This window comes from Falco peregrinus, chromosome 5, assembly GCF_023634155.1.
Source record: "Falco peregrinus isolate bFalPer1 chromosome 5, bFalPer1.pri, whole genome shotgun sequence".
In the NCBI taxonomy this organism is placed as follows: domain Eukaryota; kingdom Metazoa; phylum Chordata; class Aves; order Falconiformes; family Falconidae; genus Falco; species Falco peregrinus.
In genome coordinates this window covers 42,073,883-42,362,240 of record NC_073725.1, presented here as the reverse complement: position 1 = coordinate 42,362,240, position 288,358 = coordinate 42,073,883, and the positions used below count along the sequence as shown (strand labels likewise).

General features: G+C 40.7%; 4 protein-coding genes across 13 annotated transcripts; 3 read left to right on the top strand and 1 right to left on the bottom strand.

Moving 5' to 3' along the window:
* Positions 1-13,785: 13,785 nt before the first annotated feature.
* On the top strand, positions 13,786-50,397 carry ST8SIA6 (ST8 alpha-N-acetyl-neuraminide alpha-2,8-sialyltransferase 6). Its single transcript, XM_055804668.1, has 8 exons — positions 13,786-14,303; positions 14,606-14,701; positions 24,416-24,514; positions 30,064-30,150; positions 43,134-43,278; positions 45,550-45,662; positions 46,901-46,993; positions 49,925-50,397. The coding sequence occupies exons 1-8, from the start codon at positions 14,209-14,211 to the stop codon at positions 50,391-50,393; spliced, it is 1,197 nt and encodes a 398-aa protein (XP_055660643.1). The 5' UTR covers positions 13,786-14,208; the 3' UTR covers positions 50,394-50,397.
* Positions 50,398-79,980: 29,583 nt separating this feature from the next.
* VIM (vimentin) lies at positions 79,981-88,315 on the bottom strand. The gene is made up of 9 exons (XM_013305536.3): positions 87,648-88,315; positions 87,436-87,496; positions 83,388-83,483; positions 83,092-83,253; positions 82,438-82,563; positions 81,491-81,711; positions 81,353-81,396; positions 80,851-80,936; positions 79,981-80,348 (listed from the first exon to the last, which is right to left on the bottom strand). Exons 1-9 carry the CDS (start codon positions 88,187-88,189, stop codon positions 80,307-80,309), a joined length of 1,380 nt encoding a protein of 459 aa, XP_013160990.2. The 5' UTR covers positions 88,190-88,315; the 3' UTR covers positions 79,981-80,306.
* A 12,930-nt stretch (positions 88,316-101,245) lies between these two features.
* On the top strand, positions 101,246-130,292 carry TRDMT1 (tRNA aspartic acid methyltransferase 1). 10 transcript variants are annotated; one of them, XR_001227623.3, is made up of 12 exons: positions 101,365-101,506; positions 110,573-110,682; positions 112,358-112,434; positions 113,422-113,493; positions 117,213-117,278; positions 118,774-118,843; positions 119,755-119,838; positions 120,337-120,707; positions 124,477-124,534; positions 125,550-125,679; positions 129,789-129,884; positions 130,154-130,188. XR_001227623.3 is itself a non-coding variant. In XM_005228853.4 (11 exons), exons 1-11 carry the CDS (start codon positions 101,443-101,445, stop codon positions 130,252-130,254), a joined length of 1,203 nt encoding a protein of 400 aa, XP_005228910.1. In that variant the 5' UTR covers positions 101,365-101,442; the 3' UTR covers positions 130,255-130,292. The 10 variants fall into 10 exon arrangements, 7 of the variants coding, with proteins under 7 accessions (XP_027633177.1, XP_005228910.1, XP_013161006.1 ...); XM_005228853.4 differs by lacking the exon at positions 129,789-129,884 and having other exon boundaries at positions 130,154-130,292; XM_013305566.3 differs by lacking the exons at positions 112,358-112,434; positions 129,789-129,884 and adding an exon at positions 109,845-109,900 and having other exon boundaries at positions 101,405-101,506; positions 130,154-130,292.
* A 792-nt stretch (positions 130,293-131,084) lies between these two features.
* On the top strand, positions 131,085-286,201 carry CUBN (cubilin). Its single transcript, XM_005228854.4, has 71 exons — positions 131,085-131,916; positions 134,020-134,187; positions 134,736-134,872; positions 135,878-136,126; positions 136,444-139,792; positions 139,947-140,076; positions 140,428-140,520; positions 141,523-141,561; positions 142,332-142,433; positions 143,367-143,470; positions 147,061-147,187; positions 148,645-148,813; positions 149,583-149,714; positions 150,841-150,936; positions 151,487-151,608; positions 153,777-153,963; positions 155,676-155,794; positions 157,176-157,410; positions 158,757-158,938; positions 159,715-159,877; positions 160,075-160,265; positions 164,109-164,265; positions 164,882-165,060; positions 165,558-165,720; positions 165,962-166,178; positions 167,196-167,326; positions 175,895-176,081; positions 177,121-177,281; positions 177,796-177,977; positions 178,626-178,782; positions 181,244-181,431; positions 194,593-194,752; positions 204,261-204,442; positions 210,932-211,106; positions 212,717-212,898; positions 219,036-219,192; positions 220,871-220,987; positions 223,247-223,360; positions 224,627-224,755; positions 225,094-225,226; positions 227,434-227,639; positions 228,919-229,100; positions 230,623-230,812; positions 231,903-232,100; positions 232,414-232,560; positions 233,416-233,606; positions 234,820-235,003; positions 236,315-236,489; positions 237,537-237,715; positions 239,430-239,639; positions 239,925-240,065; positions 241,842-242,023; positions 243,580-243,751; positions 244,768-244,974; positions 248,003-248,152; positions 249,025-249,146; positions 250,963-251,188; positions 253,253-253,440; positions 255,753-255,909; positions 257,427-257,576; positions 265,291-265,491; positions 267,698-267,827; positions 268,738-268,955; positions 279,140-279,345; positions 280,204-280,366; positions 280,833-281,041; positions 281,687-281,834; positions 281,951-282,132; positions 283,255-283,420; positions 285,241-285,476; positions 285,878-286,201. The coding sequence occupies exons 5-71, from the start codon at positions 139,668-139,670 to the stop codon at positions 285,983-285,985; spliced, it is 10,911 nt and encodes a 3,636-aa protein (XP_005228911.3). The 5' UTR covers positions 131,085-131,916; positions 134,020-134,187; positions 134,736-134,872; positions 135,878-136,126; positions 136,444-139,667; the 3' UTR covers positions 285,986-286,201.
* Positions 286,202-288,358: the final 2,157 nt, after the last annotated feature.

Here is a 288,358-nt window from a genome sequence, read left to right as displayed (position 1 = left end):
CCTTCAAACCATCAAAAATAAAAGATAACCTGAAATTCTACGATGCACAGATCCTTTCTGTTTGTTGTTTGTTATATTCGTTGTCAGTAGTTCATTAGCTTTGGTCTGTTTTCACACATCAAAAAGCTTGTTTTTCATGCGTACACCCATGCAATAGAAAACAGTGTGTGATCAATGACCTCAATACAATGAAAATAACCCACTTAAAATTACCTGTTTGCATAGAGTCTACAAGCTGAAAACTTCACATCACATTTATGCAAAAAATTCCCACCATTTCAGGGAAATGAAATTTATTCTCAGATAGAAATGGATTCTTCCTTACTGTTTTGAGTGAGGTATTTGAATGAATTTTTGCAAATAACAAATACACAGGCAGAAATCGGGATGAGTTTGTAAACAGCCCACAAAGAGGAAAAATTTCATTCTTCTGACAATGTATCCCTCTTCATAGATATTGTAGCTAGTCCTACCTAACCAGGAGCTGTTTGTGAGCATTTCTCGAAGTGATGAATGGTGTCTCACCATTTCCTTCTCTCTTTCTGACGATCTGTTATAATGACAGCAGCTTTTATCATAACTCTGTTTGTGAGAGCCCCTCGCTTTCTTCCTTTTACTATAGAAGCTCTCAAAGGAAGCCAAATGTCAGCAGAACCCAAATTAACATAATGTGCAGCACCTATAAATAGTCCCTTCAAATTAGACTCTTCTACAACACCTTAAAGTGATATTTGTTTATTTTTTTTCCCTACTGCTGGTAAAAGATACAAACCTGTATAACATTTTTTCCTTTAGAAAACATTAATTTTGTTGTTCTGATCTGGGCTGTTTTTCAATGCTTTAATTCAGCCACAGGTGAAAAAATCAGCTCCTTGATACTGTATTTTGAAATTGTGCAAAAAAGAGCTTGTTGGAAATGTGGCATGTAGTACTGACAAATTAATTACCAAGGACAATGCAAATTAGTCCTAAAGACAGATTTAGGAAAATTGGATTTTCCATAAGCTGTGTTTCTAAATTTATTTCAAACTTTGTGAGAATTGCTTCCAGATGTGAAAAAAAAAAAAAATAAAATAGAAAAGATCTCATCAGCTGAGAAGCATTAACACCAGGATATTTAAATCAGTGACTGCTATGAGGATGACAAATGAGAAAATGTTAGTCATTATTTGCACACTGTAAGGATCATGTGGTGAAATTATCAGATTATTTAATGCATATGAAATTTAAGAGTATTATTTTTTTTCACACAATGCTCAACTGAAGTGTGGAATTCAATTCCACACAGCAAGTGAGTTTGAGAGGAGTTTAGACAAATTGCTGGAAGAAATATCCCTTAGGTTTTTTTAACAAACAGTCCAGAGATCACCAGTAACTCAGAGATTCCACAGTGCTGAGGGGTTGCACTAAGGGAAAGCCTACCCTGCTCCTTATGCTTTTCCGCTTGGACATGGTTGGAGACAGGTATTGAGGCTACCCCTAAGCTGACACGCTGGTTGTTACGACCTTAAATGTCTCATAGTCATTGCCCAAGTTTCATTCTGGAGGCAAAGACCTGGTGCCACCTGGTACTCATTGGGACAGTGTCTAAATGTGTCAGCCCTGGGGCCCTCCTTCCCCACATCTCCTCTCACCTTCAGGACAGGCTGGAGTAAACACCCAGTCCCAGAATATAAGCATGGCTGCAAACTCTGTACAAAAACATCTATACTGCTTGTTGTTTGAGGATAGTCGCCATCGAGTTGTTAGTACTGTAAATATTGCCAGGAGGCACCAGTTCCAGCTGTGCCAGCTCAGTCCTACCTGGCACCTGTGCCACTCGCCATCTGCTGCAGCGGGGATGGAGGAGGCTCAGGGCTCTGCTCCAACAGGGGTTGGGGCTTTTCTGCCTGATCTTGGTTTGTCTGGGGCTTTCCTTTAAGGACTAAGTGGTGTAAAGTGGTTCAAAAATGATCCCCGTGAACTATACAGTCTCTTGTCAGTATTAGTTGCTTACTGCTGCTAAAGAAAGGAGAAATGGCTGATATTATCAAACACAGCTTTTCAAAACCTGCATAGGAACACACCAATTCTTCCAAAATATTTAATCTTTTTTCTTTCTGATTTCTTTAACACTGAGCAGCTTCCTTTTTCTTTTTTTCCCCTTGGCAATTTTAAGGACTGATAATTTATTTTTTAAAGAAAAAGCTCAGCTTCTCAGAATCTCATGACTCCGGTGACTGAGCAGTGGGAAAAATACTAAATATCACAAGATGCATAATTAAATCACTGGCATCCTTCAGTTTCTGGAGATTTTGTCCTGGGAATATTTTCCTGATCTCCAAAGCAGCTAACATTTTAATCCTGGCCAGGGAAACGCAATCACCCCTAACCTAACCTAATCTAATCTAATTTAATTTAGGGCTTGCAATGAAGCTAACTCATAACCAAACTCTTTGCTTTTTAATTCCATGGCAGTATAAACCATCGCTTTATTGTGGGCAAATTACTGATCCCAACCCTTATATAAATGTAAAATTTATTTCCATAAAGTGTAGACTAAAGTATCAGACAGATACTCAAAGAATACCTGTTTTGTTCAAATGAAGAATAGCATGTGCATTGAAAAATCCTATGAAAACTATAATTTCAAACTAATAGGGCTCCTCAATAAATACTTTTTGAGAAAAGGCAGTAGTTGGAGAATCATGAAACAAGCTCTTTGTGGAGCCAAGCTCACTACGTTTCCTGAGACAGCACCATCTACATTAATTACTAGTTCTCCTTCCCCATAACAGTTACTGCTTAAAGTGGAATTTACAAAATTACAACAGCTTTGAATGTTTTGCATGGTGGAAATTCTTTTGAGGCTTCCGCTTCTGTAACTCGGTACAATGATTCAAATGCAACAGAGAAAAGTTCTTGAAACAGGTTCACAGGAGGGGTTTAGAATCAGCTTTCTCGCCCTGCTTTAATTTGACTGTCATTTTCCAGGAATCACGGAGAAAGTCTTTCTTTTTTTTTTCACAGCTTAAGGTTTTTTTATACTGTTGCCAAGCCTTTTTTTAAGGAGTTTAGCTCCCCTTTGTTCACCAAGATGTTCCAGCAGTAATGCCACCCGGGAAGGCCTCCTTCGTGGCTGGGCTGCATCTGTACTCACCAGGCTTTGCAGATCCCAGCACTCTTTGTGCCCGGGGCTGTGAGCTCTGTTCGGGGGCTTTATCTGCTATAATCACCTTGCACATTTATGGCTCAGTACAATAAAACCTCTGGAAGCTTGTTTTCTTGAAGGAATACGCTCAGCCTGACAGAATATGAGTTCACTGATTTGCTCCTCTCTTGGCTTTCTGGAACATTACAGTAGCTAGCTTTTCCTTAAATATTTTTTTCTCTCTCATGGATGTATGTAAAAATTTAACCCAATATTCTTCGCAAGTCTCTGACAACTGGGGGAAGAATAACTTTGAGGAGAATAGGGTTTCTGTAATTGAATTGGCAAAGCAAGCACATGCTGTATGACCTTCTTAATACAAACACAGCGAGCAACAAGCCTGGTGGTGCTCTGCACGCTGGTGCCATGCAGATTCAGGGTACCAGAGCCCTTCACAGGTGATGGATGGGTTACTCTGGTGGGGGCAGGATTTTTCTGAGTAGTTCCTACTAACTAATTCTGCTTTTTGGGGAAATTAACAACAGAACTCCCTTTGATTTCAGTGGCAAGTGCTTGGAAAATCCCATCCTGCTGTACAGTAGGGGGTGATGTGGGAGAGATGGTGGCAGCTATTTTCTACATGAAAAGAAAAGGGAAGATAAAGGCAAATTTTGGCTCTAATTTCAAGGGGAATTGAAGTAGGCGGCGTGAACATAGCAGGGTGTCCATTGACAGGATAACTCATGTCAATAAGGACATGAGTGCATGTACTGTACCAAGTCTCTCAATTATTTTTCCCACATAATTAGATATGCAAGTGCAATTAAAACCTAGAGTTATCAAGCCCAGTCCATGTTAGAATGTGACATGATTAAACCTTGTGTCTTCAGTAGAAGTTGTGTAGCAGGCTATGTAAGAAATACTCACTTAAAAGCTTGCCACCATCTCACAGCACATTACACTTAAATAAAGGAAACAAGCTATGTTTTCAGATGAGGACAAGGAATGCTATTAATTCCCCTAAGTATCTCTCATTGTCAGGGAGGAGGGCTTTATCTCACCTGTAGCTGAACCAGTCTCTCTGGTATCTTTTTATATGCATGGTAATAGATCTGAGCTTAAATATGTTCACTTTCAGGTGAGATAAATTTATCCCCAGAAGTGAGCATCTTCCCTGAAGTATAAATGGAGCCAGGGTGAATGGTTCAGACATGGATGTATGTATTTTGTATGACTGTCATATGAAACGCAGCCATGGTGTCCCAGCTGCATCCCATAAAAGTAGCTTTTTGTGTCTTTGGTTTTTAAAGACCTTTTAAATAAACAGATCTAATGAGGTTGATGTTCTGCATGAAAAATGTATCATTTCGGTTTTCTTTTAAAGTCAGAAGTCCTTACAAGGTTTTGTAACTATAACGGCAACACCAGCTTGTTTGTACATCATTTATTCATTTCACATCCTCCCTAGGAAAACACAGTATCTGTAGGCTGTGTAAAACCAAAATGGGAATGGGAAGCTAAGTTTATATTAATTTACTTAATTTCCCAAAATGTTCATTGTACTTAAATATGAGAAGCGACCAAATATGGAATCAGGAATCTTAACACAAGCTTCCAAATATTATACAATCTTAACCTTACTGTTACAGAATAGATCAGTCAAAGGAGTTCTGTCACATTTTTGTTACACTACCTTGACCTGGGAATGCAGATGCTATAGTCCAAAAAAAAAACGCCTGTTTGCAATAACCAGAAAAAACACAGGAGTGATCTGATCCTCATGTGCACCCCCCAGCCCCAAGCTCCCACACACACACACACACACCCTCAGCTCATTCAGTGCTTCAGGATGTGGTTAGATTGATGCTTTCTGTGGGGTAAGTGAGTGGGCAGCCCAAAGCACTGCCACTTATTTCACATCAGGCTCAGGACCTCAGCCAGCTGGTGTCCAGGGCACAGATTCAGACCAGAGCCCTAAACTCTCCATGCTCCACTCACAGCTCCCTGGTTCATGCCTCCTTCCCCAGTTCCCTGCAGAACATCTGGCAACACCTTTTCATCATGCACTGGGAGTGTACTCCTGTAGTCATGTGTTCTTGCTTTTGTTTAGCCTGAAATACTTTTGCGTTTATTAAAAATGTTCTGCATTTGCTTCATGAGTCTAGATAAAATATACGCTCAATAAATGTCCAATGTCAGTAAATGGTAAAAAAACCCCCATATATTTAACTGGGCTACTGACCAGTCATTTAAGACTCAAAACATTGAGTTATAGCACTGTGTTGCAGCTTTACAAACAATATGGTATCTGAACAAAGAAATCAATATGTCACAATTTTGAATTACTTGGCACCTTTTAATTTCCCGAGATCATCTTGCTTTAGATCTTGATGTGCATCACTGGGTCAGACACAAAACGGGCCCATGACTGCTGTTTCCTGTCATACAGGGCTCAGTAGGCTACATGCAAATATCCCAACGGCAGCTCTCTCAGATACCTGCCACTATGTGTTATTCATCCTTAGGTAGATGCTACTATGCCAAAGAAATGAAAACATGCCATTCAGTGCTGATAATTTGGTTCACTGATGTTGAGAAATGGAACTAGTTCCAGCTCCTCCAATATGGACCGAAGTTGTGGTCTCAGTCTCACCCCTGGTGAAAAAAGATCAGGGCTTTTTTGTCTTGCTCTCCCCGGCTGCCCCCCCCCCCCCCCCCCCTCCAGTTATTGCATCATACACATTACTGAAGAGTGAGTCACACAAGAAAGAAAAAAGTGGTGTGGAGCCTGCAGCAGCATCTTTTCCCGAGAAAGATCCAGGCAGCATGGTTTGGGACAGTTCAGAGAGGTGCTGCTGTGTCACCTTGCTGCTGTCTGCATTACCTTCTGGTCAGTGTCAGCAGGGTTCAATCAGTTTTTCACGACCATACCCAACAGTTATCAATAAAATCACATATTGCTCACTTGTTAAATTCTCAGTTTGCTCTTAAGCACAGCCAAGCTGAGCCTGAGTACATCTGGAAAGCCTGAATAAATTTTCTCCAGCTGCAGGTTTCGAGTGATGATTCCTTGCTTTAGAACCATCTTTTACACATGCTCAGCTATTTGGTCAAATGCATACTCATGCAATATGCAAACACGATATTAAAGGCGAAGGATTTTAAATGTTGGTATTTAAAATGCACATCTCCCCAGCATATGATAACGGTACGTTAAACATCAGCATTCCCCTCTGCTGAAAATGCCTTTATCCTCTCTCCCCTCTGCCCTTAGGGCTCCACACACCCAGCAAGCCGTCCCCTATGCTGCACCCCAGCAGCTCCCTACGCATGCCCTCCCCTCCCTTCGACACCCGGGGAGGCTTCGCTCCTGCTCTCCCCTTTGGACCCTCCTCCCAAACCCTGATACATTTTTAGATTTCTTAAGATCTGATCGTGATGCCAAGACTGTTGAATAAAGAAGATTCAGAAATGGTGCATGTAAACCATACGTTTATAAACTTAGTCTCTTTAGATTAGGACTTGTTAACTTTGGGGTATTTCTAACAGCACCTCACACAGTGGGTCTCTAAATCACTAGGGGTGTTACAGACCTCAAGGTTAAAAATAAGGTTGATCAATCTGTAAGAAGAAAATGACCATGTGTTGCAGAAAGTCTCACCTGGGAGCTAGGGAGACTGCCTGTTCTGAAAATAATGTTAAATATAAGAGTATTTATTGATCCCTTCTGTTCAGCTGGCACACACTTTTCCTAGGCTACATTTGGTTTTCCCCTCTGCTAGACCAATTCTCTCCTGCCAGGCCATTGAAAGCACTGGATAATAATAAATCAAAATGTGCTTTCTCTGGATGTACAGTAATTGAGAGTGAGACAAATACATAAGTGGCTATCTGAGGACCATAAGAGAGATTCTAGCTTACCCAGTACACAGATTTTGTGAGAATGGCAGCATATTTGCAGAGCCTAATGAAAGTGAGCCAGGAGCGCAACATGATCAGCAAGGCCTGTCACCGAGGCATGGGATATCAGCACATTTACTGAAATGGAGAAAGTAACATTTAAAAGAATTGTTATTTTTAACTAACGCACGAATCACAGAGGAGATTATATTTACATAACTGAAGGATCTCACTAGGGGGACGGAGTCCTGTTCCTAGCACTACACGTTTAGAGGACAGAGAGACAGAGAGCTGAGCCCAGGTGATCATCTGCTGGGAGAGAAAAAAAGTCCCGGCTCCCTCCTTTGGACTTCATCTGCCGCTTTTCACACCCCCTGGCCATGGCACAGGCCCTCCGAGGTTTCTCACTTGCTCCCCATGCCAGAGAGGGGCTGCGCTGCTCCACGGCTGTCAGGGATGACCCCCGTCCCACTCTCCCAGCTGCCTTTCCCACCCCAGCAGGACAGCGATGCTCACACCACGTGAGGTGGCTCTCAAATATCAGTATGAATCCCATCATGTATTCGCCCGCTTTGGACTCTGGTCTACAACCTTTACCATTCAGACAGAAAATTACCTCAGAACGGAGGGAAAAAAAAAAAAAAAAAGAGACACTTGAGAGAACCCCAGTTTACAATAAATCTTCCCAAACGCCTAACTTGCTCGCTCTTGATGTAGCCTGGGCTTATTTCTGTCTGGAGGTAAAGGTTTTCAACTTCAGTTTATAAATGCCTCAAAATGCTGCTAAACAAACAAATAAAGGATTATCTGGAGGCTTTTTTTCCCTCAGTTTCACTGAGCATCTTGAAACAGGAGGGCTACCCTGATGCTAAGAGGTATTTTTTTGCATGGCTTATTTTCCTATATCATTTCTCTTCCCAGGGTGTGCTGAAGGTTCGCTGTCTTCCTTTTCCCCATCACTGCACAGATATGGCCCCTGCCCTGTGCAAACACTGTTGTTTCATTGCAGAGACACATTGAGCTTTCAGAGAAACCTGGCAGGTGCTTCACTAGAAGCACAAGTCTGGCCCCAGTTTAACAGAAATATTCATGTGCTTAAAGCTGCATCTGAGCTGAAGAACCTTGCTGAGCTGGCTCCTTGGCTCTCAAGCACCCTTATGATTAATTTCCCATACAGGCTACACACGTGAGCTCTCCTCCAGATGATCTCTATTCAGCAGGGCATCCCACAGTCACAAGCCCTTTCTGGCTGCCCCCACTGTGGGTCCCCATGTCCCTCTCTCAGGCACGGCCACTGCAGGCAGGGGGGCTCAGGCACACCTGCACCCACTGAGCATCTCCCTTGCACCGCAGCCTTACCCGCATTCACTTCACAATGCTGCAAACAGCTTAAGGAGTACCCCTGATGATGGAACATGGAAAATCTGGCATTTGCAGCAGATACGTTTCTATGGAGCATTCAACAGTTTTTACTGCAGAAGAGACTGGGAGAATCAGTTTTATGTAGGAATAGGTTTAGGCTGAAATCTGGGCAGTTATATTTTTAGGTCTATTTAATGAGGTTAATGGCTTTTTCTCAGTTTAAAGACAGAGGTCCTGTCTTCCTCCAAACCCCTCAAATCCATGTTTATGGTGCTCTGTATCACATCTGTTGTTCTATGGTACCAATGAAGTAGTCTTTCCCCATACATCAGCATACAATGCCTCCTTATTTTTATATTTACTGTACTCCATGTGAATTTCAACAAAGGACATGAAAGAATGACCGGGGGGGGGGGGGGGGGGCGGGCTCTAGCTTTTTTCAGCACACTGTGATCCCAAGAAGCCAGTTTGGAGCTGGGCTGTCAGGCCAGTATCCTGGATCAAACTCAATAGATGATCTTTCTCTCCCAAGATTCGGCCCTCATACAGCCATCCCTTTTTTCTTCTTCCAAGTAATCCCTGCCATTTGCTTACATAATGCATTTATTTATTTTCCTAAATTACAGTTCTGATTTCCAATAAGCATGAACAATGCTGACCAACCACCGCAGCCCACCACGTGTATCATTAAGGATGACTCTGAACTCCACTATGGCCCCTTGTTTCTATCACTGAATATTTTATACACACACTTCAACAAACATGTGACCCCAAATTGGAAATTGGATTTTTCTACAGATAAGCAGCTGGACACACTGTGCCACACTCATTGATGGAAAGAAATGTTTAGCTTGATGTAATTACCTCAACCATCGACCATAGTGCCTGATGAGAACTCTTCCATTATGTGACATCCCTGGAGGCATATTCCCCCTTCAGCCGTGCAGGCATTTCAAGAACCTCTGGGAGCTGTACCATCAGCCTGCGTGCTCATCTATGATGAGTAAATGTTGCTGCAACAGTTTTTGTCAGTGCTGATTTACTTGCTTTGTTTGTTTGCTTGGGGTTTTAATAATAGTATTAAAAGTCTTTGCTCCTGATCTATTTGACATTGTGCCATTGGTCCATTAGGATTTAGTTGAGTGTTGTGCATTATTTTTAATTTGCATTCACAGTATGCTCTGTAATAACTCACTCTGAATTCTAGCAATGGATGCTGTGAATTTGTATTAAGAGCAGCACTGATTTGTGCAATGTGTAGTAAAATTCTTTGCAACAGAATACTTAGCACTTCATGTCCTTTAGCATAGGATATCAACGTTTCCAAATAACAGACACTTTTCTTAGCAAATTGTTCCTGGACTAATCGTAATGGGAAGGATTTCAGCTTGGATGGAAATCATTGACACAAGCTACTGTTGATGCCAAAAGTTTACAGCAATTAGACACAATTATAGAAGAAAAATCCATGAAAGGCAACTAAACACACAGATAGCTCTGGTTCAGAAATTCCCTCAGCTGTTGATTGCTGCAAGCTGAGAAAGGATCCTAGGGACGGATCACTGCACTGTTCTTCCCTAGTAGTCTGCTACTGGGCACTGCCTGAAGAACACACTGTTCTCGTCTGACCCAATATGGCCTTTCTTATGGTGTTATGTTAGGAAGTCACGCTGAGAGCATTTAAGAAGGAGAACGGGGCAAAAAAAAAAATAGTATCTCCCTTCAGGTTAAAAACTTGCAAGTTTTTGGAGTTTCTGCATTAAAATCCTCCTTTGTATCTAATTAGAAATCAGATCCTCTTCCCCCCCTTCAGCTTCCTTAGGAAGAATATACACACTGGACTGCACTACAATTAAGGGCATTTCAGTGCCCACAGCACCCTTAATTGGATGAAGCCTTGCACAGTGGCTGGCAGTAGAGCACCGATTTTCAGTAGTTACTGGCCTCAGGTTTGCTTATGCTAAAAGATGCATTTTTGGCAGTGAACGTTTATCTGCCATGGGGCAGGATCATGATTGCTGAAGAGGAAAAGCTGGTTACTCAGTTAAACTGAACAGAGGAATCTGGTGAAGCATACACAGTACAACAATACTCTGACAAAACAAAAATCACAGCTAGTTTACAACAGTGAAAAATCATTTAATTTGTGCACACGAGGGAAGTCCTACCGTAAGTGTGACATCTTATGAGACGCTCAGCATCTTGAAGACTTCTCCATGTGTCCTGACCTTGACCTTTCTCTGGAGAGTGAATGGTGCCTTACAAGATGAGCTGTCAGTAGCACACTTGATGAACATCTCAAAAGTGGGGTACACAACTGTTTTGAAACACCTAATACTTCAGCTAGTTCTATATAGACCCTCAACAGACTGCTGACTGAATTTAGTTATTAATTATTTTAATAAAGCCTATTTTGTAAGTTATAGGACACAAAATCCTGTCCTGAAAAAAGTGAAAAACATCAAAGCAAGATTGCAAAATTGTAGCAGCAGCAGCCACACAAGGTGATTGTAAGGTTTGGACTTGACTTTTTAAATGGGGTACCGGAATGCACTGGGGTTTGCCATTTTGCTTTTGTGAAATTATCTGGACAATTTGTTGTCCTGGAGTTTAGCAGAAAGCATCTCTATTCTTGCTGTTTATCATTTTTAAAACCATGTTGCCCAAAATTGTGGGTGGAAATAAATGAAAAAGTTGTGAAACGCAATGAACCACTGACTTTCTCCTAGTCTGAAACCCATATGTTTCGTTTCTGCAGGTTTTTTTGATTTATTTTTGCTAAAAGAACTCGCATTGATGACTACACTAAAAATACTGAAATAGTAGTATCACACCAACATCTCACCTTGGGGACTTTCATGCTTTGCCACAACACGGGACTCCAGTTTCACTGAATATCTTAAGTACCTTTCTCTTCTTCCTAATTGTACCAGTCATCTCTCCTCCTATTTGCAATAACTAACATCGCTATGACAGCCATTTCTTAGATGAGAAGGCAGCATTAGGAAAGCATTTAATGAACATTAATTGCTTCTTAATATGATTTAGCTGCTGGAAGTAAGAAGGCTAAGCTAGCTCCATGTGACCAGCAGCCCTACAGGCACCACCACCAGACTCCTTTTAAGATGCAATCCTGTTGACCTGGGAGGCAGCAGCCATTCATGGATGATATCCAAGGCTACATTTTACTTCTCCAAATTAGCAGCTAAGTAGGGTTGTAGAAACTCAGCAAAGGCATCATGACACCACCTGGCTGATTAGTGATCTCTTCCTCCTGTGCAAGCCAGCAATTACCAGTTCCCACTGACTTCAGAAACTAACAAGAATCAGAGGCTGGGGGATGCTGCCAAGATGCAGCAGCTTCCAGCTGTCAGGAAGAGGATGGGATGGTGGACAGTGTCAGCATACAGTGTTCAGTCCTGGTGTTTTCCTGTGTGGCATCTTTGGCACCTGTGCCTTTATCATTTTGGCCCTCTACATTATGTTATCTGACACAGTCACTTCTAACATGGCAACATTACGCAAGGAAAAACTTCACCTTTTAATCCAGCATTCCTGAATTTGAATCCTGATTTACCATTGATTCTCATCTCACCCTTTACTTAAGTCACTTAACCTCTCTACTAAGCTGCTCTGCCAGGAAATTGAGGCTGGTAACACCTAGAGATACTGTGACAATCAATCAATAAGTGTTTGTAAAGTTGTTGATGAACAATAAGCACCAAGTGCCAAGTCTAATTTAAACAGATATTGTTTATAACCTTCCCATCTTCTTTGCAAGAACTTTAATATGACACAAAGATTAACCTTCTGATCTGGGAAAAAATCTCTACTGATATTAGACTAGTGCTGGCAGCAGACCTCCAACTTGAAATACGATGTCCTCACTGACATCACTAGATTTCCCATGGATTAGCTGACAGCGATACTTCAGGACTCATGGGAAAACCGTATTGCAGAGGGAAATAACAGTGAGAGGGGAAGAAACACCAAATAGTTTCCCGGACTGTAATTCTTAGTCTTCTTTTATTCAGAGCTGAAACAGAATACCACTAGACTTTCTGAAATGAAAGATTTATTGTTTTACAGAGTAGTTAATGGATATTATGAAATAGTTTATAATAATATTCACTAACATAGGCAGGAGCCTTCAAGTTTTACAGAGGTAATGGTGGAATTGAAATTTCTGGTATGTGCTAACCAATGAACATATACATACCTTGAAAAGTTTCCTGTTGGCCCCTACACGTTCATAAACATTGTCAACTGGATTTATAGGATAGGCCTGAAGCTGAAGTAAGAATTTTTTGAAGCAGTGATGAAACACCTTCATGTTCAAAAGATTCACGATTCACGACAGCCTCAAAACAGCAAACTTCTTCAGGACTTGAGAAGTCTTAGCACCGGCTTTGTCTATTACAACCAAGCACTTCAAAGCCAAGGGAATGACAGCTGTGTTCACAGGGGGACTGTGCATTGAGCCAGTCTGTTACTCGCTACCCCTTGGCAACACCATCCCGCAACTGCTTCTAGCTTCCTCCCACCAGCACCCACAGCACTGCTTGCCAGTGAGCTAAAAATGCCCTAAGAAATAATTAGGTATTTCCTAGCATACCCCATCACAGCTGGTGCTCTGCTGTTTTCCTGATGCACTGTAGGCATGCTGCTTCTCCTTGTCATACCTAACTACTTACCAGTCACAGTATCAACTCCCTTGTTACTTCATTTATACGGCTGCAGCAGTACTCTTATTTTGAGGCTTTCCAGCCATTGTTTGGGAACATAATAAGAGCAGCTCCAAGGCTTAAGGGAATGCTTGCCGACACAGAAAACAGGAACGATAGGGAAGAATCTGCAAAACCAAGGTGTCAGCTGGCTCACAGCTTAAAGGCTGCTCTAAGGTATAGCACCTCCACCACCCCCTCTGGTAATAAAGGCAGCCTAATTAATGGCACCTTGTTACCTTATTAGGTTTCTCATGGCAATGGCTGGCCTTGTGAAAACAATACTAAATGCAACATTACGTAAAATGACACAAACTTACCACTGAAAAATTTCTTTACCAAACCCACTGCAAATAAATCTTCAAAAAAAACCCAACCAAAAACCCAAACCCACAAAACAAAACACATCGACTGTCATTTATAAATAAGATAGCGAGCTATTAAGGCAACCACGACCTCGCTACACCAGCCACGGAGCCGGGCAGGCTGCCCGGGCCTCCTCGGCGGCCCCTCGCCGGGCCACCCTTGCTCCGCGCCTCCCCCGCCCCCCCGGCACCGCGGCCCCCACCCGTTAAAGTTTCCACAGTATTGTAACTCCCTCGGAAGGCAGGGTAGCCGCACCGCCGCCCTGGCTACCGAGAAACGCCCCGAGCGGCCGTGAGGAAAGGCCGCCCAGGTCCCGCCCTCACGCCGCGGCAGCTCAGCGAGCCCAGCCGCTACCCGCCGGCACCGCCGCCCCGGCAGCGAGCGGGCGAACCGAGCCGGCGGCGCCCTGCCGAGCCGGCCCCCGCCCGGTGGCCGCCGTCCCCGGCACCCCGCCCGGGGAGCGCCGCGCCGCTCGCCTGAGGGGAAAGTTTGGCGGGAGGGCTGGCGGGAAGCCCCCCCGACCCCTCAGGGCGGCCGGCCCCGGCGGGCAGGGCCCCGAGCCGCGGCCGCGGTGGGAGGGGGGGCTGATGGCGGCGGCGCAGGGCTGCGGGCGAGGGGCGGAGCAGAGAGACCCTGTGGCTGCCATGGCCGCCTCCCCCTCCCCGCATCCTGCTTAAATACTATGGGGCGGCCGTAGCTGCGGCGGGCGCCGCTGCCGAGCGCACCATGCGGGCTGTCATCGCCTTGGCCGTGGCGCTGGGCAGCCTGCTGCTCGGCGGCTGCCTCCTGCGCCTGGGCGGCCAGCAGCCCCTCCGCGCCAGGTAGGGCGGCCGGGGGGTCTCGCCCGCCGCGGTGGGGCTGCGGGGCGGGAGAGCCTGGAGCCGGCTGGGGAAGGAGCGGGACGCGGCGAGCCCCCCGCCGGGAGAGGGGCGCGGCGGAGCCCGGCGCGGTGCCCCCCGGCGCGGTGCCCCCCGGCGCGGGCTGGGCTGGGCTGGGCTCGGCTCGGCTCGGCTCGGTTGTCCGCGGTGTGTGAACGATTCGTGGGGAGGAGACCGGCGCTGCTCACGCTGGTGATGTTTAATCACTGGTTTTGACAACTTTGTTTTCCCGTCTTGCTTGCCAGAGGCTGGGAGGAGGACGCGGGAGTAGCTACTGTCACGCCGAAAGTGGTGCGAGCCCTCAGGTCCCCCCTAACGTCCCTTCCTCAGACCGAGAACAGGTACGGGCAGCCTGCCCCCGGTGCCGTGCTGTGCGGCCGTGGGGAGGGGGCTGCAGGAGCGGAGACCTGCCCTTGCTCCCCTTCGTTCTGCCTTTTGTTTTGGAAGCTTCATCAGGGAGCACCGTCGGAGTCTTATTAGACTGAGGAAATGAACATTCACTTTATTGCTAATAAAGGCTCGTAGGCCCTCTTAAATGACAGCTGCCACTCTGCCATTGGTTTCGAGCCCAATAAAATGTTGCGTATAGCAGTTTTGTTAATGTACAGCGCAGAAAGTGCTTGCTGAACGGCATGTTCCAGGTATCTTTTATTCTTTTTCCCAGGAAGGTGGAGCTGGGTAATATTGTTACCAGTTTTGTAACGTGTATTTAGTTAAAAATACCGATTTCTTCTTTAAAATCCATAGGATGAAGGCGAGACATGGTAAGCCTTTATCATGTTGTGTAGCATCTTACTTCATGGGAGACCTTTCGCTTGATCCCATGTCTTGATTTTTTACATCAGTGTAGATCTTTGCTTTACAGCCTCTTATTTTATACTGTGAAGTTTAATATGAAAATAGTTGGTAAAATTAGCTGTGAAACAAATTGTTTCCTACATGCAGGCTTCAATGTTAAAGACTCTGTTTTCATGCTCTTGAGTCTTCACACACTGTAGGAAAACTAATAGTGCAGAAGAGGGTGGTATAATCCACACATGAGATATTACTATGTACGAAGTCATTTGCAAATGTTTTTGCTACTGTTTTACTTTATATGGTCTCATTAACATTGAAATTCTAATAATTATTAGATGTTAATATATATTATGGTCAAAAACACATGATAAAAAATACAAAGAACTTGGGAACTGGGTCTTCCATGGGAACTGTGATGTTCTGGTTACATTGAAATCGATGGTGACAATGCAGTTAACCTTACTGAGGCCACCATCTCACCCCGTGTAGCTGAATTTGAGGCTGAAACAGCCGCAGCTATCAGTACCTAAAGGGGGCCTACAAGACAGCTGGAGAGAGACCTTTTACAAGGGCATGTAGTGATAGGGCAAGGGGGAATGGCTTTGAACTGAAAGAGGGTAGGTTTAGATTAGATATAAGGAAGAAAATCTTCACAATGAGTGGTGAGGCACTGGCACAGGTTGCCCAGAGAAGCTGTGGATGCCCCATCCCTGGCAGTGTTCAAGGCCAGGCTAGATGGGGCTTTGAGCAACTTGGTCTAGTAGAAGGTGTCCCTGCCCATGGCAGGGGGGGTGAAACCAGGTGATCTTTAAGGTCACTTCCAGGCCAAACCATTCCATGATTGCCTAAGTTTTCCCTAAGTGATGTTAGTCGTAACCATTGCAGCATACCCTAACAGTAGGTTTCTTATATGTTTCCGATAAGACTCTTGTGCTTACAGCCTCAAATTTTAGAAGTTTCACAAGCCGTGTTTATAACATCTTTCAAAATTAGAGCGAAACAAAAGGAATAGGAACATTTGCAGAATTCTAATTGCAGTTACTTGCTTCTAGCCTGCTTCTCTTTCCTGCGCTCATTTTTTCCCTTCCTGCCTTTTTTTCCCCTTCTTTTCCATTCCTTATAATTTACTGCTTTTGCAGTATGTTCTCTGTTCTGCTTTGGTTTTTGTGGCTGCCACTCTGTTCTCCTCTGCTCTGTTTTGTGTTACGTCTGTGGTTCCCCCCTGCCCCGTCTTGTCATATTCTTCCTTTTCCCTGCTAGTTTCTGAGCTGCAGTCTCCTTCCACTCAGCTCTGTGTACTAAACCATGGAGTCAAATTGACTAGAAATGCTGGCAGAGAGCACTTCAGAGAACAGTCTAGCTACTTCCCATCTGTTCTTAGTACACTCACAACTGGAGCAAAAAAAGTGGAAGCAACACATACCAAAGAGGGCTGAAAATCCATTGCACGTATGGGTCAGTTTTTAATCTCTGTAATATGGCAAGTGAGCATGAAATTTTAAATATATGCTTTTCCTTAACCTACTTGGAGGATTTTCGCACCAGTTTGGAGCTAGTTTTGATCAACCTGAAATTGTATTTTTTCATAACTAAGTGACTGCAAAAGGGTGACAAGTAAATTATTAATCAAAGAAAGTTTCATTTCACTCTAGCTTCTGTAACTGTAGTGTCTTCGGAGGGATGGCTTACTGGCTGAATCCAGGAGAGGATGTTCTTTCTCACCTGAGTAACTGTGCTCAGTAAGCTAGCCTGACAGGAGTTTGTGGTGCATGTTTGGCATACGAGGAAGGAGAGAGAGCTGCTGGACTGACCAGGAGCTGTTACTTAATCCAGTGAGCAGCTGGACTGGGCAGGGAGCCGTGCTGGAGGGGGTTGATCCAGGCAGCAGCTGGACTGGGCCTGGCTGAGGGCCATGCTGGAGAGATTTGATCCAGAGAGCATCTGGACCCATTCAGGAGATTCAGACCAGTCCCTCAGTGATGGAGATGGATAGTCTGGTCAATAGGAATTAGATGCCAGTTTGCAGTGGGGTTTTGCTGCAGTGTCCGTGAGTATAGCAAAAGGACAGAAGAGTCCCTCATTGAAATAGGTTGTACAGAGGTTAGTGAATTTTTGAGTTGGTTGAGACTACATTACTATGTTGATATGTAACACTAGGAGCAATCTTTTGGTGCTGTGTCACTGATGGCAGTGTCCTTTCCTGTGTAAGAGGATGTGCACGGGTGTTAGGTTAGACTCTGATTGCTTCGTAAGTTTGATGTGTTTTTTCTGGAAAGTTAAGATTTCTTAGCAACTTTGGTGGGAGGATACAGGAATGGGAAAAGGAAAAAAAAGCTGGGTGCTATCCTTCTTGAACTCAAGTGTAAGTAAACTGGACAATCTTCTGAATCGCAAGCTAATCTTTCTTCTTATCATGATTTCCTTTGCTGTTGGAGGTGTATTTGTAACCAGACATCTCCTGAAGAGTCTTTAAGGCCCTATTGCTCTGTTGCCTCGCAATATTGAAAGTTAATCTGTTCCTTTACTTTGAGTAATTCTTTTAAAAGGATGAAACCGAAGGATGAAAGGTAGAAAAGCTGGGGATTGGTTCAGACTGTCATAGATATTTAGGCAGCTGTTATGCACAGCAAGATTTCATTAGATGGCGATCAGGCATCGAAAGTTCTCTGAAGATCTGTGTCCTAGTAAGTAACCTTGAAGATGTGGTTTGTCTCTTGCAGGACATTCTTACCACTTTTTCTTGTTAAGTGTTAGATAACTCGAACAATGTGACTGCCTCTACAGTGTGACTTCCAGTTTTTGTCTTTGGTTTAAATCACTGCCTACTGTGCCTGTTAGTAAGGTTTCTTACTAAACAAAAGGCCATTGTTGTTAAGAGTGTTCTAGCAGTCCCCACATTTATTCATGGAACCAGTATAATTTGCACTGCAGTACTACGGTTCTCTGGCAAATCCTCATGTCTACACCTCATACCATCATCTCAGTTTTTAAGCTGTAACTGCAGGTACAGTTTAAACTTGCTTAAGACAACAGTACAACCAAAAGAAGTAGCCTTGCACTTTTCCAGCCTTTAGACACTTAGTCCTCCCTCCCTCCCCAGCTGTGTTTGTGCCAGCATATTTTTTTGTGTAGTCACAGCATTAATAGCAGAATAGAGGGTTTGGTACTGCTAATGCTTATCAGGGGAAGGTGACAATAATAACAGGAGCTAGGTAGTCTGTTATGAGGCCTGGGGTGTGCTGTGTTAAGCTTGGGCAGAAGTTCTAGCTCCTTTTGTACTGCCCAGGAATATACAGCAGATAAATAATGCCAGCTCCTACAAGAGAAGTGAAAATAGTTTTGTCATGCACTATTTATATGTACTTTATATACAAGTAATAACAAGGCAGTAGTATCCTGAAGAACTGACCACCACTGCGCTGTTACTCCGTGTTGCCAATTTTATGGCATTCGCTTACTATTTCCCTACCTTAGTCTCTGTATTTTCAGGTCTGAGGCAAGCCCAATGCAGAGACTATTGGGGTAAATGAGCAGTGGTAGGAAGTGATTGCAGGGCTGTGAGTAAACAAGTTAGTATTAATACAGTGTTCTATAGTGTTGGTTTCGCCAATTCCTCTCTGAGCAGCAGATCTTTATGCAGGCCTAGGGAATAAACAACTATACTTAATTAACTATGCTACAGAGATCTGTGCATTCTGTCTCCTGTCAAAATATTGCATTCTGGCAGGCAGAAGGGGAAGAAGAGACAGGCTATTACCACGATTATGAACAGGAGCTCAGTATATTGCACAAATAATTTGCTACAGTTTAGATTGGTCAGCACTGTTGGCCACTTCACTAATTTTACTGCTCTCTTAGTATTTTTTCCCCTTCATTCCCAAGTGATGCATGCAGACATATTTTAGGAGCACATTCTGAACACATGCCTCACGTATTAGTTCTGTCTAAATGAATAGGTGTTCAGCTGAAAGCTGCTGCCAGGACCCATTTATGTTCTGACAGTGGTGAAAGGTTTCCCAGCCTCTTTCTGTTTACTTGGTCCGAGTGAAACTGCTCTGTCATTCTGTCTATCATGTACTATTGTAACATCATTTTAGAGTAAGTACCTTATTCTTTTCACTTTACCCAGCATGAAACTCCCAGTGTTGCTTGTCATGTTACCTGTCATGCGGTTTATGGATTTTAAAAATAAAAAGTATCCGATCTTGTGTATAACTGGTGAAGAGCACCAGAAGATCTTCCAAATAATTTCAAAACGCAGCTTGTCTTAAAGACCTGATTTAGCACTGCAAAACCTCCATGGGAACTTGAACAAGGCTAGTAGGATCAGTCTCTTTCTTGGTTACTGTGATTAATGTTACAAGACAAATTCTTACTTCTGTGGTTTGATAAAACCATTTTTATAGTCCATTTCACCAAGCATTTAAATCGTATATTGACTTATTAAATTGTTGCAAACCTTAAAAACATCACCATATTCTTATCATAGATTAATTTGAAAAAGTGTCAAGGATAGCACTTAAGAGCATCCTTCCTAGGCAAGTGTGGCTTACAGGTTTTTAATAGTATTCAACTAATAGACTATGACATTCAAATATAAATTAGTCTCTTCAAGGGAGAGAGATTAAGACAGAAGGTATTCACAATCGGGATAAAGCTGTTCAGTGCCACTTTGGTAGAAGGATATAAGAGCACAATTCTGCATGCAGAAGTTACCCTTTTTAGCTGGAGATGCTCAGCTGGAACAGGGTTCAGAGGTCCTGTACTGCTTCAGGCAGACAAGAGCAGGATGCTGTAGAAAAAGTGCAACAATTAATTCTACTGGGCATGGGGTGGATAAAGGCAATGAGTGGGATTTTTCCTTACCTTCAGTGTGAATTTAACTGTTGCTGAAATTAAAGGTGAAATTATTGTTACTTTCAGTGCTGCCAACAGTCTAGATCTGATCTCTTTTGAAAATCTCATGCCACATTCTTTCAGTTGTTTCCAGCTGATTTTGCAGGAATTCTGGAAGATTGGCCTTTCAGTCTTGGGCATATCTTTATGTTATGGTATAATTCCAGCACTGTTTCCTTTTTCTATTTGCTTATTCCCACCACCTCCACCCCCTGTCCTTTTTTTCATCCATCCTTTTACGTCCATCCATTTTCCAACTCTGATAACTGTTTGGGGTTGAGTTTGGTTTTGGTTTTAAAGGGCTTCCCTTTTCCTTTACTCTCCGTGCCACTGCTCCCCCAGAACTCTATGTTAACTGAGGCATCTGTCTGTCTGGTGATTCCCTGCACTAAGGCTCCCTGTAGTCTCAGGACTTGAATGCTACAGGTGCAGCAAAAGGGGCCATGGACTTTCCATATAGTTTCTCTATTTCTTACTCTAAAGGTGGGTGTACTCTAAAGGTGGGTGTAATCCTTGTCTTACAGAATTTTACACTTTAACGAACTGCTGTTTTCCTGAGAGCAAGATAGAGAATGGCAACGTGCTGATAAATATGGCACATGGTCTTAATCTACTGTGGATTTATTAAAGTACAGATGGTGTACTTTCTGAGTTCCTAGAATTACCATAGGAAGTATGTGGTCTTCAAGCTGTTCATATATGATTAAAAAAAACCCCTGATTTTCAGATTTTGGCCAGTGAGGCTGGCTTTGAGAACATCTAAGCTCTAGGGAAAATGCAGCAGAAATTTCCCTGTTTCATCAGTTTTATGAGTTCAAGCCAACAGAATATAATATGGTTTCCACTTTAAGTTCTCATCTGTCTTAAAAGTTTGCAAAATTAGTTGAATGTAGCCTAATATCTGTATTGTTAGGCATGTTACCTGATTTTATTACAGAAGTTTTAGTGCAGTTCCAAGTATTGAATAAAGACTGTGATCCACTAGGTCAGGTAAATTCATTTAGTGATAAATGTTGCCTAGCATAATTGTCCTGAGTGATCAGAAATCTAATTCGAGTCTAATGTCTGCACAAGTCTGCGATGAATAATGCAGCAGAAGTCTGAACTGCCCCTTGCACACCCCTTTTATCTGAATGCAAAAATGTTTCACTCATGAAACAGAGGCCAATCTGACAGTTAAACAGAAAGTCAGAAATTTAACTTTTGCCAGTGAACCATAGTTTTGCATGTCTCACAAATAAATAGTTTTGGTTTTGTGTCTTTTTGCACCATATAAAGAGTGTTGAGTAAATTTGGTGTGGAAAAAGCCACAGAAGCAGCATGTTGGTGATCTATTTTGTGCTTGCATTATATGGATAAAGAATTTGGATTAAAATTCATGTCTGGTTTTCCCCACAGTTGTGCCATTTTCACCAATCTTTACATGAAAGGGAAGGAAAGACTTCTCATTCCTTTTTTCTCCCCTTGATGGCTGTAAAAGTGATTGTCAGGATTTAATGACAAAACAGAACAGGGATTTATTTTGCTCATTCTTTTTTACCTGACTTCTTCCTTTTTTAATTTTTCAAGTCTTTAAAATGTGTGCATAAAAAGCATTTACATATTAAAAAATGGCACAACTTCCCTCAGTTGATCTTAGTGCTGTGAATTTAAGACTAAAAGTCTGTTGAGTAAAGCTTGTATTTGGTTGAGAGAATATTTATTCAGTGCCCCGCTGATCTCAGGACATAAATTAATAGGAAGCTGTAAGGACCTTGCTATGATTTTCTGCACAGAGCTGAAACCTACTTGTGAAAGAACGTTGGTTCTCCAATGCACCTCACAGGGAGCTGATCAAACTTAACCGCCTACTCTGACTTGGTCTTCCCGGCAGGCTGCGTGTGTTAAAGGTCTCCTCTGACCAGCTGTGGCTCAGAAGGGCTGGGGCCACATCTCCAATCCATATCCAGCATTTTGATTTTTAGTTGTAATGAAAGACTTACTTGCAGCAGTAACATGCACTTGGCTTATGATATCAGTAGTTCTTTTTTTAAGGTTCTGTTTATGCAGCTAAGCTTTGCCTGTAGCCATTTCTCTTACTTTAAGCTGCAGCTGCAGAAGAATCATTTGAGCTTACTGAGTTAAAGAAGCAAGAGAGAGGAAACATGATTTAGTGCTAACTAAATCGGTTCGGGAACTGGTGTTGGGTTCTTTTATGAAAGGGTCCACCTGGTTCTTTGGTGTAGACAGAACAATTCAGACCAAGCTGCAATAAACCCGTGTGCATAAATGATGCGGGCAGAATATTTGCTGGATCTGCTGCGTTGTATGCTCTGAACTGTGCGCTCTGAGAGCCTTCTGCCCTCACATTTGTATGTCACTCCTTGAAAAAGAATTAGATAAGGAGCTTTATGCAAATTCAGCCTAGGAGTTCTCAGTAGGTAGTGCCAGCTGTTACTCTTTATTAAAGTCACTGCAGAACTGAAAGGACACAGGTCTATGTTCTTACCATTGCCCTCAACAAGAGAGATGCAGACAACATACTTCCTTGGGGGCACAGAGTATATGCTGGGAAGAAATTCTTGATGTTGGAAAGAACAGGAGAGAGCTGATCTCTGCCTTCTGCAGCCTATGTCCTGGGTGATGCGCTCCTATGGAGTGACTGATTCACTAGAAAATTCACAGGCAATAGAAAGAAGGAAAGGTGCTTTATTCCTTTTCCTCTCCTGTCATAGCTATGAACCTGCCATCTGTTCAATACCAAAATAAGCATTTATTCTGCTTTTTCTTCTTTGGTCAGTCTTCTTATTCAAATTGTTTAAGATTTTAGTTAAGAAGAGAAGGCTCAGAGGAGACCTTATTAATAACTGAAGGGAGGGTGCAAAGATGGTGGAGACAGGTTCTTCCTAGTGGTACCCAGTGACAGGATCAGAGGCACCGGGCACCAACTGAGACACAGGAGGTTCCCTTTGAACAACAGGAAACACTTTTTCACTGTGAGGGTGACTGAGTACTGGCACAGGTTGACCAGGGAGCTTGTGAAGCGCCCACCTTTGTAGATATTCAAAAGCCGTCTGAACGTAGTCCTGGGCAGCTGGCTCTAAGTGGCTCTGCTTGAGCAGGAGGCTGGACCAGCTGATTTCCAGAGGTATCTTCCAACCTCAGCCACTCTGTGATTCTGTGATTTGAAATGCCATCTTTCCCAAGTAAAAGCTTCAAAATCAGCTTGGCAGAAACCATGTTGATGAGTGGTCTCCATGTTTTAACAGGTGAAGGCAATGGAGTTTTGGTCCTTGTTAGTAAAAGGAATGATGGATCAGAAGCAGAGTTCATTGTGTCCACAGCTTTTCTCTTTGTGTGTGAGTGCCTCTGTACAGAGATGGCTCAGTTGGTCTGTGTTTCTAAGAACAGCATGGGTTCTGTTTACTGCTGCAGCTCACACCCAGGAGCGAATGACACAGCATCTATGTCTTCTGTATTTCTAGTTCTGGTTGCAGTGTCAAAGTGCTCTGTAAGTACTGAATCAGTGGAAAGAGCCCCAGAGGAACAGGGCAGGGGGGGGCAGGGAAGAGGGAAGGATGGTGAGAAGCAAGGAAAATCAAAATGCTGGAGGAAAAAAACTTTGTGGTAAATGACAATACAGCAGAAGGTTGATGACAGAAGAGGGTGATGGTATGAGATTGAGCCTAGATACAGGGTGAACTGAGGTGAATGGAGTAAGACCTTGGTATCTCAGTCATTTACTAATTTACATCTCGGTCATCTACTGGAACTGACAGAGCAAGAGGACCACACAGGTGTTTGGTGAAATTATGACAACAGGAATTAAAGATGACTGGTACTTGCCTTGGTTCCTTTTACAAATATTTATTCTCACTATGTAAATAAAGAATAAACAAGGGAGGAAGTACAGTAAGTTAAGGCACAAGTACAAAGATCCATTTCACCTGTGGTGTTTCCTGTACATATTATATTGGCTCTGAATATTGCATTTCATCAACAACTTTAGGAAATCACATCTGCTAAGTATTTTGCTGGTGAATATTTTACATACCTTCAAAACATAATGTTCAAGAGGCTTCCCATTTAATTTCTTTTTTTCCATTGCATTTTCTGATTACAGTGTAAAGCAGAAAATATAATTCAGACTATAAAACAGGGTTACTTTAAAGAATCAAGGATTTTATAGTTGCTAGCAGCAAACTCCCCTTTTATACAAGAGCTTCACAATAAAAGTCAATAAGATTTCTTCGGTAATATTTTCAGCTAAATCGACGATTATTAATCTTACTGTCATAGCAAAGTAAATGTGACGGTATTATCAGAATATGTTCTGTCTTTTAAAGTTTGTTGCTTTTTCTCCCTCCCTTCCTTTATAACAGAACAACTGTTAATAAAAATGGAATTTACCAGTTTGAACAGGCTTCCAAATGTAAGGCGATTCAGGACAACATTTTGTCATCATCTGTCAAGAAGAAAAGGTAGGTGTTAACTGTGTTTCCTGCTTTGTTGTTTTTTTGTTGTTTTTTTTTTTAATGGAAGAGTAGAAGATTGCCCTCTTTACATAATTCTTGATGATATTAATGTGGAGCTATACAACAGGAAACAGAAATTGTTCAACCAGTGTTTGCCTGCATTTTTTCTTCCACATGAATAGATTTATTCGAGGTTGGATTTAACTTTTTTTTATTTTCACAATGTAAGCCAAGAAGATTTCTCCTTGCCAGTTAGCAACATTTTATTCCAAGATATTCACAAAAAGGTTGAACAGAATCTGTGATGTATAATTTCATTCTTGAGCGTCTTTTTCCTGATTGGTGAACACTCTTACTATGAGCAACCTCAGTTAATGGATTCTTTTCAGCATATTCACTAGAATAAGTATGGAAATGAACTAGTATAAAAACCTGCTAATTGATTGCACTCATCATAATAACCAGGCATAGGAAACTATTAATTCAATTTTAGATACATTGAAAAAACACCCCAAATTAATTTTGGGTTTCAACTTGCTGTTCTGCCTTTTCCTGATGTGGAAAGAGATACTTAGTATCAGCCCTGCTCGAATTCCTTGCCATTTTCTAAAGTGAAAATGGGAGGAGCAGCCCATTGCTTTTGACATGTAGCATTTTGCCTGTAGGGGTGCACCAATAAATAAAACATTGTAAATAAGAAGGGCTTCCCATTAAGACTGAGTTCCAGCTTAAAATTAATTCTGTGCCATGGTGTCTTTAAAATTGGAATCCCCACCCCCACCTCCATTTGTGAAGAAAAGATAAATAGAATGTGAAACAAAAGCCCTGCTAAAAATAATTATGTGCCTTCCCCCTTTCAAAGGACTGGAAAAGTAAATTTTTTCCTGAACACAAAACCAACATTAAATCATGATTTTAACAGTTCTTCTATCTTTTCTGCCCCTTCTCACTTTCTCATTGTGTTTTAAGGTCTTTCAGCTGCTTTTAAGTCGCTGTATTCCCAGCGTTCTGTCTTTATTCTTAATTCTTTTTTTTTTCTTCTCTATAACCTACTCCCACCAATATTCCACTGCATCAGCAACACTACCATTGAAGTATTTATTCTTCTGAAGGGTGGTAGACCACTATGTTGCTGATGTGCTGCTAGTGTTAGCTGAAACAGGGACTGGCAAAAAGAGGTCAGAGAATAAAGTTGACTGAAAAATTTAATAATTAACACAAGAGGAGGTCAACCAGTCACTGTATTGCTTCCAAAATCCAGTTTAGCAATATAAATGCTGTTATTTATCCTGTGTGTTATGAGGTTGTACTGGCTGCAGCAATGCCGACATGCTCTTCATATCTAGAATGTTTTGGAGCTGAGATTGTAGGAGAAACTTCAGGAGGTGTGATACCGTTATTCTGTGGCTAAAAAGAAAGGAGCTGCACCATTTAATGAGGCAGAAGATGAATTGGACAGGTAGGAAGAGAAACTGATGCTTGGAACAAAGGAGCAAGGGATTGCTTTGTGGTATGAATATTGCAACTCATTGTCCTTCACTGAGAGGAGCTGCAGCAATCTTTGCTGCTTTTTCAAGGTGTGACCCACAGGTATACAAATGCTTTATATTGCAGTTCTAGAGTTTCAGGGACATTCTGGACACTCTTGCCTCTTAAATTGGCAGAAAGGGGGAAAAAATACTATTGTAAAGCTTGTCAAATGATTTGATAGTAAAAAAATGCTATGTAAGTGGGAAGTTATTGTTATAGCAGGTATGTGCTGGTGCTGATAAAGAGCCTGAAATGCTGAGTTTTGCTGGCAGTTTTCCATTTTTATTCTAGAGCAAGCCTTGTGCACACTCTCCTGAGGGCTTTAAAAACTGATAGTTGTTTTTGTAGTATTTAAGTGTCCGAAGGCAAAAGGGATCTTCCTTTTCTCTTGCATTTCCTGCCACTTTTTCTTTTTATTTGTTTCTTTTTTGAGCATAAGCTGTCAAGTAGGAATATCTTTTTTCATTCCTGCTGCTCATTTTTTCTTCTAATTCTGATAGCTTTTTTAAAGTAGATGTTTAGTTTTAGCAAGTAACCAGTGGGCCCGCATCTGTGTCTCCGTTGTGACATTTTACCTATTGCCTCCCTAGTATCTCAACACTTCTGTCCTTGCTGTTGTCCTTTAGATATCTGCCAAAAATTAGAAGATACTTATACTTTGTCAGTGCCTCAACTGTGCATAATAATTCCACCTTAGCTACTGCAGTTAATGTAGAAGGTCACAGAGTACCTGACAAGTACTACAGGCAAAAAAAAAACCCTTTCAGGTGTTATTTGTCAGCAAGGCTTATATAGTATAAATGAGTTTCCTACAATAGCAAGTTATTATAATGGTTGTGGTGCAGGTGGCAGACAAAAACAGAATGAAGCATGTTTCATTCACTATTCTCAGCACTGTAATTATTTTCTTTTCCACGTATTTTAATAGTTCAATTTACCTGAGCTTTTTTTAATCTTAATAATAAACCCCTTTTAGCATTAGTGAATATGTGCTGTAAACTCCTGGGTGCCAGTGGAAATCTATGTATTGTCCCAGCTCTTTAAAATGGAACGGAGGAGAAGAGGATTGTCTGGTTGCAGCAGGCCATGAAATGATACCCTGATGGCCTTCTGGACTGATTCCATTGGAGGAAAGAGTCCATAAGGCTCCTTTAAAGCAGTAAATGCTAATATAGGCTTTTTGAGAGGAAAACAAAGCTTTCTGGGCTGTAAACCCAGCTGCAGCAAATCCCCCAACTTCTCTTTGGGTCTTAAAAAAAAAAAAAAAGTATGGGAATATTGTCTGTATTCGAGTAGAGTTTGGTTCCTGGAAGCCTTGCATCGCTGTGAGCAGATGTGGTGGCTGCCTTGCAGCACTGCCACTGTTGGGAAGCTCGTGTCCCCCAGCACATGCTGCTGGGATGTCTGCTGCTTGTGGTGCTCTGCTCAGAGCTGAGTTCTGATAGTCCATAGTGTCTTTGTAAGGCACAAGAGGAGTAAAAGTGGGTGCATAGGGTGAGCAGAGGTGGTGGTCTGCCTTGTAAAGACCTGTAAGTGCAGCTTTTCTGGGTGAGCTTGTAAGCTTAGACACCTCCAAGCAGGAGTGATTCTATCCAGTAGACAGCAGTGGAAAGGCAGCAATGTTCTTGCATTGTATTGGTGTTTTTTCCCTAGGTGCAGCTTCTGTTACGTGTATAAGAAGGTCCTTACATTTTTCTGACAGTGAGTGATGGTGTTTCTCATGAGGCCTCAGAACTAGCATTATGGATGATGCTTTGATTTGTCTCCTTACCAGATGTCTCCCTTTAATTTGCTAATAACTTGTCAGTCTGTGCAATTTCTTTCTGAGCTGATGGTGATTTTTCTTTTAATTTCTGACTCTGATCTTCATCTTACCAATGTCTTTAGGCTAGAATTTGTTTTTCCTCTCTTTTTTTTTTGGCTCCTGGATAATGATAGCCTAAGTAAGTCTTCTTGCCATGTTATCCTATTAATTTTTGGAATTTTCCTGTAAGTTCCAGCATCTACAAGTTATTTATTGTTCAGCCTTAAGGAATAAAACTAGATGAGTGATTCAGCATCAGCATAGGCTATTTTAAACTTGTGCTTCTATGCCATCCTCCCCCCCTACACACTCCCTGTCCTGCCCTGTGCTGGTACTGACACTTGTGTGACCCCACAGTGAGCCAATTTAGGTAGCAGCTTCATGAAGAAAGTAGTTCCATTTGCTCTGGCTGCAGTTCTAAGGCTGCTATTATACCATACCAGCAGGCAGCTGCCAAAACAGGAAGGTCTTGTTCCCAGTTTCTCCACTGCCATCACCCCTTGCTTATACTGGCTGTGGTGTTCAATGGAATTTTTCCTGATCTGATCTAACACACTAAAGAAGGAGAAAATGTATATGCATATTTTTTTCCTTCTGGGTTATTTTTTTTGCTATGACAGTAAATTAAAGAGGCCTATGAAGGCATTTAACAAGTGCAAAAGCTGGCAAAAACAAAACAGAGGTGGAGTCAAGTAAGTACCAGCAGTGGTACAAGGGAGAGAACAGATTCAGAGTTGGACTGGAAGGAGGAAGAATGTACTGCACCAGGTCAGGTCAGCTACAGCTGCAAGGAAACTAGTTTCACTCTTCTCCCACCTCTGCCCATTCATTCCTGCTCTCTTGAGTTGTGTAAGGACTCAGTAAAACCAGTTTAGTCACAATCATCTAGTTCCTTTAAGTGTTTGCTCAGTCTGGAGAATGCAAATCAAGCGTACATGCTGTCACCAGTGCAAACTTGAGCCAAAGACCAGTTCTAATGCAGTATTCCTCTTAAAAGTTTTAAATTTTTTTTCTACGTGGAAATGGGAAATGTTTTTACTCGGTTGCAGTACTTTTATGAAGCAAACAATGGGATCTGTTTTTTCAAATGTTTACCATATAGCTGTGTTGTTGAACACAAAGAAGGAAGCTTTTGGGTTGTTGACCTCTGCTGCTGTAAACCAGCACAGCCTTTTTTATATTCCTTCTTCTCAATTCTCATGCGGCATTTAAAAACAGGTGATGTTTCTTTCCATCCCAACTCTTGTAAAACTGTTCAAAATACCCACTTTTAAGTTCCAGCTTACATAAACTCATGATCATTTGGGTTTGGGCCAAGGTTAAGCCATTTTTGCTAAAATAATACAAGGTAGATCTTTTCTGAAGACGTGAGTCCCATAGAATTTGCAGTCATGGCATCCATATAATCTCTTCTTCCCATTCATCAAGTGCTCCTTATTAGTCAGTTATTGTTTTTAAAAAACCTATGTTAGGTTACCCAGCACAAATGGAAGAACTGTTAACATTGAACCTATAAGGGAGGAAATGTCTCTATTCTTTTGACTTACATGTTCTGAAGTATTTCATATATGGACAAATTTAAATCTTTTGAAAGGGTTTAAATGGAGCAGAAAGCTCTTTGGTTATATGTACCAATGTAACCAAAGTGCTGGTTGACATAAACCAACAGATTTTTATATTTAAGAGATAATTTGAAGGAAAACTTACATTTGTAAATATTGGTCTATGGTCTTAGATGATTGAATTGAGCTTTGAGAACTATAAGGTAAATGAAAGAAAAGGCATAAGAAGTGTAATGTCTCATCTTGGCTTGCAAGAGCCACATTTCAAAACATTTTTGAAGTTTAAAACACTGAGTGCAAGAAAGAGGGGTTTTTTGTATTATTTTGGACTTTTGCACTTGAAATTATTTCTAATAATATCAAGATACTTATGGTCAAATATTAAAGCTTGAGCCAGTGTACTTTTGAAAGTTTCTGGAAATAAAAGTTCATTAGGACGTCAGTATTAAGAAGAGATGTTTAATAGGACATGCTAATTAAATGAGGATAGTACTGTTACAAATTACAAAACTAAAATAGGTCATGGAGTTCTAAAAGCAATCTATTATATATGCACCATGCACATTATTATTAATACATGCATCATTTGAATGTTTTAGAGACTGTTTCTGAATATGCATACATATATATATTCTAGTGTTTGATGTTGCCTTTTTTAGATATTCGGAAGATTATTATCTTCATATAGTCACAAAACTGCAGAACTGCACCTGGATAAGGAGACCAGAAGAATCTACAAAATTCAGGTAACTTTCATTGTTTCATTTAGCAAAACTGTTTACCCTAGATTTGTATAACAAGCCATAAGTTTAAATTTCAGTTTTGAAAAGATAATTTTGTATGCTTTTAGAGTGCATTCATAGCTATACATTTCTATTAATTCTTTGATGCTGGGGTTCTTATGGTTTGAATTGAACTGTGCAAACTGAGTAGGATAAGAGAACTACACAAATGAAGTGATTTCACCTATCTTCACTATAATGAATTGTTAACTAACTTAAGTAAAATGAATTAAAATATTCCTGACACAAAACCTACTGTATTAATCAGTGATGTGATTTTGTTCATGTGAACTGGCACTCTGGTAAAAGCCTGTGTAATGAAGCAGTGTATTTCTCACCCCAAGACTATTGCTTCCATTATAGAAGTGCTCAAGGCACTCATTAGGTTTGACACTCATGTCATGGCCTCTGAGCATGTAAGCACATGATGACATCTGTCCTTGTTCAGGATGGTACGTAAGTACATACTCCGTAGGGACAGTGATCCCTGAAAAGCTTCCACTCTCATTTGGAAATGCATCATGCTGGTTTTAGAGAATAGCTTCATTGTGCCAACCCTGTTTTCTCCAGGGGAAATACTCTCTTGAAGTACATGGATCATAATTAAATATTCTGTCATGATCATTAAAAATAAATAAATTGACCTACCTTCCAAGTCACTGGAGTTAATTGGCATTGAAAACTTAATATCCACATGCTCAGCACGATACGCCTGGAAGAAGTAGTTTTTGGGGATGGGTAAAGCTTCTTGTGCAACATAAATTGCAGGGTTCGCTGTGTATTGTAGTTAAGATGGTGTTTCCCAAAGCTGAGGTAGGAGAATACGTAGAGTTAAGGTTTAAGAAACTTTCCGTTAACTCAGGCAGGCTTTAGCTGCACACAGAGTATCAGAGCATGATAAGGAGCTGTAGAAGCAGCCCATTCTATTTCAGAACAGGCAGGTGTCTTGTACAGAGTTGAGAAGAGGTGAAGCTGCTCTCTTCTGCTCTTCACCATGCTTTTTGTTTTCCATTCTTTTTTTTTAACTTCTCCTACTTCCGAATGTACCAGACACCACTTACCAGGAATTTGCCACTTCTGCTGCTGAGCTAGGTATGAGTCAGTAGCAGAGTAACCCCTCCTTGTTCCAGCTTCACTTCCTCATTTATTGTTTCTGCAATCTGTCTTCCATTGGGCCAACTTCTACATTTTCTAGGCCTATGGGAATCAAACATGACACTCTCTATCTAAACTGTCATATGAGACTGTTGGACTTTTAAGTACAGGATGCTTACTGTTCCTTTTGCTGTCCTTGCCTTCCAGCAAGGAATGTGGGTCATAAGTAGGCAAGGTGGGTTATACAATAAATTATCAGACTGGAAATATTCAAAAGTGAAAAATTTGGAGTGCACTGAGCCAGCTAGAAAGTGTGGACTGTATGTACATTGAGGTGAGCTTGCTAGCTTTAACTTAGCTCAAATACCAGTGAAACAAATCTTTTGAAACCCATGGTTCGGCACAGGCTGGGCAAACTCTTGTTACTTAATCAACATGCAAAGGCTGTGCTGTTACGGTTTCATTACTTTTTAACATTCAAACTAGCTAGAATATTAGCTAGTTGATATGTACTTAACCCATTGTGCAATTATGATGAAAGTACTTTATATTCCTCTGTCCCCATGAAAGTTGATCTGTTTTGTTATCATCCAAAATTTCCATTGATAATGACCAAGGACTGGTACTTTGGTTTAGGACACTACAGATGATTATTTTACAAAAGTTGTGTGCTTTTGTGTAAGTCTTTTTCCATTCTCTCAAACTCCTCTCTGTTGTTTTTTGGAAATAGGTTATTAAAATTTTACAGCTGTCCTTGCTCCCAGACCACACTGAAGACTTTCAAGGCTCTTAGCAGTTGGTCAATAGAGGCTTTAAAAAAAGAGAAAAACAAATAAGGTATAAAATTTACAGAATAAATCTGTGTACACTCCTTGCTTACAGCACTCCCAAACTTGTTTATCAGAATTAAGCTCAAAAGCCTGGAACTAGCTTTGTAAGGACACTCTAGCCGAGAAATGATGCATTGACAGAGCACTATGGGGAGCACAGCTTCTAGAAATGTAGTGAAATAAATGAATAAATAATCCCTTGGCAGTACATCTCTTCCTTTTTCTAACTTTGCCTAGTGCCAATAATGCATAATAATTGTGTAATACAAATATTATTCAGTTCTAAAAATCTCATTAAGTAGGTAGATAAACACACCCATTTTGCAGAAGAGGAAATTAATCTCAGAGGGGCTGTGCAGCAGGAATTGGGAAATACAGCTAGCCACTTTCAGGAGGAGAGCCTGAAGCTGCCTGTGTCGTATTATTCACCTGCCAGTGCCACCAGAAGTCTGCCTGCTGACTAGACTGCAGAGAAGCTGCTTGAGTTCTTTCCCTGTTTGCCCATCTGTTAAATGGAGTGAACACTTACATGCTTCTCAGGTGTGATGTCAATTGTATGACATCTCTCTATTATCCTGAAGTTCTGAAGAACAGGCATGCATATTTATAAGGGATTTAATGCCATGTGCTTCAGGGCATAAACTGACCTCTAATTAATAAGGTTCAAAAGCAGCTTCCTGTGGGGTAGTGCATTTTTCAGAGAAGCTTTCTTGTATTTTCCTTTGCAGTTTTTGCTGTGGGTTCCATCATACTGGTGGTAGAGTGAAGGAATATGTGATCTGAGTCAGTAACTCTTATGTTCCTAGAAGACAGCACTGTGTGCCAGCAAATACACATCAGTTCTCTTTGTAAGCCACACTCCCAGCAGATCCAGGCCAAATAAAAGAATATGAATAGAAGTGCAATGCAGGAAAGAAATACTTGTCTTTGTATTTGGCAAAATAGTTACAGCAGACAGCCATGCATGGCAGAAACCACAGTGGGTTTGCCAACCCAATGTACAAAAAGCAGAATGCAGGACCCTGTTTGCCATGAAGCTGTGCAAACAGTTTTATTTGTTGTCAGAGAGCTGCCCTGTTCCAAACTGCTTTCTCTAAAGCTGCTCTGCTGTGCAGGCTCACATGCACTTGGCTAGATTGCTGTCTGGCAGTGGTCAGTGGTTCTTGACAGCTATGTCCTCCATGTCTTGACAGCTAGGTGCTCTAGACTCTTCACCAGCTTCGTTGCCCTTCTCTGGACACGCTCCAGCACCTCTACGTCCCTCTTGTAGTGAAGGGCCCAAAACTGAACACGGTGTTTGAGGTGCAGCCTCACCAGGGCTGAGTACAGGGGGACGATCACTTCCCCAGCCCTGCTGGCCTCACTGTTCCTGATACAAGCCAGGATGCTACTGGCCACTTTGGCCACCTGGGCACACCGCTGGCTCATTTTCAGCCAGCTGTCAACCTGCACCCCCAGGGCCTTTCCTACCAGGCAGCTTTCCAGCTGCTCTTCCCCAAGCCTGTTGCGCTGCCTGGGGTTGTTGTGCCCCCAGTGCAGGACCCGGCCTGCCCAGACCCCCCTGCAGAGCCTCCTGCCCTCAGGCAGATCAACGCTCCCCCCGCTTGGTGTCCTCTGCAAACTGGCTGAGGGGGCACTCGATCCCCTCGTCCAGATCATTGATAAAGAGATTAAACAGGACTGGCCCCAGTACTGAGCCCTGGGGAACACCACCGGCCACCACCCAGATGTAACTCCATTTACTATCACTCTTTGGGCTCAGCCATCCAGCCAGATTTTAACCCAGAGAAAAGCACACCCGTTCAAGCCCTGAGCAACCAGTTTCTCCAGGAGAATGCTGTGGGAGATAGTGCCAAAGGCTTTACTGAGGTCCAGGCAGACAACATCCACAGCCTCCCCCTCACCCACTAGGTGGGTCACCTGTCGTGAAAGATCAGGTTCATCAAGCAGGACCTGCTTGTCATGAACCCACACTGGCTGGGCCTGATCCCCCTGTTGTCCTGCCTGTGCCACATGATGGTGCTCAGGCTGATCTGCTCCATAACCTTCCCCTGCACCGAGGTCAGGCTGCCAGGCCTGTAGTTCCCTGGGTCCTCCTTCCTGCCCTTCTTGTAGCTGGGCATCACACTGGCCTCCAGTCTTCTGGGACCTCTCTAATTTGCCAGAACTGTTGATAAATGATGGAGAGTGGCTTGGCGAGCTCCTCTGCCAACTCCTTCGGTACCCTTGGGTGGATCCCACCCAGCCCCATAGACTTGTGCATGTTTAAGTGGAGCAGTGCATTACTAACCCTTTGCTCCTGGACTGTGAAGACTTCATTCTGCTCCCCTGACTTGTCTTCCAGTTCAGGAGGCTGAGTACCTGGACGGTAACTGGTCTTACTGTTAAAGACTGAGGCAAAGAAAGCATTAAGTATCTCAGCCTTTTCCTCGTCCTGAGCAGCAGTGTTCCCCACTGCATCCAATAAAGGTTTACCCACATGTTTCTCAAAATCAAGAAAAATCACGAGGCAAGTACAAGCCACGATGTTCTTTTTAGTATCTCCCATTATCCACAGTCAATTTTCTCTGGTTGATTTTTGTCCAACCTGTGTCGGGGAAGCAGTCTCCTGGCCTTTCAGTTATTTCTACCTGTAATGCTGACATCAGCAGTATCAGATTTAGGCTGCCCTCAGAGGAGCAAGTGCAAGCACTGGGTTCATTGCCCTTGAAATCTAGTTAAGATTTATCATGCCCCACAGTAGTCTATGTCAGCCATTGCTAGAGGTTGTATCTAACTTACAATAGAAGCTAGCAAAGGTGATGTACATACAACAGAAGTGGTGAAAATGGCATCCTACTAACAGTGATTTAAGGAAGTCATTCCAATGTTTCCTACTACTGACATACAAAGAACTATTTAAGTGTTTTTTATTCAGACCTTTCTTTTATGAGATTCAGCTGTGCTTCTCTTGTTCTTTTTTTTATTTTGCTTGTTCTTTATGGCTCTACAGTCATCTAGCATCTCCACACTACCCCTTTGTTTCTAAGCCCACCTGTATTCTTCCTTCCTTTTCAGATTTACATCAGCTTTAAATTGTTTTAGAGAAAGCAAGTCCTCAGGTTTCTTGATTATAAGAGAGGATTGGTAGAAGCTTGGAAAGGGAAGAGAAATAATCCTGCAGCTGTCTGGAAGCGTTATTCTTAAAGCTCCAGCAAAAAGCCACGCTGGGTAGCTTCCTCTGCGATGGCTCTTCTAGCTGCAGTCAGTAGAGTCTCAGGTTCCCTAGGTAACCTGAATATTAATTATTATATTAGTATTCTTCAAAGGTTTTCCACTTAAAAGAAATGTTTCATTAGTGCAACAAATTACAGAGCCCAATTGGGTGCAAGCTGTAATTGTTCTTTACACCTCCACATCTCTTTGCTTTACAGACTTTTAAGCTTGATTTATTCTCATTTGGGCTATACACCCATGGTGGGAAATAATCTGCAGGTTTTGGTGGAAGCTAACAAGTAGCTAAAACAGCCCTCAAAATGTCTGGGGCGGAGGGGAGGGAGGATATGGAGAAAGCCTAAGCAGATGCTGTGTTTCAGAGAAACCTCTGGGCATTGTGTTTTCTGGGCCATCTCGCTTAGCTTGGAGCCTGGCAGAGCAATGCAACAGTTTTTCAGGAGTGGTATCACACTGGCATAGCCCTGTGTGAACTGTGGGTAATGGGCTGCTCCCCATGGAAATACCATTCCTGACAAAGCTTATTTGCATTTGGTAATGAAGGGAGAAGGAAATTCCTATGTGTAAAATACACTTCTAAACCCCCTGATGTTACACTGCAGTTCAGCTGGCACACTGCTCCACCCCACAGAAATATTTTTAACTTTTTTTTAAAAGAAAACATTGCTACTTTAAAAAAAGAACCCTAGGTCTTGAAAAGAATAGTTAAAAGATCAAACCATTTTCCCAGTCCTGTAATTTCCCCTCCTGCTTTTTATTCCACTCGACCTCTATTACCCTTTTCCCACTTTAATGTCTTTTCTGAAAAGTGTGTTAAACATTCCTGCAGATTATAAAATCCCACTCCTTCTTGAAGAGATTAATTTGTAGTGTGCTACACTCTTAACATATATAAGAGTATTGCTTAATACATCTGTGTACTGTGATGAATCACAGCTGAAACAAATATAATACCCTGCAAGGTCAATTTATGCTTGCATAAGCTCACACCACCACATAATCAATAGCTTTCCTAACACTAAACAGATCAATAATTCCACTGTATTCTCTGAAATCTTCCATTCCAGTATATAAGAAAATACACAGAGCTCAGAGATTACAGTGTGATTTAAGAGTACATTCGCTGCATAGGTTTAATAGATCATATGTAAAATCAGGAGTATATATTTGGAGACATATTTCTATTTCAGAAGAGGAAAAAGGCTGGGTGGAGAGATAGTAATTAGTGACAGTTTGGAGAAATGGTTGAATCTTTTAATTGCTCTACAGACTATATACTTTCCTAAAGGTTGGAGGATTCCTATAAGGAGAACCTAATTTTGGATCAGGCTGAGTTAATTATGTCTTCACAGTGGACTCTTTAAATAATCTTTCACTTGAAAATGTTAATACGTTTTTTACATATTCAGCTTTGATTTCAGATTCAACCCTGTTGGCTTTCATTGTCTTAATCATTTATGTTACTTCATTTATAGGCGGTTCAAGGGTTGTCAGTGTAGCGTTCCCCTTCAACATGTTCTGTTGCAGATACCGGATTTAACCACTCTTTTCTAAAATACTGGAATATGTCATAATATGCCTCACTGCACTTTGCTGCTATTGACCTGGATTGACAAGAGCCTGGAGAAACCCATATCATTGTCTAAAGCACCCAGTGCAGTACAGTAAGATAATTGCTTGCTCATTATAAAATATTACAGCAATGGACGTAGATAAAAGGTAGTCTTGCACTGTTTGTAGTTGTACCCTTGAAATTTGCTGTTATATAGTGGGCTTTTTTGTGGGTTCTTCTCTGTACCATCACGACAGTCTCTTCAATGTGAAACCTCAAAGTCTTTGTTGTCTTCACACGTGCAGTACAATAGCTCACATGAACTAATGATTACAAATACCTAAGCTAGGTGAACCATTAAAGCAAGCTATTAGGCAAGCATACACTTTTTCTGGTTATTAGTAATCCAGACTTTTGTCACTTGGAATACTTTGCCCTTTATTCAATTTATTCCAATTATATTGCAAACTGCTGTGAAATATACTTAGCATCAGGCTTGCAGGAGTTACAGCTTTAAATATTTGCTAGTCTTACTTTGTGTTTGGTTATGTCGTTTATGTGGTGGTTATGTGTGTTGGCTAACTGAAGATCCACAAAAGGGTACGTCTGTGTAAGCACTGCTGGTGTAGCTAACGTGCAAGTGCTTTATAACAGGACTGATACAATACTCTTTGCGCAAACAAACATTTGCTTGTAGGCTTGTAGAGATGTTTGTAGAAGGTGACTTAGAATCAAATGGACTTCAGTCATTTCTGAAAGATGTTTGGCCAAATACATATGAAAAGATCTCCAGTTGTTGATATTCTGCACCTTGCCTACACAGTCTGTTTCAGTGTGCTTCCTAATACTGAACTTAAGCTTTCTTTAGTGCAAATTAAGATGATTTTCCTCACCCTCCCTACCGTGGCCTTAAAACAGTTGAGTATCTACTATTTAGAAAAATGTTTTGCATATTTTGGTACTTCTGCAGTGTCAATCCCCATCCACTTTCCCCTCCTCTGACCTTAATTTAGTCCAATATATAATGACAGTGAAATATTCCACACTGTCCTCAGCTATGAAGAATGCCCTCTGGCCCCAGGTCTACAGGCACTGGCATCACACTGAACTGTAGCCTAACCAAAAGAAATACTATTAAGTTCACACAGTTTTGTCAGATTATGCAGGCTTCTGTCCCCCTGAGGATCACGGTTATAACTGTGCAGGCCCAGTTGTCCAGCTCTAGGCTGGAGCAGACAATTCCAGTGGTATACGCCCTTTCCTGTGTCCCAAAGTACAAGGATGTGTAAAGTTTTGGTGCAGAAGCAAGTGCCTTTTCACACCAGATACGTACCTGAATAAGATATTTTTTGAACATATAGAACAAAATTACTTTTAGCTAAGCATTTCTGATGGAAGAATGTGTTCTGAATAAAAACCATCCTACTTACTGCAGGAGAATGAATCAGAGGTCCTCTTGGTACTGGTTTCAGTAGTTTGCAGCAGTGGGGAGTTTTTAAACTCAGTGGAAGCTCTTAGGACAAATTTCACCCCTATTATAGATTCTTCCCATTCCATTTAGGATAAGGGCAGTGCTGGCTTTTGGACCAGCTGAGAAACTCTGCTAGCCCTTGACTAACCATTGACTGCTTTAGCCCTCATGGCTGGTTCAGATTGAGTTGTTGAAAGGAAGATGTTGAGACTTTTGCAGTCTCTTCAGGATGTGTGCACACCATGTCTTGTCAGCAGGCATGTGCAGCCTGTATGCAAGCGCTGAACCAGCTAAAATGCATGTATTCATATTAGTGCAGAACCAAGCTGAGCTAATTAATTTTGCTACTTGGAGGGATACAAATAGTTCAGGCTGAGCTTCTTGGCTACAGAGCTACCACAGGATCTGCAAAGAAACTACATCAGCATATTTAGATACTGTAGATGCTTAACTGACTAGCACTACACAGAGTGAACTATCAATGTGAAGTGTTTCTGTTAATGCAGAGGGCTTTGGAAACGTGTACAATCAAGGCAGCAGTCCTCTATTACTGCCCACAGTTAAGTGTGGACTAGCTGCATAGCAATTGCAAAGCAATGTTATTCCTTTGGCTTGTCACAATACTTTGATAACTTGCTTCAGAAGCCAGGATTTTCTTAAATTCCCAGCAGCCGCAAACCTGAAGAAATTATCTGGATGCCTGCCATGTGGGCTCATAATTCCATCCCACTTGACCTCAATACAAAAATGGGTCTGGTGTCCTTGGTCCACAAAGGATGAAATTCGTTGAAAGCCTGTGGTGAACAACAAAATACATTCTCCAGTGCAACAATGACTCTGTGTTGTCTACTATGAACAAAACTTCACAGAGAAATGCAGCATACCACTCCTGTTAGGTTATTGATTAAGAATATCATGACTGTATTTATTCAGTTTTATGAGGTATGTATTACTAGTCCAAATGGTGTCTTTTTCCAGGTACTGGTTTTGTTCCTCACTTGTTACAAGTGAAATTTTCCAAATAATGCATCAACTGCCTTTCTACTTATCTTGGCGTAAGAAATATCTGTGGTTGATAGTAAGCCTCAGGATTTAAAAGTAGCTCTTAGGTTTCACTCCACTTCCAGCTGTGTGCAGGAGAAGTGTTGGAGAGAAGGTTTCCTCCAAATAAGAAACTGGCAGTACCAACCTGTACTCCAGAGAAGATACTTTACACACCTAGAGCCTTACAAAACTTGGGTACTTTGACTGCAGCTTGCTTCACTCCAAACTTATAATATTGTGACTGGATCATAAAAACACTTTGTTCTAAGGCAGCCCCCAAGTCTAGCAGCTCTGCTAACAAGTGGAACTTAAACCTTCTTACTGTGGGCTACATCCATGTTCTTACACATATCTGAGGTGGATGCTCAGCCCGTATAGCAACATCCCATCTTCCAAAAGCTGCCTCCATATCTCAGTGTCTTCTGCTGGTCAGAATAGACAATGTGGATCACTTTCTACCCTTCCAAAGAAAATGCAGTTTGGATTTAAGGTGGTACTGTTTGATGCTGTTAAGATTCTGACCCTTGTCTCTTATCCCACTATCTGGTTAGGAACTTCTTTATATGTTGGGTTTTAACAATTTGTCTCCCCAGATGGCATGATACAGAAGTTAAAATGTCTTGACTTTGCAACACCTTACATATAGCACTTGTTAAAAGAATTGGCTTATATGATACATATCTTAATCTTATGAAACACATACTCTTTAGTGTGTCATTACCTCATGACATCAATACTATAATGATGATTGCAGTAATAGATTGCTTGAAATGCCCAGACTCTACCACTTCCTCGTTGTTTGCTGTCAGTTGTAGAGGTACCATGTGTCACAGCTTGTGCAAAATCCTGTATGAACAGATCACTAAATATATTGCCAGTAGGTATTGCTGTCTGCAGTTACATGCATTCTGGCTTGAACTCTGTACATGGATGCTTGGGCACATTTTGATCTAAGTAAGAGGTTTCTGTCGTTGCCTCCAAATTTTTAGCATATATGCTCTTAGGTAACCTAAGTATATATGTCATTAATCAGTATGTATTTTCTTGTTCTTACTGCATTTCTGAACTAGCCTGGCTCTGTTGTACTTCCTCAGTGAATCCATAATATTAATTTAAACTATTATTTTCTTACTAATTCTGATATCTGTTTTTCTTCCAGACTGTTGCTGCTTTTATTGAAGCACTCGTTCTTGTGGAATGAGTAATAAAAAGCAAAACCACGTCATCTGTATTAGTGAATGTTATCTATCATCAGTTTGCTTTTTCAGGTTCTGGTAGCCATCACACAAAGAACAGCTGTTTTACTAAAGCTGGGCAAGGATATTCTGGCATTATGCCTTCTGTGAACGTCTTGTACTTGACATAGATAATATTTAGTGAACGATGGCAGCTCCCTAAGGGTGGGATCCCAACCCAGCAGAGAAGGGACTGGCAGCCGGGCCCATCCCACCTCCTGCCAGGAGTGGGGCAGCCCTAGCCCTGGGTATGGGCACCTCCCTGGGGACAGGATGGGCACAGCTGGAGACTAGCTCTGCTGCAGTGTTGCTGGGTCAGAGGCTGACAGCTCTGGGGCACTGAAATGGGGTCCTGGGCCATGGGCAGGGTGCGAGGGCCCTGAAGGTCTGGGCAGGGGTAGTGAGACTTCATGGTTGTTCTCAGGGCCCAACAGTAATATCTGAATCCTCTTGTTAGCACACGTGTTAAGGTTAGAAAGATGTGGTTATAGGAAAAAGTTACAAGAAAGAAAAGCAAGTGAACTCTAGTCGAGTGGTTCCGTAACATCCAGTGTTTCCAGAATTATTGACTTAATTTGACTCTCCTGCCTCATTCCTCCATTTCTATTTTTCCATATTTTTAAAATAGGACTCTATATGCCCAGAGCAATTGTTTTCACCATGTGTGCACCTTCTGTGCTTTGGTTCCATCCCCACCCTTGTACCTAGTGGTTTTCATAGACCACAGACCTCCCCTGCCCCTTAAGGCTTCGAGCAAGGCAGTGGGAATGATTGTGTTTGGGGAGTGGAGCTGAATATGGCTTGTGGGAATCTGGACCCTACTGTTTCCTTCCTCAGGAGTTAACATTTCCTACTAACTCTCCTAGTATGATTATTTCAGATCTGTGCCATCCCAGCACTCGGTGTTCCTCACACATCTGGAAGCTTTGTCTTTGAGGACTTTTAGAGCTCAGTATTCAGAATGGGTTAATATATAGCAGTAAGCCATCTGCCAATTGAAATGATACTCTTTCCTTTGGTATTGTATGTATGAATTAAACCAACCTTCCCAACCTTGTTGCCCCCCATTTTGACCATTATTTCAAGAGAAGTGAGCTTGGGGGTTATCCCAGATCTGTTCATTCTCTTCCTTGTCTTTCAGGAAACATAAACCTTGGGTTCTTCCATGTGCTAGACTATGCCTCTTCTCCATCAGAAACAAAATTATACTATTATTAGAATATTTGCTCTATTTAATTGTTGATAAAGTTGAATGAAGCAACTTCTCTTACCTGTGTCTTACTCTATTACAGTCAGCTTACTTTCAACCAGAATTTGGCCTGTATTGTTCAACTAGTTCCAATGGTTTGGTTTACTTTATTCACTGGAAAAGTATGAAATAAAAGTTTTCTATTCCTTTGGCTATAACTGTAATATATATATTATTATTTTTTCTTCACATTTAACCTTCAGCATTAGGACAGGAATTATTATCTTTTCCCTGCTGTGTTATCTTCTTCAAAATTCCAAGCAATTCTGTTATCAGTGAACTTTCTTCTCTAAATGGTTAATAATTCTCTTAGTATCTCACCTAATGAAATAGCTATGTCCTAACGATTGATGGATAATATCCTGGCCATGAATATTTCAGCCTTACAGTCTGAAAATCAGATCCAGTGGCAGCAGAGAGAACATTGTTCCCTAAAGCAAAATGAATTACAATGTTTCAGGTCTGATTTCAAAGGTCTGATGGGGCTTTTCATTGCATTTCACTGTTAATAGTAGGATGTTTGCACATGTAGTATTTTTATAAGTTTGGAGGTAATGGGAATTGTAAGATGGGTGATAGACTTCACTCCTACATAAGGTCGTCTATTTAAGAACTCTTGCACTCTCGTCTATTTAAGAACTTCTGCTAGGTGTTTTGCGGAGCAGGTGGGCTGTATGTCTCTACCACAAAGATATCTGTCTATTTGCAAGTTGTGATGTAATTCATTTAACATCTGTGATGATGTGCACAGGAAAAATGTACTGAGCAGTTGCAGAAATGAATTTTTAATTAATTGGCTTGCAACTATCCAGCTGTTCACTAAGTACTATAGCCAGTACTTCCCATCACCATTCCTTTCATCTCCTTGGTTCTGTCTTCAGCCTCCTAGTTTCTTATAATTACTCATTCTATGTTGGTTGAAATCACATCGTTAATTCTTTGGGGATTGAAGTTTCTCAGTGTTTCTATAATAATCTTAGCAGTTAATAGTAAGGAGAAGACTGATTACAACTTTTTCTGGATGGGAAAGGGAGACCAAGAGAGAAAATCAGGATAAGAGAAGTTCTTGGTCTGATAGTTTTTGAGCATTTGCTGTGAAAGCAGACTTGCAAAGCAAGTCAGGAGAAATGACATTACAGAGGGTTCATATAGCCTTGTGTTGCTTAGTTAGAACTGGTTTTCACTGATCTGGTTCTCTACAATCACTTTCCTACTTATATGCCTGTCTTTGAGCAGGTTTTGTTTGGGTTTTTTGCAGGTCAGAATTAGCTTCCTGCTGTGATGCAGTTCACAATTTTATTGCTTCTCAAAACAACAGCCCACTGGGAAGTAACATGAGTTATGAAGTGGACAGTAAAAAGACCATCCTCATTACAGAGGACATTTTTAAGATGCTGCCTGTGGTAAGAACTGTATCTTTACCTGTTATTATAATTGCAGTATCATATGTATTTCGGGTTAGTAATAGAGTTGCTTTGTTTGATACCTCTGGAAGAGACCCTTCACCTCCTGTATGCACTTCTTCATTCACCTTGTAAGACCTTTTTTTTTAGCCTTCCCCTGCAGTGATGGAGGCATGGACAGGGTATCAGAAATCAGGTTGTAGGTAGATTTGGTACAGAATACGTGTTGCAGCCTGGCTTGGCAGGCTGAGAATGTTTGCCTTCTTTTCTCATTCCCCTTTTCAAAGGCATTTCAGTCTGGAACAACATTTCATATTCCTCATACTCCTATGCCATTTCCAGTGCAGGCTTGGGCATATAATTTATGAAAGTTATTTTGGTGGTAAACCTGACACAGAATGGAATGGAATGAGGATAGGATAGGATAGAACAGAATAGCCTAGACTAGACTATTGCAGTGGGAAGGGACCTACAGCGATCATCTAAGTCCAACTGCCTGACCAATTCAGGGCTGACAAAGTTAAAGTATGTTATTAAGGGATTGTCCAAACGCCTCTTAAACACTGACAGGCTTGGGGCATCTACTGCCTCTCTAGAAGCTTGTTCCCATGTTTGACCCCCCTCTCAGTAAAGAAATGCTTCCTAATGTCCAGTCTAAACTTCCCCTGGTGCAGCTTTGAACCATTCCCATGCATCCTATCACTGGACACCAGGGACAAGAGATCAGCACCTCCCTCTCCCCTCCTCAGGAAGCTGTAGAGAGCAATGAGGTTGCCTCTCAGCCTCCTTTTCTTCAAACTAGGCAAGCCCAAAGTCCTCAGCTGCTCCTCATAGGACATTCCTTCCAGCCCTTTCACCAGCTTTGTTGCCCACTGGAGAGGTGCCAGAAACACAAGCTGAGCAAAGAAATCAGATTTTGTAGCCCAGGACTTAAAATAGTTCTGGAGAACAGACAGAGAGGGGTGCAGAGATGTACAGAGATTTCTCAAAAGTAAGAGCACATGGGGGCCCTCTTACCCATCTCTGGCATTCTTGATTTGTGATATATGAGCTACCATGAGTCTACTCCTTTCTAATGCTGCTGTGAATCACTAAAAACATCATTGCAACAGAGGTTACAGTGGTTCCAAATTTAAACTGAATGAATGGAAAAAGTAGTATGTTTTATGTGCATATATTCTTCCTAAGCTAGCAAGGCTTGTCTGGCCTTTGTGTTCTCCTACTGTCTTTTCAGAACTGAACAAAATATTTTAACATGTTGGTTTGTAATATATTACCAGGCAATGTGATACATGATACTTTTTCCACACTTTTTGTCTTGTTCATAATGGTGTCCCTTCCTACTTCTCTTTGGGCAAGCTGATAAGAGGAGGAGGAGGAAGGATAAACCTTAGCGTAAGCAAGTTTTAACTCAATTTTACAAGTGGGTTCAGTTTCTGCAGTCAATGTAGCTCAGCTGTTGGCCTTTCTGTTGAATGTCAGTGCTCCCACAGCAGGAGAGGCTGAACGAGATGTATGAGATGGTTCTGAGACCCTGGGATAACAGCCAACTATATTAATGTCAACTGAAATAGCCAACAATTTACATTAATTTGCTAGGTTGTGATCTGTGCTGGTTCACAAGTGGATGCGCTCAGCTCCCATTCAGCTTCCCTACTGCAAGACAGCAGCCTCTAACAAGAAGAGAAGTGGGGAGGGCAAACAGCCAGAAACAGTAACCTCTTCAGTTAGTTGTCACGTTAACCATGAGTTAAGGCAGGGTACATGATTATCCTTTGCAGCATCTTCAGGTTCCCCTAAATTTGTTATTTTGCATCAAATGTAATTGTGTGATGACAAAGTAATGAGCATTTACAAAGTTACCTTCTATTAGCTGACAAAGTCAATGACTGTTTGACAGCCCCCAGTCAGTTACAGTGCCAAGGAAAATGGGTAAATTTAAATTATCTTCAGAACAAGTTAGTTCCTTTGTTTGTCAAGGATTCAGTCCACTAGATAATTTTTGTGCTAAGTGTATTTAAAGGGTATTCATTCAGTTTTAACAATCCAGTGTTATTACCTCAAAGTACTGACAACAGAAGTAGCCGTTCCCAGTTTGTTGGTGCCTTTTCTTGCTCTTGGCTGTCCAGGCCTGGCAACCCTCTCTGCTAAATGGTGAATGCCTTCACTGGGATTTACTGGATTAAACCTGCAAGGGCAAATGACTAAAGAGCCGAAGAAACAATAAAAAGATGTATAAGGCATTGGCTGTGTCTTTTTGTTTGTTTGCAGTCCTCTCCTCTTTCGGTCTATCCCTTCAAGACCTGTGCCGTGGTTGGAAATGGAGGCATTCTGAAAAATTCCAGCTGCGGAGCTGAAATAGATCGTTCTGACTTTGTGTTTAGGTAAGAGCGGCTTCATCTTACTGAAGTGTGTCAAATGTTTTCTAAAAACTTGGCAGGCTTGAAAGCATGCCAACACCAGCTTGTAGCAGTGAGGAAGGATCTTGGCAATTCTTTATTTCTGCCTCTCTAAGGATATTCATTTTGCTTTGCAGAATTCAGAATGCTTCTTCCTAAGTAAAGAGGGGACTATGTGGATATATGTATGATCTATGATTGCAAAGATACCTTGCCAGTGATGTGAAATGTGATTATCTGGGAACCTGAAATTTCTGTTCATTAAGCATCCTTTAGGAGAGGGAACTTGTTTTCTTTATTTTGTTAATCAGAAGACAATAAAGAAAACCCTGAAATTGAAGTAAGAAAGACTGGTATGAAATGTCACGTTTACCTTTACCTCTGGTTTAACGGAGGATTTACTTAGCCTTAGGTTGGCTCACTAATGCAGTTATTTAACTACCCCGGTATTTGTCTCACCTTATGTTAGCTATCTAAACAATTAGGCAACTAATTTAAATAGGTTTTTTTCAGCTCCCTGTGTAGATTGTGGAGAAAACTAGGCATGCTCAGAGCATAATTTGGCCCACTGTCTCAGTACATGACTCACACTTCGTAGTCCCTGCAAGGGAACAGAGTAACAGAGTGAAGGTTCTCTCAGTGATGTCCAATGACAGAGTCTGCTGGATTTTGTTTACTGCTTAGTATTTGGGCTTTTCAAATTAAAAAAAAAAAAAAAGTCTTTACAGTTAGGCAACTGTCTTAATGAAAATGGGAAATCTGCATACTATGATGCTAAACTTTCTAAGTGACTAGTTGACTTTAAAAGATGCTTTCTTTACCTTTTACAGAAACCACTGTTTCTGCAATTGGGCAAGTTATGCTGTTGTTAGAAGACCTAACAGAAGATTTTCAGAAGAAAGTTTTTGTTTTGGCAACAGGCAATATTTCCTAGCAGCTAACACAGGGCATTCATAGACTGACTCCTTCTGGGATTTTAACTTTGCTACTGATTTGTGAGATGATTTATGAAAATGAGCTCTCTGTGCCCTATTTTAACCATCTGTACAGTAGATTAAATATTTTTACTAGAAGTGCTCTAAGCCTTATTTAATGTTTGTAAAGTGCTTAGAGATCCCTGTGAGCTGATGTGAAAGTGTCATTACACAGGACAGGAGTTTGCAAATAATATTTTGAAGCATTTCTGGTGCACATCTGTTTAACTAAATGTTTCTCAATTTCAGGTGTAACCTCCCTCCAACCACAGGAAGCATTAGCAAAGATGTTGGCAATAAAACAAACCTTGTGACTGTTAATCCGAGTATCATTGCTCAGAAGTAAGTGCTACTGCAAATCTCTTTCTGTGCAATATTGTATAATTGTTTGACGCGATTTAGATTTTGTTGGAAATAGGCTGGGATAACAGCATAGAGTAGTGCATGCAGATTACGTCATTAAGCCTTAGTTCCCATGTAAAATGTATGCCAGTCTAAATGGAAATCTGTTAAACCTAGCCTGTTTTGTAGCAGAAAGGAGTCAGCAATACCCAGATTAGCAAGTGCCTTGGTTGGTAACAGTCCACAGTTTATAACAGAATAAAATTGATGATTGCAAGCCCAAGCCTCTTCTTTTCCCCCCATGACCCTCATGACCCCCTAGCATCAGAAAGGAATTGTAATCATAAATCAGGAAAGCTGGGAAATGTGTGTCTGACTCTTGTCAGTAGGAGTGTGAGCACATGTTCTTAGGTAATGTGCTTAGAGGCTGTTCTGATGAAGGCTGTTTCCTGAATGGAAGCCCAATTTCTGTAATCCATTTTCTCAATCCATATTTAAGCTGCTCACACTTTTTTTTCTCAGCAAATTGTGGTTTTTTTCACCTTCTTGAAGAAAAGAAAATCTAATAAGGCCGGGCTGACTAATCTGACATCTTCAGCAGGCTGGAACTGCAGCTTATCTATGAAAAGGACTACTGTGGCATGTTATTTACTGCTTACTGATCTTACTGTATCTTTTTGTCTGTCATATCTGTATTTGTCAAATAGACAAAATCAGTCAAAGCTTTTTTTTTCCTTTAAAAGAAGAAAGGGAAAGTACAGTGAGCATAGAAATGACTAACAGGCATTTGTCATTCATTCAAGGATACAGCTTTATTTTTTTAAATAAGTACTAACTACCTTAATGCTTACCCAGCCCTTTTTGGCTTAAATTAATTATTGCTTCCCCAAAAATAGATTTAGCTCACTGGTATTAGTGGGGCTGCGCAATAATATGGGGAAGGAAACTTTGTCCAGTGACTCAGCATCTTTAGTGACTACTGACCTGATGCACGATTTGTGTGGGCTTGATCAAAGTGTTCTGCAATAGCTGCACTCATTTTTCAGCTGAATTAAGCAACACCAGGGTTAATAAGAGTTACGTTGAAAGAAATAGGAGCTAAATCTGTGAGGCCAAGATGAGATTATGAGAGGACTTTAGAATTTTTTAAAAAATAATTATTTAAATATTCAGAGAACATTGTAAATGCTTTTGAAGGAGGAGCAGGAAGCAACATGGCACCATTTAGCAGAACTAGGTTTGTTTCTTTTCTCAGAAGACCTATTCTGACTTTATTCACTTTAATTTCTAATTCTGTATTTGGGTTCTGGGTTAGTCTGATGTTATTATTGTTAAGGCTAATCAGCTTTTGAACTGCGTCTGTCAGGGTGCACAATGTAGGTGAACTCTCTTGGAGGAAAGAGGCATGGTTGCATGGTTCTTATGTGTCCTGATGGAACTGGGCTGCACTGTACCTTACAGTGGCAGAGCTAGAAAGGAAAGCAAGACAAGGTTGAGTTGTTCAGGTTTCTAGCTAAGGAAGAACAAAGATCCGAATTCTGTCCTGAAGGCTCTTTATGTACTTTACACTGAGTAGAAATAGAGAAAATTCTTGAAGCAGAGGCCAGAAGTTCACCCTTTAGCCACTTTTCCTAGACATAGGCTCAGGCATTTCTTGCTTGTTTCAGCTGTGCAGCTTTCGCGTGCACAGGGGCCCAAGGTCAACAGCAGGGCCTGAGTCACTCATTCATTTTGTTTTAGTCTGGTGGTAATGGCACTTTTCTGGGAAGCAGAAGCTCTGAGTTTAAACCCCTCCAGGTGTAGGAATGTATCACTCCTTGCTTGAGTTCAGTTGTGCAAGAGGTAACTGATGACTCCTCCATGAGGGCTTTAAATGGAAGTGGCAGTGGCTGCTGTCCTCTGTCTTGGAAGTGCTGCATGAGAAGAGGGTTTGATCCTACTCAAGTTGTGAAGAGACATGAAACCAAGCGTTCCAGTTTTCTGCTGGAGCCATTTGTGAAAATGGGCTCTGGTAGCCCTTAAAAGGTAAAAATGCACTGCTCATACACACAACTGCCTACAAAAGAGGACTCAGTGCTTTGAATCTCAACTCAGATGTATAGAGTCTACAAGTTGAGTGACACTCCTGGGTGTTGTATCACTTCATGGATAACTCTGAAGTTCACTATTAATATTTGGGAGCATGGAATTATCCAACAGTGACAACTAAGTCTCTTTGCTGGTTTATACTTCCTCAAAACATCTGAGGATAAATCCTCTTCATTTGTGAAGTTAGATCTCTTAAGTCTACTGATCTTCATGTGTTCCCTTTGTAGTCAAAGGAGATAAATAGACATGCCTATATTGTCAACTATTTTAAAAGTATATCAGAAACAGCTAAGACCCTGCAAAACTTGAGCACACACTAATCTTCAACACCCCAAGACTGCTCACGTGCATACTTGTATTTCCACACAGGGCAGACACCCAGATTTTGGAGAGAGGTTATTGTATACCTATTGACGTAAAAACCACATTTCACAAACACATGCAGTACATATCATAGTGCGTGTATTTTTAAACAGAGGAAGTATAAATACAAAATTCTTTTTTTTTTTTTTTTCTTCATTCTCCTTTGAATTTTCTTGAATTGATCAATTCTGTAAATGGGTCCCGGTCTCATTAGCAGTGAATTTGATCTGCTTCAGTAGCTCACATGTTGCCAATTCTATCCTGTGAAGTATTTTCTTATTATGCAATAAAGCCAGATTTTCATAAGTGCACATAAGACAACATATAACAGGTTAGGATGATTTGCATGTAGACAGACTGAACTGGTACAGTGGAGTTCATAACTCATATATGCAAGTGCATTTGTGCTGGTTTGGCCTGTAGTATTTCTATTAATAGTACGTTCCATTCACTCTATACCTAAAATGTTGTACTTTGCAGATACAACAAACTAAATGAAAAGAAGACAGAATTTCTAGAGAACATTGCAGTCTATGGAGATGCTTTCCTTTTATTGCCAGCATTTTCCTTCAGAAGCAACACAGCCACTTCTTTTAAAGTATATCACACTCTGCAAGAGTTCAAAGCAACCCAAAGGGCAATATTTTTTCACCCCACTTATCTGAAAAGTCTTGCCCAGTTCTGGAGAACTAAGGGTGTGAAAGCCTACAGATTGTCATCTGGTTTTATGATCACTAGTGCTGCTCTTGAGCTGTGTGAGAATGTGAAGCTGTACGGCTTCTGGCCTTTCTCAAAATCCACAGAGAAGATGCCAATCAGCCACCACTATTACGACAACCAGCTGCCTAAACCAGGTTTCCATGCAATGCCCAAAGAATACAACCAGATCCTTCAGCTTCATGGCAAAGGCATTTTGAAGTTGCAGTTTGGTAAATGTGAATCAGACTGAAAAGGTAGGTTACATTCTTATCACATAAAATGTCTCTATTTAAGTAACGTGTCAAGGGAAAACAGTGTGGGTCTGTTCTTCCTTAGAAAAACATTCTTAGTTTACACTCAATGACAGTTCTGTTCATAAATAAGTGAAAGGTGGACTTTCCTGAATAAATGTAACGTACCACAGAGTTGAGAAATGTTTTCTAATTGTAAACTTTGGATGGGGAGCATAACTAAATACACGGTAATTCACAGTCAGTCAGTAGTGTCTCTTTATTTCAGACAGGTGTCTTTATCAACCTGTGTTTGGTTTGGTATCAATCCCATGAACCAGCCTTCTTTGTGAATTGCTTTATTAAAGGTAGTCACATACTATGATGCACAAGAGAAGAAACCTAATCCTGGCACAGCCTTTCCAGATGTATACAGAGGCCAAAGTAAGGATTAAGGTTGCCCCATGAAGCAGTAGCACGCGTTATGTGCCTTTGTTCACTCTTGTTAGGTAAAGGTAATTTTAGAGCAGTGTGCTCTTGCAGCCCTGGACTGCAGGGCAGCTTGTGGACAGTAGTGAGGAAGCTGCCATACACTACGGCAGATCTTGCTGAGGATCTTACCCTGAGGCAGCTCACGATCTGGGAGTTACAAGTATAGGATGAAGTGTCATTTGCTTTCCTCTTTTTTCTAACTGTCCCATCCCCCTTGGAGCCCTGCCTTCTGTGTATTGCCTCAGAGAAATGCAGCACAGAGTCTGGCCTCTGACCTTGAGCCAATTTACTGTATACAGATTACAGATGACTTTGAAAAAGATTTGTCTGCATGTTTTCAATCTTGATTCGCCCTGTTGACAAAATAAGACCAATTTGTATAAATATTTCTTATCTTTTAAACTAACTTAGAAATTCCCCAGCTCACAATACTGTTTTCAGATTTGCCTTTCGCAGAACTCTCTTTTCCCAGGGGATTCAAGTTAATGTAACTGTAAGTGAAATGTATGGTAGAACTACCATGGTATACGATAAAGCTTTAATTGGACTGATGTAACCTCATGACTGTATGGCTCAAGCTAAAAATTTAAAATAGCATCATCTTGTTTAAGCCATAAATTTTAAGTTAAAAAGCTAAGGGCTTTTATTCTGGCTAGGTTCTGAAATGTATTTGAAAATACACTTCAATGGTATTTAGAAAACATGCTATCAAAGATTCATTCACACTTGATTCATCATCAGGAACTTTAAAACAACTAGCGGGCTGCTAGTAGCAAGAAGGCACAATTTTATTCAGTTTCAATTTACTTGAAGAAACAGAGAAATAAACTGCTTTCATATATTGTTAGAATAATATAAAACATGTAAGAAGGGACCTAGAAGTGAATCCGTTCTCCCAGTCCATGGCAGATTACCTAGAAGGAGGTGTATGTGTCTGCAGTTTCATATGGCTAAGGTATGCTTTTTGGCTTATAAAAAGTTGCAGCATATTGAAAAGGTGAAGAACCTCATTATGTATTTTTCTTAGTGACTAAAATGTTTATACCCTGCAGTTTCTGTTGTATTTATTCTTTCTACGATATCAATCACTGGAAGCATACCATATAATTTTAATTGTAGTAACTACACCAGCTAAGAAAATGAAAGGCAACTCTTTAGGAATATTTAATCTAGAGAGAAGCAGATAGAAGCCACAAAAATAGTTAAGCATCTGTTTGGGTTAATTAAATGCTGTCCATGCTTGACAGACTGAAAATCACTTCTGTGGCCAAATTTGCAAAATAAGCTGTAAAGAAAAAAACAGCCAGAAGGATAAGTTGTGCTGCCCTAATTTACACTTTTATTTACAAAGAGAAAAGTTAGCCCTTTAAAACCAAAGAAATGTTGTATGAGCCACCATTCTGCTACTGTTATCAACTGTTTCAGGTAATTGAAGTTCTACAATGAGTATATTTCACTGAAGATGACCTTTTCTAAAAATTGAGCTATATCCTTTCTCTTTTCAGTTTCCCTTTTATGTTCTCTCTGCTCTGTACTTTTTTCCCTGTTAGTGGATAGCTGAAGGTTCTTACGCTGCTGGGTGCCCACAGAAGTCTCAGGCAGAACTTCCCTCACACGTTACTAGGACACAAAAGTTTGCTGCCATAAATAAGTGAAGGAGGCTGTTCTGCTGCAAGCACCTATATTGCAAGCAGGTAGCAGGTTCTGGAGCACTATAGGGAGAGCATAACTCCATCCCAGTGAATAATTTTGGCAGCATTGCTCTTAAACACCACCCTTGCCATTGTAAAGGTGAGCTCTTTGTATTGGATAGAGAGAATTGTCAGCTATGAGAGCCCTGTAGAGCTGGTGCGGAACAATGTGGGGAACGATCAGCCGTAATATCGGCTCCTGCACTTTTATGATTATGCTCAACAGACACATACATGTCTTTGCTAGAGTAGATACATACCAATCACAGATGGTAAAATGGAAAATGAGACATCAGCAAAATCTTGAAATGTAATTAAAATAATGATCTTTATTATTTTGTATTAAATTACCAGATCATTTTTGCTATGGCCCTGCAGCTGAAGGAAGTCTTGTTTGTTCATTGGTTTAACCTGATAAGCCTGAAGGGCATGACATTAGCTTCAAGTAAACATAGGTTCAAGGAGGGGAAATGGCCTGATTCATATTTAAAAATAAACAGAAAGATCTGATTAGAAAAATTGTCAGATGATGAATTAATCAGGCTGGCAAAAGTTTGATTGCCCAGAAGCCTGGTTAAAATGCAAATTTTGTCTGACCAAGAATCCACTAGGTTTTCTGTTTGCTAGAAAGAGACAGCAAGGAAGATGAGTATGTGTTGCTTTGACATACAGCACAGTAACATTAAACGGCTGCTCAGAGAAGACAATCAACAGAAAAAAAAACATAGAAAGAATGAAACTGGGACTCCCTGAGCCTGGGAAAGAGAGCAGTGCTCAGTCGTCTGAGCAGAAGGACTGAAGGAGGAAAGGTTGAGCAGAGGTGTGCTGGTGGTTGGGGAGCAAGAACTGCTGAACCTTTGAGTGTGAATGTATCTCATGTGGAAAGTAAAAATTGGGTCTAAGCTTTTTAATTCCAACCAGATGATTAAAAGCCATCTATTTTTGACAGAGAGAACAGCAGTGCAGCAGTCCGCTCCAGGTGGAGCTGGCAGGGCAGCATCCTGTAAAGCAGGGCCTGCCTGCTCACTTGCTCAGGAGTTACCATCAAAGAGAATCATTTTGTTGCAAACCTGTCAGTGTGTGATCTCTTTTTTAATCTTGAAAGTTGCTGCAATCCATATATATGATAAACACTGTTATAGATAGCATATTTATAAATATAATTGTTATAAATAACCTATTTATAACAATAGGATACCCGCACAAGCTTAAATTCTGTGCAAATTCTGTTTATGCTTGTAGTGTCTCAATGTAGCTAAAGAAATACGAACTGCCCCACAATTCACTTTTAATTACCTTGAGAAAAATGATACCACATTTTGAAAATAAGGATGCCTCTGGATTCCTGTCAGGCAGCCAAACTTCAGTCTGTCCTCGACTTGGGCAATTACTATCCAGCGTGAAATTATTGGATGTATACCACATTTAAAGAATTATCTTCCGCTTTAGTGTACTCATGCTATATAGCTTTTAAGCACACGCTTTGTTCATGTGTTCAACAACTAAGTTTAAGTGTTAAAAATAATGTCAGTAATGAAACAAGTGGAAATAAGTTGCTTCTGGTTTAGTTGAAGCCTGTCAGAATAGAAAAATGCAGATTAAATCAGATTAGAATCTTTGTTAGATTTCAAATCAAATGAAGAAGTATTTACAGATCTAGAAGAGTTTTGGTTTGGTTTTCCACAGCAGAACTACCCTGTTGAAGAAACATAATAATTTCCATCTCCAGCTATTTCAAAATATGGTTATGATAAGATAATTTAGAACATATCCATATTCAGTTTAGCAGTGGACGTGTCCCATGAAGTTACTCGTCAGAGCCAACCTTGGTTAGCTTGTAAAGTCTGTAGAGGGTGGTGCAGGTGGCATAAGTGTGAGCTGTTCTGGGGTTATTCAAATGAAGGAGTCCTCCTTTAGAAAGAGCAAATGCTTAGGCTAGATCAGACACTAGCAGTCCAGCTTACCCAGGAGAGTTTTGTGAGCCTGTGGTGCTGTATAATAAATGTCACAGACTCCCAATCTGAAATAAGGATGAAAAAGCAGATGCAGAAGGTGAATTGCATACACAGAAGACTAAGCTATTGGCTTATTTTTACTATAACAAGCAGTTTTCCTGCTGGACAAGAAATACCAATAACATATTTTATTGTTTTAATTCCAGGGCGATGATCCTAAGGAGACAATTTGTGTGTATCTCAGCAGTTCGGTGTTGAATTTGATCTGACGTGATTTTGTGAGCATCAAACTGCATTATTACAATAGAGAAATATTTTACACTTGGGGAGAAAAGGAAGTGTTCTTTTCGCACAGTGACTGCTACATTTCTGAATTTTGAGTAATCAGTTTTTTAAATACGAAATAACGTTTATTTGGGAAATTCTGAAACTCCTGACTATTGGTTTAATTGTAGCAAAGCACAATCTCAGGATGGTGGCAATATGTGACATTCATGATGTCTTGCTTCTTAAAGGTTCGTTAAAATATTTTAGACATAAGATCTCTGATTTTGTTAATATCACATTATACAGGCAATAGTTTCTGTATGGTAGCTGCATGAATTGGCAGTGAACATTTTCAATTAAGAACTTGATCCTGTAAACACTAGCATTTGTCCACATGAGAAAGGTGATGAGAAGAACTACAGAGGAATAATTGATTCAGAGCCATGTCATTCTTGGTTTGTCCCGGGGTGCACAGATGAAAAAATCCCTCAGGTTAGAGATAGTCGAGTGGTCTATGGGCTTTCATTTTGTGGGCAGTAGATAATGCTGTGGATTTAATGGGCTTTCATTTTGTGGGCAATAGATAATGCTGTGGATTTAATGGAATCACTCATGTGGATGATGTTAATTTTGTGAACAAGTGTTGGAAGGACCAGAGATGTATAATCATTCTTAAACCCCTCTTCTTGCTTGTGTTCCTGTCTAAGGTCCAGTTCAGCTCCGAATGAGGACGATAAACTAGGTTCCATGCTGCAATCTCCAGAGTCCTGTTAGGGCATGACTTTGCACACATTCCTGCAATCCCAGCTCTGTATCTTAGCTGACATACAAGATGGACCATTCATTAGAAATATGATAGGTACCAAATGTGTAATTTCTTCTTTCTTTTTCACCTAGCATAGCTCGTATCAATATGTGACTACAGATAAAGGAGACTACTGTAGGCATTATTAGAAGAATGTTCCTCTCACAATCAACCCCAAGCTTTTCTCCTCTACCAGGGCATATGAGAAAAGAACCTACAGTCACTTAATTTAAAATCCATGCACTTCTTGTGCTTTAAGTTTCCATATGGTCCAGGAATGCTTGTGGAGCAACAGCCTGTGACAAGAGAAAGTGAAATATCAGACCAATGGAAAGAATCATATTAACATTTACAGGAACTGTGACTAACAGTTGTTGCCCTAGCTGTAGCTGCTTCTGTGTTATTGCTTATATATTTTATTGTGGGAAGGCCGGACACACAAAAAAACCTGCCAAAACAACAAAAAAATTGTAATAACCAGTTTCTGTGAAAAAAATTTCAGTGACTTTTTTGAGAGTCTTTTGAATGATCACTTCAAAGATAAAGCGTCCTTCTCCTTTTACGGACAGATACTATCAGGAATTTTGTGTACTAGAACTCATTTTGCCACTGTATTAAATCCCCAACTGATTTAAAGAGCAGTCAATATTCCACTTATTGAAGATTATATCTAGAAAAAAAAAATCCTACTTCAGTGTATTGAACCTTATAAAGTTCAGTTCAAAAAAACTTCTAAACTGATACTTCATAAAAGCATTTCTATATTGTTGTAATATTTGAAAGCTTACCTTGCAGCAGTTTTATAATCACATAAATAATCCTGAAAGTGTTGGAATCAATCATTATGGTTCTAGGTCTGTTAGTTGAGACACATTCAGCATTTTGATCCATTTCTAAGATAATGACAGCGGAATCCAGCACTATTGTCCATAAATCCTGCCTGCATATATCAGCAATAAAGTAAATTTTTGAAAATACAGTTTTTAAAAAATAGATAGTGCTTGGGGGCATTGAATAACACCACTAGTACCTGAGCAGACCTCTGAATATCAGTAGGGCTTTTAACAAAGACATCAGAATTGAGTCGGTGGGTTTATATGCATTACCAGCTGGTAACTGAAAGAGGCAAGCACAAGGGTTTGATTTACTGTGATCTGTTGTGGTTCCAGCACCCCATGTCCACATTTTGTCTTCACCAGCAGTGAAATTTGTGCCAATTTTGGCCACAGGCATCTGCTGCTCATGTGCAGAGAGCTGGGTGCAGCAAGACTCTGCATCCATGTTATGGGTGTTACGGGTGATGGCCTAATGCAAGTCCCTAGCTGTAGATCAAAGACAAACTTGCTCCCAAAAGAGTTCCTCCTGTGCCACAGATCACTCACGTAGACTGTCCCTGAGTGTTTGTAGCTGGAAGCTGTGCAAAGTGATGTAGTTGTCCTTTGGGTGATGCAAACAGCCTAGGCTGAGGAGAACCACATCATGTTTCATTCAAAGAGACAAAGACACACCTGTGCTCAGGCAAGGACTGTAACTTATTCCAGTCTAATGTAGTGCATTGAGATGATCTTGGCTGTGTAGCAGCTACATGGTTTGACTTGGAAAAATGTATACATCTTTTAGAGATTGAGAGGATCTTGCCTTGCGTCCAGAACAACTGCAAGTGCTTTGTGTGTACATAGAGGTGATGCAAAGGGAATCAATTGATTATTCGTTGCTCAGATTAAATTCAGTGAACTACTCGGCATGAATAAAGTGGCAAAATCTGGTTGTGTGTAAGTAAAAGATGTGGAGAGGAGAAAATGAAATTTGTTTGCAATGGAAAAGCAACTTTTTTCAAAAGTGTTTGTTAGTGCTGTATTGCATTATCTCAGTGAAAAATGTATAGTGTTTCATGACACACCATAAAAAGCTGAAGTTACAGTGTGTCAGGACTATTTCTGTGCAGCTATGTTATTTATAATGCACATGTATTAGTAAATGGAAAGGTTATTGGACTACATTTTAAGAGAGGTTTAGCCAAAAAGAAGAAACCTATTCTAGTTTCCTTGACGAAAAGATTCTTAGCTGAAGGAGTGTGATGTGGCATTCACAAATGAGAGCAAACAGAAAGCTCTGTAACATGGTCAGACACTTTGACTTTTTAGCGCTGTTTTGGTGAAGTTTAAACTTGTCATTGACCTGAAGACCTGATCCTCCATGCTCTCAAAGCTCTCAGTGATTTGTGTGGAGCACAGGACTGACAAGAAATGCGTGGAGGAACTGTTAACCTTTCCTACCCTTTCCTACAAACACTCTTAACTCCTCACAGAATAAACATATCCTCTATTAGACTTCAGATTAATAACCTATTTTTAATGTAGCTTTCTCAGGCCCTGCTCCAGACATGAAGTTATTATGAAATGTTAGTTGCATCCACTTCACTCCACAGGAGTGCAGACCTTGTAGCCCACTTTATTATAGCTACTGCTGCTGTGTGCTTGGTGGCTAGGTTGTGTTAATTTGTGTGCAGGCTGGGCAAGTTAATAGTGGCGTTTCTGCGTGACAGGGTGCAGTTAGATTGATCAAGACTTGCTGAAGTACACTCGCTGTGGGAAAGGATGTTTTCTCAGGTAGCTGAATTTATTTTACATCTGGGGTTTCTCATTTATTTTACATCAGTGTCAGGTTAATGATGAATACATGGATTTTGTACTTGGCTGGGAATGTTTATGACACTTTTGCAAGACTGAGCCAAGTGGAGTTTTGATTAAGGATTCTTGAACAAAGGTTAGGAAGGGCCTTTCAGTTCCATCTACTTCATGTGAGGAATAACCATTTTTAGGTTTTGTGGGCCTTCAGTGCTGTCACATGCTGTGGAATGAATATTGAGATTAAATAGTATTCTAAAGATAGAAACACTGACAACGTGATAATAGTTCCACTGTACCTTTGCAGAGGCTGATAGTGTCCTTGCACATGACTGCTTCGCAGTGTCGTTAAATTAAAGCCTGCCTGGCTGCTTTTATTCCTTTTTCTCCTCTGAATCGTTCATGTTGCAGCTTTTTTAGGATCCCGTGCTGCCTGAAGTTGGTTATTTCTCTTCCTGCTGTGGGGCATTATGTAGTCCTGTTTAGAGTCTGTTAGGGAGTTTGTATGCTATGAATCAAACATTGCCATGCTTGCAGTAAAACATGTAAACATACATAGTAAGCATAGTAAAACATACTTTAAATCGCTTGATTTACATCTCAAGGAAGGCAGTATGGTGGAGTATTCACTTTGCCTGTCTGGATGTGCTAAAATTTGGCTGTAGCTCTATGGTGACTTAAACTGTAATGGCTGGCTACGCAGTCCATGCCTTGTTCTTGTGCTGCAGCCCTTCTTTCATGGCATCTCTTGCTCCTATCTGATCCTAAATCGAGCTGGTTTGGCACACTGAGCTGGCAAAAACCTAACACAGCAACGAAAAGAGAAAATTGGTTCATGCCAACAGACCCAGGGGAATTTCAGAGTCAAAGCAAAGGAGGGGGTGAGACCATGCAGGTGGGACTGTAGGGACACAATGGGGCTGTTTGTCATCTGATGGTTGTTGGACAGGCCTGGTGGTCCCCTGAAACCTCAGCCAAGTCTGGAAGGTAACCTAAAAGGATGTCCCACTGTCCTTGGCACTGGAGTGCCCAAACCTCGAACACTGTGTTCAGTTTTGGGCACCTCACTGCAAGAGGGACCTTGAGGTGCTGGAGCGTGTCCAGAGAAGGGCAACGAAGCTGGTGAAGGGTCTGGAGCACAGGTCTTATGAGGAGCAGCTGAGGGAACTGGGGGTGTTTAGTCTGGGGAAAAGGAGACTCGGGGGGGACCTTATTGCTCTCTACAGCTGCCTGAAAGGAGGCTGTAGGCAGGTGGGAGTCGGTCTCTCCCCCCAGATAACAAGTGACAGGACAAGAGAAGATGGCCCCAAGTTGTGCCACGAGAGGTTTAGATTGGGTATTTGGAAAAACTTTTTCACTGAAAGGGTGGTCAAGCATTGGAACAGGCTGCCCAGGGAGGTGGTGGAATCACCATTGCTGGAGGTATTTGAAAAACACGTAAATGCGGTGCTTATGGACATGGTTCAGTGATGGGCTTGGCAGTCCTGAGTTAACAGTTAAACTTGATGATCTTAAAGGACTTTTCCAACCTAAATGATTCTGCAATTCTATGACTCTGTCTCTGGGGGCCTTCCCCGTCAGCGGGGAGCGATGGACCCCCTGCAGGGGGAGATCACAGCGCAGCAGCTGTTCTGGTGGACAGAAGCCCATCTCTCCCTGCGGTGGTAAAAAGCACTTAAGGATTTTAGGTACCTACGCTGGTGGATTATTGCTCCCTCTTCTCTCTTCCCATTACAGTCATTTTAACAATGTTCACCACCAGCAGGTTCACAAATGGTAACTGTAAAAACAACCTTTGACTGTAAATACTATTTCTCAGTTCACTGACAGTAAATTTGCATAAACTTCTTTGTTATTCAGCACACCTATGCTTTCAGTCTCTGCTAATCCCAGCATCTCAAACAGCATCTGCAGAGAACAGAGCTGTACAAGGTCTGGTGGTTTTGAGACCAGTTAATCTTGCTTTGATTCTCTTTCCTTTGTACAGTAGTGAGATGTCTGGCATGTTGCCATGCTTGAGTCAAGATGAAGTTCTGCATCCTGTGTGATTCAGGAAAAGAAACTCTTATCTAGGTGACCTAGCACCTTCTGTGGGCTCCCCAAATCACTAGTAAAATAGTCCTGTTGTTAGGTATTATTTGTTTTTATCCAGTGCAGGTATCTGGATTGGGTAATCGGTCAGGGTTGATTGATCACTTGGACCTTGAGTCTGCACAGGCTTCATGGTGGAGCTACAGCCTGACATGACAGTCTAGGTTTAAAAAATGTTTGACCTGGAGTTCTTTCTCTGTCCTGCCACTTGCTCTCATTTGACAAACCTGCAGAGTGAGATCCTGAACATCTGTGCAGTAGCTCCTCCAGGGACTCTCAGGTCCACAAAACACACATCCACTTGTGTACAGGAGTCTGTGTGAGATCAAGCCCAAGCAATATTCTGTGAAGTGCTTTATTCTGAAACAGCTTTATTTAAAACAGCTGATAGCCACCCATTGCACACTCTGAAGCAGTAGACTGCTTACACATGAGCGTGTTATTTAAATATAGCTTAGTCTGAAATATTTACAGCCAGGTAATCCTTCATCCTGTGGTACTTCAGCAACTGATCTCTTTCATCTGTAGGTCTGCTAGCCAGGAAGGGTGACAAAGGGATGTGTATTTACCACGTAAAGCCTGTCCCTCTTGATTTTGAATTCTGTCATTTTAGGCAGGAACATCGTCCTTCTCTGAGTTTCTGGACAGCCAAGTTTCAAAGGCTGCTGATTTCTCAGGGTACTGTGCAGAAATCATTTGGGCCTTTCAGCTATAGCACACAACGAGTAGGCAGATTCATATTTATTAAGCTTTTTTCCAGATTTTCATGAAGTATTTCGTAATTGGCTCTAAATTATCATGTTTGAGCAGAGCATGAAACAATCTGCAGCATGCCACTAAGCAAAGGAACTATTGCTGTTATTTTGTGGTCTTTTTTCATAAAGTCACATTACAGAATACCTTCCTATTCTGGGAATGCTGGCTCACCAGGGCAATGACCCTGGGTTACTGGGCTACTGTGCACTGGTCCAGCCATGGTAGCAGCCTGTCAGTACGCTTTCAATGTCAAGCAAATTTGTACAATACAACAAGAGCTTAACATGATGGGAGTGCATCAGCTTGGGTTTGCCGTAGACCAAGGAGTAAACTTGGTACTGCAATGTGTGATAATTGACTGACCTCACGTCCCTCTGTGAGCAGAAACTGCCCTTTGGTGGCAGGTGTTGGCAAATACTGGTTTAAGGATGAAAACTTAAGTACAAGAAGGAGTGGCATATTCATGTTGCCATCAAGTAAACAGTCAAATCTGTCTTTTTCTAAATCCTGACACTTCAGCAACACGTCAGTAGTACTGCTGTGTCTTGCCTTTTTTTCATCCCTCTCTTCTCCAGCGAGGGAGAAAACTCAGACAATTGTGTGATGGAGGTATTTAATGATCCCACCATGAATTCATGGTATCATGGCGAGAGGGCATCAAAATGGATCATGCTAATGGTTGTGACAGGATAGTCTAGTCTAAGACAATATTGCTGGTTTAAAATGCCTCATTATTCACTTCAGTCCTTGACAAGAGGAGATTCTTCACAGCAAGTCTGTAGTTCAACAACCTGTTTGGCTCCTCAGCTCCTGGCTTAGCTGTGAGGTGTGAGGTGATGCTCTAAAAACACCTCCTTCTTGGTGTATTTGTTGTTAGTGCTTGTGGTACAAGCCCGTTCTTAAATTCTTGTGGAACTGAAGTGTAACAACTGACATTTCCGCATGGTTTAGATGCACATTTTATATAGTAGCTTCATATGTATTCTCTATGTTAATATGCTTAATATTCTTTTTTTTAAGCATCTGATTAAAATGATTTTAAATATTCACTAGATTTTATGCTACCAGCATAAACTGCGGGGCAAGTTACATAATGTCACCTAAAAAAAAAAAAATAGTGCTACAACCAAAAATCATTTTAAGGGTATCTGGCTGATTTCTGGAAGGGTATTTTTGTTAGTCATTTGGACACTTCCTTCTTAGGTTTACCTTTCTAAGATGGGTCTAAGAGGCAACCTCTGCTTCTGATTTAGTTCAACATCTGCAAGGGAGAAGATAGGTGAACGGAGAGGTTCTGCACGGGGCTGCTCCTAAGGGAAGACAAATGCATGTTTTTTCTTTTGAGAGACTGTTCCATGTGTCAAAATGTAATTCCATAAAGTTTCCATGATAGCTTTTGCCCAGAGATTTCATTGTCTATTAAAATATGTATGGTTTGCATTCATTTCGGTTCCATTCTTTTCAATGCAATTGTTGAAGCAGAGCTTATCCCCTCTTGGAGCTGGTATAACTGTGCTCCTCCACATGCGCCAAGCTCTGTGTGAAGCTGCTAGTGTAGGCTCTGCTACTGCTGTTCCCAAAAAAATTGTCTCAAATTCTCTCAATGCTGAATTTATAATGTTTTCAAATGTGAACTTGATATTGTCTGAGTAGACTGTGTGCAGCGTAACATAGAAGTGTCTCTGCGCAGGATTTAGGAGGAGGCATGGAAAGCTCCTCAACCATGTGTGTGCTTTTATTACAGAAAACCAAGATAAATTTGTATTGTTGAGTCATCTGTTACGGCTGATTTAATTTGTACTTTGCTTTCATGTTTTAAGTGCCTAATGATTTTTTGTCAAGGAGGCAATGGTTTCACTGTTATAATGCATACTTAGAATTCTGCACTAGTTACCTGTTCTGTAATAGAATATTTTTGCAGTTTCTGTTTGGAAATAAAGACTGACTAGACATAATCATGTGGGTTTTTTCTTTGTTGAATTCCTGAGACTTCACAATCAAAAATAACATCTTCTGAGGCACAGCAGGATAGAGAATGCATTAGTCTGATTCCTCTAGAGCAGTGTTAGCAACTGACAGTAGAAACATGGACGATTCCTTAAAATTGTGCAAGGAAAAAAGCAAGTTGTGCTTAAAAACAGGTTTGGGGTGGTGGGGCACTGGGACATATATGAATATATATTGTTTAAATAATACCGTCATGTAATTTCAGTCTTTTCTGTTTGCATATAGCAACACAATTAACCATCTTCTTTTGTTACTTCTAATTACTCGGGATATTTTTTTTAATTAAAGAAAAATCAAACAAGGAAAGGAACCAATCAAGAAACAAAAATTGTTACCCTTTTCGTCTAAAAATAGCTATTAAATTTGAAAACTATCTCTAAAAAAATAACTGAACATTTTGAAAACAGTGATTAACTGAAAATGTTAAAACAATTGATGCAAAAGTTTTTCATACAAAATACTGACCATGAGTACATGTCTAGTACATGCGTATCTAGTAGACCTCTACACATGTTTTAGTGGCTTTTGTGGGGGTTTTTTCTTAACGGAGGTTTTGGTCACATACACAGATACATGCAGTGAATGAATTTCAAACGTGAATTTCAGAGAAAGCATTTTCCTTCAGAGCATTTCCTTTTTACTTTTGGCCAGAAGAAGGCCATATAGCTTCTGTGCTGCTTACTGTGACTTCTCCCAAATAGAAGCTGACTGTCTCATCAAGTCAGGTCAAATACGTGCGTGCAGCCGCTCCGTGGCGCGGACTGTTATCCTTTAGGGCCCTCTAGGGACGGAACTGCCATTGCCAAATTTTACTGCAGCCAGAAGAGAGGATTAGAGCCGAAAGGTTTTATTTGGCCTCATGGACAACCAAGTGGCTTCTGCCCAAAGATTGACACCTGGATCTTTCTGGCCTCCCTCCTTCTTCACACTCAGCATGTGAGTCTTTCATAGCTAATCAAAACCAAAAGGTTTATTTTGTTTGCTGTGCTGACAGCTGAAATTGCATATGAGTGATGCAGGTGCAAACGTGTCCTCATAATCTGAGCTAGTTCTAAAGCAGAACTGTGATTTCTGCTGTGGAAAGTAAGTGTCTTAGGATGAATTTAGCCATCTCAAATATCTTGCTGTTGAACAGCTAAATGTTGAAAGAGCAGCGCTGCCTGGTGATTAAGACTATTTGGTCCAAGTACAGAATAAGTGAGAGCTGCCCCAGATAAAGCTTTGCCTCTTCCTCATCCCCTGCTTAGAAGGGAAGCAGTCTGGGAAAAGCTGGCAGGGCAAGAGGAGAGCAGGTGGGAAGCAATCGCACACTGAGATTATGCCTGTCAAATAGCTGTAGTACCTCTGAATCACATCAAGCACAAACAGTTCTCCTTGGGGCCGAGCACCTCCCATGAAGGTGACCCTCCTCCTATGGGAAACACATGGACACTGGTGTTGGGAGGACTTAAGAAGGAATTTTCCCAGGAGCAACAAGATTGTGCAAGACCAGGTTAGGTTTTCCTCCTGCCTTAAAATACTATTGGCAAAAAGTGTCATGTGAAGGTGATACAACGTAAGGGCACTTGGTTAGTCCAGGAGAAGAGAATGGCAAAGTCTAGTCCACAAGCTGAAAGCCATGGTAGTGGGCTAGAGGAGCTGGGGTCATGGCTACATCATGGCCAGCAGCTGGAAAAATACAGATACGGGCTGAGAAAGATCTATCAGCATTTTGAAAAGAGGTGGGAGATTGCCTTCTTCTTAAGGATCCCACTACGCCCATGTTCTGGTATCTGAATGTACCTACATCTTGAGATAGGTGCCTAAGTTTTAGCTTGCCTCTTCCATCCTGTACCAAGTGTCTGTGTCATTCTCAGTCTGGCCAGAGACAATTAATCGTGAACAGGAGTATTAGGATCTCACAGCCTGTGCAGACTGATAGGTGGAACCATCTGGTTAATGGAGATACCATAATGAAAGCATTAGCTCTTAAGTATATAAATGCAGATGAAACTCTTTTATCATGTAAGTGAAAAGAGAGAGCGCCCAGTGAGGACTGAATCTGAGCTGCTGTCTTTTTTTCTGCATCACCAGGGAGCAAAGCTGGATTGGCCCAGGAGCTCACATTCTGCCACTTTTACTGGAAGAAGAAATGCTGGATGTGCTGGGGAAAATTATTAGAAATGGAATAACTTTCATCTTCAAAATTACTTTATTAGGTATTTTGAGAGACTTTTCGGGCAAAAATAATCTGACTGAATTCTAAGCGTAGTGCTGCTTCTGTAACTCCAAACCCGCAGGGGCACTGGTTCTTTTTGTTTAGCTTTTAATCTCCTTTGTAAGGATGAAAATTACTCTTGCATTATGTATGATGTGTGGAGTTCTAACACAGTAAAACCACTCAGCAACGCTCCCTCGGTTCAGACTGCCCCTCTAAAACAGATTCTTTTCCTCGGACAATATGAATTGTGCAAAACCTGCTGTGAGCCCAGGCAGGACCCCCAGGCAGGAGGGGGCTGCAGCCCTGTGCTTTCTCTGCCGTAGCAGAGCACAGGCACAGCTCCTGCCTGCGGGCTGGCTACCGACCCCCCCAGACCTGTCAGCAGCTGGGTGCCCAGGAGTCCTGCCAGGGACGTAGGAATGATGGGGGTGAATCACCTGTAGGAGAGGAAGGAGTTGAGCTGGGTGGCATGCTGCCGTGGTACATGTCCGAAAGCTGTATTATGATATAGAAGAGGAGCAAAAAGACTCTTACCCTAGATGGATTTGAAATTAATTTTTCCTACTTTTCCAAATACAGAGTTGTTACACTGTCACAAAAGGTTTCAAAGCTGGATCCAAAAAAGACAGCACTGTTCTCTCAGGCATTGGAATGTGAGAGCAAGACACAAGACTTAAGATACTCTGGATATGCTCATGCATGATACATCATGGAGAAATGTTATGAAGGGGATGTGATCATTAAGTGGCAGGAGCAGTGGCCTAAATTGGGAGATTACTGTCCTCTGACATTGAATACAGTTCTCCATCAAATGCTGGTGTAAAATAACCTCCTTTTAAAAAGCCAGACATGTTGAAGCACTGGATGGGCCAGTGGGAGGCAGATCTAGCAGCTGTGACACAGGTCTGCCAGTGTCCTTGGGCACCTCACCTTGCTGCAAAACTGAGCGAGGTGGCAGAAGGAAATACCCTGAGATTCATCTCACCAACCACAGTCTCCGGTTCAAGGTAGGGTGACTTCTGTGCTAAGCTCCATGGTCCATAAACACAGGAGTCAGGGTGGCGATTTCATATCTAAATTTCTGTATCGTAAACACCTACACTTACTAGATCAGTCCTGTCATTCCTGTCCTACCCTTTCCCTATCTACATTGAATGTTTTTTTAACAGTGGCTTAATCATAGAGCTCTGAACTCTGTCGGCCCTATTCGCTCTGCTATAATAAAGAGAATCATTTCTAGGATGAAATCTCTTTTTCTGAATATATTTAACATTTTTCAGAAGAGTCTAAAATAGAAACTCTAAGAACATTAACTTAGAGCACTTTTCAAGTTCATCTTACTTGCAGTCCATTAAAGTGAAGTGACAACTGAGGTGTGACATGAAGTAATTATACTGATTGTGTTGTATGTGCTCCACAGGAGCTGAATAATTTGCTGAGGATATTAATTTCAAAAGTCAGACAGCAAGAGATCAGCTGAGATGGAAGATCACTGCAAAGTGACCTCAGGCCAGGGGAAAAGAGAAAGAAGAGGGGAGAATGTGGCCAGCGCAGGAGTTCAGTGCTGTATAGTCTAGCAGTGAACTGAACCAGGTGTGTTTTGACATCAAAGGTGTTCTCCATGTGACTGAAGGCAAGTGTCATCACTGTAGTTCAAAAACATAATTGTAGGTTCCCGTTATCGTCTGTGGAGAGAAGAGGAGAATAATTCGTTTGTGTTATTCTAGTTACCTACATTAGGATGTGATAAATCATGCCCTGGATTCCCTGGTTTGTAAAGAGTGTAGGGTGATTAGCTGGGCCATAACGTCTGTAGTTCGATGCTCCACTCTAAGGGACTACAGTGGTGGTGAAATGCAGGTACAACCCCAGACCGTGCTACCGGCTAGTCATACCTATGTATTATTCGTACCTGCTCGTGGACTTGTCTGTGGCCTGATCATTACACCTTGGCATTACACTTTGTGGCCAGGGAAAGAGTAGCCAAGTAGCAGACTGTAAACATCACTTAGAACATATAAGGAGATCAGGTTGATAAGGATTCTCTGAAAGAATCTGTACCTTGGTGAATAACAAACATACTGAAATTGATTTCTGTGATATCTAAAACAATTTTCACAGTTACAAGAAGTTAATCCGAATGCAGAAGTTCTTTTTCTCTATCAAATGTTCACTGTTGAAATCAGTATTGGATTTCTGTACTTGAACTGTTGTGCAGCCCTGAATAGATACATTAGAGGTAGTTTAATCCGATCGTACTTTGGCTTTGGCTCAGCAGCCTAGCAGTGCAAGTAAAACTGCTTTCACTTAGGGATTGTCATTCTTGGATCAATTCAGTAGCAAGACATAAAGTAACTGTGAGTCTGAGGGACTTTGGGAGCCATGGGCTTGATCTTCCTGAGAGAACCAAAAGCCGGAGGTAAATAATAGCCAGTTCTAAGTGTAATACAGCATTAACGAAGGGATGTCATGGAGCTTGACTGGGCAGCATGTTCCTTGAATGTGGATAGCCACGCTCAGAGAAAGAGGTAAGCAGTAGCAAAAGCATGATTCTGTGCTAACAGGGACCTCCACACTCAACCCATTCCACACAGCTTCACCTGCCATTTGCCAGGAAAAGTGAGAAACTGGTTTCACAAAGTTTTGACTTGGCCAAGAAACAATGTTTTGGCACAACCAGACCAAAACACAATCTGTCTGTAGTCATCATGGTCATCGCTGCCACTGACTCATAGATTTCATGGAAGAACACAAGCAGTCCCTGAGCTGAAGGCACTTGGCCCCAGGGCTCTGAGCACATGTTCCCGGATCCCTGGTCCTGGTGGTTTTGGCTGCTAAGGCTCAGCCTGTACTGAGGCGGGGACGGCCTGTACAGCCTGCCCCGAGCTCACCATCTGGGCTGGCAAAGCTGCCTTCTGTAGTCACGGACTAGTGGAAACGGGCCCTTTATCCCATCTACCACAGTGCTGTTACTCCTCCACTGACAACAGAGGGCCGACCTGAACAAGAGGTTTAGGTTTTTGACAGGCAAAGTAAGCAAAAAGGTCACCTTGCTCCATGATTTTTGTGTCCTTGCAAGGCACCATTAACTGCATCAGTACAGCAGCCTCTGCAGCACAGGCACCATCCACAGGTCTTGTGTGATAGTGGGAAGGGATGCTAACCAATCTGTGGCCATCAGGAATCTTTTCTCTCTTTCCTTTTCAAGCACCTGGAAATGAGGCAAGACTTTGCAGGCCAGAGGGAAGGATGCCTTTGTAGGGATCTTTTCCTCTTTAATCTTCATGTAGTGAGAGTAGAGAGCAGTCCCTTGATTCCTCTATGGCCAAGCACTTCATCCCCTATTGTATCCTCTGCAAAACGGGGACAGCAACGCTTGGTCCTCTCCCAGTAGTGTTATGGGGGAAAATACATCCTGAGATCCATTTGTGTTCTCTGTGATGGGGACCATGCACGAACTGCAGACAGACAACTTCCCCTCTCTCTAGAAACCGCGGTTTATCTCTCACTGCTGTTTCACAGCTTGATCTATGCTTGGTTGGCCATGACATAAAGCAGAAATGGACAGTTTTGATGTATAGTACCATTATTATGAAATATTTATGAATAGATATTATGAAATTCAAATTAAAAAGATGAAAAACAAATAAGTAACAAGGAGAGAATTTAACATTTTTGATCAGCTTTTCTCCTGCACTTCCTTACTATTTAATTTAAACCAGAACTGTTTCTTTCCTCCTGTAGTAATCACCCATCTCCAAGAAGTGAAAATACACTTGCAAAACTAATAAATGAGAATCTATTTGCAAAGATATTTATTTATGCGCCTGGCACTTCAGGGTGTTTAGAGGGTAATCTCAAAGTGTGAGCTCTGCACTGTGCAAATTTAGAAGCGATTTTTCTAAATGTCAAGTATTTATTACATGAAAAAAACATTTGGAGTGTGGAGCAGGTCCCCAGTGATGTAGGGTGCATTTGGGGAAGGGCTTCTTGGATGAACAGAAATAATATTTGCAAGATGAAAGCAAATCGTCCATTTGAAATTGCTTTGTGTCTGTGGAAAGGAGATTGAACAAAGGTAGAAGGCCAGCCCAGTATTTTGCTTTGTCTCATGCACAAAATAGTGGTTTTCAAAATCTTTTATAACCAAGCTTATGCCAATCTGTCTTTCCTGGGTCCTGCAGTGCTTGTGCCACCTTTGCTTAGATTGCTGCTGTCCCCTTCTCACCCCCTTAGCAGCACCAGCAGGATCCATTCAGACTGCAGGCAAATAAATAAACCCTGCAGAATGTATTCATGTAGGATTTTAGACATATAATACCTTATCTTAATGTCAACATAGCTCAAAGTGCAAAGTTGTACAGTGCAACTCTCCAACTGGAGGCTGATGATGTGGAATATAAGGGACTCTGACCTGCTGTGAGAAGTCTGTGATGTCTGTTTTGTTTGGAAATACCAGTCAGCCTGGAAACCGCAGAACCATCACAAGCAAGAGAAGGACACAAAAAGTCTAGTGTGTGTTAAACCAGGAAACTTCTTCAGGCTAGTGGGTGCACAGAAGCTGAAGAACTTGCCACATTCAGACCCTGCTCTTGGTTTTGGTGGTCTGTAGTCCATGGTGCTATGCAAGACAAATCCCCAGCGCTTGGGGGACTATTTGTTCTGCTTTTGGGGACCTTCTCAGACTTAGTATCACAGTCATGTACTTTCTTCACCACTTTCCTCAGATGTCATTAGTGAGAGTCTCCCAGGTCTTCCTTTTGGTATGCTGCTTTATGCTGGCTTCTCAGATGGTACTTGTGTTACCTCCCTTTGAAGACTGACTTCATACCTCAGCTGCTAATATTACGCAAGATCAAAATATCTAACCAAAAAGTTGGTTCTTTGTGTTCAGTCTAGGATTTAAAGTTAAGATGCTTTCTACTAGCAGTAGCTCTGTGGATGGCTGAGTCATGGCTGGCATCAGGATGCCCAGCTGCGTTATAGCCAGTGCTGCTCCCCTGGCGTTGGAGGTACCAGCCACTGAAGGTGTACATGAGGGTGTCAGGCTTTGCTCACATGAAACCAGGGTTCCCACATGCCCCTGATGAGCTGAGTGCCAGGCAGCCGAGGGACAGCAGGAGGGAGGCTCTGCCCCAGCCATCCTTCCCCACCAGCCTGCCCTGCGCCCTGGCTGGGGGAGGTGGGATGGGCGCTGGACACCGAGGTCCTGCCCTGCCAGCCTGGCTGGCCAGCACCTCCAGTGCCTGTTCATCTGCTGACAGTCTAAATCCAGGTTTGTGGATAGGTGCCCTGTGTTTTATTAGTCCATCTAATAAAGCTGGGGGGAAATTGACAAGCTATCATCTGAAAGCTCTTCCTCATGTCTGAAATAAATGCCATGAAGTTCAAAGCAATTGCTCCAAGTTCAATTAGATACATAGGAGCTCCGCTACCTAAAGGAAAAGGCAGCTAGATAATTATGGGTTAAAGGAGAGAAATGCTAAGAACATATCTTGCAAAGGACAGATAGAGACAAGTAATTTACAGACTGTGTGGAAAGTGGAGAGGTTAGAAGCAAAGAGGAATCAAGCCAGGAAGGAAAAATGACCTGGAAGTCCGTTTCAATCAAGCTGAACTTCAAAAGGGAGCTTTCTTCTAAATGTGGGCAGCAATGTAAAAAAAAAAAAAAAAAGTTAGAAGCTAAAAGATTGAAAATGCTGACAAGCCATGAAGAGACTTTTGGAGATACTATATTAAACTGATAACTGCTTACTATCTTGCTGAGAAGCCTCTGAAAAAGAAAAAGAAAGAGAAAAAGAAGAAACAAAGAAAAAAAAAAGAAAAATGAAAATGAAAATGGAAAATAGAAAATAGAATATAGAACATAGAACATAAAAGAAAAAGAAAAAGAAAGAGAAAAAGAAAAAGAACCCTTACAAAAAGCTCATCTCAGTTAAAAAGGACAGTGAAGGGAACTACTAGAACTTGACAGAAGTCATGTCCAAATGGGAAAACCAGGGAAATCTGGCAAATGGACAATAGATCTCCAGTGAGATGGATCAAATACCAGTTCAAGAAGAAAGTTGCTAATAAAAAACACTTTCAAACACATCCAAACCATTATGTCTGCCAGAAATTCAGTGCAGGTTCAAGAGAGGCAGCCAAGAGTTAGAAGGGTTACTCAGCAATGATAAGACCACAGGAAAAAAGCTTCCATGGATTCAACTCATTAAGAACAAGGTGAAGGAGCCCCCTGTGACAGATGAAGAACAATCTCAAACGGAAAAGGTTTTGAAATAAATCAATACATCGACAGGTAAGAAGAAAGCAGAATAGCAACCATCAAATAGGTCTGGAGTAACTCAGTGTGAAACCACTGATTTGCTAATTGCAATGCATCCCGTGTCCGAGGAATAGTCAGTGGCCAGTAAGGGTGATGCAGACTGAAGATTTTGTCAAAAGCTTTTGCAAAATGATCACTGCAGATTCCTAAGAAATATAAAAGGCAGATTCTCCCTATTTTAAGCTAGAAAGTAGGAAATAATGGAGAGCCTTCACCACGGAAGGAAGCTGTCATTGGGATCCCACAAGTATTTGCACACTGGACTTCACTGTTCAGTATATTCCTCAGTGACCTAGCAAAGGATGGACTAGTAGGTTGACAAAAGTGTTCAGTTAGTACAAAATTATGAAGGGCAATCAATATTAATGCAAAGCTCCAAGTTGCAGAAAATCTCACAGTCCTGGATGACTGGACAATCAAACAGTGGATGAAATTTTAATGTCAATGACGGCAAAGTAGGGGGAAAAATAACTCATAGCTATTAGTCCTTAGAAAATAGAACTTTGAGTGACTGTGAATAACTCTCTGAAAACATCAGCCCAGTACTGAGCAGTGATCAAAAAAGTAGATGGGCTATTTTTACTTACTTTGAAGGTAACTGATCACAAAACAGCAGTTCCCGTTATGTCACCCTGTGTTGCTCCAATGCACGTGTCTTGAAGACTGCTTGTTGTCCTAGTCACCTTGTTTTAAATACATTATAACAGAACTAAAATGGAAAAGAGTGATGAGAATTATTAGGGTTACAGGGTGGCTTCTGGATGAGAAGACAGTATAAATGTAAGAAACATGCTGAGGTGCTGGAGGGGAGCTACTAGAGAAGTCTGTCAAATGAGGGGCAGCACGGAGGGGTTGAACACAGAATTATTATTTACTGTGTTTTCTAACACAAGAACTACTGGAAAGTCAGCAAAATTATCAGACAGTGAGGACAAAATAATCAAAAGAAAATGTTTTTCCCTGGTACATTATAAAATTACAAAATACAGGCTGTTAGAAGCTAAAAACATTAAAGGATTCAAATCAGGTCAGACGAGTTCATCAATGATCTGAATAAAGCCACTGGCTCAAAAAGCCCCTGAATTTCTGCTTGTCTGGAAATGAAGGCTGTTCCGGGGATTGGAGCCCTGTTTCCCCAGCAAGCACTGTAGGAGTTCGGGTGGATCACTGATCTGACCCAGTATGTTCACGTGTTGCTGTAGAGCTCTGGCCTTTACTTACCCTCCCATCTGCCAGGTCACCACTTTCTATGTACCCTTTTGTTGACCGGTCAGTATAACTTGGTATAACGAAGCTAAGCTTTCTGGGGGAGGTGATCCTTCCCCTCTGCTCAGACCTGGTGAGACCCCCCTGCAGTACTGCATCCAGTTCTGGGGTCCCCAGTACAAGAGAGAGATGGACATACTGGAAAAACCCAGCCAAGGGCCATGAGGACAACGAAGGGCTTAGGGCATCTGACCTATGACTAGAGGCTGAGAGAGCTGGGACTCTTCAGCCTGGAGAAGAGAAGGCTCAGGGGGATCACATCAATGTGTAAAAACACCTGATGGAGGGAGTACGAATGATAGAGCCAGCTTCCCCTTGGTTACCCAGTAGCAAGACTAGAGGCAATAGGCATGGACTGCAATACAAGAAATTCTGTTTAAATATAAGAAACAACTTTTTCACTTGGAGAGTAACTGAACAGCAGAACAGGATTTGGCCAGGATAGAGGCATATCCTACCAGTGTGAGGATGCACCACTCCAGACCCCTCCTGGATCACAGTCCAACCTTTTTAGCTTAAAGCAGCAGGGCAAGTGCTTTGCGCTGCGTTGGGCAGGAGCGGTGCAGGCACGCACAGCTGCACGCACTGCTGCAGCCCGGCCGCGGGGCGCTGGGGTCTGGTGGGGAGAGCTGGGGGCAGCAAACCTCTCATGCACTCCAGCACGCTCCATCAAGGCCTGTCAGAGCAGAAAGCATGTTTGCAATTACCATCCCCAGTTTGCAAAATAAGTTTTAAAAATATGATTGTAGTAGTTTACAGTAGGTGGGAGCCAGATTTTGTTTCCAGTATTTAAGCGTTAGCTAGGGATGGGGATGGAAACCCGGTCTGCATGTGGAGAGCTTCAGCCAGTAAACCCACCCTGAATTACTCACTTTGCCAGGTATAATAAAGTTGGTTGCGTAAAAGAGCAGAGCTTTTCCAACGTACACATTTCTTAGATATCCATAAAATCTATAGAGTGTCTTATGCTGGGACATGTGGGCTGAAAACCCTGCTCCTAATTTGGTGGACTTTAAACCTGGATCCTTCTCAGCTCTCGTACACAGCCGTCACCCAGCTGCAGGTACAGACCACGCACCCCTCTGACCTTCTGCTAAGTTCTTGTGCTGGGTCTGGCCGGGCTGGAGTTAACGAACTGCGTAGCGGCCCCCGTGGTGCTGTGTTTTGGATTTGTGACTGAAACAGTACCGGTGACACAAGGCTGTTTCAGCTGTTGCTGCACAGCACTCACACAGCATCAAGGCTTTCTCTTGGTCTCCCACTCTGCCCCCTCAGTGAGTCAGCTGGGGGTGGGAAAGACATCAGGAGGGGACACAGCCAGGACAGCTGACCTGAAGTGGTCAAGGGGACGTTCCATACCACACAATGTCATGCTCAATCGGTTCAATCATCAGCAATAAAGACTGAAGTAAAGGATGAGAAGGATGGGTCTTGGCTTCCAAGGTGACCATTGCTCAGAGACCAGCTGTGCATTCATGTCCCTGTGGGGGTGGTGCGTGCTTAGCTTTGTTGCTCTCAGGGTTCCCCTCACCTCCTTTTCTTCACTGTCTTTATCTCCACCCACAAATTTTCTCCCTTTTACCCCCTGTTTTCTCCCCTGTCCCACTGGGGGTGATGGGGATGAGCAGGCGGCTGTGTGCGTGCTTGGCAGCTGGCCGGGTTCAACCCACCACCTTTCTCCATCCTGAAGATGTTTTTATTTGCTGTCTGCTGAGCCGGAGACATCTTCCTGAACTTCAGAATCACAGCCAGTAGCAAAGAATAACTGCAGAGCAATTCCTGGAGAAAGCTGCATCTCTTCCCTTTGCAGCCATCCCATCCTGCAGGGTACACTGCAGCCAAGGACCACCAGAGAGGAGAAACGCTCCAAGCAGCTGCCTTCCCCTTGCAGTTCGTGTAACCCACCACGGGGAGACAGCTGCAATACGTCTCTGGAAAAGAAAAGGTCTGAAAATGTCAGGCTGAGGAGTTGGTACGGAAACTATTACTGCTGTGTAGAGATTTGGCTGCTGTAGACTTCCCCTTTTCTGAAGCAATGAGTTTGGTTGCTGCAGGCTGAAGCCCATAAGCAGCTTTTACCTCTGGCCAGTGAGGAATGACCTTGGACGGGGCTGTGAGGCGCCTGTTAGCAAGAGCTTTGCTGCCGTTAATTGCAGAAGGAGGGAACTGTGGAATGAAGGATGCAATATGTTGTAGAGAGAGAAGGGTCCTACAGTTAAGATAGCTCTACATCATGTTGAAGAACCGGATTATTTTCCTGCTTGTGGTGTAGCCTCCTTGGCTGAGGCTGGGAATTTCACCTGAACCTTGTTTTGAATTAGTACCCCTGAAATGCTGAGCTTCATCTTGAGGGAACTTTATCTGAGACCTAGACTGGGAAAGTACCTGGACCTAATATCAGTAAGTGCCTTAAAAGTGCTAAATGACCTCACCGGACCGCTGAGGTTAGCTTCCACTTCTGAGTTTGATGGCTGTGCTCCATGGCCCCACCATGACACAGGGCTGGTAATACCCCACGTCTCGCAGGGGGGCTGTGAAGAACAGCAGAGGGTACCCTAGAGGAAATTAAAACTTCAAGACTCTTTAAAGCAGATAAATAAACTGAAGGAACACACATCCAGGCAGTCTGAAAATGCTCTAGCAGGTAAGTGGTGGTGATTCCTGAAGTGCTGTCGGGTATGTGCACTGAATGAGACAAGGTCCATGCACTTGCAGCTAAAACCTGTAGCAGTATGCATGAACATAAAGGGACCAAATGAAGATTGAGGATGTAATTTTATTTTTGGCACTTCCTGATGCTGCATGCATGACTTCACTCAAGCAAATGTCTCTTAAAGCAGTTTATTGTATGTAAATTACTTTAAATTTTCAGTAATATCCAGGCTTCCCTTCCACTGTGGATGGATTTGCAATTAAAATCTCACTATCTACCTGCCATTAGGGCACCAGTGAGTTTCTCTATCCAGCCACTCAGCTGTTCATCCTCTCCAAATGTGGGAATTTATTTCCTCCAAGCACCTCCCCTTCCACCAGTGGGCATAAGCAAGCCCTGGCCAGGAGCAGGAGCCTCCCAGCACCAGGTGTGTCCCAGCAGAACATGACCTCTGCACAGCAAGGGGCCTTGGTGACTGCCACCAACAGCCCCGTGACAGGGATGGCAGCCACAAGCTCCTCCAAGCTCTGTGGGTGCCTAAAGGTGATCAAAAGTCTACAGGATATGTTTTAATTGACTAATGGGAGAACAGACCAGTCCCAAAGTCCCCAGTAATCCACTTATATGTGGAATTTTGCAGCTGCAAAGAGGACTCCGAGCATGAGCCCTGCTCTAATCACAGGCAGCACTGGGCACCCTGCCTGGCATGGTGAGATTTGTCTCAGACCCCATTTGCGAGGTTCTACACCAGGCTGGGATGAGTGGTTTCCCGCAAGCACTTTTCTGAAGGTCTCGGTTCCTTGGGTGCTTTTCTGGCTTTGCATGAGGCACCCAGGTGCCTGATAGTCTGTGGGGCAGCTTGGTGCCATGGGGCAGCACCCTGCAGCCTGAGGCACAGTGATGCCACCACCCTACCACCACCGCTGATGAACAGTTTTCCACCATACTGCTGTCAGGCCTCATCCAAAGTGCCCTGAGTTCTTTAAACCTCATGTAAACCAAGCTTTCAGGATCTCAGAGCAGCCTTGCAGCTATTTCCTCTGTGCATTTAAAAAAATACAGTTGTTCCCACCAAGCACAGTATGTCAGCAGTGAAAGCACCAGAATCATTTACAGATATAACAGCCGAAAAGAGCTGCCACAGGGAAGGGAAGAGAGAAGGCAAGAGCCTTTGGTTGGGCCAGAAGTGTGAGCAGTCTTTGTGAGCCAAAAAGGTACGCTCAACACTGAAATATTAGAAAGACAGATGAAGAAAGGAAGAAGAAGAAGAAGAGGAGGAAGAGAAGAGAAAAGAAAAGAAAAGAATAAAGAAAGAAAGAAAAAAGAAAGAAAAGAAAGAAAAAAGAAAAAGAAAGGAAGAAGGAAGAAGAAAGAAAAAAGAAAGAAAAAGAAAGCAAGCGAGCAAGAAAGAAAGAAAGAAAAAGAGGACGGAGGGAAGAAAGAGAGCAGAGGGCAGAGGGAGGGAAAAGTATATTTGCTGTATACTAAAGCAGACAAACTGGATGGCAGAAGAAATGCATTAGCTACATGTTCCTAGGGGCTTGGAATATGGATTCTCTGTTAACAGTTTCTGTATTTTGCAGGATTATTAAAAAAAAAAAAAAAAAGGAAAGGAAAGCAAGATTCTGGCTACATGAGGTAAATATGAGGACTCAGTTACTATCTGGAGGATTAGTATTATTTACTGTGAGTACAGCTCACACATTTGGAGGTAGTCACTGTGTAAGCTCACAGGAGCAGCTTCACAGTGTTCATTGCAGGGTGGGAGAAGTGCCCAGCTGCTGCTGGGGGCTGCCCCTCTCGGTACAGCTGCTGCCTGTAGTTATTGGGATGTAAAATACAGTTCTGAGGTCAGCTGCTGGCTCAGCACTAAGCAGCTTCCAGTGATTATGTACAAGCACAAGGCTGGCGCACCTGCATCAAACACTGAGAAGTTTACACAGTCACCATCCATTCTCCTTTCCACCGTGAGGGCACTCTTGCAGTTGCACAGAGCACAGGCTTTAGAGGTTTCCTGCAATCTTCCTATCCCCTTGGCAACTAGTTTATTTTTATTTGTTTCTATTTATTTTTCTATTTATTCCCAGGATTGAAAGCTCTACCACATGCTTCTCTGTGCTCTGAGTAACCCCAAACACAGAAGAGCCAGAAATAACTCTTCTGCTGCGCTGTCAGTGTTTGATACAGTCAATTCTTTCATCTACTGGGTAAAGCAACCAAAGGCGACAGAAAGCAGCAAGCAAAGCAGCTGGCAGCAGAGGGAGAAGCAACATCTGAAAGAGTGTTATAGCTCAGGTAACCTCCAGCTGTCAGCCCGCATTTCAGAAGGCACGCTGGGCTTCGGGTCTCTGCCCACAGCCACTGATGGTCCCCACCGTCCCCTGGAGGAGGCGGCTCTCCTGCTGGATGCCACCACCCGGAGCCCCCACAGTGCTTCAGCTGCAAGAAATGACATTAAGCATTGGCCTAACCTTTTCAGTGCCCAGATCCATAAAAAGACTTCAGCAGTCTGCAAGAGGCAGGATGACATCAGCACCTTAAGCCACTCTTAATCCTGAAAGGCTGCAGCCACCCCTGCCGATTGAGTGTTGAAAATTAGCTATTGCACATGCCCAGAGCTGTCATTATCACAGAAAGCATCTCCCACGCAAGCTTGTTTGTGCTTTTTTTTATCATTCTGGATGTTGATAGGTAGTAGAAAACCTGGTGCCCATAACCTCTGCAGCATGAAGGAGGCTGGGCTCGTTCTTGTGCTTTTTAACGAGCCTATCCTACTCACCATGCCACAGACCAGGCTGAACCTGTCCTGCTTTGCAGTGAGCAGTGGCCATGGCCTGGGTCCAGGCACTCTGCTCAGAGTCACTTCTGGCCCTTTTGCAAGGAAAAGTCACCAGAACAAGCACAGGACCAGCTACAGGACATTTCCCTCAGGTGAGTGCCTAAAGCACCAGGCTGGACATGCACGTGCCCCAGCCTCACGGATCTGCCTGCTTTGCTGAACAGCAGCCCAAGCGCAGTGTGATGGGGGAAACTCCCCTCTGGCCTGGCGGGAGGGGGGGAGCGAGAGGCTGAAGCCCTCTGTGAATGCTTAAGAGAGAAAAGCAGGGTAGGAACAGCATCAGCACACCTTGTTTAAAACATCAGGTGTTTTCCTGCTGTGAAGAACAGCTTCAGCACTTCTCCCTGGGACCTTCAAAGATGAAACTGTGATGATGCTGAGGCCCCTACCCCCAGGCTGCAGGATACCCGTGTCTGAGCTGCGGGGGCTCCAGCACAGCCCAGACATCACCCTCCGCCTGCTGCAGATCTAACTGGGTGCTGTGGGCAGCTGGAGTGAGACATGGCAGCCTACTGCCCGCTTGCCCCAGCACCTGCACCGCATCACGCTCGCCATGCACCACAGGAAAGGAATTGACTGATAAGGATGAAAAAGTAATTTTTTTTTCATCCCTGTCAGATAGGGATAATGTTATTTGTGAGAAAAAGTTTTCCTTACAGATAAGTTAGTTCCAAAGTGCTTGTGAGAACGTCTGTACAACATGGAACTACTCCCATTACCTTGAACAAGCACCGAATGGGATTCACACTCACCAAACAGCTCCACTTGCTTTTTACTCATTCCACAAAACTTCTACCTTAGTGAAGGCTTACAGGAAGCAGGCTTTACAGGAGTGATACAGAGTAGATACTCCTGCAGAGTAAAAGCTGTTCAGAGGTTTTGACTGTGTTTTGATTTGAGAAGTAGCTTCCTCTGCAGAAAAGGTTTTTCTCTTTTAAGCATTCACAGAGGACTCCAACCTTTCACTTCCATCTCCCAGAAGACCATGACAGGCCAGATGGGAGTCTTCTCTCCCCCATTCTGCATGCAGCAAGCATGGTGGCTCTCCTTTTTTCAAGGGGTTTAAATGCTGGAATCAATTCACCAGTAAGCCAAGTTATTCCTTCTATGCAGTCCCTTTAAATATCTCCTAAGCCTCAGTCCATCTGAAGCCTTCATTTAGCTTCTGTAATACAGACAAGCCTTTGGAAACTAGTCTTTCCTGGAAAATGAAGTCAATGCGTCAAGTCAGCTGTTAACTTTGCAAAGGTGCTGTCACAGATAAGGGCGTACATGAGCTATTTCACAGCTACTTAACTTACAGAGCTGAGTATTAAGGTATTTTGGGCATTCTTAGCTCTTCATAACCAGGTTAACTAGTATATGGAAGCAAGATTGATTTTTATTAGCTTGAAGTATCATATTTTATTCAAGAGATAAGAAATATCATAATACATTATGCATCTGCCAGTTATAGTCCATTTTAGTTTGTTCCAAAACCTAAGCAGTAAATGAGTAAGTTTATCTAGTTAAACTGAAAAAACAGCATTCCACACAACCAGTACTAGAGATGTCAACCGTATAGTAATTCCAGCATTACAGTGTTATGGCTTTCCAGAAAGTCATGAAGTTAACAAATTAGAACACATCAAGAGCCATTTTCCAAAGGTTTATTGAAGTAGCGACAGGTTGCTCATACTGTGCTGGAAAAAGCAGTTTTATTGGATTCGGATACTTAAAAACAGTATTGCAGCACAAGATATTGCTATTTGTAAACTAGACTCCATTGTAAACTCTAATCCTTCAGGGAGAGTCAGTTTGCAAGATCTAAGACCTATTTCCTAGCATAATAATCTTGCGCTCATGGAAAAACTGCAGAAAGGCACTTGAAAGCTGTTTCTTCCTTTAAGACATGGACTTTTTAACTCTTGCTGGTAAGAATTTCTCCTGCATTAGTAAGTATGCATCTCCACTTCAGCTTTACTCCAAGTCATCATGATGCTGGGAAGTTTCATTAATAACCTGTTGAAAAACAGAGACCCTTGCATTAAATTTTCATAGGAAGATTGTTTGGAACATCCAGTACCACAGAACTGAGAACAAAGGGGTACCAAACTCTCACTTATGTGAGGCTCTAGTTGGTAAATAGCACGCAGAAAGCATTTAAGCCTTTATTGACTTAGTCCAAAAACAGTACCTTGTCCCAAACAAGTACCTCTGCTTACTGCCACATTTTCCTCAGGTGGTGTGAGAAATCTTTTGAGAACTTGCTAACTCAGCTGAACTCAAATACTCACAGGTAACTGTCAGCCACTTCAGGATTTACTATCAGACGAATTTTGTGATCATTTCTACAGAAGCCCATTTGCTACATCTGTATGCTCAGCCACACTGCTTGGACTGCCAGGTACTGTTCTACTCAATCCTTACTACCACATACAGGCTGCACTAACCAGCAGACAAACGTAGGAGTATTTTAAGGTAACCAGCTGTGATAGAAATAAAATCAAAAGTTACCACCAACCTGTCCATCTCTAGTTTCGACAGTCTTAATTAGAAGTGTTCTCTTTGAGTGGGTGTCAACCATTGGCTGAGACTCAATGTTGGTTTCTGCAGAAGAAAATGTATTATTACCAACAGTCTAGATGAAGTGTTTCCTCAAAGCAATGAAGTGTAACAGACTTTAGATCTACTTTCAGAATCCCAATTTAGTATATGAAGAAGTCTTCTGCTCTGAATCCTAAGTGAATCTTTTTTCTTCCTGTCCCCCTTAAAGCACCTTCAGCAGGCATCTAAACTAATCACTCACCATGTACCGATTTTAAAAACATCCACACCCAGGAACAAAGTAGCTCTCTCCCCATCCAAGGTTAAGTAATTGTAAATATTGTAGTTATATTTAAGAAAAACATTCACACACAACTGCATTTATAGTTCAACCACTAGAGTAAAAGGAACTATCTATCAAGGACCTTTTTGCTAGTGACAGAATGGCCGTCTAAACGGAAGAAGCAGAAATAGCTTACCTCTCAGGTTCAAAGAAGCAAAGGTTGGAATAGGCATGTTAATCCTGAAGGAAAAAAAGAAATGGATAAAGTCAGACATGGGTATACAGTGTCTTTGAGTGACTGCTGTTTAGAAAAGTGTCCGCATGAGATTTTTACCTGCTCTCTTCACCCTCCAGCAGTTTTCTGTAGGTGGCAATCTCAATATCAAGAGCCATCTTGACATTCAGCAGGTCCTGGTACTCGCGGAGGTGGCGAGCCATTTCTTCCTTCATGTTCTGAATCTCATCCTGCAGACGGCCAATAGTGTCTTGGTAGTTAGCAGCTTCAACAGCAAAATTCTCCTCCATTTCACGCATTTGGCGCTCCAGGGATTCATTCTGGAAGAGAGTAATGAAGTCAGGCACTGCTGCAGTTCAGCCACTCTTCCCCACCCCTCAAGACCCTTAAAGATTTTTAGAAGGGGAGTTATGGCTAGCATCCTTTGAAAACACCCAGACACATCCCAAAATAGTCATCGCTATCTTCCCTTGCAAAGTCAAGGTGAGTTATTCTGCTACTTGATTGGAGGTGTGCCATGTATTTGCTACCAGGGGGCAAAGCAATCCGTTATAGTAAGCCCCAAGACGTGCACTACCAGTCAGCATGCAGGCACTCCTCAGTGAGGGGATCTGCAGGTATGCTACACACTAAAATCCATTTCAAGCCAGCCTTTAAGGCAGTGAGATTCTAGCAACAGCAAGATTTGCTGTTTGCACCTTATTTCCACTGTTGCTCCAGCTTTTTTTTTTTTATAACTTCAGCTGCACCTGACAGGCAAGCCGTAAACACTTTCAGAAAATGTTATATAAAACAGTATCACAGCAAGAGAATGAACTCATTGTTTATACCTTAAGCAAGACTAGTTCAGCATGTCAATCTAAGCAGTCCACTGTAGTGCATGCAGACAAATCGTGCCTATAGCATCCTTTTCAAGGAGTACTAATACGCTGCTGTATTGTGCGGCAGATCAGCTGCGCTCACATCTGTATCAGCCATTAAACTGCAGTGCAGCGTTTAGAGCTGCACAGGGAAGAATGTCCCAACACCTGCTGTCTTCTACTTACGCTTCCCTTAAGGGCATCAACTTCGCAGGTGAGAGACTGAATCTGTCTGCGGTATTCATTAGCTTCTTGTTTGGCCTGGCGCAGGGCATCGTTGTTCCTATTAGCAGCTTCAGAGAGATCTGCGAACTGTAGAAACCCCCAGTTTGGTTAGTGCAATGATTTAACAGAAACAGTGTAACAAGTATTTTTTTTTTGACACAGCATTTGAGGGCAATTGAAGCCATTACATTAACACCTGAAACATTTAAATAGTAGCATGACTCTTCAAATGCCTTTCTAATTGTTAAAGTGGAATTCATAGTTAAATCTTTCATATTCGCCTCCCCACCCATTCCTACCCTCCACATTTCTCATCTTTTCATCGGTTTTTTGCCCATTCATTCACTCCTTTCTCCAGTATTCCATATAACATCTCCTTCCAAGATGTTAGCACAGGAAAGACTCCAACTATGAACCCACTACTTTGCTGCTGTACTTGTGGCACAAAATAATGTTTTCAGCTGTACTTTTCCCAGACTAGGAGTTTAAAGACAACCCTGTGCCATGGCTGTGGTCATGCCCCATACAGACACAAAGGGAACACAGGGTGCTACAGCAAACCCTTTATGTACAGTTAGTTCCAGTGCCTGACGCACCTGGAGAGATTTTACTTACTTTGGACTTGTACCACTCTTCAGCTTCCTGAAGATTCTTAGCAGCAACGCTTTCATACTGTTGACGAACGTCACGCAGCGCAGCAGTAAGATCAGGCTTAGAAACATCCATATCAATTTGGATGTGCTGTTCCTGGAGCTGGGCCTGCAGTTCTCGGATTTCCTGAGAAGCAGATGCTCAATGTTATTACGTGACAACATACAGGACACATGCAGGTGGGGACTCAGCCAGAACCGGTGAAGAGCTTGCTTACTAGACTGTCCATATCTAATCACGGACCCCATTGTTCATCTTACCTCATCATGAAGCTTCTTCAAGAAGACAATCTCTTCTTGCAGGGACTCGACTTTGCGCTCAAGATCGAGACGTGCCAGGGAGGCATTGTCAACATCCTGACCAGAGAGAAGAATGATGAACAATCTTACAAAACTGAGGGAGGGAAGCCTTCTACTGCAAGTTCAGTACCCTACAGACTGATGCTATGTCTGAGCTTTTTGGCAAAACAATACAAAATCAAGAGCTGCAAAACCCCTCTCTTTGCCACCTCCTACCCTAGCCTCAGAGACCACCTTTACTGTCATTTTGGGAACTATACAGCATATGTAGATTACTTCATCTTTGCCAGCATATTGCTGAGCATGATCAAGAGCATACCAGTCATGGTGGGTGTAAATCCTGCTTGAAGATGAAGCAGGTACATTGGTCAGAAGCCAGCGATAAGCTCTTCTAGCTTGACAGCACTGAAAAAGTGTTAGTCTTGGAATTTGCAAACTTCCATTTTTTCCAGTGGCGCTTAGAAATGCAACCCATGTGCCTACGTGCCTATCAGTGGGCTTCATTTCTTGTTTATTTCTTACAGTCTCCTTGGTGATCAACCACAGAGCCCTTTGGGTCCACAGACCACAGCTTGAAAGCATACCTGCACAGCTAGTGAGGTACGTATAGTAACTGCAAGCATTTACTACTCCAAATGGTTCAACAGACCTCCCTTGAGAAAAAGAAAGTATGAGCATAAACACAGAGTTAGTCGTCATTGCCTACACCCTCACAGTAGCTGGCAAAGACTCCACCTTTTGCTGGACAGAGATAGTCTTAATCAACAGCAAAAATTCATTTAAGGCATAACAGAAGATATGCCATGAATGTTACATGAAAGCAGCTTGAATTAGCTCGAAAACCTGACTTAAGACTCAACATTGATTGGTAACTTCTTATATTATAAATGTGCAAGAGTTTGAAAAGGGGGTGATTGTTCTTTTCATACTAGTTACATGCGCAGCTGCGTGCTCATGTTCACACAGTATTAATGTATCAGGTTTTCACAGCTTACTCTAAAGCTATTTTGGATTGCCCAAAGTATAAGCATTCCTAATCAGCAGTTCTCGCTATTATGGCACCTTTGAAGTAAGAAGTGTTTTCTTTAGACTCCTAGAAAGCCATTCCTTTGATCACTCCTACTCTGGGGTAAGGTTCTTGCTCCAGCAGAATTCTTTTGTTGTCTTTATCCAGCAGAACACCCCATAACTTCCCTGTCAATTCCACTTTTACACCCACACAGTTCACATGGGCTCTCTGTTTTTCAATTCAGGGGAAAAATTCCTTAATTCATTTACTTTCCTCCCCCAAAAAACAAACCTGAAGATCATTCTGGTAGGAAATTACATGGCTATGACCCAATGTGTTTACACAATTAGACATCCAGAGAGTTTCCAATGGATTTTACAAAAAACCGCACCCTGAGGACATATTTTCAGACAAATTAACAACTACAGGATTTTTAGGAGCATCTTAAATTGAAGGCACATTAGTATATACATTATGTATTTTACTACACATGTTATCATTAAATATAGGGAGTGAAGAATCAGTGTATCTGTATTTCCTAGATAGATGGAGAACTACATAAATGCATAAGCTACCTGTAACCTGAGCAAACAAAGCATTCAGCATACATACAAGCAACTGGACTACGCATTGATTTTATCCCAGGGGATGCTTCAATGCCAGTCACGTAGTTTGCAGGGTCGGACATCCATGTTTACTTCAGACAAACCTCATGTTAGCCAGGAGCAGACCTGTTAAGTCTTGGCATGGGTTCAGGACTTACCCCTTGCTGCCAGAGTAGCTGGCAAAGCTGCAATAATAACTTTCTCACTAATTGTGGTGCTTGTTTTGTCCCACAGAAAAGAACTCACTGAACCTTCAGGTTTATTTTATGTAGTACGCCCCCCAGCATATGAGTAAAACCACATCTTTGTTCAGGAAAAGAATTAAAATTTAGTACATATGAGTTGGAAATAAGTTTAAGTTCAGTATTTTAAAAGTGAACAAATACTTGAAGTATACAACCACTCCAAGTAAAAAGTAAATTTGATACTACATCGCAACAGTGAAGTATCTGCTGAAGCATTTCAAACCCACGCATGCAACTTCCCAGTGCAAGAATGTAACAGTTTAATAAAAAGCTGTGCTTTTTTTTTTTTTTTGTTACAACGGAAAGCTCAACAGGATGTTTCAACTTCAGTGTTCTATGAACCTAATTTCACTTACAGAAGAACACCACTCACACTGAAACAGATTTAGTTTTGGAAACCTGCACATTAAGCCTACTTTCACCAGAGAGGAAAAATTAGATATTACTGTTGTTCAAATCAGACACGCTAGCACGTACCAGTTCTGGCATGAGTGGATTTAGTGTAGCATTTCCACTGACAATGATTTGCAATTCTTATGCATAAGCTACACCTTAGGAGGTTACATGCATCCAGTTCTGACTGTAATGCACACATAGAATCTGCTAGAGGCAGAGATCCTGAACGACCCCTTTCCACAGGGCTGGGAAGAGCTGGATAATGAACGTGGGATATGCAGAATGCCAAGTTCACTTAAAAGCCTAGAGTCTTCACAAAGTTTATTTGGTTTGAAATAGAGGTATACCTGCCTTGAAGTATACCAACTAAGTACAAAAGCCAGCCTTAGTCAAAGGATACTTCAGCTGAATTCAGCAGTGATTCAGACTAGATTAGGTTCTCTAAAACTTAAGTTAACCGCTTCTGCATGGAACTTAACACAATGTTAAATTGGCTTAGCACTCAAAAAGTAGAAGCTGAAGTTAAGGCAGCATATCTCAGACTGTTCCGTTTCAAACTTCTGTCCCCAGAATGCTAGGGGAGACTGAATTCCCAGACTCCAAATGGGAGTGAGTGTATCTGTCTCCACACATTATCTCGTGAAGACACCTGCACTCCTTCAAACTATAAATATATTGTAGTCAAAAGCCTTACCCAGGGAAACACTGACAATCAAGTGACAATTTCCTGAATGGTGACATCTACTAACATCTGTGAAGAGCCCTGGGATGAAGTCAGCCTGTGCCCCATTGTCTGGAGATACGGGAGTCACATCTAGCCAGGAGGAATGCTAGCAATGCCTTTCCACACCAGCAGTTTAGGGAAGAGACCTTGTTTTGAGAAGGCACATTCCTAAATTATCTCCTAATGCAAACAAGGCTTAATCCAAGTTGAAAGCTGATTTTGCGCAAGTGAAAACCTGAGCTTAACACTTTCTGAACACTGTCTGCCATGTAGCTTTTGGTTTATTGGAGTAACATAGTAACATCCTACAGAGACTAAACTCTACGGCAACTTGCTTCCTACCTTACCATCTTCGTTTACAGTTCATTAAGTTCAGTGTTGGTAACAGACCCCCTGAGACAGGCTTGACAGATGTGACCTCGCTCCAAGGAGCAAACTGCCTTGTCAGCAGACACCACCCATATAAAAAGTTCTAAATTTCAAGGTTGTGTCCAATAATGCGCTGACCGAAGCAATTCATTAAAAAGGAGCTCTGTTTTGTGTAAAAAACCTGGACCATACACACGGTAGACACTTTTTGCTGGAAGTATGCTCGCACCATTACACATTTGGTAAGAATGCAGCCCACTGCGCCCTCCCTTCCGACACAAAGGGATCTATTATTTCAATCTGCTGCCACCACACTTGCCATAATGCCTGTATCTGCATTCCACGGTGAATCCCATAGAAACCATTAATACCCTTCAGCCAAGCGAGCAGATGGCCCCCCTTTCGCTTTTATTGGATCGGGAAGCGATTCCACGTTGGGGCGCTTTTTGTAAAACAGGCGAGACTCGGATAAAGCAAGACAATAGTTTCCCTCCCCGCCCCTCGGACCGCAGCATCCCCCCCTCAAGAAAATAAGGGAGGGTCACGGGAGAGCCGATGGAATTCCTTTGTGCGAGAAAGGCAAACTCCCGCAGTCCCGCCCCCCGTCCCGGGCACCACCACCCCCAGCCCCCCCAGCTCGCTCCCTCCAGCCCCCGCAAACCTGTCTGAAGGACTGCAGGGTGTTCTCGGCCTCCTCCCTCTGAAGCATCTCCTCCTGCAACCTGGAAGGGGCGAGACCGCGGTGAGGCGGCAGCGGGGGGTCCCCCGAGCCTCCCGCCGCCCCCAGCCCGGCCCGGGGCGCTTGGGTGGGCGTGTGTGTGTGGGGGGGGGGGTCGCCGGCAGCCCGCCCCCGCCCTCCCCTCGCACACTCACTTCTCCCGCAGCCGCATGATGTCGTCGGCGAGGTTGTCCCGCTCCACTTCCACGCGTGCCTTGTCGTTGGTGAGCTGGTCCACCTGCCGGCGCAGCTCCCGCATCTCCTCCTCGTAGAGGTCGCCCAGGCGGGACGTGCCCTTGCCCTTGAGCTGCTCCAGCTCGGCCAGCAGGATCTTGTTCTGCTGCTCCAGGAAGCGCACCTTGTCGATGTAGTTGGCGAAGCGGTCGTTGAGCTCTTGCAGCTCCACCTTCTCGTTGGTGCGGTTCGCCTTGAACTCCGTGTTGATGGCGTCGGCCAGGGAGAAGTCCACGGAGTCGTGCAGCCGCATGGGCGGCATGCTGCTCCGCAGCCGCACCGACGTCGCCTTGGTGGCATACATGCCGCCGGGCGAGGCGGACACGTAGCGGGCGGTGCTGGGCCGCAGGGCGCTGCCCAGCGAGTAGCGGGTGCTGGAGGTGATGTAGCGGGTGCCGGTGCTGGGGCGGCTGCCCCCGCCGAACATGCGGCGGTACGAGGAGTTCTTGGTGCTGATGCTCATGGCGGCGGCGCGGGCTTTGTAATCCGGGAGCGGAGCGGGGCGGCTCGGAGCAGCGGGCGAAGAAGGGCGGCGGCCCCGGCCCGGGCCCCTTCTTATGGGGCGCCGCCGCCCGCCGCCGGGCCGGGCCCGCCCCGCCGCCTGCCGCGCCCCGCCCCGCCGCGCCCCACCCGCCGCCAATCGCCGCGCCGCCCCGCCCCGCCCCGCCCGCCGCCGCGCCTCGCCCCGCGGGGAGGGGGCGCCGGGGGGGGCGCGGGGGCCGGCGGACACAAAGGCGGCGGGGAGAGGAGAGGAGAGAGGGGAGGGAAGAGAAGAGAAGAGAAGAGAAGAGGGGAGAGGGGAGGGCGGCCCGGGGGCGGTGCGGCTGAGCCCCGCGGGCCGCAGCTCTCCCCCCGGGATGTGGCGGGCAGCCGCCGAGGCGGGGAAGGGGCAGGGCGCGGCGGGGCGGCGGCCCGCAGGAGGCGGCGCGGCGGGGGTGACGGCAGCGGCTAGCGGGGCCGAGCGCTCCGTGCCTCGGCTGCCCCGTCCGGGAACGCGGCGGCGGCGGCGGCGGCGGCGGAGTCCGTGTTACGCCGCGGGACGAAAGAGAGCGAGGCCGGGAAGGGTGACCCTCGCTGTGCGCACGGGGCTGCCAAACGCCCGGAATAGCTGGGCAGGAGAGTAAGACATCCGTGTCTTCTCCGGCCGCCTCCCCTGAGAGCCATCTCGGCTCCTGCGTCGGTGCTGAAGACGCAGCATCGACCGGTTACATGCGTTTTCCCTGTAGCTGAGCGAGCAGTTACGCTAGTAAGGCTTAATTCTGCCATTATCATAATGATCCCAGCGGTAACTATTTTAGCGTGGATGGTATATTGCTGAAAAAGCTGCGATCGGGATCTTGCTCTTGGATGTGATCCTTCCGGTAACTGGGATAGTGGCAGGCTTGATTTTAAAATAGGTTTGTTTCTGAGCTGTTGCACCCAGCAGACTTTTGCTATCAATTTCAGTAGGCATGTGAGCAGAGTCTCAAGAAAGCATCTAAATAGCAACATGATAATTATTCATTAGACATGACCCACAAATATCCTATGTGTGTAGCACCAAAGGCCAGACAAGAATCCCAGTGTTTCAAGAGCAATTTTATTATGAAAATGAGGCTACCAGCGGTAGAGAAGAATAATGTAGATGGTACAAGGCAACAGCAGTGGTGTAAAATGTAACACAGAAAGACTCTGACCAAGTAGCAGCAGATTGTTTTCAGTATGAATGCAGAAGGTGTTAACGGGAGATGACAGAATCCCGGTTGTTTAGATAATTTTAAATTTGAGTGGCCAAAGCACAACTCATATTCTCTAACCCTCCACTGACACATCAGGTAGGGGACATCTTTTTCTTCTTTGCTATGGGAAGTGGCAGATGCAACATAGAGGTAGTATCTAATGTATTATTTCAGCACTTATGGGATGCAAAACCACCATTGGTTTTTAATTTGTAACTTGCAGTCCTGCAGAAGTAAATACCTTCAGTGGAATTCCTGATAAATGTGAACACAAACAGTGGGCAGAGGGAAAGGTACTCTTCACGCCCCAATTCCCAGTAAAATCAGCTATTGTACTTCAGGTATTGTACCTTACAAGGCAGAATTGAAGCCCATATAATTCATTAAGGATTTTTTTTTTTTTAAGGAAAATGTGCTTCAGTTCCATTCTGATTACAACCAGAACTACAGGAGTGCAGTTTGTGGATGTAAATGTATGTTCTTGAGGTTTTAATTACCTCTATTCACTGAAGCTTAGGCAACCACATGAAGCTGACAAGGTTGAGCCACTGAAGTGCTTGCAGCGTAAGTCCTGGGCTACAGCTCATTTCATTCACCTACTGAATAACAGGCAGAGGTCACATGGCATTCCTGAGGCCAAGGGTACCGCAGCCCAGCCTGGATGCTGTTGTGCTGTCCAGCCCTCTGAGGGCTCTTTCTTTAAGCCATCAAGTTTGAGCTGTAAGCCTTTGTGAGCCCTGGCACAAAAGTACACACTACTTCTATGAGCAGGCAAAAAAGTAAACCAGCCCATAACCAACAGCCTCACAGATTAAAGATGCTTTAGCAGATTGCTGGTTTCTTGAAGCTGCATTGTGCCCAATCTGTTTTTCCTAACAGAGCACAGCTTACTTACAGTGCACAAAACCTTTACAGGCACACACATGCAACAGTCATCCTTTGTTCAGACACTGCTTTGCCCCTAAAATCCAAGGAAGTGTTTGTTTTAGTAAATAAATATGACCACCCCCCATGTTTCAAGTGTTATTTCCATATGTTTATGTCACCGCTGCCATATGTATTCTTGGCCACCTGCCTCATTGCCGTTTCTCACTGTGAAATTTTCCTAGAAATGTTCAGATACTGTCGGCTGTCGGGACTACAATAAACCTTTAAGTGCCTTTTGCTGGTTGACACATATGCGAATTCATAGAGGAAGCTCTTAAGTTTTTTATAAGGCTGTAATAAATTTAAAGCACATTTGCATCCCAAACCCCAAAGGTCTGACCAAACTGGTCTCTTGAAATGCAAAAAGATTTCCACAGTGCTTCTCAGGAAAGAGTCCACCTTAGTGTAGCCATAAAAGTCACGGAGAGTGTACTTCTCTGAATGGAAATGAAACCACAGTAATCAGTCTAATTTTAAGGAAAGTGCTAAGGGACTCTCAGAGACTATGGTTGGTCAGGATCTTGACCACTTCTTACAAGAAGAACAGACAGCTAATAGCATCACTAAACACCACGTTTTCATAAACTGTTAGTTGTCGCCTGTGTTGTTTGTTGTCACGCCTTCATTTGCAATTCCAGCATGCAGTCAGGTAGCTGCCCGGTCAGTTTGTAATGTCACTTGTCTCTACAGAGGTAGATCAGACGTAAGCCAATGGCACTCGTAAAGAACAAAGTAGGTATTTTTATCAATAGCCTTTCAGTCCACACTGTAAAATCTATTTTGGCATTTTTTTGGCTTTTTTCCAGATAATTGATGTATTGATTCACTGCCAAGAATAAAATACAGAATTAAGCCCTAGAAGTGTAGCAAAAACTATTGGATTGTTGTGTAACTTTCATTAAAGGGAAAATCTGTGTTCTTTGGGAGAGGGGTACAGATGCCTGAATAGCTTTATACTAGAAATTTGTTGCACTAAAAAAAGTCTTCATAATAGTAAGAATTTCTCTGATCTTTTTGCAAAAATATCTGTTGGTCTGAAAACATCACTGAGAAGACTGGCATTCCCCTTTTCCTTTTTTTTTTTTTTTTTTTTTTATTTGCCATTTCATTTAAGCAGTAAGAAATGAGGGAAATTTAGTCCAAATATTGAATGTGCTTTCCAGTTATTATAGACCTTGACTAAACAGATGTGAATGCTTTCTTTAATCAGATTTATGCAGTTTTAGTAAAGTTTCTGTTTCCAGGAGGTCTAAAATGACCCATAAATATTAAATACCCAGGAAAAACATCCTGCTATGCAAATGCCATCACTTTTGTTGTCTGTCACTACCATACAGCAACCTTAAGCCCTGGCACGCATGGGACCATAAAGACATTCCTTCACACTTCCCCTGCTCCATGAATATTGAACAAACTCCAGGCAAAAGGGACCCGCTTTAACATGAAGATATTAAAGACTCTTAACGTCCTACAGACAACTGAATAGGGACTCTCCATAATGCTCAGCCACAGCAAGAGCTGTGGTCCATCGCTTGAGTGAGTGCTGTTAGTCTGAAAGAACACTTCCTCCTTTCAGCCGTGGTCTGAAAAGGCTAAGATTACTATGGTTTTGAAAACAGGTTTGTTTCCAAAAAGCAGATTCTGGCTGTAAATCTTCAGCTGGGGCCAGTCCCTCCCTTTAGCTGGGAGCTAAGTGTAATGAGGCTAAAGTGTCCCCCAGTTTCCAAGAAAGGCCAGCGCATCCAGGGAAGAACTGATTTTCCTGAACCCAGAGAATATGTCTCCCTGCATGCTGCCTGGGAGAAGCTGATTTGGGTTTTTGAATACCACGGGGCTGCACAACATCAATGTCCATGCACTGAAGTCTCCCCTTGTGAGTAACTTCCATGACTAATTATGCTCTTAAAGAAATTGGCAAATTCTTCTATGAAATTTATTTTTAAAATGATGTTGCCTACTGTCATTGCTAGTGTTGCAATGCCTATCAAACTGCTGTGACTAGCTGCTGATTTTTTCAAGGAAATGACTAGGCTCTATACTCAAAAGTAACCAAGTCTCTCGTCAATATTAAATTTTAATGTAAAATGAACTATATAAACTGGCAGGGGTTTCATCACTAGGGAAGTGTTTTGAGCGTGACTCATGCCGCCCAGTTGCATGACTTACATTTCCAAAAATTATTACTGTCGTGCATAAAGTTCCCCTCTACTATGGTTTCTAATTTCCAGAATAGGACATTTTCTGTATCAAATTAGGATGTTTCTGTACCAAAGCAGGTACTCATTTCCAAAGCCAGTACAGCCCTCTGCCCCAAGTCCCATGGGTGTCTCAATCACGATGCACAGTTCTTGCAACACAGGAAAAAGAAAGAAGTTTTTCAGCTCTATTATAGGTATAGCAATTTATTTAATCCATCCCTTAAACAGAAACAAAAAAAAAGGATGACAAACTGTACACTTCATCTCTCCCACTTCGCTTAATACCAATAGCACTGACTGCTGAATGTCAGCATATGTTAAGCAATGACTGGGACATAAGGACAAGGTTTTACAAACTGACATGAGGTTTGGCATGGTTTGAGGCCCAATGCTCAGTCTGAAAATCTTTAAGCAGAACTAATTTCCAGAATACACAAAGTCACTTAGTCTTGATTTGGGTGCCCAAAAATAGATATTCTGAAATTTTAGCTCTCCACTGTCCTTGTTTCATAAAATTTGTATTTTGCCAAAGACCAATGTTCAAGCATCATGATAGGCACTTTATAAAGACCGTTTAACTTAAATATCAGATAAAGGATTTTGATTTATAGTCGGCTTAAGCTTTCAGTAGGATCTATGTAAAATGTTGTGTAATGTGTGGGGCTTCTTTCTGTCCTTTGCCACATTGCTGACTTCGCTATTTCGACCTTGCTCAGTGCTCAGTTGCTATTCCTGCAGTAAGCTGTTGGCACAGGCAGAAGCCAACAGCATGGATGAACATTCATTTGTCACATTACAATGGGAAGCCATAATATTAATTTGTCTGGGATTGCTGTTTTAAATTTTGAGATTGCAAACCTTTTCAAAGATGATTCATCCATCCATCCATTCTCTCTTTTGGAAAAAGCTAAAAGAAGCGATTCTAGTACGTCATTAATGAACCCTGTGAGTTAGACATTTACTACTTCTTTTTGGCCAAGCTTTTTTCAAAGCAAACTGCTTAAAGAGCTCCTCTAGCCAAAAAACAATTAAAACTGAGGAGTGATTTCATTCTTCTCTCTTCCCCAGTTCCATTACTTACACAAAGCATAAATAGCATAATGTTTCCTTGCCATGATATACCAGGAAATGATGATGTTCGTTCTGAGGAAGAGGCAGGACACAGCAATGGAATCGTTAATTGCGTGCAGCAATTGTTCCCTTCTTCCTTTGAGATGCTCAGGCCAAGCAGAACTACCAGCTCCTTGAGGGCCAAGTTTTTTAGTGGATTCCTCAGTCCAAGTTCTTGTGCCAAATCCTGGGTTCCAATGAGACTCATAAACTGAGCGTACATTGTGTTAGCCATTCTGGGGTTAGTTGGCTCCTTGCAAAGGAAGGGGCAGCGGCGCACACACCCCAAAGGTGAGAACACCGAGTTTCTAAGATGAGCTATTTTTACATGCCAGCTCTATGCCTATTTTTCAAGCATAAATGTACTTTGTCCAGTTGGGATTAAGGAGGGAAGATGATCCAAATTTGAGCTAATAGTACGCATAAAATATTGTGGGCTACAAGGAACGGAGTGGAAAGTGTATTAAATATGTGTACAGCAGATGGTGCATATGGCTGGAGAAGGAAGAGAGCAAATACCTGGAAGAGTGGAGGCATCCATACTTTTTTTCAGGTGGAAAGGTGCCATGCTTCCCATTACAAAGACAAATTCACTGTCTACCTGAAATTTTCCCTAAGAATTTGGTCTTACATATGGCCATTGGATGTGAAAGCTTTTGCAGGATGACAGGAGGAAGGACCTAGCAGCTATTTAGGAGCTTTGTAGATGCTTTTGTTTTGCTGACTCTTAGACTTTTGCCAATGTTTGTGGCTGTTTATTTGACAGGGATTGGGCATTTCCCATAAACTCCATGACATGGAAGTTACCAAGCCTACTGTGTAAGTCTGAAACACACCAGGATGAAAAAACATGCAGGTCAGATGTTGATTCTTTCACAGACAGAAGCGTGGTTTACCCTGAATACGGCAATGCCACCGTCCTACAATTGTATTCTGAAAATAATCAGCTTCTGTGGTATCAAGTTGAGCTACATCCTGCAGATGAAGGACATAATACTATTGTACTACAATATACATGATGTCTGGACTAGTAATGAGAATTATGCACAGTATAGGTTAATTAATTACTTGAGTTCAATTATTTTAGTTTTGGAACAACTGTGCCCTATACCATAGGAGATGAGTGCTACATCTGACTTGGCACTGTAACTGGAATGAAATCATCCTCAGGGACTTAATCTGACATTGCAGGGTTCCTGACAGACAATTCCAACAATTTCCCATTGTGTTTCTCTTAAGAATTATGTAAAACATGTTTGCTGGAGTCTTAAATCAGCCCAACTCCCTACAGCTGAATATTGACACTGCCAGTCCATACTGGCATATGTCTTGTGCAAGATTTCTCTTCTTCAGAAACAACTATTTTAGGCTTTCTTGACCCATTTAGGTTTGGCTTATTGGGGCTTCTTTCTCCAGACTGTCTCAGCAAAAATAACATTTTAAATTCATAGCCATTTTTCTAAAAAAAGTTTTGTTTCAACTTTAGGAAAACCCAAAGCTTTTTGTTCTTAGTTGAGGCAATACTTAATTGAAGGAACAGACCCCAAAAGACCTAGCAGCCAAAAGAGACACTTCCCTATTTAAGATGGGATTTTTTGCAGAATAACTTTTCAATTTATTCTGCATTTCAGTTTATCCTTACAAGACCTCATGACTTCTTCAAATCTGTGCTTTTCTATAGACTATTTTCCAAGAGACTTTCTGGTAGAAAAGAGCTATGTCCCAGCTGCTAAGCTTTAGTGTTTTGGTATGCTTGACAGACATTTGTAGACACATCCAAAGTGAGAAAGAAAATATCTACAGTGCAATCACTTCTGTAATTACAGTTCCTAACTTGTATCAAATAGCTTTAAATTACCTTTAAACTCATTTGCAAACTGCCAGCAATATAGCCAGGGTGGACCTCTGTGCTGCCCAGGCACCAAGTAGTCAGCTTCTTTAGCAGATTTTATGGTACTTACTGTGTGCAATTGTGGTTTACCTCACTTCAAGACAGCTCAGCAAGTCCACAGTTACAGCTCTGCTGCGGCTGCGTTAAAGATTTTCTTTCTCTGGAGGAAACACCCTACTACTGAAATCCTACCACCATGGTGACCAGCATAAGAGATCTCATTTCCTGTGCCAACTACAGTCTTAGTCAAAGATTAAACTCATCACATGGGACTGAATGAAAAAAGAAGGTTTCAGCAGAGACTGTACTCTTTAAAAAGACAAGTCTGCGGTGTACAAAATCTTTAGGTGATACTAGACAGCCTAGTGAGCAAAAGTCATAACCAACACCAACATTCAGCTACAAGTCTTTCTCAGTCTGCACACCATAGACTGTGTAAATCACATAGGGATGTCGGGGGTGAAAATTCCTGCCTTAAGCAAAAAGGTAAGAGACACATCCAGGCTCACCATCTGCACCCTCATTCTTTTTCTTTCCTTTTCCTCATTTCTCCCTCCCTCCCTCCCTCCCTCCCTCCCTCCCTCTCTCTCTCTCCCCCCCCCCCCCCAAGAGAGCAGCAGGCACCACACTGTTTTACCCTGCCCCTGTGAGCTGGGATCTCCCACACCATTACCTCATCCTGCTGAAGCAGCTTGAACTGATCCCCCCTTTAACAAGGCCTGGCTCTGTGCCTGCTGTCACCCGTTTCCTGTGACCCTTCAAGGGTCTGATTGAAAACACATTTGTTGCGGCAGCAATCTTTTGGCTGACTGCAGCTGGCCTTACAGAGCTCAGAGTCTGTTTTGTTCAGTCCAGTGGAGGTTTCATAAGTATTTTTTGGTTTGTTTGGTTTTTGGTGGGGTTTTTTTGGTTGCTTTGCTTTGGTGTTTTTGTTGGGGTTTTTTGTTACTAGCCTTTTTTATCCTTTATTTTTTTGGTCAAGCACTGGAATGTGTAAGTACAACAAGAAAGTCAGTAACATTATGTAAATATATGTGTCTCATCCAGCCAGCACGACTGCTGCAAGCCAAACAAAACAAACAGGCCAGATTTATTTAGATTTAAATTTATTTAAACCAGAAAAGTAAAGATTAGAGAAGCAGTGTCTTTTTATTCCTTATTCCCTGTCCCTACAGAGTCTATGCATAGCTCCAGAACCTGAAAATAAAATCCTGAAATGGAGAGATTAATAAATTTGAAAAGAGAAAGGTTAAAAATGTTTGTGTCTGATGACTGTTTCAAATAATTTCAGCTACATAAATTTCCCCTGTACAGAGTTCTTAGAAACACATTGGGAGAGGCTAACAAACCTGGTCTGATGAGGGTTTCATTTCTAGTCTTGCAGATGCGTGGCATTATAAATGAAAATTGTAGGCTTCATCAGCCACACTGGCATGGCCCAGCAGGCTTCCCAGAAATACCACATCTGTGGCTGACAGCTACCTTTATCGAGCATCACTTCAGCAGAAATCAAGTCTGATAAATTCCCTCCTGAAACATTCCAGATCGATTTTGATAAACTGCAAAAGGTTTTCAGTTTCATTAGTAACCTACTGGGCCAGTGGTTATGGAAACAGTAATTTATGCTAGACACTCTCAGTGAATTTTTTCAGTTTGGTGCTTGCATTGCAAGGGTATGAAGTGCCTCACATTCTTTCCTAGCCACAGTGATTTCTGACCCAGAACGAGAGCTTCCATTCTAGACAGCTGAGATGTCTGTATACTCTTCCTGAACCTCACTTAGGTATTTAGTAGGTTATACCAGACATTTGGGCACAAGAAGCATTGTTGTTCAGCTGTCAACATTAGCATTTGCCTGTATTGAAATTTTGGCTGATAACTGTGAATGTACTTTTAAACGTCTGGTGTATCAGAGATGTTTCTTGCTCTTTCTCCATTTTTTTTTTTAATAAAGAGGACATAATCACTTCACAGCTACAGATCTACTAGCTTCCATTACCTAGCCTTATGTTGAGGGGGTTACATTCAAAGGAAACTTCAAGCAATTTATACGGCTGTGGTATTGTGGCATCAGTAAACCCCTGTGACATGCACTGCAGACTGGCAACCTCCTGCGCACAGCCAGGTGCAGGCAGAGGCCGTGCTGGTATGTTCGTCTGCTCTGCTGCAGATGGGAGGGCAGCGAGAAGAGTTACATGTGACTGCAGAAGCCTTGAGATGCCTTTAAAATATTTTGTGTGCATTTGTTGCTGGTGTGAATTATAGAAACACAACAGTGAAAATATTTCCTTCTTACTTTGAGGACAAGAGTATATGGTCCAGTCATAGTTTGTAATTTTACCTTTCAGTTGCGAAGTACACTGCAGAATCTTAAGGCAGTGGTTTTCGCATGCTTCTGTGATGTTGTTTGGGAGAATTGATAATTGTAACATTTTTAACAATTCTAAAGCATTTTAAGAGAGAATATAGAGAGAACAAGAGAAAATACTGCAGGAGTTTTGTTTGCGTGTTCCTCTTACCACATGTAGCTGTTTCACTGGATATGTGTATCGGTTACCAAGGCAACAGTTTCAGATCTAGCATGATTACCTGTATCATACCACTCATCAGAGATGTGGGCAAACTTTAGAAACTTCTACATTGAGGAAATGCTGCTAGTTGCTAGGAGGTAGGAGTTTTCAGCAACTGTCTCAATGAAAACGCTATCACGTACTTATGTCAACAGCTTTAAAGATGTCATTAAATGATCAGTTTGCTTAAAATATGTTTTACTGTAAATAGAGTGAAGAAAATAGCTACTTCATCGATGTGTTTTCATAGTTATATAGTTGTACTTATTTAGAATAAACAATATCTTTTTAGAAAAGCCTATCAATTGTTATTTAAAGCAAGCTATGTTGTTAAGCCATAACTGAAACAGCTCATATGTCCTAAAAAATGTTAAGAGTCCAGAGGTGGACACTGGACTTCAACTCTGTTACTAGTCTCCTTTGTTAATCAAATCAACTGTTCATTGACATTTGCAGGAATCCAATCCATCCTATATGCATGGTGCAGAGAAAGAAGGAGCTGTCACAACACCCGAATTTCAGTAAGTCAGAGAGATCCAGTTGGGAAATTTTGCAGTCATGTGGCTGCTTTGGAGTCACAAGACAAAGAGTGAGCAACTGTTTAGCTTGCCCCATGGCAGTGGCAGCATGTCTTAGCAAGATTTTCTGAGTTAGGTATGGACAATCGCTTTCACAGGGCTAATCCTCTCTCAGCAATCATTCAGCTTTTCTGTAAGCATAAAGATATGAGTGGCCATGGACCTTGGCACTTCTCGGCCATTGCCCGTCTCTGAAATAAGCAGCATACCTTAAATACTACTGTGTAAGGCCTGATCCAAAAAGTATGTTTATTGTTATGCTGACTTCACATTTATAAAGGGAATAGCACTAAAAGTAACTGTTTCCAGATTCCCTGTTTTCATTTTGGTCCTTTTCACAGCTGTCAATTAATAATGAGAAGCAGGTTAGGGTAGACAGTTACACAGAATTATAAAACTGATACTCTGGCAGTTGTTTAAAAATGAGCACTAGGGAAATTTTGGTGTTTCCCATTCTTTGCAAAAAAGAAGCCAATAAAATCCTAACCTAGTTTATTGATTTCTTTGTTGCCAGAGCGGAGGCGTGTTGATCAGATTCTCTTTACTGCACTGGTGGAGGAGGTGAATGGAGGATTTCCCCTGAGCAGCCAGTGTTCTACTGCCACTAGTATAGAGACTACTCTGCTGCTTTCTCCATGGGACTCCACCTTTCCCATGTATGAATGGCAAGAATACCTTGGAGTCACGGAAAGGAGAGGGGAAATCAGGGCTCAGCTATGCCTCCCTGTCTGATACATGGAAATATTGCTCCTCTGTAGCTTTAATTGCTCCAGGTACTGGGCAGCTCCAAATAAATGAACTGCTCCTGGCTCCCTACAGCTCCCACATATCACAGTATCTAGCATTGCTGTGACGTATAGGTTGCTGAAATAGTAATACAAGGAGCTCAAACATTCATCAGCTTTACTAATTTCAGCTGCCTTTTTCTTTACCCTCACTTTGCATCTGTATTTTGAAGGGGTCCTACTGAGATGTATCTTCTTAGCTGAGAACAACCCTGCTTTTTGTAGCCACCTTCATCATCCTGAACCCTCTTCTTGAGAGGCTTCGCCATCTTTGTCCCATGACTGTTTTCTTCAGATGGTATATTCCCCTTATTGCTATGCCATGTGATTCACTCACCTTTCTGAGTTCTCTGTCAGCCATCTGTGCAAGCAACCTGCCTTACCACTGGTTGCAATGTGTGCTGCTCTCCTCTGGTACCTTGGCTGTTGCACTTCCTTTCAGAAATTCTAGAAGCAGACCTTGGACTTCTTGTTTTAGTCATCTGCTTACTCCCATGGCTGACAAATAAAGCACCAGCCCCTGATTCTGATGATGAAGATCCACAGGTGAATGACAGAACTGCTTCAAAAAAGCTGGCAAGGACCAATATTCTTACTTTGAAATTTCGTTTCTAGTTCCACTGTTTTCCACATCCCATATTCTGGAGAAGTATGTTGAAAGGCAGCAGATTTCTCTCTTTTTTGCCCTCCAGTTTCAGCTAAAAATTCTTCCTCCACTGAAAGGCAAGAGGTAGGAGCTACGATGACAGGCTATATGAGGCAGCTTCTAAGGAAAATTAAATATTCCTGAAATCCACTCTTTTTGACAGGTTTCTAAGAGGCTCTGCAAAAATATGATTAACTCAAATTGTAAGAGAAACATGTTCCAGGGTGGTTTTTTTTTGAGGGGTGGTGGTGTGGTTTGTTGTTAGTTTGTGGTTTGGGTTTTTTTAATGTTTCATCTTCACTTTACAATCTAAATCTGCAAACTGAGGCATAGGTGAGTATCTACTTCTATGTGGTGGGTAACACATAATAGTGTGCAAGGTATTTACTCTGGTTGTTACATGTATGTTTGTATGTGTACAAATGCATCTGTCTAACACTTGTTTTAAAAACAAATTACCTTTCACAGACAACAGTGTCATTAAGTTGCCTCTTCCTTTTCAATTTAGCAATGACAATTTCATAGTGTTGGAGCAAATTAGCACAGTTTCATCAGTTATTTCCTTCCTTCCTGTTCCACCAGCAGTGCAGGCTTTGAAATGACTTCTCAAAAGCATCACTGCATGCTGAAATCACAGAACAGTTGGGCCTGTCAAACTGCCGAGGGCCATTCACATCAGCTACCCATCTGGACAGCGGGCCAGCACGCAAACCCCCTCAGCAATAAGACCCTTTTGCTGCCCTGCACCCCCTTTCTCTCCTTCTGCCCTGGCTAGGTATAAGCCACCTGAAATTATTTCGGCCTCCAGCCTGCCCTGCTGCCAACTGCCAGGCACGGCCTCCACCTCCCCGCGGGCACTGGCCGCCCGTGGTGGTGCAGGGCCTGAGGCAGAGCAATGGGGCTGGGGGTTTCATCGCTGCCCCCGTGAGAAGCCCTCAGTCACCAGAAGACGTTGACCCCAAGGGACTTCATGGCAGGGAGCGGGCCCTTCTCATCCCTCGCTCCCAAGAGAGCGCAGATTGTAGAGCTGCCGGCCAGCATCTGCCCCACGGCCACCTCAGGGGGCGGCTTCATCTTCCGGGCCCAAGCCCACTTTGGGGTTTAACAAGCAATTAGCAACGCCAGATTAAGCCGCTGCTCCGGGGCCGCGCAGCGGGTGTGGCTGGCAGGGAGCCGGCAGCCCCGAGCAGGACGGAGGAGGGCGGGCAGGTGGGAACGAAAGAGCGGCGGAACGGGCGGGCGGTGTTCGGGGAGGCTGCCGGGAGGGCCGGCCCGGGCGCCGGCTGGCGGAGAATGGCGCCGCTGCGGGTGCTGGAGCTCTACAGCGGCATCGGGGGGATGCACCAGGCCCTGAAAGGTACCGGCGGGCGGCCGCCGCTAGCGCGTCCCGCGGTGCTCGCTGCCGCCGCAGCCCCGCCGTGCGCTCCCCCGGCCGCCGCCTCACTCACCCCCGAGGGCGCCATCTTCTCGGTGGGACCCCGACCCCCGAGGGGAGGCTGTGGAGGGCGCCATCTTCTCGACGGGGCGGGCTAAAATGGCCCCAGGCCTTCCGCAGCCCCTTCCCTGGCCTGGTGCGTCGCCTCCCGCCGCCGTCTTGCACAAGCACCGTGTGGAAGGACGCTGTGGGGTGGCAGGCCTCGTCCCAAGTCCCGGAGGCACAGCCTTCCCCCTCTCCCCCTCTGCAGGGGCAGGAAAGCGACCTCATGGCGGTGGGGTTGGTGCTGTGTCGTGGGCCTGCTGGCAGGGGCTGTGTGAGGGCGAGTTGTAAGGATGGTTGGTAACTGGGTTTTGGTTAGAGATGTGTTTGCATTAGGAGTCTGTGGCTGTAAAGTGTGCCGTGCCCAAGTGTTTGTGGCCTGCTGGGTGGCACCAGGTACCCAGGAGCATGTTGGCATGGAAATTAGGGATCTATGTGCATTTTTTTGGCCCATGCAGCTGCTCCTGGGAAGGCTGTGATTTTGTGTTCATAAATACATGCTCTGTTTTCTGTTGACACACCCCTGCTGCAAATGGGATTGGGATCATGCAGACAACACAGGCTGTTAATCAAATTAGCCAGGGTATTCCATAGGTATGCACATAGACTTGGTTATCATGGCACGGAGTTAGGTGAAGAGCTGATACATGATCCAATATGAGCCTGACTGTATGTGGTTGGTATAACATTTTATAAATATGAAAACTGAATATGGAATTTGATCTGGCATAGAGAGTTTGTGCTAGACCATGTGCCCAGGTGAGTGATCTGGTACAAGGAACCTGGAGCGCAGTTTACTTTATTGTTAAAGCATGACTTGCGTGGCCTAAAGCAAGTCCTATAGATTTTGTGTGACGACTTCCCCAAATAAAAAATTGAGCCAGGGCCTTTGATTTCTTTTGTAAAGTACCCTGGGCCTTGTTACTTTCAAGTCCAGGTTTCAACACAAATTTGTATAAGAGTCACCATAATAATATTAATTGTAACTACAGTCCTTCAATACTTCAGCTTTCATAAGCATTAGCCTCCATTATATCCTATAATAGGGAGTGTTGTCACAAAAACATCAGGTAAAAACTCCCCTTATCTTGTTATTTTTCCAGGAACTGTGTAATATTAAAAGTTGTGCTTACAGAGTAGAGTCTGTTTAGCATAGTTATTTAAAACATAATCATAACTGGGAGTGTGGCATTTTTTCTATTAATTTTTGCTTGAATGTGTATATATTTTATATATTTGTAATATACAAAAATACACAACATACTGAAATAGCGAACTGCATTGTTACTGTAAATAAACCTAAGCATCTGTTATAAGGATGCATTTTCCTTATTCCCAGAGACATTCTTAAAATATTAAGAGTTAAATACTTCTTTGTATGGAACTGCAGATTTAGGATTTCTTGTGGAATGAGAAGAGGGTATTATACACTGTGTATAGTGTATATAGCTGTAATGGTAACACTGCTTTGCTAGTAGTCTTGTTTCTGAAGTGTTGGGGAACTGTCTGCATGTTATAGACAATTTCTGTATTTCTATAGAAAGTGGACTGGTTCCTGAAACAGCCTACACCATGGTCCTTCACTCAGCTATTTGTCATGTGTTGGTGTGTATATGTATGTAACACATTTTTACTGAATATGATCTAGCTGTGTTCTTAGCATGCTAATAATAGATGTCTTGTGGATGATCAGCAGCATGCTGCAAGAGTTAAACTGATACACTCACTGAGTGATGCCCCAGTGGCAAGTCACTGTTCACATGAAGGCTTGAGATCATATAGCATCTTTATATATCCTGTAGTTGGGGCGATGAAGGAATGGCTTGTATGGGTGTACTCTTCACAGGGTAAAAAGCTGGCTGGATGGCCAAGCCGAAAGAATGGTAGTAAATGGAGTTATATCCAGCTGGCACTTGGTCACAAGTGGTGTTCCCCAGGGCTCAGTATTAGGGCCAGTCCTGTTTAATATCTGTGTCAGTGATCTGGACAAGGGGATCGAGTGCCCCCTCAGCCAGTTTGCAGAGGACATGAAGCGGGGGGAGTGTTGATCTGCTGGGGGGCAGGAGGCTCTGCAGGGGGGTCTGGGCAGGCCGGGCCCATGGCCGAGGCCAGTTGTAGGAGGTTCAACAGGGAGAAGTGCCGGGTCCTGCACTGGGGGCACAACAGCCCCACGCAGCGCTACGGGCTGGGGAAGGGTGGCTGGGAAGTGCCTGGTGGGAAATGACTTGGGGGGGGGGGGGCTGGTTGACAACCGGTGGAACATGAGCCAGCAGTGTGGCCAAGAAGGCCAGTAGCGTTCTGGCTTGTATGAGGAACAGTGTGGCCAGCAGGGCTGGGGAAGTGACCGTCCCCCTGTACTCAGCACTGTTGAGGCTGCACCTCAAACACTGTGTTCAGTTTTGGGCACCTCACTGCAAGAGGGACCTTGAGGTGCTGGAGCGTGTCCAGAGAAGGGCAACGAAGCTGGTGAAGGGTCTGGAGCACAGGTCTTATGAGGAGCGGCTGAGGGAACTGGGGGTGTTTAGTCTGGGGAACAAGGAGGCTCAGGAAGCATCTTACTACTTTCTACAGCTGCCTGAAAGGAGGCTGTAGGCAGGTGGGTGTTGGTCTCTTCTCCCAGATAACAAGCAACAGGACAAGACAACCTCAAGTTGTGCCAGGGGAGGTTTAGATTGGGTATTTGGAAAAACTTTTTCACTGGAAGGGTGGTCAAGCGTTGGAACAGGCTGCCCAGGGTGGTGTTGGAGGTGTTTGAAAAATGTGTAGATATGGCACTTAGGGAGATGGTTTAGTGATGGACTTGGCAGTCCTGGATTAACAGTTGAACTTAATGATCTCAAAGGTCTTTTCCAACCTAAATGATTCCATGAATTAACATAACCCCTTATATTATTTCCTGAAAGGGTAAATTTATTTCCAAGCTTACTGAATTTACTGAAGTTTCTGAACTTGCTAAACAGAACTGCATCAGTTTCAGTGCATGTTGTAATTTCTGCTCTTTTCAGGCAAGCAGTCAATTTGAATAAAGAGGGTTCTATACCATTTGCAATGACTTAGGTATTTAATGACAGGTCATTATATAAAACTGGTTTTAATGAATTTTATTACATTCAGGAATACTGATATAGTCAGGCATTTTGATCCTTTCTGCTGATTTCTCTTTTAAAGTCTCTTAGACATCTGTGTTCAGTTTTCTTGCAGTTTATAAAGGAACAAGGTAAAGTCAGGGGGAACTTAAGTGTTTGGTTTTATGTGGAAATCCAAAGAGAAAAAAGTGAACATTTCTCTGTAATTAATTTAGTAATAGGGTTTCTTATGTGTTTTAGGCCTATATGTGTATGTGAAACTATACAACTTGAAAGTATCTCTGATACAATTTTTTTGATATCATTTAGCAAATGACAGATTGTTTGGCATCTTCTGTTTAGATCGAGTATGCAAATACTAGAAGAGGGGTTTTTCCCATATAAATATGAAGCTTGAAAGCAAGCCCTCCGTAAATGAGATATATGAGAGACGAATAATTTGAATAATACTTTTTATTTTCTTGGTGTGGTTCCTAGTGATTCTATATGGCCAAGAAAAATAATAGGAACATGTAGGAAAGAGAGGGAGCATGGAGTACTTCAGTGGCAGCACCCCAGGAAAGCTACTTGTTCTGCAGCTCTGGGCAGTTCTGGCTCAGTGTTGTTTCCTGGGCATGTTATGTAGCCAGTTTTGTGGCCAGTTATATCTAGCAGAGCTGGTCCAACTTTCTACTTTTCTGTGAAATGGTCAGTGTTTTCAGTTGGCAAATAGGCATTTTCCAGGACATCTGATCCTGCGTTTTCTAATTTGAAGTCCTTTTTGGCTGTGATCTTTCATAAACTTAGGATAGCATATACTTGAGCTTGTAGGATGAGGATGTTCATTGTTTTGGCAGCTGCCATTAAAGTAGAATGCATTTGGTGCCAAATAGCATGCAATTGGTTTTGAAATTGTCCTTGCCTACAGTAAGAAATAATTGAATTATAATAAGATCATGGAAGTTTATAGTCTCTTACAGTATATCTCTGTTAACAGTACATAGTTACATAGTTGAATCAAATTCTTTTTTATAGTGAAAAGAAGGCTGTTCCTGAATTTCAATTTCAGTCCAAAACTGAAAAAGAAAAATCTTGGGAGTTGTCTAGCTTTGTGTCAGTACTTCAGCTGTAGATAATTCAGTATATGTAGAATTTATAGTTTTAAATTCTGAATGCTTTGTAATAGTATTTTAAGTTTAACAGCAAAGACATGCAAAAGGATATAATTTAGAAAGTTGAGCTTGATTAAGGTTAGAAGTCAGTGAGTCTTCATATATTCTTGAAAGACTGAGGCACCTAAGAGATGGGAGTGCATTTCTTCCTTCTTCCCACCCTGTACTCCAAACTGCGAGATTTATAAAGGTCAATGTTTAGATCATATGTGTCTAAACCTATGATACTTTATATATATGTGTGTGTGAACGTATTCTTTATATATGTGCAGAGTTTCTGCAGTGAAAAAGTGTCCTATTTTTAGAAAATCTGTGGCTACAAATTCATTTCCTCAGCAACTTCTGATCAACAAACAGCCTGCGCTTCATTCCCAACCAAAACAAACTTAACTGGTTTATTAATTTAGGCAGTTTTCCCATGAAAAATGGGTTCCAGGTCTCTGCCACAAGTGCTTGTAATTGCCAGGTCACTGAAGAAAGTCCTTGTGCATGGAACATGAAAGGACATCTTTTAAAATACCATAATTTTGTAATGATAAAATTGGTGATATTTTTCCTCTGCAATTGTTATATTTCAGTTTTACAGAGTAAGAATTTGAGTCTCTAATACTCTGTTATCTCTATTTATTTTATTTTATTATCTCTCTGAATTACACAGCACAATAAACTGCTGTGCATAATGACACTGAGCATAGCTATCTTATGAGGAGAGACAAAGGAGACAAAACTGGCAAGCAGCTTTAAGATTCAGCACAATGCAAAACAAAAATACTGCTGGTTAGAGCAAGTTTTTACACCTTAACTCATTTAGATGTAATGATTTTCTAAAATATAGCCCTGTGTAGCACAGGATAGTGCCAGTTGTGCTGTAATGTGAATTTACATATGGCTGAACAATTTATATGGCTGAACATGAACAAATTCTGTTCGGTGAAAAAAGTTGCCAAGTATCCATGGCAGGAAGCAAGTATCAACTTTACTGATAGTCATGTTGACTGTAGCCATGGGCAGTTCAGCATAATCATTTCAGCCAAGAGCTGACAATGTAGAAATGAAATCTTTGCTCTCTGTTTTAAAAGGAAACAGGACTGACAAAACATGTGACTAATCTTCCCTTTTCCGTCTGTTTCCATATACCTGTTAGAATAGACAACTATTCTGGCTCTGGTTTTCCAATATGCTCAGTTCTGCCAGGCTCTGCCCTTGGTGTAACACCATGTATTTCATGTGCTTTGCTGACATTGATGATTCTATTACCAAAGTACAGTGGTGAATATAAACAGATCTATGTTAATTTTAAGGTCTGCTAGAAACACATGACAAAGGAATCGATTCTGAAGAGGAAAAGGACGGATATTGTAATGTCAGAAATATTATTTGTGTGTTAGAAGATGACACCCTTTGGGTTTGTTTTTTTCAAAAGAGAAGCTAATGCAGGCATCCTGTCTTCCTTTGTTTCAAGTGCCACACCTTCCAGTCATTACAGCAGTGTCCCTTTCACTCAGGTGACTACTACATAGCTGAAATGGCTCATAAGTATTGTCTGTACAACAAAATAGAGAATTGGGACCCAAAGTTTGATTGCTCCTTAGGCAATTTAAATAAGTCAGTTTCTGTTATTTGGATCTAGAGGTTTTGAGCCTGAAGTGCAAAATCAGTACTTTCCTCATAGGGTGTTACAAATTTGAGTTCTGCCAAGAGAATTACCATCTAGTCTGCCTAAAAATAAGCCATAGCACCTCCCTCATAACTTCCCCATCGTGTCTGTGGCTTCCTTTTGAGCTACAACATCTTGTTCAGAAATGCAAAGTCTCTGTTCAAAAACCATGGTGTTGAGGAATATTGCAAATCAAGTATTCTAGCAGCTACTTATTTTCACTTTAAAAATGTGTATTTTTTTTTCTTTAGTCTGCATGAAATTAAGTTTTCTGCATAGTTGTTCTCTCAAATGGCTGTGTTTTGAAGATTGGATGTGCTTGTTTGGGGAAGAAAAAGTTTCCAGAGCTGTGTCTGTTTCTGTATTGAAGTTCAGCTATATATTTTGGGGAGTTGATTCAACATCTCACTAAGTCAGCAATTCAGGGGCATTTTCATATTCCTGAGTTGCTTTTGTGCCTTTTGTCAGTGGGGATAGTTAAACACGGTCTTGATTCTGTTTTTTTAGATTCTGCTTTCAGTCTTTTTTATGTTGCATTCCTACAGTCATATTCAAGTCATAAATTTATATTTATATAGCAAAATGGAATATCACTGTTTGACATCAAAGTTATTTTAATTTCAGGAGAATTTATTTTTAAATGTTTCATTTTCTCATTGTTTGAAATTTACACAAGCTTTTCTTTGTTAGGTTGGATGTGTGAGATCTGCTTGTCTGCTCAAGCTCCTTCATGCGTTTCCAGGGTATTTCCACACAAATATGCTTAATCAGCTTTTAGAGGGAGTCTGTTCTGTAACAGGAACTCCCAAGTGAGCCACAGCTTTTGAGTGAAAAGGAGGAGAAGCTTTGAAAAAATTATCGGGCCTTTGAAATGAGAAGAGAGGATGTCAGGTGGAATAGTTCAGGAAAAGTTCCTGCCCCTTTTCCATGCAGGTTAACATCTCTGGTTTAGACAGAGCATTGTATTGCAAGGAGATTCAATAAATTACTATTAGCTGTGTACTCTCTTTCACTATTTCCAGGCATTTGGGCCTGTGAAGTCCCTTGATACAAATCCTCAGTATTTCTTTTTTCTTGTGTGTGTGCAGGGAGAGATTGGATTGATGGTAGCAAAAAGGATGAACATCTGAATCATGAGTTGTGAGAGAAAGCATGTTCCCTGTCAGTTGTCATTTTTAAACTATATGTTCAGTTAGATAATGATTTGAGGTTCCTGATTTTTTTTTTAAGCCCCCCCCCTTTTCTGGAGTGCCTGGAACATGCAGTAAGGATCAGCTTGTCAGGTCAACATGGTTTAAAAACTGAAAGAGTAAGTGAGAAAAGCAGTCTCTTAAACAGTACTTGAAATTTGTTCCCATTACTTAGGTGTTGCCGCTTTGTTTTAAGAAGATGAAAGTGTTGGTTCTTGAATATACTTGCAAATTGAGACAGTCAACCTGCTACCACAATGTTCTTTTCACGCTAGATGTCAGTGTTAACATACCTGTTTTGTAATCCCAGGTGTAGTCGTTCTGTTGTCCCCGTGGGTGCACCTGTATTTAATACTTAGTTACAATTTATGGTCAAAATGTCAAGACAGTAACTGCAAATAATTTGTATGTTGACCCTTAATGGGCAACTGTCTGTGTTTTTCTTGTGAAACTCCTTATTGTTCTCTATTGCACCAAGTAAATGCAGGAGAACCAGGTTGATCTTTGTTAAAATGACTGCTACAATCTGTCTAATACCCAGATTTCTCATTCATCTTAGTTTTGAATAAGGTGGCCTTGAAAACCTGAAAAAGAGTAGATGGATGATAACTGTATCACTCAAAATAAAATCCACTGGGGACTTCATAGCTGAGTTTTCATTCTCTCAAACTGTAAATAATTAGGCCACTAGAAGTAGTTCATAAGGTGTCTTGTAAGGTCATTTGTTAGTGTTACTTGAGCATGTTGTCAGACTAGTCAAAGGCATGTAGCTATTTGCCTTACTTATTTTGGTTTGCAAAAATAAAATGAAACGTGGGCAATTAATTTTTTATCTGAGTCTTTGTAATGGTGACTATGATGTAAATTTCCTGGTGGTTGAAACTGGTTTTGTGTATCAGGAAGTATGGTCACTGTTTTCTGCCTGCAACTATAACGGTGACCACAGCTTATCTTCCTGGATAAAAAGCCTGAGGGAAGGTGTTGTGGTTAGTAATAATAAATAGTGTGACATGACGAGCAGTGGATTAAACACTGGATTTTTTATGGTTTTAGCTTCTGTAGAGCTTACTATTCTGTTACTCTATAAATTAACAATTGGTTATTTACATTCTTTTTCGTGTATTTTTCTTTCAGGATTTTAGCTGTCAGTAGATTTGTTAAACTGTGCTCTCTCCTTTTCAATGACATATGTAAGTGTCCAGAAGTACTTCCTTTGATATTGAGAGAAGAGGAGCTGCCAAATTTTGTCCTTCAAACCCTTTGATATTTTGGGGACCTTGAACTCAAAGGGGGCAGCAGCTGGATTCAAGGCCCAAGGTTTTACTGGAATATAAGCACCAGTGTTTTGCAGGCAACTTCTTAAAGTTTTCTTGTGAGAGTAGATATACCTCAAACATATTGGTGCTGTTTTTTCACAATGAGAAGTAGCATATTCCAAAATAACATGTTCAGTTCCTGTAAGTTGTCAGTGGCTGGAGAGGTGCAGGCAGTGGCAGGGGGGCTTGGCAGATTGATTCAGGCTGCATTCCTGTGGTAGAGACCAACTCGGAGAGACCAGATGAGTGCAGGTGGGAACGTTGTAAAGATGCACCCTCTTTGGAGTTTGTGTGACTGTACCTACAAATTAAGAAGTGCATGGTTAGCTTTTGGTTTTGGATTTATATGAGGAAGGGAAGTACTTGCCATATGATTAGAAAAACGGTGTATTTTTCTTATAAAGTTTTAAAGGTAGCACAGCAGAGTTCAGTCATGTAATTTCCCTTTTATTTTTGAGCATAGCTGTAACGCAGCTGAGCAAACGTATTTTTTCCAAGAGCAGTAAAAGAGAAGCTACAGTTTTCAAATTCTTTTTTTAACTTTAGAAAGCTGCACATCTGCAGAAGTTGTTGCTGCTGTTGATGTGAACACTCTTGCCAATGAAGTTTATAAGCACAACTTTCCGGGCACGCCATTATGGGCAAAGACAATTGAGGTGAGTAATGAATGTCTTTTTTTACACTAGTCTGGCTTTTCTAGAAATATGTTGTCTTCACTATCCTTGTCAGTAACAAGAGAAACAAAAAATCTAATTATGTTGTTACGAATATAGCAATTTTATGATAACTTTGATTTCTTGTGTTGTGGTTGCTTGTTGAAGTTAGAGAGATACACTGCAGTCTTTTCCTGAAAGTCTTGACTGCTACATGAAGAAAAGTTATGTGATGTCAACAGGAATGCTTACCAACAGTAAAGGAATGACAAATTTAGATTAAAAAAATATTTTTATGTATTTTGAAAGAATTTAATCAAATTACTTGGAGGCATGTCTTTGTAGTTATGGTTGAGGTCAGAAAAACACAGGAAGACATATTACTTGGGACAGTCTTGTGGGTTTTTTGTGGGTTCAATAGATCAAATATTTTAGAAATTCGGTCCCTTTTCTGAATTATTTGAAGAACTAGCTAAAATCAGATTCTGTTTTAGTAATGGAGGGGCAGACTAGGCATGGTTTTTTGCCTGGATTTAGTTAGAAAATACTGTATACCTCTTAATCTTCTTTTACAGCTTTACAACAGGACAGTAAAAAATAATGAATTAGTTTTGAGACACCAGCTTAAATAAGACTTAAATAGGTGGCTAAAGGTTAAATGGCTATTCACCACTCAATAATAACAGACTGAATGATAATCTACAGTTTTATATGGGAAAAGGAGAATGCTTGCATATGTCTCCTTATAGTAGATAAGAGCAGATTACAGTCAGTAAGACCTTCTTTAAATTTATTGGGAAAAAATAGCAGCTTTTGTCTAGTTTCTGTGGGCAGTAATGTTACATTTGCTATATATCCCTCAAAATATGTAAGGCAATGATTTCTTTGGCTTACAGTTACTTGATCATTGTCCTTCTCTCCTCTTGGCCCCTCAATATGCTGTCCTTTTGGTTAAAATTTAGTCTAGGGGAACTTCCACCTGTGTAATTAATTAGTGCAGCAGATCTAATTTTTTCTTCTCTGAACAGAATATATTTTTGCAGAGTAGAGCTTTCAGCCATATAATATCTGTGAGGGATTTTTACTAGGCAAAAACTAGAATGAAATAAACAGTACAGGATGTGTTGGTAGTGAGCTCCGAAGAATTATACCCCACAGTCTGGACCTATAGAAATTACCATGTTAACACCTGAGCTACTTTTCTGTTTAGATATTTTGTTTTTTGAGAAGATGTAATATTTTTTTCACCTGTTTTGAACATGTTGATTTTGATGATGATGATGAACATGTTGTTTTTGATGTACAGAGGCTCTCTAGTTGAATAACATATTTGAGGAGGGATGGGGAGAAATAAGTAGTTAAGCGTTTTGATGTGACCTATTGAAGGAACCACTATACACCTATTCTGAAAGAATGAGTACATAAACCCCTCAAGATTATGTATAGATGCTAACATCGTTACCGGTTTTGGTTTATATTCAAAGCAATTAATGCATATTTGCATTGTACAGTTTGCCAAGGTAGAAAAAATTGAATTTATTACGTCAAATGGGAGATTAGGTAGTGTTTTGCTAGATGAAGCATGTAGCGGAAGTAAGAGAGGTAGTTTGATCTGAAAGATGACTTGAGAGTTTCATACAGTTTATGACACTCAACATTCTTCTCTTTCCTTATTCAGGGCATAACACTGAAAGAATTTGACAGATTATCTTTTGATATGATTTTGATGAGTCCTCCCTGTCAGCCATTTACCAGGTAGATACAGCATGCTTTGGAGAAAAGTGCAGTTACTACAGTATGTACTGTTAAAGGAGAAATGTTTTTCAAGAGTAACCCTATGTGTGGTTCATCTGTCTATCTTTCTAAGCAAAAATGTAGTTTTGTTCATCCTGATGTTTACTGAAGTGGAAGGAATGCAGCGGTCTGAATCTTAAATATTGACTAGCTTCATGAAAAAGTCTGTTGATGGTGATGAAACTGCTTGTGTAAGACAGTATATCTCATTGAATGCTCTAAGATTAAAAAGATCCTTCTAAAGTGGTGTTGACCTATAAAGATGTATTTGTGCAAACCTATGATGTATATAGGAATTATTATTTCAATTTTTTTAAAATTTTTGTAAAATGATGAAAAGAAAAATCTGTGTATGACTAATTTAGAGACATGCTGAAGCTCTTCTACCAAGGCTTCATTCTTTTTTTAAGAGCTAATACAAATACAGATTAGAGGAACACGGGTCTGGAATAGTTATATTATCTTTATTACCTACATGAGCTGTCCGGTTTAATGTTACAAAGTTATTCACATGGGGCTCAATCCTGCAAAATGGTGCGCACTTAGGCTTTAATTCATATAAATGTATTATATTCAATGTAAAATAGTGGGGTATTCCCAGGAACCCAGTGGGGATTTTTTGTCCTTTCAGAGCCAAGTACATTCAAGGGGTTTGGTGGACAAGACCAGAATGCCAAACACTTTGCAGACTGGGGAGTGGATTTTATTACTAAATGCTTCGATTTTAACCTCACTATTAGCTGATGGATTCCAGGGTAGGCTTTCATTCCTTAAAGCATTTCTTAGGACACTCATTTTGTGAGCAGGTCCTTGTATCTGTACACATTGCTTTTGTAGAATCCCTTTTTGAAACTCAACGCAAAAACTGTCAGCATTCTGTAGAAAAATGTAAGTCAAATGTCAGTCTGCTCCAAGTAATACACAGGTGTTTCTTTATTCTTTTTTTAGAATTGGCCTGCAAGGTGATGTATCTGATCCACGGGCAAAAAGCTTTCTCTATATCCTTGATACTCTCCCAAGGTATAAATGAACTTCTGCCTCAGTTCTTAAGCCTCTGTGTAGGTCCTTTATATTTCGGCAAGAGAAGTCATCTCTAGTATTTTACAGGGAGACTTACAAGTATTGTGTTATATTACTTGTTTTCACGTGATCCTGTGTAACTTATGAACACTTGTATTTTACTAATGCCATTATCATCTCATAGTTACTGTATATGCTTTCATTGTTTAGGGGTTTCTTATTATTGGGTGTCTATTTAAACTGTGGCTATATTAGAAATGGAACATTGAGTTAGTTATTTTCAGTTCAGCATCAAACTTGCACTGACTTTATAGAGAAACAGGAGTAGATAATATAATAGTTTTCTAATGGGCATCATGGAAACATGAAAATTGTTTGAAATACCAGATTAAAAAAACCTTTGATTCAACATTTTGTCAACTTTTGAATAGGCAACGTTGGAAAGTTTAAATATGTTATTGAATGGGCAATATGATACTTCTTCCATCCCCCCTTCTGTTCTTTCTTGAAGTGTCTATTCTGTCTTTTTCATGCTGCTTCTAGATATCTCAGGGCAAATTGTGTGCTTTTGGTTAGTAATACTTAAGAATTCAGATAGCACTACATTGTCTGAACAGTGCCCTTGTCTTAATATTGATCTGTCATTTTTGCCTGGTCAAACTTCAGTCCCTAATAAAATAGCCATAATTATTTGTATTGTTTATGCCTTAAATTTTGAAACAGTGGATTTTGCTGACCTAAATTGTTCTTATTGAGATCGTTAAAAATCAGCTCCAAGTAAAGCTTGTAGTCTTTTTTTCGGGAAGAGGTGTGTAGCACTGTAGGAACCCTTCTGGAGGAAGTGGGGCAAGTTGCCCAGGAAGATTATCCAGCAGAAGTTTCTGGTTCTGGATTGAGATGTCCATTGGGCACAGTTGGCATAGCCTGAGAATTTGCATCAGTTACAATGTACCAGACACTTAACCATTCCTGGCAGTCCTGCTTCTGCTGGAGACTGGGACAGCCGTTCTTTATATATTTCTTGATTTGTTAATCTTGTTCTCAGAATTTCAGGAGGATGGGGGGGGGGGGGGGGGCGAGGGGGGTTGGGGTTGGTGGTTGCTTGCTTGCTTTCTTGTGCTCTCTCTCACAAATGCTTTTCTACACAGAAGGAAACATACCAACAACAACCTTTCTTTTGAACTGCTGTTGATGCTGGGAGAAAAGGGTCTTCATCCTTCTTCCAGAAAGAACTTTTCAGCAGCCAGCAATATTAAATAGGACTAGCTTTTTGCCCTTGTCATCAGCAGTTAGAGAACACAGACACAGAAGGGCTGAGTGGCTTCACTGGGATCACCCAAGAAATCTGTGGCAGAGAGCACAGAACGCAATACAGATTCTGTAGCCTAGTTAAGTTAGACAATGAAAAGAGAGATTATTATTACTTTCCCGTTTCTAGCAGAGACACAAAAATAGATAACATGGATTTCTGGAAATTGCAAAGGATGTCTTTTCCAGAATGAGGAATGTAACTCAGTCCTCCGGACTGACCTTTCAAAATGATAAATTAAAACCAGCAGATGGTGTGTAAGTCAGTAATTTGTCAGAATAATAGTACCTTCCTTATCCTTAAAGGAATCCTGACTTAAGTATTCCTTTCTGTTAAACTGAGACACAGTTAAGAGGCTGGCTGGTTTTGTGACACTTTTGTGCATTAATATGGAAATGTTGCTTCCTGGTTGCTATGGATTTAGCTGGATAAAGGGCAGAAGCTTTTCCTTCTCAAAACCAAAGCTTTAGACATTACAGGGCATATGTTTTTCGTCATGACTATGCAAAGGAGCTGGGTTTGGCTGTGGTACTTTTATCTCAACACCCCATGAGACCCTCGTGATGTCCCTTATCTCCCTTGGGCAGGTGGTTTCTTGAGGCAGTAATTGCTGTAAGTAGTCTGTAAAATGTTCAAGATGGTGGCTTCTGTAGAGTTTCTCGGTTCCAATAGATTTATGTTTTACCGAGATAGTGCTTGTGTATTTTTTGGATATGACATATTTGCCAGACATTGAGTGTGGAGTATTTCAGCCCAAAAAAGGGAAATTCTTAATATAGGAATTTGCATTCTAATTTGGTACAGCATGCATTCAGTTTATGAGAACGATAAATTTCTCATCCCTTGGCTATTTCTACCTTATGTTCAGCCTTTTATAATGAAATGTTGCTGAAATGAGGCTCGAAGATATTCTGAGAAGAAAGGTATTAGATGGAAAGGACAATTCCAAGATCTGGAAAGACCAGGGAAAACATTGGAGAACACAGCCAGCAAACAAAGTTTGACCCAAGTGGTCTGTTTATCATGTCTAAGCAATAACCCAGGGAAATCTAATGCTAAGAGGTCAGAGTGCTACTTTTACAGGCACATTTGTAATGTTAATACCTGCCAAGTATTTAACATACTCTTTGTGTGGTGATTACTTATCTTGTGATCTGTTGATCCTGCCTGTGCTCTTGCATTTCAGGCTATGCTTTGGATTCATAACTTTAAAAATCTTTTTAAAAAAAGTTTCATAGTAGATGATGATGTTGAGTGTGGGTAGGCACACGAACAGATACATTCTCCATTCCTCTGCAGGGAATTTGGCTGCTGCTGCTTTTTTTGTTAGTGTAGTACTATTTTTTCGCTATTAGCTTTAGTATCTTTAAATTTGATGTAGTACCTTGTACATTTTCCAGTTTGTTGTGAAAGCCTTTAGTTCTTTAATACTTCACATGAATGTCTTTAGTTGATGATAGTTAAGAACAGGCTAAAACAAATGCTACTGTGATTTGTACCAGTGGAAGTCCAAAGTCACTTACTGACTTAAATAAGTGCAGAACTGTTGTCTGGTGGCATTAATACCCTGTTTCTGTATTCTGTTCCAAGATCTCAATGTATAACAGACATACTATGTCTACATTAACTTTACTAGAGAATTAATCAGTGCCAGGGGTGTTCACAGAGACTTGAATCTGAATCTATTCTTCTAAATTTTTAGACTGGTCCCTGGTACAGTTTGGACATGTTCCTTTCTCCAGAGATTTAACATGCTAGTTTTGGAATGAGCCTATTTCCAGACCTCTGCACTGATCTTGCTAAACCTCAGCTCCCTCCCCCCCCTCCATCAAAATGAAAAAGTTAAGTAAAAGTTGAGAATATCTGCAATTTGAGCTCTAAACATGTCGTATTTCTTAAAGTAATTAGATGAATGCTGGTTCTATGCTGGTTCTGATGTGTTACCACTAAAGTTGAAGTAACATTTTGACATTGAATTTTGTTTTAGGCACTTTAAAACAAAAGTTTTCTATTCCATGGCTAAATAGTGATGTTTTTTCCCTTGACAATTATCTTTGCTATTACAAACTCAATCTGTTGAATAATAATGTTATGCTTTAGGAAATGAATGTGATAAGCATTTTCAGAAGTATGTGCATGGGGTACGGGAGGGTGCAGCAGTCCATCTGAACTTAAGTGGGTTTTGTTGGTTTTTATGATTACCAGCAAGCTACATTTTTAATTCAGCTGGGAATGATTTGATCTAGGCTACCTTGAAAGTTGAGGTACATTGTTTTTAAGGATGCTAAACTTTAACAGCTGGCATGATTTGGAAATACTTTGATCTTTCTTGTAGCTAAACAAATCTGTGGATGAATATAATGTAGTTTACATCTTGTTACTCTGTTTTGTTTAATTTTTTTCCTTGTAGACTGCAGAAGCTTCCAAAATATCTACTTTTAGAAAATGTTAAAGGATTTGAATCCTCTTCTGCGAGGTAAAGTCTAATTTATGCAAGTTTATTTTTTTAATAAAGGACATTTTCTTTGGAAGGGGAAGGCAAGAGTTTTATTTCCTAGAATTCAAGTTAACAAAATAGGATCAGATAAGATAGCTAGCAGCTGTGCGTTAAAAATACTGTTTTAATTTAGGATTGAAAGTCTTAGGTTGTGAAAGTAACTTGCTAAATAACTATTTATTTCTCTACGCAGATAACAGGTTGACTCCATTTATTTTATTTGATGATCTTGTGTCCTTTACAAAACATCAATATTAATTTTCAAGGGAAAATAACAGTAGGTATAGCACTTGGAGGTTTTGGGGTTTTATCCATGACAGGAGCTCATGTTATCTTGTGTTAAGTTCATGATACAGTATAGGGGCTTTCTTCAGTACCTTTGTTGAAAACAGATTATCAGTGATTCAGAGTTGCCATCAGATGGTCCAGAGATACAGTATGAAGACTGTATAAAATCTTTGAAATGTAGAAGAGGAAAGTTGTCAGTAAGGTTACCTAATGATAGCAGGAGCATTCTCCTCTCTTGTGGGCAAAGCAGGAGATGAGGTTGCAGTCTTCCTTCTCATTTCTTGCTGGCATAGGGTAGGATCTTTCCATAGCATTCCTTAAAGTACCGAGAGAGTAGCCATGCTGTACATCGTGCTTCTTAATGAATATGGGAGGCAGCTGGCAGTTAGCTCTCACTAGTTAAGCATGCAGCAGTCACTTGAACACTTTGTTGTTGGTGCAGGCTGCAGCTGTAGACCCTGCGATTCCCTAGGCTATGCCTTGCTGGCCAGTGTTCGAAACAAGCTGTAGTTCAGGAACACCCCAGTCAGAACGCTTGATTTCTCTTACGACACTTGGGATGCAGTGTCACATACCAGGTACAGGTCACAGCTCCTGCTTTTTGCATAGTTCGAGCATGGAACAGGAAAGAAAAGACAAGTCTTTTTAAGATTGCCATTTCAATGATTTTTCAGTTCTTTATGAAGTACAGTCCTACCGCACTGTTATATCAAAGCCACCAATTTTTGTCATCTGTTGTTAGCCCTTTTGTTAGACTTAGCTGATGCCATGTATGTGAACAGAGTAAAGTAGTGAGCTATTTGTAGTGGGTTTAATCTCCTGTTTTATAATTCACAATTAAGAGAATGTCTTGCCCTCTGATTATTTTCCTTGTTGACACACTAGAAATACTCTCCTAAGAGATGGGATATTCTTTGAAGGGGTGTTTTGAAGTAGGTATGAGATACCTGTGAATGTGTAATAGTAGTTTTTGGTTATAGTAACACTGAACTTTGTTTATTGTCTCCTCAAGTTCAGAAATCGATGACTTCATATTTGTAATTCCCTGTCCAATTCTTTCTCATAGAATGTGCTGAGTGTCTTGATACCTGAGGTATTGCAGTTAATGTGTTTTTATTTAGGATAAAAAAAGGGCCTAAAGGTTGTATGAAGGGAGTAATTGCATTTTGATTCTTTTCACTGCCAGAAATGAACTTCTGCGAACACTAGCAACATGTGGTTTTAAATGTCAAGAATTTCTCTTGTCTCCAACTTGTGTGAGTACTGAAATTGCTCTAATATTATTTAACTGTTCAAACTGCACTGAGCCCAAGAACATTTGAAAATGATCAATTTTATTAAAGAGAGTCACCCCCAGGACTGAAGATACTCTTGAATGAGAAAGCCATGTGGCATGACTTCTGATTTTTCATCAGTATACTGACGTAATCATACTGCTGTTCAGACCCTAGTCCCCTGTTGCTTTGCTACTACTTGATATTTTTTAAGGCAGCATGAATTTACACCGTGAGGAGGAAGGTGGTTTTCCCTGCAGGAGCCTCAGAAGTGCTGATGCCTGTGAATTTCCCAGCACAGAAAATGTCTGTGTTATTTGTGGGAGGAGGGGCTTTGTTTGCATGTTTCCCTGGCAACTGAAAAAAAAAAAAAAAAAGGGTTGTGAGAGATTTCAGGTTGTGCAAGACTAAATAGAATCAATGAAATACTTGATGTACTTCCGAGAGAAGCTGATAGAGAGAACCTTAAAAACCAGTTGTGGTGCATTTGTTTTGGTTAGATGTCTTGTAATGCCTTGTTCAAAAAGTCAAGGAGACACAGTTTTGCATTTCTGTAGAAAACAGGTGGTACCTGTCCCAAGAAATTGTGATGCATGTAACTTTTCTTCTTACCTCATACAAGAGTTCTTTTACATTCCTGTTTGTTTACAGAGAAAGTCAAATCCATGAGGTGCAAAGAATAATTGCCCACTTGTTTCCTTGAAAGTATGGAAGTTAGAAGTATTTAGGTATTACCAATTAATACTGCTATCTCCAAAGTCACAAAATATATTAGTGTCTTAGTTCTGTTATTTTATGTAATGGCAGATTACTGTATGATGCTAATAGACTACGTTTTCTCTCTTTATGACGTGGGCACCTAAAGGCTAAAGGCTTGTGTGTTTTGCTTACAGCTTGGCATTCCCAATTCTAGGCTGCGATATTTTCTAATTGCAAGGCTTCACCAAGAACCATTTTCCTTTCAAGCTCCTGGTCAGGTGAGTCTGTTAGTATTACTTGAATTTGCTTTGTTTCATGAAGGTTTAGGTTTAAATTTTCAGTTTAGTGGTGTGTATTGATGGATGGAGAGAGGGATAAGTGATACCAACAGAAAGGTTAAGTTCTGTCTCTTTTTTCAGCCTGGATGCTGAGTTTTCTAAGGGTTGAGATGCATGTCAGTAGTTTAGATGGCTTTATACAGTTGGGGAACAGTAGCTGATAGTGGGCTAGAAAACAACTCATTCTGCTCCTTTTTCATGCCCTTGGGAAGGCATTTTTGCAAAGGCAATTATTTGTGGTTGTTCCTGACGTCGCTGCTGGTAGGTCAGCAAATCTTAATGCCAATATTTTTTGAAACCTTCATGAAAATAAAATCAGATGGTTACTTGCTTTATTCTGAGCATCTCTTGAAGGAATTTTACTCACTGCAGTGTCAGCTGTCAGGTTGCTTATCCAGTGCAGTTCTTTATTTTTTTTTCCTTACAATTTCTTCTTAGATATTGACAAGATTCCCACATCACGATCTAGAAGACTTATGCAAGGACAAAGTCACTGACAAAGTAGATGAAGTTAGTCCTTCCTTGTCTTCTGAAGAGAAGAATCTGGATCCAAATATTGGTCCTGATTGCAGCAGCAAGAAGAGTTTACCAAAAGGGACCTTTCTTTTTAAACTTGAAACAGCAGAAGAAATGGAAAGGAAACGTGATCAAGACAATGATTCTTCTATTCAAATGCTAAAAGATTTCTTGGAGGAGGGAAATGAAGAAATGAGCCAATATTTCTTACCACCGAAGTCCTTATTGCGCTATGCCTTCTTGTTAGACATTGTTAAACCCACCTCCCGGAGATCCACGTGCTTCACAAAAGGGTAAGATGCAAAGACAATGTCTTGCTGAATCACGTCTGGAAATTTTAAGTGTATTTTTGCTTATGTCCTATAAAAACAAAGAGGGAAGATTCATAAAAACAACCCAGGCCTCTGAAAAAAACCTCCTTATATAGTGTGCTTCGTGGTCCAGTGGCATGCCAGCATGAGAAACTGTTCTGCCAGACATCATGTGCCCACTCCAAAAAGGCATTCACAAAAGACAGTGCCATTTGTTGTTGACCTTCACAGAAGCTTAATTACCCCTGCGGAAATACGGTTCCAGTAGACCTCTGTAGTACTGATTCATTAATGAATTTCTTTATATTGCTCAATGAAGTTACAAAGTGTCATGCATGACAGATCCATTCCTCATTAAAACTGTCTTCATTGTACATTTTATTGATTTCTTGGATTTTTCAGCTGTGTAGGTCAGAATAGCTGTGGATCAGCCATATGCCATAAAACCAGTTAGGTTGCTGCATTGCAAGTCATGTATGTGATGGAGTAGAACATCAGTCCTTTTCTGTCTAGTAGTTTTCTGATGTGTGCCTTGCAATTTTACATTTGACTGCCGGAGGTTGGCGAGTGTTCTGAAATGCCACAGACAATTGGTCAGGAGCTTTTCCACTGAATGCATTTGTATTGGAAAATGCCAGTTGGAGCCTGAAAGTTTGTGGGAAATGTTAATATTGGTGAATTTTTCAAATTAGATTATTTTTTTTTTTAGAATTCTCAGAATGTTTCAGTAAAATGGCTTTATTGATGAGTTAAAGCTAATCATAACTTTTTTAATTAGTAGAAATTAGACTGCCAGATAGAGTTCCTTCAGAATTTGTGATTTTTTAACTATTTGACAATAAAAAAGCTGAGAAGAGAAAGAATTTCAGAAGTTCAACATTTGTGCAAAAGGAAAGCTCTTTCCCCAGTTTCTTGCTGACATAAGCCTTTTCTGCCCTCACTTTTTTGAATTGTGGGAGTCAGCATCTTGTGGGATCTGTTTCTTAATGAGAACAGTCAAATAAAAGCCTTGGGCCAGAATGATCTCTTATGTAGCTCATGTATGGCTTAAGTGTCATCAAAAATAAATTGGCCACTTGTGGTTTCACTAGAATACGTCATGGTAGTTTGTGGTTATTTTTATCAAAATCACACTGAAGGAGGCTCCTGAGTAGCTGATATGAAGTCTTTATATATAGTGGTGGGAAATCTGACACGGAGTGTGACTGTTGCTGTTCTGCTGATGTGGAAGAAGCCAGGCCAGATGGTTATGGTAGTTCTTCTTGGCTCAAAATGTAGGAATCTGATTTGCTGTCTTTGTTCCCTTTTTAAAGAGCCTTTGGGCAGGAAGGCTTCTAACATTGTTCTCAATGTGGTCATATAAGTTATAGCTCTCCATTAAGACAAGGGTTATAATTATATCGCAGGCTTCATCCAAGTCACTTTCAGAGGTAAAGAATAAGTTACTGCTGTTCTGGGAGTTATGTTTTTAGGTTTCTCTGAAGCGTGAGGTCTAGTAAAGAGGACCCTGGATAGAGCAGAACAGCACTCTGATACAGACAGTCCCTCTTCTGAGGTTCCTGTCTGGTGTCTTTCTTTTAAGTCATACTGACTATCAGCTTTGAGACTGGGAGAAAAATTTTTCCTCAGGTCTGATTGGTTTTCAGGTATTTCCAGCAAGGTTTGTGTGATGAGGATAATCTGCGTATGCCTTCTCCAGTCCTTGCTAATTTAGGGACCTCAAACACTGATATTTCATCAGTGTTTTTTGCCTTTCTGCCTTTGTCATATCAGTATGTCTTCTGAAAGGCTTTGGTGGAGTATAGGGCAAAATGTAATGGCCTGTGATGTGTGAGATATCAAGCAGATGATCCTGTGTTCCCTTCTGACCTTGGACTCCTTGGCAATTGGAAAATGATTGTGGAATTCCTTGGGACTACAAACACTGTGGTTTCTCTTAGGAATATGTTTGTGGTGATTGAAGTTGCCCATTTTAAAGGACAGAGAAAATGAAAACTACTTCTTCAGATGTAATAATTTTGGACTGACTTGTAAATTGTTGATATGTGATTGACAAGAGAAGCAATACCTTCTAAAATACTTTAATATTAGTTATATTAGTTACAGGAACACTCTGTAGCATTGCGGAAATAACTGTTTGTTAGTCGTGATATAGGACACAATATACCCAGAAATAATGTTATGTGTGTGAAATATAAAAGTTTTTTTGAAAGCCGACAGAAATAAGGATGGGGGGGAAGTCTTGAGTCAGATGAAAATTGAACACTGTAATTTAGTAAGCCAACTTATTTCATTAAAACTGGTAATGAAATGTCAGAAAATCAATGCATCATTTTTTACTGTGGCAAAAATTCCTGGTTTTAATTATGTTCTGAGTCTAAGGTATGAATTTTAATTTTTCTGTAGTCAGCAGCTGCAATAAGAATTAATAACAATTCAGTTAATGTTGGCCATCTACCCACATTTGTGTTAAAAACCCAACACCACCCCCACTGGCTCCCAAACCACTTTTACACTAACTAGATTTTTTTTTTTTTTGGGGGGGGCGGGGAGTTCTGTACTTTAGTGCCAAGATTCTTTACTTTAAAATACCACTTTGAAATTTGTCTTTATTTTGGCTCGGATATATTAATCTGAAATATGATCAGATGCTATATAAGATCAGGATTCCTCAATGCTATGTGTGTTACATTGTTAAACTTGTTAGGAATTTTCTGAATGCAACTAACCAATTAAGGGTGGTATATTTACAACACAGTTCAATTCCATGTGTTTTTAATCTGCATCAGTGTTTAGGGCCTTTTGTTCTGATCCTAAGGAAGATTTGCAAGCACTTTATTTTAAAACAAGTGTTGCTGTCACTGACATTGGCAGAACTACTCATAAGCTTTTCCAAATGAAGAAGAAATGCTCGAGATTGAAACATGCTGGGTCATTGTGTCTGTCCTGAAGGGGGGGTATTCTGTTATTTATTGTGGAATTAGAAAGGCTTGAAACAAAAATTGTTCCAGTGCCTTGCTCTAAAATGGGCCGAAGTAGAGCAAAAGACTTCTGTAATTGTCTTTACAGATGTGCAGATAAAACTAGAGAATAGCACCTGTTAATGATTGCAGACCATATCTGTCTAATGTGGGGGATCTTCTGAAGTTCTTCCACAGTGCAAAAGCCTTCTGTTTGCTTGACTCAGTCTCTTTGTGTTCAGAATGTTCAAACACTAGCACAGTTAGACCATCGGAGCATGTTTCTGAAAGCCTGTAATTACATTTAAATGGTAACCTGGAAGAGACTACAGAGTAAATATGTTGCTAAGCAGCCAACCACAAAGCATCCAGGAAAGCTATCATATGGTTTTAGAATGTAAGTTTGCTTACTGTTTAGTTGGATTTAATTTTTTTCTTTCTGTTGGACTGCTCTGCATAGATGCCTGGTCATCCCCCATCCGTTCCCTCTGGAAAATCCACAAGCAACCGAAAGTTAAATCTGACTGAACAACTTTGTTCCTAATGGAGAGACAATTTGAACTCTTAGGACCATTTGGCCTTTGACACATTTTGCCTTAATTGGTTTGTGCAGTGTAGGTGGCCCTTTCTGATGATGCTATGCTTGAATTCCTCGGGCTTGTGTAGTAGCCTAGTTGCCTTATATAAGGCTGTTGGTGTGGATAGTAACCTCCCTGCATCTTTGCAGTTGTCAGTACTATGAGGTTTGATGAAAAAATTAATTTAAGATTGTTACTGTTGTTGTTGTTAAGGTATGGACACTATGTGGAAGGGACAGGCTCAGTTCTGCAGACAGCAGTAGATGTACAGGTAAGAATGTGTAGACTAACATATGAGAATGACTTGTTTTAAAACTGATATGAGACTTGTTTTAAAACTTGTTTTTTCCTGTCTTCTGCTTTTTTGCTCTGAATATTGTAACAAGCTTTTAAAGCTACATTTTATGGCAACCAAGTTTCCAATTGATTTACTTTGTGTTCCTAAACAACAGTTTATTTAGATCAAAATTGTATGTATGGCTCTGTGTGTAGAATATGAGTTGCTATTATTGTTATCTGTCATGTGATACAGAGGTTTCACAGGGTTATGTGAAAACATTAAAAATTATTAATTCTATGGATAGACTATATAGAATACAGTGTCATGAATCTAGGGCCATTTTTTATACACAGATGGTCCACTAAATACTGTCATATGTATAGCATGTTTTAATTTCAATAGTATTATTTATCTGGGAAGACACAGTATTTTGTGAAGTTCTACTGTTGATACTGAGTTCACCACAAAGTGGTATTTAGGCATTGGGAAAGGTAATAATGTGTCAGTGAATCAGATATTTTTTCACGAGGCCTGTTTTGTACGCAGGCATTTCCTCCAGCACTTCGGTGCTGTTCACTAAAATTATATAGCATTTCTGAGCATAAGAAGAATGCAGCCTTGGAATTCAGGATAATCTCAAAGTAACTATTAAAACAGCTGTATCCATACAGTTTAATTTGTGTGGAGGGTCTGCTATTGACTTATATTGTCACTATCCTGTCATAAACAGATGTTTATAGTCCTTCGATTGCCTCATTACCTAGTGGTATAGCTTGTAACTGGAGGAAGAAGTGATGAATGCCCTCATGGCAACGCTGATTTCTTTCTTGCAAGTCCATGTATTGAGTTGTTGGCTGCAAAAAACCACCACTGATTATACTTTCAAGGAAAACGTGCTATTGTCTTTGTCACTGTGATAATTGAAAGAAATAGTCTGTTAAGATGTGACTTAAATTTTACATATTTGGCCTGCGTTGGTGATACCTGTTCTGGATATTCTTCATAGCTCGAATCAGTGTTTAAGCATATTGAGGAGTTACCAGAAGAAGAGAAGCTTATGAAATTGTCAACACTAAAACTGAGGTACTTTACCCCAAGAGAAATAGCAAATCTTCACGGATTCCCTCTGGAATTTGGTATGTGCTGGAAAGTACCCATTTTTACATAATTCTTCAGAAATGCCTGTGTATTTGGGGTTGGTTTTTTTTTGTTTTGTTTTGTTTTTTTACTGGGGACTAATCCATGCTTTTTATGTTGCAGTGCGTGTTTTTGTTTTGTTTTTTTCCTGGACCAAAACTGAACCAATTCTTACCGATTCTGGTTATTTGGCTAACTCTGAACTTCTCTGAATTTTGGCTAGTTTTTTATATTTTGTAAGAGCCATCTTCTGTGGTTAGGTTTGTCTTCATAAACTAAAAAAAAAAAAAAGTTTTGGCATGAGAATGTTCTATTACTGAATGGCAATGAAGGAGTACATTTGTTTAAACTATTCACGCAGCAGCCAACATTACTCACAACTGTGGTAAGTCAATATATCCTGCCAGTTCAGGAGGTCTGTTAGTGGTTCTCAGTGTTTGAGCTGCTTGCTTTCTCCCTTCCACACATTTGCAGCTGCTGACAGAAAGGGAATTTCAGAAGTTACAGATACTTCTTTGTTCAGGATTAATCAAACTCTTCAGTTAATGACCTTTAATCATCTCTGTTTTCTAGAAGAGGCAGTCCTAGCTCTTGGTCAGTTACTTAATTTTCTAACTTTTTGTGAAGAAAAAGGAGTCAAGGAGCAAGACTCGGTGCATTGGACACAAGTCAACCAGAATTAAGCCTAAAATAAATTCACTAGACTTCCCTTGTAAAGAAAGGCAGCCAAGAAAGTGTAACTGTTAGTACCTGCTAAGGAGCTTGGCCTGCTGCTGTCACAACAGATCATTTTATTGTCTCGGCAACACAGGTATCCACAGATTAAGACACCATGGACTTTGAGTAATTTGTTATATTTTTGTTTGACTTCCTCAGTGACTTAGAGTTCTGAGTACTAATAGTTGAGAGATATATATATATATAATAGTATCTGTATTTTTAATAGTTCGTATATATTTATTTGTTTTGAAGTTTTAGTTTTTCTCATTTATTACTTAATGTTATATTCAAAATTACTACATTTAAAGAACATTATAAAGTTTACAAAGTCAAGCATTGGTGTTGCCAGCACTAAGCTTACTTGATCAAGAGTATTTGCAGGAATGTGCTGTGTTAAGCCACGTGCCAACATGCAGGATTTTTTCATAGCTTTTAATGAATTTGTTCTTTTTGCAGACAGCCTTTTTCTTAGCACAATTCTGTTCCGTATTGATGTAGGCTAATGTAAAGAAACTTGAGCTGAACAGGGGTAGATTTGGCTTGTATAGGTTTATCATGCTGTTTAAGATTTCTTTTGAGCACAGAATTGCCCATTCTCTCCCCGCCACGCCCCCGCCCCCCCCCCCCCCCCCCCCCCAGTGTGAAATCAGTCATGACAACATCACTGAGAGGTGTCGTAGGGCTAATATTGCTTATATTTTACAGAGGGAGAATCAAGAAAATGGAGAAAGTTGTTTGGAAGTCTCTATTAGGGGTGATCAGTTTGTGAAACCTGACCTTTACTATTTCAGAGTGCTTGGAATGATGCCATGTTTTCTCTGTTAGGAGCTCATCTTCAGGGACAGCTATAAGGTTCAACAGTGCTGCAAGCCTGAACTGAACTCTCAAGACAAGTCAGGCTTCTGAATTTGAGGAGCATCCAGATCATCACCATCTACAAAATGCTCATTTAGTGAACTTGTCTTTTGTCACCAGGGAACTGTGAGGGAAGGACAGGGACAGATTCCACCTCTGAGGGTAGTACTCTTCTGCCTTTATCATGGGACCTTCTTTACAGTTCTTGCAGTTCCCTGCCTTGCTATACTACTTTTCCAACTTTCACAACACAAAACAAGTCTCTCATCCAGTGACTTCCGTTCACATACTCCTGATTCACAGGCAGAACAAGCTTTTCCCAGTGCACTGAGTCATGTCTAACTTTTTTTTTTTTTTTTCTCCTTGTACTAAGGCATTTCCCCCTTTGTACTTAAAAAAGCGTTACTCGGCTCTAGGCTGATTGAAATCTTTGGTGAGTTTAGTTACTATAATCTCTGTTTCTTCTGAGGATTTTGATCTATGGGGTTTTTTTGAAGGTTGCTATATTTATGGCTACAGCAAAGGGTGTCTCCCTGATAGCATTCTCCACAGTAACGACTTGAAATTTAACATGGAAGTGTGATATTTTCAGAGAGAAATATGCTGTAATTTCTGTAGCAACAGCAACATTTGGGCTGAAATTTTCAACAACAGAAAGATTGGAGATGTACCCCCAGCAAATATTTTGTTTGCCCAAGAAGCTAAATAATGAGAAAACTGTAAGCTGAAAACGAAGTGAAAAGAATGTCAGGAAGCTTTGTAACGGATGCTGTTGCTAGCTGCAGCTACAGTATTATCAGAGGAAACATGATTGTGTCTAAAAGGGTCTGTATTTTAACAGATTGGTGGTCTTTCCAGTGCCTGAGATCCAGAGTGAAAATCATTGTTCTTAACAGATTTATTTGTGCTTTTAACATCTAAATGTATGAATAGTAATTGCACTACAGGTCAATGAAATACTGCAGTCATTTGTCTTAGTTACTACTGTGGGTCCCACAGCAATATCATTAAAAGTGATCAGAGGGCTCTTGCACCTGCGACCTGCTTTCATGAGGGTGATGTCAGGATGACTTCTCCATTTTGCCTGTTAGTGATGTATGTAAGCTATTAGGAAACAAATGGCAGCCTAGTGGAACGCCAGCACAATGTGGTAGGGTGTGTTGCCAAGACCACAACATCATCAGGTAGCATGTGTGACCTAAACGGTAACAGTGAGAGCTGTGCAGCAAGTGCCAGTGTACTATGAGTTTTTAAAGCTGTCCTTCTGATGTAGGCTACTCTTGAGCCAAGAAGTTAGAAGATGCAAGATACCAGGCAGATGGATGGCACTTGGGATAAAGGAAACAGTAAGCCCTGAAAATTAATTCAGGCCTTCAGTTGCCAAGAGGCAGAAGGAAAAACTGAATTCCTCAGGGTTCAGATAAGCTTCTTGGATTCTTAGTGCATGTGCGTATGTGCATAAATACATATTTATTTTTATATACTCTTTTAAAATTTATAGATTGTGTACCTTATTCGGTGATGTAATATGAAAACTCCATCTGAAGAAGTGTTTGTGGAGTGCAAGTGATTGTTCCAACGAGAGAAGAATAGTTGCCCAAATCTGAGTGCCAGAAAGCTGGGCAGAGTGAATGAAGCTGGGAGAAGATGTGTTTACCAAAGCAGTCCACATTTGAGGCATTAGTAATTGGCAGAGAAGGATGGAACAACTCCTCCCAGACACCACCTCCTCAGCTTTCCACCCTTGGCTCAGCAACTGTCCAGCCGTGTTCTCTCCTGAGCTCTCCCTGGAAGAGGGTTTTTTCTGAAGTGCTGTGAAAATTTCAGAGCATATATATCACTACTTGCACACACAGTGTTTATGTATCAAAGCTAATCTGGGTGGTGATGACCTCAGAGTCAAAGTTAGGCGTTTCTTCTTAGGGAATGATCAAATAATCAAATGTGATCAAGTTTCAACAGCTTAGCAAGTGACCCTAACAGTTGAATCACCACCACTGTTCATCTTGCATTTGCTTCAACCCAAGTGCACTTTAGCTTACAGCTGCAGTAAGTGAAGAGTGCAAGCAAGGACAGTTATAGAGCAGACCAGCTGGCTGCTGACCACTTCTTCATTCTCAGAAGCTTGGTCACCTTTGACTGTGTGCTCGGTCACCTTTGTGAGCTCAATACACAAGACAGCCCTTTCACAGGCCCAGTTTAATTTTTTCTGGGCCTCCTTTCTTTCTGCCAGTCCATGCACTTGCCATGTGAAGGACGTTTCTGGTGCTCTCTGTATTTCTGAGTGCATTTGACAGGGTCAGCATTGAATTACATGGAAAATCGTTCAGCTGCTTGCTCACTCACTGAGTAAGCCTTGCTCATAGCTTAATCTGTACTGGTGGTATATTGCACTGTGAGACCGATGTGATTTTCTTCAACTGGTTAGAGGGGCTCAGTTTGGAGGTACAGTATAAAGCTTATTGAGAAACACAGTTAGTCCATCTGCAGAATCATCATATTTTCTTTCTGCTGTGGCTGTGTTCTTTTGTAGATGTTCTCTAGAGTAGCAGTTGTGCCATGCTACATGTTTCAGGTGCTGCTGCCCCTCCCTGAGACTGGTGGATGTTTTGAGCTATCTGAAGAGGAAGTAAGTTAGCATTAGTTACACAACAGAGCCATGTTTTGAGACTTCTTGTTAAACCTTAGAGAAGGCAATACTGCTAATGGAAGAACAGATCCAAATCCAATGAACTGGTTGGGAACTGGTTTTGTAACTTCGTGAATTTTAGTGGGGTGGTGAACCCTGCTGCAATCTGTGATAACTGCATTAAGAACTATTCACTGAAAAAAGGAGTAAACCCGAAAACTAGGAACAAACCCAGAATAATGACATTGTACTATATGTTTTTGTTGTAGGCTTTCCTGACAAAGTAACAATAAAGCAATGCTACCGTCTTCTGGGAAACAGCCTCAATGTACATGTAGTGGCAAAATTGATCACCGTTCTACTTGGATAATTCAGAACCTGAATCTGATGAGTACAGACTGGTGACAGAAAATACTTCCAAGAGAAGGCTGATGGCAACTGAACAAAAGGCGTAGCTTACAGAAATACCTTTCCAGACATAGTACGGAACAGTTCTGATATATTTTAATACCTTGCTTTTGTGGTGGATTTGCACTGTATAGAGGTGTGTTATTTAAATGGAAGCTTCCAGCACTTAATTGCTTTACTTAAATATCCTTTTTGCAAAATGGGAAAGAGCAGCATTTACATACACCTCAATGAAAATGGGTAAGACTATTTTATTTTATCTTAAAACCATTTCCTTGGTACAGTATAAAAAAAGCTATAAATATCAAAACTTTTTAAATTAAGTGCAGAGACCAAGTTCTGCATGTAAATGTATTAATTTGTAAATATCAGTGATCCGTTCTTAGTGATGGATTTTTTATATATATTTTTTTCTTTATTGTGTATATGATCTGAAATTCTGTTGGTTTTTTTATAGCTAATGAAACTACAGAATTCAGTATTTTGTATACAGTTTTTCAGAAGACAGTGTCATCCTTATATTTTATGGTTGTCATCTCTCTAAATACTTGTAGGATTCTGGAAACCAACTGTAACTGTCTGGAATGATTTGTTTAGGTGCAGCCGAATAAAAATGCTTCAAGATTATCACAACCCTGACACTAACTTGCGTGTTTCTGTTCTCACTTGATATTATTTAGGATAAGATTATTGTTCCTTACCGAAGACCTACACATAAAAGACAAAAAAATGGAAAGGCTCCATGTTTAGGTTCCTGTGGCATAAGAACTGGAGGAAAAACTAAATGGGCCTCTTCTGAAAATTTCTTCACAAAACTTGGTAGTAGTACTGGAAGCGTATGTTGGGATGAAACCACTGCGTATGGCCATCTAGAGCACCACAGCTGTACACAGTCTCATAGAGCTGGACCAAATGTCTTTTTTTTTTAATTATAAAGTCAGAGTTTAATATCTGAAACAATAGAGAAGTTCATGGCAAAACAGAAAGCCTTCTAAAGAAGCACATGTTCCGTTGGTTATTTTTCCTTACAGAAATTATTATATAGGTATCTAGAGAAAAAACAGTCGGAGGGGGGACAAAGCAAGATGATACTTGGTAAGCATCCATTATGGAGCTGGTGTGTCATGAAACTGAAGGATTTTGTAGATTGATCATAGTTCCTGTGCACCAAAGCCACCAATTCTGAAAGAGACTGGGGGTTTGGGGTCCTTTTTTTGGTTTTGGTTTTTTTTTTCCCCTATAAGATGACATAGGAGCAGTCATGTCGTATTGCATCTAGGCTTGGTAATACAAGAGAAACTAAAGACCGTAGGGAACGGAGCTGCTGTAGAGAGATACTGCAGCTATTCTCATCTGCCATAGTCGTCCTGAAAAAGAAAAAGAACTTGGTATTGTTATTTTGTGCCATACTTTATCTTACACTGACTCCTTGTGTATTTCTTCTTCAGTCTTGATTTGCATGCTGCTTCTGGACTGTTAAACCAGGAAAAGCTTGGGTTGACCTACTTCAGCCTGTCTTGCTTTCCAAGAACATTTGGATTGTTTGGGCTGTTCCAGCCATAAAAGAGAAACAGAAATGGATTCTCCTAAAAGAGGTCTGAACTAGGTTCTAGAGAAGGATGAGGTTGGCCTCTATCTTTATTTGGTCTCTTGTAGTATTATAATGGCAAAAAGTACTAGACTAATGTTAGGCTGTGCCTACTACTGCAGTGCAAAGAGCAGATACAGTTTTGACAGTGTTAGGAAACATAGTTATGTATTTACACGGTGGTTATTGTGTAGATTTATCAGCCAGGTCAAGAACTAGTAGCTATACAGTCTTGTTCTTGGGAGAAATGTGGTAATAGGAAGATGTGTTGCTATCTAACATGATTGAAACTTGAAACAAAGGAGATCAATTGTATGTATAAATTGGAATTTCTTTCTGCTAACTACGTGAATAGTCTGTTTGTTTTGCCTCACATAATAATTGGCAAAATATTAAGAATTGGTTTTCAATTCCGTAATGTGTAAAACTAACTTTGAAAGTTACCTAGCTGTATCTAAAACTGATACAGCAATACAGCCTGCTGCATGTTAACAGTGAACTTTAATTCAATGTGATTGTGAAGACTGAAATTTGTTTGCTAATCAGAGCTGTTTCTGAAGGAGATACTTTGAAAGAACAGATTTCAGAGTTGTAAATACATATTTGTGTATTTTGCCCCTGCTAACCCTGTAATACCAGTGCAGCTAAATTGAGTGACTGCTGCTTATCCCATCAGTTTGTCATTAATAGATGGATTTACTGAGCTCTGTTGGGTTGTACCTGCTTGACCTCACTTGATGATCAATCACATTGCTTCCTTTTCCAAGCAGTCTCCTAATCATAAGTGCTTTGCAGCCTACATCAGTACTGCACTTTGCAACTTCAGTTTTCATGGCAATGAAATGGATTACAAAAGGAGCTGAAAGGTAAATGAGTGCAATATGGAAGACAGCTCTGGAAATGGAAGGAAATTTCCAGAATCTATTTTTGGGTTTTGTTGCTCACTTGTTCTACACACCTGAAATACATTTCATTATCTGAGTGAGATGATGTGGTTGCGCTCCCTCAATTTTAATATGACATCCTTTTCCTCAGTGGAGCTTCTTTGGTGGTGTCATTTATGCAGTCAGTTTGGAAGCTTGCCTGTTGCCTTACAGAATGTCTTACCGACGCAAACTTGTTTTCACCTGAGTTGATCTAGGGATTCCCTATACTGTTTCTTCTAGAACATGTGAAGTTACTAAAATACCATTTAATGCAGTGGGTTTGAATATGTTTTGATACATGAATTCAAAATTTTTCAGTGGAGGTGCCTTCTTCCATGCAGTGAATATAAGGCTCCTACCCACAGCCTTTATCATCTCATCTTTTGCTGACCCTTGTAGGAGTAAGAATCGTCAGGAATCTGAGAGTTACAGGCTGGAAAAACATTGATCTGTGGTAACACTATCGTATGTCATAAACTTAATCATAGATAAGCCCATTTTATTTTCTAAAGAGACATCTCAACAGAAATCTGAACAGGTCCAGTGCTTCAGTGACTGTACAGTTCTGCTTTAGCAGTTGTTACACATTTCTAAAATAAATAGAAAATGTAGCAAATACTTGTTACATACCAAGAATGAACTTACTCGTTCTTAGCTCACCATTTGATTTCTCTGTTCTATTTGCTTGCTGTTCATACTGAGGTTTAACACTGCTGGCTTTTTGTATAGATAGTGAATTATATTTCTTGTCCTTAGCAATTTAGTATATTTTGCCTCTTTAGATACTTGGAAAGACTTGGGTGCTGTCTGTACATTTTTTCTGCACGGTGTTTAAAGAATATGAGTAAAGATTTGGAGACGACAAAATAATAATTTGTTAAGAATACTAAGCATTTCTGGGCAGTCTTAAGTAGTGTATAAAGTAGAAGTGGTCAAAGAAATATCTGAGAAAAAATAATGTGAAAGTGTAATAAACTAGGCATAGAGCCCCAAATGAATTCCAGTAACCATTTTCCTTTTGCCTGTGGAAACATGAATATTCTAGTGTTATAGCCTCATTAGGGGAAGTTTATGCTTGTTTAGTAACAACTTGTTTAAATAGATCACTGATATTTAAGACACCAGGGAAAATGAAATACTAAGTAATGATAGCATGTCAATTTAAATGTTATTATGAAGAGCATGAAGAGATATGTGTTATTTTTATCTTTAGCTGATTACAAGGTTTGGGGAATTTATATAGCTGTTGAAGAAAAGAAGTATGTGGCCTGAGATGACTAGGCAGCCACTTGTGAAGGCAAGACAACTGGGTGGTTTTCTTTTACTTTCTTCCACCTGGTCCTTCTGACAATTGGAGGAAGCGTGGACAAGGGATGTCTTGGTAAGAGCTCTGATGAAGCAAGAAGCAAGAGTTGGAAGGGCTAAAATTGAGTGGAATACACCACTTTTAGTGAGAGAGGGTCGTTGGAGGGAGTTTCAGGTGGCCACTCTAGTTAGGTACCCTTCACTGGGATTCAGAAAACTGCAGCAAAAAAGTCCCTAAAATCTTCTCCAGTGGGAAGCATCTCTGATTTTAAATACAGGAGTACCTCCTGAAATCCCAGCTTCATTGAGAGCATGCTGGTCTTGTCCTTTTGTCCATGCACTGAGCATTGTAACTCAAGCATTTTTAAATTACAGCCCAGCATTTGGAAGCAAGCACATTGCTGCTGCTGTATTGTCTCACACCTAGACAGTAACAAGTAGTTCTGATTAGCTCAAATATTTGCCCAATATATATTTAAAAAAAAAATAATCCCATTCTGTTTATAAATTTTACACTTAAAAATGGGATTCTACTGAGAATTAATATTTCTGAGTGGCATTTTGACTGTGTATTGATCTTGCTTACAATGTGGCATTACTTATTCATTGTGCATGTGTTGTAAGGTGAAGCATGGAGAGAGGGAGAAGACAGGACAAGTTCATGGAAGAAAAATCCTTTGAGACTACTGAGTAATAGCCTTCTGGCAGAAGAAGTTCCCAAGCTACGAATAAAATGGAGGCCGAGAAAGTACCTAGGAGAGGTACTGCATGTGTTTGCCCCTTCATGTATCCTTCGTTTCCTAACTACCTGCTCTTGGTCACTGTTGGAGACAGGGTAGTCAATCTTTTTCTAACCCAGTTTGACCACTCGTACTTCCTTATATTTGTATGGTGACAGAATGCCGATATTTGTGATCACAGCATCAATACACAGCAGATGATTTGTGGACTTGGCTCAGATCTAAGCCTCTATATGAAGCCAGCAGTACAGAATAGAATGAATTTGAGGGAGGTTGTGCAGCCAAGTCCATTCATGGCTTTAGGGTTAGTAGTGGAGAACGGTGGCTATGCAAATGGAGTCCCTAAAAATAACTCCAGTGTACATTGCTTTAACAACAATCATTAATTTAGCAATTAGAATGTGCTAAAAGGACTGGAATAATAGAAAAGAACAAAGCCAATGTAACTGACTGAAAATTTTAGAAAAAATGAAACAGAAAATAGGAAGCATCAAAGTGGTTGGTAGTTAGTAGAAATAATGCGTAGGAAGAAAAATCAGAAAAAGAACTGAAATACGAGTCTCATAATGCAATTAAAAAACTTTATCACAATGAAGGCAGTTACATATTAAGTAACCTAGGTAGACTTGAGACAGTAGATCAGTTCCAGTTGAAGTAGCTAAATACATCAAAGCTCATATCTTTGCTCTTTGCTATTAAAAATGGAAAACCTGGATTTCCTGGACAGTTAGTTTAACTTCATCAGCAGGTAACTTATTAACTTCAACTCTGTTGAGGGAGCAAAATCTTAAGCAGGTGTCAGAGGGCAGTATGCTGAAAGTAAAAGAAATCCCTAAGAAGTGGTGTGGGAAATGGAGGCTTGCAGCTGCCCTGGGGAAGGTGCTGCAGCCATAAAACTCTCCAGCCATGTGAAGAAAAGGAGGGAAGTGATGATGGATGGTTATAGGTAAGGGACAGAAGGAGGAATGTTATTTTTCAGTCACCCCTGCTTCTTGTAAACTTTGTGGTTGTTGATTCTCTGTGTAGGGCCTGATACCAGCTTAGTGCTTGATTGTCTCAGAGCTGCAGGGACACACAGAAAGAGCTGAATTTGATACAGAACATTGTTTACACCAGCAATTTGCACATACGTACCGTGGAGGTGACAGTACTGCTTCATATGTTATGTGTCACTTTTGAACACTGGAATATTAGAAAGAGGAGAGATGAAAGAGGATCCAGGAAAGTGAAGATGGAAGTACTGAGAGACATGACCGCAGCTGAGGGAAAATGCAGGTAAATGTGCACTACTCAGGATTAAACCAGTGACGGGGCTGGATTTATGATTATTTCAAATATTTAATTCATAACATTGAATAGCGGGGATCTCTTTTGCATCTGTAGAACAAAAGAATTATCTATTAGTCTTCCATTAAATTATTAGCCAGGTTGGGATTCACACCAATAGTTGCCCTTTCCCCCATACATTGTCACAGATCTGTGTCATGTCTCTGCATCTGAGTTGACTTTCTAGGCGCAATTAATGCATATTGAATTTTTGGCGATAATCTGAGTCGACTCCTGTCTTCTACAGCAGCATCTTTCCATTGCAGGCACATACTGCTAGAGAAGTAGAGGGATATCACCATTTCATTTCACACAGCTACACAAGATGGTGGTAAATTGTAGTCCCTGCTAGTAAGGATGAACTTCAATCAGAATTAGAGACAAATGCTCCATTACTTCCTGCCAAATCTGTGCACAACCTATACTCTAGAGGTATTTCCTCAGCCATTATGTCGGTAAGGTAATGAATGATCTCTCCCAGGAGGAGTAGTTCATGCCAGTTCTTGTCAGAAAGAACAGCCCCTATTCTTATGCCAGATATTTGCAGGTTTTCTGCTCTGTTCTTCCAAAAATGATGTCTCAGTCCAGTATGTTTCAGTAAAATTAAAAGGTGTGAACCTGTTTTTTTCTCCTTAAGATGGTTTATAGATTTCCCAGCTTGGCCAGCCTAAGGTTTACACTCATTAGGAATAGAGTGTAATTAACTAAAATCTGGAAGGTCTAATTAAGTGGAAAATAGTGTCATGCAAAGTTTAGATGTCCAGAGCTCTCTTTCCATCCTATAATCAGTGCATAGTCAAAGTTACCTGGTTTTCAGGTCAACTTTTTTTCTAAGCTATAAAGCTTGCAGGCAGACAAGGTGCATTTATTTTTCCTCCTTGCATTAACAGCTTTCTCCCCATCCTCTATGGTTTATTCTCATTGGTCATTTGGTATATCAGAGTTAATTAGTTGGAAAGGAAAGCTTGAAATAAGGATTAACAGGCACCAGAGAGGGGCAATACATACTGAGTATGCGAAAGAAGTGAATAGAGAAAAGGAAGGATTTTGTGGGTCACAGCTGAAGTCCAGGCTGAAAACTGTCAGCATACAATGGACTTTGTGAGAGAAAGTCTTTGAAGTAGCAGGCTGGCTGAATGCATGCATAAGTAGTACAGGTTTGGTTGACCCGTAGTTTCTTCACCTTGACGCTGAACTGACAAGTTGTAAAAACTCAGTACAAAACCCAAACCAAAACAGCAAAAAAACCCCAAACAGACATCAGAACTGACATGAAGAATGTTAGAGAGCACTCGTTTAATGGACAGTACTAGGATACCTAGAGGCAGAAGGTGTCCGGTTGACTAGACAGAAACATCAGTAATTTGTCTATGCTCTGCTATTCCTGAATAGTTCAGAGCAAAGAGCATAATGGTGAATTAAAAAAACCAACATGGAGACAGATTCTCAGCTCGTGTGACATCCATAGCTCATTTGGATTGACTGGAGCAGTGACAGTTTTCAACGACTGAGGATACAATTCTGTATTTTCATGTAAACATTATCCCCTATGATGGTAAAGGACAAAACATGGAAACTCCTCTTCATGTTCCTCTGTTCTGGCAGCAACAGCTGGAGGCCACAGGCTGCTGTGGAGCAGGTGAACATCCACAGAGCTGAGCTGCTGCTACCGCACTAGTAGCCATGTGGGATGGGCTGTCTGGTGTGAGTTCAGGAGGTTCACCTCTGCCCTTCCAGATCTGTAGGCAGCAGCAGTAACTGCTGGGTTACCTGGATCACAGTCTGAGCCCAGGAAAGATGGCCAGCAGGCTCATGCTGTTCTGAATTCTCAGAGAAGTTTCTAAAACCACAGATAATGTAATAAAAATCTAGGTGGAGGTGGTGGGATGCAGCTGATACAGTCTCAAACATTATAGGTATTCACAGTAAAGATCAAGTTAGCAGCAGCACCACCAACCTTAGGTGTCCTGGCTTCATATTAATTTTTACAGTCCACATCTGCCTCTCTTTGAGGTGACACGAGTCTTTTTTGTCACCACATCCAGTCTCTTTACAGGGTGCTTTGACCTCAAAACATTTCTGTCTGTAAAAGCTGTAGGGTTCATTCAACCCCCCAGCCCCAGGGCATGTCCTGCATTGTCTGTGGGACATGTGTGGGTGACAAGTGCAAGCTGGAGCAGAAAAGACGGCTGGACAGGGTTAGGAAGTGCAGGAGCTCTCTGGCCTCCAGGATGGTCTGGGGCTTAAAGGATCAGTGAGGTGGTGACTACTGTTATCTTCAAGCAAGAGCAGTTACAACTGTTGCTACTCTCTTTCTCAGTAGAGTTTTGGAATGCGAGTAATCTGGATGAGTTGTCTACCAAGCAAAATGGAAAATCAAAAAGAACGGTGGTGGGCCTGCAGGTTCAGGTAGCTCCTAGCATGAGGAAGGAAAACATACACAAAGCTCCCCTGAGCAGGGAGAGTAAAGCACAGCAAAGCCTTGTGCAAGGGCAATAGGGAGACTGACAAAAGCAAAGGGGAGGTGGGATGTGGACTCTCATGGTTTCCAGCAGCAACAGCTTGGGCCTCAGAGACAAGTACTGACAAGCATCTGGGTGGGACACTTCTGTTGAGAAGGCTATGAGGTACTGCTGAAGGGTAGAGGAAAATGGGGTCAAGATTAAAATTTTGGCTCTCAAAACATATTAATTTTTTGCAATTACTTTTGAGCCTCCTTTGAATTCTTCCTTGGTCTTTTGCATTGTCTATGGCTGGCCCTGAATTTGGGAGCCCTAGTGTGTGCAGTGAAGACAGCCTACACATGCCAAACAAAATACAGTCCCCTTTGTGTGTGATCATCTCCCCAGCATCTGGGGACTGAGTCATCCTCGAGTCAGAGCAACCATATTTGGTTAAAATTGAATTTTGCTGCTGTTGTAATCCATGGGATGCTCTTTGGTACTGCTAACTTGTTTGTCATCTGCCCAACAAATTACTGCCTGGAAGCTTCTCTTTCAATAAAAATATTCCTTGCCAGCCACTTTGGGTTTTATTTGTGGAGTTGGGGTTGGGTTTTTTTGGTAACAATTTAGGTCCTTTAGTGCTGCCAGATAGTTTTTCCTTTGCCCATGTTGTGCATCGTGTGGGGAGAGCAAGCTGTTCCTGCAGTAGCCAGCTGCAGATTACTAGGTGCTCTGAGACACAGGGGTGCTCAGCTGTACAAAGGTCAAACATAATGATAAAATAGAGGCAGATTTCAATTAATGATATTTCAAAGCTACTGACACCAAAAGGCAAAAAGAGAAAAATGCATTTAATGTCTATAGAGGATTTGCATGCTGTCAATCTTTAATTAAGATACCTGACAGAAAGTTCACCGTTGCAAGACAAGACAGCAGAATGGGCACCTTGTGAATCAAGAGCTGAGAGCAAAGGGCACCTGGGCTTGCAAAAGTACAATTCAGCACTGGAGGTTTCACTTCAAACACAGGAGAGCTGGAAGAGAGCAATGCTTTGGGCTGCTGCTGCTCCTGCTCCTGGGCTTTTACTTGTGTTATTATTACTTACTGGATTAAGCTGTGAACCAAACCACCATGAAAAAAAGAGACAGAAAAGAACCATTTATGACAAGCAGTAAGTACCATTGCTTGCAAGTGCATTTGTTCATATGGCGGCTTCTAAGTGCCAGTAACGGGAACAGAATGGCTTTACTGCAGCTCTATTTTCCATACCCTTTGGCAGATATCTGTAACTAAATGATCTCTTTGTTTTTTCTCTAACACAACAGGCCTCGTTTGTCCTCAGAGCAGGGTAATTTAGTGTTCTATGCTGGCTCCAGCAAAAATATTGAATTTAGAACTGGACTACTGGGGAAAATAAAAATCAATGAAGAAGACCTCGCAGAACTTTTTAGTCAGGTGATATAGTTACTTTTCTTTAATATGTTTTCATTTTCAGTTTTGCACATTAATTGTTTGTCTCCAGGATTTGTCTTAGGAAATTTTTGATGTGTTTTGTATGGTGGCTATTTTATATTCTCTGTGCAAGTACTCTAATATGAAAGTAAGCTGTTGCAGAGTTGTAATCATGCCATTTCAGCAAATAATTAAAACTGTATATGTAACAGAGCTCTATTTAAGTGGACTTTATAACACTAAAGTTAAGCAAGTCTGAAACTTTCCTAAGCTTCTGAAAAAGCAAAGCTTGTTTACATTTGTAAGCTCTTGAAAAAGTCAAGCTTGTTTCACTTCATCTCTGTTTAAATTTAGGTGAGAGAAAATAATGCGGAGATTCGAGAACTTAAAAGAGCTAATGGTGCCTCTCAGAACGTGTCCCAGCAGGTTGCTCTGCTGACCTCCCAGGTAAGCCATACCCTCATGTTACCCTCCTCCAGCATTCACAGTTTTCCATTCCTCAGATTAACATTGTTACCTGATTCATTTCAATATTTTGGGACTCCAGAGACCTGGGGCAGAGTCCATATTTGATATCAGCTCGGTCTGTGTTTAACGTTGAGATACTTATTCAGTAACTCTGGAGACAATAAAAATAATTCCTGTAAATCCTATAATTTCCAGTTACCAGGATGCTGCTTTTGTTCACTGTCAACATCTGTATGGTCTATATACTCTAATATTTATGGAAGTGAAATCCCACTAAATTCAGGAAATGGGCCATATGTGTTCTTAAAGTTGTTACACAGACATTCCATTCCATAGGTGAAATGGGCTGTAGGGGTTGGCAGTGGAAAGAAAAGACCTATGCAGTAGTTTTGTCTCTTCCCCGCTAGTGAAGATTTTTGTCCAACAAAAGGTTTTGAAATCTTTGTCTGACTTAGTTTAAGTGTCTTTTGTTATAGTGTTGCTCCAGGTTCCTTACAGGAAAATATTTTATAGCCTAAGAGACCTCCCTTTAGGGAAAGTGTGCTACTACGTATCCTCATATTCCCTGGTTCAGTTTCAGCTTGCTGTTAGTGGTTGTAACCCACTGAGACATGGTGAGCCTATTCTTGGCTTTTGGCGTGCTGCCTCAGACCTCCATCCTTTGCATGCTTGCAAGCACCCAAACAGTCCTGCTGGAATATTTACATTCTGAATGTTGAGCACCTGAATGCATCTTCACAAGACTGAGTCTTGTTCTTTGGAACCAAACTGGGACATATTTAAGCTGTCATTTTCTGAACAGCCTAAACCACCAAAATCCCAGTGAATGGGCCTGATTTGAACCTGATTGTCACCTGGTTTCACATACCAGATATAATTTTTTTCTCTTAAGAAAGTATTTTGTTCATCTACCAGCATCCAGTACATGCTTCTGTGATCACTGCCATACCAAGCACAATGCAATTTGCATTTCTCTTGCAGATCGTGAGTCTTGATAACAGACTTCAAAGATTAGAGCAGGTGAGTAAATGGGAAGCAAACTAGACATCAAAAAAGAAAAACACTGCCCCAAGTAAATAAAGTGAGGTTACAGTGATTAAATAGCTGAATTATTTCTTTCCTCTCCTGTATTATTCAGGAAAACTTTATTTTGGTAACAGGAGGTAAAAAAACTCCCAAGATTTGTGGAGGAGGTGAAATGCGCCTTACAAAATATAAACAGTGCAGGAGCTTGCATCCTTAAAGGAAAAACAGTTGTAGACTTAAGAACAACAACTAGATACCAAGGAGAAGTAAACTCTTCCTTCACTAATCTGTCAAGGTGAAGACTGGAGGATTCAAACTGGATTTTATATTGCACTGGAAGTAGCTGATTTTCAACAGTCACCTGCTTCTACACTGAGCTTGTCACAAGCCACAGCTACAGCTGCCAGTAAAAGCAGTTGTCAGATGAGTCACCCGTGGAATCGAGAAGACAGATAATCCTCCATCTAGACTCATAGCCTGTGGCTTATGTCTCTGTTAATATTTACTTCTTGCATGGCTTTTGCCATTCTAGTTCTTGTAGCTGGCCATTCTGTGTAAGACCAATTGTATTAGTCATTATTTTGTACAGGGATAAGCAGAATAGCTCAAAACCTATACAAATCAACCTTGCTGGGGAAAAAAAAGGGGGTGGGGGCAGGGAGGGAATCCAAGAAAGAATGGCGGGGGGAGGGGAAAAAGTTTTGCTTGAGAATAAACACCAAATAAGCAGGAACCTCATCTTCTGCTCTTTTCCTGGGTTGCAGGCTCTCCAGGGGAAAGCCTGCAGTAGTAACCCCTGTGAAAACTCAGGGACCTGTGTAAACTCACTGGATGGTTTCTTTTGCCTCTGCCCCAGCAACTGGCAGGTGAGTCTTTAGCCTCCTTGAACGTGGACCATGTATTTTAACTGTGAGGATACACCTGACGCTGTAATTGTGATGAAACATAGCATTTTAAGGTTGCTAAGGGCAGAATGGGATATACTGAACAGCAAAACAGCAGTATCACAGTTACTGTTTGGTTGAAGGACAACACATTTGCTTCTCAACAATATCAATATATACCAAAAAAATGAACCCCAAACCACTGGGCCACACCCTGCACTGTTACACAGGGGTGATGGCCCACAAAGCCAGCAATGCTTGGCAGTTCCCACAGCGGAGAATTAGTCGTTGGTTTTTGCTGAGCAGTGAACTGAACTGCATGCCTTCCTGTTGATCTTATGCAAGGATAGACAGAGAATGGGGAAAGGGAAGGATATTTATTCACACTCAAACAAATAAGACACAGGGGGATGTAAGTAATCAGTCCTGTTCTGAGTTTTTTAAAACCAAAGACTTTACTGGCAAAGGCTTCAGTGGTGCTGTTACATGCACTAGAGATAGAGAAGTTGTATCTTCTTCTCAAAGGCTCTCAACTTTAAAGTTATCCGAGCAAGATTTGGATCACAATTGCTCTACTTTCAGTCTTAATAAAACAGCATCTCCTGACAGAAACTGTTTGAAAGTAAGTCTTCTGAGCCTTTTGCCAGCAAGTTGGAAAGTAGGGGGGAGGACAGTACTATGCTGTCCATATGCTTTGTACAAACATCTGAAATATTTTATCCCCCATCTGACTGATAACCAGGGTCACAAAAACACAGCTGAAAAATAGTTTTGTTATAATGTTTCATAAGGGAAGCTGTGTTGATAGCAGCCCATGGTTTATATATCTTTGGAAACTATATTAAACATTGGCTGCATGGTTTGCTTAATTTCTCAGTTATTTGGAAAATAAACTGGTTTTCCATTTCATCTTAGGGCCTCCTGTGTTCAGTGGATGTTAATGAATGCCAGATTTATGCTGGAACAGCGTTAGGCTGCCAGAATGGAGCCACTTGTGTGAACACACCAGGCAGCTACAGGTAACTTTTCAAAACTAGACACAAAAACCTTATGTAAAATACTCAGCAATTTTTGTACCCCATATCACACCTGCAGCACAAGTGCTAGGAGTAAGTCTGTTTAGTATCGATGCACTATCATCCCTTTCAGTCTGAGAGAATATAAAATCCTTAATACACCATACACCGAGCCCACCACAGACACAGAAGGCCCTCCGAAGCCATTGCCTGCTTTGGCATAAGAAGAGCAGCAAGAACCAGGTTTGTCATATGACCATTCTGGGGAAAAGGGCTGCCAACTGGAGACTGGTTCCAGTGACCCTACAACCCTCTGTTGTAGGTGCAGATGCTTTAATGGAAATTTGCTGCACCGTAGGATGTAGATGGCGTGTTGACATGCAGCATGCTGGTCTGTAACCAGCACTCACCAATGTGCCCATCTAGCACAGCCATGTTATCTTCCTTCCGTTATCACCCACCCCTTGAGACCAAAGGGAACGAGGAGATGAAGGAGTGAACAGCTTTGGCCCAGCAAAGGTTTTGAGTTGCTGGAAACCTCTTGAATATATGGGCACCCTTGATCATTGGCATTCCCAGCACACTGCATAACTGAGAAATGCCTTCAGCTCCTCCAGAAATAGAGGCACTGCTGATACTGTAGCAGAGCAAGCAATGCACAGTGCTGCCAGGCACGAAGGGAGGAGAAATGCTGTCTGTAGCGGGTGGCCAGGAGGCTCTCTGTGTTGTGGGCTTCCATAGACATGAGGTCCCTGGAGCATATTCTTCTCTGGCTGTGCCCAGCTCCTTAGGAAACATGCTCTTGTTTACAGGGCAAGCCATCCTGAATGTTCTGTGTCTGATTTTCCAAAATGTCAAACAATCTGGTATATAAATAACTTTCAGATATAATACAAAGCTACCCCTGTGCAATGGGAACGAGCAGGCTGGAGAGTGTGCCACAGCTTTCTGCAAAGCATTTTGTCTCCTGCTTCAGTGTGAAAACCTTGGCCCCCACAAATATTTGCTTGGTGTAACACTGGTTTATAGTGCTTTGTCAGTTCTTGGAAGAATGTCACACAAGGGAAGTTCTGCAGTGCTCCTCACGCTTCAGCATTAACACTGAGCCTGCTGAGGTGTCACTGGTACATGATGCTTCCTGCCAGCTTTCCTTTGATTTTTAAAGGATGTTTCTAGCTTGCCTGCAGCTACCCCAATACAGACTTTTGTTGAGGAAACAACACGCAAAGCAGCCTGCCTTTACTTGTTGTTTCTTAACGAGCTCAGAGATGTGATGTATAGGTGTGTGACTAAATTAAGGTTTGAGAGGACAAACCCTCTGCCATTCTCACAAGTGTTGTTATTGTGTTAGTACAGTCATGATTCCTGTAAGTTTCTTCCCCAATGTAATTCTTGCCCTGCTTGGTACTTGCTGCATCAATGCTTCCTGAAAGGAACTAAGACCTCTCTATAAGTCACCCAAATCTTAATATTACTGCTTTTGCATTACACCCTCGGTATTATTGTTTAATCCTTTCCCCTACTCCATTGTATTGTCTTCACAGTCTCCCTTCACATACCGGCTTACTTATTTCTGAGTGCTCCCCTGATGTTAAATCCATCCCCAGGTAGTGTGACCTGGCTCTTTTCAACAACTCTTAAGAACATTGCTGCTAAATTTTCTGGGACCCAGCAACCCAGGTCACCCCACTCCTGCTCTGGTGTAGTTATATACAGCAGCAAGGACTGCAGATAGAGAAAAGGGTGATGTTTAACTTTCCATAGCCCTAAGAGATAACACCAGGTGAAGGGCAGTACTGGATTAGGTACTGTGAAGTGGAGCATAACGCAGTCTTCGCTCCCGATTCAGATTCTTTACCTGCATGCATCAAGCCGCAATTTGGGAAAGCACTGAAGTGTGAGGGAAAAGATGGGTATTCAGGAAATACCTTCCTGAATCAGGACTGTAAGGGGACATTGCGTCATTTGGATGAAAGGCTGTGAGAGTCCCCAAGTCTATCAGACTTTTGTGTGAGAACCAGAATAATGGGGGCCTCATCACAACGTGCTATCAGCAATGGGAGAGAAGCAGGACAGTGCCGAGCAGCAGTGCGTTGCAATTTGGCTGAAGCTCCTTGTGGTGTGACCTACTTCTTGAAACTGTTCTCTGAGCAACTTCAGATGGGAGCAGATTAATCTTTGCCAGACTAGGCAGGAGACAGTGCCATTGTCCTGCTTCGGAGCCAGTCAGATTGCCTTGCTGTGTCCTTTGGAGTTGAACATGAGGCTCTGAATGTACTTTGAACATACAAAGGCGATCTGGTTCCCTGACCTGTTGCCTCTGTGCTTGCCCAGGTTGAGCTAATGCACTGGCAGGATGGTGTTGGTCTGTGTGCTGTCTCTTACAATAATGAACTTGCTGTCTTACAGTACTGCAGACTGCAGTTAAGCATTAAGCTACTGTGATTCTTTAAGCCTGAGTTCATGTGGGTTGCTTGTCCTGGGTGCAGCATTTAGTTGCCTGCAATTGGCTTATCACACTGCTATTTCAATTGAGCATGTGATACTCACAGGGACAGTAGCGGCTTATTAATAAATTGCTCCAAGGTCCAGATCAGCTGCACTGGAATACCCTGATTCAAATTCTGCAGATAAATGCTTTTACAGAGATTTCCATTAGCCAGCTTAAAAGCAATGCAAGAAGGGTGTGTACCTGCCATATGTCTCCGTGAGGAGCAGACATGGCAGCATGTAACTTGCATCCGAAGAAGTATCTGACTGTCATTTTAATAAAAAGCTAGTGAACTTACAGGAGGCTTTCTGCAAGGTTTAGGTCCCTTTTAGTTGTATTTCACATCCTCAGATTTGGTCTATGTGGAAATAAAGGTCAGAGAAAAGGGAAATGCTACCTGATGGTTTAGAAGTTCCCTATTTCAGTTCCACCACATATGTACAGTGCTGTGACTAAGGTGTGCCCTGTAAATAGCAACATGATGCAGCTGGCAGCCTGCAATCCAGATCCCCCCAGCAGAATGCCTCACTTCAGCCCACTGCTTTGTTCTTCCCACCCCATCAGCACCAAATGCCTCCTCCTGACCACCACACTTACCTGAAAGCTGGGCTGCCGCTGAGACAGCTGCTGAGGTGTTAAGGTGTGGGGGTGAAGGTACCCCTCTCCCTGAGACAGGCCAGACATGGCATTTCTGCATATTGCTCGAGTTAGGGTTTTAGACACTTGGCATCATATGAGGGTCGTAAACTGAAACACAAAATTTAGGTGCTCTTCGACTGAAATGGAGATTTCTAGGCTCATATTCTGCTGAAGTCTCATAGTAGACATTTCTTTTTTTCTGGGTTTGCGCTTATGAATCTAACAAAAGGCTGTGGATTCTCCCATAGGCTCAGTCATGGATATGCGCAAGTCCCACATGACCGTCGAGTCTCTGCTGAACAAGAGCCTTGCCTCTGTGCATGATTATTAATAGGATTGTCAGTATAGCTGAATAGGAACACCACATAAATAAGAGTGGGGAATAACCTCTTACTATGGCAATATGGGATCTGTGACAGTTATATAAAGACATTTTGATTTTTCTGTCTGCTTTCACCATTAGCTGCTCCTGTACTCCAGAAACCTATGGGTCTCACTGTGCCTTGAAGTTTGATGACTGCCAGGGAGGATCTCAGATGCTCTGTGGGCATGGCATCTGCATAGATGCAGACAGGGATCAGCCCAACAAGGTAAGGAACAACATACAAGTCTCATTATACAGCATAGCATAAAAAAGCGACAACTAATACTGAGTACCACAGAACTGTGTAGTGCACACTGCTGCTGAAAAACAGCAATAAATGCCATTGTGTAACATAATCTAACCTCTCTGTTGTCCCAAGGACAGCAGAAAGAATTGAAAATGCCTTGTGTCTTGTTAGAATTACTTGTCACAGTATCACTACTACTACTACATCCACGGGGAGCTTAGGAATTTTCTTTGAATAAGTCAAAGTCTTACTTGAAGCATAATATTCTTACTGTTCATTATTTGTGAAGTTCTGAGTTGCTGGAATATTTCATTACCTAAATGGTTAAGGACAGACAAACATGGTGAATCTTGTTTTCCCTGGGAAAAGGCATACATGTGGAACATTACTGTCAGTGGCCTGGGAGCTGCCAGGGCTGCATAGCAGCTGGGTGGCTGCTGCTCATCTTTGGTGCCCCTCATTGTCACTTGAACTTGGTCTCTGATTCCAGGCCCAAGCTCTCCAAGTGTCTGCACTGGCTGGATGCTGGCATACACTTGAACGGTCTTCTGGAGCAAGCCAGCTCATTCTTTTTGGGAGAGAATCTGGGTACAGGTTGTTCACTCCAAAGGGACATATGGAAAATGCCAGCTGTGGCTCTTTCCACCTAGAACAGCCCTCCAAAACTACCCTGCCAAGCCTGCGCTGCTTATAACACTCCTATACACCTATGCAATGATCCAGACACACCACATATTCTTTGTGCTATACTATAAAATAATTTCTTTGCTCAATTTGTACAAGTTTTCACAACTCATCACTTGTTTTCTGCCCATTTGTTGTGGAGAAAGCTTTTCAAAAGGGTTCAGTCTTGTATTAACAGTGTGTGCTCCTGTGACAGTCAACAATAAAGCTCCCACTAGCTTTAATTGGACCAAAGCTAAATAAATGCTGAAATCTGGCCATTAGTAAAGTTTACTAGAGAGAAAATAGTTTTCCTCAAAGAAAATGTATATTTGCAATTTAATGTCACTGCTGCATGTTCCACAGATTACTGAACAGTTTGCTTAGAAGTGTACAGCCAGGCTGATTTCAGGTTGCTTACATTGATCTGTTTACCCTGGTTACGAAGCAAGTTGATGACTTTTAATTATGTTTATGTACAGATCATAATTGCTGCTCATTTTCTCTGGGAGCTTTGGGCTAAAGTACAGGTTTCTTTTATGAACATAATGAATGAGCCTATTGTTGCTTCCATGATCTAAATAGGTAAATTCAGAGGAAGAAATAGACTGAGAAAACTACTGAAGCAACTTAAAAACAGTGTGCAAACCATGTAATGCTCTGAGAGCTTTCTTGCTGTAGTTTAAAAGACGTTTTATAAAATGAACTCCTCCTGCCCTTTTCTTGACTGTTCTAACTGCCTTAAATATGTAATGCGATGTTTGCTGTGGCAGCCCAAGTACCGCTGTATCTGTGACACTGGCTGGATGTCCCCTCCTGGCAGCTCTGCCTGCAGTGCTGATATAGACGAATGCAGCCTCCCTAATCGTCCATGTTCACAGAACCCGCTTGTGCAATGCTACAACACACCAGGCTCCTACTCATGTGGTCCCTGCCCCACAGGTATCACATCCTTCCGTGCCCTCAGATGGGAGGGGGTGGCAGTAGGTAGTACTGCCTGCCTGTATGTCATGAGTGCAGGCATAGAATCTAGATGAGAGCGACTCCATGAAATGCTTTGGTCTGTGTTCTAGAGAACAAATGCCTGCAGGTTATGTATTATCTAGGTAACACAGGCAGTAATCTAATGCATGATTTACCACATCCTAAACTGAGCATCTAATTAGGTCTGATGTACCCTCATGTCCTTCGGTACATTTATGTCCATCATGTCTATAACCTTCATGTAATAGGTGTGCAATAATTTCCTATCCTTATGCTCACTGTCCTAAGGCAATATAAAAATCTAATTGTCCCCTCAAGCCATATAACCTGTGATTCCTCTTCCTGAGTTGGGTGGGTGATGTGTATAGGGGGAGTACTTGAAGTATTTAACCAGACTTACAATAAAGCTTTGCTGCAAATTGTACATGTATGCACTAGACAAGAACTGCCTCCTCTTTAGGTTAAAGTGTGTTTGGTTCTGGAATATCCAGAATACAGTTAAAATAAAACATTCTTGCACACGCATCTCCACCCTGTTGTGTTTGTAACCTATTTAGCAGACCAGTATTAATTCTCATCAGTTATGAGAGGGACAGGTCTTCTCTTGTGTTAATGAAGTGAAATTCAGAAGTCATATTTTTCTGCTTTGTGAAAAGATCTGGTCTAAGAAGAAAATGAAAAGGCCAGGGATTTTCTATTTTAAAGTCTTCCCTCTGCTTCTTTTTAGGCTGGCAAGGAAATGGCTACAGTTGCCAAGACATTGATGAATGTGAAAGTAATAATGGAGGCTGCTCAACAGCACCAATGGTTCAATGTATTAACACAATGGGATCCTTCCACTGTGGGCTCTGTCCACCAGGTAGAATGGATTTTTTTTTGTTGCTAAAACTATGGAAAGGCTTAAAAAAACAAGATTCAACACATCTGGTCCTGTTCTGTGGTAGACTTAAGAAGCTGAAGATCGGGTTTGTGTAAAGTATTACATACACAAAACAAGACTAATACAGAACGCAGAGTCCAAGTTTATTCAAACTGCTTCAGCTATTAATGAACGTTTTGCAGAGTATGTGTCTAATGATGATTCTCTGAAATGAGTTTCTCCTGTACTAGGTAGCCCTTTTCAGTGTTAGAGCCTTGATTTGATGAGGTACTTCCTTTATACCATCATTAATGGAAACAAGGATTGAGTAATTACTGTCTGTATTAATTGAAAGGATATCCTGTGTGCCATAAATCAGCTGTATTGTCTGTCTTAAAAAAGGCCTTGATAATTGCCATGCTCTGAATGCTGTCTAAGAAGGCAGTGTTTCTACTGCAGTACAGGTCAAGCAGCAGCAGTTGTGACTTACATCTTTATAATTTGTGGTTTATGATTTAAAATACTTTATGAAATGCATGCTATCAATACTAGAAGTACTAGCAGGGCAAAGTGTTTCAAATTGACCTTTAGATTTCTACTTAAATGGCAATAGAATGCAGGTAGTGAATGGTCTCAGTTACTGAGCGCTGAAAGGCCATCACCCTGCAGGATGAGGCTACCACCTGTGGCCTCAGGCAAGTTCTGATGCAGTGCAGTGGACCTCAGCTCTGGCTGTGCAGTCATGCTGTAGTGCTTTGGTCCTGCTGAGCCTCCTGAGGGCAGCTGGATGTTGTGTTTGAGACCCAAGGGCAGCTCTGGCATGCAGCAGGAAGCCTGGAGGCGGTTGGGGCTGGCTGGGTGCAGATATATAGGGAGGGTGGGACATGGTGGCTGAGAGAACTGACCTCATATGTATTTGGCTAGCACTAATATACCTTTTTCCTGAAATCGTGGGAGGATTTAGTTGCAATCAGAATCCATCCCTGTGCCTATCTCAACTTTTTAACTGCAGAAGACTATGATTTTACACCATAAATGATTATTTTGCTCACCAGATGATTGTTTTGCTGTCGATTCTCAGAGAACATTGTTTGTTACAGGCTAACTGAGATTTACCTCTGAACAGGTTATGAGGGAGATGGACAAACGTGTACCCAGGTTGATATCTGCTCAATAAATAATGGAGGGTGCCATCCTTTGGCTACTTGTACCTCAGCTTCAGGTACGATGTGTCCTTTCTTAAGGACTGTGAGTAATACCAGTGTGAATCTCAAGGAGGGTTTGGTTAGGCTAAACCTACTTTATAGCAACATATTTAGATTGCAGCTCCTTCTCCACAGTTTTGCCTCACCCAAAGGAGTTTAGAGGCAGGTTAGCTGAAGCCAGCAGGCCTTTCCACAAATACCGACAGAAATAGATTTAGGCTCCACTAAAGAGCGCATTTCATCATAAAAATGTGGAGATCTTCACCATTTCTCTTTGATGTGGTTTTCCAATTTCAGCTGCTTGTACTATTCTCCTTTCCATAAATTCACTTTGACTACTCCCACCACTTCCCTGGAGGGTGACCTTGGACTCTCAGGTACCCATAGCAAAGCAACACTAGGGATCTTTCCATTGCCAAAGTGGACACTGAGCAGTGGAGGTATCAATAGATGAAGTTAGAATTCTATAAAGGCTGTGCTTCAGAATGTCAGGGACCTTTACTGTCATTGTTATTGCCATTGTAACAAGGACCATATTACTTTCTGTATCTTGTCTCATCTCGCAAGGGTCAATACCGTTTTGTTCCTGCACATCTGGGTACACTGGAAGTGGATATGGGCCGCACGGGTGTTCTGCTCTCAGTCATGCCTGTCAGCTGCAAAACCCTTGTGCCAATGGGCAGTGCCTGGTAAGTGCTGGGCTCCTTGCAGTTAATGACACTGTTAGATAGTTATAACCAGTAACAACAGGGAGACTGGTGAGACGGAGAGCTGAGTGCAGACATACTAAAGGTATTGAGGCAAGGCCAGCGGGGAGTGGGAGATGACTGGATATACCTGGGGAAAACAAAGTGAGTTTCAGGGCATGTAAGCCATTTCTTTGTGTTGAAAGTAGAGGCAGCAATCTTGGCACTGAGAACCTGAAAGGTTGTAGCTGGTACCCCAGGCTAGTGATGGGATGCTGGTGCTGGTGGTGAAGAACTGGTGAACGGCTGTCCCTGGTGGGACACAGAAGTAATTTGCCACCTTGGATCATGGAGGAATTACCCAAGATAACAAAAGCAGTACCTCTGCTGGCCTTCATACTGTAAATATCCAGTACAGTTAGTGTTCTTAGGCTGATCTTGTGAGAGCCCCCCTGGTGTCTCAGGCTGTTTATATGAGTATGGAAAGGGTGCTTCATGGGAATTGGTTGTACTCCTGCTGGGCTGAGAGCTTTGGACCTTTACTGATTGGTGGTGTGAATTTATTCTTATGCACAGTGACCATTTAGTTTTTCTACGTGGACCCTGTGAAGGCCTTTTGGCTTCCTCAGTGAGGTGTGCTGTGCTTAAGAAAGTCCACACTGCAGAACTGTGGTTTTTGATAAATCTGTTGTGGAGGATATTTACACTGATGATTTTTGAGAGATTTTCACAAATGGTACGTTTGTTGTTCCAGTAGAGTCTGATCCCATTTGTCCACATTGGTCTGGGTATATCCTTCTTTTGATGATCTTGGGCAGCATGGGGGAAATGGGACATACGATATGGACTTGGTAGTGTTAGGTTAATAGTTCTTAATCGTCTTTTCCAACCTGAATGTTTCTATGATTCTATACATTACCTTTCCCTTTTCCCATTTTCTGTGTGAAAGGACATGATCCCCTCTCCTGCACTCCACCCTATCCTTTTTCAGCATTCCTCACTCTCTCTTCTGTGGATACCTATTGTCTTTTCACTCAGATATTTAAAGGGCCCTTTGTGCCCAGGTGTAATCTATTTTTTCTGACTATTTAGAAACTATTTATCTTAGTCAGCCTATTAAAAGATATGACATCTTCCCCTAAATATATAACATAAACCCATAGGCAATCATGGCTACGAACTACTGCATAAAGATAATAACACAGTCAGATACTTCCGTATTGGAACTACAGAAGCATCTAATAAAACAGAAGAACAGCAAAGCTATATTTGGCTGGCATAGTGACATGGAATGCAATGTTAGTTAAATGAATGCAGATCAGAAAACAGCTTTTCACTTCTAAAGCAGCATTCAGAGCCCTAAATACACATCGAAATTGTCTTCCCTCATACTGAAAATCTCTGTTCAGGACACCCAGGACATGAACAGAGAATGCAAAAAGAAATAGAGAATGTAGCACATGAATTGTATGTCACCAAAGATGGGATTGTTAGCATGTACCTTGGAATACCATGTTCTGCTTAACCTGTAAAAACTGTGACTATAAAATGAGTATAAAGAAAGAGGATGTGAAATTAAAACAGTTAGAGATATGGAAAGACTTGATTATGAGGAGAAGTATTAAAGGTTGAGACAAAAGAAATGGAAAAGAAATACAGAATAAGGAATAATGCAGTGAAGGCAATGAAATTGTTCCCATTTAACATCCTTCAGGGTGAAAATGGAAGTTAACAGCCCACATAACTGCAGTGCATGCAGACTTCCTAGATAACAGGCTTGAGAGAAATGATTTATAAACCACTGTTATCTTGACTTGCTATTTATAAGGTTTAGATAATATGGTTGACTTGTTTCTAGGGTGATAATTTCAAAGCCAAGCAAACAGTTTTCTGAATGACTAAATGAATACTGATTTGACTTTTAGAAAGTAATTTGAACAAGCCCTGCAAAGAAATAACTTAATAGAAAAAACAAAGAGCTAGATAATCTGATTAGCTTTATTTTGGTGTTCACCAGTGACCATCAAGGCCATTATATTTCAAAGGTTTTATTTCTTTGCTCTGATATCTCCACATAAAAAAAGTGTAAATACCAGTCTTTCTGCAGACTACATTGATGCCTTTATGTGATTCATGCTTATTAAGTTTATTGCATTTGCTTATACCTGTAGGCAACGATCTCTGGATATTTTTGCCTGTGTAATGTGGGCTGGACAGGCCCTAATTGTACGGAGAACATTGATGAATGCATTAGCAACCCATGCCAGAATGGGGGCAGCTGCACAGATGGGGTCAATGGCTACTCCTGTGAGTGCACCAGCGCCTGGACAGGACCACAGTGCCAGACTGCCCAGCAAGGTACGGCCAGGACCTTCTGCCCAGGAGAAATGAGCCACCAGGCCTCAGCGAGTAGATGCTTGGTGTATATGATTAGTATGTAAATAAGAACCAAGTCATGGTGGAGAAAACCCAGCCCTCTTCTCAGTGGATTACAGGTCCCAATCCAAAGTCCCTTAAAGTCAGTTATCCATGAGTTTTGTTTATAGCTGCTTTGTTTATCAGTGGGAGTGTAACAATGAAGTTGATCTGCAAGCCCACTGGCCAGACATCCTAAAATCAGATCTCTGTTCCTGAGAAAGTGGTCTGGTAAGCTGATTGGGAAAGAAGATCCAAAATAAGGAGAACAAATTTACAAGATAATATATTGATGTTTCTCTTTTCTGCATACTATTTCATTTGTTGCAAGCTGAGACATCCTGACATTTTTAGTCAAGAGGAAAAGCGAGAAAAGGTTCTCAAACAGAAACTTTTAATGAAGGTAGCATCATCCATTAAAATGGGAGACTCTGACTTTTATGGAGTGACTGTGAGGTCCTACCTTTAACATTTCTTCTTATTATCACTTTTTCTGGTTTTTGGGGATTTTTTGCTATTAATTTTCATTAAACAAGTTCAGGATAGCATTCCAGTGAGTGTCCCTGTGGCAACTATCTGTCAGATGGCTCATATTTATTGCAGGTTGCTGTGAAGAAAGCAGATTAATTTTCCACAGAATACAGAATGTAAAACTTTCATTGACCTCCTGTGAAATCTGCTCTATTTTCAGACTCTTTCCTATTTTCATTAAATATCTAACCAGTAATGTTTTATTATTAAGCATGTGGGGGGAAAAGTTATTTTTAACCATTCATAGTAGAAGGGATAGAAAAAAAAAAAAAGTTTTTATCCAGTGAGATATTATAATGTATCAGCTTTTGTTTTAGTTCCTAATGAGGGGAAAAGTAATACATTTTATGACATGATAATTGTGAATCTGGTTGAAAAATGGTGAGATGTTTTAGATGGACACTTCAAAATCATGTTCTTTTTACCACTCCTTGAAACTAAATATTTCATTTCAGTTTGCTGGGAACTGAATATTTCTTTAGCATCCATTCAATGTTAAACTACAGCTGCTTGTTGTACACTGTAGCTATATGTGCATTATATTTTGGGTGCTTTATGTACATATTTTTCTGTAGCTGTTTGGGATTCCCCATTCACAGCTACCAGTCATTGAATGGCTCAGTGAGAGAAGAGACCACAGTATATCATGAGAGGTATTATCAGGCCCAGAAATCCGACCAAAAAGAATAAATAGGACAATAAAATATCTGACAGATAGCTTCTGTGATGCAGTACTGCTGACAATTCTGTATCATGTTAGCTTTAAAATTTTATTTCATTGTAGGTGAAAAATTTAAAGACTCAATCTAGAGGTAGCCTTCTGGACATGTTTATGGACATTTTACTGAGATAGAATAAACATCTTTTGGTAATATCCACATATTCCAGCTGAAAAATCTTTGTTCTTTTCCCAGGAACTACTTTCCCTGCAGAGAGTAATTTTGCTCATTTTTTGTGATGTCATTCTACTTTAGAGGAAATCCCGAAGAGTCTTATAGAAGTATCTTCCACCCTTGTTTTAGATGTTTAGGGAAAAAAAAGCTATGCAAGGAGGTTAGGTGTTGGTTAAGTCTATATAGTCATAGCGCAAATCAATCTGTTTAATTTTTTATCTCTTTCTGCAGCGTGTGGAGGATATCTCTCAGGCTCCAAGGGGACTTTCAGTTACCCTAACAACCCAAACAGCCAACAGTACAACAGTGGGGTCAGCTGTGCTTGGGTTATTCAAGCTAATCCCAGCAAGGTAAAATAGAGTTCAGGTTAAAGAAACCTTTACTGGGCAGGATTCCCTCATCTCATCAGAGTCAACATGACCATTTTCATGCCACATATTTCAATATTGTGATCCCATCCTCTCATATAGTTTTCCAAAAATATTAAGTTTCAAATCTTTACAGGCCTTCAGACTCTTTAGCCTAAGAATTTGCATGGATTACATTTTCAAGGTTTTTCCTGTGCAGCTGGGAATTAAAATTTATTCAGGTACCACCAGCTGGAGAAGGTGGCTGTTTTACTGTGCTTTACAATGTGATCTCTGAATAGCTGCATGAGAAAAGCTCTGCTCAGATGGGCTCCATAGTTGGTTTGTGAGCTAAGTGACCCCATAACAATTTCATTTCAGATTTCTGAGTGCCAGGAATATGGAATGCTTAATTCATATTGTCAATGGCTGTGCGTAATAACAGCATTTGAATTTTTTTAAGGATTTTTGGATATTGCACTCAAATGTATATTCTGATTCTGTCTGATTTTGATCTGCTACTAACAATTCCACTTGTGTTACAAATAACAACTAGAACATGTACTTCACACTTTAGCATGGGACTTCTTACTTGGGATCTAAATATTTGATCTATTTTTGACATTTCATGGAATGAATTCAGTAGTTTTATAAACCAGTGCTTTCCACAGCATTGTATATGTGTATGTAACACATCCTCAACTTTAAGCCTGAGAGCCACTGCTGTCTTCAGCAGAGCTACACTAAAGCACATGAGTGAGGAACCTGAACATACGTAAAGATGTGCATGTCACTAAATGTCCAGAGTGGGCTTATGAGACACATTTTATGTATCTCATAATATATGAGACATATATTATCATAATGTAAATAATATATGTAATATATGTAAATAATATCATAATATAAAGAATATATATCGTAATAAAAGATCATGTAATTTTTTAACTTCCATGACAATACTTTCAACCATAGCAAGGGTGAGCATTGTTAATTATCTGATGAGAAAACTGCCATGGGAAACCTAAAGTATTTTATGCTGTGAAATATACATGGCTTGAAATGTATACATAGATATTTTACATGTATAACAGACACAGTCAAATGGTCTCAGTTATTAATTTATAGAAATAATGCTCTTTCCAGAAAACTTCCCTGGCCAAATTCTTTCCTATCTATTTTCTCTTTTTCCTTTTGACCCTTAAGGTTTCTGTAATATCTTCTTCTGTCCTGGAACTTTTCAGAAAATGGCATAATGGTTCTAAAGCTCGTAGATTGTTATACTTGCATGAACACATATATCTGCTTTATGCAGAGTTATTGCATAAACTGTATCTTAGCAGATGGAATAAAAGAGATTTCTTGTTTTGTTACTTTCTGTTAGATTCTGCATATTATTTTCCCATTCTTCCAACTGGAGGCAAGTAATGAGTGTAACTCTAACTTCCTTCAAATCCACGATGGGCCTTCAGCATCAATGCACATGCTGGGAAAATATTGTGGCTCCTCACCTCCTGCAGAGCTTTTCAGTTCCCACAGTTCCCTGTACTTTTGGTTCTACTCGAACCACACTGTTACGGCTGGAGGTTTTACTGTTCAGTGGGAATCTCAGGATCCTGGTAAGTTTGATGAAATGTCAAGTAATTTAGCATCTTTGTGGCTTTGGAGCAAAATATATGGCTTATTTCATTTGATTAGGAAACATTAGGAGCAGTAGGAAAATATTTTACTACGGAGTGAGGCTGAAATGTAGACATATATGTCACATTAACATATTTAAACTCCAGATCTAGGCCTCTGCATGAATAAATTTTTGCTGCTGTTTTGTACCTCCTGTGAGGAATCCCCCAAAGAGCACATGTTCCTGGAGATGCTGTTCTGATCAGTTCTCTTATCTCACAGAAGGATCTAGTACTTTGAACAAGCAAGTTACCTTTTTTTGCCGCTGACAATTTACAACAGGCTAAAGAGCTCAAACCGTGCTTTCCAAACATGATAGATTGTTGGGAATTTGATTTTAAATTATCTGTGAGATTTTTGGCATGGTTTGCTGTACATTTCTGCCTGAATTCTTAGTAATGCCACTTGCATGATTCCTCCAGGAGGCCTAACAGTGCATTTCTAGATATAAACCCCAAATCATCTTGTGCAATATTAAGCTCACTTCAATGTTCCGTGTATTGTCTGTAAACAAAATTGTGCATTGGGTTGTGTCTTGAAAGAACCACAGAGTTAAAAAAGTGTAGAAAAGTCATGATGGAAACAGTTTCTGTATTTCCAGAAATGTTTATTGGAATGCTTTTAATGTGATTTTTGGTAGTTTTTTTCTTTCAGTTGGTATTATTGGATCGATAATTACTAATTGAAAAATATGGATACTGAAAAGTGAAGAGATCTTTTTGGGGAAAAAAACAAAAGCAAAAACAAAAAAGCAAGGAGGGGGAGAGGTATAGATGTCACTGAACTAGCTATTTCTTAGGTATAACAGGCAAATTACCTGTACCATTCCCAACCATTAATGCTGACAGGTATTTTTTTTAATTATAGATATATAAAATAGCCTTCCCTGTAATTAACATTTTAAATTAAAACAGTCTTCTGCTAGGCTAAAATATGGAGAGTATTTACAAAGTACAGAAATTCAGATTAATTTTGTAAATCCAATCCAATTCAGTGCTTTTGATCATTCTCCTGAAGATACTTTATCATCATAACTGGGAAAGAATCTTTCTTTTACTGTGGAAATCAGGAAATATTTGGAGTTCTGCTTTTATAATTGAGTTGCAGAGTTAATTGTACAATTTACAGAAAGAAGTAACTTGGTGGTTTGTTTGGCTTCATCTTTGGTTTTGAATTCATTGTGGTTTCCAAAGTGTTACCTGGTTTTGATGCTACAGGAGAATTCATCTTCTGACCTGACCTGTGGTGTTGAAGACTGTGTTCTTCCATGTTTCTTTTCTGTTAGAATGTGGTGGTGAGCTGACGGGTACTTATGGCTCGATAAGCTCTCCAGGATACCCTGGTAACTATCCTGTAAACAGAGACTGTTTCTGGACCATCTCAACCAGTCCTGGCCTCCTCATCACATTTGCTTTTGGCACACTAAGCCTAGAACATCATGAAAACTGCAGTTATGACCATTTAGAGGTAAAGCGTAATTGTGGATTATGAAAGCATTTTATGGCTATGTTATTGCAAAACAAGATATTTCAAAATTTTTTGTATGTACAGAAGAGGACCGTTGAAAATTAAATCCTGGGTTGAAATGTTCATTTGTACTTACTTATTCCAGTCATCAATGCACAGTCAGGTACAGGCAGTATAACAGAAAGGGGATGAGATCCCGCTCCACTGAAGTCGGTGGGAGTCGAGCAACTAAAGAGGATGGGATTCAGGCAAAATACCTGGTGGGAAGCTTTCACTTTCTTACAAAGAAACCCCTTGTCAAATGTCAACCTCCAGAGAATTAATCAGCCTAAGGTAAACTATTACAGAAAGAGATGTAAAATTAATAGATTGTTATTATAGTACAGTCCATGACTTGACGTGTGAGCTTAGGGCTTTTTGTGAAGTGCAAGGGAATGGTTATAGGATTCACCAATATCCAGTTATAGAAATGAGAGGCTGCTTTGGCATAGCATGTTTTGCAAAATTGTGCAATACAGAGCGTGATTTCAGGAAAATAGTTCAACCAACAGTAGATCTTCTGAAACTTTCCCTTTCACAAAACCCTTGATGACTTTCCCAGGAGCACCATCACAGTGATGCTGGTGGGTATGTTTGGAGGAAACTTCCTATGAGCTTTCCCTCCATCCACCATATACAGTATCTCCTGGGGCCCCCAAGATAACTAAGAGTGTTGGTACTGTTCACAGTTGGCACGTATCTAATAATCCTAAACACTGATCTGACTTTCTGTTTAGATTCGAGATGGTCTTCTTCCACAAGACCCTGTCCTTGGAAGATACTGTAGCACCCGATCTCCACCCCCACTCCAAACTACTGGTCCGTATGCATGGATTCACTTTCACTCTGATGACTTAGTTACTGATAAAGGCTTCCACATTGTTTATACAACGTCTCCTGGTAAGTAGACTTCAGCATTGGTGAATTGGAAGGTCTGCAATGTTCCCAAGGTATAGCCAACAACACAAGAATGGATGTAACTGACATGTGTTAATAATACAGAAATCCTCTTTGATTTGCAGCCATTGTGCAGAGGTGGTCTAAGCGGAAACAGTTAACTTGCAAATTTATTTTTTTTTATTTATTTATTTATATAGCAGATCTAAGTTGTGGAGGAAATTACATGGATAGTGAAGGGGTTATCACATCCCCTTTCTGGCCTAACCCTTATATCAGCAACCGACAATGTATCTACATTATCCGACAGCCAGAAGATGAAAGAATATACCTCAACTTCACCCATATGGAGCTGGAGAGTCACACTGGTTGTTCATCAAATTATATTGAGGTGACTTCTCTTAATCAGTTGATATGAGAGGTTGATTACATGTGTGTACAAAACCATGCTGCATAACTTCTGTCCCAAGGCCCACTGCAGAAATAGGTGTTAATCAAAGGACTAGGTGTGCCTTATTAGAGTCCAAAAGGCACAGGGGCTAAAAGAGCAGGACCATATTTGGATCGAAGCAAAGATAAGAGAACAAGAAAATCCATCTAGCTTAACACTAATTCTTAATTCACTGTACACGATTAAGGTGGATTTTGGGCCATCGGTAAGTGCATGCCAAAAGCAAGAAAAACAGAAATAATGCCATAGCCACTATGCAGCGTTTCCTGGAGTCATGGTGTTATACGGAGAATCTTGTTCTGGCACAAAAAGGAAGTACACCATATATATATAGTTATATATACATACATATGTACATATATACGTAAGTAAAGCCAGGAGTTTATTGTTAGCATAACTGAAATCTCACAAGTCGAATTCAATAATTGTTATTCAATAATAATTCTTATAGAAAAAATAATAGTACAGTTAGAATGTTTCTATATGGAAAATGTAATAATAATGCAATAGTAAGGTTGATACTAGCTTGAGGTGATTTTTGTGTTTGCTTTTACACCTAGCTCTGTCTTCATTGGTCTGCAGCTTCGTGTTACACTGCTACAGGGTGCCTTTTAAGTACACTAGATGCCATTTGTTCATTTTCTTTGTTATTCCTAAACTCGGTTTTGTCCGGGTCCAGGTCTGCATTTCTTTACCTGACCACGGGTGAGTTTTGGCATGGTGCTGCCTGGGCCGGGGGCTCCCGGGGGCCTGGGGGCTCCCTGGAGGGCAGCGCAGAGGGGGCATCTCCCTGGGGCTGGGGATGGAAGGCAGGCCTGGACGTGGGCGTGTGGGTGAGCCTGGCTCAGCAGAGCCCATGGCCGGGCCGGGCTGTGGAGAGCTGGAGGCTGGCCCTGCTGCTGTGTCTCTGGGGCAGGGACTCGCAGCCCTGGGAGGCTGACATGGGGGTCTGGGCCTGGGCAGGCTGGGGGGGGCTGGGGGAGGCAAGGCTGGGCCAGTGAGTCCTGGTGGCACCCTCAGGGCCTGGTAAGGTCTTTGTGGCTTGTGCTCCTGCTTCTGTCACCCCATCCCTGTTCTCTGTCCTGTGCCCTGACTTGCCACATCTCAAGGCGTCTGCTGTTGTACCTGGCCTGCATTTCTCCATACAGTCATAAATACCTCATCCTATGTGGCATGACTGCTGGGTACTGCTGTCTGTATAAAGCTGTGGCTGTACTGCACAGAGGTAAACAGAAGCAAAACAAACTGGGCACAGACACTCAGTTGATGAGCAAAGGTGCTGCCACAGCTGAAGCAGGTAGGAGCAAACCCTGCAGCCCCAGCGCAGAGCCCTGCCGGCCACACAGTTAAGTGGCAGCGTGGGCTTGGTTTTATGTTTAATCTCTTCTTGACCAAGTGAGGAATAGGCCCCTGTAAGCTCCGCGCAGTTAATCTGTTTTTAAAAGATGTTATTGTGCTGACATCATTCCCTTCCCTCCTCTAATTCAGAGACTTTGGTTGGAATGAAGTGTAATTAATTTCTGAAATGAGAGGGGAAGTGTGTTTAATGAAAACAGACAGCTTTTGTTTGTTTGGCCTGGTACTCCTCTTGCCTAATTGCTGGCAGAACAGCAGCTAAATTCACAGCAGCCAGAAAAACAAAACCATTTCTGTTGAACGCAGTTGGGTTTGCATTAGTTCAGCAAGGCATTTACCTCGTTGTTTGCTGAGCAGTCACAAGCCATTCAGTTTCCCTCTGCTTCTGTCCTCCTCCTCTTCCTGCCCTCTCACTCGGTGGCTCAGGCCAGAGCAGAGAAACGAGACTGACATTTTCTAACTGCGACAGTTGGTATGACTAAAGCACTGCTCTTTTATCAAGGCCTGATTTTGCACATATGCTTTCCTAAAATACTGTCATGCTCAGTTTTGTAATGAACTTCAGCTAGGGAGATAGCTTTCGGGTGGTTAAGTTACTTTAAAAGTCACTCCGCAACAATGATTTTGTCACTTAGAAAAGGTGCAGTTTATTCCCATCCCTGGTGATACCAGGAAACCTGCAGAATTTCCACAGGGACCAGACACAGCTCACAGGCACTTGCTCAGAGAGGGTTGTTTAGTCCCTTACTAAGGAAGGAATGACCTGAGAACAGGGATCTGCAATAAAAAACTAGAGACAATAAAACTTGTTTAAGAAAGACTGTGACATGGTGCTGCACAGATAAGGTGTTAGCCAAGACAGATCCTTTTCCATGCCATCTTTCTAACTGGCAATAGGAAACATCACTCACATCGTTCAGAGAACCCATTGTTTTTATCACTACTCTTTGGGCTTTATAAACCAAAAACGTAAGGAGAATCAGATCAAGAAAAATATGTAAACTTCTGGGAACTATAGTTCTGGAAACTTTCACTGCTGTCCAAAGTTTTTCTAAATATTCCGGTACAACTTCAGGTCTCAGTTGCTCCACTATAAACTCTGTCACCTTAAACTCAGGTTCCAGGGAAATTAAAAATATCTGTTACTCAGAAAGCCATCTCACCAGCTTGAGATTATGAAAGCTGCGCAAGCAGGCCAAGCTGCTGCCTAGGGCACCGATCAGGGTTCCCTGCCTTCTCTCCCAGCTGATGGAGGAGTACAGCTGAGGAGGAAAGAAGAGGTGATGAGAGGGGACCTGAAAGCTGGATGTCCCTGGCTTTGCCAATGATTTCACTGGCATGAATTTTTGGGGTCAACAGCATATAGATGCATTTTAAAAAGCAGCTCCAGCTACATGAGCTACCACCACTTTTACAGCAGAAAAGAGCTGGTTTCTTAAGGAGGATCTTTGGGAGAATAATTGCATCTTTTGCCCACGCAAACAGCGGAGGACTTGTTTTTTGGACCTCAGCTTGTTGGCTGCTCTCTTGGAATGAGACGAGCACCTCAGAGGGTATCCAGAGTTCCTTGGCTATATCAGTGCTCTGCCTCGTCCCCAGATGCACCTGTTCTTACTATTTCTTACTCAGGTTGAGGGCCTGAAGTTTGGGGGTGCAAATAGGTTTCTCCCTTCTAGTCTCCTTGACAATCAGGATTCATAATCTGGGAAAACAAAAAAGATACATTTCTCCTTTGATTAGCAGATTGATTGAGGTCAGTAGAGTAGCATTGGGAAGGTAAAAGCTGGAGATGATTCCTTGATACAGCTTCGTTGTCATTATCATGCATTGGACCTTTCAGATAAAGTAATGGAGAAATACCAGTATAACTCTTTACTGCTTTGAGGACTCAGAGTTGCATCTCCTTTAGTAAGCTGTCTCTCTGCATTGATGTATGGTTATGATGGGACATGTGCTTGTTCTGAAGAAGTGCCATTAAAATATCACTAGAAGCTTCATGGCCAGAGCAAGAAAATCACAAATACCCCCTTTTTTCCCAAGCAGATTTTAGTGCTGGAAAAAATTTCATAGCTATTGCTGGTGAGCACCTTACCTGTCTCTTTCATACTAAAGGTGTCACTTTTGGAAGCATAGGCCCAAATTGTACTAAAGCTGTGGTTCATAGGGGAGATCTGTTTCATCCTAATGTCCGATGACAGTAATGTGTGTGTGTGTGTCCTCTGTGCTGATCATCTTATTTTCCTTAGAGCTCTTGTAAATCGTGTGCTCATGCCAATTACTGTGATGGCTCTTTGCCCCTTTTATAAAGAAGTAAAATAGTCCTTTTGTTGTTTAGCAGCTTTTCTGAGATTATAATTTTATCTGGATATGAGATCCCAAAACTTTTATGATCTGACATTTTTTTGTTTTTTTCTTTTTGGTGACTAGGTTCGAGATGGTGACAGTGAGATGTCTTCTCTTATTAGAAAATTCTGTCATAGTACACTTGTGCCTCCAATCACTTCTACCAGCAACAGTCTATGGATCAAGTTCAAGTCTGATGCTTCAGTGCAGAGGGCTAGCTTCAGGGCCATTTATCAAGTTGGTAAGTGGAACTGGTGACTGGCACAGTGAACTGTTTGTAATTCGAACACTTTCAGTCATTGCTGTGCTATATTATCCGTATAATGGGTTTAAGACAAACTTCAAAAGAAAGAAGACCATGACACTCTATTTATTATTACTTTTATAAACACTAAGATGATGTCTGCAGTAAGTTTGTAGTCGGCTCTCCTAGCGTGCTTGGAAATGCACCCTTCGTTGCTTCTATTAATGATAAATCACTTACTGCTAACATACTAAAGATGATATAGCTGTAATCTGCCTAAATCTGCCTAAAAAAAGGACATTTTTTCTGTCTTTTAATTCTTAGTCATCAACAAATCTATGTGTCTCTGTGAAACAAGTGAGTCAAATCCATTAGTTTTCATGGCACAGTTAGATTGGTCTTCTATACATGCACGTTTATGCTATACTTATTGCAATATGTTCTTTTAAATATGTTCGTAATACTACTTGGATGATCTGTGGTAGATGCTGTAAGAAGACAGGGTTTTAGGGGTGGTTTTCTTCTAATTTCATAACGATATTTGATAGGCATCACGTTATACATTCCTTGAAACCATTCATCACAAAATCTGATTCTTGGTGTGTCTTGGCAGCCTGTGGAGGCTTCTTGTCTGGAACAGGCACTATCCGTTCACCTTACTACCCCAGGACATCCCCTCACCCAAAGACCTGTGAGTGGATCATCTCCCAGCCAGCTAGCAAAGTGGTGATTCTTAACTTTACCGAATTCGGCATTCGAAATGCAACCACTTGTGACTCAGACTACATTGAGGTAAAAAATGATACACATATGCTACGAATAGCAGACAGATTCTTACCTGTATGTTCCTTCTCATACTTATCTCCACCAAAGCAGAACTGCTTGACAGGCAAGAACTTGCTACAGCAGTTATAAAAGCTTTTCCAGGTTCATGATTAGATCCTAAACTTTTTCTTGGTTCTCCAAAGATGAAAATGTCATTTTGATAATCAGATGAGTATCAGGTGTCTTTAAATAGACAGACCTGGTTGTGGAGGTTTATGTGCCCCTTATTGTTGAGGGTGTAAAATCCCAGCTCGTCTCTACCTGACATGCTTTTGGTGGAAGAGAGCTTCTCTGGAAGTCATAAGGTTGCATTGTATGTGCCTGTAGTAGAAACCATGCTGAAGAAAGGGTAAGGTTTGACTTACTAAGGATTTCTTTTATACGGTTCTTACGAATTCATTTATGCTTAAAACTTTAATGTAATAGAAATTTGTATGGAATATTTTGAATGCACTGTTCTTCAGGTCAGAGACGGCAACAACACAGACTCTCCTCTTTTGGAGAAATACTGTGGTACAGCTGTACCATCTACCGTGCAATCTACATGGAACAATCTCTATATCAAATTCAGAGCTTCCTCTCTTACCAACCTTGGCTTCAGAGCTGAGTACCGGCCATCAGATACAGGTAAGGATTTTTTGGTTCTGTGTAGAATGTTGGGACTTTCCAAATTTTGCTATACACTGAAAACAGCTGGCCATCAAGTTTTATGATGGTGTAATGGGAGATAAATTCTGAATCAGTTATTGTATGGTATACATTGAGGAAAAGACGACTGTGAAATTTCAGAAAGAGAAGTAACCAATTTTGTAAGTGCCTAACTTTCTTATAAATATATGACTTTACCTGATGTTTTAAATCTCTACAGTATGTGGAAAGACTCTCACTGGACTGGAAGGAAACATTACAAGTCCTGGTCGTCTGCATGTCTACCCACATGGTATTAACTGTACCTGGATTATCAACATTCAGCCCGGCTACCTTATCCGCCTGATGTTCACTTCATTTAACTTGGCATTTGATTATAATTGCAGAAGAGATTATCTTGAAATATATGACAACAGCACTGTGCAAAAATTGGGAAGGTGAATATGTCCATTAGCTTACAGCGGTTAATTACTGTAGAGTGAGCACTGTTCTGTAGATCTTGACATCTAGTTTGCTTCATTAAATTTTGTGTATAGGTTAGTTTCTCTGCATTACAGAAACAACAGCAGCAATTTCTTTGCCTAGGACAGTAAAGGCAATTTGCTTTCTTTGACTAAGGAATGAGAAACACATTTAATGAATAGTATACTGGGATAAACTAACTTGTGTCAGAAGGGCAGCTTTTTTAAGGACAGGTTTCAATATTGAGCATTGTCCAGCTGCATTAATATTTTGATTTATGGGAAATAAGTTCAAAAGTATTAATATATCTGTGCCCAGGAAAAGACATGATTTGAAATACTTGCAGAAGTGAAAGAAAGGTTACTTAAAAGATTGTGTGTTTGGATCTCAGCAAAAACTGACATAAAATCTGCATTTTATAGGATTTTGTTTTCACTTTTCCCTGATATGTGATTTTATCTTAGGGAAGAAGCTTTTTTTTGGTTTTCCCCTTCTCCAGTTGGGGGTATACACAGGATTTTCTTGCCACCCTAGAATTCAGGAACATCTGAACTACTTGGGAACAGTACCCAGCTGCAGCCACAGACTGTAAAGTACTTGGCTGACATGGCAGTATTTTGGAAAATAAGAAGCAAATTATTTTCCTAATGGAGAGTGTTTTGCAACCTTAGTATTTGGCCAGCCACTCTGACTCCTACAAAAGAACAGAATATGTTGTAGGTACATCATGGAATAACTTCAGTAAGGATTTGAAAACTTAATGAACAGTTTTTTCTCTGACTTTGCCACATAAGTTAGATTTGCACCCTTGTACATGTATGTGCTGTTTAGTCCCACGATACAGGTTATATGGCTGGGATCTGTATTATCCAAAGGAGAGATTTGTGTATGCATACCTGTTAAAACGTCTCAGGAAAGCTGAATCCTCTTCCAGTAATACAGATGCTTCATAAGGTACTGCCATTCAGTTTAGGGCGTCTCTTTTGCTGCAGGTACTGTGGAAGATCAGTTCCACCGTCTCTCACTAGTGGTGGCCATGTGATGATGGTGTACTTTGTGACCAGTCAGAGCACGGCATCAGAGGGCTTCTCAGCTAAATATATTTCCCTGGATGCATCAAAAGGTAGTATGTCAGTCTGTTCATTACGCAGATTAAAAGTTTTAAGCTGTCACTGTAAATAACCACTATAAGAAGCAGGAACATTAGTTTCTGTGTTAACAGAAGACTGCCTGGTGCCTCTCCTATCCCTTCTTATGTATCGTGCTTTTTTCACAAACTTCTTCCTCCCTAGGAAGCAGAAAGCAATTTTCTGTGAGCAACACTGCTGTTTTCTTTAAAAACCCGGTTAAGAGCTGACATGGCAGAACTGCATGAATTATTTAGGAAAAGTATTTTCTGAATTTGCTTTCTCTGCTCTGAGCTGAGTATGTGATCTAGGAAGCTTAGCAATCATGGACAACTCACTTGAATGGGAGACTGTCAGGGGCCATAAAAATTAATTTAGCCCATATTAAGGTTCAATATTAATGATGGGCAGAGAAGTGTGATATAGGATGAAATCTGATAAAGCAGCAAAATAACCTGAAAGCACAAGCTGGTTTTTTCATTACAACAGAGTGCAAGGTTTCTGTTTCCACAAGAGTTCAAGGCTCCTGTTATGCTTTAAGTCTGTTCTTTAACTATCTCCTTTTAAGGGTCCAAGACATATATCAGTGGGGAAAGACTACTGAAGAGAAGACTCATTCCCTTAGTTCTCTAAAACAGAGAAAACCTGAGAAATTACTCCAAATTCTAATTGATTTGAAGGTTTTCCAGCATGGGAGCACATCTGTGTTTTCAAACTATGCTGAACCCACCATACCTGTTCCAGCATTTGTGCATCTCTCCTGCACTGAGAATGTTTTAGCTGCGCTTGAAAAAGCAGCGTCTTGATGAAAGACTCTAACTACCAGTTTCATAGATGCAATATACATGGGTTGGCTATTGCTCCCCTCACTGCTAAACACAGATCTGTAGCAGAAGAGGATTTATATGAGTAGAGGGATAGGTTGTGCCTAGCTGAATTAAACCAGAAAAGAGGCAGAGTTAGACAATGAAAAAAAGTAAAAGTGATAATACACTTGTAGCTGGGTTATTTGTGTATCTGTTAGCCAGTTTCTAGGTGGTTTGTGTGTGTGAGTGCAGATTACAAGGAATTTATTAGATGACTATAAGAAATCCATGGTACTCATCTATGCAGCCATAAACTACCAATGGCTGTTCGTTGTTTGCTCTTAGTTTCTTTAATAATTTTATTTTTCCCACTTTCTGAGTTTCTCCAACCTGTTTGCAACCAGCAAAATTTCCAATTTCTACCTTGCGAAAAAAACTTTCTTTCTTGGAAAATGTGGCTATTATTTCATCTCTCAAACATATGTGTAGGTGAGATTGGTACAGATTTTGCCACTGTGTCTTTATTCACTACCAGACAATTTAAAAATTCACATAATCCATTTTCTCAGCTGCCCTCATTCGTACTTGATTTATCTGGCATGGAAACCAAAAAGCCAATAAAAACAATTAAGATTTAATGAGAACTATTCCAAGGAGGAAATTTCTATCTGTTAGAAAATCATAGGCCAAAACCCAGGTTCTACTTTAAAAAATTTTTCTGGTAGAGACTCTGTAGTTAGAAAACTGAGTTCTTACTAGTGAGAAATTGTAAAATTATAACCTGTATAAAGTCAGTCTTTTATGAGCCTGCTTTTGCAGCTGCAGACTGCGATTTCTGTAAATATGATTGTTGCTTGTTAATGTGATATTTTTTCTTTTACTTTACATCAGATTAGTATTTCATGGGTGGATTTGATTCTTTCCTAACTGTTCTTGTAGCAGCTTTTCTCACATTTCATCAAGATCAAAATATTCTTTACTCAACATGAATCTATATTTCTCTGTGTAACGCTATCTGTTTCTCTGGTGGTGTTACCTTTGTGCTGTCCAGCTACACTGCTCTGCCTCCTCTCTTCCATATTCCCCTCCTTTACCACTGCCATGGTGGTTGGATTTTCTCATCTTTCATCCAAAGCACTGCTATATGCATCATGTAGGTTTCAAACTCCATCATCATTGTCCAGGGAATGGGTTCAAACTATGCCTTAAAAATGCAATTCTTTTTTCTCTTCAATGCTATTAACAACTAGAAACTGTATAAAATGTTTATATGAAATTAGAAGTCTATAATATCTTCGTTCAAACTCTAAACAGTAGATATGATTTTCTTTTCTCATAATTAACACATATATCTTTACTACTCTTCAGCCTAACTGGGCTGACTCTCCATTTATTCTCACTCAGACCTGGAACTATGATCTCTAGAATAAATGCTTTTTTGTTTCAACCACTATAGTTTGTATAAGTATGACAAAGAAGCAAGTAACTGCTGAAACAGAGAGTAATAAACTTACAGAGCGGTTGACACTATGATCTGTTTTCTTTACAGAGATCTATTTCTTTTGGTCCCAGAACAAACATAGCAGTACTATACAGTTGTCATAAATACTGGACTGCTAACATTCCTTTTTCATTAAGAATAAAGTGTTTTGAAGCTTCTCTGGCCTGAGAGAAGGCAAACACATGTGTGTATGTAGACTTTCCTGTGAGAAGCAACTCCCCACTTCCCTGAAATTATATAAAGTTTAGTTTTCTGACTGTGAGGTGTTTAGGCCTGATATTCATCTTAATTTATATCCAGTTACACTAAGGTAACAAATTGCTGAACATAATCATATCGGAGAGATTTACCAAGTAAATGGACTTTTTTTTCTTTACATCTGTTGCCTATTTTCATTTTTCTGCTAAGGAAAATATGTTTCCAATAACGTTTCTTGTGCAGTGAGAATACTTCATATTTTTGAGCTATGTTTACTTAGCCAACTAGAGTGTAACCAATATCAGAACTGGTCAAAGCTGTTCTGGTTCATATTAGACATTTCAATAGACTTTTGCCTGGAGTTATTTTACAGAGAATGAGCTATTGAAAAGATGGACAAGATTATCCCCCCCAAAAAAAGAATAAATAGGAGTTTAAAAAAAAGGGTAATAGAAAAAAAAATTATGTAGAACAACACTAATTTTCTTCATCATGCATCTTAGCAAAGAATGTTTTTGTTAGCATGGTTTATCTGTGTCACATTAATTAGTTGAAAAGTAGCCTGAAAATAATGGCAAAGCTATATTGCCTGTCAAAAAAATTGATTGCTATGATACACAACCATGGCCATGGTCCATAAAGTGCAAACAATTGTTGTAACAGTCTGCCAGCTTGTGAATAGCTTGTAATGCAGCAATACAAATGGAAATCCTTCAGTCAAACGTGCTCACATGATAACCAGTTGTTTAAAATGTATATTGACCACTTAAACTATCTGTTACCTGGGTTACTTAGTTCTTGACCAACTTTCTGTCTTTTAAAAGGGAAAGTCACATGGAAAGCAAAGTAGTATTTGGATTTATTTCCTAGAGTCCAGGACTCAAATACTGTAGAGGAATGAAGGTAGTGGGTTGGAATATAGAAAGGTTGGTTTAACTAACAGTAATAATTTCTGTTAACCCATTACCTTTGGACCAGCCTGAAAACAAAATGGGGGAACTGTAGAGGAATGAAGGCAGTGGGTTGATCAGCATTGATAACATGCAGCTGTGGCCTTGCCTCGAAGGCAGTGGGTTGGTTGACACGGACAATGTGCAGCTGTAGCTCGTTCCTGCTAAGTGGTTAAATAGCCCTGAGGAGTGTGGGAGAGGGGGTTGGGTTGAGGAGGGGCAGTGTGGCCCTGCCCAGGCCTCTGGAGGAAGACAATACAGCACAGACAGTAGAATCTGACCAAGGTAAATCCTTGTTGCAGTCTACTAGTTTGATTGTGCTGCAACAAAGTACCAGATAGATGAATGTCACAATAGCCATGGAAGTATTATGATAGATTTTAGAGGTTTATTTTGCCCATTGTGGCTGACCACACCACAGTGAACCAATGTAAGATTGTTGAAAAAATCTTTGAAAGGGCTCAGGCATTCCTGAGAGTGTTGTTCAGGGTCTTGAAAGATCCAGGCCACAGTTTTCCAATAGGACTAGCACTAGAGTTAGTGTATGTATTTTATTGTCCTTGACTTCTTCACAAGTAAGCAGGAATTTATTTGTTTTCCTTTGAATTGAGGGGGGGAGGATTTTTTTTCCTCCTTCTTTTTTAAAAATTTTTTTCTCATTTGTTTGTTTCATTAAAGAGGCTTAATTTCATCCTTTCTGCTGAGAAAAGTCAGCCTTCAAAGTTTTTAGCGGATTGCATTTGTGATAGAATTTTTATTCCTGGGCATTCTCTAGCTTTGGTGAAAGATAAGATTTTTCCTCTTTATCATCCTGAATTGTGAATGATACTGTTTATCAAGAGGTGTAACTCAGTTTTAAATAGTTTCATTGTGTGGTATATGTTAGCTGGCAATGACTTGACTGGAGAAGTCAGGTTTTGAGAAGGATGAGGAAAGAAAGAAAAACATTTCTGAACCCATGGACTTAAAAGTGCCCCTGAAAGTGATGTATGGATTTGTGTTTCTTCTTTACTGATAGCTGAGTACAAGTTGACATCTCACTTCTTATCTTACTGACTAAACCCAGTAGTTATGGGGAGGACATTGCCTGTCTTTTATTTTCAGCTGAACAAGCAAAGACAAGAATGGAAAGTAATGTCTAACAAATATGTGTGTGCAGAGATACAGGGCACAGTTGAACAAGGCTGAACTAAGACAGAAAGAAAAAAGCTGAAGTCTTGCATGATCTTGGTCAGCTGCTCAGCTTGTCCTGAGCCTCAGGAAAAATGCTCAATCAGCTGGCAACTAGCAACCTGTTAGGCCACTATAACTTGGTTACGTTTGATCAGGTATTAGTCTGCTTAGACTATATATGCGTATATGACTCTAGTGTATGTGTGTTTATGTGTGAATCAGCAGAAGAGAGTTGGAGATTCTTTTTGAACAGCTGTACCCAGTGTTTCTAAGGAGTTAGGGTGTGAAATGCTACAAAGGACCTTTGTGTGCCTTGGTAAAAATGAAGCCGGTTAGCATCTGCCAGCAGCAGTAACAGAAGGCCCTGAAATGCAGATGTGCTTTTCCATTGCCTGTGGAGAGGCATATGCTTCATGTGATAGTTCCTTCCTTTTTTTCCAAACATGAGTAGTGTTACATAAAGATCTAATTGTTAGGGATCCCAGTTTTGCTTTGGCAGAGTGAGACCAAAAGAAAACTCCCCATACAACACTATAGTTTTATTTTTGATTAATTAGAATTGTGGCAACTGATGAGTATCTCTTTATGGGGAAAAACATGGATATAATTTTCTGCAGTATGCATGATTGCATGAGTGAGCGATACAAAAGCTGGCATTTTTCTTCACTGTTGTCTGTTACAGTGGGTTACTGCCATTTATGGCATTTTTTTCAGAAGAGCAAACACATTCAGTACCGAAATCAGAAAGCAGATTGAATAGCTTTCAGAACCTCACACACTAGCAAAGCAAGATGTGCGATTAACCTTGACAATTGCCGCCTCCTCCAGTTTTTCATGAGCTGCGATAAATGTCTTCAAACTAAACTGAATTCCTGTTTTTTCCAGGCATATAATAATCACCTTATGGCATTAGTCTGCATTCTGAACTTTGGCAAAGGAGTCAAAGCACTTTTTCACTGCTAACTTTGCCAGAGTTTTCACTGAAGGAACTTTTACTGCCCAAGCACACCCCAAATGCAGTGTTAGTGAGGTGAGTGCAAAGGGAGTGCCAGCTCTCCTGCTGAAAGTAGAAGACAACAAATGAATCCAGTTACCAGAAGAGAGTTGGCGGTGAAAAAACATGGTTTCGTTTATGCTCTTCCTAATCCTCACAGCAGCTTATGCTCAGTCTACACTTGGATTTATTTCCCTGCAGCTAGTAGTCTGACATTTCTAAGGCAGTCACTGGTCCACCTTCTGTACTTATCCCCCTTAGCTCGTTAAGAAGACTGTGAAGTGTAGAGCAGTATACAGCATTCAGTTTAAAACAGTGCACTTGGGGTATGAGTTTCTGTATGGATTACTCTCAAGAAAGCAAACTTTGGTGAGGGAAGGAACCTGGACAATTCTGTGGAAATTGTTCTTTAAAGGGCTGATAATAATATTTTGGCTTCCATGTTGCTAATTTTACCCTAAGGGCCCTCTCTAGTGCATCAATTTTAATATTCTCCAGGCTGAAAGCCAGTATTCATGGTCTCAGCTTCTGAGTGAATAAGGAATGGCAGTATTGCAACAGCTCTAACCATTAAGTGTGCATGAGTCAGGCACATATGCTTCCAAAATCAGGAGGAAATAATTAGTTTAAAATAAGTAACCTAATAAATATACACACATTTGCATTTTACTTTTTTATTGCTTTTTGTGTAATGAGCTGTTAAGAAAAACTTGGGTCACATTTCTGTCAGGTTTTTAATCCTGCAGGCAAGGTTCTCAAGAAATTGTATAACTTAAGGATCTGTGGATTGATGATAAGGCCTACATATCATGAAACCCCACAGGACCTGGTAGCACAGCAAGGATATTACAAGGGTTTATAAAGCAGCACAGGGTTTTTTAAGGTGACTAGGACTAACCTGATTGTTATATGCGTACATTAGAGCATATATTGTGATGGAACACAAATGACTAAAATTCTAGAGAAAGGCTTCTGTAGATCATGATTTTAGGTAAACCAGTGCATGAAAGCTTTTTGACTTGTCAATACCAAAATACAGCCCAATGGCAGAAAATTATTGGCCAGTTTGTGTGTCATGTTTCTTTGTTCTCCTTGTGATGAATTAGGAACATGAGCCTGGTAGCTAGCTTTGGGTGTATTTATCCCACAGAAAACATTTTCAACAGAAGACTTCCAGGTGACCTAGAATGAAAAAAAAAAAAAAATGCTATTAAAAAAGACACCATTAAAAGCAAAGGCATTTTAGTAGTTACAATGGATAGAGAATAGACACAGAAATGACCAGCCTTAGACATGGAGGGCCTGAACTGTAACGTCATCCTAAATTACTATACGTATTGAAGTGTTAAGCACAAGTATTACTACACTGCAGCTGTGAAAACCAGTGTAAACGAATATAAAGTTAATTGTAATATTTTGCTTGCTGTTTGAGTTGTACTTTATAATTACTCTAACACTGCCTATTTGATATAAGTAGATTTCTTAAATGCTTTCTCCTTACAGCATGTAGGACCTGAAACAGGGAAAGGGAGGACTGAATGAGTCTTCAGAGTCATCAAATACAGGCCAAAATTTCATGCCCCCCTCCCCTTTTTTTTTCTTTCCTTTTTTTTTTTTTTTTTTCTTCAAGAACTACATAGTGTGATCTCCTTCTCAATTAAGTTAATCAAACTGTATCTTAAAAACCAGTGGACTTTTTCCCTCTTTCTGCATTAGTTATGTTGGTTGGATGATTGCCCTGGAAACTCAGCAGTTCCTGGCAGAAACTTTCTCGTGATTTCTGTGTATCTATTCACGGACAGTTTTTAACTTAAGAGCTTGTACTGACATTGAGAGGATATTCTAATTTTCTTTTCTTCAAGCTTCTTGATTTTTATCTTTTTTTTTTGTTCTCCTGCACTTGCTAAACTAAACAAGTTAAGTTCTTCTAGTGTCTCTTGCCTGCTGCCTCCACAACCTCTGTCTTATTCTCATTTGATTTCCAAAACATCAGTGACCATGGTTATCCACATCTTTCCAGGTGACATGTCACTATTACCTTGTGCAGCGGCATCAATATTCCCTGTTTCAACTGAAAACACCTGACATGGATCGCATTTGTTCTTGCCCCTTTTGCAGCCAGATCACAAACCTTACTCAGACTCTGACCAACTAGTACACAATTGTTCTCTCTAAAATGTCTCATGTACCACTGTATAGCAGATATTTTTATTCCTAGTCCTTGTGTCTGTGCTTTCAAAAGAGCTGCTTTTTAATTACTGCTCAGGTTCTGCCTCGGTGTTAGTCCACACTATTTTCCTCTTTCCAGCTCATAATACCAAGATGTTTCTACAGTGTTTACAGTAGAATTAATGTAGCTGATTTTAGTATAAGACCTTAAGTAGAACTGTTTTGTCCTCACAATTTAAGGATTATACTGTTTTCCAACTGATTGTCACTTATGCCCCAGAAAATGGGAAAAGAGATCGAGATGTAAAAGCCCCATCTCCCCGGATTGATTGTGGGGAGTGCCTGAGAACAATATAATATCTCCTCATAGCTAGAGACTGCATTCAGTTTCCACCACCGCTGCTTTTGAGAAATTCAGGAATCATACCTTTTGTGTTGATAAAGCCATCCCTTTCAGTTTCCTCTCTCTTCTTACCCAGATTTTGGGTCAAAGCCAACTTAGGCAGCTGAAACTACTCTTACGTTGCCTATTTATTACAGACACAGTGTTCTGGTAAAAGCTGAACAAATCAACTCAAATGTAAGAAATCCCATGGAAAAGCTGGATTCTGGTTTTAGTTTATAGTGATGACATTCAGCAGTAAGATGTGACCAGAAAGAATTATAATGCACAGGAGCACAGGGGGTTTGTTCCTCTGTCTGTTGGGAATAGAAATTTCCTGTTAATTTAGCATACATATTAAATTAATTCATACTTGTTTCTTTTCTTTAAGTGTGCTCATACAACTACAGTACTGAAACTGGTGTGCTAACATCTCCGAACTATCCTAATAACTACCCTGTCCAAATAGAGTGCATATACACCATCACAGTGGGAATAAACAGACAAATTGTGCTGCGCTTCACCAACTTCAGCTTGGAACGGAGTACCATCTGTAGAAACGATCATGTAGAAATCAGGCAAGCCTAATTATTTCTCTTGTCCTTATTACTGATCACCATGGAAGTTGTCCAAATCCACTTAGGCATGTTCAGAACCTGTAGTTTTAACTATACACCTGTTCTGTCAATGTGGGAAAAGGACTTACCAGAGAACTTCAAAGACTACCTTTTCCTCCTCCCATCCTACTCCATTGTCAGCTTTCCCACTTGGTAAATTCCAGTTCTCAGAGCAAGTGGAGTATGTGGACTGTGTTCCCATGCACTGCATTCTGATTGTTTTCCTTAGTGCAGAAACAAAGGGTTTTGTTGCCTGTTTTGTGACATATTCTCCATGACATTTGAAAATTCATGGCAGTCAAGCGAAGTCCCTGGTGACTAGAAAAAGGGAAATACTGCACCCATTTTTAAAAAGGGTAGAAGGGAAGACCCTGGGAATTACCAACCTGTCTGCCTTACCTTTGTGCCTAGGAAGATCATGGAACAGATCTTCCTAGAAGCTATACTAAGGCATACAGAGAACAGGGAGGTTATTTGAGAGCTATCTGAAGGCTAAGAAAATATTTCAAAACTTGCATCATATCAGTTCTGAAAAATGGGTTCCCATTTGTGTGGTGGCAAATAAACGTGAGGGTTTTTATAGGTCAGCTCATCTGGTTTTGTGCCAGGCTAAACAATGAGAAGTGAGCAAACTGTTATTTCTTCAAATTAGGTTACCTTTGGTTACACCAATGATTACCACCTTGTAGAATACAGAGAAAGTCCTGCCTCTGCAGCATCAATTCTACTTGAGATAATTCTTGAGTATGTTGTTGTATTGGCAGACTCTGGACAGGCTGATTGAGATGAGAGAGTGGACATACTCATCAAGCAGGTGCTTGTGGTAGGACTTACTGCAAGTATCAGGACTCCTCCAGTCTTTGGTAGCTGTATTGCTGTGGAAGATGAAGAGCCAGGACTGGTCTTTTCCAGGCCTGAAAGAATCTAAAGATTTGTAATTTTTTTAACAGTTCTCATGGTTTCTCTCTTTGCCTAAGGTTTTTCTTCTCTATCATTCCAGAGATGGAGGCTATGAAACTTCTCCTCCTCTTGGAAAATACTGTGGTACAGACCTGCCTCCTGTTATAATCTCTCATGGTAACAAGCTGTGGATAAAGTTTGTAAGTGACGTATTTTTCACAGGAAGGGGATTTTCAGCAGACTGGGATGGTACATCAGCAGGTAAAATGACCATATCAAGTATAAAACCATTTTACACATCTCATTTTTGATCTTTCATTTGTATTTGATTTCTCACTCTTTCCCCCACATCTTCTAAAATATGTCTGCTAATTATATAGCAACATATATTTGTGGTGTTAAGATCAAGTATACAACTTTCTTGATTCTTGGGCTTTCTTTTTCTCCACAAGGAGGATATATTATTCCCTAGATATAATGTAGCATCAAATTTCTCATATGCTTAGGAAAGCAGTAACCAAGAATTTAATGGGAGGTTTCTATTTTAAGATTAATGATCTGTCAGGAGCAGTCTTCAAATTAGATAGTTAATATTTCTAGCTGCCATGGGCTCTCTTTTGCTTACAACACTGTTGGCTAAATGCAGATTTTTAGGGCATCAATGAAGATGTTCAGGGCTTGTGAATGAGGTCAGTAGTGGGAATCTCACACATCATGTCTAATTTTCTATTCTTCTAGGTGTTAAATGTTGGTTTGGTTTCTTTGCTGTTTTCAGGTTGTGGTGGGACTTTGGTGACAGCTTCTGGTATTTTCATGTCTCCTAACTACCCTATGCCGTATTACCACAATTCAGAGTGCTATTGGTTGCTCAGAGGAAGCCGAGGAACCCCATTTGAAATCCAGTTTGAACAGTTCCATCTAGAGTATCACTCAGAGTGCAACTTTGATTACCTTGCAGTAAGTACCCTGTGACACTTTGCTCCACAAGAGGCAGCTGGGTATGATGAGTATACAGGCAAGGGAAAGCATATGGCTGCCCTGGTCTGCAAATATTTGTAAGTGAACAGACCCAGAACAGGACAGTTCCATACTCATATGCTACCTTGGATCACATAGCAGTGAGAGGTAAGGCAGCAGTGTTTGTGTAGCTGCTGGTAAGAAAAGCATTTATGTCTAGATAGAAAGGCCACTGAAACAAGAATCTGTCTATATCTTTTAAATTTGCTGTGTTTTGGACCAAGGCTTTAATATGCTCTTTTCGTAAATTACAAGGAAAAAAGCACAGCAGTGTTAATAACCCTATTGTTAATCCCAACTTTTTAATTTGTATTGTTGTTTAAATTATTTGCATATTTCTAACATTTTAAATGAAGTGCAGTTTTCCCCTCCTGGTGAGTAAGCCCCTTGAAACCCACCAGTATTCGGTTACTGACTTCCTGTTTTTCCACTGATTTGCTTGTTTCTGAAATGCCTGTCAGGCTTCCTCTGAGCAGAAATAGAATTTAACCTCTTGTATGCCCAGTAACAATTCCCTAAGCAGACGTTTGTTCTGGGGAAATTACTTGGATTTGTAATGCCATCAGCTTTTTTTTTTTTTCTTTTAAGGTATATGATGGCAACAGCAGTAACGCTAAACAGCTAGGTAAATTTTGTGGGAATCAGATACCACAACTCATCCGTTCCAGTGGAGACAGCATGTATGTGAAACTAAGGACAGATAGAAATCAGCAAGGTGGAGGTTTTTTAGCCAAATACAAACAGGGTAAGTAAGTAAAGAACATGTTTCTACAGTTTGGCCTGTTCCTGAAACTACTTCTTGCAGCCCATGATATTACTTATTCATGAACAGAGAACAATGTATAGAGCATATTATTGACCCAGATTCTCTAGTGTGCTACAGTCACAAAACAGAGCGCTAAAAATTATCTGCCCATCTACCTGTGATGGAGATTATCTACTCCCTAGAAGAAAGCTGGTGAGGTGGCTCTACTTCTGTTAACTACATCAGTGGCATTTGCCACTCCAGATTTACTCAGAATAACAAGTGCTGAACATCTGTAACAGGGTAGATTGAGCTGCTCTTTCTCTTCCACTCGCTCAGTCTCCTGACTTTTCAAGAAGGCAGGTAGAACAAGGTTCTCTGCTCTTCTAGCTGCTTCTGAGGCAGCCATCCTGGATCATTGTGGGTGCTTAGGATCATTTAGCCTACCTGGAACACCAAAAAGTTTATTTTTTTTGTATCCTTTAGTAAGACTCACATTTTTCTTGCAAACCTTTTTTTTTTTTTTTTGATAAAATAATTCTACCCCAGAAATATCAGAATATTAACATTTGGAGAAAATGAAGATACATGACAAATTATTTTGTTCCTGGTCATAACCTTGAATATAATCCTGGTGTTTTACTTTTCTCCTTATACACTGTAGCATGTATGGTTAAATGCACATTGGAAAATATGGACTTTCACCACATACAAAATGGTTTGCAAGCATCTTTGCGTACACTAAATATGCCATGCTGAAGTGATAGGGATTGTTGTAGGTTTATAGAAAGTAAGTTGTCCTGGGTTTGGAGAATAGTAAATGGATTACAAGAAAACCAAAGCTGTTCATCCACACATGGCCCATACAACAATTAGAACAGTGAGGGAGCTTTGGCTCCTTCATTCCTTAAAGATGTCACAGATTCATCTACCATGTCTTTTTTGGGCAGCAAACTAGAAAAGGGTTCCTGCTCTTTCATTAATTAAACAGAAAGAGCACTTTCAAAGCACTCAGATGCAGAACCTGAGCTATCAGGTAATCTACATTTCACATTCATTTTTAATTCCTGAAGGTGTATCAGAGAAAGCTTTCAATGGCTTGCCCAGAAGCTAAAATTATGTAGGAAGTAGTGTTCTAAAATAGGACACCTAGATGCCAGATGCATTTACATGTACATGGAAGAAATGTGGTGATGAATTGGAAAATGTTGGAATGGAAAACATGGTATCAAGTGAACATTCAAAGGCACCTTTGTGTCTGATTTGTTTCTAATAAAATCCTGATGGCAGGGGGTAGCAGCTTTTATCCATCTTGCATTTTTCAAGATCCATTTTGTGCTCTTCATCCTGTCCTTTCAGATAGTTGTATGCTTCAGTGTAGCTTTGCAGACAAGCTCCATACCACATGACCCTAACCTTCAGGGGTATCCTGAGCATTTTGAAGTCCTAAAAACACAGCCTTTGCTGCTCTGTAAATAATACGGAAAGAATAAAAAAAGATTTACAGGAGGTAGGTGTATCATCCCTAGTGATGGTGACAGACAATAAAAGAGTTTTGCAAGTGAATCTTGGCTATATCTGCTGTTCAAAACCTGTGGATTTGCTGTACAAAGCAAACAGCCTATCCTGTTCCCTGCTCCCCCCGCCCCCTTATTCTCTGTGCATTACATTGGTCGGCTCCCAATACACGTTGTATGCTGTGCCAGACGAGGGATTGCTCACATTGATATTTTCTGACTTTAGTGAATTTGGATACAGGAAAATGAGACTTGCTGAGCTAATACCATGATTGTAATTTCACCTAGTTTGGTTTATTTTTCATTTCCTCTGCCCTTGAAGGAAAGCTCTCATTATTCCAGGTGAGTGTCCTGTTCTTATGCTAGGAAGCTATTGGATGACTCATGAGAAAAATCATGGCTTCTTTTTAAAGAATGTCATGATCGATTCCAGTTCCTGCAGCCAAAAAACCCAAATACAAGTAGTGTACATTCCATTTGTTGTTTTAGCCAGGTTTTCCCACTTGCTGAAATAAACTGCTTTAATCCATTAGTCTTTGTTGAGCATCCTCCCCAAATTGTTTCAAGTGATAGGGCAAATTACTATTATTAGTTAATTAAAAAGAAAAGAGAAGACATGTTTCAGGAACAGCCATGTATTTAGAATTAAAGAAAACTGCCAAAAAATATACATACTACATATACTGATGAGTCTGTAAGTATTAGAAGAGAAGGACAAAATAGAGCTGAAGGGTTCAAGTTTGGAAAGCCTGGATTTTGTTTTCAATAGATGCAATATGTTTTTCAATAGGTCACAATCTTCTTTCTGCATGAGTTATTTTCTCTAATCTGTGTATAAAAATATTTCTCACCTTGTAATGCTATCAGTAACTTCAGTTAGTAATTTTTTTTAGATACTGGGTTAGTAAGCACTGCACAAATATAATTTATCACTTCTTTTTCAGTTTGCCAGGAAGTACTGACTGTTAATCGCAGCCACGGCATATTGGAAAGCTTAAATTATCCAAATAATTACCCATTAAATGAGCACTGCAAATGGACTATCCAAACTACAAAAGGAAACACACTCAACTATAGCTTCACAGCCTTCCATTTAGAAGATGGATCTGATTGTGACCGGGACTTCTTGAAGGTATGTACCCACATTCTAGGAACAAGAAAAATCAGGTCAACACCAATCAAGAAATACAGTAAGGATGTGGAAGACAAAGCGGAAATTTATCTTATCTAAATTTAGCCATTAAAACTCAGGTGTTAAGTCCAAATGATTTTTCCCTATTTCCTCTGCGATTAGTAAAGTGAAACATTGCCGGAGAGCACGTGTCTGCAGTAGGGAGGATGAATCACTTTGCAGGTGCCTAGATTTGCTACAGAGTCTAGCTATCACCTTAGATTAGATGTACTCACTGGCTTTTATGGGTGAAGTGAGAGGTCATGATTCCAGATTTATGTAAAGAAGAAGAAATCTTGAGATTAGTAAATTGATCGCAAAAAGACCATAAGCCCAGTTATTTTCCTCTGGTTTTTATCCAAGAAGGAGTGGGGAATATTAAAAAACTTTAAAATGTGTTATTTCTACATTTTTAAAGGGAGGGTTGCTGTGTCTCCTGTTTATACTTTCCTTTTCATAATTAATCTGCTTCTTTAAAAGGACTGAAGGAAATTGAATTTACCCACAAACAAAATGAAATTTTTTTTAGCCCAATAAATCTGTCCAGTTAATGTAAAGTCAAATACCCTTTATTTTCGTTTCCTCAAAAATTCTGTTTCTAGGACAACTGAAAAGATACTTTCTCTGTGTTGTACATCATACTGTGGGGAGTAGAGTGTAGTCATATCACTGCAATACTAAGGATTATAATCCTACAATTTCATCCTTCAGATCTCACCCTTGTACAGCATGCCAGTATATAGTCCCTGTGCTCTACTTGGATTTTGAAAAAGAGGAATTAAAATTTAGAGAAGTGTTAGAGAAGACTACTTGCAGCCAAGGAGAGGGCTAAGGAATAATGCCCACATTTCTGGGGATACTTACTTATGCTGGGGTCTTGCAGAAGATCCAGCAACAGGCCTGGTGATGGGCTACTCTGTTCCCTTTAGATGTCCTCCCTTGCTCCCTCTACCTCCTTACTATGGCAGCTTTCACAGCTCAAAGTTGATAATAAACTGGCAAAAGTGGTGTTCCACCAGCTTTCTTCTCTTTGTGGCCAGACATGGAAAGAAAGAATATATATGTGAAGAAAATAAACAAAGGAGCACCGTATTGAGAACTAAATGTTAAACCCTGGTTCATTTTTGTGAGGAGGCTGGAAAGGAGAAATTGGAGCCAAGTGGAGAGGCTAGTGCTAGTCTCAAGATGCCTAAGTCCTTGATCCATGAAAAACAGGAGCTCTGCACACAGGAGCCAGGCAGTGAGGAGCAAGAGACGTGCCAGAAGACTCTATTCTAGACATAAGTCAAGGCTGGAGGAATAGTGCCAGAGGCAAGGACCTGATCCAAAGCACTTAAAAAAAAACAGAAATAAAATGTATCAAAGGGAGTGAGGAGAAAGGGTGCAGAAAAATACTTGCACTCTTTGTTTTAACAATTTTTACAATTTTTCAGTGCTTCCAATCAAATAAAATGCAGACTGAAAAAGGTATAACGAGGAAAATGCAAAGGAAAAAGTGTGTCATGGAAGTGTGGAAAGGAGGCTTTAATTTGCAATTCATGAGACATTACTTACAAATCTTCCTCCAGATGCCATTAAGAAATACCACTTGGAAAAGATGTTCTCATTTGGTTGTTGCATGATGCACAAATATGTGCCATAGTGTAAAAAAGAGAATAAAGTTGAACCAGCCAGGGAACTGAATAGTGCTTGCTCCCAGCCTACAACTTGCGAAAGGGGAGCATGTTGGCAAAGCTGTGAGTGCTCTGTGGTGTAGGGGAAAGGGGGAATCGTCTGTAACAAGTGTGCAGTTCACTTTCTAAGCAGACTGGAGATATTTGCGATTTTTCTGTCTGAAATCCATGTGGAGTTTGACACCACTGCAAATTGGAAAAACAGGTTAATAAAAAAAAATCCTGACTCACAGTTGTTCAGCTAAGATAAATTACTTTTCTGCCACATGTAGTTTTGAGATTCTTTTATTGCAAAGAGGCCTAAAACGGGAAAGTTGTGGTGCCCAGTGGAATATAACACTGCAAAAATAGAGATATAATCCTGTTCACTGTAGTCCAAGTGGGTGGTGGACCATTTTTTTGCCCTTCACCATTTTTTTTGGAGGAAATGGGAAGCTGCTGCACAGACGGTTTCCATGTAGTTGCACTCCCAAACTGTAGTGGCCACTGGTGCTGATCAGGTGCTCTTTTACCCCAGGAGCTTCTAGGTGCCCTTTTTCCCCATCTCCTTTTGGGTTTGGAGGCAGCTCTCCCACCTCAACCCCTTGTAGCAGTCAGCAACAGTCTATTTGTTGTCTTAGCTCTGTGTCAGCCCCGACAGTAGCAACCTCCTGCTCTGTGGCAGCTAGCAGATGGCAGGCTTGGTGACAATATTTACTGCTACTTGCTGGGAGGCTGGGGATGGGAAGAAAAAGAGTTGGTGGTTAGGTTGGACTAGGTGATGATCACAGTTGTGGTGGTACAGGGAATATGGGAAAGTGATAAGCCATGGAGAAGGACAAGATTAAATGTTGCAGAGGTGTTATGGTGGAGACCTGACCTGCCTGAGCAGAGTACGATCCAGAAATGGCAGCTACAGAAAAGAAAAAAATAAAAGAATAAAAAAAGCAAAGCTACTTTTAAAAGTCAGTGGGAGAAAGAGATTTAATGCATGTGGACATATTTGTATGACATTGCAAATGTCTCAAACTAGAGATGTGATTTTTTTTTAAAATCTTTCTGAATTCTGAAGGACAAAATCATGGTGCTTGGTAGGGTGAGAACAGCTAGACTGGGCAAGCTGCTTTCCTGAGTACTTCTGGACCTGGCCTGCTGGACGCTGTGGTTTTGGTCCCAGTCTCCATACTGGAAAAGGGCCTGTTCTTCAGATTCGTGCTTAAATATGATTTACACTTCTGACCCAAACCCACATGTGGTATGTAAGAGCATTTTGCCTCATGACTAATTCAGTCTGATAGAATATATTAATTTATGTGCTCCCTGGCTTAGTCCACATATGAGTCAGAAATGAAGTATGTAGAGTAATGACAAAACCAAAAGTTTCTACACACAGGTATTCCTAGTGGTTGTCAGTTACCAGAGATAATATCATCACTAAGAGCAAGTAACTGTTTCAAGTACAGGACAAGGAAAAAGAGAGATGTCCAAAGAGTACAAGTAAGTGTAAGTGCAGCTCATGCCTGTCCCTGACTGAAACGCAGTCACAGCTGTACAATGAGAAGTCAGCCATGTATTATATTACCTATTTCCTTTTCTCCTTTGATCGCGGAAGCTTTTTGTGAGCCAGACTACCGTTTGCGGCAGCTGGCTGGTGTTACTCATGGTAAGCAGCATTCACTCTCCACAGGGAGCTTTGAGTGACTCTGACTCAGTCTGGCCTAGGCAGGACCTGCATTTCCACCGCTTCAGCATGTGTGACTATTTATGCCTCTGTCAAGTAGGAGGGAAAAAGCCCCATTCCTCTGACTTAGTGGCAGTTTTCTGCCCCTGTGCATAGGAGCCAGAAACTGAGAAGAGGCAGTGTGGGGGGGAGGCAAAACTGCAGTTTTTTATAATGTCAGTCTCTGTCATGAATCTCGTATGAGCACTTTCTCAACAAATGAGCAGTGTGTGGTGTTTCGTGGCCTGTCAGAGGATGTTGGCTCATTGCTAGTAATGCTCCCAGGATGTGTGACATTTTGGAAGGAGTTTATAGCGAAGATTTAAGAATATGAGATGAATGGCTTCTGATAAAGACGTACAGAAGTAGCAACAATATGATACAAAGCACACCACATGGTGGACTGTCTCCTAGTGATGCTTCACTAACTAATTAGATTGGATGGTCTTTAAATTATATTGCATGCTGTGGCTTGGCTTAATAACCTAACATTAGTCTTTCTAGAGGAGTTATCAGGCTGTAGCCAATGAGATATTGCAGACAATGACATAGAAATGTCATTCCTTCCTCTACGTTCACCAGGTTATTAGCTGAACAAGCATTTATTTGACTCCCCGTTTTTAATGATGAATTACCTTCTTATTTAGTATGACAGAACATAACCTCCACAGAGGCAAAGCAATTTTATAAATAAGGAAAATGTCATGTTATTGCCCTAAAGATGAGAGTCTTGCAGTAGGACTGAAATGTACTCCTTTCTTATCCAAGAAAAATACCATTTGAAAAACACTAATCTTTCTGTTCTTCAGTAATGATCTCCCTCTATATTCTTCTGGTCAGAACTTACAACCACCCCTTGAAGTCCAGTCTGTTTAGCATCTGCTTTTAGTAAGTACAGGGAGGACCTCGCCAAGCCTTTTGCAAGATACCACCAGCCTGATAAGCAGATAGTAAAATTGTGTCATGCAGCAAGAGAAGTTTCAGAGCTCTCTGTCTGGGTCTCACCCCTTTGGTCTGTGCAGACTGTTGATCTAGTGGCAAGACTGGGATTACTGGGTTAATGCAAAAGAACATCTTATGGGGGCAAACAACTGCCTGATAACAGCAGAAGCCTTCCTTCTGCTGCAAGGCAGGATAGAGTTCTTTGGAATAGAGCACTTCCTTGCTTGCTTACTGCTGGTGAACTTAGGAAGTCCAGACTCTTACAGCAATTAGGCTCAGAGTCGTCAAAATACCATTTTTCCCTTATATGTGGAATATTATCAAATAATTACGGTAATTAATATGGCATCTGCTCCTGAGAACTTTTTCATTTTCTTCTGGTGGTAACAGGATATGTCTTTGTCTTTTTTTTATCTTTTTTTTAAACCACAGTAGCATTCCAGAGATGTGCCATAATATCCTTTTTCTCCATCTGGAAATACTGCATTAGATAATTGTCACTTGCGCTCAGCTGGTCATTGTCTCCTTTTTATTAGCTTATCATAGAAGAAGGCAAACCACTTACCCTGTTTCTAGTTTTACTCCCTTTTGTACTTGTGAGTAATAAATATGCTTAAGCCATATTAAGAGATTAACATTATTACAGTTTATTTATGAGTATGTCTTTTTTAAGTGCTGCAGGAATTCTTTAACCGCAGAGAATGGCTTTGCTTATGGCCATGCATTGATTTACAAAATGTCACCCATCGTACATCACCCTGGGGAAGCAGATGATATATTGAATATTCCCATCCAGGTTCTGCACACAGACATCAAATGACAGCCTACTGGCCAGACTGCAGTGGTATCCATTAACATACTACCATGCAAACTGGCAGCATGCCAGCCCATCCCTGAATTCCTTCAGGGGTTTATGGGCCTCCACAAGAACTCCAGTGTAAGACTGTAAGGATAAAAGCAACAATTCTCCTTGGTTTTTTGTGGCAGGCCTCACCATTGGTACACAGGGAAATCTTAGCCCTTGCACTGATTTTCAGTGAGAGATCTTGATACTCAGGAGAGCATCAGGCCAAAAAGCTGCCCACCCTAGACAAGACTGGCTCAGGGCTCGGATTTTTGTTTTCCCAGTTGCCTGCACTGCCAGAATCAAAGTACACTTTGCTTTGCTGTTTGAAAGGTTACTTAGAAGCAGGCTTAGAAATGCATGCAAAACCCCATACCCCTCAAGACAGCTAAATTTGTCAGTGATGAAAGGGTTGCATGGTGCCTACAGAAACCTCAGATGACAAGAAGCACGAGTGAAGCCAGCACAGACTCTTCTGCTCTTGGACTCACAAAATGAGTCAGACCTTCATGGACACAGCATTTTCCACACCCTGACAGCTCAGAGCAATGTGACTTTGTCTGTACCTTCAGGAAAAAGCACTGTACAATGAAGTGACTGTGAAACACTACCATATGATGGTAGTGTGCATGCCTCTTGTTGGGGAAAGGGCATTTGGGACTCATCTAGTTGCAGCTGGATTCGTCTCTCCTCTGTTCTTCTGTATTCTAAATTTTGCTGGATAGCCTGGCCAGTGACTGTCTGTGCAGTGAAGTGGCTTATCCCACTCAGCACAGGCATCACAGTGCGAAATTACATGGTGGCTGGGGAAACCCCATCTGAATTGCTCAAAGCTTCCCCTCATCAAAGGGAAGCCCCAAGACAGTTCAGGGAAAACCACACAGGACTCTGAGGAAGGTCTTATCCCTCCTCTTCCCGTTGTTCACATGAGCAGGCAGGTTTGCTTTCCTGAAAGCCCAAGGGGCAAGAGTATTTCCTTTTCTCCCCTCTTCATTTGCTGCGATCAAGCTGCAGCTCTCCTCAGTTGCCATAGGTTGCATGATCTAAATTTTCTCAAATGGGGAGGATTCCCAGAGAGGATCCTTCTGTCTCTGGCCTCTGATGGTGTTGGTGTGATGTTGCTTGCACCAGCAGTTCGGTTCATCTGGGCTGGCAAAGCACATGAGGAACAGCACTCAGCTCTGGACAGGAGTCAGCACTGCTGCAAACTGCTCAGAACCCCCTGAGGTTTTCAGAGCAGGTGCAGCTTCTTCATACCCCCAGTTGCTGTAGTCCCTAGGCACAGCCCCATCTCTTTGTAAAGGGCTTTTTCCCACAGTGAGCAGCTTTCTACTGAAGAATAACTTTGGAAATATTATTGTTCCAAGCTCAAAAGCAGTCCTTCTCCCTCCACTTTGAGTGGATTCTCACTGCAGAGGAACCGCCTCAATTTTTGAGGTGCTGGGGAAAGCAGGCAGTCTACCAAAATAGCCGCAGCCTAGTGACCAGGCACGTGTGACCCCACTGCCAGGAGGACGTGGCTCCCCAAGCAGCCCCTTGGTCAGCAAAGGCAGGAGAGATGCTTCAGGCACCCATCTGGATGCTGGCCATGACAGCAAACCTCTGCTTTTACCTCAGGGGGAGGCACAGGGTCAGGAACAGGACACTGGGGCAGCCTGGGTTTGCCTCAGGCAGTGGAGCCATGATTTGAGGTCAAAGCACCCACAGCGCTTAGCAGAGGTGCAGGGCTTTCCGGCTGCATTGCTGCGCTGGGCTGCCTTGCTTTCAGCTCAGCCTGCTCTGGCCAGCGTGCATGGGTGAGACTCCAGGACTGCCCCGCCGCAGGTGGCTGAGAGCTTCCCCATTCAGACAGCTGTGCCGATTAGGTGGAAGTGCTCTTCTAATATAGGCTTGGGAATTTAAAATATGCTGAAGAAATAAGGTTTTGAGTGCAGGCGTTGGGGCTGACCAACTAGGTGGGTGTCTCCTAGGCATTCCTTTCTTAAACAGCAGTTGTTTCCTATTTCTATATCTAAAACAAATTTAAAATTTCATCCAAAGATACACCCAGCATTTCTTACGTTCTTACAATAAAAAGAGACTTGCTAAAGACAATTACTTGTTTTATATCATTTGCAGAAAGAAACCTTTCCTAGAAAGGCAGGAATGAGCAGATTTGCCCGTAGTTAGAAATTCTTGTTTTCTTTGAGAAGATAGTAAGTGGCAATGTAAGAGATGAAAAATCCTTTTAAAAAATACCACTGCAGTCCAACGTGGAATTGAACTTTGCTTGAAACTTTCAAAGGGCTCTGAGTATTTCAGGCTCAGGTTACATGACAAAACACAGACTCGGGTACAACTCCTACTATTAAAAAACTAGACATCTCTACATTTCCATGTGTTAGATAAATCCCAGCAAGACTACAGTGTGTATGTCTTGTGATGCACAATGTCAAACTCCATTGTACTATGGAATAAAATGTTTAATTAGTGAAAGTGCGTCATTGTGTGGAGACAAGATATTTGCCTTCAGTAGTCAGAGCAAGGAGTTTCATTAAAGGTCATCTAGGGCATAAACATATTTAAATAATGGTATTTAAACATTATTTAGAATAAGTTCTTAAGGAGGGCTTTTTTCTAGTAGCAATCGCAAACACTTCTCATCATGCAAGCACAAACGTGGCCTTCTTTTGCTCTCCTGTTTGTGTAGAAGTAACAAGGCTCCACAGTAAGATGCTCGAAGTCTTAAGTTGCCTGTGTTTCCATGAAAACTATGTTGGTGTGATGCTGAGCTAGCACAGTGTGCCACATCTTGGAGCTGTAGTTTGTTTGGTTTTTTTTCTCTGGCTGACAGACCTGCAGATTCTTAAGCTTGCACTCTGGTTCTTCTAGAAAGAAAAATACTGCTTGGAAATTGATTCTTTTTATTTTGGTGATTCTTGCTTTAACAAGTAATGGTGATTGCACTTTAAAGTGCCTCCTGTTACTTGAGTGGTGGTTATATTGTCTGTGTTTTGCTTCATTTTGTTTTCTGGTAACATATTTGTTGCTATGCCATCAAAATTTCTTTTCCAAAACCTGACCCATTCAGGAAGAGTTACTCAGATACCTGTAATCACTGCCTCTAGTGTTTAGATCAGTCAAAACAATCCCATTTTGTTTTGGATACTTGTGTGTATCAGAATAGCATACTTGTGTGTGTGAAAGGGATACTTGTGTGTGTCAGAATAGCAATTTGAGTATGTCCTAGAGGCTCCAGCAATAGGTGGGAGACTTGCAGCTATTCTGGTCTAATTCAAGGCACAACATCCTTTTCTCAGTTCTGCAAATACAGCCCAGGGCTGTTGCTGCTGGTCCCTGTGAAAAGGCTTTCAGACTGCAAACAATTTGGTTCAAGACTCAAATTGAGAGAATTATTGAATGATTATGTAAAGAATTATCGACACTTGATAATACAATTATTTATAGTACAATAAAATGAGAACTGTCAGTATTCATAGGATGGATTTCCCCCTCATACGAAACAGAAAGTTTGTCTTTGAAGACTCTCCCATCACATCTGGATCAACACAATGTGTTATGCCTGACTAATGTATGTAAGCAGCTTTTTTCCAGAGCACATTAGGCTGGGGATTTTCCTTTATAATCATTTTCCTGATGGAAAAAAAATATGCCTTTTCACAGAAATAAAAGTTCTCCAAGAGAAAACCAAAATTTTACCCTAAAAAATAAAATACCAGTTTTCTGCCAGGGAAACTGAACAGATAGAGTCCCACTACCTGTCTGGAAGGCTCCTGCCAGTCTCACGGTGCAAGAAGGAATAATATTGACAAGGCGGTCACCTAGAAAAATGTCCCTGCTTTGAGTATGCCCAAATGGAACACGTTCAGTGTTTCCTTCCTCCCATTTGTTTGAGATCTTTATTTCCTTCTGCACAGCAGAAACTCCATTTTCCAGTCAGCTCAGTCCTTGAGCCCTTGCTCCAGTTCTAGCAATGAGCTTCTCTGTGACACAGGTCATGCTGCTTTGCTTTGCTCCTCCAAAGAGAGTTGAACAGCTGTGGCCTCCAGATCATTGTTACTGGCGTCAGTGAGATACTGCTAGGCTGAAGAGTCAGAAAAGCCAAAATGTAATACTGGTGACCAGGGTGTCTCCTCTGAGAGAGCTACCCAAGCCAAACCCTTCCTGCAGCCTTGGCTGGCCCTGCTGTCCCAGCCCGACTCCAATGTACAGCAGATGATTCAGCTCCCACTTTGCTGCAGGGCAGTCCCACAGCTTGCTTCATCCCTTAGAGAGCTAGTACCTCCCCTTTTTACTTTTGTGTCAGCCTATACGCTTGCTCCTAGGCAGCCTGATAAGTAGTTTTTTGTAACTCATACCTAATAATTTGTCTGAACATACTGTATCCCCCGCCTGGGCCCAGTGCCAGAGTGCAGGCTGATGAAATGGAGCGCCCTGGGTGCTGCTAGGTGATTGCTTTGGTTAAAGCAGGGGAGGCTAAGGATCTGGACATGTGCTGCAGCTGTTTGCATATTTTGCCTGTTGGATCGTCTGCCAAAATCATTATGAAGCCCTTGGATTTTCTGATGGAGGCTAAAAGGTCTGAACAAATAAATATTTTACAAAACAAATATCTACACAGAAAAGGGAGCAATCGCTTTCTTCCCAATAAGGAGCTGGGAGGGAGACCAATCCCCAGTTCCTAAACACAGTATGGTACTGTAGTGGCTACTAAACTGCCCCAAAATTCAATTGTCTTGCACAGTTCAAGGGAATATTGTGCCCCATATAGCCTGGGGAAGAACCTTCTCTCGATTTGCAGCAGTTTAGGATAGCACAGCTGACAAAGCAGACCCTTAGACAAGAAACACTATCTCGGAGATCAGAAGAGAAATTGTGGTTCATGAGATCTGTGTGCAGCTTCAGTTTCACTTGCCCGTATTTTTGTGAGAGCAAAATGTGGTTTGAGAAGTTCAAAATGCCCTGTGAAAACTCCCAGCTGTTCCCTTCATTTAGAAATGAAAGCTCAAAAAAACCCCACTGTAATTCTAGCAGTCGCGGTTCTGCCTCTCTCAATGAATTACAGCTGGCCAGGCACTCGAATTTCCTGCGAAACTGCTCTGAACCCAGACCCACGGGGCAGCACGGCATGAAGGGGTTGCCATGGGAACTGCTCTTTGTGATTCGAAATACTGAAGGACTGTTTTCAGGGAAACTCCATAGAAATGTGACATTTGCTGTCTTAGATAAAAATAACACTCCCTTGATGAATCAAAGTTGCAGGAGACTCATGAAGGTTGGGGTTTTTTGTTTGGGATTTGAAAGTTTCTGGGTATGATGTGTCCAGTTCTTTAGAATGTTTTTTTCATTTGTAATCACTAAAGGTAACAGCTGATTGTTGAATGTATTTAATATAGTTGTTGCTTCTATTCAGAGCACAGATTCATGATCTCCACATTGATTCATTCTTTGCCATTCATACTTTTCTGGTGTAAGATTTCCATGGCTTGAAGCCACAGAAATATGAGTAGTATATACCACAAAGCTTTCAAAGGAAGTAGTACTGTTAAAAAATCTAATTGGATCTGACTTCATTTCATTTTGCTGAATTTAAGCCGTAAAAGAATGCGTAAAGCTTTTAGCCTGGCTTGGAGGAAGGTCATAACTGTAATGCTGGGCATGGGACAGCTCAGCTGTCTGTTAGGCGGTCCTTCAAGCTTTATGTTTGGAAAGAGTACAGATAGACGTTCAACTTCTTAACATTCGATCCTTATGACAGTTTCATATCTTATTATCAAACACATTTGATTAAGGCTTTGCAAGAACTACCAACAGTGGGTCTGCAATCAGAAACTTTCTTGATTTCTCCTAGAGAAATCATACTAAATGAAGTGATAGTTCTTAAGTTCCAATACACTTCCCATGCTCTGAGCCTTTCATTGTATTAGAGGATTGAAAACCAAAAAGATTCATGGTCAACACCTGCAAAATAGGCCATGGAATATTACCACAGAATTATTCATGCAATTTGCCCTTAACTTCTGGCTGAACTACATCCAATTTATTTTTTATTTAAAAATGGCACTCAAACTAGACTGTCTTCTTGAGGATTTGAAACCATTTGAGTAGATTTCTTGGCCCCAAATCCATCTTAAATCAACAACAAGATTTCCAAAGGTCCTGCAAGACCAGCGTCTTGAACAGAAAACCTGAGGGTTTAATTACTCATTCCCATATGTGAGTCTGCTAGAAAACGTGTGCAGAAATTAGTAGCTAGCATGGTTAATAAATATTTACTATAATATCATACTTCCATACTATGGGTGTTGAGTGTAGGAGAATTCCTAGTGGAATCAGAGGTATTTGGAAAAGAGATTTGAATGGAGAGGAAAGATAAATAAACCTTGGCTGTTTTTCTAGAGATCACAGATTTGATTCTTCGCACAGAAAGAACTTTACGGTGATGGCTTTAGAACAGAGAAAAGGTTTTGCTGAAATTCTAAAAGAAAGCATGCCAGAAATTCACAATGAGAATGGTCAGACATGGTTTCTGTGCCAGTAGTTTGCTGGGTTGTTAGGATGATGTGCTCCGTGAGACTGAAGATGAGATGAACTGTGCCAAAGTGATAAAAAAGCACAAGGGTCGCTGTTTTTCTAAACTTTAAGAACCATAGTTACAAAAGTAGAAATAATAAAGCAACTCCTAACTTGATGACACTGTCAGTCTGATATTATAAGTCAAAGGTAGTTTAGCTGAAATGTCTCATTTTTACCAGCTTTGCAAAAATTGTATTCCTTACCCCTGAAAAAATGAGATTGTTGGGATATTTGGTGAGGAACATAGATGCATATTCAGTGTGTTTACTGGATATGAAAAAAGTCACAAAACTAGAATTTGGAAGAACAATTAAACCTGTTTGGAGAAAACTAATGTAGAGAGGCTTACAAACTCTAAGTATCCATTATTACTCCATCAAAACATTAAGTGTTAAGTGTTTTCATTTAAATGCGCGTATATGACAAACTGCAGCTGTCAGGATTTAAATACAGGAGTATTTCCTTAGCATTTATTTGTTCATTTTGGGTTGGACTTTTTTAGAGTGGTGATGTTTTAAGAGTGAGATAGAGGATTTCTCACCTGTGTTGGGGAACAGAAAGATTTTTCAGGTTGGCTACGTCTCCCAACACATTGACTGTCAAGATACAATCATGTAGAGTATGACTAGGAGGTCAAACATAAAGTGTTTCTAAGTACAAAAGTTCAGAAAGCATAGCTCAGTCCACTTCTCCAAAGCAGAATGCTAGCATAAGATTATGAAACAATAAATAAACACATATGAAGTTTGCCTTGTGGTTTTTGAGGAATTAATTTGCTTTTGGTTTTCAGTTTTTCCGTACTGTTCTGGGAGGCCCTGGTGATGCTGACTCCTTGGTTTTCTCTGTCACAAGCTAGTCAGTCCTGAAATCACCAGAGTGTAGTCTTAAAGAAATGAAGATGTAAACAGAGTTGTCACTGAGGGGTTTAGAGGCACTGAGCATGTTAGATGAACAGCCACATCAGACCCATGACATCCCTTTTTTCTTTCTGCTTTAGTTCATTGCCATTTGCCCTTTGTCTTCTTCCCCAGCAACCCTCAATACACACCAAAACAGAAACAGCAAAACCTTCCTACTGTACACAGTGTGCAGCCAGGTTTAAGGAGATATTCTAGTCTAGTGGAAGGTGTCCCTGCCCATGGTGGAGCTGTTGGAACTAGCTTTAAGGTCCCTTTCAACCCAAACTGTTCTATGATTTTGTGATGATATTGCAGTTATATTTGAACATAATTTCATCCAAATCTTTCCATGCTCCCCAGAGCTCATATTGCTGTGCAAAGGTGGCTGGTGTGAGAAATCTCACTGTTTTTCCTTCGACATCCCATACGAAACATTAAGAATTGGGACACTGCCTTTTACTCACTGGGATATTTTTTGTTTCATTTCAGCTCTATGATGGGCCTGATGTGCAATCCAACCTGATAGGCATTTTCTGCGGACAGTCTCTTCCACTGGCAGGGAGTACTACAGGGACCAGCCTGCATGTGGAGTTTTATTCTGATGGATTGAACACTAGAAGCGGGTTCCAGATGCTGTGGCATGTTAATGGTAAGTTAGCCAGGTATCCTCTGGGTAGGTAGGTTTTGTTCTTCCCTGTATGTGTAATGGAGTCCCAGCTTATGCTGTCTGATGTCAGCTAAGTAGAAATAACCCATTACAGCTCTAAAAAGCATTGCATTTCCTCATAATTCCTCAAACACTTTCCCAGTGGATGTTTCTGCACGTGCATACCTTAGAAGATCATCTGATCAGAAACTGAGAGCTGTTAGTGAAATGTGCTTTAATTTGCAGGAGCAGGTACAGGGATGAGCGGCATCGGCAGAATAGCTGTACTGAGCAGGAGATACATTACAGGAAATTCATGGGTGACTTGGGGTTTCTAATGGGAAACACTCAGCCCTCGGGTTTGCCTCATTCCTATAGATTTGTGTTTTCAGTGCGGGCTTCTCTCCAGTTTTATTTAGTGGTGCTTGTTTTCTTGGGTAGCACGTTCACTTCCAGCTGCCTCCCACCCCCCTCCTCTGCATGAAATAACATTGGCCAGGATGTGCTTTGGGTGTTTTTTCTCTTGTTCTTGCGTGTCACGAAGAAAATAGGCAAGCATGCACACCAGTTATAAACCAATCCGTTAATGACTATACAACTGTGAACTATGTTTGCAGTTTCTTCATAAGTGAGGCTAAAAATGCAACTTTTTCACTCCGCTTATTTAACAGCAATATTGGACTATAACAAGATTAAGTCGTGTGCCATTGTACATCCCATCAAAGAGGATCCAACCTTGAAAATAATTAAATCGCCACAGTTGCCCTGTCTGTCTAATCAGTTCACACCATTCAGCCTTCACAGCATTGTAAAGCAGCTGAAATCGGCTGCAGAGGCCTCACTGTGGGTTGCTGAGGTGTATGGCATGCTATACATTGTTTGAATAGGAGCTCCTCTGCGCTGCTGGCGTTTGCAGCCTCCCAAAGGGCTCTCGTCGACTAGACAGTGGTGTTTTGCATTCAGCAGAGGTCAAGGAGCATTTCTGGGCAAAGGAGGGACATATGCGGGAGGAGTGAGATGTGTGGCAGGAGCCAGCAGGGAAAGTGCGGCAGCACAAAGGTAGGTTCTTGTGCTTTGAGGTGATGTCATTCTGGAACTGCACAAAAGAAGAAAAAGTGGAGGCTTTTATGCCAGATGACATCAGCTCCATACAGTAGCCATGGTGCTGGGTTAACTTGCTTTTCTAAAGCTCTCAAAGCTTTCCAGAATTTGCCTGCGTGGTAAGCCCTCTTGTGCTTTCCCTCCACGTCCCCCTCCAAATGTTTTTGTGGACTCTCCAGCCCTTTTCCAACCCCCTGCACTCCTTTTCTACACTGACACATTTACTTCTCTGTCAGACAGCACTGCTCCTCTTTCATTCCTGGACACTAAACTGCAGCCTAACATTGCACAGGGCCTAGGCTGCTAATGTGGGCTGTATCTAAGCAGCAGAGTAAGATCTGTGGGTTCAGATAGGGCTGGCTCCTAGGGAATGTCTTTGCTGGCTCTGACATCCCAAATACGACTCCTGACAGCCTGTAATATGAGTGCAAGTTCCTCCAGAGCTGGCCACACTTGTCATCTTTTTGTTCATTGCAGGCACTTCCTTTTTTTCTTGACTGGTACCATGCACAGATATGGGTATTCCTCTTACCCTTGGTGGCTACATGGTCTGGGCATATACCGCTGCCCTCAACTGGATAAAATTAGACAAGTTCCTGTAGTCAGGGTGCTATATTTGCTTCTCCCTTTTGAAAATCTTTCAAATGCACAAAAAAAGCTCACTGGAGAAAGGCTCCTTATCTAGGAGAACTGATCAGAAGATGCAGCCTTTGAACTGGATATTTTAGAGTGAAGCATTCAGGCCCCCTCTTTCCTGCAGGCAAATCCCTAAGAGAGTCTAAACCTGGAGCTGGTAACATCTCACCTGACAAGAAAATAACAAGGCTACATGTGCTGGTGAGAGAAGAGTTTTGCTTGTACTCAAGTGACAAATGAGTACAATTTCTTTTATGTACGTACATTATGAGTACACAAAAAAAGTGCTCTAGAGTTGAGGCTGCTGTGAACTATTTCTCAGGCTGTCCACGTGCTCCTTAACTGGCAGTTGTGAAGCATCTATGTGATATGTATCAAGGGCATTCACGTGCTTTGATGATAAAAGAGATCAGTATTTACATCTGCCACCATATGCCTGATACAGTTCACTCTTTCTGGCAACTTTGCTCGGTTATGAGACGATCATGAAAAGCCAAAAGTTTACCTCATTGATATCTGATGTGAGGAACCCCTCCTGCCACATGACACAAATTTTGAGTATTTTGATTTGAAACATTTGCATCTGATCTTGCCAGTTGCTGAGCCGCTACTTTGCAGTTGCTGAGTTCCTGAAGGAAACCCAGTCTTTAGGCTTTCCCAAAGACACAATTAGTAACTGATCTTAGGAGAATGCTGTTATTTATGCTTAAAAGTGTCCTATATAATTTTAACTTGGATGCAACACTGTAGTGCAAAGAGTTCAAATTAAAAGTGGTCGTGGTTCTGAAATAACACTGTTCATGTAAGGGGCTTTCATTGATGAACCTGGATTTAGAATTGATTGGGCTAAATCACTAATGTTTTCTTCTGCAGCCAAGGCCTCAAGAGGGATTATTCACCAGAGGAAAGCTTGAATCTGCAAGATGCTCATTCTGCTTCTACTGTTTATTAGGAATCTTAATATAGGAAAATATATTTGGGGGCATATATTGGCCTTTTGAGAAAGAACAAATTCTTGGTAGCAGTCTGGATATTGCAAAGATGGCATGCCAATTGAATTGCTTTCCTTAAAAAAAAAAAGCAGGAGGCCAAAAGGGCAAAGGTCTCTCAGTGCAAAATTACACCAGTGACAACTGTCACTATCTGAGAAGACACATATTTCCTAGACCTGTCACTTACCTTATTAGGCTACATGCATGTGGGAGCTGACTGCTTTATATATACATCTGCATTTCATTAGAAGCTTACTCATTTGGCTGCTTGATTGTCAGGAAATTTAATTGGCTTTTCTCATAATAGGCAAAATTTATGCCCACTATTCTGTTTTCTATGACATATTAATTTCCCTTTTAAAGAGGAAGCACAGCACATTATTGAGAAAATAATTATGTAGTTCCAAAGTATTGTATCGCTCTTTTCCTTCACCACCATCTTCTTTCTGTTGGATTTCCCTAAGAAATGTTTGGTGGACAGGTGTGAAGAAGGCTGCTTGGCTCATAAGAAAAGTTTTCATTAGCCTGGGTCTGTATTTTCAGAAGATGAATATTATGAAAAGGCATACAATAACTAAAGACTGGTGTTTTCAGTATGTGTCACGTAAAATGCAAATATTTTGTTAGTTCTTCAGGGAAGCATAACAGAAACAGAGATTAGATTAGATTAGATGATTAAATTAGGATGCCGAAGCCATTCGCTGCAGACATTTGCCAGGCATCTGTTAGGATTGCTGGAAAGAATGCCGCATTGCAGGTCAATGAGGGAGCGGAGGCCCAGATTTCCTAAGCCTGAATCATAGCTCTGTTGTTGATTTCTTGTGCGGCCTTTGACAAATTGCCGTTTGTTTAGTTTTCAAAAATGACTATTCCTTTTCAGTGTCTTTCTGTCACATTAAGTCTAAGGACGCATGGGATCTGACCTTTTGAAGTCCTGAGCAGTTTTTTTGAGTTGTGGGTGATACCGTGTTCAGAGCTGGCTTTTTGTATTGCAGTTCTCTATGAGAGCTCAGGATGAATTAATTTCTGTTTCTTCAGCAAACTGGACCTCCTCCCACCCCCAGACTAATACATTAGAATAAGGGCCAAAATTTTCTTTAAAAGCTTATTGCTGAATGGTTTGATCAATGTCTGAGAGCTAGAAAATGTTGCTTTTTTTTTTTAACATTGAACACATATCAGCTGATATGGGAGCTGTGGCTGTTAAATATTTCAGAGGATTCAACTCCTGTTTAAACGGCTAAATTTGCCTTTATGTCTCTGCGTCCCAGAGTAGTCTCTTTGTTTATTATCCATCTTACTGATTTCACATTGGAACATGTTGAAGAAAATACCAGAATTCAGGGGACTGATGAAACAATAATAATCAAAACTATAGAGGTGATGAAGAAACCAGAGAGAAGAAAAAAAAGAACCCAAAAGCACAGCACAGTTTCTCACTTGAAATTTTACTCTCTTGTATAAACCCTCATCACCAAAATTCTCTCTCTTGCTCCATTGGATACTGTTCTATAAACTAAACCTACTCAAGAGAGCAAAAGATTTCAGAATCAAATCCAAGTTTTACTTCATGCAAGTATTATTGTAGTACAGGCAAATGTTCGTACTACCCGCTACTTGCAGCTATACTCAGTTAATGCTTACTGAAAAATTCCACGATGAGCACAACAAATGGAACAACGCTGAATCCTTTTATGTCACTAACTTTGATTTTACAGTGTCATTTCACTTTAAACTTTATGGAAGGGATTTTTCTAGCATGTGGCTAAAACATACCCATGAATAAATCTGAAAACCTTGCAAATAATAGAGGTTTCCACAGATTAATACTTCTCTATTCAGCTATAATTATTTATGAGAATAGGGATTCTTCTTTGGTTAATGAACACCATCTGCTAACCAAACAGGCAGTAATATGGAAAGATCTATAAATCATCCCTTGCACAATCTTCAGCAACTACTTAGATTTTAGCCAGAGGAAAGCAAAGACACTAAATGTATGTTTCCCGAACTTTCTATTTGTTGTCTGATTTCCTAGCAACTAACAGCAGCTTAGGTAGTTGTTTTAAGCATTTTTCAAGGGACTTCCAGAACCTTTATACTACTAGAAGAGTATCTCCCATCCCTTTTTTTTCTCAGTTTAACTGCAGGGCTGAATTTTCCAAAATAACTGCAAGAAGGTCTGCACAAACTGAGCATACGCTGTATACAGTTCAGCTACAAGAACTTTTCCACAGTGCAGCTGTCTGTAAATCTGTCCACAAACAGCAAGACCATGTATTTTTGTGCTGAGAAAAACTTTAAAAGATGTTTCAATATGAACTGAATGGGTCTCACATTATTCACCACTATTGCAGCGAGAGCTGAAGTCATGCAGCAATTTATAGGTTCTGCTTCCACAATATTATTTACCCCTAAAGACCAAATCTTTTTTCCTTTGTTGCCATAAACAGCATAAATTCCATTATTTTAATAGAAGCAAACTCTAATCTGATGTTTGCAGACAAATGTAAACAGTAGAAGGTTTGTATTCATTTAGTGGTGATGCCAGAGATGGAAGAAGTTTAATTAGCTGCGATGATTACATCATCATTTAAACTTTTCCTATTTCAATATCTTAATAAAGTAGGCAGGCTACTTTGGTATGGAAATTACATTCCAGGTTAAATCAAAATGTATTTCTTAGCTTGCTCAAAAAACAGGAAACAGATACAGTACATACAAGTGAATGTTTCAAAAGAACAGGACTGGCATTTCTCATGAAGTTTTCGTTTTAAATGCAAAATCAATACATATATCCACATATTCATATAGGTATAAAAATAAATATGCATCTACATCTGCATCTTCAGTGTGAACACCATACACATGAATGTAATTTGTTTGATATCTTCTCAGGTTATTTTAAGTCTGCCAAGGCTGATTGCAGTGCCTAGTATAAGCATCTTAAGGCAGGGGATCTGTTTTCATAGGTAACACACACATAATAGGGGAAATACTTGCAGTTTACTTTTCCTTGATGGCTTGTACCTGTGATCCGATCAAAGAAAGGGATAATTCTGTAATAATTTTGTGACTAATGAAAATGGGGAAGACACTGAGTAAGAAGTCAGGGATCAAATTCTAAATTAATCTTCTTAGAACATTCAAGACAAAAGTTTTGTGAATCATAAGGACCCATAATATTCCAGGAACCAAAATATAAGCTGCAAAGTCACTGAAGTTTGCTTCTTGTTTTGAAACACTATTCCTGATCATTTTTATTATCATTTTTTTTTATTAATTCTAAGGCTTGGCAAATCTTTCACATACAAAATGTATAAGCATTTCAAAAAGTTTTTCTATCATAATTTGAGGTTTTCTCATTTTAGTGTTAGATGGATGTAGCAAGTGAGTTTAAAGGCAGGAATATCTGTTTTAATCTCTTAAGTATTTCTGTAAATATTTTGTTAAAACCATCTAGCATCTATATATTTTTTCAAAAAAGCACAACAGAACTGATTCTTACCTCATCCATATAAAAGCAGAAACATAATATATAGACTTTCTGCCAGCTGGTCAGAGAGTTCAGAGATTATGATTCTGCTCTGATACAGAGGCTTCTGCTTTGCATATGCAGGTCAGTCAAAATAGTTCAGGTGTGAAGTTCACATATTTGCAAAGATCAGGGAGTCTTTTTTTCAGGTATTAGTGAATACTTAGGCATAAACTTAAGCAATTTCTGATCTGTTTGAAACAATAAATGATTTCAACATGAGTTCAGCACATTCATTATAAGAAATGAATCAGACATCTAAACTTTACCTCCATTTTACTGGAGCATGTAAGAAGAATTATTTCTCTTTAACAAAGAGCCTTTTCTGGGAACATTTGTAGTTGGAAGAAAAGAAATGGCACATGAAAACCAGTTTGACATTCTTATTCATGTGCTTCACACACGTCATCCAGAGAGTATCGATTCAGCTCAGAGAAAATATAAACCACTCTGGAGAGGGAGCATGAATAATCTGAATGCTACCTGCAAGGGTTGCATAGAAAGAAAGGTCAGGGCCTCAAAGCCCATCACACAAGCTTTCCACTCATCTGAGCCACTTCGGGTTTAAATAAAAAAACATGTCTTTGTGGCTATCAGGAAACTCTTAGTAGGAGAAGCTGAGTCATAACTGCCTGTTTAGTTTAAAATGTTCCCAGCTTTCCTCAGGCTGAGATAAATGGCAATTGGCTTTGTTCTCGCCTGCTGAAACTCCCCTGCCTCCCCGTTCCCACCCCTCAGGAGCCGAGCCATCAAGTCTGTCTGTTGAGAAATCGTTCTGTTTCCCAAGCTGGCGAGGCGGCTTTCCCCTCCTGAAGTCTGGCCTCAGCGGCTGTGTCATTCCTGCTGCTGAGGGAGAAGAGAGAGAGTAACTCACCCTGCAGATTCAGCTGTAGGGCTCCCCCCCTGCCGACAACTTTTTTTTTCTCCAGCTATAAAAACCCAACGATCTGGTTTCTTTTGAGGAAAATTAGGCCATCTTCTGATGGCACTGGGGAAAAAACCGGGGTGGTGGGTTCCACTGAAGCTTTCTTCCTCTCTGTCTCTCTGCTGAAATATTAATGGATCTGTTTCTCCGGAGGGACTGAAGGCAGGATTGGTTTCAAATACACTTAAAAGCTGCATTTATTCCTTGGCTGAGACATGGGGTAGCGTGACAATGTAGCTTTGTGGCTGCAGGGCAAACCACCTCAGGGTTATGGAGCATCCTGTGCAGCAAGTTGGGGAAAAAGGGAGAACTAAGCCTGTGACAATTCACCCGTGAGGTCAACCTCAGCTATGTAAAGTCTTTCCTGGGTTATAGCTAACTATTGCTCAGTTGTGGGAATGCTTGTGTTTGAACGGTGGTTTTCTGGCGAGTCCTGTGCGATGGACTGATGGAGATCCATGTTACATTGTTGGCATGGTTGGGGTCTTCCTCACATCTGTATTTAGATGGCTCTTCTTTAGTTTAAAATAGCTTCTTCTTGCTTTGCTTCATTTCAGACCTGCTGCTCTTTCCTCTCATAGATTTTGCAGTCCTTGAAGTCCTACAGCCGACTGTGGCAAAGCCAAACTCAAGTTTTCAGTGAGGAGCTGAAAGACCCCATGGGTAGAGATGATGGCAAATGCTTTTGGGGTTTAGCAGCCACCCTTCAATAACCACAAGTTTGTTGTAGAAGGTGTTGAGGGAAGTATTTGCATTTAATCTTGATCTATAGCTTCCTGAAGAAAAAACAAGTGTTAAGCAGTGCAATGGCCAAAGATACCTTCTTCAAGTTGCAAATTATGCATAGATTTAATAGAGGTTAGGGGAGTTTTACACATCTGTGTAGATTAGTTGGGCAGGTCAGAGGCGTAGTTTATTTGGTTTATGTTGTAAAATATCACCTATAACTAAAAGTTCTGATAACAGATGCTATTTATCACTTCTGACATACACAGTGTTTGCCCCTGGGAATATAGAGCTCATGGTTCATTAAATGGTTTTATGAAGTGTTTTGGGGGCTTTTTTGCTATGTGACAGAGCCTTTCCTCTGGAAATAAAGCCAAAGAGATTGATGGAGCATGGGCTTTACCTACAATGCTCGAGTGACCCCGTAAAAGCTGTGTAAGCAAAAGATTAGCTAGTGCCTAAATGAAGAAACTGGGGGCTTGTAGTGTAGAGAGGGAAAAAAAAGCTGCTGCAAGGCAGAGCAACACATGTAAAATCAGACCAAACACGCAACTCCATTGGGTTCTGTATGTGACAGATACACACCCACCCTACTGGCTTCTCTAAAGGTGAGGTTTCATCGTGAATGTAGCTGATCTAAATCTGTCCTGACACTGGGAAGGGCTCTTGTGCCTTCCCACCCCGCTGACACCTGCACTGGGGGACTGGGTCAGGGAAAGCATCTTCCTGGGAACAACAAAAGTAGGTGAGCGTAGCAGTTGCCACAACTCTGTAAAGCAATGATAGAACTGCAGTCCTGGTTGTTCAGCTGCTTTGTGCTGTCAAATTAGGGCCTGCATTTGATCCATTGTTTTGCTTTTTTTTTTTTTTTTTTCTTCCAATCTAGCTCATAATATGCAAGAACTTAAATCACCCAAGGAGCTGGGGAGTGAGGTTAGGACAACAATTTCTTATCAGAAAGGAAAATACATAACTTTTCAAACATGGCATATCTTACAATTACAGTTACAACTGAATAAAAAAGAACATTAAACCCACCAAATGTCAGAAACCCAGTTTATCCACTGTGACTTGGCAGCTTGTAATCATGCTCACTGGGCTGAGGGAAATTGCATTGTCTTTAGTTTTATGATTTCTAAAGCAGTGGGAAACAGCATTTTTACAACAATAGGAAGCCCTCCCCATGATAACTTGGGTTGTGTATTAGTTGAGGTCAGTTAACAGCTGAGGATGGCTCTGATTCAGCTTTCTAGAACTGATCACAGTTAGAGGCCAATACAAAAGATGTCACTTCTTTTGCTGTATGTCTGTTTCTTCAGACATTCTGTTTCTGTCAAAGCAGATGTTGAGGCACAGTGAGAAACTTTCCAAACCAGGAGGTGAAGTGCTTACTGCATGGGCAGGGCCGGCAGGTCCAGCCTGCCGTTCTTGAGTTTCTCTTCCCTGCTGGACCTCAGTTCCCTGTGATAGAGCAGACCCTTAAGGCCAGTATTCACATTTGTTCATTAAATGGGTGCTAATGCCTGTCCTCATTGCAGAGCTGTCAGTGAGCTTTTCCAGAGCCCCTCACTGACGGCTTCTTTGCTGTGTTATCAGGTTGTGGAGGAGAACTCTCTGGCCCTTCTGGTTCATTTCACAGCCCTGGCTACCCCAGCAGATACCCAAGCAATAAGGAATGCATCTGGTACATTCACACAGCACCTGGTAGCAGCATTCAACTCACCATTCAGGAACTTGACATTGAATATCACTCAAACTGCAACAACGATGTTTTGGAGGTAAGAGCATTAGATTTACTACTCAAAAATACACAAGTTATGTGATTTTCTGTCTGGAGCAGATAATCCCAACATCTGCAGGAACAGAACAAACAATTTTACTGCAATTTTCCCATTTTTGGGAAAGTCTATACCTTAATAATGATGCTAGGCACTGTACACTTTCTAACAAGAGACAAAACTACTTTGAGAAACTCAGTCTTAAAAAGTCCACCTTTTACAGAGAACTAAGCATAGGGTGCTGCACTGTGAAGATAAAATTTCCTGATGTATAGGAAGATAATGGATCTCTTGGGGGATAACGAAGGTGAGACTTTGTGTAGGACCTTACAAGGAAGTGGGAAGTTTTATAACCCTGAGCACTGAAAACTATGAAGAGCCTTTGTACTCAGAAAAAAAGAATAAAAGAAGAGGAAGTGTCCTAGTCAGGTTAGGGCAGTGGAACAAGGAGAAAAGGTACTTCTCTAAGGGTTTACTGATCTTTAAGGGACTTGTAAGACTGGATGGTCCTGTTATATACTACATCTTTGTGCTTGTCTTGGGAAGCAGCCAGGTGAACAATCCCAGCTAACAGATTTGAATAGATTTCCAGTGCAGGAAGAAGGTATAGGAAATAATTTCAGAAAGAAACTCTTTAGAAGTGTAGACTTGCTGGATTGCTCTCATTAAAGATGTTTGAATCACTAATGGATTACTAATCACCCCTACAGTTGTTGGGTCTTTCTATTTAATACATAGGTGACATTTGAACGTTTTTGTAATGAACCTGGTGATTAAGAGATCTTGTAGCACTCTGCTAGGGCCTTTCTTCTCCTCTTCTCCTGGGTGATGTGATGTGTGACTGATGTACAGCTAGACAGCTTTCTGTCCAATACCTACCCATACTCACTGCTGCCTATTCTCAACTTTGTAGCTTTGATTTCTCCAGCCTGTGGTCCTTAGTGCACACTCATCCACAGTATTCCTGGAAGACTTAACTCACATCTCAAAGCAGGTCCTGAATATACAGTTGCCAGATAGATGATTGCTAGGCATTTGTATGAGTTAGAAGAGATGTATAACTTAACTCCAACTTTCTGGCAATGAAACAGGCTTCCCTATCTTAGCAGTGAAGCAGAAGTCTTGACCAAATGGACACTGTATTTGAGTATTCTATTGACTTTGGGACTTCTGTAGGATCTGGGTGTAAGGAAGTTGTTCCATGAATTTTCCATCAGTAGCATTGGCAAGTATGACTGTTATGTTGCATTGCTGACACCAGTGCCTGTGAATAGGTGACCTGTGTTGGCTAGTTTGGGTATTCATGAAGTCTGTGGTATTGCGGATTCATTGTTGTTTGTGCCTAAAGTGACTAGATTGAAGCTAATCTGCCTGAACACATCAGTTATGCCTTTGTTGCCCAGAGGAATCCATTAAACAGCTACAAAAATCTACATCTTCCATGGCTGACCATTTCTTGAATAGTGCAAGGACAATGCAGGTGGTCACACAGGAGCCATCATGATCCAGTACAGATGGCTGGCAACCATTTGCTTGACAGTTTTTTTTACTAGTAGGGGAGCTGCCCTACAACCATTGTTTATGAGTGTGTTGCTGCACACAAATAGCTGAAAGAAGTTGTTTAAGAGGATCCTACAGTTTGCTGCTCTGTCTCTCTGAGCAAGGCAATTACCTTAGGTTTTGGACTTGCTTTCTTTACCATTTCAAACTTAGTTGCTATGCTTTACTTCTTTCCAGCCTTACTCATTCATCAGCATAGAAGTCCACCTTGCTGTTTGAACTTCCCTGCCTTCCTGCCCTCAGAACTGGCATGCCTCTGAGTTACTTGTCTCCTGACCTTGGCTCATGCAGTTCCCAACAGCTGTCTCTGATCTTCTGACAGATAATCTAACGTAAATCAACTTATTGAGAAAAATGGGTTCGTGTCTTAGTGCAAGATCAAAGGTTCTGCATGGCAGTAAACAGCTTCCCCTACCAAACTGCAGGCATTTGGTGGAGCTTTATGTACCTTGTCACGTATATATTTTCTTGCTTTTGTTATAAAATTACACATTCGGAGCATGATTGATACAGTCTACACAGAACAAATGATGAGTCAGATTTAGTGCAGAAAAAAAGGAACATGGTTGACCATTTTCAGGAGCTACTCTATCTTGCCATCTTCTTTCCTGTAGTTGTGTGTGTATGTCCAGACTGAAAACTATAAACACAAAAGTTTGGAAAGTGTTAGGAAAAAAAGAGGTTCCTGATATGCCTTTGACACAGTGTGTTTCAGCAATCACTAAGGTTCCGAACTTCTTTGACTCTAATATAATCTTTCCAAGAGTATTCCGTCTACAAATTCTTTGGGTTTGAAGTCTGCTTTTTCTCATAGTTATTCTCCTGATTTCACTTTTTCCTTATCTTTGAATAGTGAGTTTCTACCACTTCCTGTTTTCCTTCAAGCCAAATAACTTTCCAGTTCTAATAGGAAGTCAAAATCAGTACTAAAGTAGCTCTGCATGCTGCTGTCCCTCCCTGTCTTATTAACTCTCTCTGCTCTCTGAAATAAGTTGTTGTCTTGTAGTAAAAATTCCCCCGTAAACACAAAAGATGCTCACCTGGATGCATTTAGCTTTTGCTTAGAAACACTCTCACCCATTTGACCTGGCAGAGAAATGTAGGAAAATTCTAAGAGATCTTTCCCGTCGCAGCACCTTTGCTGCTAACTTTAGTTTTATACCATAATTTCTTGAATATTTCTCTTGCACATTTTTCTGAAGCATGTTTGTTCTTGTAAAATACAGCAACTATTTCCCTTCCCTTCCCTTTGACAGTGTCTCCTAAACAAGCTGTACCTTCCATGTCAGTATCCCAGTACTGCCATATGTTTCACCAAGACTGTGCAGTAATAGTTACATAAAAATACTGTGTGTGAAATCCTCAAGTTCTCCTCGTGGCTTCTGCATGCTCAAGTGTTTGACACATTCTCCTTGAATCTGTCTCATTGTTTCTTCTATGACACTGTTGCGCTTTGTCTTTCTCTCTTCCCCATCAGATTCCATTCCTTTTACAAACATCCAGAAGCAAATTTTAGCGTGTTCTTATAGATGTTTTCTAGAAATGTTTCATGGAAATAGAAGATATTATTTTGGACACAATGAAAGAGTTAAAGATATTTTTAAAACGGTTTCTATTGAAAATACATACATAGAGAAAAATGACCATGTCTGCTGTGTTAAATTATGGCTTCTTCTCTTGAACATGGACCAGATTTTTGTAACTATAAATATGTTCTGCCACAGCAAGATGTAGCTCTGAGCTGAAAAGGAAGGAAACCTGTCAATCTATTGCACTTTCAATTCTGTATTAGATGCTCAGGTCTTCTCATTTAAATATAAAGAAACGTCAAGTGTTACCATAATTCTTAATTCTTGGTCAAAGTCAGTCTCTCTCTTTGCTGGCAATTATATCTGAACAGGGATCAGTTTTATTCCCAGAAAATCTGTGTCATGAGGGTGACCAAACACATAAAACCAGCTTTCTGTTGCTCATAACTCTGGAATGCTGACTGTTAACAATAAATGGAGCTAACGGGGCAGAAGCAAATGATAAGAACAGATTAAAACCATGGGCTTTATGGCTGTGTCCTGCATCCCCGCTATGCAGTCCAACATAATTTTATCTCTGGATCAGGTACTCTGGTCAGACTAAATATTTTTATTTTTATCTGTTTGCAACTCAGACATCCTGTGACTCTTTGTGAACCACACCCTGGAATTCATTCTTTCCATCCATTCTCTTTTCCCTCTTCTTTTTTCATGTGGTAACTATTGGTTTTCCTCTTTGTAGCCAAAAGTAACATTTTATTGTTTTTTGTCATGGAAACACTCTGACTTGTTTTCGTTCCAGTCCTCATGAAAGCATCTGATTAATTGAACTGGCATAAAAGAGAAAAGAAAATACACTCCTAACTGTAAAGAGCTTGGCTTTGACTGTGCTTTTTATTTTGAAACTGTGCAGAAGGCCATTGCTGAACAGTTAACAGTGTAAAGGAGGCTCACAAACCTCAGATTTCCATCAATATTTCTTCCCCATCCGTAATTCTCTTTCAACAGGTCAACTCTAAGTGTTCATCTTGGGCCAAGTTAATTTCTGAGGTAATACTACAGAAATCAGCAGGGCTTGTGTCAGAGCTGGGTTTGGTCCCTTTGCCCGTGGTGTGCAGATGGCCCCAGGGAGCACCAGGGATGATGTGGGAGAGGCTGATCCATGACGCTTATTAGATGCATATTAGAAACTCCTGCTGTTTCCTCTGCCACATAGCTTCTCTGGGCTGGTTTAGGTGATTAAGAGCATGTGTTTCTGCTAGATCTCATGCTGTGGCTGTGACTCAGGGAGTATACCGCAAACACATTTTACAATTCACATTTTGAACAGACTTCTGATAAGTGCAGCTGTCATTGGGCCCCACAAGCAGTAAGATTTTTCTGGAGACATTGAGCTTCCAGTGAACAAACATGCTTCTTCCCCAGACTGTGCCTGCTTCATTACAGATTGTTAATCTGAGCTGTGAATTCATCCATACTGACTTCTCTTGAATGCCTTGAGATGATCGATTGGACTGAGGAACCATTACCCATTCAAGTCATGCAGCCTCCCTGCAGAATACAAGAAAGTGCTGTCTCAGTGCAAATAAAAATCTTTAAGCTATTAAGCCTGTGTAATCAGCCACTATAACAAAATATATTCTGAACATCTAACAGACTATGACATTTATAAAAAAACTAATTCCTTGTTTCTTCTAGGGATGCAAGCTTCAGCTTCTGAGGTCTCACATTACCCTGGAATCACTGAATATTTTTTCCTGTTAAAAAAAAAAAAAAAATTCTTTCCCTTATACCTCCAATGGCAGAGCAGTGTCAGGCACATGAGCAGTTAGTGAGCACACGATCAATAAAACTATGTAGCAATGCGCTACATTTAGCCCTAGAGGTGGTGCGATTAGCTCAGCTATTTGCAAGACTTGCTGAGATATTTAGCTTGGACAGAACCCCAACTTATTCTGGGCTTAAAAAGCTCAGGCAGAGCTTATGAAAATATTGAGTTGCCCCTTATCTAGAAGTCATCAGAGGCAAAAGGGCCAGATAGCAGGCTGGTTCTTACAGTACTGCCACTGTCTGAAATCATGGATTGCTTTTTTTGACCTTTGTGGTGTTTACAAGACTAATAAAATATCGGAGCAGACTTGAGATGCTACTGGTGGGAAAATCCTGATGGGATTTGTTGCCTTATCTTCCTATTCCCTGGTTTTGTTAGAACTTGCCATTCTCTAGTTTAGCTTTAGGATTTATACATAATACATGCTGATACAATGAGAATGCATCTATTGCTAGTTCAGACGCTGAAAGACAATAGCACAGTCTTTATTTGGTGTACCTCTTCAACAGTTTTCACATTTGAGGTTACTGTCAAGCTGGCTTTTGTAGCAACTGTCCTACCAGGGACATGCCAACGGAAGGTGGGAGACTCTTTAATATCAGGTGGCATTTCATTAGCATGCAAGAAGCCAAGAACATCCAATCACTGAAGGCACTAGGCACCAAAATCACATGTCTGGGTTTGAAAATTGCACTGAGCATGTGTGTTCAGCTTTAAGAGTGAAGACTAAGGAAAGGGAGCCAGTTCCACCAGTTATAAATGGGGCTCAAACTGAAATCCTACATCCCTTCTGGAAAACAAGAACAGGATTAACAGGGCTTCAGCACTGCCATCTAATTCAGTTCAATTGGCTTAAAAATGCATTCTAAAGTACACAATACTGCTGATAACGTTTAAGAGAATGGTGGGTTTCTGGTTTATAACTGCCTGAGGCACACTCTTCTGAGTAGGAAATAATCCCTCTTAAAAGTCAAACCCCGTCTTCTTGTGCAAGTATGTATGATATACTTCCTTGTTTCTGAAGAGTATTATTAAAACGTAGTTTACTTGACCAAAATCCCATAGTTTGGATGTTGATTCTGCCATTGAAGTAGATAAAATTGCAATGGTTTTATCAGAGAGAGTAATGAAGTCTAGCCACAATTTAAAAATCAGTCTTAGCTGTGCCTTTAAACATAAAGGGTGCAAAATATCAGCACAGATTCCTGCAAAGAAATACGGTTTGTTTGCACAAGCACACAAAATAATCTGGTTTTATATCCCAACAGAAACAAGTTTCTAACCCTGGAGGGATGGGAAAAGAAGAATGTGGTGAAGTTCCCAAAGCAGAAAATTCTTATTTAATGCAGAGGTGTTTTGAAATCAGCTAGAATTTCATACTTGCACCAGGTAGTTCAGATGCCAAGTAAACCTGCAGAGAAAATAACTGTATTAGCTACTTTACATTTCAAAATGTGATATGACTTTCAATACTTGCAGAGTTTTTTTTCTCTTAGATAAAAAGTTCTCATGTATTCTGTGTGGCAGACAATTTCTTTGAAAAACTTTGACAGTTTCTTCCATTTCTAGGTCTATGGTGGCCCTGACTTCCTCTCTCCTAGACTAGTCCAGCTGTGTGTTTCAAGATCAGCACAGAACCCACTGCGAGTCTCTACTACTGGCAATTCAGCCATCGTTCGTTTCAAGACAGATAGAGCAGTGACAGGGAAAGGGTTTAATGCCTCCTGGCAAGAAAATCCAGGTGGTGAGTATACTGATTAATACCGTGAGAAATTCAGCAAGTCTGAGAATCGAGGATCAGCCATGCAAACATTTAAAGTAGTCAAACAGCATAGGACTGAAAGCTGAAGGAGAATGTGGGTGTTACTGGATTCGGTAACACTAAGAGATGCTGAAAGACACACAGAGAATAAATGGGCTAACTAGCTGAAATCTGGGCCTATGTATGTATTTTGTAACAGTCTATCTTGCTGGGGTTTCTTCTTTATATAATTAATCAAGACATTCCTGTAATCAGAAAACTACTTTTGCATGCTAACGGTTCTTCCCACCCACTCACCCACATAGAGTTCTTAGCTGAATTGTGCTTTTGGTTTTAAACTGTAAATTGAAAAATATCTGAGAACATGGCTTAACTTGGAGAACTCGGCTGACTCCAAAAATATTTGGAGTGATTAGTAAATACTTGAACTCTGTAAGGTTCATCCATCCCCCGTGTGATTATTTGTTCAAAGCCTTACTGGTAATCAGTAAAAGAAGACATGCTTTAAAGACCCAGCCACATGTCTCTACATGGGAGTTCTTATGAAAAGGCCAATTATCGGAAAATAATTGCAATGAAAAGTGAGCAGAAGCAGGTTTTAATTCTTGCAGTTTTGCTTGATTAAGCACACTAATTCCTTAGTTTGTCAAGGTTTATACTTCTCCATTTTCATAAGTTTTATGAGAAAGGCGCAAGATTATTTTTTTAAAAAAAGAAGTCTACAATAGCCCTTTGAATTAATCCCCTTCTGAGATCTTATTTTTACTACTTAGGCCCCCTGAAGCTTTCTCATCCCTCTACAGCATCTTGCCTGTTGTGCTCCAAACCCCCTCTAGCCTCTAAAATACCCACTCACCAGAAAACAATAACAGTATAGTTTTTATCCTTCCAGCGGGCTGCCTCCATCTACAGCAGTCCCAATGTCTTTCTCTCACCCTCCTCCATCCCTTTCCAACATATAAAAGTTCATTTGTTTGTGTTAGTCCTGTAGAAAGTCCTAGCACTTCCCACACAAGATCCATCATTCCAAGCTGTTTAGATATTCATGAGTACTGGAGCTGTTCTGGTTGGAAATACCTGAAGGTGCCCTCAACTGCAGAAGTAGAAACTTGGGGCTTGCAATTGTTGTACTGCTCGTGGGAAAAGGGGAGCTCCTAGCTGTCTTGGTATTTTCAGAAATGGTTTACTCACATATGATCAGCTAGGCATAGTCATTGCTTTCTCAGTATGCTACCTCTGAGGCATTCATGCGAACAGTATTTTTGATGGCTTTTACAATATCTAGGATAGAGGATTAGCAGCACTAATACTTCGGCCATTACAACATCTACTACCAGCCTGTGACTAGAAAGAAACATTACTCACAGGCATTGTTGTTGCATATTCACCAGTAATGATCATGTTATACTTTCCTGATAGTAATTTCCATTGATTTTTGTTATGGACAGGACACTTCAACAATTGGAGCACTCATCTTACCAAAGTTTAATGTAGAAAATATAAAGATGGAGATGTTCTTAGTTTAAAAATATAGGTGGAATCTCGCTAAGCATAGAAGAGCTTGTGATTAAAACTGATTATGTCTCTTTCAGGCTGTGGTGGTGTCTTCCAAGTTGCCAGTGGGGAAATCCATTCTCCAAACTATCCTCAACCTTATAGTAACAACGTAGATTGTTCTTGGGTTATCCAAGTTGACTACAACCACAGAGTCCTATTGAATTTCACGGATTTGGACATTGAAAATCACTATTCATGTGACTATGGCAATGTTGCGGTAAGTAACAATAGAAATTTCAAAAGTTCCCTTAATGAGTCTGGTGCAATGCTTGCAAAAGAGGAAGCCTACTATGCAACCTAAGCTGCAGTTGGTTTCAGACTCGTAGTTGCATAGTCATATTTATTCACTGATGAGCTAAAGCTTAAATTTACACCTAAATAGTTATGATCTAGTTCTCTTTGCTTCACCAATGAAATAGGCTTCACAAATGTATTTCTGCATTCTTCTTGGTTCCCACTTAATATCTGGAAGGATCTTTTCTTGAAAGCAGTGCATGCTGCATCCTGGCACCACGTTTTTCCTGCTGGTGGTGTGAACTGTGGTTAGTACCGCAGGAATAACCTCATACATAAATAGATGGCTGTTGTTATGACACCCTTTCCCAAATATAGTGCAGTTTACCACAGTTTGCTCCAAGCCATAGGATGGGCTGCCCACATATCTAATAGACTGCTACACTCTGTTACAAACTCAGGAGACAGGGAGGTCTGCATCCGGCGGGAATTGTGGCTGGCTGGTTTTCTTTATGGATGCGCTGTGTATTCAGGTGCTCCTCAGCTGTCTCTTTAATTGCTTCATTAGAGCTGCTGCTCTCTTAAAAGCTTCACATTGCTGTGGGTTTGTGAGCTTTTGTTGATGTCACAGAAATTAAAGTTGCTGCTCAATCAGGACATGACAATGAAGAGCTCTCCACGTCTCCACTTGGCCTTTTGGGAGCAGGGACATGAAATCCTGACCTTCGATGTCAGATTGCACTTTACTCAGTACAAAGGCATGTGTGATCAGTACCAGTCAGATAAAGCACAGTGGCTGTAGCCCAAAATCCAGCTTTCCTCTCCTTGATAAACTGTCATTCACAGAGAACTCAATTTGGCAGGAACTGAGACTCTTTTGAAAACAGCGTCAGTTTTAATAGCATTGCCTCGTAAAGCTTTTTTGTACTGAACCAGAAAAAAGCAAGTATGTCCCCATTTGCTGAGCTGAACTGAAGATTTCATTTGGCCACAAAGCATCTGTACAATGACTGTTCATTTTTTTCTGGTTCTGAAATAGGAAAATATAGTTTTGTCTTTTCATTCAAATGGTTTAAATTCACCAGCAGGATCATTGAAAGGAAAAATCTATAGGAAAACCTTCTAAGCCTTCTGTGATATCACACAGGAGTAGAAAATCAAATTGCTTGACAGAAACTCAGGCCATCTGGAATGGCAGTACTGGTATAAATTAAAAAAAAATATCTGCAAATTAAGGGCTAAATTCTGAAAAGACCTGATGTACAAGTTTCTCTTTTAAACGATGCCAATGTATGTATGTATCTATCTAAACCAGGGGTCCTCAAACTACAGCCTGCGGGCTGGATATGGCCGCCCAGGGTCCTCAATCCGGCCCCCGGTATTTACAGACCCCCCTGCCGGGGGTTGGGGGGGGAAACCAAGCAGCCGCAGATGGCTGCCTGCCACTGCATCCGCGCGCCGGCCCCCTGGTTAAAAAGTTTGAGGATGCCTGATCTAAACCCTTTGCAGAGTACACAACTCCATGAGCTCTGTGCAGCTACGGGCACAACTCCCGTTACCTTTATAGGCTGGATATGGGCACTGATTTTTTAGTCATTGAAAGGCACTAGTCCTTCAGCTAGCAGAGATGACTGTGGCAGAGCTCTTTGTATAAGTGGAGTTTGCAGTGACACCCCTTGTCCTCTATTGCCGTACGAGTATCTGTTGCTTGCTTCTGCTTTTTTGTTTTTTGGGGCTGTTGATGGAGGAAGTTCCCTGTGAGCCCCAGCTGTGCAAGCACAACTGAAGCAGCAATGTGAGCAAGGAGGGAGATTTAAATTTAATGCAGGCATCAATTGTTGCCCACCAAATGGAGGGTAGTTTGAAAATTGATGAGGGAGAATGCTCATCTGAAGCCAGGAGTTAACAAAGGGCTCTGAGAGTCTTTGTATGAGGTAGAGAAGAGCTCTTCAGTGGTACTGTAGAGGGATCAGCAGGGCAAGAAAGAAGTGGATGTGGTTTCTTTCTCTACCTGGTACACCAGTAAGCAGAAACCCGCTTGTTACCAACATCTGGGTGGGATCTGCGTTCATCTCATTCCAAGGCTATATGCTATATGCCTCACACAGGAGAACAGAGGGAGGGGACAGAGTGCCTCAAAATATGTAAGTAGATGTCTGACTGGGAATGGTTTAGGAATTACATTCCAAAAGCTGTGTAGATGGAAAATGTGGGTAGCTAAGGAAGCAGATGGGTTGTTTTTCTCTCTCTAATATAGGAACAACTACTATGTATGAGTAACACAGTGGTTCCACCCTTTTTTATTTCTTAAATTTTTACTTATCTTTACAGAATTTATTTGCTCTGTGAGTTCTCCTGGGGCTTCCCTCCACCCTTAAGTGTACCAATGGCCTTTTCCTTCATCTTTCCCCTTCTAGATCCACTCATTTTTCCCTGTGTTATGGCTGAGATTTTTTTAAAAGAAATATTTCTACCGTAAAACCCTTTCTATGGGGAATACACAAAAATATACTTTTTTTCCTGTAGTGTTTTCCATTGCACATTCTTTACGTGAGCAAAATGGAGAGAGGGAAGATACTCGTGTCGGCTGCTTCTTGGTTATGCTGCAGCTCCAAAAAGCCCAGTGCATTTTTCAGTTCTGCTCAATGATTTCACACGTGAATCTGAGCACAGATTTAGGTTCAGCCGAACGAGCAGGCACGGTAGCAGTAACCCCCGGTGAAACTGCTCTGAGCTCCCTCTAGAGGCAGTAGGTGGAGTGCGCAGAGAGCAGTCCAGGGCACCAAAAAGCACATTCTTCATTTACTTAACTGCCTAAACTTAGCTGATTCTTCGGTTTCTATGCCTTCATTTCTGTACCTTATCTGTTCTCAGAACAGATTAGCATCTCTTCATCTGCTAAATGAGGATGTATAGCCTTTACTCTCTCTGATCTCAAACATAACTCAGTTACATTCTGTAGAAAGCATAAGATCTTTGAGACTTTTCGCTATCACTGTCACCATACATAAGGAATAGATTTTTGATTTTTCTTTGTGTACCAGCTCATTTCTATCTAGAGAATGTGTGTTACAACAAGCAAATTTGTTTCTCTGAAGGAACAGAGAAGGAAAGAAATAGTGAATGCACTGATTTTTAACCAGCATTGTATCTGATGCTGCACCAGCAGTGCCAGTCAGCAGGAGTTTCAACTATTCGGAGACTCAAGGATGCAGCTCAGAAGGCAGTGCTTGTAGTGCAAGGCACTGAGAAGTGGAGGGAGAAATTGTTTGTTCTTTTCAGTGGCTTTCATTAAGTAAATGTTATTTTTCTTTCTTGTTGCAGTATAACAAGTAGTACATAGGAATGTGGAAATGTAAGCCTCTGGGAGCTAGAGAGGAGGTGTGACTTTATTTATTCCAGGTGCTGGTGGAGAGGATCTTCCAAGAGAGGACAGCTGGGAATATGTTAAGTTTTTATGGCTCAGAAGACAAAAAATATCTTCTTTTTGTCATATACCTTTGCAAAATGCAGGACACATTTGAACAAGAAGGCAGTGAGTCAGTTATGTTAACTGTGGAAAGGGAAGAGAAGAGCAAATTGCTGCTCTGCACAGTGCAAATGAAAACTTGGCTTTTAAGTAAGTGGATGCATCATTTTCCTTTACTCATGCTGCCACAGAAATGCATATCTCAGATGCTTTCAAAATAACTTCAAGAAGCTGCAGAGAGACGCAACTCTTTCCTGAACTGGTGTGAACAGTGTGGTTTCTGATCTAGATTCAAGGCTGAAATCCTCCCTATAAAATAGTTTAAGCTAATGAATAGCAGGTGAGCGAGAATGATGCAGCCATAAAATATCAATGTGTTACTGTTCCTCATTAACTTGTAGTTGCCATAACTCCTAAGAGTTGCTACTGTATCTCATTAATGCTTACGGTGAACTGTTGCTTGAATCAGATTTTTAGCAAGTGAAAAAGGCTAGGAATCATTTCTGGGTTTCTGAAAGAGGAGACAGTACTATCCTTCAAGCAAGCTGCCCAGAAACACAAATACACTTGATTTAGAAAACATTCCTCTGACCTCATGTTCTTCTCACAGTATTACCACAGAAAGACTTCTTTATTCCAGGAAGCTTTTGGAATGAAATGCCTACTCTTATATTACTCATCCTTAATATCTTACTGAGTGAGAAAGCTGAACTACTAGAGTCTCACAACAGCCCATGTGTCAATGGTCATACACTCAGCTGTGCAATGGCACAGATACATCAAAACCAGCAGTTTATGTGAACTGTAGTCAGGCCCTCTCTCTACACTCTGTCAAGGGAATGCTTATTCTCAGTTCTAGCGTTCAGGTAAAATCCTCTCACTACTGTGTAGGGAAAGACAGTACCTTAATTCCTGAGGGTTTTTTTGTTATTACTTTTTTGCACATTCCATGGTTTGTGGGTTTTAGCTCGAGGCATTCTGTCTTATATACAGAATGTATGTGCAGAGGAAGAATAAACACTGCACACTATGTATTAAAGAGCTGACTGTGGCAGGATGCCAAGAGCGAAAAGAAGGTTGAATGGATGGATATTTTGGGTCTCTTTACCAGGTACTCATTTTTACAGACATCGCAGTACACTTAATGCTCTGTCACGAGGTCCCACACAGCTAGCTAGTGTTACAGGCCCAAGGGCAAATGTTTAATTCATGAATACAGCATTGGCTATGTAGGGTACGCCTGTGGATTAAGCAGTTTTGTCCTTTCTTTCTCAGCTCCAAAGTTTATTTGAGGCAGCTCACCTTTCTCTCAGCTACTGTTTTTTATATATTTTTTTTCACTAATGTGCTCAAAGGCTTTTGAATACTGGAGGCAGAAACATTGCATTGTGTTACACAGCCTAGTTTTAATTTGTCTGTGTTGCATCGCACAGATAGGCTGGAATGTGAGGCATTTTGAAGCAAAAGAAGACAATCTCAAGAAGTACATTTCTTCTAACCGAATGGCATTATTTTGCTCAAAGTGGACTTTTATACAGCCTTTAACATCCTAGCACCTGAGTACCTTCCAGCCCTTCTATTCACATTTTCCTCCATTTTGCTATAGGAAGCTGAGTCACAGGTTATAATTGATGAGGTGTCTATGGTAATGCAGGACGTTAACACTGAAACAGGAACTGAATTCAACTGCTGTTGCTGGCCACTAGCCCAAAGGCTTTTCCTCTGTGGGTCATGCAACTGTGCTGATGGCTCCAGTGCTTATCACTTCTGAAACCAGGCACAAGGGCTCTGAGACTGACCCATGGCTTCAAAAACAGTAGCAACAAATCATGTCAGCTGGAGTGCTAGGAAAGATTAGCGGGAGGCTCTGAGACTGTGGCCTTTTTCCCCTCGAGCTAGAAGCTAATTAGTTTTAACTTCACTATCCTTCTCCTCCTGATTATGAAACAGAGAGGAAGGAAACAAAATTGTCAGCTGTAGGGAGAAAAAAAAGAGAAGGAAGGCATTTGTGGTAGAATTAAAAGTGAAGTTTTGTGACCCCAACTTTACTTGCTTTCTCCTTTTTTTTTTTTCTACTTTTCTTCATCTTCTGCTTAAATTACACTTCAGGTATATATGTGCAATTCCACACCTTAAAGCTATTATAAAGCATAGATATATGGACTCTGATCCTTGATGTTGGGTTCATATATCTAAAAATCGTAATCCTGTATCTTTTTATACAGTCATAGTTCCCACTGCTGCACTATTTGCATGTTAGGGCCAATTTAGAAGTCTTTACTGAGGCAAGATGTAGGGCTTAACTGAATAAAAGCTAGGCAGGAGCTCATGTTAGCTATTAACAGAAAGCAGTAAATGTATGGGGGTATCTGGATTGTTAAAAGGAGAGTTGCTTCTATACCAGGTACATACAGAGGAAGATGGTTACTTGATGCATTTTTGTTATAAAGGCTACAGGATCTTCATCCTGAATACATGCATTTTTTGGAAATGGTCACAATCGTAAGATAGGCAGTGCACAGTTTATTTACACTGCTCATACCAGGGCTGTAACACAATCAAACTGTATGAAACGTAAGAGAGAGAATGAAATAGAAGTCTTCTCGTTACTCCTATTGAAGCCAAATAATTTAACTGATCTTTCATAACAGGTATTTGATGGTCCCAGCAATGAAGCACACCTTCTTAGAAAACTCTGTGGAACACAGCATCCTCCTCCTATCACATCCTCCAGGAATCTGATGTACATTCGACTGCAATCTAATGCAACCAACCAGCACAGGGGCTTCAGTGCTCGCTTTACTGAAGGTAATTTTGTCATTCACATTAATGTACATTTTTCTAATCACCAGTTTGTTTGTATTAGACACAATCTTTTAGCACAGCTGATAACAAAAGGTGTTGTTTCTATTCATGTAGCATACTGACGCGTATCTTTAACAGGACTGATTGTTTCCAAATTATAAAGAATTTTAAATCTAAGGGTTATCTTAGATTCTTTGATTGGGGGAAGAGAATGGTTTTTGTAGTAAGGCATCTAGCATACATCAGCAGCCTCCTATTCCTCCTCCCTAGAGGGGTAGCTACCCATAACTGTCCTGAGAGAAATGTGCAACTTGCAGTTTCCATAAACCTAGTGACAAGATAACACTTTATGTGTCTATCCATGTGCATGAATCTGAAAAGCCATAAAAGGCTTCTGTGTGGTGCTGGTGATGAAGCCTATGGATTCAAGCCTGCAATCCCTGCCAAACATCAACCATCCAATTTGTGTAGGACTAATTGGTATTTTACATCGTTTCCTTTTTAATGAAAAATGACATCAACTGGGCAGAATTTTTCGTGAAATTAGGTACTATTTGATGACTGGTGATTTTCTTTTTTTTTTCCTCAATAACTTTGGAAACATTTTTTCCTCCCAAGGTACAGCTGTGTAGTTTTTGTAGAGAAAATCCTTTTCTCTCATTTTCTTCCTAGGATTCTTTTCACTGTAAATTAGTACTTTCTTCAGAAACGTTTTGTCTCTGAAAATATTGTGAAAAATTATAAAGGAGGAATTTGCATCACCAAAAATGTCAGGAACCCCAGTTGTTGAGGTACGAGTTAGATACATAGCTAGGCATTTCTGACTAACAGGTATGAAAGCCTAATCAGTTAAACATTCTCAGAGCATGTTTACTGGATTAGGTCCTGTACAAAACATGCCTGGTGAGCAGGTGCTCCCTGCCTAGGATGTAGGCAATCTAGCTTCCCTCTTCCTGAGAAAAACCTGTAAGTCCCATCTCCTGCTGGATGTTTTAGGTAGCATGGCATGATAAATTAATCTCTGCCTTTGGTACCTAACTCCTCACCCTGCTGTTTAAGGCACCTATGTGTTAAACTCAGATTTGGGGGGCTTCTGATGAGTCAGCATGCTTAGAAATGGGCCATGACAGCACTCAGCACTGTTAGCCAAAGCTGCACAGTCAGCCAAGCTCTTGCACATGTGCAACATTTCACACAGCTGCAGTTTTGTTGATGCAGCTCACAAGAGGATCCTGCCAATGCAATGTGATGCCACACATGGGCATTAGAAGTTTCTGGATATTTTATGGGGTTTTTCCCCTCCTAGTTGCCAGCACAGCCAAATGATCAGAGAAATGGGTGTATGATTGCACTACCCTGAAACCAAGTTATTTTCACCCCAAGATTGCTCTTATGAGGTGTGAGGTGCCTGTTAAAGATGAGATCTGTTCCCAAGTCACTCTGGCTTCCCACAGATGGTCAGCCAGGTGCAGCATGGCCTGTGGATCCAGGTCAAGAAAGCACACCTGGTTCTGGGAGCTAGCCCTTAAATCTCTTCTGATAAATTACTGTTGTGAATTTTATTCTCATTGCATGTTGATGTAGCGTAGTACATTTTATGCATTCATTTTCACTACAGAATCTAAGACATGTGTTTTGTATATATAAATATGTGTGTGTGTATGTGTGTTTCATTCTAAAGCATGCGGAAGTTTCATAGAGTCAGATTCGGTTGGGGCAGCAATTTCCTCCCCTCTGTATCCTGCCAAATACCCAGACAATCAGAACTGCAGCTGGATTATTCAGGCTCAGGAACCATGTAAGTAAAAACATCTTTTATTAGCTATGGTGACTAACATCCTCATCTTCTTTTCTGTAATAACAATGCAAAATTCCTCCTTTATTTCTCTAGGAAGTTCTGCATCCTGGTAGTTGGAGAGCGTGGCTCTTCTAATCTGTCCTGAATCAGATTTCACTGTAAAGGATTTAGTGCATAGTGAGGAAGACAGTTTACAATTTGTCATCTTAGCTGATTTACTGTGACCCAAGTTTGCAATTATAAATGAGGTGTTGAATACTATGTGAAGTTGGATTCATCCCTGAGAAAAATCTAAGGGTTTATATACAATTAAAGCACATGTATTTAGCTGACCTTATTTTGGTCTGCATTTTTCAAGCTAGAGTTGCGTTAAATCAAATCTATGCTGTTAACATTAAAAAAAAAATTAAATAATGAGGAAAAGTACAGAAGAATTTAAATTTAAAATACAAATAACAAAATACAAATAAATGGGCCTTATGTGAATAGATACACTCTCAAATGTCCCTGTCTAATTGTACACAGGTTTATGATTGATCATAAAACACCAAATATTTTCCATCAGATAGTGGTATTACCTTTAATACTCAGCATTACCTTTACATTGTATAGGATTCCTAAAAAATATTTAATAATTGTGTAATAGTATCGTGGTAACATCATTTAAATAAATGTTTGTTTTTAATAGCAACCACTGAACTTCAGTTATGCATCTGATATTTAGTCATTGTTGTTAAAATCATAGAATGTTCCAATCACATTTTTAAGTTCATTTTGCTAAGTTATAAATGAAAATCAATTTTCCAAAGAAAACACCAAAACAAAAATCAAGAGATAAGCAATACTTTTTTTTTGGCATAGATTCTTTTACAAGAAATCAATTCTCAAAGCTATTCCTTACCTACACAACACTTATTTTTAGAGACAGTCTTTTCCTGGATCCAGGTTGAAAATTCATACATAACTGTTGTCTCCTGAATTACGTCAGTATGAGAGACCAGAAAAATGTTGTATTAGAAGTAGCCTGTGTGTGTAGTGACTTCCTCCACTTACCACCGGGACCACCACATACCTCATGTTATAGGTACATGCGGCTTCATTATGCCAGTCACACAGCATTCCATACATACATAGTACACATACATTACATAACCATATACAGTAGATTTAGCCAATGGCAAATCACAGCAGAGTTCCTGCTCTGCTTTTACTGAGAAGGCCAACAAGTCTCCTGTTCTTGCCTCCCACTGTGTTTTTCCTTTTTGCTTTATATCCTGAGGACCCACATTGATAGCTGGAATTGATTGACCAGACAGGACACAAGCGTGCTGAACACGTAGGCTGTGCAGCTGGATGCCATTCAGCGGCACCCTGCTGAATGCAGCGCCTGGGTCCATGTCTGTCATTTCGGCTTGTTCTAGACAACTAATTGTAGCCCAGTGAGAAGCAAAATATTTGTGTCAAATTCAGGCTTGGTCAACTTAGTTATTATTAAAATCGTGAGACTCTTTCTGATCTGATCAAGCTATAGGAGCTCTAAGGCCATGAGTAACTACTGTCACAGGCAGGTGTTGAGAACAGCCTCTGTTCTTCCAGTTGTGGACTGTGACTTCACCTTTGTCCATATCAGACAAGCAAGAGCAATATGAGAGTCAAAAATACCCTGAGTCAGAAATCTTCTTTTTCAGGACATAGCCTGCAGTCCAAGGGTGTGGAAAATCCAATTCTGTACAAATATAGCTAAGGGTAGTTAATGATTGTTTAACCAGTCCAATTGATGTATATGCAGTGTTACAAAACAATGAAAGAACCAGCTCTTTCTAAGCCTGGAGCAGGGCAGCATCAATTCACATTTTGTCCAGATCTATGGTATAGATCACAAAGGGACAGAAGGTCACGGATGTGTAGAAATAAGTTTGGTTCTGAATGCGTGTAGATGTTCCCTGTTGTGTTGGTTGACACTTTCAGTATATAATGAAGCTGTTCAGATACTAGGAAACAGATTTTTATGTGTATGTGTTAAATCTTATGCTTCTAATGTTGATTGTACTAGAAAGTACTGAAATATGAAGGGTTCTACCAGAACCTTTGCAATAAGGATTAATTCACTGCCATCAAACTCAATCCACATATCAGGGAACAAACTAGTGCAGATGATGTACTTCGACTTCAGGGAGAAAAGAAAAGATGGTACGTTTGTTTACATGTTATTATTTCTCTGTGAAATGCCAATAAGTTTTTACTCTTTGCTATTACCAGTCAACCACGTCATACTTTCATTTACTGACTTTGATATTGAAAACAGCAGTCAAAACTGTACAACGAATTTTGTGGAGATTTTGGATGGAAATAACTACGAAGCTCCTCTTCAAGGTATTGTACCTTTCCCTTGTTTATTTCATATATAGAACTACACCCAAGGTAAGCAGGAGAAGGTTTTCTGTGAGTGTCCTCCTGCTTCATGGGTTTTCTCTGATAAAGGAAGGTCCTTGGCCACTCTGGCCAGAGGAGACTGGGAATGGAGGATAAATCTTCGGTGTGAATGGCACAGTCCTCCTACGCTCTGACTGTATTCCTATTAACCTGCAGTTTGGGGTTGACTCCAGCTGCCTTTTCCTTCCTCCTCAGCTGAACAATATTGGGAACCAAGCAATTCAGTTTGAACTGAATTCCCAGTTAACTGTACAAAAATATAACATAACCCACACTCATAAGCACAGTCCACACTGAACACAGGTGAGGAAAGCTGCAGATTCCTGGATTTTCCTCAAGGGCTGGAAAGCCTAATTTTCTGCTTGCTCCTGATTTTTCTACAACATTCTCCTGACATGTCTGTTCAAAGCCATCATTTCCAAGTGGCAGGAGCCGCTTGGAGCAGCAAAATTCAATGCTTATATTGCCAGGAAGCCAGGAGTGCACCCCTGGCCACAGGGTGGTCCTGACTCATATCCTCAGGGTTGCCTCAAATTCCTTTCTGGGAAATTCGGAGTATCTGTGCCTGATTATGCTCTCCCTTACTCTACTTTTGTGTATGTTCCTTTGTCAGGAGTGGGGCTGCACTCAACTTAAATAGTTTGTAACTAAGAGCAGATTTCATTTTTTGGTCTCCTACCCTTGGCTTTCACTTGGCAAGAGGACCAGGATACTAGCTGCTATCTTTCTTTCTGCTGTTAGCTGCCCTTCTGCTAGATCATGATTCATATTTCTCATCCCCATGTTACAGTCTGTTACAGGGTAACTGCTTTGTTATTTGTCACTTGTTTGTTTGTTTGTTTTTTTAATCAGAAACAAGTGAAATTGAAACTACTGTCAGATATATTTGATGGGATTTTTTTTTTTTAATTAGGCTGTAATTTCTAGTTAGAGTGAACATGAAGGAGCTCAGTGAAGACTAGCCAGTGACTAGGGTATCTGGAGTGCAGGAGGGCCTTCCTCTGTTAAAAAAAAATGTGACCAGAGTTGGGTTCTGTACAAATGAAACGGAGTATTTAATTTTTATGTAGATTGAATTGACAACTGCAATTGTAAGCAACAAAAGTAACTCCTGGTTGCTGTCAGGCATTAACTCCAAATGTTAAATTAGCAATAATAATTCCATGCTGAACACACTTTTTTTTCCTCTGTCTTGTTCTCTTTCAGGCCGGTACTGTGGCACTACTATACCACATCCTATCACTTCTTTTAGTAATGCCTTGGTGGTGAACTTCATCTCAAACAACAACTTTGCTTCTAGGGGCTTCCATGCCACCTATACTGCATCATCATCATGTAAGTCCATATGCCAGGTGTTGCTACCTTATGCCTCTGACTTTTAAGAAAAAGAACAGATCCTGTACCTCTTTGTGTCCCTGATGTTCCCATTTTTAAAAATCTCCTATTACACTTCCTCTTTTTGGCCAAGGTCTCAGCAAGTATATCAACAATCTAAAGAACATCGAGACAAGGAGAAATGCTTTCTCGATTAGCAAATGCTCTGGCTCTGTCAAAGTGGGTTTGGTCTTTTTTTGGTTTGGTGGTTTTGTTCTTTTTTTTGTTGTTAGTTTTGGGTTGTTTTTTTTTAATGTCATCCTCCTTCTCAAGTCTCTGCTGTCTCCTTCTTGTTGCAGCCTGCGGTGGTACTTTCCACATGGACAGAGGAGCTTTCAACAGCCCTGGCTATCCTGAGCCATATCTGCTCAACACCGAGTGTGTCTGGACAATTCTCAGCTCCCCTGGCAACCGGCTCCAGCTGTCCTTTATGTAAATACGTTGCCAGGGGTTATTATTCAGCCTTTTAACAGACCTGAAGGAAAGATGTTCTGTGTTTATTAGGAAATGTAATTACCAGATGATAAAGCTGAAATGTGTTTTTAGAGTAATTTGGAAAGAGAACAGAGCAGTGGTTGGTGGCAGCTTGCAATCAGTGTTCTCCCGTCTTAGTCATTGCTTATATTAAGGCATATACAACTTTATATAAATAGGTGGTTTGTTGTTTGAACAGCATGGGAAGCTGGAGAAGCCAATTCTCACTCACTTATAAACAAGAAGAGGAAACTTAGCATTGGTCTGCCTTTTCTTTACAAGGGAAATTCCTACTATTTCCTTACTACCAGATTCATTGTAATTTTTATATAGCTGAATAATATAAAGGGCACAGATACTCCACAGATTGTCAGGCTAAAATTTATATTAAACTCTTCAGAATTTCTCCGACAATTACAGCAGTGGAGGTACAACAGGGGCTAGGAGAGTAGCTGAAGGAATCCTGTTTTCCTTTCAGCAAAGTAACTTTCTTTTGAAGACTTCTAACAGGAAAGTCATACCCGATCCACAGAACAATGTAGAGTCCTTTAACAGGGTTGTTAGGTTGTTCTTTACCCATGATGTAGATTACTGAGCCTCTGTGTTTCTGGGCATCAAACAGTGGCTACTGCCAAGGAAGAGGGCACTGACCCTTTGCAAAGCTATCAAGAATGAGCAGGAAAGGAAAAGTTATTATGAAACTTGCATTTACGGTTAATCAAGACAAAAGGAAAACTTGCCCAGTAACATGCTGACTGTATAAGGTGCAATTTGCTAGGCGTGTTCTGATTCACTAATGCAATAAAAAGGACATTCTATTCCTCCTTTACTCACTGAAGCAGAGAAGTGCTACAGCCTAAAAATATGTTCCAAAATATTTGCTACAAAATAGTGAATGACAGCTTTTCAGAACCAAAACAGAAATCCAGTGTGAAGCAGAAACTATCAGCAGAACATACATTCAGTTATATAAAGTGACACTGAGTAGATGCAAGCTCTTTTTCTTCAGTTATACATAGCTGAAAGGCAAGCTGAAAATACTGGAAAGCATGGAGTAATTGTGTTAGAAAGCAGTATTTATTTAATTTAATTTAATATTAGAGGTTTATGAAGTTTTTTTGGCATGAGGCATTCATTTTCTTCAGCTCAGTCTGAACAGAAATGCCTGTCTTGCAATTGGAGGGTTAGCTTTAAATTAGTCTGAAGTATATCCAGATGAGTGGTTGGAACCATTTCACAGCTTGTGTATGCTGAACACATGGCTATATTCAGGACTGAAGGGGAGGAGTTGTTACCAGAAAACCAGAAAGCATGAATATTTGGGGCATTGGTTGTAAGAGGAACTCTCTGGAATCTTTACTATATATTCATAGCCTGCTTCTGAAAAGTATATTGGATTGAATCAAAGCACTTTACCTAGAATAACAGCTAATGATTTTTAGAATATAATTAGGATTCAGCTTGGTACAATAATTAAGAATTTATAATCTGATTACTAAATCCTATTCCTTTTCTAAGATAAAAATTGGTTTAGGAGAGTTCATAGCAATCATTACTATTTTTCACACCCAGCTATGTGAAACTCAGAGACCCTGGAGAAACAGTAATATTTCATCATCCTGGAGAAACTGCAAAGGGATTTCTGAGCTCTGAGGTGTTAACTACAAATGAATCTAGGCCTCTGCCAATTGTTTTCTCACCAGAGGGTGTACTGGAATAATACACATATGAAGGGGCTGCAAACTGATTTGTAAGGCTAAAAGTATCCTCTGCACACAATAGATGGTGCACCTAGTAAGTACTCTGACCTGGGCTTATATTAAAAATATTAAAATATTAAAAATCTGTTTTATATATCAGGGGCTTTCTGTGTTTCATGATTGTTTTTGGAGAACCAAACAAAGGTTTGAGAGCTCTTTAAAAATTGTAACTTTGCAAACTGAAGCTCTGTCATAAAATAAGGATCTAGAAAAGAGAGCACCCTGTTTCAGCAGCACTGCCAGGTGATGAGCACAGACTTCTGGGTTCTGGAGGGTTTTGTTGCTGCCCTTTTAACTGTTATAGTAAGATACCAGCTATAGGGGGATTAGTGGCCTGGCAGAGCAAACTCCAAAGTATGTGTCAGTCATATGCCTGCTAATGCTCTTCTACTGTTATCGAAACAGAGCGTTTCAGGTCGAAGATAGTAGCGGCTGCACCAAAGATTTCCTGGAGATTCGTGAAGGGAGTGCTACAGGCACGCTGGCAGGACGATTCTGTGGGAACTCTTTGCCTTCAAATTATACATCTACTGTCGGACATGTCCTGCGGGTCAGATTTGTCTCAGACAGCTCAGGCACTGGTGCTGGCTTCAGGGCCACATTCTCTCACTGTGAGTAGATGTTATTTAATTGAAAACTATTTTTCTTTGATAACACTTCGAAAACAATTTAAAAAAGTGAGTGCTTGGCCTTGTATATTAGAAAATTTTTGTTGATGTAAGCAAGCCTTTAAATTCACTTTAAAATTATTTGTAATTTTTTTTTTATCCCAAATGTAAAGGGATACTCTAAAATGTATCAGAACAGGACTTGTGTGTGTAAGTATATTAAGTATAATGTAATCAGAAGAATTAGACATGACATTCTCTCTTTTAAAATTATGGTAACAGACAATATTTTTTTCAGATTGATCATATTATCCTTCTACAAGCAAAAATTTCCATGGATTACAGAGAATAAAATGTCCTGTATTTTACTGACTGTTTTCTAACAGTTTATCACATGGTTTTCAGATTCATCAGAAGTACTGGGCTGTGAAGATACGAATAAGAGCTATATACTAAAAACTTCTATGACAACCCAAGTTTACCAATAGCCTGTTAAAGTTAAAAATACCCAACCATATGTCTTTGCTACCTGAGAGTGAGCAATGGTATTTAATGTTTATGTTGCCATTTATTAGGCAATTGACAAACTAAGAAAAAATAATTTCTTTCCCAGCTTTCCATTTTGCTTTTTGAGTATGGCTGTTCATCTTCTAGTCTGGATCTAGATGCCATTAACCAGGAAGTGGAATTAGAAGAAAAGGAAATGATGCCAGTTTATAGATCCAAAATTTCAAGGGATCATTGTAAACATCAGTCTGACTTGCTGCATGAGCAGATTGCTGAACCTGAAGATCCAGAGCCATTCTGATTATGCAAGCTAGACTTCCAACAATTTTCCTTATTTTGAGACTTTTACTACTAATTGTCAAAAGGATTTTTCAATAGGTTATGAGTCAATCAAATCAGAACCATTTTTCACCAGAACACACAAAGGCATTAAAAAAATTAATATTTAATGTTTCTTGGGAAGAAATTAACATGAAGTAGGCAGTCAGGGGAATTTTGATGTGCCATCTTCCCACCTCTCCTACATGTAGGGCCACATGGCCTGAATGGGTGTTTCCCTTCAGATAAGGGCACACTGCATCCCTCAAGAAGAAAACAATTAGATGTGCATCCTAGGATTGTCTGAGACACAAGTCTGTGCCTCACAGCACTGTCTAGTCCTAAGTAAATTAAATCAGATGGGCTGAAATGAAAGCTATATTGCAGGCTGGGCCCCAATACTCCTTCTAATCTATGTGAATAAGAGGCATTAGCTGTCTCCCTTCTTGTTTTTCAGTGTATGGAAATGACATTGTGGGAAACAGAGGACGAATAGCTTCACCGCAGTGGCCTAGAAGTTACCCTCACGATTCCAATTACCAGTGGCGAATAAACGTTAATGCTTCACAAGTTATCCATGGCCGTATCCTGGAGATGGACATTGAAGATCATCACAGATGCCGTTATGACAAGCTAAAGGTGATTTCATTGTGAAAAGTTACTTTATATCAATTAACTGTGATAAAAATTATTAATAGAGAAACCTACAAGAAGAACAGGAAGAATTTCCAAGGATCTGGTGTGGCTTACTGTTTTTGCTGTCACATCTTCAATAATTACTAGCTATAGGAAAGGTATACATACTCTTTGGCTCCCTAACAGATATTTCCAATAAGTAAATTTGAAACTTATTTAAAATAAGTCCACAATGGTACAGTGCTGAATTTTCAAATCCAAGAATTTCAGTTTAGATGCCAGATTGAACTTTGCTCTGTGCTGGTTCAGTTGAGGACAACGGTAATAATAACATCTCAGTGTCTCTAAAAATAAGGTGGTTTTTTTTTTTAAATCCTACAAGGAACAATCCTTTACTTGCACCTTCTTTGCTCTCTGCATCAGTAATTTGCTGTCACCAGTAGGAAGGTACCGGTTCCTTTCTGTTTGATTGTTTCTCCGCACCCTGCTGTAATACAGTCTAGCCTTTTTGCCAGGCTAAAAAATATAGCATGCATGGTGCTAAGAAAAATGGAGCAATAGAGCCAGCAACTTCTTTCTGAACTTAGCTGAATGTAAGTACTTAGTTAAATAAAGTAAATCTCTTATTGTCTTTTTTTTAACTAGCTGGTTCACAAATTATCCTTTTCTTTCATCTTTGGGAAAGTTAATACTAGTTCCATATATTCAGTATATTCAATCCATTATTAATTCAGTGATATCCAAATTTAATATTAGTTCAAAAAGGAAATGCAGCTTATTCCTTATCACATGTCAGATTTTAACAGCATCTTCTTTCTTGTAACTCAGCCTGCCTTTCTTTGTCTGTCTGTTTGAAAGCAAAATGAGTTTCTTAAATTGACTACACATTCAGTGGGTGTGAATCAGCCTGATCTTTAACCTGACACAAGGATCAGACCTTCAGTGTAATGTTAATGTTTATTTCATATTTTCTAGCTTTCTCTACTGGACATTTTTTACTGGAGGGAAAAGGACAAGAACACAAATAGGTTTGAATGGTGGCAAAACAGAAGCATCTTTTAACAAGCAAAAGTTTTGGCTTATAAATATATAAAATGAAAAAAATGCATATTTATTTGATAGAATTTTAAATATGATTGTTCCTTAGGGGAGGGAAGAAAAAAATGGGGTTTTTTCCTGCAGATCATGTTGATTTTTTCCTTCGCAAGGAACAAGATTGTACCAGTGGAATTTTTTAACGTGGGAGACCAGTCCATGTCCCCAAAGAGCAGCCCTGTGAGGGGAATGAGCTGAATTTGATGGCTTCCATTCATATCCTTCTTCTGTGAAAGCTTCACAATTAACAGTATATAATGGAAAGGGAGATTTTGTTCCATTTTTGTAAGAGAAGTTTCTCTCTAACAGGGATTTGCTGAAAGATCCCTTACTCATTTAAAGAGGGTAATTTTCTGCTTGGAAACTTGTTGAGAATGGGCTGGATGAAAATCTGTCTCTATGAGGAATGGCACTGTTCTTCTCTCTGCAGGTTTATGATGGGCCCACCATTCATTCTCGTACTGTTGCAACATACTGTGGCACAGACCCTGCTTCTTTTGAATCCTCTGGCAGTTCAATGACAATCCAGTTCCAGTCAGATCCATCTGTGACTGGAAAAGGCTTTCTTTTGGAGTGGTATGCAGTGGATGCTTCTGCTGTTACACGCACCATTGCTAGAGGTGGGTTTTCAGTGGGCTGCACAGTTAAAAGTGATACAGCCAGTGATATACTGAGTTTTACTTTAAAACAAAAACTTCCCCACAAGAGAAAGACCTAGATATTAACAGAGGGAAAGCTTTCATTGACATTTTAATTAAGCATTTTAACAGCCTTGTAAAACAATTTTCTAGGGACTTTCAGATACACTGTTTTACAGTGTTTGAAAAATAAGCATGTTGCTAGAGGGCGTTTTTCTTTACACAGGTATTTCATGAAAGCTAAACATTTTGTATGCCTCTTGAATCAAGTACATTTCAAGTATCCCTCTTGAAACCACATTCTTAAATCACTGGAAATTGTGATATGAAACCTTTCACTATAATGCATCTCATACCCATAAATAAAGAGAATATGCTCAGTATGATTGTATACCTCTGACAAAGAGTTTCTGGAAGGAGAGGGAATATGCTTCTTGTACCATTGTTTTTCTCTGAGGAAGATCAACAAGAGGAAGTTAAGACTAACTAGGACATAGTGCAATGCCTTCTTTCTAAATCTTAAGGCAGATTTCTGGGGACAGAGGGACTAGGGATCTCTGGAGTTCTGCAGGGTAGTAGCAGCTATGTAATATATATGTAACGGGTTTAAGTACTGGGAGAGCACTGAGCCACCAGATATCCCAACAAGGATTCCATCTTGATATGAACACAAAGCTGAGACATTAGAAGTGGAGAACAAAAAGTACTTTGATTTCAAGAGGGTCTAAATCGTATGTGTATTATTGGTTATGTATGCACCATTCCTTTCTGATATGCAACCAGTGTTAAACTGTGGTAGATGCTCTTAGGTCTTTTGCTAGATACTCTTCATGGTAAAATAAGTCACGTCATTGCTGCACCAGGTAGTACAGGAACATCCTTATAGGTCAGGATTTTATGATTTTGTACTCCTGGTCCAAACTGAAGTAGAAGAAACGCATTCCTGTGACTACAGGCATCATGAATGTGCTCCCATTGTGCTTAATTATAGATCTGTCATCTTACATTATATGGGGGGAGTGTTGAGTTTGAAAAGAGGGTGCTTTCATTTTTGACTTCTTGTATGTGACAGGTGCATGTGGAGGGACTGTAACAACTGAAGAAACACCTTCATTCCTCTTCTCACCGGGCTGGCCCATGAATTACAGAAATTCTGCTGACTGTTCATGGCTTATCAGAGCTCCTGGATCTACTGTGGAGTTCAATATCCTGGCCCTAGACATAGAATCTCACAGCTCATGCAACTATGACAAACTTATTATCCAAGATGGTGAGAAGCCAATCTTGCTTTACCCTGACAGCTTGCAATAGATACCCAAGGTCCCACAGAATTTTTATGTCCGTTGACCTTAAGCAATCTTGATAGTGATGGGAACATGCTCTAAATCAGTATTCTTACTCTATGTTGAGACATTCTGCTAGTTAAAATAAAATTACCAAAGTCTAGCAAAATATTTGGTGGTCTATAAAATATTCCTTAATCTGTTAGGTGTTAAAGATCTTGAAAAGCACCTGCCTGAAAGCATGAGCCACAGCGACCAATAGGCAAATGTGTTGGTTTTAACGCCGCGTTCTGATTTCAGGAGACACTAGTCTTTCCCCAGTGCTGGCTACTCTGTGTGGACGAGAACCTCCTGGGCCAATAAGATCAACTGGAGAGGCAATGTTCATCCACTTCATGTCAGATGCAAGTGTCACTGGAGCTGGGTTTAATGCCTCTTATCACAAAAGTAAGATGCCTTTCTCTTCTCCCACAGATAAATGCCTGCCTTGCAGCTAACAATGGGCTAAGGAAAGAAAAGACTGGGGCATTTTTAACAGCTGTCTGCAGTCTATCTAATTAATCACACAGATCAATTATTCACATCTCATGAATATGCATTAATAAATGTCTGACTCTGCAAAGGAAAAATTTGCTGTTTCCCCAGCAATATAATACAACAAAGCACGATTCAACCAGACCAGTCACTTTTCAGAAGTAAGAAAAGTGTATGCCTAAGTTTGTAACAGCTCAGCTGAAAGGTGAAAGAATGCCCAGCTAAGAGAGAGAAATAAATGACTCAGAGCAGAGACACAAAACAGAGAGAGACAGATTCAGAAAGCTGTGTAAGTTCCAGCAGGAATGTCACAGTTTCCAGTGGCACTCCTCCCACAAGCACCCAGGGATGATAACAGATTCCTGAATGGGCTGAGGCACCAAGGAAAGTGTTAGGATAACAATGGGCAGCAGGGGAAGTTTTTCTGACTGGCAGCTTGAGTAGGTGACAGCGGTTTGGTCCTTGGCTACAAGCAATGTACTGATGCCATGGGAGGTCCTTGGCGTAGCTGCCTGCTTACTCATCTGTTAAGCCTGAGAACTGAGTGTCAGGATGCTTGGTGTGTGTCTTCTTGCAATCTACTAGTTTGTAGGAGGGAGATAATTCATTGTGTGCATTACTCTACGCCCCTCAGCTCTTCATACACTTGCTTCAACATTTGCTTTTACCTGTCACATCTTTCTTTTGAGAGACAGGGTTTTTCTCTAAATTAATATGTGAATATTTGATGCTAATATTTTTTTCTTTGGTTCTTCTTGTTTTTGTCAGGCTGTGGAGGCTATTTTTACACAGGCAGGGGTGTGATAGCATCCCCCAACTACCCTCAAGACTATGCTCCTAATCTGAATTGTTCCTGGCGTGTAGTAGTAACCTCTGGATTTATCATTGCTGTCCATTTTGAACAGCCTTTCCAAGTTAATAGTGAGGATACCTCCTGCAGCCTTGGAGATTATGTAGAGGTGAGATTATTGGCTAGGTCAGCAAATCCTCAAAGCTATTAAAACTACAGAATGTTACAGATTTCAGTGTCAGTAAGGCAGCCCAGGTTGTCAGGGGGTGGAAATAGCAAAGAAAAATACCACAGATATTATTTCTCTCTCTTATTTATTGCTGTGCGTTAACTAATCACTAGGTTATTGTTTTCCCCCATGGCATGAAGCATTAAGATGATCTGTGTTCAAAGTTTACATTGCTGTTTAACATCTTTGTCAAAGACGTAGACAATGGGATTGAGTGCAAGTTTTCTGATGACACCAAGCCATGTGGTGTGGTCAGCACACTGGAGGGAAGGGATGCCACCCAGAGGGACCTTGCCAGGCTTGAGAGTTGGGCCATTGTAATCTTACAAAGTTCAACGAGGCCAAGTGCAAGGTCCTGCACGTGGGTCAGGGCAACCCCAAGTACAAATACAGGCTGGGCAGAGAATGGAGTGAGAGGAGCCCTGAGGAGAAAGGCTTTGGGGTGTTGGTTGATGAGAAGCCCACGTGACCTGTCAATGTGTGTTTGCAGCCCAGAAAGCTGATTTTATCCTGGGCTGCATCAAAAGAAGTGTGACCAGCAGGCCAAGGGAGGTGATTCTCCACCTCTGCTCCACTCTTCTGAGAGTGGAGTACTGCGTTCACCTCAGGGGCCTCCAGCATAAGAAGTGCATGGACCTGTTGGAGTGAGTCCTGAAGATGATCAGAGGGCTGGAGCACCTCTGCTATGAAAACAGGCTGGGAGAGTTGGGGTTGTTCAGCCTGAAGAGAAGGATCCAGGGAGATCTTACTGCAGCCTTCCAGTACCTAAAGAGGGCCTACAAGACAGCTGGAGAGGGACTTTTTACAACAGCATGTAGTGTTAGGACAAGAGGGAATGGCTTTAAACCGAAAGAAGGTAAATTTAGATTAGATATAAGGAAGAAACTCTTCAATGTGAGGGTGGTGAGGCACTGGCACAGGCTGCCCAAAGAAGCTGTGGATGCCCCATCCCTGGCAGTGTTCAAGGCCAGGCTGGATGGGGCTTTGAGCAACCTGGTCTAGTGGAAGGTGTCCCTGCCCATAGCGGGGGATTGGAACTAGGTGATCTTTAAGGTCCCTTCCAACCCAAACCATGCTATGATTCTGTGATTCTATAATTATAGAATTCCAAGGCTGTTTGCTTGAATGATGTTAGCAATTTCTCTTCTTCCAGCTGAAGAATGGATTAGATAATGCTGCCCCACCTTTGGAGTCCCAGAGAGGGAATGGACGGTTTTGTGGAAGCAGCCCGATCTCTACCCTGTACACCACAGATAATCAGCTGTTTGTCCACTTCATTTCTGACAGCAGGAATGAGGGTCAAGGATTCAAACTGAAATATGAAGCTAAGAGTCTAGGTAAGTCTAGGAAATAAACTTGAATTCTGTACCTCAATAGATATAACTTGGAGTTTGTCCTCTTAAAGGAGGTTCTTGTTTTAAGTCCCAGCCCTGGTAAAATCAAGTGTCTGCAAAAATGCCCTGTTTCCTTCTTTAGTGCATCACTTCTGATCTGACACTCAAATGTCTCCTTTTTAATGAGAGCCAGCTCCAGGTCACAGAATCTAGAGATACGAAAGTTTAAAAAAAAACTTATGGGAAACCCTTTGGCATGGAAGTAGCATCTATAGTTAGGAAGAGGTGTTCAAAATTCATACAGGATTGGAAAAAACCCATGGAAATAAGAACATTATTTTAAACGTATGATACCCAGTGCAAGTGCTAAACAAGGAATTATTTAGGCTAGCACATCTAGAAAGCTGGTAAGATTTCTCACAACTTTTACTCTCTCTCTGCTGAGAAAATAGCATTCCCTGCCAGAGCTAACATTTTTTGGAAGAATGAAAAAAATGGAGACACAGAGCTCAGGAGTAAATCAGGGACTTGGTATTTGCAGTTATTCCACTGTATCATGACATATGCCACTTGGAACAGCAGGAGACCTCCTGTTAAACAGTATAACTAAACACAACTAAAGCAACCTGTCACTCTACTCAAAAATTTAGGTACCTGCTTGTTTTCTGCCTGCTTTTCCCTGCTGCCACAAAGAATCATTCTTAGCATTACTGTAGGGGATTCATGAAGGGAATAGGTGAAGCTGTACAATAGTATTTCTAGCATTTCGATTTATGAAACTTGACTAAAACCCTCTGTTAAACCAGTATTGCTAGAACATAGTGTGTGTTTTTGACAGAAAGGTTCTGGTCAAAATAAAGATATTTTTGTAGGATAAAGGACCTGACCAAATCCTCATGTTTGCTCTGACTGGCATTCCTCACAGATTCGTTATTGTCTCAAACAGACATTTCAACTTTTGGAAAGCAGAAGTGGCGAATGATTCACAGAAGTATTGATAGGTCTGACGGTAGGAACAAGGCAAGAAATATGTTTTTTCTTTGGTTTAGAAGGAATCCGAGGTAGAACTAAGAGCGGTTTAATTCAGGGCCCTGAACATTTGGGAGTGAGGAGGACTATGTAAGCAGGAGCACAGGAACATAGGATTCTACTGCATGAAAATGTTTTCCCACAGTATGCAGTAAAATGCATTTGTTTTTGATGCCACTATATGACACCAAAAGGAAACTGTTGGAATATATTGATAGCTCATATTTTTGATGCCTCGCCCATTTCCTTAATGTTGTTTTTTACTGGTGATCTTTTCTTTCCCAGCTTGTGGAGGGAATATTTATATCAATGATTTCAACCCCAGTGGATATATATCTTCCCCTAACTATCCAAGCAATTATCCGCCACATGCTGACTGTGTCTGGACCATAACTGCACCTAATGGACATGCAGTAGAACTGCAATTTGAAGACCAGTTTTACATTGAACCTTCACCGAAGTATACCTCCACATTATTTTCCCTGTGTTTCTTCAGAGATTGCATTCTGATTCTTCTTTCCCTGTTACTTTCTCTGATTCCTCACAGCACACTTGCATGCAGTTTTATAATCAAAACTGCTTAGGAATTTTTTTAGAGAGATCACTGAAGTTATCAGGCTACTGATACACATTCCTAGGACTTTGCAGTGTATGACAGAAATTAATAGACAGAGAGGAAGCATCTGTGGTAGGAAGGTGCTTTCCGGAAAATTTGTGCCCTCTAGTCCTTTCATATTCAGATTTGCAGTAATTTTGACTCTCAGGTGCTTTTAAATCCAATGGATTGCCACCACAATCATTTGTCTCCCTCCTCCATTGCCTGTCTGCTGATTTGCAATGGGTCTGCATGTTTTGCACTCCCTGTCTAAAGCACAAAACAAGGCCTAGTTTCGAGCTGATGTATCTTCATTGATACAGAGCTGGCTCACTATATGGCAAAGGTGAGCACCACCTGTGAGATTGTGTCCAGAAAAAATGGTGCAGGACACAGAATCCCAAAGGTGTCCTTTCTGGCTTCCCAGGACACTGCACCATTCTGAAAGCAAAGCTGTTACTTAAGGTATTTTGGCTCTTTCTATGCCCACCTAAGTAAGCCCCCAGGTTTGAATTTTTATTCCCTTCATCTTATATCTGTTCCTTAATTCAGCAGTCACCAATGAGACTTAATAGGGGATATCTGCTGAATCTGAATGCTGCCCAAAAAAATACCTATTAAAGATGGTCACAACTGCTTTATCAGGGCTTTTTCATACCTCTGCTCAGGACTTGCCTCTGTCCGATCTGCTCTGATCATAGACTGGCCTTGGGATAAATCTTTCTCAATGTTTCTAGCACCTCTTTTGATTCAAATGTTACGTAACTATCACGGATTATGGACTTGTTAATTCTGTTCTGATCACATTGCATGGAAACTGATCTAATTCACTACAGCTTCATGGCTTTGTGCACATACTGAAAAGATTTCAAACTGTTACTGCTATACATTAAACAGAAAATTCTCTTTTAGCTGTACTTCCAGTTACCTAGAGCTACGCAACGGCGCTGACTCCACTGCCCCCATCATTGCCAAGCTGTGTGGAGGCTTCATGCCAGGCTCACAGAGATCCTCAGGAGCTGTCATGTACCTGAGGTTCAGGTCTGACAGCAGTGCCACACATGTGGGATTCAATGCTAAATACACCATTGGTAATGCTTCCATTTGTCAGTTTCTCTGATTTTAGAGAATATTTGGTCTCAAGTGTCAGGCTTTTGTAATGGGGCTTAAGTCATGCCTATCAGGTGGACTGACAGAGATGCCTCTCAATTAGTGTTAGAGCTAAGGCATCAGAATCTTCATATATAACATAAGCATATTCTGCACCTAGCAAGAGGTGAAAATTATGGAAGTAAGAATAGGAAAATGCTCATAGATCTGCAGTAGTAGAAAAAAATGACTGAATTGTCTTTGACAGGAGGTTATCATCAAAGGGGCAGTAGAAAAAAGGTTGACATGGATAAAACCATGTAACATGATTTGATTTTCAGCATGCAAACTTAGTGTCACTTTCATGAACAGGATCCTGAAGGGGAATGCAAAGATCTGATAAGAGCTGGCCGGAGGAGAACAAATTAGGAGCTTCTTTATGTAAATGTAAATCAATGTATAGTAACAATGCTGCTAGACAGGGGCTGCACAACAGTGGACTGAAAAAGGAATGAACAATGGGAATCATTATTAGTCAGCTGGGAAAAGAAATACTTTAAAATTATTTGCTCTTAAGCTACAAAAACAGGATTAGAAAGCACTAGCGAAGTTTTAAATACAAAATAGTCTTAGATCAGATTCAGAAATATGCTACTTTTTTAGTTTTGATAATGTTAATAATCTTCACAAAGTACCAGCTATTACGTTAGTATCACCCATATAGGAAAGTCTAGGACTGATAATTTCTCAGAGGTGAAGCACTGGACTATATTGCTTTACACAGAATTTTGCTGATTGTGTTAGATCTCAAACTCTTAAGCCAATATAGCGTGCTATTGTATTTCTGAATGTGAAAACTGAAGCAACTTGCAAGAACACATTGTTAGTATATGAAGCCATAATTTATATTTATGCATAACAGATTTACAGTATCTCAGCTGTATGCCAGTCATCCTGGAACAAAGCGCTAATCACTTAGAAGAGTGAATGGTATGAACACAACTGTTATTGCCATGAAAAGATTGTAACTGGCAAACACACAATACACTGTAAAATCCAATAAATTCCACCAAGGAATATTATTTGCTGTAAGCCTTAGTATTACAAACTTAAGTTTGCAGGTACCACAGAGAAATGAGTTTTCAGAGAAAGAAAACTCAGAATAACTGGTTGTTTCCCAAATTGTGCAGTGATTACGTACCAAGACATCACAAGGAAGGGAGTGTGAACAGGAAGGGGCAGGAAAGAGGAGTCTGAACCATAGCTGTAGGCCCAAATCAGCAGTCAACTTTAGTCAGTCATAAAAAAATAAGATTCACATTCACCAAACTAAAGTTCTTTATAATAATCTGGTACATCTTTCCAAGATTTTCTGGTAAATATAGACGTGGGTAGATATTTGAACCTGTGAGTTAAGGTATTTGATAGCTTGGAACCTGTGAGTTTATTTAAATTAACAAGAGATATGACAGAGAGGAAGGGATGCTTATGATGGTGAGGGAGTGTGCAGAGAAAAAAAAACACAACAAAACCCCAAACCAAACTAGGACTGATTGAGTTAGAAGGAGAACGTGGAAGATTTTTAACTGGAATGCAATTCCTGTTTTCATATCACAGTTAGAGAACAAGTCAGATGTGCCATAACTTTAAGTCTTGTTTAGGAGAAGGGTCATCTCTCTGACATCCTTGAGTCAACCAATGTTCTTTCTTTTGCAGCTCCCTGTGGCGGGACAGTGGTAGGACTAACTGGTGTCATTGAAAGCATGGGGTATCCTGAGCTTCATTATCGAGACAACCTGCTATGTGAATGGTTTCTGCAGGGCCCCAGGGGCCACTATCTTACCATCAGACTAGAAGGCCTGGATATTCAAAACTCCTCCATGTGCACAAATGACTTTGTGGAGATCCGAGAATACAACGCTTCTGGTCTGAGAATTATTTCAGTATTTGTCTTCCCTTCCCTAATATTACTACAAAACCTCACCAGAGATTTCCTTTTGGGTACAAAGCGAGCCTTTTCAAAGTACAGTGTTTGCTTCTGTCTGCCTTTCTTGCTGAAGCAAAGACAAAACCCCCCTTCTGTTTCGCAGCAGTAACTTCATTTTACTAGTATACCCCTGCCTGTCCAGTTAAATTGCAAAGTGATCCTTCAATATAAATATAAATAATGTATTGATAGAAAATTGTCTTTCTGTATGTGATTTTTTGCAGGAAATTTGTTGGGCAGGTACTGTGGTAATACTCTCCCTGATGCTGTGGACACCTCTGACAGTTTTGCTTATGTCAAGTTTGTCACTGATGGATCAGTCAATGCCCAAGGATTCAGACTGCGCTTTGATTCCAGTACCGAAGGTTGGATTTTTAAGGTTGCAAATTACTTGCAGGAATCAACATATACCACAGACCATAACTGCACTGCTACAGCATATATTGTAGATCACTTATTCTTGGAGTGGTGTGTATTTGCTCTTAAATTTAAACTCCAGAGGAAGTGTGACTAGAGCTTTCTGATCACTACTTAACCGAGCTGAAAGTTTTGGGAGGCAAGCAGTCTCCTGCTATAATGGATGTTGCCATCGGTGACAGATCTCATATGATGAAGCACATTCTTCCACACCTTTTTTTCTCCAGCAGTCAGTCCAGGGATGTCCTAACATTCCCTTCCCACAACCCTCTTGATGAGGGGAAAGGTAAAGAAATGCTGTGATTTTCCTTTATGTTATTCTGTCCTTCTGAGGTGAGTGGTATTCTTAAATCTCCCTAAACCAAATTGGTTTTAACCAGTGGTTTTAAAGCAGGATCACAGAACTGCAGAGCCATTGAGGTTGGAAAGGGCCTCTGGAGATGAGGTAGTCCAACCCCCCTGCTCCAGCAGGGTCAGGTAGGGGAAGTTGCTCAGGACTGTGGCCAGTTGGGTTTTGAGTATCTCCGGGGCTAGATACTCCCAAAACCCCTCTGCAAGCTATTCCAGTGTTCAGCAACCCTCACAGTGAAAAGTGTTTTCATATGTTCAGGTGGAATTTCCTGTGATTCAGTTTGTGACCATTGCCTCTTGTCCTGAGCACAATGATTTTGAAGAGCCGTTCTGATCAGGGCTAAGGACATAGACCTATTCCTGCTTCACACTTCTCTTTCACGTTCTTTAGTGCCCATGCAATGCCAAGCAATGTTTGTCCTACCAAAAACACGGCTACTTTTCAAGAAAGTCGTTACAGTAGTGGTCTAGAAAAATCTCCTGCCAACCCTTCTTAACTCCTTGTAGCTCATTTAAAAGCTCAGCTGAAAGCTTCCTTATTGTTTGCTTCTGCAATAATTAACAGATGGGCAAACAAACTACAAAAGAATGCTATTCCACTCCCAGGACCCTGTTAAGCAACCATGAAAGAGAAAATGTATTTAGGTAAAATTTAATGCAGATGGATACACATATTAGACTATTTTGCAGGAGTCCATAAGGGTGAGGAAAGGGACTAAATCTCTCACTGCAGCCCATTAAACTATATCTCTGTGTTTTAAAAGGAAACTTAAGTGTAGACTCATAAAATTATTCCATTAGTCTCAGAAGAAAAATGCACTCTATACCCAAGACCTTTAGTATTTTTCCTCAGAGCACAGTTTGATATTCCTAAGATAGGAAAACCAGAAAATAATGGGACTGAGAAGATGTTGATAAAAATCCCTGAAAGCTTTTTCTCTACCTCTGTTAACCAGCAAAGGAAAAATGCATCCTTCATTATAATCTGCTCCAAGACCCTGCTCATTCTTTGTAGCTCTGCTCAGGCACGTGAAAGACAAAAATGCCTCAGTCCTGCCACAGTGAAAGGCTTGTGTCACTTGACATTAAAGTCTGTGGGTCACTTAGGTTTCTGAAGCCTGACATGAGCCCTTCAGAGAAGGGATTATTAATAATTAGACTAAAAGGAGCTGCTATGGTCAATTAATATTTAACTACATTTATGGATGAGTGATAAAGACTGGCTGGGACTTTGCTGTTCAGACAAACATATGTACAGGATAGGCATATCAAATCAACCTTTCATCATTTCTTTTTCTTGCATTATTAATGATTTTTTGCTCTAACTCTGTAAGCAATACTTTAAGAAGTGTCCCAATATTTGGATATTTCAGAATGTGGTGGGGATTTTACTGCCCCTGTTGGAACATTTACTTCACCCAACTATCCCAACCTATACCCACATAACCGAGTGTGTGAATGGAGGATCACAGTGGAAGAAGGTCGGCGTGTGACTCTCACCTTTAATGATATGAAAACGGAAGAACACTGGAGGTGCTCATTAGATTATGTGGCTGTGAGTATTGGGTGTGAGGGCAGAAAATGCTCTTCCTAATCCCTTTATGGAGCATTAATGGGTGTAATAGATCTGAAATGTCAGTTATAGGTCTACATCTGATTTTAAGACAAATTATAATTTAATCTGAAGTAAACAGATAAATAAAAGTTCGCTTTGTATGTTGTCTAAACTCATCTGCTTGTTTTAGAGTATGGAAATTTTGTGGTCCAGACAGAGGGGAGGACTTCAAGAAATCATTGGAATTGGCTCTTTATTGATTATGGAAAAAAGCTCTGGGGTTTTTGAAAGCTTTCAATGTCTCTTTTCTGTGAACACAAAGTCCATCTGTTGGTTTCAGGTCTCTTGACTTTGGAGGTTGTTACTGCTGTTGTTACTGTTGCCAATTAAATAAAAAAATAAAAAAAGAGAGAGAGGGAGAGAAAGCCAGAGATTGCAACAAATAGCTACTACTGGGTTGGCATTTGCATATTCTGAAAGAGAAATCCGGAAAACCCAAGAAATTCTACCTGTTTATCACCCTCCATCTCCAAAAAGATAGATATTGGTTATCATGGTTATTTTAGATTTTTGCTTATTTAGAGGGAAAAAAACCCAAACCAACCAACCAACCAAACCTGGCACACAGAACTGGACATGTTCAGATGTACAAATGCCTCAGAAACATGATACCTCTATGAAATTGCAGGAATGGGAGATCGAGTTTAGTTTCCCGTTTGCTCAGATTAGCAGTGCAAACATGGGAATTGGCTTTAGTATCAGATGCTGGCCCATGCACAAGTGTAAGGGGGTGAAGTAGCTTTCCCTCGAGATTTGTAGATGATGTTTCCCTTGTTTTCCTTTGCAGATGCTTTAGACACCATGGGGAGCTAGCTTTTATTGATTAATGAAGTAATGATCTCTTAAAGGAAGATCTGTCTTGCCAGCTTTTGTGCCTTCGACACCCTAATATATTCCAAATCTCAGTGGGATATTTCTGCCTTGCTTGCACTGCTGAGGTAGAATTAGAAAGAAGGAATTTAAGTCCTAGGCTAAAGGCTGCATGAAGGAAATTGAGCAAAATACCTCTGGATCATCAAGTGAAATATTTGAATTAATAAAAAATGCCCACCAGCCCTCAGTATGTTGGAGAAGATTTTGATAAAGATGATGTTGGCTTTAACAAGAATACAAAGACAGTCATTTGAAATGGAATGAATATGATCAGTAGCTGGCATTATTAAGTGATTGAAGATATAAATATTGAGCTAAGTACAGTATTTTTTCCAATAAAACCATTTCAATTCCTGTTTTTAAAAAGAAAAAAAAAGAGGCAGAGGGGCAATATGTTTGTGTTTCACCAAAATAGGCAAGGTATTTTTGCTGTTTCACTTCAGAGCCTCATCCACTCTAGGCAGTGGAAGTTTGTTCCAAGGTTTTGAGTAGATTTGGGAACTAACCTCCTATGCGTGACACCACTGACCCTTGTATTAAAGATGCGAAGCACTGTTAAATGATACAGGAGATGCTCTTAAGACTGTATTTTGATCTCAGAAGAGTTTATTTTGACCCAACAGGTTTACAATGGCCTCAGACAAAACTCTCCCCAGCTGGCCAAACTGTGTGGAGAGGTAAATCCAGGCACTGAGGTAAAATCCTCTGGAAACACAATGAAAGTCATCTTGGTGACAGATATGTCCCATGCAACCAGAGGCTTCAGTGTCTCATATTCATCTAGTGAAGATGCAGGTAGTGTATGTTTCTGAATTAAGTGATTGATCTTTGGTGAGTCATTTCATAGCTAAAGTACTGGCACATGTCAAAAAAATGACCTAAACAGATAACAAATCTGTGATACCGTTTTCCTCTCTTGCGTCTCTGGATGGGAGTAGATGTGTATCTTCAATTATTTGAAAGGACTTGAAAAAATGGGGAGTCTCTGGGGGTTACAGACTTCATCTGCCTGTTATGTCAAACTTCAAATCGAAAGAATAACCTCTGTTATGGATCATAGTCCTTTACTATTACTACTGATTTATTGTTATGTACTTAGTCTGGAGTAAAAGATGGGCTGAAATGGCCTTATTCCATGAAAAGATCCAAAAGGCACAGTGCTGTAGACAAACTGAATAATTCAGGTGCTTCTTTATTACTCGGGGTGTGCGTGCGTGTGTGTATGTGTAATTATTTTATTGTAGCTTGTGAGAAAGTGCAGCTTAACCTACTTTTGCAAGCTCAGCCTCCAGAGCGGAGGCAGCTGGAGGAGCCTTACTACTACAGACTACAGCCTTGAGTCTTTCAAACTTGATTTTCCAACTCCCCCCCCAAGCATCCTACTATAGCAAAAGTGTACTGCTTTTGAGGGTGTGTTCCAGAAAAATCTTCTCCTGAGCCTAAAATTGGGTAATGGGTAGGGCTGAGCAATACTGAACTGGAGCTGCAGGGGAATTTTATCAAAATGTTAAATAATGCCTGTTTTGATGTATTGATGGCACTGCTGAAGTATTTTATTTGATACTGTGCATAATTCTTGTTCTTTGCTTTACTCATGTGTTTTTAAAGACTTGCCAATAAATTCCAGGACACTGGGCAAGAATTGCCTTGTATGCAGCAGTAAATTATAAAAAAAGGAGAAGACGAAAAATTTTTTGATCTAATCAGCACATATGCATGCTGACATGAGCATATCTGAAAAACAGGGGCAAGATTTCTCTTCATACAAGAATTATTACTATTTTAAGATAAATTATATTTTGTTTCTGCAGTTTGTGGGGGAACCCTGATGGGATATACAGGTGGGAATTTCTCTTCTCCTGGTTATGATGGCATCAAAAATTACACGAGTAACCTGAATTGTGAATGGACCATTGAAAGCCCCTCCCACTATAATTCATCCATATATGTGTCTTTCGAAGATTTCCACATGGAACATCACCAGGACTGCCAGTACGACTACCTAGAGCTACGAATAGGTTTGTATGTTCAGCAGGAAAAGGGATAAGGCCTGTCAAGATCCTGGTTGTGCAATTGTGTGCCAAATCTTGTTCATATATTTGAAGACAATGACTCTTGCAGGACCTGTATATTTGAGAGTGTTCACATGCATGCCTTCCATGCTGCCTCCTAGACCAGGAGTGGGATTTCACTACCACAGCAATTGATGCATGAATTTGGTCAGCCTTTCTTTCAGAGGAGAAAATGGAAAACTGGATAGGTATCTCAGGGGGATAAATTGTTTTGGTGGGTGCAGTACACACCTGACACTCTCTTTACAAGGGACAATGTGAATTTCACTTCACCTCCCTTTAAAGATGGAAGTAAGGAGAAGCTGGAGTCATCAACACAATATATTGGGTCCACAGCCCATTCTCTCCCTGTTCCTGAAATATCTCCAGGGACAGCAGGAGTGGAGTAAAGAATGTTTTAATTATTATTAGCCTCTGTGCTGCATACCCTCTTCATACCTCTCTTTTGCACTCTTTAAGACAGTTCTTCAAAAGCAAATCCCTATTTCCCATGAGACTGCATCACAAACTACTGACTAAAGCATTTAAAAGGAAAACAATCACAGGATTAATGCATCAGTAACATCTCTGCAAATTTGAGCATCTTTAGCTATCCACAAGAACAAGCAACTGGAAATGTCATATGAAAGTCACTCAGGTAATGCCAAGTGTAGTAGAAAAGCTCCAGCTGTCTTCTTCGCTGAGAGGCTGTAACTGTAAGTCCCAGAGAGACAGGTTCTAATTTACCAGGAAATCGTTTCTGAAAGGTGGGGGGTGAGAGCAGGAATCTGTTATATCCTTATTTGCATTCATTTGAAGAAGAGCCCTTGGTTGCATAGCATCGATTTGTCCTGTGTAGAGCCAAAGCACACATAGCTGTGAGGCCTAACAATTCCCTCCCATGTATGCACTGGAGCTGGGAAATAATAGAAAGAGAACTCAGAGAAAGAAATAACAAAATATATCCAGTCCATTACTCATCAGTTCCCACTACTCTCACTGCTGTGAACCTCAGGCCTCTGGGAATTACAAAAGAAAGAGGAAAAAATGCAGTCTTGTTTTACTTTACACAATTTTGTCATCTGAATAGTAATGTTCATTTTGGCCATGCTGATGGATCTTCAGTTTCACAACCAGTCTCCTGTCAAAGGCAGAATGCCCTAATTCATCTGTGTATGCTGACAAGTAATATTAGTGAGCACTGAGATGCAAATAGTGCAGAAACCCTCAGGCAGGTGCTGTTTAAGACTCTCAACACAGCAGATATGAACTTGAGGAAAGGTCCAATTCAACAGTAAGTTACCCAAGAGCCCCAAATGAAGCTCAGATGCGTAAAATTCTTTTGAGTTACCCATACAACACACTTCATGGTACTGAATGGAGGAAAAAAAAAGAAAAAAAAAAAAGCAGAATCGACTTCTTGTGTTCAATAAGAAATATTTGATCTAAATAGATAAATATTTCAAATTTCTTAGGGTAAGGTTTTATATGAAGTTATTAAATTATCCGGCATGTGTATGTATTCTGCACATGGTAATACAGCTGAACATATTGTACAGTGAAATATACTCCTAACTTTTGGCTTTTGTGGAAGACTTGATTTTGTCTTTCAGATCATTCCCTTCAGTTTGAACCAAATTTTACAGCACAGTCTTTGTGTTTACATTTTCTGTTTATCAACAGTCTATGTCTCTGGCCAGCTGGCCATTCATGAAAGCAGTGACTGGTGTGAGTTTTCACACTGCAGAGACCAAGTAACCTGGGTTGCATCGGTCACACAGTTAATCACCTTGTAGGAAGTGCAAAAAAGAAAATCTACACTTCACATATTAATGCTTAAAGTAGTTACTACTATTTTTCTCCAAACCATAATTTAGCACGAAGGTCTTCTGCTTCTATAGCTCAGTATCATTTTTAGTGCATGTTAACAAGACAGGTTTTAGAATTTCTCTGTGTAATTTACATTCATAGATTTCTATTATATGTCCCCTTTTATCCCTACGCTTTAAGGCAGTTCAAATGGTGGCTGTGTCACTATATATGGCAGAAAGATGAAGTTAACTGAGCCACATTACTTGGAATAACTGTGAAAGTGCTTTGAAGAGTGTGTAAAGTTTCTCACTTTTGCTCTACTACCTTCTTTGCAAGAACAGCCTGCCACTCTGCATGGAGTTAGGAGGTGCTTTTGAATGGAGACTTTTAAAGACCAGCAGTCTGGTGTTATTAAAGAAGCAAACTGGAATGGCATTGCCTGGATGTTGTGAGGAACACTATTACACTTGTTTTCCTTCTGCTGAGAATATATCAGTAATAAACAGAAACTGGCACTTCTACCAGTGTGATGCATAAGAACTTACACCAACGTGAGCAAACTCATTGTCACAGAAGTGCAGTGGCCTGTGTTGTGCTTTCCTTTTAGGTTTCAATGATTTGAGCAAATGCTGACATTTTTTTGCCATACAGAGAACAGTTTGTTGAGCTCGCTAGGAAAGAGATGTCTGCTATTAATACAATAGTGACAGCTTGTTCATGGATGGAGTACATCCCTATATGGTAGAAAACTCAAAATCCCGTTAAATTGACATTAATGAGGATGTCAAACAGGCTCAATAGTCTTCCATGTGATCAGGTCCTCAGGCCATCTCTTCCTGCTGTTCTGCCCCAAAATACTTGCAGTTTTGGGACAGTTTCTGTGGTTCTGGGTCTGAGGGGTCATTCAAAATGGAAGTATGCAGGATGGCAGGGACAGGAGAGAAGGAGACCAAGATATTAAAAGGATTATTAATACAGCTTTGGAAAGAACTTCCTTGTTAAGTTTTAGATCCCAGCAATGAACTGCAGCACTCTACCCCTAACAAATCATCAGTTATTGTGTGATATGTTCTTTTCTCTGTTTTCTAGTCAAAACAATTTGAAATGCATATTTGCCTAGCTATTCTTTATTGTAGCTCTTTTAGGATTCAAAAAATGTACTTTTTTTTCTTTCTTTATTCAGGGGATGCTGATGGCGAGCTAATAGCCAGACTTTGCGGTCAGGCAGCACCATCTGTGCCACTAGTCATAGCTGCCCCCCAGATCTGGGTACACTTTGTAAGTGATGAAAACACAGAAGATAAAGGATTCTTGGCCCATTACACGTTTGAAGGTAAATGACTTGACAGACTGTTGCCCTTGCTGACTGAGGCACTTCTCAGGGTTGTTGCCATTCATTTGGTGATACTGAGAATACACGCTATGGGATCAGCTCTCAAAGAGGTCCTCAGAAGTTACACAGTGCCTGCCACTGTTCATATCCATCTAAAGCAAACATATGCTAGCAATTGAACTTTCAGATTTATTTTCTGCCTTACTGTTCCCATTCCCTGAACCGCATTTGAGTTTTTGCAATGCAGTGCAACACTCAGAACAGCTGCTTGCTCTTGGGAATAGGGATGTAACAGGTAACACCAGCCAAGTTTGACTTACTTTGAATAGGCCTTCAGAGTGCTAGCATGGCTGAAATGCATTCTGCTGCTTGAACCTTTGCACTCATTTTGAAATCCACTTAAAGCTGTATCAGTGCAAATTACACAACTTTGCCATTTACATGCCAGCACAACTATTCTTCCTGTCACAGCTGAATTTAGCCTTGGTGCTTATCTAGACACACCAGCAAGTTTTTGATTCGATTGTGTTGGTCTAAGAATGGCACTGGTTTGCTTAGGAATCTGAGATAAATAAATGTAAGATAAGGTAGAAGAGGCAGCTGTAAGTGTCAGCTGGTGAAGGTTTCACAGACTTATTATATGAAGTAGCAGAATAAATGCAAAGTTTCAAGGTCATTGAATATGTTTACTCAGTATTCAATGACAAAGATTTTCAAACTTGGATTTTCCCAGATAAATTGTTCATCCTTACCTATATCAGTCCAACTTAAATATATTTTAGTGCTATTATTACAAGCTTAATAATCTTTCACTCATGTGATTATAGTGTTCAGTTCTGAAAATGTATTGCAATATTACTTTTTTTCTTCAGCCTGTGGGGGTGTACAGTCAGGTGGAAGGGGAGTTATCTCAAGTCCTAACTACCCAGAGCCTTACAGCGCTCTGAGTCGCTGCTCCTGGTTGCTGGAAGCCCCTGAAGGCGAAACCATCACTGTGAGTAACACAACTTTATGATTGTGTGCACAGCTGGCAGTGTGAGAAGCACCCTCTGAGTCTTGAGGAACAGGTTTGAGACAACTTGGGAAATCAGAAATGTGGGGGAATGGAATATCTCCCCATCAGCCTTACTTAAGTGGAGGAAACAAACATAACACAACCAAACCAGATTGTGCTTTTTGAAAGGTCTAACTTGACCTCAAAGCATCGCACTGACTTGTGCTTTAAATAGTGACTTTCTATGTTTAGGAAACTGAAATAACTCATGTTATTAGATGAGCGTGGATATCCTCACTGTCATGAGAATAGAATTTTTTTTATCAGCAGAAAAGTTAAAAGCCACTAGAAAGTTACTTTCATGTCTTAATGGTTAGTCTGGCAGATAATGTGATTGCTGGTACAAATTACATCAGTGAGGTGCTACTCTTTATTTCCCAATAACTGTTAATGGGCTGCCTGAGGTGCTACTTTCTTGAGCCAAACTGCTGAGACACCAATTTAAGCACCTTTATGACCAAGCAGTGCTAAACTTCACTTACTGAATTATTTGACTGATCCTTTGGAGACAGGTTCAATCAATGATATTTGTGGTCCAGATAAGAAAAATAATCTGAAAAGCAATTTCATAAAAAACACATTGGAGATTTTCATATGTAATGTCTTTCACTAATTTCCCTATCATGTTTTCCTTATTTACAACTACAAAGGTGTTTTTTAGAAATACAGACCCATAGGTCGAATTATTCTACTGCATGATATTCTGACCACTGCCTAGATACTTCAGGGAATACAGGATTATTTTAGTGGAACACAAAATTTCTGTTTATTTCACAAATTTGTTTAAAGCAGAACTAATCTTAATCAGATGGAACTTTTAAAAGAACTTCGAGTAGCAGCCCCCTCTGTGAAGGCAGACAAACTTTTTCCAGTGTAAGCTGCAAGTTTTTTTTTACTGGTAGAGTTCTGAACTGAAACCATTTGAGCTAAATTTGTATTTGGTCTTTGCCTCAGGCAGAGTTCTTTTGGAAATGAATACACACACAAGTTACAGGAAGAAGTACTATGTATTTGCTAAACTTTTCCACAACGATGCCAATCCTAGAACTGGTAAAAAAAATCTTACGGAAAGAGGGCCAGGCAGTCATTAGTGTACATTAATATTTCAACATCAACAAATCCAGGAATCTACTGGATCATCAATCTAAGTCTTTTAAACTGGAAATCCCACCCATGTGCATATCACTCCAAGGACAAGCAGCATCAGTGTGGGAGGGAGACAGGGTCAGAAGCTGCCTGCCCAGCCCAGGCTATTTATGTGATGTATCTGGGGCCACAGGAACCAACCATGCAACTGTTTCTCTCAGATTTAATGGAAACTAGCATTATTTTTAGCAATTGTTAAGTATTCTGACTCAAAATAATAGGAAGAAAACAATCCAAGGCTTTCTGCTTACATAGCTACTTATATTTGACAGTGCAACTTCAGATTTCATGACCAGAAACCTGCGCATATTCAAGACCCTTTTGAAGCACATACTTAGCTTCAAACATACGGTTAAGTCCCAATAATGCCAGTTTTGAACCTGTGTGTTCCTCTTCCATTTCTGTCTTCATGCTAAGTAGTTGCTGTTACTTACAGTGGCAAGGCTCCAAACAATACTTGCAGGAAAGGATCGAGGTGAAGTGAGGGTCAGATTTCTGAGCATACCGAGAAATCATGCTAGAATGGCTATGGGATCTGGCTGGAACTGCTCTAACCTCTCCTCTGGTGTGGCTGGTGTTAGCTCCTGAATGCCACTTTTGTGTGTTGCAGCTTGCTTTTACAGCCTTCCACGTCGAAAATCATTCGCTTTGTAAGTGGGACTCTGTTACAGTCCTGAATGGTGGCTCTCCTGGGTCTCCTGTCATAGGAAAGTATTGTGGAAACACATCCCCTGGGACTATTCAGTCTGGTTCCAACAAGCTAGTTGTCATCTTCAACTCTGATCACTCAATTCAAGGAGGTGGCTTTTATGCAACATGGACAGCAGAATCTCTAGGTAAGAGAAAAAAATACTGATTTTATCAGGTCTAACATAGCAGTACATCATGCCTACACAGCACTTTCAATCACAAAATGAAATAGGATTCCTCTTCTTTAATTAAGTTTGCATTAAAGAACGAAAGAAATACATGCCAACATCTTCAGCATTCTTGAGAGAAACCAGCACTAAAAAAGTCAAGTATTAAACCAGTGTTGTCTGATCTCACACAATTAAATCAAATTTGGACTGATTTTGTACTTCTTAAGCCTCCCACTGGCAGTTTCTTGATGTCTGCAAACTGATACTATGCCCATTATCTTCCCAGCAGTGGTATCTATTGTCGGTGACTATAAGACATTTCATTTCTTGAATAAGAATTGTTTCACAGTTTGACTTGGTTTAAACACTTTAAAACTGGAAAAGGGTCAGTTCTCAATAGAGTTCTCAACAGAGAGGCTTTGAGAACAAAGAGCACATGTGACAACAGCCTAAAACTCTTGCACTTTAGTGGAGATGTTGGTATGTCTTTGAAGTTGGTACACATCCAGGATTGAATTGGTACATTTAAAAAAGTTCATCTTCCCTGTGTTGAAATTATCATCTCTCTGGATTTAAAAAAAAAAAAAAAAAAAAAGGTAGCTCACCATTTCCACGCTGTCCTTCAGGAGGTGACTAAAGGCAAGTGTAGATATGCTGGTTGGTGGCAGGGCAGAATTCATTGTGCCTTCCTACCTCAGTACAGAGCTGGCAGTATTTTCCCTAGTGTCACCTCCATCTGCAAACCTTCTGGCTGATGCTGATCAGCTTTCCATCAGTTAATAATCTAGCAGTAGTCACACAGTCAGTTGATGGGGTGTCGTCTTAAAAATATCACTAGTCTGTGCTTGTGTGAATATACACTGTCACCTAAGCAGGTTTTTTGACGCTTCCCTGTTGTCACTGAGATTTCATGTGCAAGGAGGGCCATCTTCAATGATGTAGTGTAGATTAGCATACATGTGCAATGTGTAGTCAGTATTTTCTCTGTGAAAAGAGATTTCTTTTTTGTGTACCTGGTTTCCTTTCAGCTTTCTTCTCATTTGTCCACTGAGAATCTCTGGGTTCACGTTTGTGCGACCAAAACTTGGCCCCGTATCCTTCTAAACACAATTACTTTTTCTAACATAGAAGAATGAAAAACAAAGTCTTCCTTTTAAAGATAATACATATTTTTTAATTGAGAGGAAAAAAAAGTAGAATGTTACAAACCTTTCTTTGCTCTTTATTCATCCTTTCACTAGATCGTCTCTGAAATAATAATGGGTTGCTAGTACTGTACACATAGCCCTAGTAAATTATTCTTGGCATGGTATTTGCGAGTATGTTTCAAATTAACTAGACTTATTATGTATGAGAACATGAGCTGCCACTGAGCCATGACCACCTATTCCCCCTTATAAATGAATCTGTTAACAATTTTTAAAGGCATGTTTTTCAGCCCTCTCCATAATCCCACTGAGATCCACAGGGCTCCCTGAGCTGGAGGAGAAGTCACCATTTAGCCCTGGGTGAACAGATGTGCCTTGGGTAGATTCACATGTGGAACTGCAATATTCGCATGTTGCAGAATGAGAAAAAAAAAGGATTCAGCAGTAGATTGAGCTTTTTTCCCTCGGGGGGAGTTCTGAATGGCTGTCAGTCATGATGTGCATCCTGTGGGATGTGGGAAGGAGCCTGCACAGTCTCAGAAGCAGCTTCTTGTTGATGTATCTCTGACCCTTACTCTCTCTTTGAGCAACACACACTTGTATTTGTCAGCAGTATATAGACGGACTACAGCAAAAGGGTATGAACTGGCAAGAAGGAGCTTGTGAAGAAGAAAAAGTGAAATACAAAGAAAGGCCTTCTCTAGAGTGTACCTACCTCCTTGCTGCAGGGGTGGGAGAAAGAAAATTAATTAAAAGAGGGGTAAATGAAGTTTGGATGGGTGTCAGGGTTTTCCTGTCTTGCTCTTGAAGCCACAGAAGCAAGCAGCCATTCAAAGCTGACACCAACGGGAAATATTTGAACATTTCTCCTGCCTATTACTATTTTTTCCAGGGTGTGGTGGAATCATTCATTCAGATAATGGTATGATCAAGTCTCCTCATTGGCCTCAAAACTTTCCCGTGAACACCAGATGCACATGGACCATCATTACACATGAAAGCAAACACTTGGAGATGAACTTCCACAGTAACTTCCAGATTCCAGATACCAATGGAAGTTGCCAGAGCAGTTATGTGAAGGTAAAATAATTGTTGGTGTTAGATGAGCAGAGCACTGCTTTAAGAAGACACAATTCCAGAATACTTTATTTTCAACCATCACGGTTAGGATTGTCAAGGCACAAAATTCAGGAAATACAAACAAGTCCTTGTACCAATACAGTCAATTTTCTGTGTGCCTTGAGAGCTGGCTTGTATATATCTTTAATTTTTATCAGTTCTTGAGGTTCCACTTCCAGCAGGGTCCTATCACCCTATATGCTCCCCCAAATATGAAAAATATAAAAAAAGTACATATGACTCCAAAACCAGGATATAATGAGAAAATACAGTGTAATGAAAAGTCCTTTTCAATTACTCCAGTGAGTAAAAAAACAGGAATGTAACACTATAATTTCACAAAAATTCTTTATATAACTATATAAACTGTCCAAGTTGCATTAATCCTTCCTTTTTTAATCTCAGAAAACAAAGATAGCATTATTATCTTTCATAGGTTGTCAAGAGCCGCTTGTTTTCAAAGCAATCGAATGGAGTGGACATGCTTTGAATTTTTCAGGGTCCTTTTTTTTTCTCAGGCATTTGGCATATGTTCAGTGGTTTTGTGCTCATTTTCTCCACAGCAGTACAACTCCCACTTGAAAAAAAAGGGCAAATGTAATTAGACAACATGTAGGAAGACCTGAGCAGCTGTACACCTGATCTATACCTACTAATTCTGATCTATACCTACTAATGTACAAACCACAGTTACACTCATTTTTTAAGGCTGTGGAAAAAAAACACCTAATAGATTTATCTTTTCATAGCCTGCTCCACCGATTAATTGATGTAGTATGTAATGATAAATTTCACTAACATGGAAGTCTTAATGCCACTCAGTAAAGGTCCTTTAATTTCAGATTTCTAAACCGTTCTGAATGACATAGTCAAAACTATGTCAACTGGAGATTTTCTCCATAGAGAAAAATCTGAAATTTTTGGTGATGTCCATCCCCAGTTCTGAATGTCCAATTTGAGATGTATGAAGGTGTCTGGATATGAAAAAGTGTGGAACAGGTGCAACTTTCTTCCATTTATTCTGAGCAGCCAAAAAAAGGGAATCCAAAATCAACAGTGACTTCACAAAATCTTGGCCATGCCAGTTTATATTAATCCTTTGAGCATCCATTGCCTCAGATACCTGGCCAGATGAATGAGGTGATTAATATGTCCACACTTACACACTAACCCTTGGATAACCCTTTCTAGAATGGTTGCTTAGAGCAACCACAATTTCATGTGGTTGTTCTAGTACCACTAGACTTCTTTTGAACCCATTATTTTAAACATTATATATAATATATTTTTGGTATAAGGTACCAGTAAAAAACCTGTTCCAACACACTGATGAAAAATAAATTTATTATTAAAGTAAATATATTTTTCTTAAAGCAGACATTTTAATCCTTGGCAGTAAACATTCTGATTCAGGAAATTATTTAAGCACTCAGAAACATCAAACATTTATGCCTGTGTTTTATTTACATGTGTGTTGAAATTCAGTGCTTAAACTGTGAGCTTCAAGTACATGTTTAAGTGATTACCTGAAGAGGGTTTCACTTAAATACCTACCTAAACCTGCACGTGCTTCTTGCATGCATGGTTTGATTAAACTTAAATTGGCTATTGGTACAGCTGAAGTAGTATTTTTTAAGAATTGTCTGTTTCTTTATTATATTTTCTGTGAATTATATTATTTTGTTAACTCTGAGTGATTTGATACTTGTCATTGAACAAGTGAATACAACTAACGAAAATGGGAGTAATTTTTTATTAGCAAAACTAGATATTAGGGATCCAGATCTTCCAGTTTGATGCCTCTATATTAACCTAGCATGACAGCTTTGGGTTTTGTTGACTTATGAATAATGTAAGGATTGCATTTAATAATTCATTGCTACACAGACATTCATAGTCATAGGGTGTATGGAGATAAGTTCGCAGAGACAAAATGGAGGTAGTAATGATGTGCATAAAATGTTTTTCTCTGGTTTCCTGGACCTGATTTACATGTGCTTTATTATCAGCAGTGGTTTGAGCAAATGACATCCAGATGCCCTTCAGAGGGCTCTGGCAACCTAAGTTATTCACTGTGATTCACTCCTTGGAGAAGTTGTCTCCGCTGATTGTAGAGTGAATGGAGAGTGATTAGCTCCAGTTTAGATCTCTAAGATTCAGTGAGATGAATCCTACCCTAAGTCTATGGAAAGAACAATTGCATATGCAATTCCTGGTGGGTTCCCACAAACGGCTTTGAAAGCACTAAACCATTTCTGATCTGGGCTTGTCAGGTGTGGAGAGGAAATGAAGAAGCAGCAACAGCTTTGTTAACCATGGGATGTGGAAGTTCAGCTCCTGGTCCTGTTGTTGCTCCAAACAATGTGGTAACTACAGTATTTCAATCTCAGGATGCTCCCGGGCAAGGTTTCTCTGCATCTTTCATAAGCAGTAAGTAATATTAAAGCCAGATGGCTGCTCTGTTGGTCCATTTTGGAGTAGTTTGATAAGTGTGTAGCAATTCAGAACTCAGTCCAACAAGGCATTGAAGCCTCTGCCCAGGTTTTGAAACCAAGAGTTTCCTTACTGAATGCAATGGAGCTACTGTGTGCTCCAGTATTGGACTTGCCAAAGATCCTCAATGCATCTATAACTTCGTAGTTATTCTTAACCACTTTTGCCTTTCCGGTCTGCCAAAAAAAAAAAAAAAAAGAATAGCCTATAAAATTTAAGAATTTGTTTCTCCATAGTTAAAATACTTGGAAGCTAAAGCTATCATCTTTTTAAAAATTAAAAAGGATCAGTTCCTCCTTTAGAATTTTTATCCCTATTCTTTCCAAGGCACATGCTGAAACTGTGGTAATTTCTCTTGTGTATGGTATAGCCCATGCCCTTCACATAAACTGCTCTCAGGAGAAGAAATGACTACCTGCTCAGGCCTTTGCTTTGCTTTGTTGTATTTGCATTTCATATAGCTCAAGTGGCATTTCTTGGTTGGGCCTCTTCATTTCTTTAATCGTGGCATCTGCTTGGGAAAGTCAAACCCACCAGAAGTGTAGGAGGTGATGCTCAATTGTTGTCTGTTGTTCAGGATGTTTTTGTAGAATGCTGCCAAAGGAAACCACTTTCCCTTCACTGGATTCAGATTAAAACAGTGAGAAATTAAGTGCTTAGAGGAAGACACCACTGGAATTTACGGAATTCTGAATGGAAACTGCTTTTGTTTTTATAATGTCTGAACTAGTGTTGTCAGTACCAACTAACAACCTCTTAGTGGAGACAATCACAGGCTTCATATGCCTGCTGCTAATCTTATACCAGCGTTTCACTATGCACTGCACTCCTTTAAGCCTGTAGCTTAAAATAAAGAGAAACCCCAAGGCCATGCAAGTCATTAGGATCAGAAGGAGCTCCATTAAATGAGCAGTTCTGTGTGCTTGAGAAGCTCAGGATGGCAAACCTTTCCTGCCTCTGCTTATAGCAAAGCAACCCAGAAATGCCCTACAGCAGCCTGTATCCTCCTGGCTGTCAGGCATGAAGCAAGAATGGTACCACTTGGGCTAAAATGGGTGTTTTCAAATGAGGCTAAACTGCTGATGTGTACCATTAACACCCCATCCAACTCAGCTAAATTTATATGTACAAAGGGATTTTGAAACGTGCAGGCTCCAAACCCATAAGAATGCAGTGCTGTGTCCTCATCAGTGGGCTGAGGAGCTATGGCCTGGTTTGTCCAAGACACTCCAAGATACTGTGTGAGGTTGTAGGTGGGAAGGGTCTGTGTTTCCCAAAACCACTGCTGTGTTTGTGTGCAAGACCTACTTTTGCCATCATGATATATACTACTCTCCCTGATTTTTTGTCCAGCCTCTTAGGGTGAGGTAAGGTCCTTGTGCATATTACTGGTTTTGTCACTGCAAAACTGGAATGATGTTATCACCTGGATTATGTCTTCTTTATGTTTGCAGGATGTGGAGTAAATTTCACCAGCCCAGCAGGTCGTATCGTCTCTCCTAACTACCCTAGTCAGTATGATAACAACCTGAACTGCAGTTATATCATAGACCAGGGACCACAGTCACTGGTGATCCTCGAGTTTGAGACTTTCCACTTGGAAGGTAACTAGTTCTTCACAATTTCACTACATACTGTGAAGTATAGCTTCTTTCTTGAAAACATACAAATCATCTATCATGGAAAAAGGTTGATGGTTTAATTTGCTGGTCTATTCTGAAAAACATTTACAGAAAACATTTTACAGGTATAGTTTCCAGGGTTCAGTTTTGCATCACTGAAGAGTGAAGCTAGATCTCACCTGCTGAATATCTTGCAGCAATGAAGTCGGGAATTTGCCAGGTGGTTGGAGTATAAGAGTGACTGTGGCCAATTTGGGTCTTTGCTTCTGTGGGGTTTTTTGCCATTGAGCCTTACAATCTTTTTGACCTTAGGCCAGCTGTTTTTCTTTTCAGTGCTTCTGTTTCCTTAACTGATAAAATAGATACACCTTTACTCAGGTGTTTTACAAGGATGTACAAACATATACATGTGAAACTACATGGAAGACTACAGTAACTGAAAACGTAGAAAAGTTGTTACATTGTATACACCGATGAACAAAAGTCCCTCTTGAGATTGTCCAGTTCAGCAAAAATTAGCCAAGAAATAATATGTTTAATATCATGGTCTCATTGGTGTGAATGGTAAAACTTGCCCAACTTTGATAGGGTCAAATTTGTATGGGTGTAGATGTAATGTTAACACAAAGGAATCAGTATCTCCAGACTACTTGGGTGGTGGCATCCTGTATTTTGAGGCCATCTTAATTTGGTTCCTGTGAAGTCACCTAGACTAAGAGATTTTTAAGTAATTTGTTATTAAACTGGGGTGCATAATTTGAATTTTTCTTAAGACCAAAGAATAATGTCAAATAGGATTCTTTTATTGTCTTTTTAAGTTTTCAAACTGTTTAGAATTCAAAAGTATTCTGGTCCAAACTTAATTTAGGTCTGAGACAAAGATTTGATTTGATTATGATTTTATCTGAAGCATTTTTTTCTTCCCCTAAGACAAACTGCTACTATACGTTTTTGTTTTTTTTTAAAAAAAAATAAATGTAAACCAGAGAAATTACGTTAAGTTCTTCATCTAGAGGACATTATTATTCAGGAGACACACAAAACATTAGGCTGAATCAGATGATGCCAATTTTGACACCTCTACGAGTACATTACTGATCTGTATTCTGTTTGTGCATTCAGTTAAATGGATTCAAGCTTTTATAATCAAGAAGGTCAAAGCAAAGAGGTAAGTGATACAGACATAATAATAAACACAGAGCTAAATAAATACTAAAGATATTCTCCTTCTTGTAGGGCAGTTTGCTGCTTTACTGTTATAGGCTTCTTTAGGCTACACAAACTAAAAGTCCTCAATCACATGAAAGAGCTGTGGATATAAGCTAAAGGACATTTGATTCTAAAAGAGGAAGTATGACACTCCTTCAGTAGTTGATTATTAGTGTTTTTTCAAAAAATCTTAAAATACAACCCTGTAGCAATGAGAAGTTGTCTGGGCTTAAATTGGAAAGAAGATTGAAAAGTTCAGAAATTACATGAAAACTTAAATGTGAGGTATGCAAATAAATACAAGAAAGACATAGAGGTGCTGGAGCATGTCCAGAGAAGGGCAACAAAGCTGGTGAAGGGTCTAGAGAACAGGTCTTAGGAGAAGTGGCTGAGGGAACTGGGGTTGCTTAGCCTGGAGAGGAGGAGGTTCAGGGGAGACCTTATTGCTCTCTGCAACTACCTGAGAGGAGGTTGTAGGCAGTGGGGATTGGTCTCTTCTCCCAGATACAAGTGGTAAGACAAGGAGGAATGACCTCAGTTTGCTCCGGGGGAAGTTTAGATGGATATTAGGAAAAATTTATTTGCTGAAAGGGTGGTGAAGGATTGGAACAAGCTGCCCAGGGAGGTGGCTGAGTCATCATCCCTGGAGGTGTTTAAAAGACGTGTAGATGTGGCACTTAGGGACACGATTTAGTGGTGGACTTGGCAGTGCTAGGTTAATGGTTGAACTCGATGATCTTAAGAGTCTTTTCTAACCTAAACTATTGTATGATTCTATGATCTTATAAACTATCGTGCAAAAGTGAAAACTTACTCTTCAGTCTCACTGAGTATGTTTAGCACATGTGCCTAAGGGTTTCAAGCGTGAACTCCCTTAGTTCTTTTGAAAAGGCACAACAACTTGTGGCAGCATCTGTTAAAAACATTTACAGCTATTCCATATGCAAGGAAGCATTGCACCTGATTAAGATTGTTGCCGAGTGTGGCCTTTAAAATTTTAACCATTTAGTACAGATATTCTGGACTGGCTTTTTAAAGTTTAGTTACATGTCCAATTAACATAACTTACTACCTATTTGACCTTTCAAAAGAAATCCAATTGTTGTTTTTTTCATGGTTGTTTAGTAATGAAATGAAGTATTTAAAATAATGCCTGTAAGGCATACATATCTCATTGACATTAACTGGTTGATATATCTTTTCCAGAAAATTAGAAGGCAGAAAGTAATTGCCTGTAGTGCAGAGACACAGTGGTACAAAATTGAATGACTTCATGGGTTTGTCACGGATCTCTGCTATAGAGTAGTTATGTTTTCAATTATGATGAGACGCCTGCTCTGATTATAAAGAACAACTCCAAATGAGGCCATTAACCCACAGCAGTGATATAATGTCAGTATCTGAAATGAAATGAATATGACATGCATGTACTTAATATTAAATCTCTATTAAGCCCTAAATATAGCAAGTAACAGAGCAAGAAAGAACTGCATTTGTTGATTTTGTGATCATAATTCAATCTAAATTGGCTGCTTCATGATAGGTAGAAAAATTGGTTTTATCAGACTTTGAGCCTCTGAAAATAGACACCTAATTTAGGTTATCATCTAGATTTATCTCCTCCTATAGTGAAGAGAAAAAGTTCTTTAAACTCAAAACCAGATGTGTTGTACAGGTGGAATGAAATGCCTTCTGAAGTCCCCCATCACCCTCTTTACCATTGACTATTACAAGAAGAAGTAGACAATAACTTACACAAGATACTTAAGATTTGGGCAGCAAAACATAGGCAAGATTAACCCTATGAATAGAATTTAGCTTAGTCTCTGATTTACTTGCAGCCTGAAGAATGTTGCATCCTGTGCAAAACTGAATATAGTTATAGAACCTCTCTTATGATTTGCCTGTTTCACTTGCTTCTTGCAGTACCACCTGCATTGTTGTGTTTGGTTATTTTATAATAATGAAATTATTATAACAAATGAGTGGTGGACTTGGTAGTGCTAAATTAATGGTTGGACTCGATGGTCTTAAAGGTCTTTTCCAACCTAAACAATTCTATGATTCTATGATTCTAAATCTGTCCTCCCTCCTTGGATTAGCGGTCTACACAAATCTAACATACTAAAGTAATAAACAAAGCTTATTTATCTATCTTAGTAAACTTACTAGCTAAGAAATAATTAATCACATCCATCTTTTGGTCATAAGCTTTATTCAGATGAATGTCCCTACAAATACACCTCTAGGACAGCTATGACAGTGCATTATTAAATGGCTGTAATACTCTTCAAGTATGAATGTAACATCCAATAAAATCTGAGTTCCAAATCATGGAAAATTAGGGGAAATGGCTGTGGGGGAGGAAGCAGTCAGAAACTCATGTTGTTTATGCGGGGGAATGCTATGTCTGGGGCTCCAATCATAAGGGGGACTAGTCAGTTTCCAAATCCTCCGCCTCCTGCAATACCTGCTTTTAGAATTCTGTAGTATTTATACTCTGTCCATACAAAATAACCGTATTTGTGTTGATACCATGTCAGCCTGAAAAATGTTCTAATAATTTGTTTATTTCTCCTTTTTTTTTCTAAACATGCAACTGTAATTTTGCAATCTAGGATAGGGTCACTGCTTCATTTTGGAATTTTTTTTATCTGATTTCTCAGTTGTTTCTAGGCAATTCAGAAAGTAGCCAAGTTTTGCAATAGGTTATTTTGAAAGAGGAGATATATAGAGATATGCATATATGAAAGACTTGGAATTCCTTGCTTTCAAAATAGTATCTTGTGCTATGGAGCTGGTTAATGTATTGCATAGGATTATATATACGCATATTACTTTACATTAGTAAGTACTAATTGCATTACCATTTATAGCAGAAACTACAGTTGTGAACCAAAAGCTCATTATTTTAAGTTTTACAAACTTTAAATGAAAAGACAGGTTCTGCCTCAATACAAAATGAAATAGAATCTATGGCTATAGACAGAAAGATGGAAAGAGGACATTGTTATTAGTGATCAGATAGTTAGAGACCCAAGTTTGGTCAAAGTTTTTATGCAGGCATCATATCAAATAAATGATTTGATGGAGAGTAATGAGACTGGACAGAAATTTCTGCTAATTGGAAGGAAGACAGCACAAAGCATATTTCAAACTGTAATGTAAGGGCAACTGAAGCTCTTACTATGTGAACTTTGGAGACATGAGTCAATGTGTCAAAAGCTGACCGGTACCAAGAGATGATTATTTAAATAGAGTGCAGATAGATAACAAAAGGCCCTGAAAGCAAATACACACAGCAATTCAAAGAAAAAGGATTCATAACATCAGGCCAAATAATTGATCTCTTGAGCAGAATTTGGAAGAAATACTGTTAAGGCTAGAGGAACGAATGGTACAGTATCTATCTTGGAAAAATTACTGTTTCTTGGGTGAGAGTCATAGCTATGTGAAGGATGGGGAAGAGTTTATATTAAAGATAATAAATGGAAAAAATTGACAATATTTAGATCTAGCCTGGATGTGAAAACCTAGAGAGAACAAAATCATGGACATGGACCTAGTGAGAGCAGGCAAAATGGTGAGGCATAAATAAAGAGGATGGAATGGAAGACTTGGCGGGGGGGCAGCGGGGCTCTCCTGTTGAATGGTTTTGTTGAGAGACAGAAATAAGATTTTAGGCTGAACAGAAAGAGGCCTGGAGGTAGGAAGTACACTTACGGGGTCATCAGCACAGAGATAGTAGTTGCATCTGTCCTTGCAAATGAGATTATACAGAGCTAATATGGAGATAGAGAAAGACAGGAGAGAAGATGTTTCATTGAATCCTCATGGATGAATCGGAAGAGAGAATACAGTAATACCAGAAGGATGAGCAAAAGCTCTTAGTAGACAAGATTTTATGAAGAAAAACAGCGACAGCTATGTGGAAAGTGCCTGTCAGCTCAAAGAGGATGTGGGTCTGACATCTGGCTAAGAAAAGATCTCTGGAGACTCATGAAAAGCTGCTTCATTGTAGTGCAAGGGACAGAACTTGGTCTAGAAAAGATCTAAGATGATAGAATTAGAGGAAATAAACTACAGAGGAGAATCGCTGATGATGTGCTGAGTATGTGTAGAGGCTGGAAGTATGGCATGAGGAGACAGAACAGAAGAGGCTGAGGCTGGGCATTATTTACATAATAATGCATTTAGTATGATGAGGCATTAAGGAAAGTGTAAACAAGAGAATAAGTTATAGGATAGAGATCATTTAATCATCAGTCCTGCCAGAATTCATGGGTCATAAATGATATTTGCCTGAAAAATGAGGATCCAAAGACTTTTGCTCACAATTCTACATCAGCCATTTTATTCTTCCCAGTGCAGCAGTTCAAAACAACTTGTGGTGGGTATTGTGGACCTTTGCTTTGCTGAGAAATCTGTTTCACTTCATGCCTTTCTCCAAAGTCTTTTCAGGAAAGGACCTGAATTGCTTTCTCAATTTTTTTCCATTCTGAAATAGCACTTGTGTCTGTTTCTTCCCCCCTGTTTTTTTGTATTTAAAAGTGTATTATGCTCTTTAATTGAATCACACTGTCAAGTATTCTCATAATAGGGTAAGACATGAAGAATATTTTTATTAATTATTTTATTAACAGTATAATCAGGTATCTGATGTGGCTGATTGTTTTTGGCTTAGTTACTCTTGTTAGAGTCAGACAAACACCATATTTCCCTATTGCCATAATTGTAAAACACGTTAGAATACTTTGTCTTCATTGAGAGAGAAGGACTTTTAAAATGAAAACTCCAGAGAGGATCTAAAATATACCTGACTGCTGGGATCACCCTGCTGTTCTTGTGAAACAGAGTTATCACTCCATTCCTATTTGTCATCCTGTTCAATATGAGTCATCCTGTTTCCTGCAACACTAGGAAGCAGCTTGTTTTGACTGGACAGTCTGCAGGAGTCACTCTGCTGCAACAGTAGGCTCAGCATCTCTCCTGTTAAATTTAGTTAATTCTTTATTAATCCTTTGCAGTTTCCTTAACTGCCCCATTGTTGCTAACAGATTGCTGAACATGATAACTTAACCTCAACAAACATGTGACACCCCAGCTTCCATTTTGCTTGTAAATGATGAAGACGAAGACAAAGAAGACATCAGGTTGTTCTACAAGCATAACAACTAACGAAGCTCATTTTTCAGTAGATGTGTACTATGTTTTTCACTGACAGCATTCATCCAGCTTTCTTGTATAACCCATGTGGCTCCCTTCTCACTTCCACACGATACCAACCTCTCTGGCTTCCACCATACATGCCTTGGTGGTACCACTCTGGGTACCACCAACTTCTCCCCATGCTTGTGGCTCCCAGCTGGACAGGGAGGCGGTGACATGGCTCTGAGCTCCCAGGGTGCCGATGGCTGGTGCTTGGCAGGTCTCTGCCTAAACTCACAGCCTTACACTGAAAGCACAGCTTGTCCTTCTTTGGTGACATTTCCCTGGCATGCTAACTCAGCTGCTGACCTTCATTAAACTTACATGAGCTTAATGTATTATGAGACTTCTTGTCTCAGTCAAATATGTTTGCGAATGGTGAGGTGGCTAGGAAGTCAGGAAGGGCAGGGAATCGAGAGATGATGTCTTCTCCAGAAACCTAATTGCAAATGAGAAACTGGAAACCAATAGGAGAAAATAGTAGAACAGTACATTCCCCATTTCTATGGTTTTTGGTTCTTCTGAATGGGCCGCTTTTCACTCAACCTACTATCTGCACTGATTTGCCCCATAAAGCAGATTGCTCTTGAAAATCATTGGGTGTTTTCCTATGGCTCAGTCATCTCCAGATGTCCACTGACTGCCGCAGTTACAGCATTTCAGTGGCAAACTGCAAGATTGAATTTTTTTTTTTAGTCTTCTGAGTCAACCTGAAGAATCTGGTTTTAGGTACTCCAGAGTTTGAGGGAATTGAGAAAGAAGTCAGCTCTGAAACATGTTAGTGTATGAACTGTTTATTTGTTTTCCAAAATTCTCACTTTTAGTGATTTGAAATTCCCTGCACTGACTGCTGACTTCTGCATTAGGGGAAAGAAATACCAGGGAGTTGGCTGCCTGTAACAAAGGGTATGTTGCTTTGACCTGCAGAGGCAAGCCATGCTTTTGTTAGGTCCTCTCATCTCCTCATAGATGGTGTTTCCTCATCCCATGAACTCAAGGGGCCTGGAGCCTTTTCCAGATGATAGGATGTGTTGAATGAGACCAGTCTGATGTTTTATATACAAGACATATATATATGTCTGCCGTTTTCTGCCTCAGTTTTTCTGCATGTTATAAAATCGACAGTTGCTTCCTCAGCAAGCAAATGAGATCCTGATATCCTGGAATGGAAAGTAATATAAAATTTAATTCTTATCCTGCGTGAGGTCTATATACTTGCAGCTCAGTAGATCACAAGGAAAATACACTGCTAACACTTCTGCATTATATGTCCACACAGCCCCAGCACTCTTGAGCAGAATTTGTCTTTATGATGGATTAAGCATCTTCCGTGGGACGAGGGTTACCCCACATCCTCTCATCACGCTCTGTGGTAATCAGCTCCCTGCCCCGGTCAGTGTCTTTGGACCTACGCTGCTCAACTTCTACACTGACTCCCACGTTGCAGGCTTTGGATTCCAGGCGAGATACACAACAGTTGGTGAGTAGCCACTGTCCTGTTCTTTAGGTTTTAGATGGTAGGAATGCTCCAGCTGGATAATGGTTTGGTGTAGGAAATGTACCTCATTTGGGGAATAACTTAGATGGGTGTAGATGGTTCGTATTCCCTCTGCACTTGCCAAAGAGAGCTCTCAGAAACAGGACATGGGGCTGCTTGGTGTGTGTTGTCACTGGCCGATGTGTTATCTCACAACTTTCATTTCAAGACTCTACATTGGACCAAGTCAGGAACTGAAACACTTCTTTGCTGTATAAAACAAATGCAGCTCATTTGGGCGGCGTAGGGGTTTGGTTGGTTGGTTGGATGGTTTTTTTTACAATGTTTAAGGAGAAACCTGTTTATTTAACTGAGTTAATTTAAAAGATTTTATCATATACAGGAGAATGGTCTGATTCTCAGTTACACTAAAACTACGTTATTAAAAATGGGAACCAAAACAGGATCTTTAAATGGATCCAGCTATATGCCTCCATTTGATGACCCTCTTGCAGTGCCAGGTATTAGTAAAAATAAAAGTCGGGATCTAGATACATTTTTATTCTTTAATAAATATTTTCACCTAAACTTTTTGTCATTCACATGAAATGTGTTTTGTTTTAAAGAGGAAATACATATTAGAAAAAGAAGTTTCCAACTGAGTTTAGAATTTACATGAAATATAAATACCCTAAAGGATTAATCTTCTTTTCAGAACCTGTTTTAGTATTTTCTAGGTTTAACTTGTAGAGACAGTACTTTGATTTAAGTCATCATTTTCTAACTGCAGAGAAAAATGTGAGTTCTTAACTTTGGTATTTCCCTTAGTGCATTCCTCATGTTTGAAGCCACAGCAAAAAGCATAAGGCTAAATTCTTTATATAAAATGAATGGCCTGATACAGATAAGACAGAGGGAATGGCACTGAGAAATGACAATGTGCAGTTACTCATGGAAAAGACCTTCATAACTCACTGAAGTCAGTTGCTGCTATCTGACTTGTGACTTCTGACATTTGAGAAAGATGACTGAAGCCTTATTAGCTTGTTGTTGTATACAAAGCAGATTCTAGCAATTAACATTCCTCTTCCCTCTAGTTGTACTGTTTGCTGAAAAAAAAATGAAAAATGCTTCCCCCTCCTAGTGCAGAATAATACTGTTTCTTTATCCTCCCAGCCCCTGTCCTTTATCTGCCAGTGCTCCCGGGGCCGCCAGCCTGAGCCGCTGGGCAGCCAGGGGCTCTGCATCCAGCAGCACCCTGTATGGGACTGCCTTTGTTAAGGTCGTGGCCTGGGCAATGGCATGTCCTTTAAAACATGAAAAGCTGTGTGTGGCTTTGAGCTGTTAATCAACAGGACGCAGGGAAATGTTTTTTGCTAAGTTAGGATTATAAAATAAAGGCTGAAGCTAACAATGGAGATTAAAGTTGGTTTTATAATAGTTCTTGTTCCCTCAAGCACTGAAGCTGGGAACAAACATTAGCCACATCCTGCCCTCATCAGCATCCGTGGTGTGAGAAGCCAAGCAGTTCACAGCTTGCTCAGCCAGAGAGCAAGTATGCAGTCCTCCAACTCAGCCACCCCCCACTGCTGGCAAGTCCCAGCACAGGGTGAAGTGCGGAACACTCCCCAGGGTCAGTGATACCTTGGGACTGCTCTCTGCCTTCCTGCACAGAACAAATGCTACAGCGATGCCCTAGCCCTGCCAGGAGGTGGAAGAATTATGAGGCTCTGTGAACAGTTATTTCAGAAAAGGCAGGGTCAGGGCTCAGTACAACTGTGGCTGCTTTTGTGTCGCTGCCAAACTTTCACAGGCTTCCATGGGGCCAGAGTTTGGGTGAAGGAATGTCTTTGCCCACACATCAGCCAGGTTTCTCTTGGCAAGCTAGAATGGGTGCAGAACTACTCCAGACACACCTTCATCACACTGCTGCATGGGGCACCTGCCCCATCCCACTGCTCCCTGGTCCTACTGCAGCAAAATTGAAATCAGGCTCAATTTTTTACTGCACAAAGATGGAGCCATTGACATTTGGTATGGATGAGTAACAACCTGTTACTTCCACCTTTAAAAGTTTTAGGCATACAGCAAAGACTGCTTCTAATTTATCAAGGACTTTCCTTATGGCTAAACTCCTGCAAGAATATGAGAATTAGGACCAAGCTAGTATTCAGACACTAATCACTCTTTTTTTCTGTTTCCCCTACAGCTTGTGGTGGCATTTTCAATGGCTCTGTTGGTGTTATCAGCAGTCCGGCCCATTCAGTTCTTGATTACCACAACAACATGAACTGTTCGTACTACATCACAGTTGGAAATGGCAAAGTAGTGGCCCTCAAGTATGTAATCCAAGTTCAGCTTGTTATTAAGGGGGAAGGGAGGTCTCTGACTCCAATTAAAGGCAGAAATTATTGACAATTTTCTATCTTTCCTTTTCCAAGGGGAAGCTGAACTAAAATGAGAAATGGCTACTGAAGGCACATTTATCAACCTCAGGCTCCCTTACATCTTTCTCTGTAACTTGTTCTGTGCAGAACATCACCAGAATTTTAACTTCCCAGTTTGGTTACCAAGAGGACTAAGAGATTTTAAAAATGCAGCTCATGCTTTAGTCAAATTCTTTCAGCCTTTGAGGAGTTACGAGACATCTATGAGTTTATATAAGAAAAAAATATTCTTTTAGAAGGCTGGTACTCACTTTGCAGATCAAGTATTATTATACCCACCCAGAAAGAGTATACTTCCGAGTGTGCTGTCTTGCCTAAAAGAGGGATATTGCTACCACAAAAAAAAAAAAGGATACATTCTTCTGTAATATATATGCTGATCATGAATTAAGAATTGAGAGGACATTTCCCAACTAAGGTGAAGACCCAGATGGTCTGCACTCTGATCCTGAATTTTATATGCCACTTGTGCCCGAAGAAATTGCAGCCTGAACAATCTGCAGAAGTGAGACAGGGTGTGTTTGCAAAGCGGAGGTGTGCTGCTTCACAGAAAGCTGAAGTGTGCTGACAGCTTGCCTTGCAAGAGACCCAGTGGGTGAAAGTCACAATTTCTTTGAGGGTGGTTGGCTGGAGTGTTTTGTCATGCAGCTAATAGTTCTGCTTGCTTGTTCCTGTAGAGAAATGTTTGTGTATGGCTTTGGCTACTGGTATTACTTGGGCCTTTCCTCAGGCACTAAAAACACGTGTAACACAGGAACAGAAATGAAAATGTGATACCTAAAGCTCCAAGTGTATTTTACAGATTCAACAGCTTCCAGCTCGAAATATCTCCCTCCTGCTACAAAGATTATGTGGCTGTATATGACGGCTCAGACACCCATGCTCCTCTCCTTGGGAAATTTTGTGGCTCAGAACTGCCTCCGAATATTAAGAGCTCCAGTAATAACTTGTTCCTGGTGTTTAACACTGACTTCTTTGGAGCAGACAGGGGATGGAAAGCATCTTTCAGAGAGACCTTAGGTAAGAGTGTTATCAGACTCATAACCCCAAGAATCTGCTGGTGAGTAATTTCCTTTGCTGAGAAGCAGTTATAGTCTCCCTCACTAGGGATGCTGGAAGCAGAAGAATGTTTCAGATTTGGCAGATACTGAGTGAGCTTATGGATCCCTGCATTCCAGCCTTGGTTCTGAACTGATTCCTTTTATTCTTTGCTAACCTCTTTCTGCCTCTCTGAAGCTACAGATATTTCTTGGGTGACTGAAGGCTTAGCAGCACCCAAAGGCCTCTCTTTTGGGGAAATCTGGCAATACCTGAAAATTCTCGTTCTTCTGCAGTCAAAGTTTGGTGGTGCGCTAAAGATGCCTCCTTTCCATCTATCCTCAATTTCCATTTCCTTGCAGTTCACCTCGCACGTTTTTAAAACCTGAAGTGTTAAGGTCAGTTAAGACTGGGGTCCCCCCCAAGGCACCACTGTGCTGACCTTTACTGGTTTGGAGGATCAGTCTGGTTAGCTGGCGATAACATAAATGGAATCACAGGAAGAAGGCACTGGATGTTAAATGTTTTGATAGACACAGGAATCAGGGGCATTGGCATAAAAAAAGGTTTAAACCCAGTAGTATATTTTTAAGATCAAGGTGTAAAAGGAGCTTTTAGACTTCTTATGTCTGATTTTTTGAGGGATGATAAGCAACAAATGATTATTACATGTAAATTGATTTCATGTCATCACAACTAGTTTCCTGTGTAATTAACTCAATGTTTTTGAGATCTAGAAAGAAGTAATTGTCCCGTTTACAAAGCTGGCACTCAGACAGTTCAGAATGAAAGGCCTTTGTGGCAGAACAAACGTAGTCTTCTGCTGAGTCATTGAATCCCCTCCCAATCCCCAGCCAGCAACTTTCTCATTTGATACAGTCCAAGAAAGTATTTACAGATAAGGAAAATAACTGGTTCTACAGGCTTTGCCAAGAAAAATATTCCCACAGAACCTCATGGTCATTACTATTGTTAACTCTTCCTTTGCTTCAGTCTAAGTAATTGCTACAAGAATTTTTAAGACCACTCTTGTGGACTGTTATTTCAAGTAATAATGTTGCTTCACATGTTGCTGTCTTTAAACCCTTAGGTATCAGTTGTCAGAGATATCCCACAGCCTGGCTTTGTGTTTCCAGGGTGAGATCATCAGGAACTCCCCAAGCTCTTGCTCTTCCTGTTGGCATACAGTCAATTTCTTTAGCCACTGCCTTTAAATTTATTTGTGCAACTTGCCAGAGATTCTTCTTAAGCACCAATGTAAAAGGAGCCAAGCTCTTCAAGTCAGTACCATGCCTGATAATTTCCTAGAGTGAGGAGAAGCCTGTTATGAATAAACTTTGGTAACAATTAGGCTAAGTGTCAGAGGGACATTTCTGCAGGCTCCCAAGGAAAGGGAGGTTGTGATGTTATAGGAGTTACTCAGGAGAAATGGAGTTACAAGTTGGAAAAGAAGGCCATGCAGAGTTGTGGGTTGTGTGACAAAGAGGCCATGGTGGTGAGATGCTTAATGGTAGGTCTTCTTTCTTGATTGTGCGAAGCAAGCCACAGGGACTAAACCACACAGCCAATAGGAGGGATCCTGACAGTCCCATGCTAGTACATAATGGCAAAAAAAGTAGAAAAGTATGTCATAAAAGGAAAACATGAGTCACAGTCCTATGTTTCGTTTGACTTGTCCAGTGAGACATCTTTGTACTATGCGGTCTGAGATCCTGCTTCAAATGAAAGAGAATAAAACCATGAAGATCTAAAAGCCTGTTATTCTAAATGGTGCTTTAGAGAAGCTCCCTCATGTCTGTCAAAAGATAAAACCCATGTGGTTTTGTAAGAGTACGAGTGCAATCGGATGACAATTAATAATGATAAATCTCTTGGATAAGGAAGATGGTATCTATAGAGAAACAAGAAGCTGCATTCTCTGTTGGATGACAATGAGAACATTATTCTGTAGATACCCTAGGGAAGTACAACTGGATAACATAATTATTGCAGTCTGTTTAATGTTGTGAGTGACCCTGTTTGTGTATTGGAAAGGAGCAAGCAGAAACAGTACACTTGTTTGTAGCAAACTAAACTATTTCCTTTCCTCACAAGCTCTTCCAGTTTCTTTCCTGATCAGGCCTCTCTCAGAGGTACTGCCAAAATCCAGGGTTATCCATTCTTTCTCTCTTGTGAAATCTGTTAGCAAGGAGGTCATCAGATAACCATTGTGGTGTCAGGGAAGACAGAAGATGAAGTAGGAAACTCACAGAAGCCTAGCAAGACTGACAGTAACCAGACATTCAAAGAGTTAAACCCTGAAATCTGTGTAGAAAAATATGCTCTGTTTTCATTAGAACAATTTCTTTCCATCACTGAATCCTGCACCCACTAGAATATTCAGAATCCCCCCAGTAGTCAGAAAAGGAGACTAACGAAGTATGAAATAGTATTAATTTAATGGTATGGCAACATCTCACCTGTTTTGGTCAAATATCTTTCCTTTCACCATGCTACTCTGTACGCTGTGCAGTATCGTGTTAAGTGCACATTCCACTAGCAATGTTCTCGTTCATAACTGACTCTGTGATGTGGTGCATTTGAGGCAGGAGAACATAATGGCCCTTAGTGCAGTTCAGAGCCTTTATAATTTCATTGTCTCTGCTGCTAAGTTTGGACACTTGCCGGCCTCATTTTTGGAGTCACTTGGACAACCACTGAGACACAGCTCTCAGGCTGAGCTAGTGAATGGGGCTGAGTGGGGGTTCCCAGCCTGCTCCAGGTGCTAGATTTGTAGGAAAAAAACTCACCTCAGTTACCACTGACCTTTTTTCTGCCTTTGTTTTCAGTCTGTAAAATGCGAATTATACCTCCTTTCCACAGCAAGCGTGTGCTTCTCTAGATGATCAATGAACGGATGAGGTAAATCAATATCAGCTTAAGGCATTTGATTACATGAAATATCTCTGTGAAAGAAGGAAAACTAAGATCTCTCCCCAAAGAATGAGGTCTGCGTGTACTAAGCTTGTGACTCAGCCAAAGACCTCCTAATTATCTCTCCAGCTCTAAGGGGAGACCTGAGCTTTTCAGCTGACCCTGGCTGGCAGGGGCAGAACCTGCACATACTTCTGCCATCCCTGCTGTGATAGCAGGGGCTTCGTACTTCAGTGATAAATGGAGCTTCTGAGTACTCCCATTCGGCAGTGGGGTGACCCTCTCACCCCAATTTGTGATCCCTTTGAGGCTTATGATAGAAAGGCTGAGAAGACGTGTAAGGGTTTGGGATTTTTTTCTCGTTTTTAAAGAGTCAGCAACGGCTGTGGGGAAATGTAGCTGTGACCTTATTAACAGCACATCATTCCTCCTTGGCAGCTCTCTGTGCTCGTGTACATAGCTCCGTTGCCTCAGTAATGAAAAATATATCACATCCTAAACCATCACAGAAGGATCTAGGGGTTTTCTGAAGTGCAGCTCGTTGAAGCTGTCTGAGGAAGCTGCGTGAATTTACGAGAAGCAAAGTGTTACACATGGTTAGATAAGTGGGTTGAGTCAGAAAGCTCTTCCTGAGCTTTCCTGCGTTTTCTTCACAAAATGCAGGCAAAACTGAAACAGCTGGGACAGCGGGGAAGGTGGGATGGAGGAGGGCAGGAATACTGCCTGCTTTTTCTCTATAGCCCTAAATTCTGCTGGACTTCAAGCTGTACCAGCCCCTTCCCCTCCCGTTTTTTACACTATCTGTTGTGAACATGGAGGATAATGTCACATTTATGCTTAGTAAAAGAGCAGTACGGTGTACCTGTATTAATACCAATGTTGTCCCTTGTTTGCATTACCTCTGGGCTTATCAAGCTCATGGGCTGCGATTCCACTGAGCCAGGCACTGCACAGGTAGAATAAAGCAACAAGCTGCTGTCACAAAGAGATTATGATTTAAACACAAGATGAAGAAAACCAGACGGTTGTAGACAGGCAAGAAGAATAGGGTGACAACAATGAGAAAACTAATGGTGTAGGCTCTAAGGCAGACAAAATGCCTCCAAAACCTTTGGCAACCATTAAGCTTTTGGAATTTGAAATTCCTTAAACACCCTGTCCTCTGCATTGTCCTCAGTTTCCCAGTTTTTTCCTCAAAAGATCCCTCTATCCTTTTTATTCAAATGAGCATTTCTGTTGAATGAATATTAATTGTTTTACATAAGAAAAAAAAACAATAAGCAAATAGAGTTCAGGAGAAAAATAGTTGGAAAAAGAAACCTGCTCTGATATACCAGAAAAATGCATTAATAGGTAATTTACATAAATAATCTAGTATGCATATTACAGAAATAGATGATAATCTATATGCTTTTCCTCCTGACAAAGTGATCTGTAACTTACCTGATAAATCACTCGCAGATATCTGCTTTCCCTTATTCTATTAGCTGTGTATTGAATTACTTATTTCCTGTTTGGAATTCAATACACTGGCTATCACTGATGGGTTTACTATTATGCTCTCCCCTAATGAAGTTAAAGTGTACTTTTAAAAAAAGGATCCAGTAAAATTTTCACAGCATTTTTATTCTATTTTATTTTATCAACAAAAAATTTGCCCAATATATATTTTATATATATATATACAATATAGTTCTAAGTCCAATTCTGCCCTGCAGACTGAAAGCTTGGCTCACTCTGTCGTCAGTTTCTAGGTGGGGGTTTTCAGCAGTGCTCAGCATGCACAACTGCTGTGGGGTTTTTTTGGATTGTTCAGAATTGCTGAACACCCTCCCCAGTTCTGAGTGGACAATATAAGGTGTAAAATACTGTTTTGGTTATTCTATTACATAGGTCAGGGTTAGGAGTTCTTGTCTGAGTCGTTTCTAAATTCTTAAACCAGCAGCAGTAATTCATTGCATTGATTTATGTAAATAAAGTTAGCACCTGCTGTAGGTGGCACCAGGCACCTCTACTGACAACAGCAGTTATGGCTTGTTAGGGGGGAAAGGACTCAGCACAGCTGAATCTCAGTTTTCCTGCAAACTTTTCTCCCTTCAACAAAAAAATCTTAGAGAAACATGTCCTTGACTTGGCATGTGAATGCTGTTGCATCTTCTCATTCCTTGGGAAAAGCAGTAGTGCCTGGCAGAGATTTCACAGCCCATTAGGACCAGTTTCCAGGAGTGCATCTCAAGATATCCAACCTGGACTTAGAACCTGATGCTGCAGGAGGTCTAGCTGAGAAGCAAATTGCCTGAAACTCACAAGTCTTCTCACAAAAATTTCTTTGGCCTTTTGGTTCACACGGTTTTTACCAAATATATTGCACATTTCAGATTCATTACATTGTCATGGCTTACCTATGATTAGCTAATCTATTAAAATAATGAATGAATTATGGCTAATAATATATTTTCTTGATCTTATAGTCTATGAAAATAAGAACATCTGTAACAAGCTCAGAAGATGTGTTCATAAGTCATAATTTCTGGACTGTTTCTAAATGTATTTTGGGGCTTAGCTATAAAAATATGCATCAGCTTGAAATCTGACTAAATTTAGAAAGCACTTGCGGTGTTGAAATACATCTCTTCAATATCTCTGAAAAAAAATACAACCGTTGAGCTAAGGGATAGTCTACAAATGCCTCTCAGAAATGCCAGTTGTTTAATGTCTGTGACATTTCTTCTCCCAGAGCAAAATAAATAGAAGTGGTTTGCACACTGGACATACAAGAAGAGAGGCAGACATTTAAATAAGATATTTCTGACTGATCTGAAAAAACGAGGTGAAAGATTATTTTCAGACACAGTGACTACATACAGTTTTGTAGTGACTAAATGGTTAAAAACTGATGGGGTATTCAGATTAAAAGCACTTCACACACCTGCGGGTGAACTCCTGCTGGCATGAACTGTCTTAGCTTAACTGAAGTCAGTGACTTCTTCAGCTGAAAATCTGTACTCTGGTGCATATAAACGGAGGGTGAGGAGACATTTCTGACTCACATTGCAGGAGAGATCTGCAGAGGCCCGGGTGGCTGTGATGCCAAGTATGTTAATGGAGTATTAGAAAGTATTAGAATGAGGCCAGACTGCATGTCTGCCTCTGTTCTCCCAGAGAGGCGTTGAGGAGATGGATAGGATGGTATGTACCTTACAGTTTTGCAGAACTGGGGCAGGCTTGGCAGAGAGCATGTCTGGACTGTTATATTTGGGATCAGCCAATGGTGTAAGAACTTAAGAATATGAACTTTGTCTGACTGCATTTGTGAAATTCTGCTAAAGCAGGAGACTGGGGCTTTGCAGTCCTAAATGTCACTGCTGGTACCATTGCCAGGCCATCAAACCAGTCAGTGAACTTTTCTGCCTAATGGCTAGGCCAAGGACTAAAAAAATGAGTCCTGTGCTTTCAGAAGTCTTCTCCTGAAATGTTGCAGGCACCGTGGTCGTCAGGGCTGGCACTGGTGCCACGTGAAGTTGTGATGTCTGTACAGTGACTGCTAAACACAGGAACAGCTCAGCTCAGCGCAGCTTGCGAAGGTTAACCAACCTTCAGTATCAGCCATGAGATGAAGTACAACAGCACAGTTCCTCCCTCCAGCCCTATGTCCTTCTGAGCCCTGACGTTTGATGCCATGATCCAAACAATCTATGAGCTAATAATTACAGCCACAATTAGTCCAGCCACTCCTCTGCACTGGAAATAAGACCTATCAGGAAAGAAGCATTGGACTTGGCAGAGTAAATCTTTGCTGCTTCTGATTTTTAGTTCAGATGGAGAGAAGCCTAGAGTTCCCAGGGATGCTGGTAGGTGAGAATAAATGTGATTCAGAAGTCTGAGAGAGGAGTTTCATTACTAGAACAGTTCTTTCAGCTTTGCTGTCTTCTAATAGATGTTTGTGGGGCTCATTTAGTAAGAAGGGAAGGACATCAAAATTTGTTTGTTGTGTTTTGAAATGCCACGGGTTTAGTTGTTTCTGGTAGATTTAAAACTACTCAGTAGGCTCCCTTTCGTTGCATCCATACCTGTATAAATGAACCTTACCCTGGCTGTGCTTCAAAGGCAGACAGCTCCAAAGTTTCATCTTCATCTTCATTCCATGTCTAGAGGATGTAACTCTTAACAGAGAAACACGTGCTTGGTCTCTGCTGTAATTATTTTTATTTGCCACAGGGATCCTTCAATTCCTTCTTTTCTGAATGGTCTTTCAGTCTTTTAGTTTTGTTAATGCTTCCTACCAAAAGCAATTAGTGATGACAGTGTATGCCCTAGTTCTTCTGATAATTTGTGTTCTCTGGCAAGCTGTTTATGAGGAGGACAAGATTGCAATCTGATTTATGATGGCCTTACGATTTTTATTTTAAATAAGAAACCAGAAACCGAAAAAACACAGCCAGCCATGCGTCCCTCTGCCCACACACAAATTGTTCTATAAGGTACATTTATCAGTATTTTTATCAAGTTCAGCTTTTAATACCTAAGAGTCTGTTCTATAAATTAACAGACTTCTCAGCCCCAGGTTTTGCCTAAATTTTAGGTGCGATTTTTTTCTGGCTGTGTCAGCCAGTGATCAATATTATTCCATTAATGATCACCAGCAGGCTGGATGTCTACTATTTGGCCTTCTGTTCAGATGCGGTGCTGATTTTTAAAATTATAAACTGTGTCCTGGCTAAAATGCAGTGCAGTAGTGTTTCTCTTAGCATGAGTTCCCTCCTGTTAAGCAGTTGTTTTTTCATGTAGTTGTGGGTATTCCCTTTGATCTATACAGCTTCACTGTTCTGTAACTTTTAGTGACTGCAATGAGATGTAATGTTGATCAGTACTAAAAAGCAGCAAGATGGATAGATTTTTCAACAACGGCTGCTCTTTGCTCAGCTTGATGCAACACTACTTGATATCTGGTTGACTTCCAGTCTAGCTGTTATTTATAATGTACTGTCCTGTAAGCAGCTGACTCATCCCCAGCTGAGCAGGCTAGGCATTGTGAAAGCTAATGATGAAACCACATCTTTATTAACTCTAAGTCATACTTTTAGTTATTTTATCTCCCCTTAGATGCTATTACTGGCTAACTAGCTAAAATTAATTTTCTGATAATGAGGATTTGGCCTGTTTCTGTCTCTGGGAGGTCCATTTTATGTGCTGTATGCACAGTTTACCTACATTTGTGTTTTTGTCTTCTGAGCTCTCTTTACAGCAGCACCACTAACAGGCCAAGACATTTGATATCCAAAAAAGGGACAATCCAACAGCACTGAGCGCCTTCCTGTTGCATGGCTCTGTGGCAATTCCCTGACTCCTGTTGCAATGGTCTGACTGGCACCCCTGCAACTCTAACCCTGAAAAGGGTGAAGAGGAGCTTTTGTAAGGTGTCTGACCCATATATCACTTCTGACTCAGCGTTGCAGGGGTGGATGGTCACACTGTAATTTATGCCTAATGATTATGTGCTTAATGTTATGTTTAGTAGAAGGCGTCCAAAATGCTGAGCAGGAAACGGCTCCAACAAAATTGTTTCAGGAGAACTAAATAAATCATGCAGAAGGGTGAACCCAGAGAAAAATACAGTGAAACTGCAGTCTTAGGGTCCAGGCAACCTCCTGTCTGACATCTGCCTCCTTCCTAGACTATTTGTAAGAACATGATTTATTGTTCACATTTCTCCCACTGTTGTTTTCAGCTTCTGCAGTGGCATTAAAAGGAACACTAACACTTTCCCAAGTTTCTGAATTCATTACCAGCCCACAAAACTGGACTAGAATCTATTAATTCCTGACTTTTTCACTTTGTAATAAGTTTCTTCTATTCATTTTTAGCTATAGCAAAAGCTTAAATCTCATGTTGTTAAGATTTTGGTTTAAGCAAGCTTCTTTGTAGGGTGGAGTTTTTCCGGCTTTGGTTAGAGCAGGACAACAATTAGCCTTAGTCATTCTGGTTTAACCATTACAGTCTTGCAAGACAGGGTTCTCCAACCCTGGGTTACTGATGCAATCCTGAATGCTTGGATGCTGATTTTTCACCAGAGGGATCTTTTGTAATACTGTAACTTAAGTAGGGCGCAGTCTTGTATGACTGAAAGTATATCAGTGTGTTAGGGTTAAGTCACTGTACGTCAGCCAGACGGGCATATTTTACACACACAGATGAAATTCTGAAACTCCGCTCATGTTGCTGGGCCGCAGCTGTAGCTTCATTTATTACCAATTTCTCCTAAAGGGATTCGGTGTGGGAGATAACGGGCTGCTTGCAGTTACTGCTTTGCTCTGTGCTGTTTACAAGAACTCTTTCTCAGACTCAAATGCAAGAGTATGAACCATACTTTATTTGAATTCCTGAGTTAAAAGAGTGGCCAGGAGACCCCATGGAAACTGGGGAAGTAAGTAAATAAATTGATCAGATTTAATAGCCCAGTCCAACTTCTGGAAATCAAAGTACAAAAAACAAAGAAAGTAAAAAAGAAAAATCTCTTCAGAGAGACAGTATTTTTCGCTTGTTTGTAATTAGATGCGATAAAAGGGTTCTGATCTTCTAATAACGGCTTTTCTCCAAAAGTAATTTCTTTCAATGCGACTGAAAACGTGATAGGGTTCAGATTTTCACAGCGAGTAATTCCAGGACTTAGCTCAGTCTGTGGGATCCAAATAAAAAGCAGCTTGCTTTTCAGAGGGGTTGTAAGTTCCCACCAAGCAAAACACTTCCAGAAGTAAGTCCCTTTTAGCTAGATTCCTGAGTATGAGTCAGGGTCCCAGTGTCAGGCTGCCAAATTCAGTCCTCCCAGAACGGGTCGTATTGCCAAAATAAGCAACTCTACATTTTTAACCACATTTTCAAAGTCAACAACCCAGTGCCCCCTACTGTCCAAATATTCTTATTAGCAGGTAAGAACCACCGTTCTATTTAATTTCTGTCCTCTGTCTTCCTGCAGTCTCTTTTAAAAAAACCCCGTTGCTACATTTTCAAAGTGGATACTGATTTTATATGCAAAGAGAAGACACGATCTTAATTCACTCTACCAAATCTTAATTGTGATTCTTATCTATCTAACACTGTTTGTGTTGAAAGCCTTTTAATCATTCAGATGGTCTTTGTGAGACAGGACAGTAAAATTCTGAAGCACAGAAAAACGATGCTGGCTTGACATGAAAGAGTTGAATATTAAATAAATGCCAGGAATTACTTTTTGAAAGCTTCTGCTTCTTCAACAGGACCTCGGAATGGCTGTGGTGGTTACTTGACAAATTCAGATTATCGCTTTGGCTCTCCAGTCTCCAATGTGACCAGAAGATATGAGAAAAATCTGGACTGTGTATGGACCATAACTGCACCTGTAAACAAACTGATCAACCTCACCTTCACTTCATTTGTGCTTGAAGCACAGTCTGCTAAGACTTGCCGATATGATTATGTCAAAGTAAGATAGCTGCGTATTTTAACAAGAAAATATTAGTGAGATATAATCCATTATCCTCTCCTTGTAAAACTTCATTAATAGAAAACGGTCTTAAGAAGAAATTAAATTGCTTAATATAATTACATTTTTTTGTTGGGTTAGATTACTACTCTAGATGACATCTTGCCTTTCTGGAAACTAATAATAGTTTTGTCATTGTTATGGTCTTATGTCAAGCTTCTGGTCTTAGGCTGCCTATATAAATGAGTATTATTTCACAGAATAGAAACAAAACAAAACTCAAGCGCTTTGAAAGTAAACTTGCAGCTTCATTATCATACACAATTGCTTGAAAAGTCTTTAATCTGTAAAATTTTGAATAAGTAAGTCTTGATGCTCAATGCTCACCTGTGAAAGCTGTTTTCTTGGGGATGAGTGTAAAATACATAGGACAGCAGAACACTGCTAAATGAGATCCACCAAGGAAAATTATAGATCCTGTTGAGCATTAGAAAAGCTCAATGAAACTAGGAATTAATTCTACATTTTCTTGAATAATATCAACCTTTCTATTGAAGAGCACTTTGGGATTACATATAAAAAAGAAAACAGAATGCCAATTTAAAAGAGAATAAATTTTCAATAGATTTTCTGAGGCAGGACCAGCATGTTCCATAATGGGATTTACACTGTCCAACAGAATTAGTTACTATGGCAGTGAATAATTATAGTAATCAAGAACGTCCTATTAAAGCACAAGACCACCTACGGTGCTTTCAAGTGAAAGAAATTATAATGTCAGGAGGGGTCAGAGAACTTTATTTCTGTTTGTTTGTTGTGCCTAAACTGTTAGTGGCTTACATACTTTTCTTCTTTCAGCTTTATGATGGAGATAATGAAAATGCCAATTTAGCTGGCACATTCTGTGGATCTACAGTGCCAGCTCCTTTTATTTCTACCCGTAATTCCTTGACTGTGAAATTTGTCACGGACAATTCTGTGGAAAGGGAGGGTTTCAATGCCACCTACACCACAGTGGATCGTAAGTATACATATACATGTATGCATATATATTGTTGTGACTCTTTTGTGGAAATACGTATTCAAGTAATAAGTCATCAAAATTTGTTTTAGATATCGGTCTCAGGAAGGGGCAAAGACAGTCCTTAGCACAGCATCTAAAAGCAAGCTAAAATCACCACGGCTAGACCCCAAGACTCTTTGGTCTTGGCTGGTTGCAAGGGTGGCTGTCAGTCTGGAGTGCAAAACAGAACACTCACAGATTATTAACAAATACCCTGATATTGTAGGGAAAAAACATTTATTTGAGTTTTATGACGTGCATTGACACAGCATTAGCATGTGTTTTACTTATTTTTTTTTTGTTATTCTAGAGCCTCACAGGTAAATACAAAACTGCATTGTCCAGTGTAATTTTGTCCCATATATATTCTTCCCCAGTTGGAAAGGTTTTCACTCTACGATGCGTATATTACTGTTTTACACAGGACCATGTGGAGGAATATATAATGCAACTTCTACATCCCTGACCGCAACGTCTCCTAACTTCCCGAATGAATACCCACCATTTACTCTCTGTACTTGGGTCATCGATGCCCCTCCGCAACAGCAAGTCAGGGTAGTGGTAGAGGCCTTCCACCTCCATTCTGGCCAGGACTGTACTCAGAACTACCTGGAGCTCCAGGATTCACCAACAGTAAGAAATTTACTGGTGATACCATTCCCCATTCACATTCAGCTCCCTTCACTCTTTGTAAAGAGATGTGACACCCACCATTTGGTAGTAGATTAACTGGTGATTCTGTGCGAGGGCCACACCATGCCCCACTTAAGGTGTATTAACCGGTACAAAGACTTCATGGAAGCACACTATATAGACATTGAGTTAGACCTGGTAAGTGTTACACAGTTTTTTACAGTTGCACCAAGTAACAGAGCTGCCAAACTTAACACCCAGGAAATACTGCTCAACAGCAAGTTTTCATAAACTAATTGCACTTCCTTCCATCCAAGAACCATAATAAAAATGAATATTCATGCAAAGAAGAGTGTTTGTAAAAAGCAGCAGAAAAACCCTACTGTTATGTCCTTTGTGTTATATTAGCTGAAACCTTCTTTCCTTGATTCTTATTTTGGAATGAAAATACCTGTTACATTTGATTTGTTTCTCATAATAATTGAACCTAAATGGTGAGACAGTATTAATTGATTTCCATGAGAACTTTAAAATGTGATTGCATAACTGATATAGAGAGTGTTGAGAGATATATTCACCCAAAGTTCAGTAAGTAGAAAACCAAATTATATTACTAAGTAACTTGTGACATGTATTGAATTCCAGCACAGCCAAGGATCAGTCCATAGATTCTGTGGCACTGAAACTTTTCCAGTCCCTGAATTTTATTCTTATGATCGCACTGCCATCGTGACTTTCAAATCAGATGAATACATGATTAATAATGGAGTCAGATTTACCTATCAAGCTACAGGTAAGCTTGAAGAAATGTCTAAAAAGTCTACCTACCATTCTCTTTGTTTATTTCATACAGTGAAAAGCAATACAGAGATCTGAAATCTTTACATGTTTCTGGTTTTCTGTCTCAAGGATGCAGCAGAGTGTATAACCAGCCGTTTGGTTACCTGAAGAGCCCTGGTTGGCCTGGTCGTCACCCCAGTAATATGGACTGTTCTATCATTCTACAAGCTCCCCTGAATCACACGATTTCTCTCTTTTTCCATGCTTTCAGCTTGGAAGACAGCGTACAGTGTTCACATGATTTCCTAGAGGTATCAAACAAGTATACGTATTTTCTGGGCATGCGTCAAAATTTGCTGAATTCAAGGGAAATTAATAAGCTTGGATCAAATCTGAGCTGAATTGACATTAGGGACTAATTTATTGCTACAGATTTGTGGTGGAAGGGACTGAGATGTTACAGTAAGAGCTGAAACAATAGACACTATAGTAAGTGCAAAACCAATGAATAAACAGTTTCATCATCAGCTAACTCATCCTTACCTAGCTCTTGTTGATGTTACCCAGTTAACAGGGCAAGCTGGGGTAGTTTTCATCCAATATTAACATCTGTGCATAAACAGAAAGCCATAAATCTGAGTGCTTTCATTCCAGCAGTAGAATCCATCTGCTTGTTATTTTTCTTGAAAATAATTTTTTTTCCTAAAAAAGCATTTTTTCTTAAAAAAAAAAAAAAAAAAGAGCTCTAGTAACAAGTGTAGGATACTTGCAAAGGTATTTTGTGTCAATAAAAAGCATACCCTCCTACACAATCCTCACGCTGTCCTTTCAACCTTGTTGAAGCTTTCCCTGTTCACTGGTCAGATGACAAGAATCCGATGTCTGTGGCAGAATCATTATTTAGTTCTCCTTTCATAACCTCTTTACTTTCTCAAGAAATGGATCTGACCACCAGCATTATCGGAGCTCAGAAGAAAATCAGATTTAGTCTGAGCTATGTAATATGACCTGTGTTTAATGTGGCCAGGGAAAAGAGTGGTCTGTAGGGCAAATAATTAATCTTTTCATCTGGAATATTAAAATTTCTTATGAAAAGTAAAACATGGACTTGAATTGCAAAAGCACATCTTCGCTACTAGTCAAGTAATTTTTTTCGGTCAGGAGATGAACCACACCATAAAATTTAGCTACCTGTTTTTGATGAAACTTGTTCTGTGCAATTACTTACAAAACTCAGGCAGACTGGTTAATGGTCTCTTTTCCCTTCTATGCAAGAATATATAGTAGGAAAAATAACAGTATTAAAATTATAATTATGGTATGCATGCAAGTCGCTACATAGTTTGTGCTGTGCTTGTGTCCCTGCATAATTGTACTGGTATATAACAGGCATCGGGATTTAATGCTGACAGTGGGGTTTTTGTCCCTTGAAGGTCAGAAATGGGAGTGATGTGCAATCACCACTACTTGGCAGGTTCTGTGGAAACAGTGTGCCCAGTCCCATCTTCCCCCAAAATCACGTTGTCTACCTTCGTTTCAAGAGTGATATTTCAGGGGCTCGTGATGGATATGAAATTACTTGGACTTCATCATCAAATGGTAAGGCTGTAATTCCAAAGTAATATCACTTAGCAATTGTACACAGCAGGAAAATACAGAAATGCGGAATTCGGCCTGCTCGGTTTTCATCAACACTTAAGACCTTCCCAAGCACCCATCGCCCACCCCATTCAGTCACTGCAGAGAGGTAGATGTTCCTCAAGATGAGTGGGATGAGATCCATTTTATGTGACAGAAGCAATTCCCTTTCTCTAACGTTGACAACCTCAGATGATAAAGTCCACTTAGGATGAAGATCTGCCTCTTTCACTGAGAGGTCAGAAAGTATCAGTAACATCTGTCTGGGGATCCACAGAGTGGTCGTGGTGGTCAGCCTGCTCCATTAATAGTCCAGTTATGCCCTAGGATCTAGACACTGCTAAGCCTGAGGAGGACTGAAATTTGCCCCAGGAAAATAACCTACCTATAATGCTGTGTAGTGACGGTATCATAGGCACATTCATAAATGGCTTATGAAATGGCAATGAATAGCTGGGTAATAGTTTGTTCATGGCACTAAGTTGCTGGAAGTAGGGAAGCTCATGGTCAGTTGAAAAGTCCTACACAATAACCTTAACAGTATCGAGTGGCTTGGTGATGAAAAGAAAGATAAAGCTCAGTGTTGGAAAGTGTTGAAGAACGTGGGCAAAAAAAGACAATCCTAACTTTACTTACAAAAATGTGGGCTCTGAGTTGACTTCTAGTACTCAGCAGCAAGATCTTGAGGGTAAAATAGTTTCATGAAAACAAGAGCTCGCTGCTCACTAATAGTCAAGTAGGCTAACACAATACTAGGAATTGCTGGGAAGAGAGAACACATAGACAGTCACTGTATAAATCCATAGTTCAGACGCAAACTGAATGATGTGCCCGGTTCTGGTCTCCTCTTATAAAGAAACCAGTATAACTAATGGCTCAACATGAAAAAAGGCTTCTGTATGACATATGCTGAGCCTTTTCAATCTGGATAAGAAACTACTGAGGTCTATAAAATTGAGCAGTATTGGATGATAAATAATGATCAACGTTCATTGACGTTTCCCATAGAAGAACTAAAGGCCATCAGGTAAAGTCAGGAGGTGGTAGATCCAAACCAAACCAAACCAACCAGTTCTTCACACAGTATGCAGTTAAGCTGTGGAGCTCCTTCCCATAGGATGCTACAATTCTACATGAATTTGAGGGGTACCTGAAGAAGTTAACGGAAGACATCTGTTAAACACTATTAAGTTCAAAGATGCCATCTCTGGGAGCTGGAAGCTGAAAATTCTTGGAGACTGAGAGTAATCTGGGGCATGATCTGCACATGCTCACTCTTACTCTATTAACTTGCATTTCTCCCAGGGTATCTGCTTCTGCCCACTGTTGGAGATTTAATTTTGGTATAAATGAACTTTAGTTTACTTAATATGACTATTTTCTCTGAATTTGTCATCTGTATTTTTCTATCAGGTGAAGATGCACTACTTTTCATTGAAAGAACAGCCAAAAAGAATTTGTCTCTAGTTGAGTAGTTGGGAACTGAACTGACCAAGGAATAGACTTAAGGCTTTGATTCCTGTTTCAAAGACTTTTGGGGTTTTTGATTTTTAATATCCAGTGATCATCTAATGCCCACTGCGTACTCTTCTAAGGCTGCTGAAGCTAGAGCCTCAGTTTGTTTCTTATTGGAATAATGCTGTTATCCACACCCGTTGTTCCAGCTCCCGGTATCTCTCTCTGTTTTTCAGTGTTACTACTAATACTGTACTAATTCTACTACATCATGTAGTATCTTGTGAAACTAAGCCTTTTGGCTAATTAACAGTGTCTGTTTCCAGGATGCGGCGGAACATTATACGGCAGCACTGGCTCATTTGCTAGTCCCAACTACCCAGCAACGTACCAGAACAACACTGATTGTGAGTGGGCCATTACTGTGCCCAAGGGACAAATTGTCACAGTGAACTTTGATTTCATCAGCATCGATGACCTAGGGGATTGTGGTAGCAACTACCTGATCCTTTACGATGGGCCAGATGCCAGCTGTCCTCCAGTCGGGCCGTACTGTGGAATGGTATGTATCGCCTACTGTCTCTGACCCAGTAAATGGTTAAAACGAATATTTACCGTGCACATTGTCATGTGCAAGACTGTTTCGCCAATACTGGCATGAATTCCACATAGATGTGTGGAAGTGAAGGCTTAAGGGGTGTGCGGCACCTCAGAAGCTTTCCAGTGCACCTTACGGTGACATCTAGTGGGGGGCATCAAGATATTTTGCTCTGTATTTAGTATTTGTGATTTAAATATTTGTAATACCCTGAGGGAGAAATGCAACAGCAATCTCTAGCACTGACTTGAGGTCACTTCCCATCTATGATCCAATTTGTGCCTCATTTTTATCTCTCTGACTGGCTTTTCCATAGGATCTTGATGTTCTAAAAAGCTTTTAATTGTTCTTGTCTTTAATTTTAGGATACGAACATCGCTCCATTTACTGCTACATCTCATCAAGTGTATATAAAATTTCATGCTGAATATGTGACTTTGCCATCAGGATTCCATTTAAGCTGGATGAGCTAAAACACTCTTTATGAGAAATATATTACCATTCCTTGCTATATGGAAGAGACTTTAGATCATAAAATAAGTTTGAAATCTGGTTATGACAATTGCAGCTGAAGTAAGACCTTTTAAAAATTACTGTATGTGTAGTTGTTATGAATTTAACAATGTCAAAAAAATATGTACTCCCGTTGTACTTAAAATAAACTGTTATCTACCCAACTGGGAAAATGAGCTTTTGCTAGTTTTTGGAACATGGTTTTTTACATTCTGCTACATAATTCCAAAGTTTTGCATTTAGTGCTATAAAAAATGAATGAGCCAGGATAAAACTGAAACACAAAATATTCAAAATGAAGTTGTCCTTAATCAGTTCTATAGACCTACGTGGTTTTGTCCAAGGCATCTTTGAAAACGTTGAAAACATTTGAATGAAATCAGAAATTGCTAAAAAGTGGCCCCTGTCCTGCAGTCACTTACACAGAGAACTTTGCTGAAGGTCTTTCAGTAAGGCCGTGCATCGGGTAAAAGAACCTGGCTGGATAAGTACTCGAGCATTCACTGAAGTTTAACACAGTAAGGACACGCGATGGCATTAAATCTTAACCACATTAAGTAGTAATGTCAGCATCAGAGCCTTATGTTCAATATACATAAATACCTGTGATTACATTTATTGAGTTATATCTTCAAGCTTCAAAATCTGTTTTGCAACTGAATATAAAAAACTTGTGAGACTTTAGTAACTATGTCATCTTCCTATCTAAAAGTAACTAGTTCACCTTGTAGGCAACTTCCTAGACACTTAAAAAATAGATATAACTTCAGAATAGGGCAGACATAAATATATCAATTGACCTTTGACAAGAATTAGTTTTTCCCTTACCCAGGCTAACGTACATCATACATTAAAAATGTTGTTGGCAGGGTATACAGAGGATGCAGATTCCCACCATGGAACACTTTCTCTGACAACCCAGAACGAATTATAAGTTCATTTCTTCAATGTCACCCATGGTGGACAGGCAAGAGGAATTCACACTGCAGCAATCAGAATTCACACTGGCCTCATCAGAACTCTCACTTCGTAACTATTACAAAGAGTCACTTACAGGGAAGTAATTCCTTAACGTGATTGCTGCAATAATTAGTTATGACATGATATTGAAGTGTCAATGATATTAAAGTGTCAATGAGGTTCTAAAAAAATCTTGGAACTCTTTGAAGATTTCTCAGTGAATACTGAAAAAGCCATAATTCCACAAACATACAAAACTTTATAGTGGCTGAGAAGCCATCTTGGTTAAAATAAAATATAGAAAACACAAAACAGAGAAAAAGGACAAAAAAGTAGATGGCAAGCTGTAAAATACAACTCAAAATCACCTGGTAATAGGTTAGAGAGAAACCTGTGAACTCTTGCTGGCCAAAAGAATTAGACGTAAACCAGCATTTTTTAATTGTCCAAGGACCAAGAAAAAACCAGCTGATGTACAGGTGATGCTTCTGCTAACACGCTGAAGTGTAACATGGGAAAAAGAGAAATATCTGTATTTGGATCAAACTAGGAGACATCTATATCCTACTGAGCGGGTGGCAAAACAGAAAGTTTCTCAAATAAGGGAAGACCATATGGTGAATATAAACATTTTTGGTTTAGTGGCCCAGAAAACTGTTGCTGGGAGTCCACACCAAACTGATTTCATATTTGGAATCAAGGGACGATACAATCTTTGTCCATGAAGTTTACTTAAAACCCCATAAAAGGGATAGCAAGCAGTAAAGAAAACAAACATCTGAACCGCCTGCAGGTAAAGCTACATAAGCTTTAAAGATAGCAGTGGGCAAGCCACTGCAAATCCCGTCAAGCATGGCTTCAGCTGTTTGTCTGCAGGGATCAGGAGGATTTGATTTCTTCCTTGTGGGTGGCTGCAGCATGGGGCTTTGTGAACGTCCGCTGCGGTTTTGACCTTCCTATGAATCCCTGTGGATTTGGCGCAGTTGGTGGAGGGTGGAGAATCCCCTCGAGATCTGGCTGCTGTCTCTTGATGCTAGGTGGCTGGCGATGGAAGCATCAGATTTTAGTCAACAACCAGTTAGGCACAAACATTGTCATTTTCTGTCTTTCACTGCCCTGGAGCAGAGCTCAGCTGGAAGCACAGGTGCAAGGGAAGGGCATGGCTCCCCAGACAGCTCGCGGCCACGGCGGGTACCACGCTGCCCTGCGTTCGCTTCTCTTGTTAAAAGTGGATGACGGCCTGAGAGATGGTGAGTTCCTAGGGTAAACCTTGGCCTTGCCGGGAGTATGACAGAGCACGAACTGACAAACAATAGAGACCTGTGCAAGGTTCTAATGAACAAAGTTCATTAGTGGCTTTTTGAGACTAGTGT

Bases quoted from the DNA above. Each gene is read 5' to 3' on its own strand.
- ST8SIA6 (XM_055804668.1), top strand. From the start codon at position 14,209: ATGCGGGCTGTCATCGCCTTGGCCGTGGCGCTGGGCAGCCTGCTGCTC. The intron at 24,515-30,063 runs GTAGGTGTTAAC...TGCCTTTTTTAG, and splicing joins TCATCTGTCAAGAAGAAAAG to ATATTCGGAAGATTATTATC. The intron at 43,279-45,549 runs GTAAGAACTGTA...GTTTGTTTGCAG, and splicing joins TTTTTAAGATGCTGCCTGTG to TCCTCTCCTCTTTCGGTCTA.
- VIM (XM_013305536.3), bottom strand. From the start codon at position 88,189: ATGAGCATCAGCACCAAGAACTCCTCGTACCGCCGCATGTTCGGCGGG. The intron at 83,484-87,435 runs GTTTGCGGGGGC...CTCTCTGGTCAG, and splicing joins CCCTGCAGTCCTTCAGACAG to GATGTTGACAATGCCTCCCT. The intron at 82,564-83,091 runs GTAAGTAAAATC...GGGTTTCTACAG, and splicing joins AAGAGTGGTACAAGTCCAAA to TTCGCAGATCTCTCTGAAGC.
- TRDMT1 (XM_005228853.4), top strand. From the start codon at position 101,443: ATGGCGCCGCTGCGGGTGCTGGAGCTCTACAGCGGCATCGGGGGGATG. The intron at 112,435-113,421 runs GTAGATACAGCA...TTCTTTTTTTAG, and splicing joins CCCTGTCAGCCATTTACCAG to AATTGGCCTGCAAGGTGATG. The intron at 117,279-118,773 runs GTAAAGTCTAAT...TTTCACTGCCAG, and splicing joins TTTGAATCCTCTTCTGCGAG to AAATGAACTTCTGCGAACAC.
- CUBN (XM_005228854.4), top strand. From the start codon at position 139,668: ATGCTTTGGGCTGCTGCTGCTCCTGCTCCTGGGCTTTTACTTGTGTTA. The intron at 181,432-194,592 runs GTATGTACCCAC...GTTTCATTTCAG, and splicing joins GTGACCGGGACTTCTTGAAG to CTCTATGATGGGCCTGATGT. The intron at 229,101-230,622 runs GTGATTTCATTG...TTCTCTCTGCAG, and splicing joins GCCGTTATGACAAGCTAAAG to GTTTATGATGGGCCCACCAT.